At 43.3% G+C, this 213,469-nt stretch overlaps 2 protein-coding genes across 2 annotated transcripts in view; one reads left to right on the top strand and one right to left on the bottom strand.

The window, feature by feature from the left end:
* cfap91 (cilia and flagella associated protein 91) overlaps positions 1-8,071 on the top strand; it is an 81,354-nt gene extending 73,283 nt beyond the window's left edge. The window contains exon 18 of the mRNA XM_033033415.1: positions 6,628-8,071. The gene's annotated coding sequence lies outside the window, so the exon portion shown is untranslated. The remainder of the gene's footprint in view (positions 1-6,627) is intronic.
* Positions 8,072-24,319: 16,248 nt separating this feature from the next.
* Positions 24,320-178,062, bottom strand: gsk3b (glycogen synthase kinase 3 beta). The gene is made up of 11 exons (XM_033033414.1): positions 177,392-178,062; positions 116,432-116,625; positions 109,548-109,631; positions 76,384-76,494; positions 59,711-59,841; positions 56,303-56,409; positions 49,723-49,820; positions 48,964-49,059; positions 39,636-39,822; positions 28,741-28,839; positions 24,320-25,129 (listed from the first exon to the last, which is right to left on the bottom strand). Exons 1-11 carry the CDS (start codon positions 177,477-177,479, stop codon positions 25,059-25,061), a joined length of 1,266 nt encoding a protein of 421 aa, XP_032889305.1. The 5' UTR covers positions 177,480-178,062; the 3' UTR covers positions 24,320-25,058.
* Between the last annotated feature and the right edge of the window lie 35,407 nt (positions 178,063-213,469).

The raw sequence follows: 213,469 nt of genomic DNA, 5'->3' as shown, positions 1-213,469 counted from the left end.
ACATAGAAACATAGAAAATAGGTGCAGGAGTAGGCCATTCGGCCCTTCGAGCCTGCACCGCCATTCAATATGATCATGGCTGATCATCCAACTCAGTATCCTGTACCTGCCTTCTCTCCATACCCCCTGATCCCTTTAGCCACAAGGGCCACATCTAACTCCCTCTTAAATATAACCAATGAACTGGCCTCAACTACCTTCTGCGGGAGAGAATTCCAGAGATTCACCACTCTCTGTGTGAAAAAAGTTTTCCTCATCTCGGTCCTAAAAGATTTCCCCCTTATCCTTAAACTGTGACCCCTTGTTCTGGACTTCCCCAACATCGGGAACAATCTTCCTGCATCTAGCCTGTCCAACCCCTTAAGAATTTTGTAAGTTTCTATAAGATCCCCCCTCAATCTTCTAAATTCTAGCGAGTACAAACCGAGTCTATCCAGTCTTTCTTCATATGAAAGTCCTGACATCCCAGGAATCAGTCTGGTGAACCTTCTCTATACTCCCTCTATGGCAAGAATGTCTTTCCTCAGATTAGGAGACCAAAACTGTACGCAATACTCCAGGTGTGGTCTCACCAAGACCCTGTACAACTGCAGTAGAACCTCCCTGCTCCTATACTCAAATCCTTTTGCTATGAATGCTAACATACCATTCGCCTTCTTCACTGCCTGCTGCACCTGCATGCCTACTTTTAATGACTGGTGTACCATGACACCCAGGTCTCGTTGCATCTCCCCCTTTCCTAATCGGCCACCATTCAGATAATAATCTACTTTCCTGTTTTTGCCACCAAAGTGGATAACCTCACATTTATCCACATTATACTGCATCTGCCATGCATTTGCCCACTCACCCAGCCTATCCAAGTCACCTTGCAGCCTCCTAGCATCCTCCTCACAGCTAACACTGCCCCCCAGCTTCGGGTCATCCGCAAACTTGGAGATGTTGCATTCAATTCCCTCGTCCAAATCATTAATATATATCGTAAATAGCTGGGGTCCCAGAACTGAGCCTTGCGGTACCCCACTAGTCACTGCCTGCCATTGTGAAAAGGACCCGTTTACTCCTACTCTTTGCTTCCTGTCTGCCAGCCAATTCTCTATCCACATCAATACTGAACCCCCAATACCGTGTGCTTTAAGTTTGTATACTAATCTCTTATGTGGGACCTTGTCGAAAGCCTTCTGAAAGTCCAGATATAACACATCCACTGGTTCTCCCTTATCCACTCTACTAGTTACATCCTCGAAAAATTCTATAAGATTCGTCAGACATGATTTACCCTTCATAAATCCATGCTGACTTTGTCCAATGATTTCACCACTTTCCAAATGTGCTGCTATCCTATCTTTAATAACTGATTCTAGCAGTTTCCCCACTACCGACGTTAGACTAACTGGTCTGTAATTCCCTGTTTTCTCTCTCCCTCCCTTTTTAAAAAGTGGTGTTACATTAGCTACCCTCCAATCCTCAGGAACTACTCCAGAATCTAAAGAGTTTTGAAAGATTATCACTAATGCATCCACTATTTCTGGGGCTACTTCCTTAAGTACTCTGGGATGCAGCCTATCTGGCCCTGGGGATTTATCGGCCTTTAATCCATTCAATTTACCTAACACCACTTCCCGGCTAACCTGGATTTCACTCAGTTCCTCCATCTCATTTGACCCCCGGTCCCCTGCTATTTCCGGCAGATTATTTATGTCTTCCTTAGTGAAGACAGAACCAAAGTAGTTATTCAATTGGTCTGCCATGTCCTTGTTCCCCATGATCAATTCACCCGTTTCTGACTGCAAGGGACCTACATTTGATTTAACTAATCCATACTCAAGATGGCGGCGCTGGCTTAACAGCTGCGGCCCACCTGCAGTCCGTCTGTTTTTTTTATTTCGTTTTGTTCTTTGTCACGTCTTAGTTAATTTTGTTTTATTAAGTTGTGTATGTGTGTGGGTGGGGTGGGAGAAACATGCTTTGGTCTCTTCCCTCGGGGGGATGCGACTTTTTCTTCGGTCGTATTCCCCGTCTCCGGCTGCGCTGAGGCCTAATGGCGGAGCTGGCGGCACCGAAGCTGTAGCAGCAGCGGCAGCGGAGACCTGACTCGGCACCGAAGCTGTGGCGGCGGCAGCGGCGGCAGCGGGGACCCGGCTCGGCACCGAAGTTGTGGCGGCGGCGGCGGCAGCGGCAGCGGCAGCGGAGGAGACCTGACTCGGCACCGAAGCTGTGGAGGCGGCAGCGGCAGCGGCGGCGGCGACCCGACTCGGCCCTGGAGCTGTGGCAGCGGCAGCGGCGGCGGCGGAGACCTGACTCGGCACCGAAGTTGTGGCGGCGGCAGCGGCAGCAGCGGCGGAGGAGACCCGGCTCGGCCCAGGAGTTGTAGCGGGGGCGGCGGCAGCAGCGGAGACCCGGCTCGGCACCGAAGTTGTGGCGGCGGCAGCGGCAGCGGCGGCGGAGGAGGCGACCCGACTCGGCCCTGGAGTTGTGGCGGAGGCAGCAACAGCAGCGGAGTTTGAACCGTCGCCTCGGCGCAGAGGGAGAACAAAGAGGGAAGAGACAGAGACTTTAAGATTTTTGCCTTCCACCACAGTGAGGAGGTGTTTGGTGAACTCACTGTGGTGGATGTTAAATTTGTGTTGATTGTGTGTTTTTGCCATTTTTTAAATTATATGTATGACTGCAGGGAAACAAAATTTCGTTCAGACCGAAAGGTCTGAATGACAATAAACCGAATCTAATCTAATCTAATCTAATCTTTTTCTCTTCACATATCTATAAAAGCTTTTGCAGTCAGTTTTTATGTTCCCTGCCAGTTTTCTTTCATAATCTATTTTCCCTTTCCTAATTAAGCCCTTTGTCCTCCTCTGCTGGTCTCTGAATTTCTCCCAGTCCTCTGGTAGGCTGCTTTTTCTGGCTAATTTGTACGCTTCATCTTTTGTTTTGATACTATCCCTGATTTCCCTTGTTATCCACGGATGCACTACCTTCCCTGATTTATTTTTTTGCCAAACTGGGATGAACAATTGTTGTAGTTCATCCATGCAGTCTTTAAATGCCTTCCATTGCATATCCACCGTCAACCCATTAAGAATCAATCGCCAGTCTATCTTGGCCAATTCACGTCTCATACCCTCAAAGTTACCTTTCTTTAAGTTCAGGACCCTTGTTTCTGAATTAACAATGTCACTCTCCATCCTAATGAAGAAATCAACCATATTATGGTCACTCTTGCCCAAGGGGCCACGCACAACAAGACTGCTAACTAACCCTTCCTCATTACTCAATACCCAATCTAGAATAGCCTGCTCTCTCGTTGGTTCCTCTACATGTTGGTTTAGAAAACTATCCCGCATACATTCCAAGAAATCCTCTTCCTCAGCACCCTTGTCAATTTGATTCACCCAATCTATATGTAGATTGAAGTCACCCATTATAACAGTTTTACCTTTGTTGCACGCATTTCTAATTTCCTGTTTGATGCCATCCCCAACTCCACTACTACTGTTAGGTGGCCTGTACACAACACCCACCAGCGTTTTCTGCCCCTTAGTGTTTCGCAGCTCTACCCATATCGATTCCACATCCTCCAAGCTAATGTCCTTCCTTTCTATTGCGTTAATCTGCTCTTTAACCAGCAACTCTACCCCATCCACCTCCTTTCCCTTTCTGTCTATCCCTCCTGAATATTGAATATCCCTGGATGTTCAGCTCCCAGCCTTGGTCACCCTGGAGCCATGTCTCCGTGATCCCAACTATATCATAGTCATTAATAGCTATCTGCACATTCAACTCATCCACCTTATTACGAATGCTCCTTGCATTGAGACACAAAGCCTTCAGGCTTGTTTTTACAACACTCTTACCCCTTATACTATTATGCTGAAAAGTGGCCCTTTTTGATTTTTGCCTTGGATTTGTCTGCCTGCCACTTTTACTTTTCACCTTGCTACCTATTGCTTCTACCCTCATTTTACACCCCTCTGTCTCTACGCTCACACATTTAAGAAACCCTTTCCCTTTAATCCATCCTCCACTATCCCATTCGACACCCCACCCCCTTACGGGGGGTTTCCTCACGGTCGGGGAAACAGGAACCAGAGAGCATAGATTTAGTAGACCTGAAGGGCAACTTTGTAACACCAAGGTCGGCATTGACGAGTTGGGCCAAAGGGCCTGTTTCTGTACTGTCTGACTCGGTCAAACCAGGAAACATTGTGTTGGTGTTGATACTAACATCCATAATCACAAACATACCCTATATATGTTTTTTCTATTTAGCATTTACCTTCCCTATTCCTCCTTTCAGAAAATATTAAGTGCTAGACATTTTTATTGGTATTGACAGTGGAAATTAGTTTGGCAAATCACAAACAAATTAGTTTACAAATCACAATCATTGCAAATCATATACAACATGTCAAATTGAATGGCATGGTAAAGTATGGAGCCATTTAGTAACATCCAAGAAATATGAAATGGAAGCAGGCATAGACCATAGCCCTGGAGCCTGCATGATTAATATGAGTGATCAGATTGTATGTACAACTTCACATTTCCTGCTTATCCCCCATAACTTGGCACCCCATTGCTCTGGAACACTTCTTTTATTTTCTAATGCTAAATTGTCAATAGTGGAAGGGCATGTTGCGATGAGGACATTGTGGTCTCTATCTGTACCCTGGTGCAGAATTACAAAGTACTGGAGTTACTCAGCGGGTCAGGCAGCATGCCTGGGGAACATGGATAGGCGACGTTTCCGGTCTAGACCCTTCTTCAGATTGAAGTGTCCCGACCAGAAACGTCACCGAGTTACTCTTCTGTCTTTTTTTTATAAACCAGCATCCACAGAATCCATTCCAGTGAACCTGCCTCCATGGCAAGTGTAACCTTAATTAAATACAGTCAACATGTCACTGCAAGAGTGGTCCCATCAAAGCCCCTTAAAATCGAGGTGGAACTTTCCTCTCATTTATTCTGTTTCTCTCCCAGGTATTCTTCTGGTGTAGCCCTCTTCTCCCTCAGAGTTTAACTAGAGGGGTAACATTTTCACACAGAGGGTGTATGGAACAAACTGCCAGAGGAGGTAGTTGAGGCTGGGATTATCTCAATGTTTAAGAAACAGATGTATGGATAGGACAGGTTTGGGGGGATATGGACCAAGCGCAGGCAGGCGCGACTAGTCTCGCTGGGGCATAGTGGCCGGTGTGGGCAAGTTGGGCTGAAGGACCTATTTCACACTGTATCACTCGATGACTCGACTCCCAGATTTTGCAACAATGAGGCACCCTTTATTTCCACCTGAATCCAAGTCTTCCACAATAGGTTGCATGAAATTCTACAGCCTGGTTCTGCAGTGAACTCAACAAACCTGGAGTTATTGAGGAGCAGACAAAGTGTAGATACAATGAACGGTAGATACTGGCTTAAACCAAAGATAAACACAAAGCGCTGGAGTAACTCAGTGGATCAGGCAGCATCTCTGGGGAAAAAGGACGGGTGACATTTTGGGTCGGGACCTTCGGACTCTGAGTTACTCCAGCACTTTGTATCTATTAGTGAGAAGCTCTTTAAATCGTGCAAGGAAAGGGAGTAGAATGCTGCTGTGGAGAGCAGGTTGCCAGTGTCTAACTCACACATCGCAGCCTTGGTGCCTGTGGACCAGATATTCCTTGCCTGGTTCACACATTATGTTGGCTGCATTGATGAAGCCCAGTTGTCACACTTGTTTGACGCAAGGACCATCAACTTGCTACGCTGCAACTTAGCATATGTTTGGGATGTAAGCAATGAACCATGGAGTTCACTTTGACAATCGGTCTGAGGCTTACAATCAATACCTGTGGACCAGTGACATACCAATCCCAGTCTAGTAAATCTCAGTTAAAACAATACAGACTATCAATTGACTTTTAATGGAAAGCACCCTTTAAAAAAACTTCTCTCTCATGTTCAGCTGCTTAATAATCTCGGACTGTTACTGGTGTTGTATTTCCCTTCACTTCTGCTTTCACTCGTCCAGCCTCGTGCAAGGATAGACCCTCTTCATCCTCATCTTACCTCCACGCCCATTAGATGCCACAGCACAGGATTTTCCATTCTCCCCTCTGTTTCAACAAAAGAGGTGGCGGTGGTACAAAGCCTGGATACAGATGAGGGGGGTTGGCAGACAGATGGAGTAAGTGACAAAGGCTAGAGGTGGAAAAAGAGACGAGGATCTAAAACTTTACCTCTGCATTCTCCAGCTTCTGATGATGATGATCACATTGTCAGATCTGACTACTCAAACCTCATCACGGTGGCACAGCGGTAGAGTTGCTGCCTTACAGCAAAATACAGCGCCAGAGACACAGGTTCGATCCCGACTACGGGCGCTGTCTGTATGGAGTTTGTACGTTCTCCCCGTGACCTGTGTGGGTTTTCTCCGAGATCTTCGGTTTCCTCCCACACTCCAAAGACATACAGGTTTGTAGGTTAATTGGCTTGATAAATGTAAAATTGTTCAAGTTGGCGATATGCAGAGTACTACCCTGCTAACTACAAAATTCAGAAGGTTCAGAAGGTTCATCAGCTTTAGACAATAGAATCTTCATTGCTTTGATCATTTCAAAACAATAATATATATTGTTTTCCTTTCAGGTATTTACTGCGATGTTTCTGAAAAGAAGAAATCTGGCTAGGTTGAAGACTTTCATTTAATTTTTGTGTTCTTATTTTACATACAATTTATCCACAAGGTCCTCCAATAACCCAATCCATAACTAACGTGTAGAAATCAAACTATATATAGTACCAGCATTGCGGTGCACTCACAACGAGATTCAACGTGTAAAACACAACCAGCTCTGTCTGAACTAGATAAAAGAACCTGATTCAAGTAATCACATTTGCAAGATCACTCTGTCGGGAACCACCTCTTTTGCCCCCCCCCCCCCCCCCCGCCAAACATTGCTGACCACTCATTTTATTTAATTCAAGACATTGTCCTCCACCCAGCACTGTGATCTCATGCTGCTGTAAATGCTGCATTGCCCTCTCTCTGCACAAGAGGCGTTGCTTGAGATCTCAAAATGTTATAGAATTAGTGCTTTTATTTTTCTGTTTACATAAATATTTCAACTTAAATTGCTTGATATTTCAAAAGATTAACAGGTGGCAAAGACTAGGCTAACTCTGAAAGGTTTCCTGAGCAGTGTTTATGGTGCCCCCTCTCATATGATGAGATTCTGTAAGCAGGCAGGGTCTCACCACTGGTTACATCCTCCGAGTGAGTTGCCAATAGGACATCTGCAGATGTTTGCAAATAGCCACAGCACTGTGCAACTTGACCATATTCTGTTTTAGTAACGGCATTCAAGATTATTTTGGGTTTACAATTACTACACTGAATTGATGAGATTTGCCAAGTTTTGATTTTACTGTAATTCCCAAGTCGCTCACAACTGAACAGCTCCATCGTGGAGACGTATGTTGATTTCATGCAATGTTTTTCACTTGCAGCATTATCTAGTTTAAATGCGTAACTTGTACTCTGCTGGTCCTCTGTTGATATTGGTAATCAATGAGAATAACACCTATTTGCTCCACATGTTTCAAGCCCATTTGCAACTTGTGGCGTGGTTACGCCTTCTTCAGTAATCTTGCCATTGCAGCATTGAAAGAATGCACTGCAAATCACACGGGGGCAAAATGCAGGGCATTAGGTAGAATTACAGACTGCAGAATGCATTTTATCTTAAGCATAAATGACTGATCAACTAATTTCCTTAAAAATATGTGAGGTAGCACTCCAGTGCTTAGGGTGCTGTCATTTACGGATATTTTGGAGAGGTTGCGTTACCATTTGTTGCTTTTGGTGTTAGCTTTGATGATTAAAGTGTATTTACAATACTGTTGATCACTGTTGTATAAAATTGATCTGTAACAGTAATCAATGAAAGTGATGGAAGAATCCCACGTTGATACAAATGGATTTTGGAAATTTCAGTTTGAACACAAAGTCCACTTGATCAGGCAGTTAAAATCATTTCAACTTGATTCAAATGTATCTGCTTAACATGTAAATAAAAAGATTGACTGTCAACGCCTCTTCTGTTCATGATAAGTAGTCATGAGGTTAACACGTCTGATAATGAAGACACAGGTCAGGTGTCACAACTTCCTTCAACAACCTCATAACAATCTCTCTCGCTGAAACCTTGTTAAGGCCAAAGTTGGGCAGCTTCTTATCCCAAGATTCAAAGAGATGCACAGCACAGGAACCAGCCCTTCAGCCCATCTTGGCCATGTTGAGTTGGCATACCTGGTTGGTCCTATATGCCTGCATCTGATCCATATCCTTCCAACCCCTCCCTATCCATCGACCTGTCCAAATGTCTTTTAAAAGTCACATTTGTATCCATTCCAATAGCTTTCTCTCCCAAATAATTGTGGCAGTTTCAAAGTCTGCAGGATCAAATTTCCCCCCAACTATCTGGCTTGGTGAAGGAACAGGAGAAAGCACATACAGTGCCCTCCATAATATTTGGGACAAAGACCCATCATTTATTTATTTGCCTCTGTACTCCACAATTTGAGATTTGTAATTTAAAAGAAATCACATGTGGATAAAGTGCACATTGTCAGATTTTAATAAAGGCCATTGTTATACATTTTGGTTTCACCATGTAGAAATTACAGTTGTGTTTATACATAGTCCCCCATTTCAGGGCACCATAATGTTTGGGACACATGGCTTCACATGTGTTTGTAATTGCTCAGGTGTGTTTAATTGCCTCCTTAATGCAGGTATAAGAGAGCTCTCAGCACCTAGTCTTTCCTCCAGTCTTTCCATCATCTTTGGAAACTTTTATTGCTGTTTATCAACATGAGGACCAAAGTTGTGCCAATGAAAGTCAAAGAAGTCATTATGAGACTGAGAAACAAGATAAAACTGTTGGAGACATCAGCCAAACCTTAGGCTTACCAAAAACAACTGTTTGGAACATCATTAAGAAGAAAGAGAGCACTGGTGAGCTTACTAATCGCAAAGGGACTGGCAGGCTAAGGAAGACCTCCACAGCTGATTACAGATGAATTCTCTCTATAATAAAGAAACATCCCCAAACACCTGTCCGACAGATCTGAAACATTCAGGAGTCAGGTGTGGATTTGTCAGTGACCACTGTCCGCAGAAGACTTCATGAACAGAAATACAGAGGCTACACTGCAAGATGCAAACTACTGGTTAGCCGCAAAAATTGGATGGCCAGGTTACAGTTTGCCAAGAAGTACTTAAAAGAGCAACCACAGTTATGGAAAAAGGTCGTGGACAGATGAGACGAAGATTAACTTATATCAGAGTGATGGCAAGAGCAAAGTATAGAGGAGAGAAGGAACTGCCCAAGATCCAAAGCATACCACCTCATCTGTGAAACATGGTGGTGGGGGTGTTATGGCCTGGTCATGTATGGCTGCTGAAGGTACTGGCTCACTTATCTTCATTGATGATACAACTGCTGATGGTAGTAGCATAATGAATTCTGAAGTGTATAGACACATCCTATCTGCTCAAGTACAAACAAATGCCTCAAAACACATTGGCTGACAGTTCATTCTACAGCAAGACAATGATCCCAAACATACTGCTAAAGCAACAAAGGAGTTTTTCAAAGCTGAACAATGGTCAAATCTTGAGTGGCCAAGTCAATCACCCGATCTGAACCCAATTGAGCATGCCTTTTATATGCTGAAGAGAAAACTGAAGGGGACTAGCCCCCAAAACAAACATTAGCTAAAGATGGCTGCAATACAGGCCTGGCAGAGCATCACCAGAGAAGACACCCAGCAACTGGTGATGTCCATGAATCGCAGACTTCAAGCAGTCATTGCATGCAAAGGATATGCAACAAAATACTAAACATGGCTACTTTCATTTACATGACATTGCTGTGTCCCAAACATTATGGTGCCCTGAAATGGGGGGACTATGTATAAACACTGCTGTAATTTCTACATGGTCTTTGTCCCAAACATTATGGAGGCCACTGTGTATCTAAAAAAAAAGCATGACAAAGTCAGAGTGTTAAAGTTACAGTGATAGGAAGCAAAGTGGAGACATGCAGCTTGTTGAGATCGCCAACGGCGAAGGGAGAAAAATGTTCTGTCCTCAAGGCCATTCATCTCAATTCCCTATTGACAGATTAGAACTACATGAAGTAATATGTGTGTATATATCATTTCACACAGTCTGTCTACTAATTCCATTAAGTTACATACAGTATATCAAAACCCAAAGTGTTTGAATGTAATAACATAGAACTACAGGTGCTGGATTACCAAAGAAAGACATAAAGTGCTGGAGTAACTCAGTGGGACAGGCATCATCTCTGGAGAACATGGATTGGCGATGTTTCAGGTCGATAGAAGAAGGGTCCTGACCCGAAACATTAACTATCTATGTTCTGCAGTAATGCTGCCAAACCCGCTGAATTAGTCTAGCATTTTGGATTTTTCAAAGTATTTAAACTCTTCTATATAATTCTCCTTGATGTCTGATATCATAAATCGATGTGCAGCAAATATATTTCATCAAATGCATGACCTTCCGACACTTCAATCAGAATAGTTTCATTTGGACGTTACCTGGCTTGTAAACTGAATAGAAAGGTGCAGGAGGAGGCCATTCGACCCTTTGGGCCAGCAACCCCATTCAATAAGATCATGGCTTATCATCCTAAATCTGTACCCCATTCCTACTTTCTCCCCATATCCCTTGATTCCGTTAGCCCGAAGAGCTATACCTAACTCTTGAAAACATCCAGTGAATTGGCCTCCACTGCCTTCTGTGGCAGACAATTCCACAGATTCACAACTCTCTGGGTGAAAAAGATTTTCCTCATCTCAGTACTAAATGGCCTGCCCCTTATTCTTAATTTGTGACCCATGGTTCTGGACTATCCCAACATGGGGAACGTTTTTCCTGCATCTAGCCTGTCCAATCCCTTAAGAATTTTATATGTTTCTATAAGATTCCCTCTAATCCTTCTAATTTCCAGTGAATACAAGCCCAGTCGATCCATTCTTTTATCATATGTCAGTCCCGCCATCTCGGGAATTAACCTAGTGAACCTACGCTGCACTCCCTCAATAGCAGAAATTATCAATTCTGCCCCACACAGTCTGAATAAATGGATGGCCGGTCAAAATCTTTAAATATGCACAAATACAAAAGCAGACACATTTTGTTGCAGTTGAATCCCTTGAGCATAATCTAGGGTTTGTCATACAGCACAGAAACAGGCCCTTTGGCCCAACTCATTCATGCAGACCAAGATGCCCCATCTAAAATAGTTCTATTTGCCCATTAAACTTTTCCGATCCATGTAACTGCCCAAGTGTCTTTTACAAGCTGTTGTAGTATCTGACACAACTTGTGGCAGGGAAATTCCACAAAATGGACAAACTTAGATGAACAAAATTCAACTTACGACTCCAGTTTTGTCATTTAACAGGAATTAAATTGTCGGAAGGCATTTGCTATACGGTATGAAAACTATCTAGAAACCATGGAGAGCACGGAGTGAGAGAAAATCTCAAGACATTTTTCCTCTAATTAGCCACGGCCATATATCTTCCAGCAAGTACTTGGCTGCCAGTGTGGATGAGGTCTAATCACAATGCTTATGTCTTCAAAAGAACGAGACTTCTTAATTTAACTGTGATCTTGAACAATGGAGTTTATAAACCACAAGATGAAACCACTCCTGCAACTGTCATAGTTAGAAATGTTTCCAGTACTGGCTTGTGATTGATTTCAAATTGCTGGATAATACATTCAGAGAAAATTGAAGCATAGTTAAAATTATGAGCAAGAACCATATAAATAGAATTTCTGTAGTGAAATGAAATTCTGAAGTTCAATGGAGTATTTTGAAGCAGAATCAAATGAAAATATGATTTTGTGCTTGAAAGAAACAAACAACATAACTGTGAGAGAGTGAGACACTGAATCTTTGAGATCCCTCTTGTATTCCAATTTCAATGTTAAAATTTGATAAAAGTCAGAGGGAGAAAAATCCTGCATTTGATTAGAATGTTTCTCTACCTCAGAATATGCCAAGGCATTTTATAGACAGTGAACCTTCTGAAGTTTATGCAATGTAGGTTGTATGTAGAAAAATCTCAAGCAACAATGAATTAAAGAGATATTGAAATCATCCAGACACTCAGCAGGTCAGGCAGCATCTGCAGAGTTCACCTTATCAGGCAAATGAATTTCATGGGAACTGGAAGGGTGAGAATACCTATACAAGAGTTTTAAATTGAAGAGAGCGTAAGGCAAGACGAGAACGAAGGGAGAGGTGGAGAGCTCTCTGAGGTGACTTTACTGAATTCAGTGCAGGTTGAAAGACGGTCTATCTGGAAGGTAGTAAATGGAGCGAGTTGAATAAGGGCAACGAGAAATAAATCAACTGTCAGACGGAGGACAACAACTGCTAGAAACTTGACAAAAGTGCTGGGAATATTCAGGTCTCACAGAGTTGGGAGACTGACAATGTTATACAGATACCTGAAAATATGCATGCACATTATTTATTATAATATCAATCTTTATAATAAATGTTGTATAATAAAGCATAATTCACATTTCTGAGGCATGGCTTCCAATTCGTTCCACAAGATTAATAACTAAAATTTCAGGGGAATTATTAAAGTGTCAGTGAATATTTGAAAAGAACTGTGCACCAAACATATAATTACCAATCAAGTACGAGGGATAATTTTTTCTTTTAGGTATAGTTTTTTAACAGTTGGGGAACATTTGTTCTCATCATGGCTCCATTCAATTATAGTCAGTGTAATTCTGGAGACATTTTATTTTAATACATTTTATTTGACTCATGGTCGAGGAAATGTAGCAATTATGCTGAAGTTACTGCCCGATAATGTAGAGAGGGATTTTATCTGAAAATAAGTACTAAAAGGAAGACTGGTCAAATGATGGCCACTCTTAACACGTTAATTCCATATTTGCTTGAGTGATCAATAGACAATAGGTGCAGGAGTAGGCCATTCAGCCCTTCGAGCCAGCACCGCCATTCAATGTCATCATGGCTGATAATCCCCAATCAGTACCCCATTCCTGCCTTCTCCCCATATCCCCTGATTCCGCTATTTTTAAGAGCCCTATCTAGCTCTCTCTTGAAAGCATCCAGAGAACCTGCCTCCACCGCCCTCTGAGGCAGTGAATTCCACAGACTCGCCACTCTCTGTGAGAAAAAGTGTTTCCTCGCATCCGTTCTAAATGGCTTACTCCTTATTCTTAAACTGTGGCCCCTGGATCTGGACTCCCCCAACATCGGGAACATGTTTCCTGCCTCTAGTGTGTCCAAGCCCTTAACAATCTTATATGTTTCAATGAGATTGCCTCTCATCCTTCTAAACTCCAGTGTACAAGCCCAGCTGCTCCATTCTCTCAGCATATGACAGTCCCGCCATCCCGGGAATTAACCTTGTAAACCTACGCTGCACTCCCTCAATAGCAAGAATGTCCTTCCTCAAATTAGGGGACCAAAACTGGACACAATACTCCAGGTGTGGTCTCACTAGGGCTCTGTACAACTGCAGAAGGACCTCTTTGCTCCTATAACCATATAACAATTACAGCACGGAAACAGGCCATCTCGACCCTTCTAGTCCGTGCCGAACACGTATTCTCCCCTAGTCCCATATACCTGCGCTCAGACCATAACCCTCCATTCCTTTCCCGTTCATATTCGATTCCTCTTGTTATAAAGGCCAACATGCCATTTGCTTTCTTCACTGCCTGCTGTACCTGCATGCTTACTTCCATAGACTGATGTTCAAGGACCCCCAAATCCCGTTGTACTTCCCCTTTTCAGTTAGTGTTATTCAGGTTGTTATTTCTAAGGACGTTGTCTGTTGAATACCCTGACTGTTATATAAGGCGCTGCACTGCACTTTGGTAGCTGCACTTCACTAAACATGGTGAGGGGCAGTGTGTGTTTTTTAGCGTTGGGACCCGCCGTTACAGCGTAATGGCACCCCTGAACAGTCAAGATCTCACAGGATGATGGTCTGCCAAACAGCAACAGCAAGGAATGAAGTAGGAAGATTGCTTTTGATGACAACTTGGAATCTTCCATCATAGAAACCTGGTTTTGTAGTGTATATTATCTTAATAATGTTTAATTTTTAACATTTTGAATTTAGTTTTTAAGTTATTAATTTATTAAATTAAAAAAGTTAATTGGTTATAACATCAACATAGAAAAAGGGTATATTTATGGATAAAATATCTGATTAATGCAGCTTCATTTTTAATTGATGTGCGTACGGGCACCTTATTGTCCACAAAAAATAGCTGTGTGTGGAGTTATGTAAAACGTATTTATTCAAACAACATCAACTGCTGAGATTGCAGAGACAATAATCGGCTACAATTGCGATGACAACATAGAATTCAAAGAACAAACGTTTGTGTTCTTCAAGCAGTTTAGTTACATAAATGTGGTGCTAATGCTCATTGATAAAACAGCAAAGAGCAGCACTTAAAAAAAAGTCAGATCTGAATGATATGAATGATTTAGCACAACATTGTGCATCCCATGTCCATTAGTAGCCAAGAGGTTTATCACGTTTAAACAAGGAACTGCAGTTGCTGGTTTACAAAAAAAAGAAGAAAGTGCTGGAGTAACTCAGCCGGTCAGGCAACATCTCTGGAAGACATGGATAGATGACATTTCGGGTCGGGACCCTTCTTCAGACGGACTAATCTGAAGAAGGGTCTCGACCCGAAACGTCACCCATTCCTTCTCTCCACAAATGCTGTCTGTCCCACTGAGTTACTCCAGCATTTTGTGTCTATCTTGTTCTTCAGACTGATCCTAACTTACCTACATGTTGCCTGGATTAAAGGGTATTTCAACTACAGGGAGAGGTTGGACAGACAGATTATTTTCTCTCGAATGCCAGGTGTTGAGGGGAGATTTGAAGTTTAGAGGTAACATGAGGGGGAACTTCTTTACTCAGAGAGTGGTAGCTGTGTGGAATGAGCTTCCAGTGAAGGTGGTGGAGGCAGGTTCGTTTTTATCATTTAAAAATAAATTGGATAGTTATATGGATGGGAAAGGAATGGAGGGTTATGGTCTGAGCGCAGGTATATGGGACTAGGGGAGATTATGTGTTCGGCACGGACTAGAAGGGTCGAGATGGCCTGTTTCCGTGCTGTAATTGTTATATGGTTATTTGATAGAAGTATATAAAATGATGACAGTCACAACCTTGTTCCCCAGTGTGGAAATGTGAAAGGCTACGGGGCATGGCTTTAAGGTGATGGGGTAAAGGAGATGTGCAGGGCAAGTTGTTTTTTCCACACAGGGTGGTGGGTTCCAGGAATATGCTGCCAGGGTTGGTGGTGGATGCAGATATGATAGTGAAAGTTGAGGCTTTTAGCTTAGTTTATTGTCACACGTGCGGTGAAAAGCTTTTTTGTTGTGTGCTAACCAGTTAGCGAAAAGACTGACACGTGTCGGCAGACATGGTTAGTTTATCTTGTCATCGTGGACGGCACAGACATTGTGGGCCAAAGGGCCTGTTCCTGTGTTGTACTGTTCTATGTTCTAAAGCAGCTTTTCAGTGCTTCACCATTGATAAGCAAAAGGCTTAGACTCTGCGAGGGACAGCAAAAGATCTTTATTAACTAATCTGTGTCATTCACTGTGAACATATTGGGCCATTACACTATATAATATTCACTTTTCTCCGTAAATGACTTTATAATGAAGGATATTAGCAGAAAACTGTGCATGCACTTGCTGTTGAAGGCTCATTATTTGTTAGATGTAATGCATCATCAGCAAACTTGGAAACGTTTTGCTTGTTGATTCTTTATTTTAGTGTTACATAAAGCCATCTTTAATTCAAGAGGTTCGCCATCTATATCAAGAGTGATTCACTTACAGCCACTGACCAGAAAGCACAGGGCGAGAGCAAGCTTATCATATCCAGGTTGATAGGTTGTGACCAGTGGGGCATTGCAGCAATCCATGACTCAGGCCCAACTCTTCCCACCGTATGGGAATGATTGTCGAGGGAACCAAATTCACATTTCCAAGTTTGCCTTTTTGATGCTAAACCAGCCGTGATTGCAAGTATGGAGCAGTGTGCGGAGGTTTCACAGCAGTATAGACAAGCTGAGTGAGTGGGCAAGCAGATGGTAGCTGGTGGACTCAGTGGATCAAAGGGCCTGTTTTTATGCTGCATCTCCAAAAACTAAATCCAATGCTCTGACATTGAGGGATTTAAAATTGAAATTTTAAATTCTAAAATTGATTTGAATATTGAAATGAAATGTGCGTGCAGCGGCAGGCAGAAGACAGGACTGTTCAGTGAACTTTTGTAACGTTGTCAGTGGCAGAAACATGGCAACACTTGTGTACTGCCTAGGTGAGGTGTGTTGTATGATTTTACTGGGTTGTATGCAACACAAAGCATTCACTGAACCTGGGTACGTGTGAGAATAAAGTATCATTGAATCATTGAAAATGTATATTCAAATAAACAACTTAAACGTATTAATTTAAAATAGAAATATTAAAATCTTTCCTTTCCCATTGCAGAGGTTGAAAGGAAATGTAATTGAACGGGTTCTCCAATCCTAAGATCCAAGAGGTAGTTCCAGCGACAGTGCGTAACATATACAGTACTGTGTGATCTGTTCAGCCCCAGTACTAAGTTGGTCTGGTACTTCTGCCCATGTCAAACATTGAACACTTACAATCCTGGCTGAGTCATGTCCTCCCATCACATGCATTGTCCAGCAGTCACAGGAAAAAAGATGCTCTCGTTACCATGCAATGTCATGGTCATGCTTCTTCTCAACATAACACATTGCCACGGTATGTTTCTGCACTTTTCTACATGTTTGAGGAGCTCCCTTTGCAATGTGTGTCCACTGCTACCCAGGTTTAGGATTACTGTTGCCCATTCCTGCACAGGCCACAGATACTTTTATTTTCTTACCAACACAGTCATCATTCAAGATTGGTACTTGGCTCCGCATTGTGCAAGAACAGGGTTCTGACAATACCCCTCCCCCCCCCCCCCCAAATATCCACGAGCAGGAAGGGACTGCAGATGCTGGTTGACATCGAAGATAAAAACAAAATGCTGCAGCATCTTTGGAGAAAAGGAACAGGTGACGTTTCAGTTCGGAACCCCAGGTTTAGAGGGGGTATGGGCCAAACACGGGCAATGGGGCATAGTGGAGCATCTCACGTGGAAGGGAGAGGGGGCGAGGAGGTGGTGCAGTGTGGCTGACCAATGATTGGAACCACCTCATATCCATGGAGCCCTGCCCGTTCCCACAGCCCTGCACTGGTGCCATGCGTTTGATCTCTCCACCTAGTTTTTCCCATTAGTAAAACATTGACAAGTTGGGCCGAAGGATTTGTTTCCATGATGTTTGACTCAATGTCATTCAACTCCCTCTCTACTGTCACTTTGCCAGGAGTTGCAAAAACTGGCCCTTCAAGTTATTTATTAAGAAACAGATAAAAACAGCAGGTTGGCATTCGTTTGTCCTGTGGCTGCCCCATTGGGCTGGTTAGGAAGGGGGTGATATGAAGCACATGCTTCACCTGAAGAGTTTTTAATCCAGCTTACATTGTTACTTTTCTTCCCAGCTATCATCAGGCAACTGAACCACGGTCCTGAGCTACCATCTACCTCATTGGAGGCCCTCGGACTATCTTTAATCGGACATTACCTGATACTATACATTATTCCCTTTATCCTGTATCTGTGCACTGTGGACGGCTCGATTGGAATCATCTATTGTTTTTCCGTTGACTGGACAGCAGGTAACAAAAAGCTTTTCACTGTACCTCGGTGCATGTGACAATAAACAAATGCTATTCCAAACATGAATAAACATCCAATTTCATAATTTAGAAATGGTGAGTTTTGAATTTTTAGACAAAAACAAAGCCATCTTTTACACCTTCTGAGACAATGTTATTTTGTCACTAATTCAACATCTGGTTGTATATGCTGATTGAAATATGCTATTGACATTCCATTAACATCAGTCATAGAGCTGTACAGCATGGAAACAGTCCCTTCGGCCCACCTTGTCAATGCCAACCAAATTGGCATGCTGGACTTGTCCCATTTGCCTGCTTTTAGCCCACAGCCCTCTAAACCCTTCCCCCATTCATGCTTTATTCGCACACGCCATATCTCACACACAGGTAAATAAAGCAAAGACCAGGGACATGCATTATTGGTGTCGGAGGGAGCAAACTGATCTGCTTTGGTCAGGCAACACCTCTGGAGGGAGCAAACCGATCTGCTTTGGTCAGGCAACACCTCTGGGGAATTTACATTTTAGGTTGACAGCTATTCAACACATCTGGAAATGTTTGAAGATGTCCTTGGCCTTAAGTACATAGGTAGGAGAAATAGCACAGAGAGAACGACTAGAGATTGCAATATGTTGATAGTTATCAACTGACAGATGCTGATGCAAATCTAAATAAATAACAAGATAAATGCGTCACTACCCCAAAGGATTTACTCTTGGTATCACATACTCGACACATTGACTGCACCCCTGGTATGTGAATTGAATTGAATTGAATCCTTTATTTGTCATTCAGACCTTTCGGTCTGAACGAAATGCTGTTGTGTTACTCTATTCTACTATGTTTGAGGATGTCACATTGCAATGTCTGTCTTCTGCTGCCAACATTTTGGATTACTGTTGGCTATTTCCATTTCTGCACATCAAATCACAGACTGCAGTGATTGGTATCCCATCTTACCTGGCTATCACCCTCACCCTGACCAATAAAGTTTCACGCCAACATACTCTTAGCTAGCATTTCCAATCTTCCATAGGCCTACTTTTCAGTTGTAAAATCCTGGTCATGTGTACCTTGTACATTCTAACACACCTTTCCTGTTTTACTTCTCCTTTTCTGATGTCCCTTGTTTTTTTCATATGAAAGGTGCAATATAATTCAGGTTCTGCACTAACCAATTCTAGGGTTACTATCACGACACAACCGCTTTGGAAGCTCCTGTACAGCTTTGCTTATGTTTCCCGTTTGCAGCACAGCCAAAGAATTGTCTTCCCAAAAGGCAAGGTTATTATTCTCCAACAGATCGAGGAGACTCACCCTCATGCTTGAGTTCCACTCGCCTGTTTCTCAGGTCGAGTCATGCCGCAGAGAACTATTGGCGTACACTGCCTCCCACCATTCCATGAGGTGCCTGCACTAAATCCTTAATTCAAAATGTGATGTGAGATTATAGTCGACAAAAGATATCTGTAGTAAATAATCGCAAACTCTGCCCTCTATCACAATCCATGCACTTTCAATTGTAGTATTTAATAAAATCAAGAGGACATTTATTTTGTGCTGAAAGCATTCAAAAATTAGCCTCATTCAGCAAAAATGTTTAACTGATGCTATTAGACACATTTCTGTAAATATCTTATCTCCATTTTATAAAACTATTAATTTCATTGCTTTGATTACATTGGTTGCAAAAACTGCAGATTACATCTCATTAAGGATAGCTTCACTGTGGCCCAAGTAAGAAAAACCTGAAGAATTTTTAGTTTTAACACTGAACCTGTTGCTAAACACCATATTTTATTGAAATAATGTACAACATATGAAGGGTATAATTGAAAATTGGGTGAAGGATAGTCAAAAGGTGAAAAATCAATAGAAATAAAAATCATCCACATATTTTCACAGTGGCATTACTTAAACCACATGTGGAATAATACAATTCAAATAATTAAACAGATACCTTTTCTCATAAAATCTTAAGAACTTTTAAAATTGTTTAAAAAAAATAATAATTCATCCTGTTCTTTTGAGGTTTGCTGTTAAAATAATATTTTTACAGGATGTTCTTTTTTTAAAGCCCAACACCAAGATTTAACAGACCGTACTAAATATAACAGTATTTTGACCCCCATTCTCCCCCCTCCCCACCTCCCCCCAAGCTTTTGGTAATCATGCACAAAACAAAAAAACAAAAAATATGTTTACATGACACTGGAACTGATATTTTTCAGACCAATGTTTCAATTTAGGTATAATTTTTATTGTTTTAAGCCAAGTAACACTGAGGAAACAAGAACAGCAGCAATTTCTATTATTTTCTCTGGTAGCTCACTTGTATATGTATCGATATACAACCATGTATTTTGCAGTTCAGCTTCACATTGTTTAACCAGTCAGATGCAATAGTCACAGCTCCATCTGAATGCACAGTATAAATAAAATATTGAGTAGTGATTAAATTCACAATCATTGCATTATAAAGTGGTTCATCTTGAATACCTCTGAAAAAAATGCAACTGATACTGTGGTATTTGTCAGGGTTTAAAATATTATTACAGATAAAATTACTGATCAATTCTTTTGATGAATATTATTGTTTCTAAACCAAATTATACATTGAAATGAATCGTGTTTGAGATTAAGGAGACATTTTTAGGTTGCTTTCAACATCGGGACTACTTTAAGGCCGATTCATCATTGGTTCTAGGGGTGGAGATGCTCGGAAGGAGTATGTTACGTTGGAATATTGAACTGCTGGTAAGTACTGAGCAGTGAACTCATCAGGGTCAATAATGTGGATCATGGAATCAGTGATGCACAGCTAGTTTTCTTGCCTTCTAATATTCATATCTGTCTCTGCAAGCATTGCCCTGCTCACCAACTGATCTTGGAAACATGATTCTAATTTAACCTCTCTAAGCTTACATCTCTAAGACATTCAAGCAGTTGGGCTGAGTGCTTGATGACCATAATAACGGGCATGTCTATATTGAAGTATACCTTTAATAATTTTGCTATTGCAGTAGCTCTTTACTAGTGATAAAACTATGTTTCACATGTATTTATTTCATAAAATGCTACAGTTAAGACATTTTATTAAATACACAAAAAGGCAGACTACATTGCAATCCTACATTACTGGTTATTCCCTGTGAAAAGATTAACCATTTTTTACTTGATCAAAATCAACTTGCACATTAAAAAGGAAGACTTACAAAATTAGACAGGAAGGGACTATGAATTGTTTGTGGCCTATCCTACTTTTTATTTAAATGCAAATTACAGTACCAGTATCTATTCGGAACTGAGTCACACAGAACAAATTGTATTTACAGGGATAAACATCAAGCATACATCACAAAAATTTATATTAAAATGAAATAAAAATTCAGTCACAAACAGAAGCATTCAAGTAATAATGTTAAACAGATTTTTTTTTTTGCTTTTTGTTTTTTTTAAAACCAAGACAATTCACATGTGATGCAATGGTTGTATAGTATCCACAGTCCTTTGTGACAGAGGTGGTGATGCTTTTGTGTACAGGCTGTGTGAAGCATAGCAAAACATCTCTAAGGCGGATTATACAGGCAGGCAGGTAGTCACACAAGTAAATTACCACGTTTAACCCTTTGTGTACCAATTGAAACATAAAATCAAGGATATAGGCTCGGACTTCAACATATACTCTTGGACAATTTCAAAGATTTGGTTGGTCTTTACAACAAAAATCTAATCATTCATTTTGATTCTAGAAATCAAAATCGGGCAGGCAGCAACGGGAGATAATCACACCCCCTTCCCAAAAATAAAAACACCAAATCTAAATCTTTGGACCAGACATATTGCTGCTTTCAGGAAACCCAGCCTCCAGGAGTCACTCCCTATAGTCAGTTCTCCCTCACCCTGACATAATTACACCATGTAGATCATTTCAGGCCTAGGGTAATGGACAGCATTACCAATTTAAATAAAGTACTGAAACCATGGGTGATCATTGTAGCCAGTACTGTACACAGACGTGGGCTTGAATTTACTTGCAACTGGCTAGCAATATGCTTACGATTTGCTTTTTTCCCCATTAGTGGCTACATTTCAGAATAACTGTCTCAGGAAACTGACTTACGTATTGTATGTGTTCATTTCCCCCCACCCCTCTGGGAATATTAAGAGCACTAAATTCAGTATTTGAGATATTGATATTGGTGGTGGAATGAAGATGATCCTAATGAAAATATCTGCTCAGATCAATGATTAACTCACTCACTCCCTTCTGCATCCCACATCTCGAACCAGTCCCTGTACAATCTAGTCGGCTAAAACGGCAAGGATCCTCACTTCTATAATGTGTTTCTTTGTAACAATTTACCTACCGTACAGAGGAATATTAAGTGTATACTAAAAATAACATAAAGAATGCAATATATATGTTTGAATATTAATTTCCATATTGTAAAAATATTTGATGCTATTAAAAAATGGTTTATACCAAAAAACTTGTACAAACCAATCCCAAATGATTTTCTGATCATTTGTGATTCCTTTAAACCTGCCAGTGTAGGATGCAAAGTCAATAATCAGGTCTGCTCAGCACTGCAGTGCCCAGCAACATCTACTGGGGTGGGTGAACAGAGCACTACAAATTACTGCTCTATTTAGACCAGTCTAATGTAACAGTCTTCCGTAGCTTCAATTGGCAGAGCGGGTAACTGCAGGCCATGGTTTAAAAAATGCAATTCCTATTTGTGTTTGTTTTATTTTTTAAATAAAATAAAATAACTTTTCTTTCTGGGCTTGGAGACTTCAATAGTTTCCTTTGATCATACAAGCCCTGGTGTAAAAGGTGAACAGCACACAGGGTCTCCAAGCTCTGGATGGATCTGTGTTCTCACTGATGGCTGGGTCACAGCAGCCTCAGGACACTAGGACCTGGTGTAAGAAAAAACGTACTAAGATGTAAAACGTTTAAAGATTTTGAGATATAAAAACACAAGCAGTTTTTTCCCCCCCCGTCTAGGTGCATTATTAAACTGCCAGAAAATCCAGGGAACTGCAGGGCTGAATCTCCATTAGGATACAATATCCAAATCCACTAAGTGACAAGGTGGATAGAGAACATTCCATGACGGGAACAACTAACTAAGCCTGGAAATCCACTCACTCCTGGTACAATACCAGTCCATACCTTGTTGCTTGTAAGGGATATATATATATACACACACACACACATACATATATACACACACACATATATGTGTGTATATATGTAAGGGCTATGCATATATATGTATATATACTATGTATATATATGTATACATACTGCAGCCAGAGATGTATTAAGGATGAGCAAACCATTCTGATTAAACATGCCTTTTATTCCTTTGTAATTCAATGCCCACTTTTCCCACTGCTCTATTTAGTGGCATTTCCTCATTATATATTTTAATATATTTATTTACGTGGATATGAAAAATGTCAAAAATATCACCAGTGTGGTATTTTTAAATAGTGCGACACCTGTTGCAACAATTAGGAAGGAAAGTTCGATTGGCAATATGAATTTCCTCCTTTTAAGGCACTAATCAAATCCTAATAGTTCTCTCATCCTTAGCACAAATCCACTTGAAACTTCATAAGCTGCAACTGACCAAATAAAGGCCATAGTTCAAAAGAAACCTGATAATGGGACACTCCAGTGTTAATCTGGTGCACACAAGATAAAAGCATTTGGTAAAACAAAACTCATTAAAAAAAAAAAATCAAAATAAATAAAAATTATAAAATGTCAAATAATTTGTATATTAAAATGTTAAGTTTCATGCAGCACTAGTGGCAACTCTGGCAGGTTTCATTTCATTCCTTCTATTAGAGCCTAAGGATATTTTGGGAAAATAAAACAGAGTTGGCGTAGCACATTTAGAGTTCAAATAATTGATTACACATGTATATGATGAACTAAAATTTGTATGGTAGATTTTCAAATTAACTCTGCCAAATCAACGGAAAACTATTATTTTTTTTGTAGAATAAACCAGCTTCAAATCTTAAATCGTCATAACCTGTTGAGAGCCCAAACTTTTTAACTAATAATTAAAAAAATGCAACTTTTGAAGTATTCAACAATTCTGTACAACTCTTTTCCAACTGCAGTGTGAATCTGATACCCAAAATAAAACTCTCTAATCGACGTGAAAAGGTACATAAAGGGTTAAATATGAAACAAACAGCAAATATACTTCAGTGAGGGACAATTAAAAAAAATGCAAACATTGGAAGCAAAGGCACTAAAAACTAGATACTATACAGCACTAATTCCTTGTACACTGTCGCCGCATCTATAGTACAGAATTGTAACTATGGCTTTAAAAGCTCTCCGACAATTAACAAAATTTGCCCTGAATGTTTGTAACTCTCATCAGTTCCCAGGTCCACATACTTTATGTACAAAAAAAATAAAAAAGGGTGGGGGCAGGGAAGAAGAGGGAAGAAGTCTGAAATCAGTGGGATAATTTTTACACTCCTTCGAGAACTCAAGATTGTATTTCAGTTGGTGTAGTTCAGAAACCTACTATGGATTTGTTCTATACATTTAACTGGGGTGTACACAATACACTGATTTTGCAATGACTCGATTTAAATAAATGGGACTAGTACAGAATTGGATCACAATTAGTCCTGAACAGTTAAATAATCAAGTGACAAAAAAGGTCAAACCTCTCCTCACCAGGGGGGATATTATGGTGACTGCAGTCTTTGCTTTTTGTATAACAGTGATTGCCAGAGTGGATCTGTATTGTCCATTTGTGCTGGTACGGATAAAGCTTACCACCCATACCAAAATACGACCACTTCTCACTCAGATTCTTTGGAGGGAATCTGACGCCAATCGATTTTTTGCCAAATCCAAAGTCTACACCAGAGTGAAACACACCTCAGTGTTTCAAGTGTTTGCCCGAGCGCGGGAGATTTGAACGCAATGGCAGACTTCAATAAAAGATTGTCAAGGGAAGAGTTAACCTTGCCCCACATTCCTTTTTCAATCCCTCTTCAGTGAGTAAATGATTGGTTTGTATTTAATTTGTACGTGTTTTTTTGTTTAAAACAAGATTAAATAAAATGAACACTAATGACGTTGTTGTATTCTTGGTGGTTGACCAGCATGGTTGCAGCTGACTGGACATCTGAGGTGGGCGGGCTTGCCCTGTCTCAGGTTGAGTTGGATGCAGAGGCTGAAGCTGCATTGGTTGACTGCCCACGGTCCACAGCAGCATTTGTATCTGGAAAACAAGTGGAAAGAGAGCACATTTTAGACAACGTTTTGCAAAAGCTTGACTCGTGGAATGCATTTATCTGTGCTATTCCAACTCTGTTTTGATTCCAAAACTCAGCCATCGTTTCCCTCTCCCTGACTCTGTCTGAAGAAGGGTCTCGACCTGAAACATCACCTATTCCTTTTCTCCAGAGATGCTGCCTGTCCCGCTGAGTTACTCCAGCATTCAGTGTCCACTAGCATCTGTAGTTCCTTCCTACACACTCAGCAATTGTTTCCTCCACTGCAGGAACTAGTGTTACTTTTATTGCATGCATGCACATGTTTGATGAGCCCATTCTAAAAATTAAACCTGTCTTGTCCAAAGTTAGTAGGAAAGAACTGCAGATGCTGGTTTAAATCGAAGGTAGACACAAAATGCTGGAGTAACGTCTCTGGAGAGAAGGAATGGATGACATTTCGGGTCGAGACCCTTCTTTAGACTGATGTCGGGGGAGTGGGCGAGACAAAGATAGAATGTAGTCGGAGACAGTAAGACAGGTGGGAGAACTGGGAAGGGGGAGGGGATGAAGAGAGAGGATGAGGTTTTTCCAAACTGGATCATCGGAGATGTCCTCATTCTTAAGGAAACGGGGGTTCCCCTCTTCCATTATAGATGAGGCTCTCACCAGGGTCTCCTCGATATCCTGCAGCCTCGCTCTTACTCCCCTTCCCCCCAGTCGTAACAAGGACAGAGTCCCCCTTGTCCTCACCTTCCACCCCATCAGCTGTCGCACACAGCATATAATCCTCCAACACTTTCGCCACCTCCAACGGAATCCTATCACTGGCCACATCTTCGCATCTCCACCCCTTTCTGCTTTCCGCAGAGACCGTTCCCTCCGTAACTCCCTGGTCAACTCGTCCCTTCCCACCCAAACCACCCCCTCCCCAGGTACTTTCCCCTACAACCGCAGGAGATGCAACCTGTCTCTTTACCTCCCCCCTCGATTCCATCCAAGGACCCCGACAGTCTTTCCAGGCCAGGCAGAGGTTCACTTCCACCGCCTCCAACCTCATCTACTGCATCCGCTGTTCCAGGTGTCAACCTCTCTACATCGGCGAGACCAAGCGCTGGCTCAGCGATCGTTTCGCTGAACACCTCCGCTCAGTCTGCCTTACCCGCCTACCTGAACTCCCCCTCCCATTCCCAATCTGACCTTTCTGTCCTGGGCCTTCTCCATTGTCAGAGTGAGGCCCAGTGCAAATTGGAGGAACAGCACCTCATATTTCGCTTGGGTAGCTTACACCCCAGCGGTATGAAGATTGACTTCTCTAACTTCAAATAGCCCTTGCTTTCCCTCTCTCTCCATCCTCTCCCTAGTTCTCCCACCAGTCTTACTGTCTCCGACCGACTACATTCTATCTTTGTCCCGCCCACTCCCCAGACATCAGTCTGAAGAGGGTCTCAACCCGAAACGTCACCCATTCCTTCTCTCCAGAGATGCTGCCTGTCCCGCAGAGTTACTCCAGCATTTTGTGTCTATCTTTGTTGTCCCTAGTACCAGTTTACCCACACCAATGGAGACACAAGCAAAAATCACTGTTCACCTCTGCAACGATATAGCATTCATCAGAATAAGATGGGTCCTGACCCAAAACATCACCTATCCATGTTCTCCAGGGATACTGCCTGACCCACTGACTTACGCCAGCACTTTGTGTATTTTTGTATATCCCATTAACCTTGTCATCATCTGATTCATTCACTACAAAGGTTTAGCTTTGTGTGAATATGCAAAACAGCACATTTGCTGCAAATTCCTCATATAAACTTCACCACAAATTCTACCCCAACTTATTGTTCTGTGTGATCTTGGTATAAAATGAGTGCAACTTCACAACTTTCATATCTTGTAAAAAAACAAGGCATGAAAACATTTGTGTAAAAGGACAGTGAAGAATTAGAGCAGTAATTTCAAGCAGTTCAATTCTGCGATATAATAAAATTGTAATCTTATCTCCATGATACCTGTAATAAAACGAAGATTGAATGATGCAGGAGAAAATATTAAAGTCATCTTATAGATATCAATAGAAGATTTAGATTTCAAATTCATGACGAGAATATTTTTCAGGTAAAGCTTACTTTAAACTCTGGTCTTATCAACACAGAAGTTATTGAGGCAGCAACTGTGTCCACTGATATCTGTGGGTGATAAATGCAACCACAGGAAAACCTCATCATACCATACTTCCATGGTTTCACCGTTCTCATTGGGATATCTGTCAGCTTCACCCGATTTTCTCTTTCAGTATTATTCCATCTTTGTTTTATTACAGGTTTCATAGAGATAAGATTACAATTTCATTGTATCACAGAATTGGACTGCCTGAAATTATGTTCATCCATATACATTGCAGATGATGCTGGAGTATGGCGACTCTTTGCGTGCTGGTTGCAGAGAAGGATCCACTATCGTCCGATACATTCTCTCTACTCTTTGTAATCTCTTTCCTACCAGTAAATCCAGCACCATTTCCAAATGTTCTAATGATATTCTGGTTACTTTTGACTTTGGAGATACAGTGCTCAAACAGGCCCTTTGGCCCATCCAGTCCGTTCCGCCAGTGATCACCCCGTACACTAGTGTTTAAGAAGGAACTGCAGATGCTGGGAAATCGAAGGTAGACAAAAGTGCTGGAGAAACTCAGTGGGTGCAGCAGCATCTATGGAGTGAAGGAAATAGGCAACGTTTCGGGCCGAAACGTTGCCTATTTCCTTCGCTCCATAGATGCTGCTGCACCCGCTGAGTTTCTCCAACACGTTTGTCTACCCCGTACACTAGCACTATCCTACACACTAGGGACAATTTACAAATTTACAGAAGCCAATTAACCTACAAACATTTGCAGTGTGGGAAGAAACCAACGTGATCACAGAGAGAATGTACAAACGGCAGCAACTGTAGTCAGGATCAACCTCGGGTCTCTGGCGCTGTTAGGCCGCAACTCTACAGCTGTGCCACTGTGTGGCCCCGCTGACTCTTATTCATCTCTACCCCATTGTGGATGCTGGACTTTGCCAGGGAAACACATGGGCTACAATGCTGAGATCTATATTCTGTACTCTATCTTCCCCTTTGTTTTACCTATTGTACTGGAGTTTGAGTTTGTATCTGTAGTGATATCTGATCTGATCTGATCGCACGCCAAACAAACCGTCTCTCTGTACCTGGGTACAAGTGACAATAACCTGAACCCAAACCATTTCTTTGGAGAAAATACTTAGTGATAAAGAGGGCAGTACAGTGGCGCAACTGGTAGAGCTGCTGTTTCACGGTGTCAATCCTGACCTCGGGCACTGACTGTGGAGTGTGCACGTTCTCCCCGTGACCATGTGGGTTTCCTCCAACATCCCAAAGCCGTACAGATATGTAGGTTAATTGGCCTCTGTAAAATTGCCCCAAGTTCGTGGGGAGTGGATGAGATAGTGGGATTACAGAGTTAACGTGAACGGGTGCTGGATGGTCGGTGTGGACTCGGTGAGCCAAAGGGCCTCTTTTCATGCTGTATCTCTAACTTAAATCAAACAAATTCCCAGCGGCAAACTGAAATAATTCACTCAACGACACCCACCTGACACTGCGGAAGCATTCGTTGTAGTTGAAGCAGGAGGCTGGTTCCGAATGTGAGGGGGGATAAGGATTGTTGCCAGTGCGGGGTTGCTCGACAGTTCTGCAAACACAAGAAAAATGCTTAATGCATCTTATGCACCAGATTACCTCCAGTGGAAGCACTAGCTGGGCTTCATACTGAACAGTTCAATCATTTTGATGACTGGAACAATACAATGGAAATCTTTCGTGTTGGTGAGTACAACAGAAGGACCATTAGTAAAATGTCAACATGAGCATCATTTGCTGACTGTTCCAAGTATTTGTGTTTTGGTGTTAGAAGAAATCTTCCGGAATAAGACTTTCTCTTTGATTATCTTAAATTCTATTTTCATGTATTCTACTAATCCCTGAAATCATGATGGCCACAGCCATCCTGTGGAATCTACAAGATGCTGTGACAGTTTATTTTACCATGGAATCAAACACAGAAATGAGACCCGTTCAGTCCACCTTATTCATGTGATACCTACTCACACCGATCCCATTTGCCTGCACTAGCTCCACAACCATCTTCACTATTCCTATTCAAGTACCCGTCCCAATGTTTTCTAAACATTGTCATTATGTTTTCCTCTGCTATTTCTGCTGGCAGCTCGATCCAGATAACCACTGCCCGTCACATCACCTTGACATTTCTCAACTCTCCTCTTAAACCTGTACCCTCTATTTCTGAACTCTGCTGCCCTGGGGCAGAAACCACTATCCATCCTGTCTTCCACCTGCAGAGCTCTGAAGACATGGTTTACATGGACTTTACAAGGCTTTTGACAAGGGCTAGCATGTTGGATGGGCTCCACAATTTGAGATTTGTAATTAAAAAAAAAAAAAATCACATGTGGTATAATAAAGACCATTTTTACACATTTTGGTTTCACCATGTAGAAATTACAGCTGCGTTTATACATAGTTCCCCCATTTCAGGGCACTATTATGTTTGGGACACAGCAATGTCATGTAAATGAAAGTAATCATGTTTAGTATTTTGTTGCATATCCTTTGCATGCAATGACTGCTTGAAGTCTGCGATTCATGGACATCACCAGTTGCTGGGTGTCTTCTCTGGTGATGCTCTGCCAGGCCTGTATTACAGCCATCTTTAGCTTATGTTTGTTTTGGGGGCTAGTCCCCTTCAGTTTTCTCTTCAGCATATAAAAGGCATGCTCAATTGGGTTCAGATCGGGTGATTGACTTGGCCACTCAAGAATTGACAAATTTTCAGCTTTGAGAAACTCCTTAGTTGCTTTATCAGTATGTTTGGGATCATTGTCTTGCTGTAGAATGAACTGCCGGCCAATGAGTTTTGAGACATTTGTTTGAACTTGAGCAGATAGGATGTGTCTATACACTTCAGAATTCATTATGTTACTACCATCAGCAGTTGTATCATCAATGAAGATAAGTGAGCCAGTTCCTTCAGCAGCCATACATGCCCAGGCCATAACATCCCCACCACCATGTTTCACAGATGAGGTGGTATGCTTTGGATCTTGGGCAGTTCCTTCTCTCCTCTATACTTTGCTCTTGCCATCACTCTGATACAAGTTAATCTTCGTCTCATCTGTCCACAAGACCTTTTTCCAGAACTGTGGTTGCTCTTAAGTACTTCTTGGCAAACTGTAGCCTGGCCATCCTATTTTTGCGGTTTGCATCTTGCAGTGTAGCCTCTGTATTTCTGTTCATGAAGTCTTCTGCGGACAGTGGTCATTGACAAATCCACGCCTGACTCCTGAAGAATGTTTCAGATCTGTCGGACAGGTGTTTGGGGATTTTTCTTTATTATAGAGAGAATTCCTCTGTCATCAGCTGTGGATGTCTTCCTTAGCCTGCCAGTCCCTTTGCGATTAGTAAGCTCACCAGTGCTCTCTTTCTTTTTAATGATGTTCCAAACAGTTGATTTTGGTAAGCCTAAGGTTTGGCTGATGTCTCCAACAGTTTTATTCTTGTTTCTCAGTCTCATAATGGCTTCTTTGACTTTCATTGGCACAACTTTGGTCCTCATGTTGATAAACAGCAATAAAAATGTCTAAAGGTGATGGAAAGACTGGAGGAAAGACTAGGTGCTGAGAGCTCTCTTATACCTGTATTAAGGAAGCAATTAAACACACCTGAGCAATTACATACACCTGTGAGGCCATGTGTCTCAAACATTATCGTGCCCTGAAATGAGGGCCTATGTATGAACATTGCTGTAATTTCTACATTGTGAAACCAAAATGTATAAAAATGGCCTTTAATAAAATCTGACAATGTGCACTTTAACCACATGTGATTTTTTTCTATTACAAATCTCAAATTGTGGAGTACAGAGGTAAATATATAAATGATGGGTCTTTGTCCCAAACATTATGGAGGGCACTGTAAGTCTGGGAATCAGTGCTGGGACCATTGTTGTATTGTAGTATGTACATCGGTGGGGGCGCTGCAATGGCGGCAGCCCTGTCAGCAGCGCGTTAGTTTTTTCAACTTTTTTTATTTTTTTAGTATGTTTTAAAGTATGTTTTTAATGTTTCTTTGTGTGTTTTGTGTGGGGGGTGGTGTGGGGGGTGTGAGGGGGAAACCGTTTCGGCCGACTCCTCCATGGAGAGGCGACTTTTTCCAGGTCGCCTCCCCGTGGCCTAACAGCAAGGATCGGCGCGGCCTTTCCCGGAGACGCGCTCGGGACTTCAGCGGCGGGCGCAGAGTGGACTCCCGGCGTGGAGCGGGTGAGCCCTCGCTGGAGGGGAGCGCTCCGTTTCGCTGGCCCGGGGCAGCCGGCAGCCTGAAGCCGGCAGTCTGCACAGCTCCAGCTGGGGACCCGGGGGAAGAAGAAGCCATCACTGCCGGCCCGCGGCCAACTTCTACCGCGGGCCCGGCGTGAACTTACCATCACCCCTGGAGGGGAGCTTCGACCGCCGACCCTACGGTCTGCGGTGCTTCTGTCTGCGGTGCGGCGGGGACTTTAAATCTCGACCGCCGGCCTGCGGCCTACACCAACTTAAAGCCGCGGTCTCCGGTGGGGAAGAGCCGACTCTGGACTTACCTGGACTTGTACCTTGTCCTTTTACCATCTGGACGCCCGCAGCAACGGCTGCGGAGGGTTGAGGTCCCGACCACGGGGGAAAATGGAGGAGGACTGGCCAAATTGTGTGCCTTCCACCACAGTGATGAATGCTGTGGTGGATGTTTATGTTAAATTTTTAATGTGTTTTTGTGTGTGTTCTTTATAATTGTACCGCTGCTGACATATTCATTTCACTTGCACTTATGTGCAATGTGACAAATAAACCGTATTGTATATTGTATTATTGTAAATGACTTGGATGAATGAGAAGGGTCCCATTAGAAAGTTTCCAGATGGCTTGAAAATTGCTGGAGCCGTAGATAGCAATTGTCTTACAACATAGCAAGATATCCATCAGCTGAAAAGTGGTAGAAGATAGCATTTAATCCAGACAAGTGAGATATGGGCGGCACAGTGGCACCACAGGTAGAGCCGCTGCTTCACAGCATCAGACACACAGGTTCAATCTTGAACTCAGATGCTGTCTGCATGGAGTTTGCACGTTCGCCCTGTGATCGCATGGGTTTCCTCCGGGTGCTCTGGCTTCCTCCCACATCCCAAAGGCGTGCAGGTTTGTAGGTTTATTGGCCTCTGTAAATTGTCCCTAATGTGTAGGGAGTGGATGAGAAGGTGAGATAACAGAACTAGTGTGAATGGGTGATCAATGGTTTGCATGGACAGTGGTTTGGAGGGCCTGTTTCCATGCTGGATCTCTAAATCAAATGCACTTTTGCAGGGCAAATAGATCTTAGCAGGGAACTTAAGAGTTTCGATGTACAGGGAGACCTTGGGATGCATGTCCATTGCTCCCTGAAAATGTTGACACAGATAAGGTGGAGAAGGAGGCATTCGGTACGCTTTCTGCATGGGCTCCAGTACCGAGCGTAAGAGTTGGGATTTCATGTTGCAGCATTACAAAAAACATTGGTCAAATCGCACTTGGGAAGGGTGTAAATGACTAGTGGCCACAAGCAAGATGCAGTAGCAATAGAGGATGAAGAAGAGATGTTGCCTAGAATGGAGCACTGCAGACATAAGGAGAGATTGGACAAGATGGGCTCATTCTGTCAGAGGCCGAAGGGTGATCTTTCTTCCTGATGACTATTTGATCCATGCTCCCTAATGCCGCACCTGATCAGATTCTCCCTTAATGCCATGGCAGACACTTTCATCTGACCTCTGGAATTCAGCTACTGTTCGAGGACAGGTTTGTGCTTGAAGTCTCCGCCTTCTGCTAACCATTCAACTGATGGCCACCATTCGTGAATGGATGTAGCTGGACTTCAGACCTTTGATCCGATCCATTGGTCGAGGATTGCCTTAACTCTGTTAATCCCCTAGCCTCGTGTTACAGCCTCACTACTTATGTTTAAGTATGTCTGAAGCTGCACATGGCATGCCCCTTTTGTCTTCATTAAACCAACGTGGACCTCCTGGCTTGAATGCACAGATACGAGTGAGTGATAAGACCATGCCAAAGATTACAAATTGTGGTGTATATTACAATTCTGTGGATCATTCAGTGCCTCGTGCCTGGTAAATTATGAGCTGCCAAAGCAGTCTTGAGTGTCAAGTGAGTTTATTGTCATGTGTCCTGGATAGGACAATGAAATTCTTGCTTTGCTTCAGCACACAGAACATAGTAGCCATTTACTACAAAACAGATCAGTGTGTCCATTACCATAATATAAATATGTACACACATGAATAAATAAAATGATAAAGTGCAAATAACAGATAATGGGTTATTAATAATCAGTTTTGTCCGAGTCAGGTTTAATAGCCTGATGGCTGTGGGGAAGTAGCTATTCCTGAACTTGGTTAATAATAATAATAATATATCTTTTATTGTCATTGCACGTCAGTGCAACGAGATTTAGTGTGCAGCTCCACTGATGTACAAGAAATGTAAATAAATACAATACATAAATAAACAAGCTGAATTGATTGACGTGACCATCTGAGGGAGACTGTCCAAAGGGGGTGGGTGGGGGGGCACTCATTAGGGCCGGTTCAGAGCCGCTATAGCTCTTGGGATGAAACTGTTCCTGAGTCTGGAGGTTCGGGCGTAGAAGGCCTTGTAACGTCTGCCGGAGGGAAGTAGTTGAAACAGACCGTGGCAGGGGTGTGATGAGTCCTTATGGATGCTGAGGGCCTTCCTGAGGCACCGCGTGTGGTAGATGCCCTCCAAGGCTGGTAGCTCTGTCCCGATGATCCTCTGCGCTCTGTTGACGACGCGCTGAAGAGCTCTCCTCTCCGCCTCCGTGCAGCTGAGATACCACACAGAGATGCCATACGTTAGTATGCTCTCTGTGGTGCAGCGGTAGAACGTTGTCAGCAGCTGTTGGGGCAGACCAGTCTTTTTTAATGTCCTCAGGAAGAACAGTCGTTGCTGTGCCTTCTTGACCAGCGCGGCGGTGTTTGTGGACCATGTGAGGTCTTCTGAAATGTGAGTGCCCAGAAACTTAAAGCTGGACACTCTCTCCACACTTTCCCCATAAATGGAGATTGGGGCGTATTCTCCAGAATGGGACCTCCTGAAGTCAATAATCAGCCCCTTGGTCTTGGAGGTGTTTAGTGCCAAGTTGTTATTGGCGCACCAGTCTGCCAGGTTCTGCACCTCCGTCTGTATTTTGTTTCATCACCGTTGGTGATCAGCCCAATCACTGTTGTGTCGTCTGCAAACTTCACGATGGTGTTGGTGTCGAATGCAGGGACACAGTCGTGAGTGAAGAGGGAGTAGAGCATGGGGCTTAGTACACAACCCTGTGGTGTGCTGGTGCTCAGGGTGATGGTGGAGGACAGGTGCGGGCCCAGTCTCACTGCCTGCGGTCGCTCCGTGAGAAAGTTCAGGATCCAAGCGCATATCGGTGAGCTGAGGCCTAGCTGGTGGAGTTTGGTGGTGAGCTTGGTGGGGATGACCGTATTGAATGCAGAGCTATAGTCAATGAAGAGCATCCTCACATACGTGCCCTGTCTGTCCAGGTGAGTCAGGACAGTGTGAAGGGCCAGAGAGATGGCATCCTCTGTCGATCTATTTGCCCTGTATGCAAATTGATGGGAGTCCAGTGAGGCAGGGATGCTGGATTTAATATGGGAGAGGACCAGCCTTTCGAAGCACTTCATGGGGATTGGAGTCAGGGCAACCGGCCGGTAGTCGTTGAGGTTGGTGATTTTGGACTTTTTCGGCACCGGCACTATGGTGGCTGTTTTCAGGCACTTGGGGACCGTTGCCAGAGATAGAGAGAGATTGAAGATTCTCGTGAATACCTCCGCCAGCTGTCCAGCACAGTCCTTTAATACTCTTCCCTGGACTCCATCCGGGCCTGCAGCCTTGCGTGGATTGATCCTACGCAGAGCGCACTGTACCTCCTGAGTGCTCAGTGTTAAGGCCTGTCCCTCCGCTATGGCCGGGGTTATTCCACCCCTGGTGGTGTTGCCAGTATCGAACCGGGCAAAGAAGGTGTTTAGTTCGTTGGCCAGTGTGATATCACCGTGGGGGCAGGCGGGGCTGCTCTTGTAGTCCGTGATGTCCCTGACACCCTGCCACATGCTTCTGGTGTCCGCGGTATTGAAGTGGTCTTCTACCCTTTGCCTGTGGATGACTTTGGCCTTTTTTATGCCTCTGTTCAGGTTCGCCCTGGCCGCACTGTAAGCAGAAGTGTCCCTGGATTTAAAGGCGTTGTTGCGTGCCCTTAGTAGATCCTGAACCTCCTTGTTCATCCAGGGTTTCCGGTTTGGGAACATCTTTATTTGCTTGTCCACTGTGACAGTCTCCACACAGCAGTTGATGTAGGAGAGCACAGTGGATGTGTACTCCTCCAAGTCTACCCCTGTGCCACTGGTAGCCTGTTGTGCAAACAGGTCCCAGTCGGTGCGATCAAAGCAGTCCTGGAGTTGTAGGGTTGTGTCCTCGGGCCATATTTTGACCGTCCTTATTGCAGGTTTGGTCTTGCGGATGAGGGGTCTGTATGCAGGCAGTAGAAACAGTGAGAGGTGATCGGATTGTCCCAGGGATGGGCAGGGGAGAGCTCTGTATGCGTCCTTGATGTTGGTGTACACTTTATCCAACGTGTTTGAGCCCCTGGTAGGGCACTGCACATGCTGGTGGAATTTGCGGAGTGTGGCACATAGGTCGACCTGGTTAAAGTCCCCTGCAACAATGAAGGCACCGTCGGGGTGAGCATCCTGCTGCTTACTGATGGCCGAGTGCAGCTGTGCTAGTGCTAGGTTAGCATTAGCCTGTGGTGGGATGTATATGGCCATGATGATAACCATAGTAAACTCCCGAGGCAGGTAAAACGGTCTACATTTAAGCAGTAGGTATTCCAGGTCTGGGGAACAGTAGCTCTCTATTGCAGTGTGGTTGGTGCACCAGTCATTGTTGATGTAGATGCAGAGCCCACCACCCTTGCTCTTCCCGGAGTCCTTTGTTCTATCAGCACGATGCAGTTGGTCAGGTCCACAGCCCCATCGGGAACCAGCGCGCTGAGAAGGTCTCTGTGAAGATCAGCACACAGCAGTCTTCCAGGGATCGCTGGGTGTTGATCCAGAGCCTTACCTCATCCATCTTGTTGGTGAGTGACCGGACATTCGCCAGAAAGACGCTTGGGAGCGATGGTCTTTGTGGTGCCCTCCGTAGCCTGTCCTGCACCCCCGCTCGCCTTCCACGTTTCTGCTTCCTTTCCCGGCGCTTGCTCCGTCTCCTGCCCTCCGGAGTGGTGATCCAAGGGGCTTTCCTGCCCAGCTCCGACGGGACGGTAAGGGTACTGTAGTACTCACACGCCAGTTTCTCGCAGCCACGTCCGATGCTGAGTAGTTCCGAGCGGCTCCATGTGCGACCCGTCGGGATTGCGATGCGGGTCTTGGATTCCCTCGTCCTGTAGGTGAGTTTCTTCTTATGGTTCCTGGGGTTTCCGGGGTTACTATGGGTTCTAGGGGTTCTGGGGATTTTAATTACCTTGTTTTTCCAGCCGCGTTCGGTACCGGGCTGCTCCGAGTAAACTCGGGCTTGGGAGCACAAAGCCGCTGCGTCTGGACGCGCCGCCATCTTCGTTTTGGACCATTGTTGCAGTCTTCAGGCTCCTGTACCTTCTACCTGAAGGTAGCAGGGAGATGAGTGTGTGGCCAGGATGGTGTGGGTCTTTGATGATACTGCCAGCCTTTTTGAGGCAGCGACTGCAATAAATCCCCTTGATGGAAGGAAGGTCAGAGCCGATGATGGACTGGGCAGTGTTTACTACTTTTTGTAGTCTTTTCCTCTCCAGGGCGCTCAAGTTGCCGAACCAAGCCACGATGCAACTGGTCAGCATGCTCTCTACTGTGCACCTGTAGAAGTTAGAGAGAGTCCTCCTTGACAAACCGACTCTCCGTAATCTTCTCAGGAAGTAGAGGCGCTGATGAGCTTTCTTGATAATTGCATTAGTGTTCTCGGACCAGGAAAGATCTTCAGAGATGTGCACGCCCAGGAATTTGAAGCTCTTGACCCTTTCAACCATCGACCCGTTGATATAAACGGGGCTGTGGGTCCCCATCCTACTCCTTCCAAAGTCCACAATCAGTTCCTTGGTTTTGCTGGTGTTGAGGGCCAGGTTATTGTGCTGGCACCATATGGACAGTCGCTCGATCTCTCTTCTATACTCTGACTCATCCCCATCAGTGATACGTCCCACAACAGTGGTGTCGTCAGCGAACTTGATGATGGAGTTCGCACTGTGACCGGCTACGCAGTCGTGAGTATAGAGTGAGTACAGCAGGGGGCTGAGCACGCAGCCTAAGAGGTGCTCCCGTGCTGATTGTTATCGAGGCTGACACATTTCCACCAATACGAACAGAGTGTGGTCTGTGAATGAGGAAGTCGAGGATCCAATTGCCAAAGGGATGCGCAGAGACCCAGTTCTGCGAGTTTGGTAACCAGTTTGGAGGGGATGATTGGGTTAAATGCCGAGCTGTAATCAATGAATAACAGCCTGACATATGAGTTTTTGTTGTCCAAGTGGTCCAGTGCGGAGTGGAGGGCCAGTGAGATCACATCCACCGTTGATCTGTTGTGACGGTAAACGAACTGCAGTGGGTCCAGGTTTTTGTCGAGGTAGGAGTTAATTTGCTCCATGATCAACCTTTCAAAGCACTTCATCACCACCGGCGTTAGTGCCACTGGTCGATAGTCATTGAGGCACGTCACCTTACTCTTCTTGGGCACTGGTATAATTGATGCCCTTTTAAAGCAGGTGGGGACATCAGAGGAGAGGTTGAAAATGGTCCGTAGAAACTCCAGCCAGTTGGTCCGCACAGGTTTTTAGAACACGACCGGATATACCATCAGGTCCAGGCGCTTTTCGGGGGTTCACCCCTCTGAAGGATTTCCTGACGTCGTGAGTGTACAGCATTTAGCACAATGGCAGTGCCACAAAACAATGTCATGCCATTGATGGTGGCCAGCCATAGAGCTCATCACCATACAGCTGGGGAACAAAGTGTAAATAAACAGAGAGGGAGATGCCAGCAGAGTCACATTCAACATGTGGCAGAGAGGGAGAGCTCACGGTGCAGAGAACCTGTCCACACATGGGGAGCAGGAGCCGCTGCCGATCCTAGTGGTGGTCTGTAGCCCTCATGAAGGTGTATCTCCACAGATCAGCATTGACCACTCATCCTATCCGACCAAACACCTGTCTGAAGAAGGGGCCTGACCCGAAACTTTACCTATCCATGTTCTCCAGAGACAGACACAAAATGCTGGAGCAGCATCTCTGGAGAGAAGGAATGGACGACGTTTCTGGTCGAGACCCTTCTTCAGACTGATGTCAGGGAAGTGGGCGGTAAAATGTAGTCGGAGACAGTAAGACTGGTGGGAGAACTGGGAATGGGGAGGGATAGAGAGAGAGGGAAAACAAGGGCTATTTGAATTTTGAGAAGTCAATGTTCATGCCGCTGGGGTGTAAGCTGCCCAAGCAAAATATGAGGTGCTGTCCCTCACTCTGACAATGGAGGAAGCCCAGGACAGAAAGGTCAGTGTGGGAATGGGAGATGCTGTATGACCCGCGGAGTTACTCCAGCACTGTGTGCCATTATGAGGGATTTGAGGCAGCAGCACGTGGCAACTGGATCTTTCTTAAAAATATAGTAAGAGGGCCATGTATTTGTAGGCGTTTTAAATTAGAGGACCAAGAATGCTGTACTGTGCTACACTATAAGCAGACTACAGGTGCACCAAAGAAAGCATACTGCTAGGTTGCAGGACAGCTCTGCCCAAGATCGCAAATAATTGCAGAGTTGTGGATGTGGCCCAGTCCATCACACAGACCAGACTCTCCATCATTGACACCATCTGCGCTTCACTGTTTTACAAAAGCAGCCAACATGATCAAAGACTTGTCCCACCCTTGCCTCATTCCCTCTTCTCCCCGCTCCCGTCCGGCAGAAGGTACTGAAGCTTGAAAGTGCACACAGCACCAGATTCAGGAACAGCTTCTTCCCCTCTGTTATCAGGCTTCTGAACAGCCCTTCCATAAGCTAGAGTACTGTCCGATTCACCTCTACCCCATTGTGGACATTGGACTTTGTCTGTGGAACTGGTGCGTTACAGAGTCAAGGATGAATTCTAAATTCTCTGTCCTCTCCTTTGCTCTGCCTGTTGTACTTGAGTTCAGCTTGATTCTATTTATGTACAGTGCAAAGCTTTTCACTGTACCTCTGCACACGTGAGAACAATAAATCTTAACCTACAAAGCTGCAAGTATAGAAAAAGCAATTTTAAATTGGTTTGTTTTTTCAATGTAACCTTCAAAAATAGTTATTTTCTTAGTCCTCACCTTGAGTAGTGAAATTGAACAGTAATGGTTTCTCACGCCCATTTGGTAACTTGACATTTGGGTCCCGTAGTTCATCAAAGAATGTATGTGCACATGCCTCTAGAGGTGTCAAACGGGCGGTGGGCGTATATTCCAGCAGTCGGCTACAGAGCGCAATAGCTTCCGGTGGAGTGCGGGGTCGGAAGACCTGTCAAAATAAAAACGTGTTTAATCAATAAAAATATCACCAATTGAAAAATGCATATAGTTCCCAAGTGAAATGGGGCAACAATTGATATTTGAATAGACAGGCACCTCGCCATTTATACATTTTTTGAAATAACCAGCTTGTTCCTTAAATATGAAAGTTTGATTTTGGAATAGTGCATTCAAATTTACTGCCGGCACATTGGCTGCCTATGTTTAATTTACAAGGTTTTGAATTGCTCTCTGCTTTTCAAGCACATAACCTAGACGTAAAACGCCAGGTGCCTGCATGACTTAGCCCATACAAGGGCAGGAATGAAGTGATCAAGGGATGTTATGAATGCCCGTCTATCTTTCCAATGTATTATGTGGCACTATTCAAGGAAAAGGATAACGTGTATCATAGAGTCATTCAGCAAGGAAACGGGCCCTGTGATCCATGCCAACCAAGATGCCCCAATCCTGAACCATATGTACCATTACTAACTTCACCAAAAATAGATTATCCAGTAAATTATTGCAATGTTATATTGTGGAACTTTCCTGTTAGAATGCATCTGTATTAATACATATTTCACTCTATCGTTTGTGAAGTAATTCTGAACATCCAAGTCATAGAAGGCACCCTAAACATTAGCGTAAAAAAATAAAATCACTCAACCAAATGTCAAATGCATCAATCGGACGATTTTACAGCGTTTATAAAATGTAGTTTTTCCGAAAACAAGCAAACGTATTGACATAATTAAAATACATTTTGATGACTCAAAACTTGAACATGTGACACGACCTATCCTGTTAAATAGTTACGCGATTTCCTGATGCAAAGACAAAAGCGGGTTTGGTTGATCGAGTATTTAATAATCAAACAGCCTCTCTCAAAGTTTTACCTCATCCAGGTTTCTCTGTACCTTTGCTGACGGGCAGAAACTCGTGCACGGACAAAGTTCCACTGCTACCTATCACCCTGGTCAATGTTTACTTAAATACCAAGCCAACTTGCGACTTTGCTTGTCTGGAGGCAGCTGAGACTATTTACCCTTGATACATTGAGACAATATCTAAAAGCACTTTTATCACCCCAGACTTTTAATAGTTAACGGCAAACATGAGTGATCTCTGCCTAGATTAAATGAACCCTTTATCAATAATGTCATCAACTCTTTATTGAGTGGACTATCCACATTGTTATTAACCAATTGATCTACTCTAGTCTAGACTATATTTAAAAAGCAAAAGATTAAAATCAGTTGCTGGAGATCTGCCAATTTATACAACTAGTAATTAATGCTAAAATTAGTTTATAAAAAAATGAAGCTTCATCGCAAAGTAAAGAGCAAGACCAGGAAATAGGCATGATCAAAAGCTCAAATATTAGTTGTAATTAGCAAATTCACTGGGTGATTTGCATATATCACACTAAGCAACACATATAGACTGCTTTACCAGTTAATACTTGTAAAAGGAGAATAATTTTCAGTTTACTAATGCAAATTTTTGCTATCCTTTTAAAATTGTAATTGATTACATTTGGAAAGTATGTTATTGGAGTGAAGTACATTTGGGCTCAGATTGCTAAAGATATTCTACATCCTTTGTCAAAAATGTAATGTTTTTCTACTATTGCCACATTACTTGTAAACTGTTCTGTTCACCATTCTGCCATCTAAAATTCCATATAGCAAACATTTGTATGAGATTGTCATTCAAGATTCGCAGTACTATCAGCTTCAATTTGCACATGCTACAGGAAAATTAATAGTAAAAGTTCAGTTAAATAGTTATGCAAACCTATTTCTGTACTGATTGGGAAAACACCTCACAGAAGATAAAATATTAGTCTTCTCATAGCTTGCACATGGAAATGAATGAATAAATCAGCCCTACAGAATGGGAGCAGGCCCTTCAGTCCAACTTCTCCATGCCAACCAAGGTCTCTTCCTGAGGTAGTCCCAATTTCCTGCATATGACTCACATCCCTCTAGACCTTTCCTATCCATGTACCTGTCCAGATATCTTTTCAACAGAGGGGAAGCAAAAAACATTGGGGTTTGGCATTAACTGAAAAATGGTTAATATTGTATTTCAGAATATTTTTCTGCATTTGTTAAAATGTTTATTGCCTTTCTAACTCCATTTCCTCCACCATCCACAGGAGAAAATAATACTCTCTAGCCACTTGCAGCGACACGCTCAAATTTCCTAAAGACCAACTTCATTTACCATAACAGTTCTTCAGATTTGTTCCTATTAAACCCAATCTCTGGCATCCTGCTACATTTCTTTGTGGTGCAGAGTGGCGCCAGCAATGGCTGCCTCACCAGCAGTCTGTCTGTCCCTTCCTTCTTTCGTTTGTTTGTATGTATGTGTTAAATGGATGTTTATAGTGTTCTTTAGCATGTTTTATGTATGGGGGGGTTTTGGGGAAACTTTTTCTAACCTCTTACCTCGACAGAGATGAGATTTTTTCCCCTATCGTATCTCCGTCCGCACTGCGGCCTAACATTGAGGAGTTGGCGGCCTTTGCTGGAGACCGACTTCGAGAGCTCTACCACGTGAGCTTGCGGGACTTACCATCACGGAGCTCACGATCCCTGTCGGGGATCGACTTTGGGGCTCCAACCGCGGGAGCCTGTGGATTTTAACATCCTGGAGCTCGCGGTCTCTGGTTAGAGACAGACTTCAGGAGCTTCGATCGCTCAAACACGGAAGCTTCGATCGCCCTGACTGCAGATGGTTCGAATGCCCCGACCGCGGGAGAATAAAAGAGGAAGAAGTTCTGGCTATCGCCTTCCATCACAGTGAGGAGCGTGGGGAATCTGCTGTGGTGGATGTTTATGTTAACTTTTATGTAGTTGTGTGTCTTGTTGCTTTTTTTAGTATGGCTGCATGGTAATTCGAATTTCACTGTACCTTTAATTGGTACATGTGACAATAAACCGACCTTGAAACATTGAAGGAAATTTGAAGGTCAGCGTTCTGGGCTTCGAGTTTGGAAAACTATGTTATTCAGATGGCCGAGCTTTTCTTTCTGGGTCTACATGCTTCTAACTTCAAATCAAATGCGTAGCACCAATCATCTTGTCTCTTCTTTCCCAAAGTCATTATTCCAGGATTCCTTTGGAACAGAAAGTGTAAACTAACTTCCTTCTTCAGGCTCTCCAAGTCAAACCTCCTACATGTTTCTCTCTGGCAAGGATGGAGTTTTTAAACTTACTTTCACAGTGTTCATTTTAACCAACCAACTCACACATCCCACTGCCGACTTACCAACGTTTGGCTCAGCATCTGCAGTTCCTTGGATTTCCAATTTTCTTTCCTCCACTACCCTCTACCTGGTGCTAGGGTTTCCTGTCAGAACTGTCACCATCAAACCTCCTCAACCTTATGCCAATACTGATCTTATTATTCTCCTCTTACACAGAGTGAGCGGTCTACTTGTTCCTCACTTACTCCGACTGCACTGTAACCAGAGATTCCCTCATTTTATCTCAACAGCTGGCTCACAGCAACCTCTTCCAAAAGCACGCCAGACTTCACAAGCTACCTAAATACAAACTGCTGCCGTTGGATCTGAAGTAAGGACATTACGCTGCTGTTGAAAGCTCTGCTCAAGATAGAGGTCTGGAGATGCGGGAGACAAAGAATGAGATGCAGGCAGAGAGAGGAGGCCGTGGAGGTATGCATTGTCGCTTGAATGTTAATACAGTCCACCTTGGATGCAATGTTCCCATAGAACAGATGTTTTCCTTTGCCCTGTTTACGAATACCTTCTGTGTAAAATTCACCTTTTGCAAAATGAAATTTGGGCAATGCCCACAAGTTAACTGCACAGAGAAATAGGAAGCTGAATGATAGAACAGATCTTAAAAGAAAACCAAAAGGTGGTTGAACTATGTTCAAAGAATAAAATAAACCATACCCGAGGTACCCCAAATGTTTCCAAGATGAAAAAGCCCCTTTTACGTTTAGCACAAATAGTAATTTTGCTCTTCCAATGAACTAAATTGACAGCTGTACAAGAATATGAAAAATCTACATTCCGAAATAAATCCAAGCTCATTAACAAATAAAAAATATTTATATCCAATGCACACTGATCTGTTTTGTAGTCAATGCCTACTATGTTCTGTTGTGCTGAAGCAAAGCAAGAATCTCATTGTCCTATCAGGGACACATGACAATAAACTCACTTGAACTTGAACTTGGTTTGTGGTTTCATTGTCTAGATTCCTTGAGCTTGGAGGCAATGAGATTGTTCACCAACTGATCATCGGCAAAAGCAAGCATTAATTTGAGTACCTGCAAAGATCGGGGCATGATACTAAAGAGCCTCGTGGGCTCATTAATCTTTCTTATTCCAGGTTTCAAAAATTAGCAACAGCTGGATAGAATTTTATCTCCTCGAGTGCTCTATCTATGAATTTGATCACTCTCAAGATGAAGCAATCAGCGTCAAGCTGCCAAGGGCACATTGCCTTTCCCATTACTAATTCATTGCATTTAAAAAAAATCTATTTTTCTCATGATTGAAGTCTTTCGCGGAAGAATATTGCCAGAAAATAATGTACATTATAGCTGGTGGTTAATAACTGAGCAACTGTAGAATTGGACTTACTCAACTAATCCTCACTGTATAAAAAAAAATCAAAAAATCAGGTCCCTACATGATGCATCCACCAAATCTGGTGTCGAATCTACATGTCTATCACCAGGAAAAGGAATAGCTTTAATCATGCAATATGTTCAATGTTAGAAGAGTGAAAGAAATATCTATTAAAGAGATTTTGAAATAATATTTAAACATAGAAGGCACACACCATTTGATTTTTGTGGATACAAAGAACTGCAGATGCCGGTTTACAAAAAAAAAAAGACAAAGAGCTGGAGTAACTCAGCGGGTCAGACAGCATCTGTGGAGACGTGGAGAAATGACGTTTCAAGTAAGGACCCTTCTTCGGACTCATGGGTGGCGTTTCGGGTCGGGATCCTTCTCAAATTTCTTTAGTTGAGTTTAGTTTAGAGATAAAGCGCGGAAACAGACCCTTCGGCCCTACGCAGACCAGCGATCCCCGCACATTAACACTATCCGATACCCATTAGGGACAAGTTTTTTACATTTACACCAAGCCAATTAACCTACAAACCTGTATGTATTTGGGAGGAAACCAAAGATCTCGGAGAAACCCCTCGCAGGTCATGGGGAGAACGTACAAACTCCGTACAGACAGCACCCGTAGTCGGGATCGAACCCGGGTCTCTGGCGCTGCATTCGCTGTAAGGTAGCAACTCTACCGCTGCGCCACCGTTTCGCCCTGACTCTTCTCTCAGTCTAAACAAAGGTCTCAACCCAAAATGCCATTTATCCACGTTCTCCAGAGATGCTGCCTGATCCAGTGTCTTTATTTGATTTGTGGTACTTCTGCTGCAGCAAAACTTTGTATATGCCTTGCAGTTAAATAGCACTTGCAGCTTGCAGAAGCATGATTTCTATCTTCTCCTACTGATACTTTGACCATAAGTGTAATCTACAACGTGAATGTCAAAATGCGCCATTGGCCTCTGAAATTTAAGACTCCGATTATTCTCCAGCATTATTCTGTTCACTCAATCTCTGATTTGCTCACTCTATCCAATCAACTCCAGCACATATTTTTGCCCTTACTTTCATTCTCATTTGCTAATTTCTCCCAAAGTTTTATCTATTCTTGCACATATTGCCAACCACTCACTTACAATTGATGTATTTCATCAGCAAATTCTCATCAGCACTCATAATCAAGCTGATACATACTGTCACCCTAAAGTGCGGGTCAGACTGTAGAATGGTCGCCTGTCCACTCACTCCGCAGATGCTGCCTGACCCGCTGAGTTCCACCAGCACTAAGCCTTTAGCTCAAGATTCCAGCATCTGCAGTTCCTTATAATCATCCAATGACTCTCCTTTTACCCCAGGGGAGAGAACACTTTGGGGATCCAATCAGACCTTTACTAGTGCAGCCAACATACAATTGCTCATCTCCAGTGCCAACTTTTAATGGCAATTTTGTTTCATATTCTAGGAGAGTAAATAACAGCATTTGATTCATTGATGCTGTGCGGATGCAAAGAGCTTTAAGACAGAACTACAGTGAACCATATAACCATATAACAATTACAGCACGGAAACAGGCCATCTCGACCCTTCTAGTCCGGGCCGAACACGTATTCTCCCCTAGTCCCATGTACCTGCGTTCAGACCATAACCCTCCATTCCTTTCCCGTCCATATAACTACCCAATTTATTTTTAAATGATAAAAATGAACCTGCCTCCACCACCTTCACTGGAAGCTCATTCCACACAGCCACCACTCTCTGAGTAAAGAAGTTCCCCCTCATGTTACCCCTAAACTTCTGTCCCTTAATTCTCAAGTCATGTCGCCTTGTTTGAATTTTCCCTACTCAGTGGGAAAAGCTTATCCACGTCAACTCTGTCTATCCCTCTCATCATTTTAAAGACCTCTATCAAGTCCCCCCTTAACCTTCTGCGCTCCAAAGAATAAAGCCCTAACTTGTTCAACCTTTCTCTGTAACTTAGTTTCTGAAACCCAGGCAACATTCTAGTAAATCTCCTCTGTACTCTTTCTATTTTGTTGACATCCTTCCTATAATTAGGCGACCAAAATTGTACACCATACTCCAAAATTGGCCTCACCAATGCCTTGTACAATTTTAACATTACATCTCAGCTTCTATACTCAATGCTCTGATTTATAAAGGCCAGCACACCAAAAGCTTTCTTTACCACCCTATCTACATGAGATTCCACTTTCAGGGAACTGTCCACAGTTATTCCCAGATCCCTCTGTTCACCTGCATTCTTCAATTCCCTACCATTTACCATGTACGTCCTATTTTGATTTGTCCTGCCAAGATGTAGCACCTCACACTTATCAGCATTAAACTCCATCTGCCATCTTTCAGCCCACTCTTCCAACTGGCATAAATCTCTCTGTAGACTTTGAAAAACTACTTCATTTTCCACAACCCCACCTATCTTAGTATCATCTGCATACTTACTAATCCAATTTACCACACCATCATCCAGATCATTGATGTACATGACAAACAACAGTGGACCCAACACAGATCCCTGTGGCACCCCACTAGTCACTGGCCTCCAACCTGACAAACAACCATCCACCATTACTCTCTGGCATCTCCCATTCAGCCACTGCTGAATCCATCTTGCTACTCCACCATTAATACCCAACCATTGAACTTTCTTAACCAACCTTCCGTGAGGAACCTTGTCAAAGGCCTTAATGAAGTCCATATATACAACATCCACTGCTTTACCCTCATCAATTTCCCGAGTAACCTCTTCAAAAAATTCAAGAAGATTACTCAAACATGACCTTCCAGGCACAAATCCATGTTGACTGTTCCTAATCAGACCCTGTTTATCCAGATGCTTATTTATATTATCTCTAAGTATCCTTTCCATTAATTTGCCCACCACTGACGTCAAACTAACAGGTCTATAATTGCTAGGTTTACTCTTAGACCCCTTTTTAAACAATGGAACAACATGCGCAGTACCCCAATCCTCCGGCACTATTCCCGTTTCTAATGACATTTGAAATATTTCTGTCATAGCCCCTGCTATTTCTACACTAACTTCCCTCAATGTCCTAGGGAATATCCTGTCCGGACCTGGAGACTTATCCACTTTTATATTTCTCAAAATTGTCAGTACTTCCTCTTCTTTGATCCTCATAGTTTCCATAGCTACTCTACTTGTTTCCCTTACCTCACATAATTCAATATCCTTCCCCTTGGTGAATACCGAAGAAAAGAAATTGTTCAATATCTCCCCCATCTCTTTTGGCTCTGCAGATAGCTGTCCACTCTGACTCTCTAATGGACCAACTTTATCCCTCGTTATCCTTTTGCTATTACTATAGCTGTAGAAACCCTTTAGATTTACTTTCACCTTACTTGCCAAAGCAACCTCATATCTTCTTTTAGCTTTTCTAATTTCTTTCTTAAGATTTTTTAAACATTCTTTATACTCCTCAAGCACCTCATTTACTCCATGCTGCCTATAATTATTGTAGATCTCTCTCTTTTTCCGAACCATGTGTCCAATTTCCCTTGAAAACCATGGTTTCCAATGGAATATTGTTTCATTTAATGATTTTGCTTGAAGATAGACACAAAATGCTGCAGTAACTCTGCGGGACGGGCAGCATCTCTGAAGAGAAGGAATGAGTGACGTTTCGGGACGAGACCCTTCTTCAGTTCTTTCATACACATAACGATTTTGCTTGATAGTTGTGATATTCACAATAATGGATGAATGATGCAAGTTTTGGTTTAGTGTTGAGAGGAAGGAAGGTCTCTTCTCCATATCCAGGAAGTGAAAAAGCTCAAATAAAAATACATTTATGCACTTTCAACTCCGGCTCAGTCAGTATGGATCCACAAGTTATCAAGGTCCATATCAAATTGCGAACTGGAAATATGCAAATATAACAGAATTATATTAATGGGAAATATTATTTAGCGTGGGATTGAATAATTAGTAATATGTAATTAGTACTTCATAACCCATGTTTTAAAGGGAAATTTGCTGCTGAGAACCAATTTAAAATAAAATGTCTCACAAAGCAATGCGAAACATCAAAAAGTTAATTTCATAAACTTTGAGTAATGATTGCAAAAGATCCAAAATAAGCCCTGATACTGTTTCTAAAACATTGTTTTATTTTTGTTCCGATACATCATACAGAAATTTGCTCGACCGAAAAACATATTTATTCCAATTTATAGTATTAGTATTTAATAGCTACGACAGGCTAAAGTAAAAATTTTCACTGTGTAATAACTATAATATTTTATAGACATTTTATCTCCTTATAGAATATTAGGCTGAAAACACAGCTGCTTGAATGAGTATGTTGGTCTATAATGACCTGACAAGTTTAACATAAAACTCGACAGACAAAAGCCATAAATGCTTTCCTCTGTAATTTTAGCGTTCGATTCTAAAACTGCAATAATAGCATATCATTAACCTGCTTGACCGAGGGAGATGTTGGCAGTTCTTGGCTTGCTAAACTTTGCCCTGTACTACTGCATAAATGTTCCTTTGCTTACCTTAGTCCAAGGATGTGCCTTGATCTGTGGGAATTTGAATTCAGTGTAGTTGGGATTCATCTCTCTGATTTGCTCCCTTGTTGGTGTTCCCAGGACCTGGAAGCAAACATGAAATATGCATTGTATAATCTGATGAATTCATACACAGGAATACAATTCATTAGATGATACAATTACTTGCAAGTTGAACACTGGCGGCTAACACATCCTCAACGCTAGTGCATAAGAACAGGCCAAGGTGCAAGGATTGAGTTTCAAGTGCTCTAGATTATCAACCAAAAGTATGGTTACATTCTTTGAAATAAGTTCAACCACATACAAACAGAAACCTCAAAAGACTGCGATGAACTGGCAATTATCCAAGTTGCATCTGGTCAGTCCTCACTCATCCAATGTACTCAAAGACCAATTCTAAATGGAAACATTAGATTTCTTTCACGCGGTACACTTAGATAGATATGTTAATTGTTTGAACAGTCAAGTGTACACTCACACGCATTAAATAAATCATTCCATATCAAGGCAATTAAGAACTTGCGTCAGGCTCCAGATGTGGAAGAAAGCAGCAGAAAATGAAGCCTTTCAAAGCATTTTGTTCCATCATTATCAAACTGATCTGCCACAGTAAGGATTAGGGTTATTGTAGTAGTGGAATTAAGCATAGGTTAGAGGCTTAAAAAACAAACTTTCAAAAGGGTAAAACAACAAGACAATCTAGGTACACATTATGCTTGCATGTTTGAAGAAGTGATAGCATACCTTTATAATTTCTACCAGCTGATCAACACCACTGTCACCGGGGAAGATGGGCTGTCCTAGCAATAGCTCTGCTAATACGCAGCCAGCCGACCATACATCTACAAATGTAAAGGCAAGTCAAGCCGTTAATTTTCACAGCAGTGAATATGATTTTTTTAAAATTTGATCTTCTTCAGAATATTCTTCTCGGAAGAATGGCAGGACTTACACAGATTAATGGCACATTCATTTCATGAATATACTATCCACATTGTACATACCACATTTAAGCAAAGTACAGTAAATTTGTGATAATAGAAAATAGGTGCAAGAGTAGGCCATTCGGCCCTTTCATTCAATATGATCATGGCAGATCATCCAAAATCAATACCCCGTTCCGGCTTTTTCCCCATACCCCTTGATTCCCTTAGCCCTAAGAGCTAAATCTAACTCTCTCTTGAAAACATACAGTGAATTGGTCTCCACTGCCTTCTGTGGCAATTTAATTCAATTCCACAGATGCACAACTCTCTGGGAGAAAAGGTTTTTCCTCATCTCAGCCATAAATGGCCTACCCCTTATTCTTAAACTGTGACCCCTGTTTCTGGACTCCCCTCCTCACCAGGGTTATGTGCAACTGCAATAGGACCTCCTTACTCCTAAACTCAAATCTTCTCAGAATGAAGGCCAACATGCCATTAGCTTTCTTCACTGCCTGCTGTACCTGCATGCTTGCTTTCAGTAGGAAGACACAAAAAACTGGAGTAACTCAGCGGGTGAGGCAGCATCTCTGGAGAGAAGGAACAGGTGACGTTTCGGGTCGAGACCCTTCTTCAGACTGATGTCAGGGGAGGGGACGGCACAAAGATAGAATGTAGGCGGAGACAGTAAGACTGGTGGCAGAACTGGGAAGGGGGAGGGGATGGAGAGAGAAAGCAAAGGCGATCTGAAATATGAGGTGCCTCATAACAGCACCTCATATTTCGCTTGGGTAGCTTACACCCCAGCAGTATGAACATTGACTTCTCTAACTTCTAATAGCCCTTGCTTTCCCTCTCTCCATCCACTCCCCTTCCCAGTTCTCCCACCAGTTTTGCTGTCTCCGACTATATTCTGTCTGTCCCGCCCACATCCCCTGACATCAGCCTGAAACATCACCCATTCCTTCTCTCCAGAGGTGCTGCTTGTCCCGCTGAGTTACTCCCGTTCTCTATCCATGTCAATGCCCTACCCCCAATACCATGTGCTCTAATTTTGCACACTAATCTCTTGTGTGGGACCATGTCAAAGGCTTTCTGAAAGTCCAGATACACCACATCGCCTGTCTCTCCCTTATTCATTCTACTTGTTACATCCTCAAAAAATTCCAGAAGATTAGTCAAGCATGATTTCCCCTTCATAAATCCATGCTGACTTTGACCGATCCCGTCACTGTTTTCCAAATGCGCTGCTATAACATCTTTAATAATCGACTCCAGCATCTTCCCCACTACCGATGTAAGGCTAACTGGTCTATAATTCCCCTTTTTTCTCTCTCCCTCCTTTCTTAAAAAGTGGAGTTGCATTGGCTACCCTCCAGTCCACAGGAACTGATCCAGAGTCGAGAGAACATTGGAAAATGATCACCAATGCATCCACGATTTCTAGGGTCACCTCCTTGAGTACTCTGGGATGTAGACCATCAGGCCCTGGGGGTTTATCTGCCTTCAGTCCCAACAGTTTACCTAACACCAATAACCTGCTATCCCACTCTGATGGTTCGGCATTTGGCTCAGAACATCGTTCCATACTCACTTTAAACTCCGTTTGCAGTTTCACATGAAGCCAATCAAATCCCTTCACCTGTATCCACCTATCACTTGCCAGCTGTGTCATACCCACACCTCTCTTCCAGCTTTCCCCTCACTTCTACAATCAGTCTGAAGAAGGGTTCCAACTCAGAACATTTGCACCAGAGATGCTGCCTGACCCGTTGAGTTGCTCCAGCACATTGTGTCTTTTTTTGTAAACTGGCACCTGCAGTTCCTTGTGCCTGCGGCACACAGTTGTTCACTTGTTCAATTAAACATTTGATCCTACTGTGTAACATGAATAAAAGATGAATCAAAAGCATGTTGGCGCATCGATTGGAGCACTAGGAGCAAAGATATGCCAGTCCTTCATCAGCAGAAATCCAAGGGTGCCAGATTATTCTAGTCTTATTGTATCCCTAAACTACCAAGAAATTAATGCAGACCTAGAGAAAGGAAATAATCTTGATACTTTACACTTATTCGCAAAATCATTACAGCTGGGACCCAAATTCTCAAATTTTCATCTGAAAAAAAAGGTGCCAGGCTAATCAATTCTAAAATTCTGTTCATTTTGTTTCCACCAGAGATCCATAATTTGAGTCCTCATATCTACCAGGATAATCAGAATGCCCTCCTGCCTTGGCTCCATTCATTCCAAAAGGAACCAATATTTCAAACGCATGCAAAACTGCTGGGCAGGTTGAGTATGAGGATAGGGCAGGATCCAAAAATTAAACAATCAGCGGTCTAGATGACTCCAGAATGAGTAGGTTAATGATGAGTGTTTGTCAGCACTTGGCCTCTACTCACTGGAGTTTAGAAGAATGAGGGGGGACCTCATTGAAACATACAGAATAGTGAAAAGCTTGGATAGAGTGGATGTGGAGAGGATTTCACTAGTGGGAAAGACTAGGACTAGAGGTCATAGCCTCTGGATTAAAAGACGTTCTTTTAGGAAGGAGATGAGAAATATCTTTAGTCAGAAAGTGGTTAATCTGTGGAATTGCCACAGAAGGCTGTGGAGGCCAAGTCAGTGGATATTTTTAAGGCAGAGATAGATAGATTCTTGAGTCTCGATACTCGGGGCGAGTACTCAAGTCCTGTGCTACGCAGCTAGCTCCAGTGCTCACTACATTATTCAACCTCTCCCTGGACAAGTCCGTGGTCCCTGCCTGCTTCAAAAAATCCATCATTGTACCGGTACCAAAAAATGCCTCCCCAGCCTGTCCGAATGACTACCGTCCGGTGGCCCTTACCTCGGTAGTCATGAAATGCTTTGAGAGGCTGGTGAAGAAACACATCTGCGCCTTCCTCCCTCGGAACATGGACCCGTTGCAGTTCGCATACCGTCCGAACAGATCCACGGACGATGCGGTCTCCCAGGTCTTGCACACCACTCTCTCCCATCTGGACAGCCAGAAGGGGGGCTACGTGAGGATGCTGTTCATAGACTACAGTTCAGCCTTCAACACGATAGTCCCCACCAGACTGGCCGGGAAGCTAATGGAATTGGGGCTCAACATCTCCCTGTGTGCCTGGGTCCTGGACTTTCTCACCGCCAGGCCCCAGGTAGTCAAGATGGGAGGGAATACATCGAAGTCCATCACCCTGAGCACAGGATCGCCCCAGGGTTGCGTCCTCAGCCCCCTATTGTACTCCCTGTACACACATGACTGTGTGGCTAGGTTCAGCTCCAACTCAATAATTAAGTTTGCTGATGACACTGTGGTGGTGGGCCTGATCTCAGACAACGACGAGAAGGCCTACCGGGAGGAGGTGGCTGGTCTAGCACTCTGGTGCCAGGATAACAGCCTCCTCTTGAACATCAAAAAAACGAAGGAGCTGATCATGGACTATAGGAGGGCACATCATCCGAGGACGTACACTCCATTGAGGATAAATGGGGATCCTGTGGATAGGGCGAACTGTTTTAAATATCTGGGAGTCCACATCTCCGAGGATATGACATGGGCATCACACGCCTCAGCACTCGTGAGTAAGGCAAGGCAGCGCCTTTACCACCTCAGGCAATTGAGGAAATTCAGAGTGTCTCCGAGGATCCTCCAGTGCTTCTACGCAGCGGCGGTGGAAAGCATCTTGTCCGGGAACATTACCATCTGGTTTGGGAATTGCTCTGCCAAGGACAAGAAGGCTCTACAGAGAGTAGTGCGTTCGGCCGAACGCACTATGGGAACTTCACTTGCCCCCCTGCAGGAACTATACATCAGGAGGTGCAACTCCAGAGCCAACAATATCATGAGAGACCCCTTCCACCCCTGCAACGGACTGTTCCAGCTGCTACGGTCAGGCAAACGCCTCCGTTGCCATGCGGTGAGAACGGAGAGGTTGAGAAGGAGTTTCTTCCCAGAGGCCATTCGGACTGTAAACGCCTATCTCACCAGGGACTAACTCTACTGAACGTTTTTCCTTCCATTATTTATTATGTAAAAGAATATGTGTGTTATGATTGTGTTTATAGTTTGTTTGGTTGTTTGGTTGTTTGTCTTTGGCACAAAAGTCCGCGAGCATTGCCACTTTCATTTCACTGCACATCTCGTATGTGTATGTGACAAATAAACTTGACTTGACTTGACTTGATTAGTACAGGCGTCAGATGTTATGGGGAGAAGGCAGGAGCATGGGGTTGGGAGGGAGAGATAGATCAGCCATGATTGAATGGAGGAGTAGACTTGATGGGCCGAATGGCCTAATTCTGCTTCTATCCCTTATGACCTTATCATTCTCGAGCCACTCATGTGTTTGACACAGTCGGCACTTCCTCAGAACATTGAGCTAGCTAGACTTCAATGCATGGCTTCAAACTTTGCACAAGGCAATAAACATCAACAATGAATAAGGTTGCAATTGACTAGAAGAAATGGCACATATAGGATGTTATATTCAATGCTGTAGATAATACATATTTGATAGGGAGAGTGGGAATGATGAACTGCTAGTGCCAAATAATACAATTTAATATTTGTAAATTGATAACTTCACAAATTTATCAGAGGTGGAAGAACAGAACTCTGCAGATCTGCATAAATCTTTTGAAATTTTCACTTCATGCTAACCAAAAAAAGTTAATAAAATATATGGGATCCTGGACTTTATAAATAAAGGCACAGAAAAACAATAAACAGGGAACCTAGACTGAATGCATCAAAACTCTGCGTCTGGATCAGCTGTCAATTTTTCGCCAGCCATTTTACGTTTTATAGTTTGGTTCAGCTTAGAGATACAGTGTGGAAACAGGCCCTTCGGCCCACCAAGTCAATGCTGACCAGCAATCCCCGCACATTAACACTATCCGACACACTCAAGGGACAATTTACAATGTTACCAAGCCAATTAACCTACGTACAAACTCCAGACAGATAAGCACCCGTAGTCAGGATCGAACCCAGGTCTCTGGCGCTGTAAGGCAGCAACTCTACTGCTATGCCACCGTGCCGCCTAATGCATTGTTTAATGCAAGCCAAGTGATGGGATTTACAATCTAATTTCTGGCCAGCAGAAAGTATAGGGGACTGCAAATTCTGAAACTTTAAAATCAGAAGAGGTGAAGTCAGAACGTCCCATTGTGGAGCAAGTGCCTGGTGTTATCGCAAATCAACTTTCCTCTTGGATCAGATGGTCCATCAGCTCAAAGACAATTCTTTTTAGAGTAGAATCCATTTTTTCTAAATCTGCACTCACATTCCTAAGCCCCCTCCTCTTCCAAAAGCAAATCTATGGGCATCTTTTACAAATGAATACAGCAGCGTGGATGCCTCTGCAGCTAAAGTAGATTTTTTATTGCTTTTGAAATTGGTAACACTGCCACAATTGTTACAACAACATCCTTACGTCCTATACTATTATGTAAGAAGGCGGCCGTTCCTGGCACCCCAAGCCGCTGAGGGTTCTCCCGACGCCGGAGCACCATCACCCGGCGAGAACATCGGGCGCCGTGGCGGCGACTGTGGAGGCCTCAATAGGCCAGACTCTGGGTGGACAAGAGGATGGGGACTGGACATTTGTGCCTTCCCCCACAGTGGGAACCACTGTGGGGGGATGTTTTTGTGTTTTGGTGTTGAACTTCTTGAATGCTATGTTGTATTTTTATTAGTGTGCTGCAAGGACATCTGAATTTTTCCTGAATAAGGGGATTAATAAAGTAAATCTAATCTAATCTAATTTCAAAGATCATTCACCTTTTCAACATCGCCCACGCCATTTACCACTCATTCAGTTAGCAGAAAATGATGCTTTTTTCCTTGGGTTCCTTGAACTAACACTGAAGAATGAATTGGTTTCATTTAGTGGTAGCGGTAATACTATTTTATTGACATTGGCAGTCCAGTAAATACAGTAGGACAATTCAAAGTTAAAGAGAAAACAAAATGCTGGAAAATACTTTGGGTCAGGCTGCATCTGTGGAGAAAGAACGAGTCAACGTTTCAGGTTAGTACTTCTTCAGAACTAGCAAAGGGTCAATGATCTGAAATGTTAACTCTGCGTCTCTCCGCCGCAGAATATTTGCTTTTATTTCAGATTTCCAGTGAATAAAATAGCTTTTTGATCTTCAAATACTTCAATGTAGAGATCAGGGCTATCATAGTGCCTTCAAAGTGCAGGATACAGGTTAGAAAAACAATATTTGCCACATAATGGAGAATAGCATAACCTTAAACAATAGATCAAAAATAAATGTCTCACTTTCATCTTGCAGCAAATTCTATCATATACTACAGCAAGAACAAACGGTTGAAGTTGCACATCAAGTAGCTAAATACGTAGAGAATTATTAAAATAACACAACGTACCTATGCTGGAGGTATAATCGGTGGCACCAAAGATCAACTCCGGTGCTCTGTAGTACCGTGAGCAGATATAAGAAACATTTGGTTCACCACGCACCAATTGTTTTGCACTGAAATGAAAGTTTAAGGAAATAAAGTATACTGGAAATAATCAAAATAAACAATTCACAATCTAACTATTAGATATTAAAATCAAAATACTGTATGGTAGTTTTACGGGTCAATTTTTAAATACACATAACCTCTACAATCACACGGATGAGCACAAGTGAGTTTATCTTCAATGGTCTGCTATTTCACCTATAGTTCACAGATATAACGTTCTAAACATTATTTTACTGTATGGGCTACAAATATCTTCTTATATTTCACATCATGTGGCACATGCAAGTTGCCAAGTCCACAGTTTCAGAACGCAAGAAGTTTCACAAGCTCTTAGGACAAATTTGGTGCTAACACCTAGATTTTAACTTTTACAGGAGGGCACAGGTAGCATGAGCTGATGTCTTTCAAGTTCTCTTGTTGGTGCAAAATCCAGACAGCTGATTTACTTAAGTCAATGCAAATGTCAGAAAGCATTTGCAAAAAACAAAGTGCTGGAGGAGCTCGGCAGATCGGGCAGCATCTAAGGAGGAAAATGGACAATCGACATTTTGGGTCAGGGCCTTTACCCTTTCTTCCTTCACAGATGCTGCTTGACACTGAGTTCCTCCAGCATTTTCTTTTCTGCTTTAGATTCCTGTGTCAGCACAAAATGGAGAATAGCATAGATCCAAACAAGATATCAATAACAAATTATCTATCTATCTATCTATCTATCTATCTATCTATCTATCTATCTATCTATCTATCTATCTATCTATCTATCTATCTATCTATCTATCTATCTATCTATCTATCTAACTATCTATCTATCTATACAATACTGCAGCACATTCTGCTATTGAGATATGTACTAAATATGGATGTTTGAAGTCGCAAAACCATTTTTCGCCAAAAAACGTAGCTATTTATTTTTTATTAGAAAGTATAGCACGAACCACCGAACGAGGAAACAAGTTGCTTTTAAGTTTTTCTGCAATTAACGTGAATAATGATGCAAATGTTTTCATAAAGGGCCTTGTTAAATTAGAGTTGTATGGTATGGAAACCAGCCCTTTTGCTCAAGCCGACAAAGATGCCTCATCGACACGAGTCCCATTCGCCAACATTTGGCCCAAATCCCTCGAAACCTTTCCTATCCATGTACCTGTCCAAATGTTTTTTAAATGTTGTTATTGTACGTACCTCAACTACACCCTCCAACAAGTTCTAAATTAAATTGAGGCCATATGAGAAAAGAAAGTTACTTCTGCAGATCATATTCTTTGATCAAGAGTCCATGTAATGCAAGTCAGTAATCAAGCAACAGAGAGTGCTGGACAAGTGTCCAATGGACAATAGGTGCAGGAGTAGGCCATTTGGTCCTTCGAGCCAGCACCGCCATTCAATGTGATCATGGCTGATCATCCCCAATCAGTACCCCGTTAATGCCTTCTCCCCATATCCCCTGACTCCGCTATTTTTAGGAGCCCTATCTGCTAGCTCTCTCTTGAAAGCATCCAGTGAACCTGCCTCCACTGCCCTCCAGGAATGTGATTCAGTGTAACTAAGTAAATGCAACTAATAAGGGGTCCTTAAAATCATGGAAGGGTTTGACAGAGTAAGCACAGGACTGTTTTTACTTACAAAATTCAGGAATATTTACTTAATGTGCAAGTGCCTAGAATATGATCTTCTGTGAAAATGCATACTTGAGGCAACAAAGTAATGCAGCATGTGACAATTAAGCTAAACAGTTAAAGGGAAAACTTGGGCTGAATGCCTGGTGCATAGATTTGAAATAGTTCCATGCACTTCTGGACACAACTTGCCAATGGTCAAACCCTAGAAATGGAATATTAACAGGTAGCTTTATCTGGAATGTTTGGGGGAGATGAAGAAAGAGGATGAATATCAACCTATTGTTATACAGCACAGAAACATGTCCAAGCCGACCATCTAGCCCAGCTCCACTTGCCCATATTTCACCCATGTCCCTCTAAATCTTTCCTATTCATGATGTGGAGTTAGTCAGTAACACTAAGTTCCTGGGGGTGCAGATCACGTACAGTCTGACCTGGTCACAAAACATCGCATCACTAGTTAAGAGAGCGCAGCAGAGTTTGCACTTTCTGCGCCGGATGAGAAGAGCTCACCTCACCCATCCCGTCCTCACCACTTTCTACAGGGGCACCATAGAGAGCATTTTGACCAGCTGCATCTCTGTCTGGTTTGGGGACTGCAAAGCCTCCGACTGGAAATCCGTGCAGAGAGTGGTGGGGATGGCTGAAAAAAATCATCGGGACATCTCTTCCTTCAATCCGGGACATTGCGTGCAAACGTTGCTTGTCCAAGGCCAACAGCATTATAAAAGACTCCACACATCTCCATCACGGACTGTTCACTCTGCTGCCCTCGGGCAAAAGGTATCGCAGTATAAGGAGCAGAACGGCCAGGTTTTGCAACAGCTTCTTCCCCCGAGCCATCAGACTCTTGAATTCCACATAATGTGCCACCACTATTAGCTATTTTATCTTTTTATTTATTTTATCTATTTTATCCTTTTGTTATTTTATGTTGCATGGCGAGCCAGATGCAACAAAATTTCGTTCAGATTTGCATTTAGACAATAGACAATATGTGCAGGAGTTGGCCATTTGGCCCTTCGAGCCAGCACTGCCATTCAATGTGATCATGGCTGATCATCCCCAATCAGTACCCTGTTCCTGCCTTCTCCCCATATCCCCTGACTCCGCTATTTTAAGAGCCCTATCTAGCTCTCTATTGAAAACATCCAGAGAACCTACCTCCACCGCCCTCTGAGGCAGAGAATTCCACAGACTCACCACTCTCTGTGAGAAAAAGTGTTTCCTCGTCTCCGTTCTAAATGGCTTACTTCTTATTCTTAAACTGTGGCCCCTGGTTCTGGACTCCCCCAACATCGGGAACATGCTTCCTGCCTCTAGTGTGTCCAAGCCCTTAACAATCTTATATGTTTCAATGAGATCCCCTCTCATCTGCATTGGTACTTAGTACACAATGTATTGGCCTACTAATTGCCTATAGTAAGGTGGCACAAAGCAACCTCTGTGAATTTATGTATTTATAATGAAGGTCTTCCCAAGCTTAGGGAAGGGAGTTCCAGAGCTTACACCCAGTGGTAAAGGCAATACGACAATATGTTTCAGGTTTGTGTAGACCTTGGAGGGAATCCTTCAAGTGGCAGCATTCCCATACCACGTCTGGTTGGTAGGAGTCAGACTTTGCGAGATGTTACTGAACATTTGTGGAGTAATGCAGCAATCCAAAAACAGCATTTCAATTACTCACCTTCCAAAGTCACAAAGTTTTAGCACAGCTGTGTCAGGATCAAGCAGCAGATTCTGTGGTTTGATATCCCGGTGGCAAATTCCAAAGGAATGGATGTATGCTAAACTCCGGAACAGCTGATACATATATAACTATTTAAAAAAATTCAAAAATTAATATGTTAGTACAATTTGTTAATGAAGAATGGTTAAAAAATACATTTATATATTTGCAGGGCTGCTCAAGATAGCTGATAGTCAAATATATAAGCAAAATAAGCCAGTTTTTACAGAGCACCATCCCACTAATGACAAAAGAGCAGCCAGAAAATCCAATGCTTTATGTTGTTGGCAACCAATATCCACATGAAAGACATACATTCTTTACATCTACAACAGAATGGCAGGTTAAGCCACAGATTAACGCATGAAAATTGGCACCTTAGACAGAACGGCTTCAGTATCGCAATTAATAGATTGACGAGTTAAAACATGGTATGGCAGGTCTTTGTTGGTGTCTACTTTCTTTACTCAGAGGTTTGCAGGCTCATATCACCTCTGGACTGGAGCATAATAATTCCTGGGCTACTAAAACTAGTCGGCTAAGGGAATGATAATTTAAACTAGGTTCCACCATAGCATTCTGAAATACTTGAAGAGTAACGAGCTAACGTAAATGTAATTGTAAACATATTGCAACTTTTAAATATGAGAAAAGGCAAACACTTCATCGTTTCAGCCAGGAAACTGGCAGACTTTGTTTAATATCAACAAAGTGGATTATGAATAGCTAAAATACGTGCACGCTCGTCTTGTGCAATCATTTGCATGCCATTCTGATGTCAGATTAAGGTAACCAATTAATGTTTAGGGGCCTGACCCTGTATTACAAAACTCTTGTTACATGTTAAGGCAGAGAACTGAGTCACAAGTCAAGTTCCAGGTTTCATACTTGGTCTGCAGGGAGTTGTTAGATGATGTCAGCTAGAGCAATCTAGTTACCAGAGGCCAAGGCTAGCTACCCTTTACCTTCTGAGGAACTTAGAAGGGGGCATCCAAATCCGTGGCCAGCTTTTCAATAACATGTTTCCCTGCTGAAACACATGACTACCTCTACAGTAATGTAAAAATAAAACTCTTCCTGCTCCATCCTACTCCCAAGGCTTTTCTTGAGGAAGGACATTCTTGCTATTGAGGGAGTGCAGCGTAGGTTTACACGGTTAATTCCCGGGATGGTGGGACTGTCATATGCTGAGAGAATGGAGCGGCTGGGCTTGTATACTCTGGAGTTTAGGAGGATGAGAGGGCATCTTATTGAGACATATAAGATTGTTAAGGGCTTAGACACGCTAGAGGCAGGAAACATGTTCCCGATGTTGGGGGAGTCCAGAACCAGGGGCCACAGTTTAAGAATAAGGAGTAAGCCATTAGAACGGAAACGAGGAAACACTTTTTCTCACAGAGAGTGGTGAGTATGTGGAATTCTCTGCCTCAGGTGGAGGCAGGTTCTCTGTATGCTTTCAAGAGAGAGCTAGATAGGGCTCTTAAAAATAGCAGTCAGGGGATATGGGGAGAAGGCAGGAACGGGGAACTGATTGGGGATGATCAGCCATGATCACATTGAATGGCGGTGCTGGCTCGAAGGGCCGAATGGCCTACTCCTACACCTATTGTCTATTGTCTTCCTGTTAGGGTGGGACTGTCGCTAACTGGTTACCTCCTCAATCACTTGCTCTGTTCAATTGGGAGTCCTGGAGATTGAAGCTCAACCCCTTTATATTACATCACATCTTGGCCAATGTTGAGATCACCTGAACCAGTCACTAAGTCCACATTGATGACACCAGTTCCACTTCTTCAAAACCTCTTGACCTGTGCCAGTGTTTTTACTATCAAACAGTTTGCCCAGCATCCAGCCTTGGTTTAGAGGCAGCCTCTATTATATCTAAAGTCACCATTCTCGCTACAGCACTTTTGCTGTTAATTCTATCCCATTTCTATTTACATTTCAAACCAAACCAGAATACCCACGGCAGAGTTCCAACACCAAACTTGGTGCGTATCTAATTCTGCTCATCCATTTCAACTGAAAGTGGATCCCAGTCGAAATATGTGAAATAATGATTTCATACTTTTCCCTAGTTCTGCATAAGCCAGTTGTTAAACCATCATGACTTCTCTGCGTATATTTCAAAGGGGTAGGCCACCATTTTCATTATGAATAAAAAAGGTGACCATTAAAATGGTGGCGTTGTCAATAACATATAAAGTTAATTGAGAAAAAAAGTTACCCAACTACATATATTTGGCTTAGCCAGAAATGCTTGACAAAGAAAAATTACATCTCTGTTCTATATAGGCGATTCCAAACCTTGTTCATAAAGGCCAGGTTCTATATTTTTAATATTATGCTCCCTGGTAGTGCATCCTCCAATTCGTGGAAGTTGGTTCTCTCAGACAGCAAATAGTTCAAATTTACATTTATTGTCACTGTACCAATTGGTACAGTGAGATTTGGGTTGCCATACAGCCATACAAATAAAAAGAACACAACACACGATAGAATTTAACATGAATCAAAGTTTCCCACTGTGAGGGTAGGCAATAAAAGTTCAGTCCACTTCCTCTATGTTCACCCATGGTCGGGGCCAATTGAGACCTCCGCAAACGCCACAACAGGAGCCTGATGTTTCAGGCCCTCTCGCCGGATGATGGTACTCCAGCATCGGAAGAATACTCTCAGCGGCTTGGAGTTCCGAATCAGCCACTTCCTACCGGAGACCGCGGCTCCCGAAGTCCACAGGCCGAGCTGGGCGGAGCTCCACACGGTAATCCTCGGCGAAAGATCCCAGGGCCCCATGTTGTTAAAGTCAGTGCCGCCCTTGGCTGGAAGCTCCGCAGACCACAGCTCCACGGTGTTAAAGTCGGCAGTCCCAGCACTCCGGAGCTTCCAACACGACAACCCCGGTAAGGCATCGCCCATTCGCCAATGGCACTTTAGTGCTGCACCGCTGCTGAAGCTCTGGCCGGTCTCCAGCAGGAAAGGCTGCGCCAATCCAGATGTAGGCCGCGAGGAGGGGGCGAAGATGCAGCTCGGAAGAAAGACAAATCCTCGACCAGGTAGTCACTGAGAAAAGCAGTTTCCCCCTTCCCCCTTAGTTGAGGTGTAAATATATTTTCTTATGGGTGTCACTAATCACATTCTGCCAACTCTACCCATCGTCTCAATTCTCTTGTACCACTGTAAAAATTCCTAAACTGACCTTTTAATCCCATGATAAATTTTTGGTAGCATCATCTTATAAAAGACATAATCAAATTCCTTTCAATAAAACTGTACACGTCTCACAGGAAAGTCTGACTCATTGCTGTCTTAGAGAAATGACTTCCACAAATGGATGCACAACTGGAGAGCCCTAAACTCTTCACCATCCTCCCATGCTTCAGGACTTCCCTCTATGTTGCTGTTGCAATAAGTGTTACAGCAATACCCAATAGTCCCTTCTTCTAATCAAGATCCATCCAGAGAGAGCTGTCCAAAGCAGGAATGGAAAGGTCAGCAAGGCAGTAGTTGGATGGGGTGGATCCAGCACTAGGTGCCTCCTGTTGCAACGTAGTGCCAAAATACCCACTGGTGTGTGCAACTAACCCCACCCACCCCCCTACCCTCCCTTGTTGCCCACTTCAAAATCATTCTCAGTAAATTGACTCAGACACCTGGTTTTATGTAAATCACACTTCACTGAAATGAGCGCAATCACTCAACCAATTCAGGTCTAACCCAACAGATTTATCTGGGAGCTTCAGGAAGTTAGTTCTCTGTTAGACTCCATGTGGAGTACATAATTGGAGCAGACTTTGAATTATAGACTTGAGGAGGAGCAGACATTCAGATCTTTGGGCACCACATTAACCCCCCAAGAGAGCAATGCTATTCTCCTTCACCGTACGGTCTCTTCCTTAAATCTTTTGCAATTTAGTTAAACCAAGGAGTAATTTCCAGTAGCCAATTACCAACCAACCAAGTAATTTCCAGTAGCCAATTACCAACCAACACATAGACATAGAAAATAGGTGCAGGAGTAGGCCATTCGGCCCTTCGAGCCTGCACCGCCATTCAACATGATCATGGCTGAGGAGGAAGAAACAAACGCCCCCTCCTCGCGGCCTACATCTGGATTGGCGCGGCCAAGGGGAAACCTCCATCCTTTTAGAATCACAGCTTGGAGACACTGGATCATGCTGTGCCAAAGTTTGGGATTCTACATTCATGTGAATGGACACAAAATGCTGGAGTACCTCAGTGGGACAGGCAGCATCTCTGGAGAGAAGGAAGGGTGACGTTTCGGGTCGAGACCATTCTTCAGACTGTAGCCTGAAGTGACTCAGTTTGTCTCTCTGGCACTCCACACAACTGCTGCACATCATTGATTTACAATTCCATTACAATCTAGTATGTTTCCTGTTTTAAAAAGAAACCTTCTGTATAAATTGTGCCAGTTGAAGGTGAATTGTGCATCTTAGACCACTTCCTTTATACTACTTTCAATGCTGAAATCTGCATCTAAAAACAACTATGCTATCAAGGAATCTATTTGGCATTAAAGCAAGACAAATAATGAACTTTGGCACAGCAATGCATTGAACTGACATGGACGGTCACCATATATCGCGTGAGATTGCAAGAACAGAATGTGATGCATCTCAATAGTTTACTGAAGAATCATGTACTTTCATTTATTTTTCCCTTGAATTAAAATTAAAAGCAGATATCTGGATAATTGCAAATGTAGACCTGCCACTCTGACTGAAGAGGAAAATATAGTTGCAAAAAATATAAATTTAATATAAAATATATTAAAATATAATATAAAATAGAATCAAAATCTGCAAACAGCCTTTATGATTTGACAAATAATTTGCATTGGCTAAAAGAAAATTTAGAATCAGATGCGGAGGACACCCGAGTGAAAATATTCTTGTTCGTTTCCAAATAGAGTGCAGATATTACGACAAACTGCAAACATTACATCCATAAACACACCAAGCAAAGGCACCAACCAATTCATTTTAACTAGAAACTGATAGCTGAATAAATTCAACCTGGAAAGTATGGCTAGTTTCAAGGGAAGAATCTGCTTTCAACTCCATACTTTGAAAAATCAACACAAAGGATTGGAGGAAACATAGGAAAAATGCAGACTGCAGTTCTAATTCTGATCTCTTGCATCAATTGTACAACAGCACCTTCAGTGCAGCAAAAGTAACCCAGCGCAACCAAGTGGAATCTCTGGTTTCAAAGGGTTGTAAAAACCCCATCGCAGAAAACATGAATGGACAATATTCAGTTTGAACCAATCTCTGGAGATTGCCACGTACCACTATCGTCAGTAGTCGGTGAAGTTCTCCAAGAATGTTAAGAAAATACAAGCATGGACATTGATGACAATAATTGAAGGAGTAAATGTCCAACACTGATTGATGGCTCCAGTCCGGGCGTGAGAATAGAGACATTATCCCAATGTCACCTTCTCTCAGTTTCATTAAGCAGAAGTGATGAATTGGGATGTTAGCTCACATTTACTAAGACGTGACAAAGTGAAATGAGATAAGAATGTACAGGGGGCGCTGACCTGTGCGCGGCTGCCCAGCCAGCAGCTGTCTGTCTTTTCATCTTTTTTTAATTTTTAGCTAGTTAAAGTGTTTTTGTTTCTGGAGTTCTAGACTTTTTTGTGTGGGGGATGGGGGGGGGGGGGAAAGGGGGAAACTACCTTTCAGGGTCCCTACCTGGTCGGAGAGGCAGCTTTTCTCCGGGCTGCAGTTTCGACCCGTCCTCGCGGCCTACCAGCGGGCCTGGAGCGGCGTTTCCTGTCGCGGACCGCCAGAACCTCGGCTTCGGCAGCGGCACAGCGCTGGAGCGCTATCGTGGAGCGGGCGATGCCTTGCCTGGGTCGCCGCGCTGGAGCTCCGGTGAGCTGAGACCGCCGGGAACAACATCGCGGAGCTGCGAGTCTGAGGAGCGGCCAGCTGCGGGCGGCGGCGCCGAACTTTACACCGGGAGCCTGGGATCTCGCGACGAGATCGCCAGTAGTGGAGCTCCAACCGGCGCGGCCTTGTTGGCTTCGGAAGCCGCGGCCTCCAGTACGGAAGCGGCCGTTCCAGGTGTCCCAAGCCGCTGTGAGGATTCTCCCGACGCCGGAGCAACATCACCCGGCGAGAACGGCCAGGAACATCGGGCCTCCGTAGAGGCAACTGTGGAGGCCTCAATTGGCTCGACTATGGGTGAACTGGGGTTGGGGACTGGACTTTGGGCCTTCCCTCATGGTGGGAGCCATTGTGGGGGGATGTTCTTTATGTTTAAATCTCTTATTAATGTTATGTCTGTATTCTTTCTTTATGTGCTGCATTGGCAAGAAGCATTTCACTACACCTAGGTGTATGTGACCAATAAATAACCTTTGAACCTTTTAAGAAACAATGGATCCACACCCAGACATCAGGGTTTATGGGTTGACAAAAGTGCTGGAGAAACTCAGCGGGTGAGGCAGAATATGAGGTGCTGCTCCTCCAATTTCCGGTGGTACTCACTCTGGCCATGGAGGAGGCCCAGGACAGAGAGGTCGGATTCGGAAAGGGAGGGGGAGTTGAAGTGCTGAGCAACCGGGAGATCAGGTTGGTTAATGCGGACCGAGCGGAGGTGTTCGGCAAAACGATCGCCAAGCCTACGCTTGGTCACACCGATGTAGATCAGCTGACATCTAGAGCAGCGGATGCAATAGATGAGGTTGGAGGAGGTGCAGGTGAACCTCTGTCGCACCTGGAACGACTGCTTGGGACCTTGAATGGAGTCGAGGGGGGAGGTAAAGCGACAAGTGTAGTATCTCTTGCGGTTGCAAGGGAAAGTGGCCGGGGAGGGGGTGATGCGGGAGGGAAGGGAAGAATTGACCAGGGAGTTACGGAGGGAGCGGTCTTTGCGGAAAGCAGACGGGGGGGGGGGGGGACAGATGGGAAGATGTGGCGAGTGGTGGGGTCACATCGGAGGTGGCGAAACTGACGGAGGACTATTTGTTGTAAGTGACGGTTAGTGGGGTGAAAGGTGAAGACTAGGGGGACTCTGCCCTTGTTATGAGTGGGGGGGGGGGATGGGGAGAGAGAGCAGTGTTATGGGGTATTGAAGAGATCCTGGTGAGAGCCTCATCTATAGTAGGGGAGGGGAGCCCCCGTTCCCTGAAGAATGAGGACATTTTCGATGACCTGGTGTGGAACACTTCATCCTGGGAGCAGATGCAGCGTATACGGAGGAATTGGGAGTAGGGGATGGAGCCCTTACAGGAAGCAGGGTGGGAAGAAGAGTAGTCTAGATAGCCATGGAAGTCAGTGGGTTTATAGTGGTTTATGGGTTAATTGGCTTTTGTAAATTGCCCTAGTGTTTAGGGAGTGGTTGCGAGAGTGGGATAACAAAAAAACTAAGGTGAATGGGTGATCAATGGTCAGTGGGGACTCAGTGGGCCAAAGGGCTTGTTTCCATACTGTTTCTTTCAATTCAATCAATCCCCATGGCATCCAAGGTCTCAGCAGTGACAGAACAACTGGCCACTACAATGGTTAGAAGAGGTTTGCTTAAGACAATGAAACTCCCTCACTTGAGGCTTAATTTTGAGATCCAAGTGGGAGATCTTACTACAATTTGTCAGAAACGATAAATCCTCTGTTCATCTGTACCAAACTGGCTTGGTACAAATAATTAGGATGTTATACACGGGAAATGCAGAATGGAGATGGAACTGCAGCAACCAATACTTCAGCTGCATTGAGTCAAAGATTGGCAAAATGGGTCAGACCTGGAATGGACTTAGAATAAAGGGGAGGTCATTTCAGACTGAGGTGAGAGAAAACCTTTTCACCCAGAGAGTTGTGAATTTATGGAATTCCTTGCCACAGAGGGCAGTGGAGGCCAAGTCACTGGATGGATTTAAGAGTTAGATAGAGCTCTAGGGGTTAGTGGAGTCAAGGGATATGGGGAGAAGGCAGGCACGGGTTATTGATTGGGGACGATCAGCCATGATCACAATGAATGGCGGTGCTGGCTCGTAAGGCCGAATGGCCTGCTCCTACACCTATTTTCTATGTTTCTAAGACTCTATGTGGTATTGACTTTAGAAGAGAATGAAAGGAATAGAGGGAGATGGGTCTTTGAAATAGGATTTAACACTTTACAGAACCACGGAACAGCACAAAAACATGACATACAGCCAACACTTGTAAGGAGGGACAATGGGTCTGCAACTCAAGAAAAGAGGGAAGCCACAGGTTTGACTGACGTTAATCACACCATATCTTGCCAGGTAGTGCACTGTGCAATGAGTAAGTGCTTCCATATTGTTTTTGTGAAGCTAAGTATATACAGTGCCTCCCATAATGTTTGCGACAAAGACCCATCATTTATTTATTTGCCTCTGTACTCCACAATTTGAGATTTGTAATAGAATGAAATCACAAGCGGTTTAAGTGCACATTGTCAAATTTTAATAAAGGCCATTTTTATAGATTTTGGTTTTACCATGTAGAAATTACAGCAGCGTTTATACATAGTCCCCCCATTTCAGGGCACCATAATGTTTGGGACACAGCAATGTCATGCAAATGAAAGTAGTCATGTTTAGTATTTTGTTGCATATCCTTTGCATGCAATGACTGCTTGAAGTCTGTGATTCATGGACATCACCAGTTGCTGGGGGTCTTCTCTGGTGATGCTCTGCCAGGCCTGTATTGCAGCCATCTTTAGCTTATGCTTGTTTTGGGGGCTAATCCCCTTCAGTTTTCTCTTCAGCATATAAAAGGCATGCTCAATTGGGTTCAGATCGGGTGATTGACTTGGCCACTCAAGAATTTATAATTTTTTAGCTTTGAAAAACTCCTTTGTTGCTTTAGCAGTATGTTTGGGGTCATTGTCTTGCTGTAGAATGAACCGCCGGCCAATGAGTTTTGAGGCATTTGTTTGAACTTGAGCAGGTAGGATGTGTCTATACACTTCAGAATTCATGCTAGTACCATCAGCAGTTGTATCATCAATGAAGATAAGTGAGCCAGTACCTTCAACAGCCATACATGCCCAGGTGATAACACCCCCACCACCGTGTTTCACAGATGAGGTGGTATGCTTTGGATCTTGGGCAGTTCCTTCTCTCCTCTATACTTTGCTCTTACCATCACTCTGACATAAGTTAATCTTTGTCTCATCTGTCCGCAAGAACTTTATTCCAGGACTGTGGTTGCTCTTTTAATTACTTCTTCGCAAGCTGTAACCCGACCATCCTATTTTTGTGGCTAACCAGTGGTTTGCATCTTGCAGTGTAGCCTCTGTATTTCTGTTCATGAAGTCTTCTGCGGACAGTGGTCACTGACAAATCCACACATGGTTCCTGAAGAGTGTTTCTGATCTGTCGGACAGGTGTTTGGGGATTTTTCTTTATTATAGAGAATTCTTCTGTCATCAGCCTGCCAGTCCCTTTGCGATTAGTAAGCTCACCAGTGCTCTCTTTCTTCTTAATGATGTTCCAAACAGTTGATTTTGGTAACGTAAGGTTTGGCTGATGTCTCCAACAGTTTTATTCTCATTTCTCACTCATAATGGCTTCTTTGACTTTCATTGGCACAACTTTAGTCCTCATGTTGATAAACAGCAATAAAAGTTTCCAACGGTGATGGAAAGACTGGAGGATAGACCTGGTGCTGAGGGCTTTCTTATACCTGTATTAAGGAGCAGGGCCCTCACTTAGCCGGGCAACCTAGGCAGCTTTTTCGGTTGCCAAATGACAGTTTAGGTGGTCATTTTAAGGGCCTGTCCCACTTTAACGACCTAATTCGCGACCTCTGCCGAGTTTGCCCTTGACTCATACTCGCAGCATGGTCGTCACGAGGTCGTAGCAGGTCATGACGCTAGTCGTAGGTACTCGTGGCATCAAGTAGGTCGCGGCGTTTTTTCTAGCCTGATGAAAAATGTCCACGAGTTTAAAAAAAAGGTCAGCATGTAAAAAATCGATACTTTTTACTCGTAGGTAGGTCGTAGGTAGGTTGTAGGTAGGTCGTGATGCTAGTCGTAGGTGGTCAGAAATATTCGAAGGTAATAGCTCCGGGGTGAAAAAAAGGTCAGTAGAAAAAAAAGGTTATTTAAACAGCAGAACGTCACCTCTGTCACCCCAAGACATGTTCATTCATAGCTGGAATGTTTTTTGGAGAGGAGACTTGCGTTTTAGAGATGGCACCAAAAATGCAGCAGCGCAGGGGGAGGGCACAACCCTAAAAAAAAAACACAGCCATGCAGGTGTTGCCCACCCAGGAGGAGGAGTGGCAGGAGTAAAGTATCCTTTATTGTCATTCAGACTTTACAGTCTGAATAAAATGTCGTGCCTTGCAGTCATAACATAGAATAAAATAACAAAACACACAATAAACACAGATTTAACATCCACCACAGTGAGTCTACCAGGCACCTCCTCACTGTGATGGAAGGCAAAAGTCTTAAAGTCCTTGTCTCTTCCCTCCTTGTTCTCCCTCTGCGTTGAGGTGATCCAGGCTTCCGATGCGGTGACCCCGCCGGGTGATGGTAAGTAAGTCCCGCGGCCAAATCCGAGCTCCGCGAACGTGCCGGTTCAAACTCCGCGGCCCGGGGCGGTTGAAACCACCCTCCAGTACAGCGGACGAAGCTGTTGTTGCGGGAGCTCCGGAGAACCCGTCACCAACCTGGGACCTGCGAGCTCCCGACACTGTCGTCCACTGGGCCCGTGGCCGAGCCTCCGATGTCAGGTCGCCACCGCCACAACAGACCCGAAGTCGGCCAGCTCGTGTTGGTAAGTCCTGGCTCTGCCTCCGGAGCCTCGAGGTCGGTCCCAGTTGGAGGCCGCCAGCTCCGCCATTAGGCCTCAGCACAGACGGAGACGAGGGATACAAGAAAAGGTCGCATCCCCCCCGAAGGAAGAGACTAAAAACAAGTTGCTCCCCCCCCCCCCCCCCCCCCCCCCCCCATACATACACAACTAAAATAAACTGAAATAAACTAAAACAACAGGGCAAAGAAAACAAAAAAAAGAAAAGACAAACGGACTGCAGGCGAGCCGCAGCTGCAGGGCAGCGCCGCCACGTCCGGAGGTGATAGTGCAGGAGGAGGTAGCCCTGCATGAGAGACCCCTGGAGGAGGAGACCAGGGTGGGAGTATATGTCCCCACCACCACCCCATCCTTCACTGCCTCATTTGAAGGCAGCAAAGCAGCCCTTTCTCCTGTGTCTGACACAGCATCAGAGGCAGATGCCCCATTGGTGGTGGTGAGGGCTGGGGGAACGTTATGCCCTATACCTTCATCAGGCAGCAGGAGGGGGACCTTGAGGAATGGTTCCAGCAGAATGCCATCCTGTACGATAAGAAAAATGAGGGGTACAGGGACAGGGACAAGAATGGCATACTTGCCATCCACTGCCCCACATGTGTGCTTAATGTTCCATCTTTTGTCAAAGCCCAGCTCCACTCTCTTCCAGTCATCTGGTGTACTGGGACAGTCCATCACATCATTTCCATTCACCCATTGAGACCTCTTCTTGTTCTTCCCCTTGTGCCTTTCTTAATAGGCTGCTGAAGCAAAAGGGCTACTGCAAACAGCAGTAAAACGTACATGGTCGAAGGAGGTCTTCTTCATAGTCGTGGGAGGTCTTCAACATAGTCGTGGGAGGTCTTCAACATAGTCGTAGGAGGTCTTCAACATAGTCGTAGGAGGTCGTAGACATAGTCGTGGAAGGTCGTACACATAGTCGTATAAGGTCGTAGGCTACTGCGCCCTTGATTTTTTTATGTCGTTTAAGGTCGTGAATTAAGTCGTGAAAGTGGGACAGGCCCTTAAGACGGTTTGCATGACGCGTGCGATAATGTGCTCGGTATTTACCAGTCGGAATTATGCTCAATGAAGCATTCACAAATTATTTCTGCTTCAAATAAAGTCACAAACTAAACATATTCACCAATCAAAACATGATATATACCACAATGACATGCAGCAAAATTATAATACAGTATCTCAACTCTTTTTACATGTTGCGATTAATGCAGTTTCTATTATTTCTTTCCACTTCCAAACAAAAATGTGGTTGGATTATTCAGCGTATCATCAACCTCGGTGAGACCAAGAGCAGGCTTGGCGATCGCTTCGCCCAACACCTCCTCTCAGTTCGCAATAACCAACCCGATATCCTGGTGGCCAGCACTTCAACTCCCCCTCCCATTCCGAATCCGACCTTTCAGTCCTGGGCCTACTCCATGGCCAGAGTGAGGCCCACCGCAAATTGGAGGAACAGCACCTCATATTTCGCTTGGGTAGTTTACACCCCAGCGGTATGAACATTGGCTTCTCCAATTTCAGGTACTCCTTGCTTTCTCCCTCCTTCCCCTCCCCATTCCCAGCATATACAGCATATACACATACCCTCCCCATTCCTCCCCATATACACATACATATATACATATACACATACGTACGCACGCACTTACGTACGCACGCACGTACCTACCTACCCACGTACCTACCTACCCACCCACCTACGTACGTACGTACCTACGTACATACCTACCTACGTACGTACCTACCTACCTACCTACGTACCTACCTACCTACGTACGTACCTACCTACCTACCTACCTACGTACGTACCTACGTACGTACCTACGTACGTACATATACATATATATACACATACATATACACATACATACACATATATATACACATATACATATATATACACATATACATATATATACACATATACATATATATACACATATACATATATATACACATATACATATATATATACACATATACACACATATACATATATATATACACATATACATATATATACACACACATATATACACACATATACACATATATATATATATAATGTTTACATATTGTGTTGTGCTGCTGCAAGTAAGGATTTCATTGTTCTAACTGGGACGTGAGAGAATAAAACACTCTTGACTTACGTCGCTAATGTGTGGGATAGAACTAGTATACGGGTGATCAGCTGGTCAGCGTGGACTCGGTGGGCCGAAGGGCCTGTTTCCGCGCTGTATCTTAAAATTAATCTAAAAACACTAAAGCCAGAGGTAGTCTAAAGAAAGGTCTCTACCTGAAACATCACCCAACTTCTTCTATCCAGAGATGCTGGCTGCTCCATGGAGATCCCCCCCACAATTAAAGCATGGAATAGTCTTCTCACTACCATAGTTACCCAACCAGACGCTACTATATTTAATGTAACTCTTTTTTCCCCAAGAGCCCTTTTTTTGCTTAAGTCCACCCTCCACCACCTCCAGTTTAAATTCCATTTGGAATATTTTTGAAGGACCAGGAAACCAGGAAGCAAGAACACCAGGGAGTTACTCCAGCTCCAGGGAGTGATTCTGCGTTGGGTTTCAGTGGCCGCGGCTAGGCGGCGACCAGACAGCAATGGCTGCCAAACCGCCAACAATGCAAAGGGAGGGAGAAAGTGCCCGGCGCCGACCACTGGCCGTGGCAGTGCGCATTGGCAGGGCGGCCGATGATGTGATGGCCATGGCAGTGCGCATGTGCAAGGCAGCCGGCCGTGGCAGCAGATGAGGAGCGGCCAGAGAGCGGAGACTCGGCGGCCTGGACACGGATGGCGGGTGGAGACGGAGAGTGACAGAGAGATAGGGAAGGGGGCCAAGCCGGGCAAAATGACATAGCTTTTAGGTTGCCTGGCGGGACTTTAGGTGGCCATTGGCAACCGGCAACCGTTAATTTCGAACCCTGAGGCAATTAAACACACCTGAGCAATTACAAACACATGTGAAGCCATCTGTCCCAAACATTATGGTGCCCTGAAATGGGGGGACTATGTATAAACACAGCTGTAATTTCTACATGGTGAAACCAAAATGTATAAAAATGTGCACTTTAACCACATATGATTTTTTTGTATTACAAATCTCAAATTGTGGAGTACAGAGGCAAATAAATAAATGATGGGTCTTTGTCCCAAACATTACGGAGGGCACTGTATATCACCAGTTGTTAGTTCTGTGACTAATACAAGTATGAATTTGGCACACCGCTTCCAGGCCATCATTATTAGCTTTAGATCTTATAACATTGTCTGCTCTTGAAATAAGCGTGAACAAGCATCTTAAGGAACTAAAAGTTAATCCATATTTTGTTTTGTAAAGGATTTAATTTGAAGACTTATAGTTCAGAGAGTTCCGGGGACAATTATATGTTTTTGCAGATTAAGACAAATTCCTAAGGCAATTTAACACCAACAGTTTACAGCAAAGCAGCACCAAATCCCTTACATAGAAACATAGAAAATAGGTGCAGGAGTAGGCCATTCGGCCCTTCGAGCCTGCACCGCCATTCTATATGATCATGGCTGATCATCCAACTCAGTATCCTGTACCTGCCTTCTCTCCATACCCCCTGGTCCCTTTAGCCACAAGGGCCACATCTAACTCCCTCTTAAATATAGCCAATGAACTGGCCTCAACTACCTTCTGTGGCAGAGAGTTCCAGAGATTTACCACTCTCTGTGTGAAAAATGTTTTTCTCATCTCGGTCCTAAAGGATTTCCCCCTTATCCCCTTAAAATAATATGACAATAATAACTATCTAAACTGTGTATAAATCAAATTCTGAATTGAAACTAGTTAGAATTTGACCAAGTAAAAATAATAACCAGAAAAATATGATTTAAATATAACTGAAGTAAACTTGTGGAGAAACTTTCAGCCATTGAGTTTGCAGCCTAATCAGACAAATTACAAGGAGCACGGCATTTTGGAATGCTTTTTGATTCACCATGTGCAGCAAAATGAACAAGGCCAAACTCATGACTTGTCACAGAGGTTAACCACATTCCCCAACAACTCTTCTTAAAAAAACTAGCCGGGCAAGAAGTCATCTTTTTTTATTATTGAACTTGAGAGCATTCACAGATTACAAATGGCTTCAGGGTTCTTTTTATATCTTTCCGTGCCAGGAAAAGTAGTTAATTACTCAATAAAATGCACAGTCCCAAACACACTGTATGCACGGAGTACTTTGATATTATTTTTGCACTGGATTTTCCAGGTTGCTTAATCAGATCCCAGAATAGAAATACTGAAAATAGCAGCCACTTTTAAATTGATATTTCTTACTTAAAATGCTAGGTGAAAGCCAACTCAGTGATGCGTCAATACTTAGAACTTGTTGGCTAAAATATTCACTCCCTGGAAAGAGCTGTTGTTGACTGCTCTGGCCACATTTACAATAACCAATATTCGCAATTCATTATAAAGATGAATGACCACTGACCAACCCTTAGACACCGACTGCTGCTCACAAAGGATAGTATAGAGAGGGATAAATAGGACTGAGAATCCCAGAAATTAAACAGAAATCTTATTTCCTGCAAATTTAGTAATCTATTATGGGCTATTCATTTATTGAATTTTAGTTTATTATCTATTATTTTTGTGTACTGCCTGTGTTTATAGGCCTGTTATGCTGCTGTAAGTAAGAATTTAATTGTTGTTTTGTTGGTACATATGACAATTAAACACTCTCGACTCTTATGCAATGGTTTTCCAATGTACGATGAGGATATTAAGTATGCAAGTGACCTTCTGCGATTATTGCCATGGTCAAAAAGGTATGCTGAAATATTCACTGAGTGTTTAAAAACAAGCAAGGTCATAAGTGATAGGAGCAGCATTAGGCCATTCGGTGCATCAAGTCTACTCCGCCATTCAATCATGGCTCATCTATCTCTCCCTCACAGCCCTATTCTCCTGCCTTCTCCCCATAACCCTTGACATCCGTACTAAGCAAGAATCGATCTATCTTGGTCTTAAAATAACCATTGAATTGGCCTCCACAGCCTTCTGTGGCAAAGTAACAAGTTTAACAAAAAACATTAAAAGTGTAAGAACTGCAACTACTGGCAAAAGTTAAAAAAGTATAATTTATCATTAATATAAGCAATAAAATAATCATTCTCAACCTTCAGAAGTCTCCATTCTAGCTTAGGTCGACAATAACATTTGTATTCTTTGAAAGAGACTTTGGTTCCTCGTGGACCGTCAGACATATAGAGTCATAGAGCGTGGAAACTGGCCCTTCGGCCCAACTTGCCCACACCGCCCAACATGTCTCAGCTACACTAGTCCCACCTGTCTACATTTGGTCCATATCCATCCAAACCTGTCCTATCCATACACCTGTCTAACAGTTTCTTAAATGTTGGCTTGTTCCATACATCCACCACGCTTTGCGTGATAAAGTTACCCCTCAGATTCCTATTAAACCTTTTCTCCTTCACCTTAAACCTATGGTTCTCGATAGACCTACTCTGGGCAAGAGACTCTGTGCATCTACCCGATCTATTCCTCTCATGATCTTATACACCTCTATAAGATCACCCCTTATCTTCCTGCACTCCAAGGAATAGAGACCCAGCCTACTCAACCGGTCCCTATAGCTCAGAACCTCTAGTCCTGACAGCATCCTCGTAAATCTTCTCTGCACACTTTCCAGTTAGTGAATGTGTAAATGAACCCCTCATTATCTTGCAAGGAGAATTGACTGAGTTATTCACCCCTACAAAAAGCAATTTGACACAAATGAAAAACTTTAAATTTCTTACTTTTACATAAATCATCGGGAGTGTCTGCTTGGCTCGGCTGTAATGTCTGGCAACTCTGTACACAGTTTCCGGAACATAGTCTAGCACCAAGTTGAGGTACACTTCATCTTTCTGGAAAGGGAGATAAAAGAGTTGCAATTATCATCTGTAAATAACACGTCTAAGATTGCCTCAATCTGTGTTTGTACCCATTTCACTGCATCAATTATCCAGTGTTGAATATAGGTGATTACATATTCTAAGCGATTACAGTAGCTGTTTGATCATCTCCAATGGCTGATTTTAACATCTTGCGTTTATTTTTTAGAAATAGTCACGATCATAAAATGTTATTAAAAATATAGCTCAGGAAAAATGGCAACAACTAATCATTAGTCAAAAAACATGTCAATGCCTGCACATCAATTTAAAGTCTTAAGGGCCTGTCCCACTTTCACAGGTTATTCACGAATTCTCCCCAGTTTTCCCCTTGATTCAAACTCGCAGAATGTTCGATACGAGGCTGTAGGAGTTCGTAGATATATCGTAGCGGCTCGTTATGCTAGCTGTAGGTACTCGTGGCATCAGGTAAGTCGGGACGTTTTTTCCAGCCCGATAAAAAAATGTCCACTAGTAAAAATATTTCGGGATGAAAGAAATTGCAACTTTTTACTCGTAAGGATGTCATCGAAATAGTCGTGGGAATTCGTAGACATACTCGTAGGAGTTCGTGAACATAGTCGTGGAAGGTGTATGGAGTTCGTAGATTATCACGATCTTGATTTTTTTTTTTGGTCCTTTAAACTCGGCAGAGGTTTTGAATTAAGTCGTGAAAGTGGGACAGGCCCTTTAGAGAGCCACACATTCAAAAGAAAATTACTGCAACAAAATTATTTTTTGGATGGAGTCTCATTTTTGAAGATCCAATCCTAATTTCCTTTAAGAACATTATTCAAGTAAAACAGGACCATTATTATAGAAAATGTGCTGTGTACCATAACACAAATGTCCAATAAGTTGGAAATCTAATAAAGTTGGGATAAGGTCAGTTTGAAAATGTAGGCAGTAGGTTAACTTGCTCACAACCATATTCTTAAAAATTAAAGCATCTTGGAATAATAGCATGATCGAGCAGAGAAATTTAGAACTATCTCAAACTACATAATACTAGAAACTATTAAATTAACAGATTAAAATAATTCAAAACTGATCAATTAAAATAGCCCCCATAAAGGTTAACTGTGTAATGGTCAGCAGTAGTTCTGGACATAGTTACACTCTAGCCACAGAGAGATGAAGAAATCACAGGACTCCCATTGTTGCAAACTGAATGGCTTTCACCTCATCAAAAAAAAATCCAGCAAATAGTTGAAATATGCATCTGATGTGTTCTTGCTCTTACCCCTAAACAAATAATACTGTATTGTACAAAATGGCCCATGGACTCATCTAATCCTCATAGCCAAAAAGAATCAGCAATTTGCCAATAAGGCAATGGCCAAATTCTCACTTAGAGAATTTGTTGGTGGGTGTGGGCAAGTTGGGCCGAAGAGCTTGTTTCCACAATGTACGACTCTAGAGCAGGGGTGGGGAACCTGCGGCCTTTTAGGCCATTAAGTGTGACCTTGTGAATGAATCCAAATTTTGTAGAACAAATACTAGGTATGTTGCAAAGCCTACCTGAAGCGTCGCTGAAAATCTGTCGCTGCGGGTGTGCGCGATTTTGGCGCCGTTTAGAGGGGGCGGGTTTAAAACGCGATTTTCTCTAAGCTGTTCCAATCGAAAATGTTCAGCCTAGTTAATTATTAACGAAAAATCGCTGAAAGACCCCGTCGCAAAAGCTATTATTAGGTTTAAAGGCCTTGAATAATAGTTATAGTAGTTTAAAAATCAATCTCTAAACCCGCGACCGCCAGCAACCGCAGGGTCTCATTCAACAAACCACAGAAGGTAGGCTGTATATTTTTACATTAAAAAGGGCTTCTAAAGATCCCTTTATACAAAGTTTAATATTGCGAGTAGCTCATTTTGGGCCCATTATATCCCGCAGTATTTTTCTCGGCATTTGGGGCACAAATCTACCGCAATGTGAACGTTCTAAACCAGCGCGTTCCACGGGGACCCACTGGAAAGCTGATTTAAATGGACATTTATTTACAGCAATTAAACACTAAATTCCTTCCATTTGGCCTATAAATTAATGTAAATGAGATTTAAAAATCATGTTTTATTGTGAATTATTTGTGAATATTATTTGGACATTTAGGCTATTTAAAAATGTTAATCATTTATTAAGAAATGGATAGATGTTTAGATCTAGTAATTGAAGTCTGAAATTAGCTACAATTAGGTAACTAACTAATTATATGCTTTAATTTCAGGTCATCCAAGTAAGATTATTTTATATTTGTTTCAGAATGCTTCAATCTATGATAACTGAAAATTTCATTCAGTTCTCTTAATTTTTAAGAAAGTTATGGGCTTTTGACTGTTCACGATCACAGCTTTTTTGTTATGTCCATAGAAAATCAATAGGGAACAAGATGCTCATTTCCCAGTATGAAAATGGCCATAACATTTTAAATACTTGAGATATGAAAGTGAATTAGGTGTCAAATTAAACTTATTTTTATGCTGTATCTGATGGGATAAATTGCAGACTTGATTTTTAAAATCTCAAAATTTTGTAACATTGCTACAAATACTTTTATTTTTATTAATATGTTTTTGTTCGTCTTTTATTATTTTAATTTTAATCTTAAAATGAAACTGTAAAATACAAAAGAGTAAAAGAAGATTCAACAAAATAATCCTCCCGGACTGACGGCCACAATTAAAACACAAGAAAGTTATGAGGGCTATTTTAACAAAATAATGTACATTTTGAAGTATATGTAATTGAAGTTTCTTGGATGCGGCCTTATTAGATTACAGCTAACGTAATGCGGCATTCCAACATGAAAAGGTTCCCCACCCCTGCTCTAGAGTATTTCCAACTCCTCGCACCTTACCTCACCACACACTGGCATTAAGCCCCAGAAGCAACTTTAAGATGGAACATACGGGCCTGAATCTTTCCTGCATTTGGCATTTTATTGGTCAAGTGTGGCACCAGCATGCCACAATTGAATGAGAAATAACATGACAAAATCCAACCACCAAAGTGAACCACGTAAACCCACAAAACTGAGCACCTGTTGGTGGGTGCTTCTAACTTTGCTAGCTGTCAAAGCTATCAACCTTTTAGAATGCTTCTGTCCCCAATAACAAGAACAAAATACTGAAAGCAAAATAATTTGCAAAATGTAACTTGCATTTCATCCTGACAGGCAAGTTACATAATGTAACTAATGTAACTTGCCTTTCATAAAATCTCCAAGATGGGTGGATCTAAAGATTCTGCATCAGAATTTGGATAGGAAAAGCTTAGAGGGGTAGGGGCCAAACACAGGCAGGTGGGACTAACATAGAAGGGGCATCTTGGTCTGCATGGGCAAATTGGGCAGAAGGGACGTTTCCATACTATACAACTCATAAGCAAGTTGGGCAGAAGGGCCTGTTTCCATGCTGATTGATTAACTCAGAATACAACCCATAGGCAGATTTCTTACAATATATGATGGGATCTACCAGTGAGTCTGTGCTCTACGGTGGCAATTGGTGGTGGACTATATAGACAGATTTGCCAGTAAGTTTGGATGAGTTTGGATTCCCACATCAAAACCCAGCAAGTAAATGACAACAATTTGGTGCAGAACTGTGAAGCATCTTTGGCAGAATACAATCCAATAAATAAATCCAGAAAGTCAATTTGGAATAAATTGATGCAAAAGGAATTTTGGTCACATTTATATCTACAGCACCAATTCGTATTAAAAAAACAAGTATAATAGTATTAACCAAATGACAAAGGAAGGTCTGATTAACAATCTCTCTCTTCTTTAAACAAGGAGGACAGGAGCCAGCTTAGATAATTATTAAATCAGGTAGAGTTTGCTAAAGGCTTATTTAAAAATGTCATCAAATGACTAATAAAGCCAAAAGATGGGTCCAATTAATAAATTGTATTTCCACGGTTTGTCATATTGGCTCATACAATCTGCAATTTATAGAGTATTAAAAATCGATCATGGAAAAATGTCATATTTCTGCATTTCTTTAACTTGATCATTTGCTAATCTAGGTCAGCAAATTCTTGGATGATTAGAGAATTGAACTAGTTGAGATATAGGCAAACATTTGATAATTGCTAGTTGAGATATAGGCAAACATTTCGGATGCTTAGGTTTATATCGAGTGGAAGATTTTGAGACCAGGAATGCAAGGAGAAAGTGAAGAAGGTTTCAGTAGGAGATGAGCACTGGCTGCGACAAAAATGGGAATTAGCAGTCTTTGTGAAAATGAGGTAAGGAGGGATGTGGTTAGAAGCTTAATTCAATATCAATGGGCTGGATTGTCTATGAATAGCCTGACTCAGACTGGGAAATAAATCAAATTTGATGAATACCTGGATGATTCATATCCTGCCAAGTACCAATGCAAAATAAAGTCAAGTTACTGTTGGTGGTACACTCGAGAACAACATTGTGTCCAAACCTAACTGAAAGAAATCTAGGTTCCAGCTGGAATATTAATTTTAGGGTGATGTACAAGACAGAGTGCAATTGTATAACCTGAGAATATGAGGAAAAAAAAGAAATTAAGTAGCTTGAACTGGAACCTTTTCATAGCTTCATAAGTTTTGTATGTTATAGGAGCAGAATTAAGCCATTCGGCCCATCAAGTCTACTCCACCACGCAATCACGGCTGATCTATCTTTCTCTCTCAACCCCTTTCTTCTGGCTTCTCCCCATAACCCCCGACACCTTTACTAATCAAAGGTATTTTGGGTATTAAGTTTATGCTAGATTTTGGAATAGTCCAAAACAATGTGAAAATGTTGACGATATACATCCTTTTTCGTTTCATGTATTAGGTTTGATAGTATTTTTATTGTTGCATATTTATCTTATTATAAATTGAAATTATCTGAAATATGCAAGGAAAAGTTTGGTTCTGAAAATAGAATGCGTATCTCCAATTAACGAGATGTGTTGGTCTCAACTTTCCCATGGCCTGTCACAGGGCGTTATGCTTGGCACAGACTTTATGGGCCAAAGGGCCTGTTCTTGGCTCTTCTATGTTCTATATCTTCAATGTTAACCACCTGATGTCCTTTGCCAACATTGTTAAGCTTGTGGATGGCTGGGGCAATTAGGCAGTTTTAGATGATAAAGAAAGCAGAATGTCTTTTAATGCGAGGGCCAGTATGAGTTTGAGCAGAAGAGTAACAATGCTCCTTTACAAAAACAACGAGATGCCTCACAGGCTGCACCAATGATACTCTGGCTCTTCCAAAGATGGACTGTAACCAGAGCTTAAGGCAAGGTTTTGTTTTTGAATGGTGTAGGCGATTGTAGATTAGATATGTCTAAGGGAGTCACTCGTCTGATGATACCTACATGACTCCCAATGGGCTATTTTTAAACTAAGATAAAGGTGTTATATAATCCAATTTCCTGTTTAAGCCAAGTCAGAAATTCTTAAATAGAATTCTGAAAATGTGAAGCTTTACAACATAATAACAGTATTTTGCTGGGAAAAATCTGGGCCTCTCAGAAGGCAACAAGGAATTTGCACCTGAACTTCCTTCCAGCCTACAATCAGAGGCCTCAAAATTATCTTCCCAGATGAAGCAGTAATATATTGCCTTTCCTTTGATTGACAACCCTACACCCAATGCTCACGATATAGTCTGTACCACACCACAGATACAAAATACAGAGGCTGACTGCTTCATCAAATTAATCTGCTTATCTAAATTTCATCAGATCCATTGGCCACAGGTTTCCCATGGCCTGTCACTTGAAATCTCCATCTCACTCCCATGCCGATTTCTCCCCCTCTTTCTTCCAAAAGACAGTTCCAAAAAGAATTAATACAAGCTCAATGATCTACTGACGAGGCAGTTTAATTACTTTCTGGACTCAACATTGAATTCAACTCTTACAGATAATCCGCCATTCCAGTATCACAGCAAATTTTGTTTAACCATTCTTTGGCAATTTCCAAATTCATTCATGTCTTGACCATATTCATACATCTATTTTACCATTCACTCTCCCACCCTTCGGCTTGTTATGGTCATTCTCTTTTCTTCTCTCTGACCATGCAACCGGTCTATACAACTTTAATTATCCTCAACTTCTCCCAGTCTGATATAAGATCATCAATGAAATATTAACTCCGATTCTCTCTATGTAGATAGATAGATACTGACTAGCGGAGTACTGCCAGTTTCTTGTTTTTATCTCTGGGTCACTGAATCCTTCGCCAGAATCATTCTGTTATTGCTTGAGATCACTGTGACATTGTCCTTAAACTGTACAAAATGTTACCAAAATTATTCAATGCAAGTACATATCTGTTTTGATTGAATTTTTAAAAAAGTTTATTCATTTTAACCAGGCTTGAAGGACTGGGTGATCCACAGCTTCTCCCAACTTGTATGTTTTTATGTACCAACTTGTTCTTAAAGGTGACATGTTTCAGTTTGGGAGATGCCCTCAGCAATGGAAGGAATATTTAGTGCGGAGGGGCCTGATCAAGTTCCTCATAAGGAACTGCAGGTTTATCAAAAAAGACACAAAGTGCTGGTTTAACTCAGTGGGCTGGGCAGCATCTCTGCAGAACATGGAAAAGTGGCATCTTAGGTTTTGGGTCAGGACCCTTCTTTAGGCTGATTGTAGTGAGAGGGGTAAAAAGCTGGAGGAGAGACAGGAGTGGGACAGAACATGGCAGATGCGTGGACACAGACCAGAGATAAGACAAAAAGTGTGAGATAAAGAACAAGGATCGACGAGGTGTGAAATGTGATGCTAAAGGAAGGAATATAAGTGGAAGGGGAAGGAGGGAAGGGGAAAGGGAGAAATGGATTTGCCTCCAGGTGGGGCACAGGGAAGGGAGTGGGAATAAAAAGAGAGGGGGGGAGTTTACCTAAAATTAGAGAATTTATTGTCCATCGATGCTGCTGGAGCTGCATTCTACTGGTTAAACAGAGAGTGCCTCATCACACTCCTGAGGTGTCAGAAGGCAACGCACACACAGTACGATAAGATTGATCTGAAGAAGGGTTCTGACCCATAACGTCACCTATCCAGGGCTGCTGCCTGATCTGCTGAGTTACTCCAGCATTTTGTGTCTACCTTTGGTGTAAACCATCATTTGCAGTTCATTGTTATCGCATTTTACAGCCCCTCAGTCTCCTCTACCCACAATAATCCAGTTAAGTTTCTGGTTAATGGAGATTCCCTCCGGATTATTTGAGAGCTACTGAATGAAATAATTAGATTGTGTCTTGTTGGTAATATTACGATCTGCCACTTATCAGCTGATGCCTGAACATTGTCTGGGACTTGCTGTATGCAGACAGGAGAGTTTGATTCATTTTCCGAGATTTCTAATTTAACATTGTGTATTCACCAGCAAACATCCCAACTTAGCTATGATAGACAGAAGGTCAGTGATAAAGCAAATGCAGATAGATAAAGCTGAGTTAAATGCCTAATAAATTCCTTCAGCGATGTCGGCACTAAGATGATTGAACACATATAAAACAAACATAATTTCCTGCAAGTCATTCCTCCCTGCTGCAAACTGACCTTTGTTTTACAGAAGGTAGACAAAAAAAAATGCTGGAGAAACTTAGCTGGTGAGGCAGCGTCTATGGAGAGAAAGAATAGACGATGTTTCGGGTCGAGAACCTTCTTCAGACTGAAGCTGTTTTACTGAAGCCTTTTGATGCCACATTGAATCAAATGCTACCTTCACTACCTTACTTGTCTGTTTGGACCAAGGCAGTGGTAAAATCTGCAGCAGAGTGGCCCTACTGGTACCCAAACTAGGCACTAGTGAGCAGGTGATTAGTAAGTAAGTGCTGCCTGATAGCGCTGTAAACACTTACTTCACTTTGCTGATGATTGCGAACACACTGATTGGGCACTAATTAGCAGATTGAATTGTCCTGAATAAAACACAGCTGGGCCGTTTTCAACGTGAAAAATCCAATTTCCTCTGGAATGCAGTTCTTTGGCCCACGTCTGCACTACTACTGCTGTGAACCCTGGAAACGAGTTGCCCTGGTGGAACACTAATTGGACATCAGTGCATAGGCATGTAATTAGCTTGATTGCATTTTTCCTTTTTGTGAACAATCTTACACCTTACTGCAAAGATGCCAATGCAGTAACTGTCCTGGAAAAGTCTGTAGAAGGGTTCCCGCCCAAAACGTCACCTATTCCTTTTCTCCAGAGATGCTGCCTTCCCTGCTGAGTTACTCCAGCTTTTTATGTCTATCTACTGCACTGGAACAACTTAGCTGGAGGCACAGTTCGCACTGGAGCACAATTTTACAGTAAAATGTTGTCTGAGCCCACAACAATTGCTGTGACTTGAAACATCGTCTGGCCATTCCCTCTACAGATGCTGCCCGGCCCACTGAATTTCTCCAGCACTTAGTATCCAGTTCTGAATCTATTTTATGATATTCTAAAATGAATTGAATTGGCTTCTGTGCTGGTGGGCATCCTGCCATCACTGAGGAGTATGATCTTGGAGCCAGTCCTCGTGAGCTGATCAGTTGGCCACCACCACAGTTCATGATTATATGTGGCTGGAGGACTGCAGAGCTTTGCTCTAATCCTTCAGCCACGGAAACATTTAGCTTCATTACATGCTATTTTACATAACATTTGCTCATCCTTTCTCAGAATTGCAAATCTACACCATTTTTTCATTAATGCTATATAAAGTGCATGGAGCATATAAAATAACCCAGTTCAAATTATGGTATAAATCCTTAGTTTACACATGCAGAGGACTTAACATGGCCTTTAACAATAAAAATGGTGGTAATATATTTGCAAATCTAGATTAGGCAATTGTTTAAGGAAATCAAGTGTTGTGGAGGGATACGGGACTTCTCAGCCTAACACACCCTATCATTTTTTTCCAATAGTGTCTTTTGCTTTCCCTGCACTGTGACCCCCAAATTACAGTAAGGTTAGTCATTGCGATTTTCCACATCGCAAAGCCATATGATTCGCACGTGCATCAAGAAACAAAAGGAGTAAAACAAAAATAGTTATTTACTTTTTCTCCTTCCACATAAATTTAATAAGAATTAATTTTATTCCATATATCAAATCTTTAGGTTATTTGTGAATCCTGTAAGGCAAAAAGTAGGGGCACTTGTATGGTGTAATAAGAATCTTCCATCAAGGGTGAACAAAGGGTGAAGAATTATTTTTAATCATATTGTAATAACTGGTACTGGAAAGTTGTCCTGGTTAGCGATGTGACACTTGCATCTGGACTTTGCAATCAACGAAGAAGACTCTTGTTACAAAACTTAAAGAAAGCTGTCCTCAAAAGTTGAGTGACCTCCATGGTATGACTTTGCTTTCTAAGCACAAAGGAATCCTTTGCATCCAATCACTTTGGTGTCTTTAACACAACTAGGCCAACAATTCTCAGAACATAGTAGGCACAGGAACTCAGCGAGTGCAGCAGCATCTATGTAGCGAAGGAAATAGGCAACGTTTCGGGCTCGAAACGTTGCCCATTTCCTTCGCTCCATAGATGCTGCTGCACCCACTGAGTTTCTCCAGCACTTTTGTCTACCTTCGATTTTCCAGCATCTGCAGTTCCTTCTTGAACATAGTAGGCACAGGAACAGACCCTTCAGCCCACAATATCGTGCCAAATTAAATTAATCCCCTCTGCCTGCATGTGATCCATATTCATGTGCTTATCTAAAAACCTCCTGAACGCAGCTATCGTATCTGCTTCCACTTCATCCAGGAACCCGTCTCTTTGTGTAAAAACTTGTTACTATACTGTGTTTTACTGTCCTTTACACATTCCCCCTCTGACCTCAAAGCTATGCCGTCTGGTCTTTCACATTTCCAGCATGGGGAAACAAAGGTTCTGACTGTCAATCCTATGTTTAAGAAAGAACTGCAGATGCTGGAAAAATCAAAGGTAGACAAAAATGCTGTAGAAACTCAGCATGAGTCTGAAGAAGGGTCTCGGCCCAAAACGTCACCTATTCCTTCGCTCCATGGATGCTGCCTCACCCACTGAGTTTATCCATCATTTTTGTCAATCCTATCTATGTCTCTTGTAATTTTATAAACTTCTAGCAGGTCTCCCCTCAGTCTCCACACTCCAGAGAAAATAATCCAAGTTTGCTCAATCTCTCTTTACAGGTCATGTGTTCTAATTCAGGCAGCATTCTGGTAAACAACTTCTGCACCCACAATTAGAAAACATGTCCATGGCAGTGCAAGGGCTGGTCCTAGCATCCATTGCTAAGGTAGGATTAAAATGGTTCAAGAAGCTGATGTACAGCTGTTCCTGGCGGTGTGGGACTTCAGGCTTCTGTATCTCTGCCCGCTGGTAGCAGTGAGAAGGTGGTCTGGTCTGGTTGAAAGATGCCACCTTCTTGAGGAAACGCCTCAGGTAGATGCTTTCAACGGTGGAGAGGGCAGTGCCCATGACGGACTGGGCTGATTCCACCACTCTCCTGCATTCCTTGTGCATTGGCCTTGCTGTGCTAAGCCATGAGGCGCTAGTCAAAGGCTTAATAGAATGGTCTACAAAGAACTTAAGTGGAGAAAAGCGCAATGTGGAAAATTAGAACGGAACAATTGGGTAGGGAGAACTGGTGAAGATTCTATACTTCCCTGCTGGAAAATGTATCCAATTGTTTCCCCATATCCAACAAGAGTTCTATATCTTTGTTTAGTTCAGTAAATAAACCTGGAAAAAGTTCAATCTACTTTTAAAAGTAAATCTGATCTGGGCACAAATGTTTGAGCAAACAAATGCCAGGGGCGCTCATCAAGAATGGGACCCAACAGCACCATCCAGAACACAAGCACTAAGCATGAAGGGAAGTGTGTTGGGCGATGGGTGTACTGGATATTGCCAGTTCACAGATGCCTGATCTAGGTACATACGAACCAGCATTTGTGACTTCGGGACTATGGACTTTGCACATGTTGCAGGTGAGTGTTCTTGACACTAGCTGGAATTTTGCCAATTCAAACTGGCGTAAGCGGCACAGAGCCACAGCGGTAGAGCTGCTGTCTCACGGGGTCAGAGGCCTGATCCTGACCTCGGGTGCTGTCTGTTCGGAGTTTGCACGTTCTCCCTGCGACCGTGTGGGTTTTCGGGTGCTACAATTTCCTCCCACATTCCAAAGACTCAGGTTTTTAGGTTAATTGGCTTCTGTAAATTGTCATAGTCGAATTAGTGCACGGGTGATGACTGGTCAGCGGGGACTCCGTGGGCTGAAGGGCCTGTTTTCATGCTGTCTCTCTGAACTACACTCAAGAGCACATTCCAGTTAACATATTGATGTCCATTTATCGAATCCCATCTAGCAGTCGAGGTCAGAGTGTCTTTTATAAAACCTTCAATAGCATTTAATACCTCATCTACAGTAAAATATCTCAAAAGAAAGATTTGCCCAAGCCAAGCTTGAACTAAAGGTGTTAATATCAACAAAGGCATAAGGAGATTTAAAATGTTCCACAGACTATCTGCTCCTATGGGACTATCCACCTCTGCTGGCATCTTATGCTGTGCAGGAACTTGGATCGTGCCTGCATTTCTGACGTGCAGCTGTTCCATAACCCAAGGAGGACCTGCAGCAACGGCTGCGAAATATAGGGGACTTGTTTTGTGAAAGAACGGTGAAGAAGTAAAAACAAATGGATCAAGGGGAGTTTTCAATTGACTTGGCATCCAGGGCCTCATTGGAAGAGTGCATGTGAAACTACATCTTCAAAATTTAGGAAGAATGGCCTAGGTCTAACTTTGAGATCATCTTTCCTTGCTTCGAATTGCTCTACCAGAAGAATTACTACTCTTTCCTGTATCAACCAGGATTATATCATTATACATACACGTCGCAGCGGCCTCTGCAGTCTGTCTGTCTGTCTTTTTTTTGTCCCGTTGAGGGTATAGTTTGTAGTGGGCTTTTAAATGTGTATGTGTGGGGGGCAGGGGGTGGGTGGGGGAAACGTTTAAATCTCTTCCCTGTCGGGTCTCCGTTGTCGTTGGGGCCTAGCACCGTGGAGCGGCCTCCAGCCGGAACGACCTGGGGGCTCAAGTCACGGAGCCTGCGGAGCTGCGGACCTACAATCATGGAGCTGGCCGGCTTCGGAGTGTGGAGAGCTGCGGTGGCGCACGGCTGCGACCAGACTCCAGTGGATGGTGACACCGGGAGCTCGCGCGTCCCCAGTGGGAGACTGCTTCACGGAGCACCAGCAACTTCTCCCGCCCGAATTGCGGGGTTGAAAGTGACCTGGAACGGGGCCTTACATCGCCCGGCGTGGCTTTAAATGGCCACGGACTTGCTAGCGCCCGCCGGGGGCTTTGACTTTGGGAGAGGAATGGAGAGCAGGGGAGAGTCAAGACTTTGCCTTCCATCACAGTGAGGAGGAGATTCACTGTGGTGGATGTTTGTGTAAATTGTGTTGGTGTGTGTCTTGGTTCTTTTCTTGTATGACTGCAGAAACCAAATTTCGTTTGAACCTCATGTGATGTCAAATGACAAATAAATGGTATTGTATTGTATTACTTTAGCACTCTGATTAATTATACGTTAGTAATGAATGAAATTCATCCTAAATTTGTACAGTGCCCTCCATAATATTTGGGACAAAGACCCATCATTTATTTATTTGCCTCTGTACTCCACAATTTGAGATTTGTAATAGAAAAAAAAAAAAATCACATGTGGTTAAAGTGCACATTGTCAGATTTTATTAAAGGCCATTGTTATACATTTTGGTTTCACCATGTAGAAATTACAACACTGTTTATACATAGTCCCCCCATTTCAGGGCACCATAATGTTTGGGACACGTGTTTGTAATTGCTCAGGTGTGTTTAAATTCCTCCTTAATGCAGGTATAGGAGAGCTCTCAGCACCTAGTATTTTATCCAGTCTTTCCATCATCTTTGGACATTTTTATTGCTGTTTATCAACATGAGGACCAAAGTTGTGCCAATGAAAGTCAAAGAAGTCAATATGAGACTGAGAAACAAGAATAAAACTGTTGGAGACATCAGCCAAACCTTAGGCTTACCAAAATCAACTGTTTGGAACATCATTAAGAAGAAAGAGAGCACTGGTGAGCTTACTAATCGCAAAGGGACTGGCAGGCCAAGGAAGACCTCCACAGCTGATGACAGAAGAATTCTCTCTATAATAAAGAAAAATCCCCAAACACCTGTCCGACAGATCAGAAACATTCAGGAGTCAGGTGTGGATTTGTCAGTGACCACTGTCCGCAGAAGACTTCTTGAACAGAAATACAAGAGGCTACACTGCAAGATGCAAACCACTGGTTAGCCACAAAAATTGGATGGCCAGGTTACAGTTTGCCAAGAAGTACTTAAAAGCGCAACCACAGTTCTGGAAAAAGGTCTTGTGGACAGATGAGACGAAGATTAACTTATATCAGAGTGAAGGCAAGAGCAAAGTATGGAGGAGAGAAGGAACTGCTCAAGATCCAAAGCATACCACCTCATCTGTGAAACACGGTGGTGGGGGTGTTATTGGCATGTATGGCTGCTGAAGGAACTGGCTCACTTATCTTTATTGATGATACAACTGCTGATGGTAGTAGCATAATGAATTCTGAAGTGTATAGACACATCCTATCTGCTCAAGTTCAAAAAATGCCTCAAAATTCATTGACCGGTGGTTCATTCTACAGCAAGACAATGATCCCAAACATACTGCTAAAGCAACAAAGGAGTTTTTCAAAGCTAAGAAATGGTTAATTCTTGAGTGGCCAAGTCAATCACCCGATCTGAACTCAATTGAGCATGCCTTTTATATGCTGAAGCGAAAACTGAAGGGGACTAGCACCCAAAACAAGCATAAGCTAAAGATGGCTGCAATACAGGCCTGGCAGAGCATCACCAGAGAAGACACCCAGCAACTGGTGATGTCCATGAATCGCAGACTTCAAGCAGTCATTGCATGCAAAGGATATGCAACAAAATACTAAACATGACTACTTTCATTTACATGACATTGCTGTGTCCACATTATGGTGCCCTGAAATGGGGGGGGGGGGGACTATGTATATTTCACTGCTGTAATTTCTACATGGTGAAACCAAAATGGATAAAAATGACCTTTAATAAAATCTGACAATGTGCACTTTAACCACATGTGATTTTTTTCTATTACAAATCTCAAATTGTGGAGTACAGAGGCAAATAAATAAATGATGGGTCTTTGTCCCACATTATGGAGGGCACTGTACGTTTTCTCTTAATTTAACCCATGAGGTCTAGCTATTATTTATTTAGTAATCTGTTTTAGTGATGTTGATTATCTAATCATTATTACACAGCCGTTTGCTGGATTATGCCATGCATTTCCTACAACTCAAAAACTCCTTCATATTCAGTAAAATTACTTGGATTACCCTGGATGGCATGTGAGAGCATTATAAAATCGTAAGCATGTACTTAAATGTAAAGTAAAATACATGTGCAGTCTTTCTAGCTGTACTGTGGCTGAGAGGAGGGCGTTGCAGGGAATTATAAAAACTGCGCAGAACATTACAAACGCCCAACTGCCCTCCTTGGATGACATATATAGGGCCCGATGCTTGCGCCGGGCCACAAATATCAAGCAGGACACATCCCACCCTGCCAACCACCTTTTTACTCTGCTACCCTCTGGGAGGCGATTCAGGACTCTGAAGCTCGCACCCGTAGACAAAATAGTTTCTACCCATGTGCGATAAAAGAGCTAAATTCCAACAGAGAATGCTGGGGAAGCAAAATGTAATTCCAAGAAATGCCGCCAAATTCTTTTAAATTCTTTTAAAATACCTATTTATTTTTTACTAATAAGTGTACATATGTGTTAATGGTTGTCGTGTTTGTATTTTTTTAACCTGAGGAGATGTAATGGAATTTCGTTGCACAGTATTGTGCAATGACAATAAACGTATTCATTCATATTCATTCATTTCTATTGCCCAAATAAAGATTAACTGAATGTTAGTCTTTTTGAGTCACCTTAAAGGTTGTGCGTTCTTTACCTGCAATTATGAGATTGCCACCCAGTTCTGAGTCATGGTAAAGGACGTGTGTCGATGACTCGTCTGCACATGTAGAGCACTTATTCGTTTCAGCTGCTTATTACATAACTGCCTACCTCCATCCTCATAATGGCATCATTCAATGGATCAGAGAAGAGCGCATGTAGAGATATGACCAAAACGGAGTAGGCTAATTTAACCCCTTGAACTCATTTCACCATCCAAGAATATTATGATCAATTTAACTGCAATCTCAGCTTCACTTTTTCATCTACCTTCTGCAACCTTTCACCTTTCAAAAATTTATTATATCTGCCGTAAAATTATTCAAAGATTCTGCATCCAGTACACCCTTCGAGGAAGAGAGTTATAAAGACTAGGACTGGAAAAATATATTATAAAGCGATCTCATCATGTTGCACCTCAATAAAACTTTGGTTATATTTGGAGTATTGTGTGCAGTGGGGCAACCAGAAGAGCTCCGACCGCCAGCCTGTGACCTATAACATCCTGAAGCCGCGGTCTCTGGTAGGAAAGTGCCGGTTTGGGAACTCCAAGTTTGTTCGACCGTCCCTACGTCGGAGTTTCGATCATCCCGACAAGAGGGCCTGTACATCGGGCCTTCCATTGCAGCGACTACGGAGGCTTTATGGCCCCGACCACAGATGAACAAAGGAGGAAATTGACTGAACGTTATTGCCTTCCACCACCGTGAAGAATGTTGATTCCACTGTGGTGGATGTTCATGTTCAATTCTATCGTGTATTGTGCTCTTTTTGATTGTGTGGCTGCATGGTAAATCAAATTCCACTGTACCTTAATTGGTGCATGTGGCAATAAACTTGAACTTGAACTTATGGGAAAGATGTGGAGGCTTTGCAGAGGATATCTCGCAGCATGTTGTCTGGAGGGTATTACCTATAAGGAGATGTTGAACAGACTTGGATTGATTTCTTTGGAGTGTCAGAGGGGGGGACCTGATAAAACGATATCAAGTAGGCAGTCAAAATCTTTTCTCCCCAGAGTGTCGCTTTAAGGTCAGAAGAGGAAAAACTCTAGATGTACAGGGCAACTTTTGGTTTTGGTTTCATATCGAGTGTTTTAGGTGCCAGGAAAGCACTGCCAGGGGTGCTGGTGGAGCAAATATGACAGTGGTGTTGAAGAGACTTTTAGATAGGCACATGGCAGTGCAGGGAATGGAAGGAAGAATCACGTGCGGGCAGAGGATATTAGTTTAATTTGACATTATGTTCGACACAGACATCGTGGGACGAAGGGCCTGTGCCTATGATGTACTGTTCTGTCCCATGTAAATGATCGGAGCCTTTATTTGTAAACAATACTCTCTCACAAGTTGAAACAAACTCTTCATGTTTGACCACCTCAAGACCAAACAAGAAACTGCAGATGGTGGTTTACAAAAAGAGACAATGTGCTGGACTAACTCAGCACGTCAAGTGGCATCTCCGGAGGACATAGATATGTGACGTATCGGGTTGGAACCATTCTTCAGACTGATTTTAATTTGACATCACGGGTTCTTACATTTTCCTCAAGCATCACTCAGTCTGCTAAACTTCACTGGATAAAGACTTGGCCTGTTCAACCTTCCCCAATGACAAGAATCTGTCCAGTCTAGGTATTAGTTCAGGCAGCCTTACTAAAACTACTTACTCTTTGTTAAATTAGGAGACCAATATCAAACACAGTACTCATAATTTCCTAAACACTGACATATAATCTTCCACTCTTTGCATTCAATTTACATCAGAATAAATAACATTATTTTTGCTTTCCTGTTAGTTACCGCATTTTCATATTAGTCTTATGTGAACTAGACCCTTCTGCATATCAGGAAACCGAAATCTCTCTTTGGGTAAACAGGTTTATTTATTGTTCCAAAATTGGAACTCTGACATTTTCCAAAGTTCTGTATTTGCCAGATCCTTACATGCTGAATAAAAGGTATATACATGCCTTAGTAGATGGTTCATTCTTGCACAGGGCCTCCTTGTATTCCCGATGCATGGCCTCAAAGCTCTCAATAACATCCCAAAGCCCCCCACACGGAGTCATCATGGGGCTTGGGTTTCCCAGGAGTTAAAGGGGATGAGGTATTTCTTCAAGGCATCTTTGAACACATGACTGATTTTTTTCCTCTACCGTTCTGATAATCTCTTCTGATGACAAAGTTTGGAATAGAGAGTTTGCTGTTAGGCACATGAATGATCAGGTCAGCCCAGTGCAGCTGATAAGTACATCTAGGGCCTTATTACTGATGGTACGGACCTGTCTTACCAGTGAATTTGGAGGTTTTGACAATGCCAGCCAGTGGTTTGAGATGCCAGCTATAGGCAGTCACAGAATCACAGCTTAGGGAGCTTTAAACCAGGTGCAAGGTTTTGACCTTCAAATATATTTTCCTCAAGCAAACTAAGTTGGCATTTTGTAGGTGGTAGTGAATTCCATTTTCAACGTCTGCCTTCATTCAGAGGTGGCTCCAGTGCAAAGTGTTCCAGAATGCTCAGCGTCTTGCTATTAACTTTAATTGCTTTGTAAAGCGAAGGAACAGGCTGGTAAAGGAGTTCTGTGAATGTCAAGTAAAAGGCCTGCCTCCCAAATGCTGCAGTGAAAGCCTCAACAATGGCATGTTGCTCAAGTTCTGAGCACGCACAAGTGAAAGTGTACAACAACTTGAAAAGAGGTTTGGATTCGGAATGTAGCTGACATGTTAAGTAGCTTCTCGCTAACTCTGAAAATGTGCGTCACTCCTGCAGTAAGTTTGTTGGAGGCAAGATGCAATATTACAGCAAGAAAGATTGATGACGGTTGTGGAGTAATGACTCACCCTTTTATGACACGCCTTTGAAGAGAATAGTTCCTATGGTTTATGTCATGGCTTGCATTACGTTATGGAGCAAGTGTAAAAATGAAGACTCATTTCTGTGGGCAGCTGAACCTGAGCAGGCTTGTTCAGCAGTTCCATGTAACTGATGGAACAAAAAAATTAATGCAGGGTTCAAAATAGTCATGTATAGTGGCTACTCTTTGCATTTTTCTTGAAGGTAATGCTCATTGGATGAACAGAATGCAGGCTATGATTCAGGGAGGAGACCTCTGGCTACCGATAATACCAACTACTCCCGAGGCCTTTTTGTCATTACCAGACATCATTGTGAAGGGTTAGTTCATTCCACAACAATGGTCAAACTCTTCCATCTCCACACACACCCACTCCTCTTTTCACAGCACGTCCACTCCCCCCTTTATTACAGCACATGGGGTACTTTCCCCTTCCATCCCTACCACACAGGGAATCAAACATTCTCTGAAGGAGGAGCAGTAATTAGGTTGTACCTTTTACAATACTCCTCCACAATAGATTGTGGAAATCAAAGTATATTGGGCGACTGCTTTGCTGACAGTCTGGTCAGACTCCGGGTTTCCAATTGTCGACCACTACCATTCTCCATTCCACTCCTGGACATCTGAGAGTTCAAGCACTGACTCCTCATTTTCTGACTTGGCACAATCGAATGAAACAGATACTCATACTTTCCATTCTGTATCAAAACTGAGTAGTACTTCCATAATGTTCCACTGTTATTTCAAGCATCATCAGGTTTAATTTTCTTCAGTCTGAACCAACATTGTACCAAAATAATCCTAGAGAGTCCGAGGAAAACACATAGTATCTTCTTTTTCAACAATTCCCCAAAATCTCAACCACCAACAAGTCTTTTGGGCACCTGGACTTATCATCTAGTTCCCTTTTCTTGCTGGCATTTTGGAAACATTCTGCCCAAATACCATCCTTATTGGTTTCCTTCAGCAAAACCTTGACTCTCCATTCAATAGCTCACCTACTCATCTCCCCATATAACCAGCACAGTATGCAGCACAATGTTTGGAACACCGGGCCTTTACTCCAGAGCCACAAATTAGAAGCCTGCCTTGCCTTGCAGCGTGGAAATTTAAATAAGTCAAAATTACCTGGAGTAAAAAAAAAAGTACAGTAAATCTCTGATGATACCGCACCTCAGGATGTTGTTGGCTGTTATATTATATTACTCGTAATTAATATCCCACAATGTTTAACAACCAAAACAAATGAGTGTATAAACTTTTCTGGCAGGCCCTGCATGCTTAAAGAGAGCACGTGAAATAAAATTTGGCAGATCAAAAGGAAGCTTGGGAACTGGGACCCACTGAGTTGATGAGTGTAAGAAACATCAGCTGATGTGCCAGGAGCAGAGGCTTCCCACTAGCAGATTGCTAGAAAAAAAACCTGGTTTTACCGATGTCTTTGCTTCAAGGAAGACAATGTGTCAACTTTATCCAGCCTCCACTATAACAAGGCTCCATACCATTGTAATCCTTTCTTAACAAGCCCTTCCCCCTTGAAGAATTAAATACTAAACTAGTTTTAAAATACAGGTGAGAAAGCAATAACATTTCTGATGCAGTTTATTTTAGAAATAAAGACACTGTTTTGAGGTGCACCTTTGGTAATAAGAAGGCGTATGCAATGTTAGCATTCATTTTGAGGTGACTAGAATGTCAAAGCAAGGTTGTAATCGTTTTTAAGAAGGAACTGCAAATGCTGGAAAATCGAAGGTACACAAAAATGCTGGAGAAACGCAGCGGGTGCAGCAGTATTTATGGAGCGAAGGAAATAGGCAACGTTTCGGGCCGAAACCCTGGTTGTATTAGTGATGCTTTATAAGGTCTGAAGAAGGGTTTCGGCCCGAAACGTCGCCTATTTCCTTCGCTCCATAGATGCTGCTGCACCCGCTGAGTTTCCCCAGCAATTGTGTGTACCCATGCTTTATAAGGCACTGGTCAGGCACATTTGGAATATTATGAACAGTTTTGGGCCCCACGTCTGAGGAAGGATGCGCTGGCATTGGAGAGGGTCCAAAGAAGGTGTACGAGAATTATCCCAGGAATGATCGGGTTAACGTATGATGAGCGTTTGAAGACTCTGGGCCTGTATTCACTGGACGTTTAGAAGGATGAGGTGGTAATCTCATTGTAACATACCGAATAATGCAAGGCCTAGATAGAGTGGAGAGGTTGTTTCCAATAGTGGGAGAATCTAGGACTAGAGGGCACAGCCTCAGAATAAAAGGACACACCTTTAGAATGAAGATGAGGAGGAATTTCTTTAGCCAGACGATGGCGTAATCGGTGGAAATCATTGCCACAGATGACAGTGGAGGCCATCATTGAGTATTTTTTAAGTGGAGATTGATAGATTCTCGATTAGGGTGCCAAATGTTATGGGGAGGCGGCAGAAGAATGGGGATGAGAGGGAAAAATAGATCTGCCATCATCGAATGGCGGAGCAGACTAGATGGGCCGCACGGCCTAATTCTTCTCTCATGTCTTCTGGTCTGATTAAAGAATCATTCCATAACATCTTAATAGAGCATGCTGAAATGCATCCATCTCTTAGTTATTAAATACAATGGAATAGAGTGAGCAGTGAAGTTGGACAAATTAGATCACACACACACACACCCACCCACAAACAAAATCACCTTAGATGTAGAATTCTGGAACAAACACATGAAGCTATTAAATCTGAAAAACAGATTCCGGAAATCCAAAATAAAGATCAGCAAAGTGCTGGAGAACCCCAGCAGATCAGGCCACATCCTCTCCAAGTGAGCATTGGCTGAATTGCTAGCTATCTCCAGCATTGTAAGGGCTTGTTAAGGGATTGTTAAGGGTTTGGACACGCTTGAGGCAGGAAACATGTTCCCGAGGTTGGGGGAGTCCAGAACCAGGGGCCATAGTTTAAGAATAAGGAGTAAGCCATTTAGAATGGAGACGACGAAGCACCTTTTCTCACAGAGAGTGGTGAGTCTGTGGAATTCTCTGCCTCAGAGGGCGGTGGAGGCAGGTTCTCTGGATGCTTTCAAGAAAGAGCTAGTTAGGGCTCTTAAAAATAGCGGAGTCAGGGGATATGGGGAGAAGGCAGGAACGGGGTACTGATTGGGGATGATCAGACATGATCACATTGAATGGCGGTGCTGGCTCGAAGGGCCGAATGGCCTACTCCTGCACCTATTGTCTATTTTCTGTTTTGATATCAATAGGAAACTCTTTGTAGCCTCGGCAGCATCTGCACAGAGGACAAAAAGCTTCAGCTACAAACTCTTCCTGGAAATGAGTTAGAACCTTCTGCAGAAAGCATATTGAATCATCCACTACAACAATTACGACCATTATGTACAGCTTAGGGGCAATGGGTGATAGGAACACATGGGCATTACCTTCATAATTAAAATATTGATGTTCTAATCACATTCTAAAGGGAATAGTGTAGAAACTCTGAAACAAGCTTTGAGCTGTGTGCATGTTAACGCCACCCATGGTTTCCTTTATTGGTATGACACCATATCTGTCTAATTCATTTCTAAAAAGCCTCAAATAACCTTCTTTTCCAAATTACAACTTTAAAAAAACATGCTTCTGGTTCACTATTGGCTTTGAGATAAAATTCCATATTCTAACCAGCCTCAGGAGTTTTATTTTCTGCAAACTTTCATTCGGTGTGATCTTAATAGTGTTCCTTTCATTGGTTCCTTAACATTCTCACTCTATGATCTTCACGTTATAGGAGTAGAATTAGACCATTCGGCCCATCGAGTCTACTCCGCTATTCAATCATGGCTGATCTCTGCCTCCTAATCCCATTTTCCTGCCTTCTTCCCATAACTCTTGACACCCGTTCTAATCAATAATATGTCTATCTCTGCCTTAAAAATATCCACAGGCTTGGCCTCCACAGCCCTCTGTGGCAATGAGTTCCACAGATTAACTACCCTCTGACTAAAGAAGTTCCTCCTCACCTCCTTTCTAAAAGAGCGCCCGTTAATTTTGAGTCTGTGACCTCTGGTCCTGGACTCTCCCGCCAGTGGAAACATCCTTTCCACATACACCCTATCTATGCCATTCATTATTCGGTAATTTTCAATAAGGTCCCCCTCAACCTTCTAAACTCCAACGAGTATAGGCCCAGTGCTGTCAAACGCTTATCATATAACCCACTCATTCTTGGAATCATTCTTGAAAACCTCTTCTGGACCTTCTCCAAAGCCAGCACATGCTTCCTCAAATATGGGGCCCAAATTTGCTCACAGTACTCAAAATGCGGCCTTGTCGACCTACTTAAAGCACCTATCCCTTACTTCCATTCTGGATAGCACGTCCAGCACGAATCTGACTATAGAAATACTGTGCGCAAGTGTATGTCTGCTTGCTTGTTAGTGATACAGTGTGCAAATAGACCCTTCGGCACAACTTGCCCACACCTGCCAACATGTCCCAGCTACACTAGTCCCACCCGCCCACGCTTGGTCCATATCCCTTCAAACCTGTCCTGTGCATGGACCTGTCTAACTGTTTCTTAAATGTTGGGATAGTCCCAGCCTCAACTACCTCCTGTAGCAACTTGCTCCAGACATCCACCACTGTTTATGTGAAAAAGTTACCCCTCAGATTTCTGTTAAATCTTTTCTCCTTCACTGTAAACCTATGTCCTCTGGTCCTCGATTCACCTACGCTGGTCATGAGACTGTGCATCTACCAGATCTATTCCTCTCATGATTTTGTATATCTCTATAAGATCACCCCTTATCCTCCTGCACTCCAGGGAATAGAGTCCCAGCCTACTCAACCTCTCCCTATAGGGTGATTTCACTAAAGGTCACTGGAGCGTAGATCCGCACCCACGTGACCGAAAATTTTAACTGGAGTACATGCGTCACTTCCGGTACATGTTAGTGAATGGGAAAACACGCACTTTCACACCCGTTAAAAACATCGAAAACGGCCCGTTTTTGAGCTGCAATTAACTGTACCAGTCAGGGTGACCGTGAGGCACAGCTACCTAAATTTACAGTCCAAAAAAAAGATAGAAACTAAGGTAAATTCAAGAGGGAGCTGAAGGTGTAAAAACAGCGGATGTTGTTAGCGGACATTTGCCGTGGAGATTTAAAGATCGAAAATATCGGGAATTATCGCGTTTGCTCGCTGCATTTCATCAAAAGTAAGGCATTATTGACTTTTGATCTTTATTCATTTGTTATATGAAAAGTATTAAAAGTTAAAAATCCGTCAGTAAAATTGCAAAATCGCCCATGGTTCTCAGGTGGGTTTTAACATGCAAAATGAAAATGCTTCTGAAGCTCCATTTACCATTTAAATAATCGTAAACTATCAATGCGTTTTGAAATAAATTTTACTGAGATGCAAGCTAAGGAATGGGATAATTGTCAGCTGTTAGTTGGACAAAAGCAGGACATTTTATTATTTGCCAAAATATATTTCTCAATGTTTCTTGTTTAAAGCCTGCACAATCACCCAAACTACTTATTTATTTATTTATCATCTAATAACAGACAAGCCTGCAGCATGGAATGATGTCGACAATCCTGATTGGGCACCCACTGTGAGCAGGATAGACAATGTGCACAAGAACGCCATCAACTTGCAGAGCTATAGATGCTTGAGCTGCAACCAAATCTGCTTTAATACTCTCTTCTTGTTGCAAGTTGATGGTATTTTACTGACGGATTTTTAACTTTTAATACTTTTCATATAACAAATGAATAAAGATAAAAAGTCAATAATGCCTTACTTTTGATGAAATGCAGCGGGCAAACGCGATAATTCCCGATATTTTCGATCTTTAAATCTCCACGGCAAATGTCCGCTAACAACATCCGCTGTTTTTACACCTTCAGCTCCCTCTTGAATTTACCTTAGTTTCTATCTTTTTTTTGGACTGTAAATTTAGGTAGCTGTGCCTCACGGTCACCCCGACTGGTACAGTTAATTGCAGCTCAAAAACGGGCCGTTTTCGATGTTTTTAACGGGTGTGAAAGTGCGTGTTTTCCCATTCACTAACATGTACCGGAAGTGACGCATGTACGCCAGTTAAAATTTTCGGTCACGTGGGTGCGGATCTACGCTCCAGTGACCTTTAGTGAAATCACCCTATAGCTCAGACCCTCTAGTCCTGGCAACATCCTCGTAAATCTTCTCTGTACCCTTTCCAGCTTGACAACATTGTTTCAATAGCATGGTGCCCAGAACTAAACACAATACTCGAAATGCAGCCTCACCAATGTCTCATGCAACTGCAACATGATCTCCCAACACAAATACTCAATACACTGACTGATGAAGGCCAAAGTACAAGCGACTCCTCCTTCAAGGAACCATGCACCTGTACTCCTAGCTCCCTCTGCTCTACAACACTCCCCAGCACCCTACCATTCACTGTGTAGGCCCTGTCCATGTTAGACTTCCCAAAATGCAACACCACTTGCATTTCTCTGTATTCCATCGCCCTTTCCTCAGCTCAACTGGCCAATCGATGAAGATCCTGCTGTAATTTTTCACAACCATCTTCATTATCTGCAAAACCGCCCACTTTTGTATCATCATCAAACTTGCTAATCTTGCCCTGTATGTTCTCATCTAAATCATTGATGTAGATGACAAACAGTAATGGGCCCCAGCACCGAACCCTGAGGCACACCACTAATCACAGGCCTCCAGTTCGAGAAGCAACCTTCCACCATCACCCTCTGCTTCCTTCCATGAAGCCAATGTTTTATTCATTGAGCTATCTCTCATTGGATCCTCACGACTTCATTTACTTCAATGTATTTATTAATTACGGCAGCTTTGACAGATTTGAAAATACTCTCTTATTTTTGGCCAAAACAACCAACTTTGTTTTCTTTGCCTTTTACCTCAACTACTCATAGGCAGGGCTGCCAACTCTCACGCTTTGAGCGTGAGACTCACGCCCTCAAGCAAACTCTCACGCCCTCACGCTGATCAGCCATTTCTCACGCTCAGTGGTGAGAAATTTTGTGATCAATGAAAATGTCAAAACTCGGATAAACTGCATGGTCCGCGGGTGTTGGAGAGCCGGGGCTGCGGGAGGGATGGAAGCAGAACCAGCGGCGGGAACAGATGCGGGGAGCCGGGACTGGTGAGTTTGGGGCGCTGTCGAGTATTTGCGGCGCAGCGAGTCGCTCGCTGCAGCTCTGGCCATGGAGCACTCCGGACAGTGCGAGTGTCCCGGGCCGCGGAGGCGTCGGATGCTCCGCTGCCGCGAGAGTCTCTGTGCCGAAGGGACAGACTCTCAAAGGGAGGTGGAGAGAGAGAGAGGGGAAGGAGACAGGGAAACAGTGGGGAGAGAGAGAGGGGGGTGAGAGGAGAGAGAGGGGAGAGACAGAGGGGGCGTGAATGGAGAGAGAGAAGAGGGAGAGGGGGGAGAGAGAGGTGGGAGAGGGGGGAAGAGAGAGAGGGAATAGAGAGAGGGGTGAGAGGGAAGAGAGAGGGGGTGGAGAGGGAGGAGAGGGGAGAGAGGGGAAAAGATAGAGAGATGGGGGGGCAAAGAGAAAGAGGAGATAGAGACAGAGGAGAAAGAGAGAGGGGAGAGAGAGCCAGGGGGAGAGTGAGGTGGGAGGGATGAAATGGGGGAGGGAGGGAGAGAGAGAGAGGAGAGAGAGGGGGGGGAGAGAGAAGGGGAGAGGGAGAGAAAGAGAGGGGAGAGTGTGTAGAGAGGGAGAGAGAGAGAGGGAGGGAGAAAGAGGAAGAGGGGGAAGAGGGGGAGGAGAGAGGGAGGGTGGGAGAGAGAGTGAGGGGAGGAGAGGGAGAGAGGGAGAGAGGAGGGGAGAGAGGATGAGGGAGAGAGGGAGGAGGGGAGAGAGGAGAGAGGGTGGGGAGAGAGATAGGGAAAGAGAGAGGGAGAGAGTAGGGGAGGAGAGAGGGAAAGGAGAAGAGGAGAGGAGAGGGGAGGAGAGGGAAGAGAGAGAGGGGGAGAGATGAGAGGGGGAGGGGAGGGGAGGAGAGGGGAAGGAGAGAGAGAGAGGGGGAAGGGGGGAAAGAGGGGAAGAGAGGGGAGAGAGGAGGAGAGAGGGGGGGGGAGGAGGGGGGAGAGAGAGAGAGGGGGAGAGAGAGAGGGGGAGCGAGAGGGGGGAGAGAGAGGGGGAGAGAGGGTGGGAGAGAGAGGGGGTGAGAGAGGGGAGAGAGGGGGGAGAGAGAGGAGGTGAGAGAGAGGGGGGGAGAGAGAGAGGGGGGAGAGAGAGGGGGGGAGAGAGGGGGGGGGGGGGGGTGAGAGAGAGGGGGGGGGGGGGTGGGGGAGGGGGGGGGGAGAGAGGGGGGGAGAGAGAGGGGGGGGAGAGAGAGGGGGGGGAGAGAGAGGGGGGGGAGAGAGAGGGGGGGGAGAGAGAGGGGGGGAGAGAGAGGGGGGGGAGAGAGAGGGGGGGGGAGAGAGAGGGGGGGAGAGAGAGGGGGGGAGAGGGAGATGGGGATAGAGGCAGGGCTGCCAACTCCCATGCATTGAGCGTGAGAATCACGCATTTCACCAAATTCTCACGCTGATCACAAATTTCTCTCGCTCTGTTGTGAGAAATTCTGTGATCAACGAAAATTTCAAAACTCATATCAACTGCATGGGCCGCGGGTGTTGGAAGCAGAAGCAGCGGCTGGGACAGATGCGGATGGGGAGCGGGGCTGGAGAGTGTTTGCCGGGCTGGCGAGTCGCTCACTGCAGCTCCAGCCATGGAGCAGCCTCAGTGCAAGAGTCCTGGGCCGTCAGAGGCGTCGAAGCGTTGCGCCGCTGCCGTGAGAGTCTCTGTGCCGAATTCGCCCAGGTGACCAGCATGGATCAGGCTGCGGCTCGGTGCATCCTGGAGGACAACTAGTGGCTGCTGGAAGTAAGTACCAAGCACTGGGTAGATACGGTGGAAGATAGTGGACTTCAAATGGGAGTGGTTGGTGATAGCATCCTGCTTGCCTGCTAGATTTTCACTTACTGTAACGGCAAGAAAAATGTTCCCGATGTTGGGGGCGTTCAGAACCATGGCTCACAGTTTAAGAATAAAGGGGGGGCCAGTTAGGACTGAGATGAGAACAAACTTTCTTCACGCAGAGAGTTGTGAATCTGTGGAATTCTCTGCCACAGAAGGCAGTGCAGGCCAATTCACTGAATGTTTTCAAGAGAGAGTTACATTCAGTTCTTGGGGCTAACGGCATCAAGGGATATTGGAAAAAAACAGGAAAGAGGTACTGATTTTAGATGAATAGCCATGATAATATTGAATGGCAGTGCTGGCTCGAAGGGCCGATGGCCTATTCCTGCACCTATTTTCTATGTTTCTATGCTTGAGTATATGGCAATAAAACTCGATCACTTGATTTTGAAGCATTCATGCATGGTGGAGGTATAATGTAGTCATAGAGTGATACAGTGTGAAAACAGGCCCTTCGGCGCAACTTGCCCACACCAGCCAACATGTCCCAGCTACGCTACCTGCTTTTGGTCCATACCTCCAAACCTGTCCTATCCATGTATCAGTCTAACTTTTTCTTAAATGTTGGGATGGTCCCTGCCTCAACTATTTGTGTGGATAAAGTTACCCCTTAAAAAGTTACCTCTTAAAAATACTTCATACAAAAAACATTGAAATCATACTTCTACAGTGCACTAAAACATGATTTTAATACATCAAATTTCAAAAGGTTCCTACCCTGGGAGGGGAGACACCCTTCTTCCACACCCTCTCCCCACTCGGTTGCTCCACTCCCTCACTGGGTACCCCCAAGGCCAGTGATCAGTGATCGCACAGCCTCCCCCCTTTCAAAAACGCTCCAATCCAATTTAAAGCATATATATTGCATTCAAGTGTAAGTTAAAAGACTCACTACAGTATGCACCATATTGCACAATTTCAAGCTGAAAAATGCAAATGTTCCGTACCAATGGGAGAGGGACACCCTCCTTCTTCCCCCCCCCCCCGGTAGCTATGCTCCCTCGGGCTTGGTCTTTCGCAATTTCTCACTCCCAACTCTCACCCAATGTTGGCAGCCCTGCATAGGCCATATTTCCTATGGCTATTCCTTCTCTCCAGAGATGCTGCCTGACCTGCTGAGTTACTCCAGCATATTGTCTACCTTTCCGATGGCTATGATAGGAGAGTGCACAAAATAAGATTATGATCCAGAACCCCAAAACCTTAACCTGAAAACAAAAAAGTACATGCCACCAGGGCAGCAAGGGAATTTAAACAGCAAATGTAATAAAATAAAATCCGGAATGAAAACCTAATCAGTGATAGTCGCTTCAGTTCTTGTCGGACTTGTTATCTCCCTTCACTCTTGACCATGGTTACCTACCCTTCTCTCATCCGTTTCCCTAATGTCTTTAAGCAAAGGAAACCTGCCATTGTGATCTGGTCTAGCCAGGCAACCTTACCTAATAAATCACCAAGTACAGGGAACAGTTGCAAAGGCCTGTAAAATCAAAGATCCTATAGCGAGCAAGATAGTCCACTCGACAAAAAAGACGTAGTACGGTCATGGGCAGATTCATGGGTAATTTTCGGCCCCATTTCCTTAACCGGATACCGTCTCCGCACCAAAGATCCCTTAGCGGAGCAACGATACTAGTGCGGAGACGGAAGCCGGTTACGGAAACATCCTCGTAAAAATAAAAGTTCTTTGGTAAAAATCTTCCTCATTTTCAGAATTTTAATTTATTAACACAAACTGTTCCCCCGCAACGTTGATTACACTGCGAGTCGGGTCGGGTTACTGAAATGGATGAAAAAAAGGCCCACGTTCCACTCCGTTGCGTACTACACGTCAGCCCATTGCATTTAGAAGGAGTGATCTACCTTGCTCCGTCTGCTATAGGATCTTTGTGTAAAACGAGCCTTGCTAGTACTTTTCGTTGTACATGGTTCATGTTACAATGACAATAAAGAAACTATTCTATTCTATTCTATTCTACATCCACATATTCTCAATGTCTAAAAATATACTTGATTTCTTTTGTCTAGTACCTGTGTAAATTTAAAATTTGTCTGCTCTAGATTTAGATTTAAATCTAAATTCGTATTTTCTTTATCTTAACCCGTATTTCGTGAGAAAAGACATAAATAGTTGCTTGAGAGCGAGCTCGTTTTAAAAAGCCACGTTGTTGAAATTCTTAACAACTTAACTCCGATGTGATAGCTCCCATGGTTTCTTCACTTAAACCAGCTACTTTTAAAACTGAGTCCAACATTTGCCACCTTCCTGCCTAATGGTACAATTTCCCTGCAATCACTTGGGCCGTTATGTTGCTTATAGTTACAGCAGTTTAAGACTTAGAACCAGTGGGTTCCACAATTAGAAATCCTAATATCAACCAATAGTTCATCTTTTTACGAGGGAAGTAAAGCTGCTAACATAAAAATATTTTTGCCCGATTGTTTCATTTATGTGGATTGCTTTGTGTTAAGGTTTGCTCAAAACAAAAATGATTAGCTTTCCTTGAGATGAAAAGGTAGTAGGTACATGATTAGCAATCGTCAAGGCTGCCGGGGCCAAGGAAAGAGCGTTCACGTCGCGGCCCTGTTTCAACCAATCTTTCCACCACCACGCACAAGAAGCACAAGAAGCACAAGACAGACACCATTGTGCAGATGCCGAGAAGTGTGTTCAGCTCTGGCTGAACAACTTCTAATCTTGTGTGTGGACTCGACAAGAAGAAGAAGAAGTCAAGGCTGCCTGCCACACTGGGTGTTTCATTTTCTCTCTAATCTCTGAATATACAAGAGGTTGAAAGCTGGGATGTCTAGACTTAAAAATTGCTTCTTCCCCACTGCTATCCGACTCCTGAACCACTTATTTCACACCCCCTTCCCGGGGACACTGCCATGTACTCTTACCTTTACCTCATTCCATTATTGCACTCTAGCTTGTTGTTTGCACTACTTCAGATCTTGCACCATATTGCAAGATTGCAGTACAATCATTATATTTATCATTAGTGTTTACTCTGTGGGCTTCATGTGACCAAGGAATTTCATTGCACCCTGCTGTATATCTCAATAAACTAATTTGATCTGAATTTGTTGGCAGAGATAAATAATTCTCACAAACCCAAATATTGTTAGAATTGCTTGGATATTCAGCGGGATCTCAAGCTTAATTATCAGAAACTTATGATCTCTGGGGCCTGCGAAAGGCCGCCATCACAAGAGAACCTTTGAGTAGCCAAGGACCGAATGAACTGAACATACAAGAGGGAACAAATAAATTGTATTTTTACAGTAAGAGATTATGCAAGGCTCATGTTTCAATGGCTGTTACTTTAAAGCAATATTCTGGACAGAAATTGTCACTATTTTATGTGACATTAATTATATTGTATTAAATTATTTTGCTACACTGTAAATGCAACTGCAAACAAAAAGTACTCAAGGAGGAAACCCAAGCATAGACACAAACATCCTTCCAGTCATTCGGCTGCTTCACAGATTTAATTACTGCTGACTTAACTGAAGTTATGTGCTCGGACCACCATTCATTCCACTGTCGAAATAACTACATTTTTAAAAAGCACAGCAGTCAAAAGTTCACCATACCCGTTGTAAAACTAGGAACATACAGTGGCTTGCAAAAGTATTCATACCCCTTGAACTTTTCCACATTTTGTCACGTTACAACCACAAACGTAAATGTATTTTATTGGGATTTTATGTGATAGACCAACACAAAGTGGGGCATAATTGTGAAGTGGAAGGAAAATGATACATGGTTTTCAAATTTTTTTACAAATAAAAAACTGAAAAGTGTGGCGTGCAAAAGTATTCAGCCCCCCCGAGTCAATACTTTGTAGAACCACCTTTCGCTGCAATTACAGCTGCAAGTCTTTTGGGGTATGTCTCTACCAGCTTTGCACATCTAGAGACTGAAATTTTTGCCCATTCTTCATTGCAAAATAGCTCAAGCTCAGATTGGATGGAGAGCGTCTGTGAACAGCAATTTTCAAGTCTTGCCAGAGATTCTCAATTGGATTTAGGTCTGGACTTTGACTGGGCCATTCTAACACATGAATATGCTTTGATCTAAACCATTCCATTGTAGCTCTGGCTGTATGTTTAGGGTCGTTGTCCTGCTGGAAGGTGAACCTCCGCCCCAGTCTCAAGTCTTTTGCAGACTCTAACAGGTTTTCTTCCAAGATTGCCCTGTATTTGGCTCCATCCATCTTCCCATCAACTCTGACCAGCTTCCCTGTCCCTGCTGAAGAAAAGCATCCCCACAGCATGATGCTGCCACCACCATGTTTCACAGTGGGGATGGTGTGTTCAGGGTGATGTGCAGGGTTAGTTTTCCACCACACATAGCGTTTTGCATTTAGGCCAAAAACTTCAATTTTGGTCTCATCTGACCAGAGCACCTTCCTCCACATGTTTGCTGTGTCCCCCACATGCCTTGTGGCAAACTACAAACGGGACTTCTTATGGCTTTTTTTCAACAATGGCTTTCTTCTTGCCACTCTTCCATAAAGGCCCGATTTGTGGAGTGCACGACTAATAGTTGTCCTGTGGACAGATTCTCCCACCTGAGCTGTGGATCTCTGCAGCTCCTCCAGAGTTACCATGGGCCTCTTGGCTGCTTCTCTGATCAATGCTCTCCTTGCCCGGACTGTCAGTTTAGGTGGATGACTATGTCTTGGTAGGTTTGCAGTTGTGCCATACTCTTTCCATTTTCGGATGATGGATTGAACAGTGCTCCGTGAGATGTTCAAAGCTTGGGATATTTTTTTATAACCTAACCCTGCTTTAAACTTTTCCACAACTTTATCCCTGACCTGTCTGGTGTGTTCCTTGGGCTTCATGATACTGTTTGTTCACTAATGTTCTCTAACAAACCTCTGAGGCCTTCACAGAACAGCTGTATTTATACTGAGATTAGATTACACACAAGTGGACTCTATTTACTAATTAGGTGATTTCTGAAGGTTGCACTGGATTTTATTTAGGGGTATCAGAGTAAAGGGGGCTGAATACTTTTGCACGCCACACTTTTCAGTTTTTTATTTGTAAAAAAATTTGAAAACCATGTATCATTTTCCTTCCACTTCACAATTATGCGCCACTTTGTGTTGGTCTATCACATAAAATCCCAATAAAATACATTTACGTTTGTGGTTGTAACGTGACAAAATGTGGAAAAGTTCAAGGGGTATGAATACTTTTGCAAGCCACTGTAATAGGGACAAAAATAATTTATTAACTACAGCTACAACCACCGAACAAGGTGGAACTTGGATTTTGATAGGTAGCCAACTGGGAACTCAAATGGCTAACCGCTCTCTTGCTTATTAAATTAAATAATAGACACCATAAACACTTAATTGTTCTTAATAATATTGGCACAGTATTTGCAAGTATACATATAAATTAATTTCTACATTTGTTGGTGCAAGTGCTGCAAGTGCAAGGCATAAAATGAGTTTCTCGATTGTTGTGACTAGTTAGTTGTGCAGTGCAAGTGGATGTGACCCATTTTCTAATATAAGCAAATGTTTAAACCGCAAATTTCTACTGAGAAACGCATGTGGACTAACAATTTAGATATGTAACATAGACAATTTCAATTTAATAAAAGTTGCTAAGTTCTACCATTTGATTCCACTAAAACAAAGTCACTTATGTGAGTCAATAAGGTTGCATGAATGAACTGCAAATAGGGCTGTGGAATTAAGATTAATCAATACAAAATGGGTAAGGCATCACTTTCCAATGCTCTTCAAAACTAAACCTAATATCTGGCAGTAGAACCATACTTCCGTATGGTTATGGACAACAAATGAAACAAGCCAAGAATGATCCCAAGTCGTGCCATACATTAAAATGCATCAAATGTATAGTAAAATCCTGCATCAAAAAATGTTGTTGATCCTCTTTGGATCTAAATTGCCCGTACATTCATTATCAACCGATTTATACAAATGTAACATTAATACATGGTTAATAGCAAGACAAGCAAAACATTTAGGTTAGGAATTTGTGTAATAGAACTTTTGTTGCACTTATGAAACGGAAAAGCTGATCTTATTCAAGTATTTAATTTGTAATCCCACTAATAAGTGTAAAAATATCATCTGACATTTGGGAATGGCAAATATAAAAGTGTACCTTTTCTCCACTCGAGTAAAAGAAGTATCGTAATCGGACGATATTACAATGATCCAGTTTTCGCATTATTTGCAGTTCACGATTCTGTAAAATAAACAGCAGTTGTTCATCTGTACATTAGCCAGCACTCGCTTGTAATTATGTATATGCACTGTGGCACTGACACACTAACTATTTGAAATTAAACCGTGTTCCTTTCTTGCTGAACCTCAATCTTTGGTCACTGATAGTCTGCATTTTAACCCAAACAGATATCGTACAGAGACTGTGCCCCACTCAATGTCAACATCTGAACTTGGTGGTTTTGGTTAGGTGGAGCAGTGCTTTAGTGAAGGAGATCAGCGTTGGTCTTGTCTCCGACTACATTTTATCTCTGTTTGCTTTGTTGTTATCTTTTCCCGGCTAACAATGATCTGTTCTACATTTTCCTCGATCTCCAATCCCTTTATCGTATTTTCACACCTAACACTTCCTTATCCCTGTATCTCTCTCTCTCCCCTGACATCAGTCCGAAGAAGGTTCATGACCGGAAAAGTCACCCATTCCTTCTCTCCAGAGATGTTGCCTGTCCCGCTGAGTTACTCCAGCATTTTGTGTCTATCTTCGGTTTAATCCAGCATCTGCAGTTCCTTCATACGCATGACAACTCTTAAACTCTGTGCAGCTAGTTTAAGACCTTCCCTTCTCAACCTTGAAGGCGGCTGTACAGTCATCTTGACGCCCATGTTAACCCCACTGTCTACAGCTCTTTCCCCACAGTTCCTTATCTACCATGGTCAAAAGTATTATGTTGATGTTCTATATTCTGCCAGAGGTTTCCGTATTACTTCAGAAGTTTAACTGCCGCCATGGTGTAATCATGAAGAGGAAGCAAAGTGTCAGTGCATCTTCGGTTGTCTGGTAACACCAATCCACCAATGACAACCAACTATTGATGTTGCTCGAAGGTACACAAAATTGCTGGGGAAACTCAGCGGGTGCAGCAGCATCTATGGAGCGGGTGCAGCAGCATCTATTGATGTTGCTCAACTCGTTGAAGGGTCTCGTCCCGAAACGTGACCCATTCCTTCTCTTCAGAGATGCTGCTGCCTGACCCTCTGAGTTACTCCAGCATTTTAGAAACATAGAAAATAGGTGCAGGAGTAGGCCATTCGGCCCTTCGAGCCTGCACCGCCATTCAATATGATCATGGCTGATCATCCAACTCAGTATCCTGTACCTGCCTTCTCTCCATACCCCCTGATCCCTTTAGCCACAAGGGCCACATCCAACTCCCTCTTAAATATAGCCAATCAACTGGCCTCAACTACCTTCTGTGGCAGAGAGTTCCAGAGATTCACCACTCTCTGCGTGAAAAATGTTTTTCTCATCTCGGTCCTAAAAGATTTCCCCTCTATCCTTAACCTGTGACCCCTTGTCCTGGACTTCCCCAACATCGGGAACAATCTTCCTGCATCTAGCCTGCCCAGTCCATTTTGTATCTACCAACCATTGATGTTGCCTGGTTCAACATGGCCTGGGTTGATTTGACTGCTGCTGTTCAGCATGAGGTCTACTTTTTAAATGCAGTTAAGCATCCCATGCCAAGCAAACAAACGCACCACTGGACCAACTTAGGGCAAATGCAAAAGATGTGTTCAAGGTAGAGTTTGCTACCAACGTTGAACTCTCACAGTTGTGTTGAATATATTGGTTGCTTAGTTATGACTCAGTTATATTATTCAAAAATGTTTTGCATGAATATGGAGCCAAGAGACTGCAGAAGCCGGCATCTGGAGCAAAAAAAAAAATCAATGCGATGGAAGAACTCAGCAGGTCAGGCAGCATCTGTGGCTATTCCCTTGCCTCCACAGATGCTACTTGAACTGCTACGTTCCTCTAGCAGTTTGTTATTTGTTCTGTATAATTATCTCTGGTTGATGTTCAATCATCACCAGTTCTGATGAAATATCATTGACCTGAAATGTTATCTCTTTTCACAGGTGCTACTTTCATGCAGAATATCCCCACCATTTTCTGTTTTGTTATAACCAATGATCTGTTGCAAGGAAATGGGACTCATCCATGCCTTGGTTTGATTTGAAAAGACAAAATTGGTTTACTTTGAAACATGATGCCGAAATCCTGGAGACTGTGAGCATTAATATGAAGAGCGATGTGTAGATAAGTTCAGAGAATGCCAGAAAGCTCATTACCAATGTAAAAGCTTGCAACTGCAGGAGGTGCAATGCCCATCTCTGCACCTCCTCCCTCATCACCATCCAGTGACGTAAACAGCTTTTCCAGGCGAGGTAGTGGTTCACATGTACCTCTTCCAATCGCTTCTACTGCATTTGGTCCTCTTAATGTGGCCTCCTCCAGATTGGCAGGGGCATGCACAGACCACTGTCGAACACCTGGGCAGTCTGCAATACCCATCTTCAGCACCTGGTTGCAAGCCATTTTAACACTCACAACCCCACCCCCACCTCCACCGTCAATCCTGCAGCAACCAGTTTATCCTGCGATAGCTCTGCCGGCAGGGTGCGGCTAAATGCACACAGCTCCTGGCATTCCACCTGGGTGGTGTACAACACAATGGCCTGAACATACAATTTTCCAATTTGCTCTCTTTTCCTTTCTCCCTCCTTCTGATCCACCCACATATCTTCACTCATCTGTTTAAACACTCCCCCACTCTCCAGTCACATTACGCAGTTTCTCTTCCCTCCCCCACCTGGTCCCATCTGTTAACCACCCACCCTCCACCCCCTACTGTTCCCATCTACCCACCATTCCTCCCTTATCGGGTTCCTCTCATCACTTTCCTTTCTCATCAGATGCCATATTTTGCAGCTTTGTCGTTTCCACTTATCACCCCATAATCTGTGGCTAGGTCTGCTCCCTTTTCACCAGGCTCCATCGACCCTCACCTGGATCTACCCAAGGCTTGTTAGCTCTCGTCTCACCCTTCCCTCTCACCTCTTTATACTGATTATCTCCCCTTTCACCTTTAGATTTTCATACAAAATGTCGACTATGTCTTTGCTTCAGACGGATGCTGCCTGACCCGCTGAGTTCCTCCACAGCAGCTTGTATTTTTGTTTGAGATTCCAGTATCTGTTTGACTTTATTGTTCTGATTTACTCCGGCATCAAGTAAAAACTCTGTCCCTCAGAAAACTTGAACCTCTCGATGCCTTGCAACTTGAAAATGTCAATACTTAACAGGGGCAGAGATAATCCAGGCAGATGTGTCGGAACTCCAATTGTAATAGAATGGCTAGAATCTGTTATGATGGACTGGAAACTCAGAAAATTCTACCCTCGTACTGAAAACGGGACAAATGTAAGATGATTGGTCATAGAATATACAAAGGGCAAGACACGTTTGACAGAATTTATTTAAGTTTCTGACAGAGCTTACTAGGAACAAATAGGGAATTACCTATGGAGGAAGTCTACAGGGATATCAAGAAGGTAAGAAAGAGGCAAGAGTGGATGTTGGATCACTGGAAAATGATGCTGATGAAGTGATAATGGGGAATAAAGATAAGGCAGAGGAATTGAATATGTTTTTAGCTTCAGTCTTCACAGTAGAAGACACTAGTAACGTGCTGGAAATTCAGGAGAGTCAAGGGATGGAAGTTAGTGGAGTGACTATCACTAAAGAGAAGGTGCTTGAGAAGCTGAAAGTTCTGAAGGTGAATAAGTTACCTGGACCAGATGGACTGCACCCTAGGGTACTGAAAGAGATGGCTTTAGAGATGGTGGAGGCATTAGTTGTGATCTTTCAAGAATTATTGGAGTCAGGAGTTTTTTCAGATTGGAAAATTGCAAATATTACACTGCTGTACAAGAAGGGAGCGAGGCAGATTAGTGGGGACTGTAGGCCGATTAGCCTGACTTCAATGGTTGGTAAGATTTTAGAATCTATTATAAAAGACTAGGTTTCTGAGCACTTAGAAGCACACGATACAATAGGCTGAATTTAGCAGGATAGACAAAGGAGAGTCAGTGGATGTGGTTTCCCTGGATTTTCAGAACGCCTTTGATAAGGTGCCGCACGTGAGGCTGCTAAACAAGATGAGAGCCCATGGTATCAGAGGGAAGATACTAGCATGGATAGCAGGTTGGCTGGATGGCGGAAGGCAGTGTGTGGCAATAAGTGGGGGCTTTTTCTGGTTGGCTGCCAGTGACTAGCGGTGTTCCGCAGGGGTCGGTGCTGGGGCCGCTACTCTTCACGGTGTAAATAAATTATTTGGATGAAGGAATTGAAGGATTTGTGGACAAGTTTGACAATGATAAAGATAGGTGGAGTGGCAGTTAGTGTAGAGAAAGCAGGGACTCTGCAGAAGGACTTGGACAGATTGGGAGAGTGGGCTAAGAAGTAGCAAATGGAATACAGTGTGGCAAAGTGTGGAGTCATGCATTTTGGTAGTAGAAATAAAGGCATAGACTATTTTCTAAATGGGGCGAGAATTCAGAAATCAGAGGTGCAAAGGGACTTGGGAGTGCTGGTGCAGGATTCACAAAAAGCTAATTTGCAAGTTGAATCGGTTGGAAAGAAGACAAATGCAATGCTAGCATTTATTTTGAGGGCTACAATACAAAAAGAGGGATGTAATGCTCAGGCACTGGTCCAACCACATTTGGAGTATTGTGAGCAGTTTTGGGACCCTTATTGGAGGAAGAATGTGCTGGCATTGGAGAGGGTCCAGAGGTGGTTTACGAGAATGATCCCAGGAATGATTGGGTTAATATATGATGACAGCGTTTGTAGGCACTGGGCCTGTACTCGCTGGAGTTTAGAAGGACGAGGGAGACCTCATTGACACTTACCGAATAGTGGAAGGCTTGGACACATAGATACATAGAGAAGTGAATAGATAGAGTGAATGTGGAGAGGATATTTCCACGAGTGAGAGAGTCTAGGACCAGAGGCCACAGCCTCAGAAATAAAAGGATGTACCCTTAGAAAGAAGAAGAAGGAATATATTTAGTCAGAGGTTGGTGAATCTGTGGAAATCATTGCCACAGAAGTCTGTGGAGGCCACGTCAATGGATATTTTAAAGGCGAAGATTGACATATTCTTGATTAGTAAGGGCGTCAGGGGTTATGGAGCAAAGGTAGGAGAATGGGGTTGAGAGGAAAAGATAGACCTGCCATGATTAAATGGCGGAGGAGACAATATGCTGAATGGCCTTCTTCTTCTAGAATTTATGAAGGTATTTGATAAGTTTCTGACCAAGACATTTGGAGATATCTTGCATCATGGATTAAACATTTGGGCTAGGTAGGAGACAGAGGTTAAAAAGTACATCGCCTGATTGACAGTGCTATCAATAGTATTCCTCAGAAGAACAGTATTGTGGTATCAGCATTTTACCAGATAATGGATGGAGAAAGCTGGAACTTTATATCTAATTTTGCTAGTAACTGCAAAGGGAAGGAGCAAGGCACAAAGGAACATTGGTTAAATGTGACATGTGTCCAAAATGGGGAATGTGTGACGTACTTCATTTTGAAATGAAGAAACAAATATCAATGTACAATCTCTAAAGGTGCGTAGCTATAAGCTGTACGGGAATGAAGTTGTGTACAAAAGTCACCCAAAGCTAACAAAATACAATAATTGTAAACGACATTGCGCTCCAATCCTTGCGAAAATAGTAAAACGGCAAGAATTTACCGATTCTGCTCGAGAAGCATCTCAAAATTAATATATCAGGCATGGGGCTTACACCACAGATTCACCAAAGTGGTCATTCCACAATAGTATTTGCTGCATAGGCTTTGAGACACAGGAGCCAACTGGTCAGTTGTTGCAACATAACCAGTTTTTTTCTCTCTGTTTAAGGTCATGGTGTTTGTGTTCTTAACTAGTCAATGTTGTCTTTTGTCAAAGTACTCAAATGCACAAAGCACAAGGACACAACATAGTGGTGCAGAATTAAGTGTTGCTGCTCCATTGCTCCAGGTTAAAAGTTGACTTCTGGTGCTGTCCGAGTCGACATGTTCGCAGTGTGGCCATATGGTTTCCTCCAGGTGCTCAAAAGACACGCTGGGAAGTTAACCGATTACTTTAAAACTATCCCTCAGCGCAGGATAGCGACAAACAGAATTTTTAAAAGTCGATGGGAGTGTATGTGTACGAGAGAAACAGATAAACAGCGACGTATGGAGGGGGGGGGGGGAGATAGCAATATTTGGCTGAATGGTTAATAATAAATATGACAAGATATTATTTAGCTCTTTATTGCACAACCAAAGATATACCACATTAGAGTTGGAGTAGCTTAGTTTATTCTTAACCGTATCTCCAATTTCACTATCATATCAACACTTGTCACCACATTTAATGTGGAAATGAAAATAGCATTTATTACCTGTGATGCAAGTAAATTGTACGTATCTGCAATTAGCTTACATCTAGACTCCTGGCCTCTTACTGAGCCAATATTTAAAGACAGTTCATCAAACACATCACTAAAACCTTCATGTATGCAAACCTAAACCAGCTCGGACACATACAGTCAAGTATTTATACTTGGAAAAATGTATATGAAACTTTTTTTTTTAATTTCACCAGAAACGCATGAACTTTTACATATTTGAAGATGCCTCTAGGGTGCAAATATTTCAAGTTTAAAAAGTATTGAGAAAGGCTTAGGAAAGACAATCCAAGGTTCAGCTCTTACAGGGGAAAGTTGGCAGTTCTGGGCTGTGTAACTACTGACACATTCCAGGATTCCTCTGTACGAGGAAATGCAAACAGTGTAGCAAGTTACACAAGTAGAATATTTTAAAAGCATGCACACACACTGACAATTCCACTTGCATTTCACTGTTCAATGCTGTAAATTACTTTGAGATTTCCAGTTAAGATGAGTCGGATTCCTTACCTTAAATCTCTTGTCTTGCAAAACCTTTTTGATGGCCACCAACTCTCCTGTGTCACATAGTTTCGCCTGATAAACCACGCCAAAGGAACCATTACCAATCACCTTGGTGTCAGTGTAGCTGACTTCCTGCGGCCTGTCCGGGCCTTGTCCCGGTGTTGCCACCACTGTTGTCACCTTACTGCCATCTTTGTCCCCTAAATCAAAGAGGGAAATCAGGCCATCAGAAACATAGTGCAAATACAAAATCACATTAACTAAGATATGCATCAGCAACCAATTGTTTATTAATAATAAACCTGATAATACCAGGACAGAACGTTTCAAGTTGCTATTTTCCACAGGGTTACATCTGCCACAAAACAAGCAGATTTCTCTAAACCAATATTCCCAGAAGTATATTCTGTTAACACACATGCAACATCAGGCATCTATACTCAGTGTTAATATTTTAGCTTCTCTCCAAAGTTGACGTCACAATGCATATTGTTAAACCAAAGACAAAAATAGAATTGAAATAACATCCTGTGTTTTATCACAAAGTCCTTGTACGAGTGATAAGCTGCAAAACACATGATGGAGTAAATCTTTCTTTGCCATTTCATTCCCAGCGTCCCCACTCTGCTCCTTTGTGCCCAACATTATCTAACCACTTTGCCTTTCTCAACTCAGAAGCCAAACTCGAATCAATAACCTTGGTCAGCCACTCTTGTTTAAGAGACTTTCCATCTACAGTGCAGGAGAATCCACATTGCCGTTACAAGGTGGCAAATGGAGCACTGAGTGACAAATTCTAATACACTTCAAACTATTTTCCATGTTTAAGAAGGAACTGCAGATGCTGGAAAATCGAAGGTAGACAAAAATGCTGGAGAAATTCAGCGGGTGAGGCAGCATCTATGGAGCGAATACATTGAGATCATGCATCTCGCTTTCCATTGTCATGACTCAGCAATTAACCGTAAATTGTATCTGCCATTTGTCGCAACACATCCAGTTAAAACATTTATACGAGTGCCGTGTGAATGTGTGTGGTGAGAATCTCAAACTGTTTCCAGCTGACATATTAGTTATTGGGAAAGACTATTCGATACTGAAATTTAGGTGTTACCGATCCAAGTGAAGTAACTAAACCAAAAATCCGTTTTCCTTTTGTGCACAAGATTTTCCAAGACTTTAAAGCCATGCTCAAATAAAACAATGTTAATCAGCCTCTACTGTTTAAGACACTTTCCATCTCCAATGCAGTAATAAATAAATCACAATTAAATCTCAGATCTATTTACATTCTCATGGAAGACCAGTTTCGGTCACCCAAGTCAGAGTCGTATAGCAAGGAACCACAGCTTGCCGAGATTTAATCTCTCCTGGCATGGCCGCAGTCATAATTCCTACAGAAACATCTCTTCATATCTGATGCAAGGTGTGACTTGATCACCCTCCACATCTCAAAAGTGACCTTTCAAAACCTTGAACCTGGTTTGTCAATGTTCCCTTCTTAAAAGCTGTCCTAAACATTCAGAATATGCATGCTTGCACTTGGAAAGTCACAAAATTTCCCAAACAAAATGCAGGAGCACCATGCAGAAACAAAGAATTGCAGATGCTGGTTTACACAAAAGGACACAAAGTGCTGGAGTAACTCAGCAGGTCAGACTGAAGAAGGGTCCCAACCCAAAATGTCACCTATCCATGTTCTCCAGAGATGTTGCCTGGCCCGTTGAGTGAACCCAGCACTTTGTGTGTTTTTGCATGAACACCATGTATTCTTTAATCAAGACAATAGACAATAGGTGCAGGAGTAGGCCATTCGGCCCTTCGAGTCGGCACTGCCATTCAATGTGATCATGGCTGATCATCCACAATCAGTACCCCGTTCCTGCCTTCTCCCCATATCCCGTTACTCCGCGATCCCTAAGAGCTCTATCTTACTCTCTCTTGAAATCATCCAGAGAACCGCCCTCCACCGCCCTCTGAGGCACAGAATTCCACACACTCACAACTCTGTGTGAAAAAGTTTTTCCTCGTCTCCATTCTAAATGGCTTACCTCTTATTCTTAAACTATGGCCCCTGGTTCTGGACTCCCCCAACATTGGGAACATGTTTCCTGCCTCTAGCGTGTCCAAACCCTTAATAATCTTCTATGTTTCAATAAGATCCCCTCAGATAAGGAGAGGTGAAATATAGAGCCTGGTGGAAAGAGACATGGAGGAGGAAATGGATTGGAGGACTTGGAGATGGGAGGAGTGCGAGTTAAGCATATGGAGCAGGACTAAGGGAGCAGCATGACTGGGATAATGGGACAAATGTGTGCACGCCGGGATAGGGAAGAGGTAGGCATTACTTAAATTGGAGAATTTAATGTTCCTACCGTGTAGGGTACCAAAGTGGAATACAAGGTGCTGTTCCTCCTGTTTGGTGTAGTCTCTGCGGCAGTGGAGGAGGCAAAGAACAAAAAGGTTGGTATGGGAATGGGAGCTAAAATAGTTAGCAACCTGGAGCTTTAGCAGGAAGTTGTTCAGCGAAGAGGCTGCCAAGTCTACACTTGGCCTCACCAATAAAGAGCAGGCCATATCGAGTGCACCGAACGCAGCAGATGAGGTTAGGGAAGGTGCGATTGAACCCCCATCTCACCTGGAGGGTTGCCAGGATCCATAGATGTAGGAAAGAGGTGTCACATCTGCTGCAGTTGCAGGTGCAGGGGAAAGTGCCTGGGAGGGATGAGTAAACTAAGGTGCTGTCTCTACAGAAAACAGAAAGTGTGGGGACGGGAAGATGTGTCAAGTGGTGGGATCACGTTGAAGGTTGGAGAATGCAGAGGGAGAAAGATGAGGATCTGGGAAACTCGATTCTTGATCCGTCTGGCAGAAGGGGGAGCTGGGGCAGAACTGCAGAAAACAGAGGAGAGACGAGAGAGGGCTCCATCCGCAAAAGCGGGGGGATACCATGTTTACCATTCCACCCCGAGACATTACAGATGACATCATAAATAAAGATGTCATCTCTCATGTCTTAGGGTGGAACACCTTCATCTTGGAAGCTGATGCCGAGGAGACGGGAGAAATTGAGAATAAGAAGTGGCGTCTTATCTTTCAGGTATTATCTTCATCCACCCAGTTATACACATGGATCGCAAACAGAAATTACTTGCCATATTTCCCTATATCACAATGGCGAGATTTTGCTGAATTGAGCCCAGAGTGTTCAGTTCATTTAAAAATGGAAGCAGTCCATGCTTCATTCAGCACCGTCTAGAAATAATTCCAACACGGACTGATAGGGTGCATGCGTAGGAAACGACGGCAGACACAAAAAGCTGGAGTAACTCAGCGGGACAGGCAGCAACTCTGGAGAGAAGCAATGGGTGATGTTTCGGGTCGAGAAGGGTCTTGGCCCGAAACGTCATCCATTCCATCTCTCCAGAGATGCTGCCTGATAGATAGGAAGGATGAGCAACCCGACCAAGGCACCGGTTCAGGGGGCCATTCGAGAGGGAACAGGGAAGAAAAACGTAGTTGTCACTGGGGATAGCAGTTAGAGGCATTGACACTGTTCTCTGTCGCGAGGATTGACAGTCCCGGAGGCTGTGTTGCCTGCCTGGAGCCCAGGTTCAGGACATCTCATCTGAGCAGCAGAGGAATTGGGAGTGAGAGGGGGAAGATCCATTTGACGTGGTGTATGTGGATACCAATGACGTAGGTAGAATGAGGAAAGGTTCTGCTAAAGGAATTTGAACAGCTAGGTACCAAATTGAAAAGCAGAACCAAGAAGATAATAGGTGGTAGACAGAAATGCTGGAGAAAATCAGCGGGTGAGGCGGCATCTATGGAGCGAAGGAAATAGGCAACGTTTCGGGTCGAAACCCTTCTTCCAAGAAGATAATAATCTCTGAATTGCTACCTGAGCCGCATGCAAATTGACATAGGGTTGAGAGGATGAGAGAGTTGAACACGTGGCTCAAAGACTGGCGTGGAAGAAGTGGGCTTGAGTTTGTAGGACATTGGCACCAGTAATCTCCAGTATTAATGGGACGGAAAGTTTAAGAAGGAATAAGAGCATAAGGTCAGATAAAATCGGGACGGGTGTGAGAAGAAAGGAGAATCCCAAATTAAAGGTGTTGTATTTGAATTGTAAATATAATTAATTCATTAGCCAAGTATGTAAACATACAATTAATTTGATTTACAAAAGAGCACCAAGAGACAAAACTACATAAAGTTTAAACATAAACAGCCACCACAGTGGTGTGTGAGAATCTCCAGGGCACACAGCATAAGCAGAGACCCACAGCCATCAGTTTAATGTCCGGGCCACACACATGCTCCTTCACCGTGATGTGACCAGAGTCATAACGACCGCTGTCACTCTCTCTGCAGTCCCTGTCCGCCCGAACAGTCAGAAAGCCGTCCACACTCGCACTAGGATGTCCTCATGGAGCGATGTGCCCACAAAACACCGAGATCACTGCACTCACGGCACTCCCTCCGAGTCCTCACTACTGCAGGAAGCATGTCCATTTTTTTTTTACAGCGGCCTCACATTCCCCACTGTGATGCAAGACAAATAACTTATACCTTCTTTCCTCCTTTTCCACCGCAGTCGGGGCGATCGAAGCTCCCGCATTTGGGGCGATCGAAGCTCCCGCATTTGGGGCGATCGAAGCTCCCGCAATCGGGGCGATCGAAGCTCCCGCGTTCGGGGCGGTCTAAGCTGCCGCGATCGGGGTGGTCTAAGCTCCTGCGGTGGGAGCTCCCGCAGTCGATCCCTAACTAGCTCCACGATGTTAAAGCCGCAGTGCATACAGAGATACGGTCGAAAGGTTGCATCTCCGTCCTCCCCCCCCCACCACACATAATACTAAAAGTACACTAAAAACATACAAGTAAAGACAGACCAACAGCAAAAGAAGAAAAAGACAGACAGCCTGTTGGCGTGGCTGCCATGTACAGCGCCACCCACTAGAATGCGCGCAGTATAAGTGATAAAATGGATGAGCTTGTGGCACAGTTAGGAATTGGTAGGTATGCTGTTGTGGGAATTACAGAGATGTGGCTGCAAGAGAATCGGTACTGAGAGCTGAATCTTCAGGATATGTCCTATCGGAAAGGCAGACAGACGGGCAGAGGGGGCGGGGTAGCCCTGTTGGTAAGGAATTAAATGCAGTCCTTAGCGAGGGGTGACATAGGATCAGAGGATGTAGTCATTGAGGATTAAACTGAAAAAATTGTACGGATAGGAAGACCCTACTGGGAGTTTTTTTTACAGGCCCCCAAACAATAGCCAGGATTTAGGATACATCAGGAGATACAATTGGCATGTTAGAAAGGCAACGCAATGGTGGTCATGGGAGATTTCAATATGCAGACAGACTGAAAATCAGGTTGTTACTGGACCATAAGAAAGGGAATTTGTAGGGTGCCTCCGAGATGGATTCTTGGAGCATCTTGCAGTGCCGACAAGGGAAAAAGCAATTCTGCTTTTTCCTTTCTTCTCCCCGCCACCCCCCATCAGTCTGAAGAAGGGTTTCGGCCCAAAACGTTGCCCATTTCCTTCGCTCCATAGATGCTGCTGCACCCGCTGAGTTTCTCCAGCATTTTTGTGTACATTCTGGATTTAGTGTTGTGTAATGAACTGGATTTGAGGTAAAGGAACCACTAGGATGTAGCGACCACAACATGATATGTTTTAAACTGCAATTTGAGAGGGAGAAGATGCAATCGGATGTGTCGGTATTGCAGCTGAGCAAAGGGGACTACAGAGGCTTGATGGAGGAGCTGGCCAAAGTTGACTGGTAAGGGACCCCAGCAGAGATGACAGTGGAATAGCAATGGTAGAAATTTCTGGGAATAGTTCAGAAGATGCAGGGTCTTTTCATTCCAAAGGGGAGGAAAGATTCTAGCGGGAGAAAGAGGTGACCGTAGCTGACAAGCAAAGTGAAGGACAGTATAAAAATAAAAGATAAAGCATATAACATTGCAAAGATTTGCAGGGATTGGGAAGCTTTTAATGAACAGAAGGTAACTAAAAAGGCAATACGGGGAGAAAAGATGAAATACAAAGGTAAGCTATAATATAAAAGAGTTTCTTCAGTTATATAAAGAGTAAGAAAGAGGCAAGAGTGAACGTTGGGCCGCTGGAGAATGATGCAGGAGGAGTGATAATGGGGAATAAAGAAATGGCAGAGGAGTTGAATAACTTTTTTGCCTCAGTCTTCACAGTGGAAGACACCAGCAATGTGACTGCTATTCAAGAGAGTCAGGAGGAAGAAGTTAGAGGAGTGGCTATTACTAAGGACAAGGTGCTTGGGAAGCTGAAAGGACTGAAGGTGGATAAGTCACCTGGACCAGATGGACTGCACCCTAGGGTTCTGAAAGAGGTGGATCTAGAGATTGTGGAGGCATTAGTTGTGATATTTTAAGAATCACTAGAGTCAGGAGTGGTTCCAGACGATTGGAAAATTGCCAATATTGCACAAGAAGAGAGCAAAGCAGAATAGTGGGAACTATAGGCCGGTTAGTCTGACTTCAGTGGTTGGTAAGATTTTAGAGTCCATTATAAAGGATGAGGTTATGGAGTACTTAGAGGTTCACGATAAAATAGGCCAAAGTCAGCATTGTTTTGTGAAAGAGGTCTTGCCTGACAAATCTGCTGGAATTCTTTGAAGTATAAATAGCAGGACAGGCAAAGGAGAGTCACTAGATGTTGTTTACCTAGATTTTCAGAAATCCTTTGATAAGGTGTCACAAGGGAGGCTGCTAAGGAAGATGAGAGCCCATGGTATCAAAGGGCAGATACTAGCATGGATATCAAGTGGCTGGATGGCAGAAGGCAAAGAGTGGCAATAAAGGGGGCTTTTTTCTGGATGACTGCCAGTGACTAGCGGAGTTCCACGGGTTCGCTGCTCTTCACGATGTATATTAATGATCGGGACGAGGGGATTGAAGGCTTTGTGGCCCAAGTTTGCGGATGATACGAAAATAGGTGGAGGGGCAGGTAGCGTAGAGAAAGCAGGGACTTCACCGAAGGACTTGGATAGGTTGGGAGAGTGGGCAGAGAAGTGGCAGATGGAATATAGTGTAGCAAAATATGGAGTCATGCATTTTAATAGTCGGAATAAAGCTGTAGATTATTTTCTAAATGGGGAGAGAATCCAGAAATCGGATGTGTAAAGGGACTTGGGAGTGCTGGTACTGGATTCCTAAAAAGTTAATCTGCAAGTCGAATCGGTAGTAAAGAAAGCAAACGCAATGCTAGCATTTATTTCGAGAAAGCTTGTAAACAGGGATGTGAAGCTGAGGCTCTATAAGGCGCTGAGTCAGGCCACATTTGGAATATTGTGAGCAATTTTGGACACCATATCCAAGGAAAGATGTAATGGCTCTGGAGAGGGTCCAGAGGAGGTTTACAAGAATGATCCCGGGATTGAGTAGGTTAACATATGAGCGTTTGATGGCACTGAGCCTATACTCACTGGAGTCTAGAAGAATTAGGGGGTCCTAATCTTACAAAACGTACAGACTAGTGAAAGGCTTGGATAGAGTGGATGTGGAGAGGATGTTTCACTAGTGGGAGTCTAGGACTAGAGGTCATAGCCTCAGAATTAAAGGATGTTCTTTTAGAAAGGAGATGAGGAAGAATTCCTTTAGTCAGAGGGTGGTGAATCTGTGGAATTCTTTGCCACGAAGGCTGTGGAGACCAAGTCAGTAGATATATTTAAGGCAGAGATAGATAGATTCTTGATTAGTACAGGTGTCAGAGGTTATGGGGAGAAGGCAGGAGAATGGGGTTAGGTGGGAGAGATGGATCAGCTATGATTGAATGGTGGAGTAGACTCGATGGGCCAAATGGCCTAATTCTGCTCATGATGTTAACATTCAGGCCTCACAAGTGTGCTGCACTGACTATTTCCAACATCGGGGAAACTAACCATTCACCCTGGACATTCAATGTATCACCAAATGCCCCACCATCAACAACTGTCAGTGTTAATTGTCGCAAATAACTGGATCTACCTGGATTTCAGCTCCGACAATAAGCCAGTTAATACTATCCAGGACAAACCCCTTAACCGTTCATTTCCTCCACATTGTGGATGTATCATCCGCAGGATTGCAGTTACTTGTTAACACCAACAGCCTTCTCCTAAAACCCTAACATCCACCACTGAGGAGGATATGGGCAGCAGAAGCTGTGCTTAGTTTATTGTCATATGTGCCAAGGTTCAGTGAAACCCCTTGTTCATTTGAAGGTCACAGAGTAAACAATATACATATTGTAATAATACAACAATAAAACAAGTGCAAAACTACAAAATGCTACAAGATTGCACTGCAAAACATAAATTAAATACAATAATGGAATAATCAAATATGATAGAGTTAAGGCAGCAGCATACGGGGGGGGGGGGGGGGGGGGGGGGGGGTGAAAGAGGTGATTGGTTCAAGAGTCTAAGAGAATGGGAAAGAAGCTGTTCTAAAGTCCAAGCTTTCAGATTTCTGTATTTCTTTGTCCTGGAAGGTAGGAGGGGGGATGGGGGAATGGGATATGGCCAGATGACCAGCATCCTAAACAACACTTCAAGCCTTTCTAATGCAACGCACTGGATGGAAGAAAGCGACGAGCTTGTGATTGGCTTGGAAACATAACACCGTTCTTCAAAGTTGGGACAAAGTCCCAAGATTCTCAAAGTATTAGCATTGTGGGAATATCTTCACGAGAAAGACTTGTTAGTAAGGCATTTAAAAAAAAACATACGAGGATATTTAGAGATGGACAATAAATGCAGGCTTTTTCAGTTTGTCAAATGATCAGTCTGATTTTTGTGATCCTCATTGGCTTACTTGGCGAGACTCAGGAGGCTGATCTTGCCATCAGAGAGAGCCCTGGGGCCAGCAGGCAGGTTTTGGAGATCTAATTCAGACACATGGGTTGCCCAGAATACTTCCTGCCTACGTAACTACTCTGAAAACCAAAGATCCTATAGCAAGCAAGATAGACCACTCCTTCTAAATGCAATGGGCTGACGTGTAGTACGCAACGGAGCGGAACATGGGCCTTTTTTTCATCCATTTCCGTAACCTGACCCGACTCGCAGTGTATTCAGCGTTGCGGGGGAACAGTTTGTGTTAATAAATTATAATTCTGAAAATGAGGAGAAGATTTTTCCCAAATAACTCTTATTTTTACGAGGATGTTTCCGTAACCGGCTTCCGTCTCCGCACTAGTATCCTATAGGATATTTGGTGCAGAGACGGAAGCCGGTTACGGAAATGGGGCCGAAAATTACCCATGAATCTGCCCATGACCGTACTACGCATTTTTCGTCGAGTGATCTATCTTGCTCGCTATAGGATCTTTGCTGAAAACAGCCGACAGATGGCAATGATCTGCCCCAGCCTTGCTGCCCGATAGTTTTTCAGTCTTCTTGGATGTCAATGATATTCAGCAACATTCCAAAAGTAATGAAAGTGAGATTTAAAATATACCGGTTTAAGAAGGAACTGCAGATGCTGAAAAAATCGAAGGTAGATAAAAATGCTGGAGAAACTCAGCAGGTGAGGCAGCATCTATGGAGCAAAGGAATAGGTGTCATCACCTATTCCTTCGCTCCATAGATGCTGTCTCACCCGCTGAGTTTCTCAGCATTTTTATCTAACTTCAAAATATACCTAATACATTTAAAAAACATTATTGAAAAATTACTTCAAAAGCAAACGATTAAATAAGTAAATTGTCATACATTTTACTTGCTCTTTGTTGTAACATACAAAATGAAATTAACAGGCCTACTATTATCAGTCAATAAGTTCTGGATTTCTATATTTGGCTACTCATGCAGACTCTAACTTGCTTCCATTCTTGGGAGTAGATTGCACGAGGTCACTGCAGAACTGTTGGCATTTACTGGAGTGATTTAACAAAATACAATGATAGCTAATTGAATTTCAATGTCATAAATAGGTATCATACTTATTTATGCATAGTTAGATTGAGAAACTTGCCTTTAATTCTCTCCCTTCACATATCAACACAGCTGTCTTTTGTTCAGCAATTAACACCTACCTGCTTTTGCTTTTATACTATGTAGCCTTGTGTGACAAAAAAATGTTTATTTTTGTTCCACTGGAGTTTTTGCATGTGTTTCTCCCCACCACAAACTGGGAAACATGCGTTTTAATTTTTTTTTAAATGGTGAATGTAATTTGGTGGCGCTAGTATTATTGGAAGGGGGCGGCGGGCTTTACAGACTTGCATCTGCCATGGTTCCTTTCACTGATTTACTGCACGAGTTGTAAACAATTTAAGTGCCTGGTATTATACTTCGGAGAAACTCCCAAACCCGTTTGTGCAATGCGGAGGTGCGGAAATAGCATCAGCATGTGATCTGAACTGCGTAATGTTCTTTTGCAACTGAAGTCTTTCTCTGAAAGCAAACCAAGTGAGATTTGACAATACTTTTTTTCATCACTTGGCCGGGGTAATCCGTAACAGATATGGTACATGATGATGTTATATGTTTAGGCTTGATAGCCAGCTATAGAATCAGAATCACACAGCATGGAAACAGGCACTTTGACCCAACTTGTCCACACCAACCAAGATGCCCCATCTACGCTAATCCCACATACCTCTAAATATCCCTCAAAAACATTTATATTATATCTGTCAAAGCGTTTCCTATCCATGTACCTGCCCAATTGCTTTTTAAATGTCGTTATTGTACCTGCCTCAACTACCTCCTCTGGCAGCTCATTCCACATACCCATCATATTCTGCGTGAAAAAGTTGCCCCTTGGGCTCCTATTAAATCTTTTCCCTTTCACCTTAAAACTATGTCTGCTGGTTCTTGAATCTCCTACTCTGAGTCAAAGACACTGCATTCATTATCTATTCGCCTCATGATTTTATACACCACTACAATCACCCTTCGGCCTCCTGAGCGCCAAGGAATAAAGTTCTAGCTTGCTCAACCTCCCCCTATAGCTCAGTCCCTCATGTCCTGGCAACATCCGCATATCAATATATCATCAGTTGGGCAGTTGAAGGTGAATAAAATTCTTGACTACAAAAGAAAAGTAAGACAGGGGACTTGCAATGTTGGTCACTGATTGCCAACTCACCAAGCAAACAGTTCAACAAACCTGCATATTTGCCAAGTTTCACCATTGCTCACTAAACAAGTACACCTATGTCCCATACAAACTCAATGATTGCAATCAATTGCTCTGTAGGCAGAAACCTGAATAGTCAGTGTCAGATCTATAACCAATTGTTTTTTTCCCAACACCAAGGTTGCGGTCCATATTTCATGCACAGACTAACATCAAAATTTGCAAAAATCTGACATGAGACCGTAACGTTTAAGAGTGGCTGATGGCTTTATTCATTAAATGCAACGCATCAGCTAAAATGGTCAAGTATGGTCAAATCCATTCTCACCCCGCACGCTATTTGACGATGGAAATAACATGGATTTTAGAGCACCACTTCGTACACCTTTGGAGTTTTTATCTGCATGACAAAATATCACGTGCAAAGACTTATGCATCAGGCAGACGTACAATACAATACAGTATATATTACAGTAAAATAAAATGCAGACGTACAATCCAACACAGACTAGAAAGCAGCATGGCCTGTGTTGACCAATGGAAGTGAGTTTGCATTCACAAATACACCCTCCCAAAACATGGGCGGCACGGTGGCGTAGCGATAGAGCAACTGCCTTATTGTTTCAAGGCAACAGCTTCAAGGATCTGACCAGTACAACAGAAAAAAGCTCACTTGTCTGTTTAGTTGCTAATCAATTTAATTGGCAAAAGAGAGGACAAAAACAATACTTGTCACACTATGCGCGGGGTCCACTTTTACAGCAACACACCTCTCTCTCTCTCCCCCCCCCTCTCTGCCTCCATCCGCAGCGCTGATCGCCACTCAGCCCGTCGGTGAACCCCTCTCGTACATGAACTTGAACTAACTTCTGGCTTATTGGCGCCTGCCCTTACACAGGTAAGACATCAGGTGTTGAAATAACCGCCGGCAAGTCCTGGACAATAGCACTGCTCACAAATTCAAACTATACCCAATAGCTGGGGGCGACATCCCAGCAAGCCCTCCCACCCCCTTTGGGAACAAAGTGCTATCAGCCGCAGGCTGGCGCGTAAAGCAATACACACAGCGCTGCAGACGTGGTCCGTAAAGGTAATACACACAGCGCTGCCGGTTTGGCGGGCAAAGGTTTAAACAGCGCTGTCAGCTTAACGCGTAGGAATTTTCAAAACAGAGCTGTCGACTGCAGTGATACCGGTTGCAGTGCTATAGGGTATAAATATAGAGCTACCGGCCACAGTGCTCTGGGCCTTAAACATGGCGCACTGGGCCTTAAACATGGCGCACTGGGCCTTAAACATGGCGCACTGGGCCTTAAACATGGCGCACTGGGCCTTAAACATAGCACTATGTGTCAGACTGTTCAGGAAAATTCTCTTATAACATTCCACCCTTCGAACAGTCTGGTTGGCGTCACATCGGGCACGCAGGCGTTACCTCGTTCCATCCGGCCCAATGGCTGGAGTAATGTCCACACAGTCGTGAAGCCAATCCGCACATACAACGTCGTAATATTATGGCCAACAAGATTGTCCCAATGGTCAGCGAGGTTGGTGATGTTTTCTTTTACCCCACTGAGGGTCAAACCAGTCACTGAGTGTGTATGACTACGCATGGTAGCGATTAACTTGTTTTGTCGGAGGTCCCAAACCTTAGGGCTGTCACCAGAGATAATCTGATCGCTTGTGTCATTAAATGTTGCTGCCAGTACTTGGTATGTGATTTGAAATGTATGGATTGCAGCCTCCTTCCGAATGTCCCATAGCTTCACAATGTTGTCGTTGCTTCCTGTACAGATGAACTGTGGTCCCCTTCGGGCTGGATAACAAGAATTCACAAAGGATGTGTGCCCTTTAAGTCTCTTGATTCTTTCAGTCCCACACTGCTGAAGTTTTGTCTGTTGATGCAAAGGTGACAAGCGGCTGCAGCTTGTTGCGGGGGTGCTTGGCTGCACCAGCGCAATCTCGTTCGCTATTTATTTTTACCAAACATTTTCTATTCTATTCGTCAGATCCTGTCGACTATGCTAATTGTTTCAAGGGAACAGAAAATAGGCTCACTCGTCTGTTTGGTTGCTAATCAGTTTTATTGGCAAGAGAGGACAAAAGCAATACTTGTCTCGGTATGTATTGGTATATTTTTTACACCAACACACCTCTCTCTCTCCCTCCCTCTCTCTCTGCCTCTGTCCGCAGCGCTGATCGCGACTCAGCCCGTCGGTGAACCCCTCTCGTACATGAACAAATCAGATTTATTGGCAAGAGAAGAGAACAACAAAAAAAAAAAAACATGTCTTGGTATGCTCGGGGTCCGTTTTACAGCAATAGACCTCTCTCTTGTTCTCTTGTTCTCTTGTTCTCTCTCTCTCTCTCTGCCCCCACCCGCTGCGCTGCCTTTGTACAGGTAAGAAATCAGGTGTTGAAATAACTGCGGGCAAGTCCTGGCCAATAGCGCTGCTCCCTAATTCAAACTATAACCAATGGCAGGGAACTGGGTGCGCAAAGGTTTAAACAGAACACTGTCAGCTTAACGCATGGGAATTTAAACAAAAAGCTGTTGGCTGCAGCGCTATAGGTTCTAAATATAACGGTTGCAGCGACATGGCTTTAAACATAGCGCTATGAAACATAGAAAATAGGTGCAGGAGTAGGCCATTCGGCCCTTCGAGCCTGCACCGCCATTCAATATAATCATGGCTGATCATCCAACTCAGTATCCTGTACCTGCCTTCTCTCCATACCCCCTGATCCCTTTAGCCACAAGGGCCACATCTAACTCCCTCTTAAATATAGCCAATGAACTGGCCTCAACTACCATCTATGGCAGAGAATTCCAGAGATTCACCACTCTGTGTGAAAAATGTTTTCCTCATCTCGGTCCTAAAAGATTTCCCCCTTATCCTTAAACTGTGACCGCTTGTTCTGGACTTCCCCAACATCGGGAACAATCTTCCTGCATCTAGCCTGTCCAACCCCTTAATGGCCACAGGGCTATGGGTCACAGACTGTTCGGGGAAATTCTCGTATAATACATAGTGCCAGGAACTCTGGTTCGATCCTGACTATGGGTTCTGTCCGTATGGAGTTTGTACGTGATCCTCGTGACCTACGTAGGTTTTCTCCGAGATCTATGGTTTCCTCCCACACTCCAAAGATGTACAGCTTTGCAGGCTAACTGGCTTGGTATAAATGTAAAATTGTCCTTTGTGTGTGTGTAGGGCAGTGTTAATGTGCGTGGATCACTGGTCAGTGTGGACTCGATGGGCCAAAGTGCTTGTTTCCGCGCTGTATATCTAAACTAAACATCTCCTAATTTCCAACTCCAAAACTATTTGATTCTACACATGCTGAAAGCTTTATTCATGCTTCAATATCTCTATATTAATTTATTCTAGTTTGGGTAAGGCTAATCTCCAGCCTTCTATCCTGCACAAATTGTGTTCATCCAAACTCTGAGCATCTAGAAATGTTGCTGTACGGAAGGATGGTGGATTGCTTGTACACAACACAGAAAGGTTATGTATAATAGCAAGGATTGACGGAGGTAATGTTTTGTTGGCCTTACTAGTTAGATTGGAGTACCAGAGCCAGGAGGTTACACTGCAATTACACCAATGCGAGGGTGGATGTGATGCGACACAGCTGTGAAAGAACTCGAGAACAACCAATATTTAAAAACTGACAAACTGTGGGAACCAGAACCAGAGTAAGTGAGCGGAACAGTTACGATGAGTGACCAATGTTTAAGTTATATTGGCAACAGTTTGGACGAAAGCTGACGAGGACCAGATTTGTACCAAAATAATTAGTGGGCCGAGACAAGAAAATGAGCACGAAAAAAAAATGGATGATGAACTTTGAAGGAGCTCGGCAATAGACATGGGAGAGGGGTTGTTTTAACCAAGGATAAATTGGGAGAGGATCCTGACAAAGAGAAAGAGGTTAATGATGTTGACCACTCAAACAAAAACATGGATAGAATGATGGAGCTCATGCTTCTGTGAACAGAAGTGGAGTAACATGTCCAAGATAAAAATGTACAGAGAGCATTCAAATTGGAAGGCCAATTGCCTGTCATGGTGACTAACTCAGTCCAAGAGAAAGAAAGCTCAGTGTGGAAGTAGTAAAGGATAGGGGTGCTCTAGAGTTAATCAGAGTCATTTACAGCAAAGAAACAAGCCCTTTGGTTCCCCTTGTCCACATCGACCAAGTTGGCATGCTGGGCTAGTCTCCATTGTCAGTATTTGTCCCAGAGCCCTCTATAACCCTCCTATTCATATATCTGTCCAGTTGTCTTTTAAACATCGGAATTGTATCTTCTTGGAGCCTAGCAGGGAGAAGGCAATTCTGGATTTGAGTTTTGCGGATGTAACTAGGAGAATGGACAAGGGAGAGCCAGTGGATGTAGTGTACCTGGACTTTCAGAAAGCATTCAATAAGGTCCCATTTAGGAAATTAGTGGGCAAAATTAGGGCATATGGTATTGGGGGTAGAGTGCTGACATGGATAGAGAAGTGGTTGGCAGACAGGAAACAAACAGCTTAAGGATCACAGAGAGGGGTCACAGTTTAAGGATAAAGGGGAAATCTTTTAGGACCGAGATGAGGAAAACATTTTTCACACAGAGAGTGGTGAATCTCTGGAATTCTCTCCAGCAGAAGGTAGTTGAGGCCAGTTCATTGGCTATATTTAAGAGGGAGTTGGATGTGGCCCTTGTGGCTAAATGGATCAGGGGGTATGGAGAGAAGGCAGGAACAGGATACTGAGTTGGATGATCAGCCATGATCATATTGAATAGCGGTGCAGGCTCGAAGGGCCGAATGGCCTACTCCTGCACCTATTTTCTATTTTTCTATGTTTCTATGTCTAACCAGTAAGGATTAACTGGTCCCATTCAGAACGGCAGGCAGTGACTAGTGGGGTACCGCAAGGCTCAGTGTTGGGACCGCAGCTATTTACTATATATATTAATGATTTAGATGAAGGGATTACAAGTAACATTAGCAAATTTGCAGATGACAAAGCTGGGTGGCAGTGTGAACTGTGAGGAGGATGCTATGAGAATGCAGGGTGACTTGGAGAGGTTGGGTGAGTGGGCAGATGCAGTTTAATGTGGATAAATGTGAGGTTATCCACTTTGGTAGCCAAACCAGGAAGGCAGATTATTATCTAAATGGTGTCAAGTTGGGGAAAGGGGAAGTACAATGGGATCTGGGGGTCCTTGTACATCAGTCAATGAAAGTAAGCATGCAGGTACAGCAGGCAGTGAAGAAAGCGAATGGCATGTTCAGAATCAGAATCACACTATATTCGCCAAGTATGTTTGGCAACATACGAGGAATTTCATTGGCCAGGTCAGTCATACAATTAAAAGTAACAGATCACTCAAAAACACATTTTAACATGAACATCCACCACAGTGACTCCTACACATTCCTCACTGTGATGGATGATTAACACTCCCATCTCCCCAGCACCCCATGGCGTTCATAATAAGAGGAGTTGCGTATAGCAGCAAAGACGTCCTTCTGCAGTTGTATAGGGCCCTGGTGAGACCACATCTGGAGTATTGTGCGCAGTTTTGATCCCCTAATTTGAGGAAGGACATTCTTGCTATCGAGGGAGTGCAGCAGAGGTGTACAAGGTTAATTCCTGGGATAGCGGGACTGTCATATGCTGAGAGAATGGAGCGGCTGGGCTTGTATACTCTGGAGTCTAGAAGGATGAGAGGGTATTTTATTGAAACATAAGATTATTAAGGCTTTGGACACGCTAGGGGCAGGAAATATGTTCCCGATGTTGGGGGAGTCCAGAAACAGGGGCCACAGTTTAAGAACAAAGGGTAAGCCATTTGGAATGGAGATGAGGGAACACTTTTACACAGAGTTGCGAGTCTGTGAAATTCCCTGCCTCAGAGGGCGGTGGAGGCCAGTTCTCTGGATACTTTCAAGAGAGAGCTTGATAGGGCACTTGAAGATAGCGGAGTCAGGGGATATGGTGAGAAGGCAGGAACGGGGTACTGATTGTGGATGATCAGCCATGATCACATTGAATGGCAGTGCTGGCTTGAAGGGACGAATGGCCTACTCCTGCACCTATTGTCTATTGTATAGTTTCCTCTTGTGGCTCATTTCAGATACGGACAATCCTCCGAATGAAAACGTTGTCCACGTCTAATTTTATAAACATCCACCCTAAGAAAAAGAACCTGGGACCATTCACATTATCCATGCCCCTGATGACTCTGTACACCATAATAAGATCACTCCTCAGCTGCCTATACTCTAATGAATGAAGTCCCAGACTATCCAATCTCTCCCTACAATTAAAGCACGCAAGCCCAAGGAACATTCTTCTGCACCCTTTCAACTGAATGACATCCTGCCTATTAAGGGGAGGAATTCTTCTATGAGAGGGAAGAGACTGGTAACGCAGGGCAAAAAAGTGAAACGGGCGAGAATGAGGTACAGGAGCGGTTTTTCATTTGGAATCTGTAGTCATGCTAACAAGATTATGGTGAACGTTACATGAAAATAAGAAGCAAGGATGACATTGCAGAATTGAAGGATGACAGAAGCAAGGAAGAAGGTGGCATTGAATTATCAGTTTAAAAACATGGAAATGAGCCATTTGAAATATAACTTGCAGCCTTCTGCCAGGCAAAATACCAATTTTTTAAGCAAGATTATACAGAATGATTTACCGAGAATCAGGCCTGTTTTCTCACCACTGGTCTTGGAATTTTACCAACAAATTTTGAGCGATGATTGAGTTATTAAGCCTCTCACCAGAGAAAATAATCAATTGTTATCCATGTTGAAACTTGAAAATATCTAAAATGTCAACACTTAATTTTCTATGTATTAGAGAATAGTCTTTATATTTTCAACCTCTTCTCATACATGAACCCACTCATCCAGAGGAGTATCCAGGAACTTCTACATCTGAAGATATCCACACAAATCCTAAAGTGATTTATGATATTTTTACTCTCATGTTCCTCTATTTATACCTAATATGCGAGTAAGCATTTTAACCATATTTTCGATGTCTTGTTTAACGATTAGTGTGCACACACTTGCCATTCCAGCCTTTCCATCAAGCCATTTAGAAATGATCCAGCCCTCAAAAAGATTACATCTAGCTAAATAGTTTGGAAAATGGTGATAATAAATAGGATCTGCAGATGCTGGTTTATACCAAAGATAGGCACAAAATGCTGGAGTAACTCAGCGGGTCAGGTATCATCCCTGGAGAAAATGGTCCCAACCCGAAACATCACCTATCCATGTTCTCCAGAGATGCTGCCTGAACTGCTGAGATACTCCAGCATTGTGTCTATTTTGATAATTTATTGATATAATTATGTACTTTTCAAATGATTGAACTATCCCATATTCCTCTGCTCCATTTAACCCATTCTGAAAAGTTGTAATGTGGTACAGATTTACCAAAATCGGATTTAAAGATAGAATGTGATAGAATATAATTCTAATGTTATAATACTTTCAATGGTTGAGGCTCACTACCTATACAATTTTGAAGATTACAGAAAAATATAATTTCAGGGGAAATGAACGTTAAAAATGGGGGAAATTACATTTTAATTGCAAACAGGATTATTTTTTTACTCGCATTAGTCAAGCCTGCAGAATTCAAACATGGCTCCTGATAGGTCTACTAAAATAGACATATGGACACTAATTATGGAAGTGTTTATGGTATTAATGATAGGATTAACTTTAATTCCAAAAGATCTCTAAATGCTTCTTACTAATCAGATAACAACACCACATCCACTAACAAAGTAATTGTTCACCTTAATACCACAGTAGGCACAACAACTCCACTCCAACATGATACCACATCTGGAGCAAAAAAAAAACAACCATGAAAGGAGACTCCGATGACTCAGCAACCACAATATGAAACTGCGCCTCAAGTTATGAGCACTCAGTCAGTAAAATGCCGATGAAATAATTTTGAAACTTTGATCAACAATGAGCCTAGGCTAGGACACCACTAGTGCTTTATACCGCCTTTCTGCAACTTTTATTTGCAATTGTGTTTTCAAAGAGCTTTTTTAATTACTTATCCAATGTTCTCGTTGCACACACAGGACAAAGACATACGACAATATGAAATAAACACATTGGTTACGTTTCCAGAGCACCATGAAATGCCATCCATGTTCTTCAGGGATGTTGCCTGACGTGCTGAGTTATTCCAGCACCAACTTTTTTTAAATAAAAAACACTTTTGTTTTGTAGATCAAAATAGTACTTCAATTGAAATGACAAATAAAATAATTGTTCACGTTTTGCTGTTAGCAGCTCGGCTTTTTAAAAAAGGAAACATGCCAATGGCTTGGTGAAAAAAAAGTAGAAAACAATGCATCTTTTTAAAGTAAGACCCAAGTCATAATTGGCCTCTCAATCTCCAGCTCTTAGAACATATAACCATATAACAATTACAGCACGGAAACAGGCCATCTCGACCCTTCTAGTCCGTGCCGAACACGTATTCTCCCCTAGTCCCATATACCTGCGCTCAGACCATAACCCTCCATCCTTTCCCGTCCATATAACTATCCAATTTATTTTTAAATGATAAAAACGAACCTGCCTCCACCACCTTCACTGGAAGCTCATTCCACACAGCCACCACTCTCTGAGTAAAGAAGTTCCCCCTCATGTTACCCCTAAACTTCTGTCCCTTAATTCTCAAGTCATGTCCCCTTGTTTGAATCTTCCCTACTCTCAGTGGGAAAAGCTTATCCAATTCAACTCTGTCTATCCCTCTCATCATTTTAAAGACCTCTATCAAGTCCCCCCTTAACCTTCTGTGCTCCAAAGAATAAAGCCCTAACTTGTTCAACCTTTCTCTGTAACTTAGTTGCTGAAACCCAGGCAACATTCTAGTAAATCTCCTCTGTACTCTCTCTATTTTGTTGGCATCCTTCCTATAATTAGGCGACCAAAATTGTACACCATACTCCAGAATTGGCCTCACCAATGCCTTGTACAATTTTAACATTACATCCCAACTTCTATACTCAATGCTCTGATTTATAAAGGCCAGCACACCAAAAGCTTTCTTTACCACCCTATCTACATGAGATTCCACTTTCAGGGAACTGTGCACAGTTATTCCCAGATCCCTCTGTTCACCTGCATTCTTCAATTCCCTACCATTTACCATGTACGTCCTATTTTGATTTGTCCTGCCAAGATGTAGCACCTCACACTTATCAGCATTAAACTCCATCTGCCATCTTTCAGCCCACTCTTCCAACTGGCATAAATCTCTCTGTACTTTGAAAATCTACTTCATTATCCACAACCCCACCTATCTTAGTATCATCTGCATACTTACTAATCCAATTTACCACACCATCATCCAGATCATTGATGTACATGACAAACAACAGTGGACCCAACACAGATCCCTGTGGCACCCCACTAGTCATTGGCCTCCAACCTGACAAACAACCATCCACCATTACTCTCTGGCATCTCCCATTCAGCCACTGTTGAATCCATCTTGCTACTCCACCATTAATACCCAACAATTGAACCTTCTTAACCAACCTTCCGTGAGGAACCTTGTCAAAGGCCTTACTGAAGTCCATATATACAACATCCACTGCTTTACCCTCTTCAAAAAATTCAAGATTAGTCAAACATGACCTTCCAGGCACAAATCCATGTTGACTGTTCCTACTCAGACCCTGTTTATCCAGATGCTTATATATATTATCTCTAAGTATCCTTTCCATTAATTTGCCCACCACTGACGTCAAACTAACAGGTCTATAATTGCTAGGTTTACTCTTAGACCCCTTTTTAAACAATGGAACAACATGCGCAGTACGCCAATCCTCCGGCACTATTCCCGTTTCTAATGACTTTTGAAATATTTCTGTCATAGCCCCTGCTATTTCTACACTAACTTCCCTCAATGTCCTAGGGAATATCCTGTCCGGACCTGGAGACTTATCCACTTTTATATTTCTCAAAAGTGTCAGTACTTCCTCTTCTTTGAATCTCATAGTTTCCATAGCTACTTGTTTCCCTTACCTCACATAATTCAATATCCTTCTCTTTGGTGAATACCGAAGAAAAGAAATTGTTCAATATCTCCCCCATCTCTTTTGGCTCTGCAGATAGCTGTCCACTCTGACTCTCTAATGGACCAACTTTATCCCTCGTTATCCTTTTGCTATTAATATATCTGTAGAAACCCTTTGGATTTACTTTTACCTTACTTGCCAAAGCAACCTCATATCTTCTTTTAGCTTTTCTAATTTCTTTCTTAAGATTCTTTTTACATTCTTTATACTCCTCAAGCACCTCATTTACTCCATGCTGTCTATAATTATTGTAGATCTCTCTCTTTTTCCGAACCGTGTCCAATTTCCCTTGAAAACCATGACTCTTTCCAATTTTTACTATTTCCTTTCAACCGAACAGGGACATAAAGATTCTGTACTCTTAAAATTTCACCTTTAAATGTCCTCCATTTCTCTTCCACGTCTTTCCCATAAAACAAACTGTCCCAATTTACTCCTTTTAAATCCTTTCGCATCTCCTCAAAGTTAGCCTTTCTCCAATCAAAAATCTCAACCCTAGGTCCAGTTCTAACCCTCTCCATAATTATATTGAAACTAATGGTATTGTGATCACTGGTCCCGAACTGTTCCACAACGCATACCTCTGCCACCTGACCCGTCTCATTTCCTAACAGGAGGTCCAGCACCGCCCCTTCTCTAGTAGGTACTTCTATGTATTGCTGCAAAAAACTATCCTGCACACATTTTACAAACTCCAACCCATCCAGCCCATTTACAGAATGTGTTTCCCAGTCTATGTGTGGAAAATTGAAATCTCCCACAATCACTACCTTGTGCTTACTACTAATATCTGCAATCTCCTTACATATTTGCTCTTCCAATTCTCGCTCCCCATTTGGCGGTCTATAATACACCCCTATAAGTGTTGCTACCCCATCCCATTTCTCAGTTCCACCCAAATAGCCTCCCTAGACGAGCCCTCTAATCTATCCTGCCAAAGCACTGCTGTAATATCTTCCCTGATAAGCAATGCAACACCTTCACCTCTTGCCCCTCCAATTCTATCACACCTGAAGCAACGAAATCCTGGAATATTTAGTTTCCAATCACAGCCCTCTTGCAACCATGTTTCACTGATCGCCACAACATCATACTTCCAGGTGTCAATACAGGCTCTAAGTTCATGCACCTTTCTTACAATGCTCCTAGCATTAAAATATACACATTTAAGAAACCCACCCTCTCTTATTCTCTGTTTATTGTCTTTTTTTTTCTCTCTCCCCTACATTTTGAGTCAGAGTGCTACCATTCTCTGCCTCCTGCCTCACACACTGACTGCTAGCTTTCCCAATTTGAGTCCCTCCCCCCAACCATACTAGTTTAAAGTCTCCCCAGTAGCCTTTGCAAATCTCCCCGCCAGGTTATTGGTCCCCCTCGAGTTCAAGTGCAACCCGTCCTTTCTGTACAGGTCGCACCTTCCCCAAAAGAGGTCCCAATGATCCAGAAACCTGAATCCATACCCACTGCACCAGTCCCTCATCCACTCATTTATCCTCCACCTCGCTCCATTCCTACTCTCACTGTCGCGTGGCACAGGCAGTAATCCTGAGATTGTTACCTTTGCAGTCCTTCTCCTTAACTCTCTACCTAACTCCCTAAATTCTTCTTTCAGGACCTCTTCTCTTTTTTTACCTATGTCGTTGGTACCTATATGTACCACGACCTCAGGCTCCTCTCCCTCCCATTTCAGGATTTCTTGGACGCGTTCAGACGCATCCCTGACCCTGGCACCAGGGAGGCAAACTGTCTGTCTCCTGTCTGCGTCCACAGAATCGCCTATCCGACCCCCTGACTATAGAGTCCCCTATTACAATTGCCCTCCTCTTCTTTTCCTTACCCTTCTGAGCAACAGGGCCGGTCTTTGTGCCAGAGGCCCGGCCGCTGTCGCTGCCCCCAGGTAGGCTTTCTCTCCCACCCTTACTCAAACATGAGTACTTATTTTCAAGGTGCACAGCCACCGGGGTACTCACCAGTCCCTGCCTCTGCCCATTGCCCTTCCTAACTGTGACCCAGTTTTCTGTCTCCCGTGGTCTTGGAGTGACCACCTCCCTGTAACTCCTTTCTATGACCTCCTCGCTCTCCCTGAGCAGACAGAGGTCATCGAGTTGCTGCTCCAGGTTCCTAACACGGTCCCTTAGGAGCCCCATCTCGACGTACCTGGCGCAGATGTGGACGTCTGGAGGGCACTCAGACTCCATGACCTCCCACAGAGAAATGGCCAGCTCCCAGGTCTCTACCATGTCAGAGTAAACTGTGAGACAGTATGCAAGCCAACACTCCTATTTTGTTTGAGGTTGATCTGGAAAGAATATTAAATTTAATCAATTCAATAGGGATATTTTATTGTATTGGTCAGGTAAATGTATTTCATCATAATAAATTTATGTTACCCTTGGTACATACAGCATCACAAAGCATTTGTAATAGAAGTTTTTACAGACATGTTTACTTGGTATCTTTGAAAAATTCAGAGTTACCAACCAAGGGTATATTTTCACTGTCCTGAGAAAACGGATGGAAATGGGAAATATGTTTATCACGTCAAAACGTGGCTAAAATGAGAGGAAGAACATCAATAGCCTGCTTAATCAAGGAAATGTGACAAAGTTATGAGTACTGGCTTTCCTTAAGTCATATCATGGGCTTTCAGAATATGCACATGGAAGGGGAAGGACTTCTGAAATGTTGTATACAAGTTCACCAGATATCCCAGATGGCAGAGAGAACCAAATCATTAAGTCTTAATCTAATAAAGCTATCGTCCTCTACGAGTTATAATCAAGTGGAAACTGACAAACTTTGGACTGTATGGGGGAAATATTTTTATTCAGTGAAGCAAAATACACTTGATAAAGAAAAAAAATCCTAACAGAATAATGTGGATAGATGGACAGTCAGATTCAAATATGGTTTTGTAAAAACTTCAGGATGCAGTCACCTCAGAGAGAGCTTGTTTGTTCGACCACAAGTAGATTCAAATCCAGAATGGAAAAAATGCCAAGTACTGTCAGATATTCATGGTGTACATCTCCATACTTAAATATTGCCTTTCACCCAGTGTTTGTAAATTAAGAAATGTTAGAAATCGTTACTGGAAGGACCATCACTGCTCATCTTCATCCTAAATTACAACCCAAAACCACTTCACAGCATATTTGGAGGAATTACACACAGATGTTTGTTTCAAATTGATAGTCTACAGCTTTCTATATTATAGACCATTATCAGATTACCATTACTGCAGACATTTATCTTACTAAATGATCTTGATGTCTAGTTAAACTCTCGGCCTCGAGTTCTTCAATGAAAAAGAAAGCTCGATTCCATTTCAACTCATTTCCATTGCTCTTTAAATACACAAATGTTATGCTATTTATACCAGCCAATAAGCTATGTTTCTGACTGTTTAGAAACCACCAAAAACACACACAGGGATCCAAACAAAGCTATATTCCAGAGGGATAGGGGGCAGGGCATATTCCTAGAATATGGTCTGTATCACAATTTTTCACAAAGCTACAGACGCATCAAAGCTACGCATGGTCAAAAAGGCGTTAAGCACATTGGTCTTCATCAGTCAGAGTATTGAGTATAGCAGTTGGGAGGTCATGTTGTATAAGACGTTGGTGAGGCCGCATTTAGAGTATTGTGTTCAGTTCTGGGCACCATGTTATAGAAAATATGTTGTCAAGCTGAAAAGGGTACAGAGAAGATTTACAAGGATGTTGCCAGGGCTAGAGGGTCTGAGCCATAGAGAGAGGTTGTGTCGGCTGGGACCCTATTCCTTGGAGCGCAGGAGGATGAGGGGCGATTTATTGAAGTGTATAAAATTATGAGAGGAATGGATCGGGTAGATGCACAGAATCTATTGCCCAGAGTAGGTGAATCGAGGATCAGAGGACAGAGGTTTAAATAGAAGAAGAAAATATTTAATAGGAACCTGAGGGGTAACTTTTTCCACACAAAGGGTGGTGGGCATATGGAACAAGCTGCCACATGAGGTAGTTGAGGCAGGGACTATCCCAACATTTAAGAAACAGTTAGACAGGTGCATGGATAGGACAAGGGATATGGGCCAATCGCAGGAAGGTGGGACTAATGTAGCTGGGACATGTTGGCCGGTGTGGGCAAGTTGGGCTTGTTTCCACACTATGACTATCTGTGCGTACCAAGAAACCCAAACAGGTTTAAAACAAACAAAATTGTTCTGATTTACTATTTTTCCAACATAAATTCCATGAGTGTGAATTTTAATTTGTATCTTAAAATTTGCGAGTTGTGATTTGTGAATCCTGCAAGGGAAAATTTCCGTTGCCCAATCAGTGACACGGGGGTCGTCTTTCAGCTTTTCACCTCGAAAAGCAAACACGTAATGCAAACTTAATGAACGATTAAACATGGAACCAGATCTGGTTAAGTTTTAACTTTGTTTCACTTTCTGACAAACTTGATTAGACCTTAAGATTTGTATCATGTCCAAGGTCATGCGTTTCAAATTCCACCCTCGAAAGCTTGTGTTTAAAAGTTTGTCAATCACCATCCTGGTCTAAATGTCAACATGTCATTCATTCCTAGAGTTCAGTCCCTGCAGCTATTTGCAACAGTTTTATGCCATGCAAGCACAAAGAAGTAAATTCAAGATAGAGGATAACTTTGGGGTAAATGAAGTTAAAGTAAATATTGGTTATAACAAAAGAGCTACATTGACCAGTTTATGCACATTAATTTTCTGCAAAATGGGAAGAAATCTATCTTCTGATCACTTCAAAATTAAAAAAAAAAAAAATGTTTTGTTGCATTAATCAGTCTCCGAACAATTAATGGGACCAATGATGCATAACAACCGAAAATACAGAAAATACAACACATTTGCAAATCTGAAATAAAACAGAAAATGCTTGAACTATTCAGCAGGTCAAGCAGTACTCTGGTACTTTTGATTAATAAAAAAGTTAAAATAAGTAACCAACCTTAGTCATTATAACATTACTTGCAGAATAACGTCAATCCTGAAAGGAATAAAACAAACTTATTTTGAATCCATTAGATCCAGATTCTTCAATCAGCATCATCACTATATAACACTGAACAGCACAGCAACAGGCCTTTTGGGCCACACTGTACAGACTACAATGTCAATTTAAACCGGCCTGTATTCCTCTATTTCCTAGCTCTTCATGTGTTTGTCTAATTCCCCCTCAAACTTTGCTATTGTATCTGCTTCCACCATTTCCCCTGACAGTGTGTTCTAACCACTCGGTGTAAAGAAAACTTACTTTGTAAATCTTCTTCTAACATTTCCCCCCTCAACTTAAATCTATGCCATCTTGTATTTCAAGTTCAAGTGAGTTTATTGTCATGTGTCCCTGTATAGGACAATGAAATTCTTGCTTTGCTTAAGCACACAGAAAATAGTAGCCATTTACTACAAAACAGATAAATGTGTCCATATACCATGATATAAATATATACACACATGAATAAATAAACTGGTAAAATGCAAATAACAGAAAGTGGTTATTAATAATCAGAGTTTTGTCCGAGCCAGGTTTAATAGCCTGATGGCTGTGGGGAAGTAGCTATTCCTGAACCTGGTTGTTGCAGTCTTCAGGCTCCTTGTACCTTCTACCTGAAGGTAGCAGGGAGATGAGTGTGTGGCCAGGATGGTGTGGGTCTTTGATGATACTGCCAGCCTTTTTGAGGCAGCGACTACGATAAATCCCCTCGATGGAAGGAAGGTCAGAGCCGATGATGGACTGGGCAGTGTTTACTACCCTTTGTAGTCTTTTCCTCTCCAGGGCGCTCAAATTGCCGAACCAAGCCACGATGCAACCGGTCAGTATGCTCTCGACTGTGCACCTGTAGAAGTTAGAGAGAGTCTTCCTTGACAATCCGACTCTCCGTAATCTTCTCAGGAAGTAGAGGCGCTGATGAGCTTTTTTGATAATTGCGTTAGTGTTCTCGGACCAGGAAAGATCTTCAGAGATGTGCACGCCCAGGAATTTGAAGTTCTTGACCCTTTCAACCATCGACCCGCTGATATAAATGGGGCTGTGGGTCCCCCTCCTACTCCTTCCAAAGTCCACAATCAGTTCCTTGGTTTTGCTGGTGTTGAGGGCCAGGTTATTGCGCTGGCACCATATGGACAGTTGCTCGATCTCTCTTCTGTATTCCGACTCATCCCCATCAGTGATACGCCCCACAATAGTGGTGTCGTCAGCGAACTTGATGATGGAGTTCGCACTGTGGTTCGCTACGCAGTCATGGGTATAGTGAGTACAGCAGGGGGCTGAGCACGCAGCCTTGAGGTGCTCCCGTGCTGATTGTTATCGAGGCTGACACATTTCCACCAATACGAACAGACTGTGGTCTGTGGATGAGGAAGTCGAGGATCCAGTTGCAGAGGGATGCGCAGAGACCCAGTTCTGCGAGTTTGGTAACCAGTTTGGAGAGGATGATTGAGTTAAATGCCGAGCTGTAATCAATGAATAACAGCCTGACATATGAGTTTTTGTTGTCCAAGTGGTCCAGTGCGGAGTGGAGGGCCAGCGAGATTGCATCCACCGTTGGTCTGTTGTGGCGGTACGCGAACTGCAGTGGGTCCAGGTTTTTGTCGAGGTAGGAGTTGATTTGCTCCATGATCAACCTCTCAAAGCACTTCATCACCACCGGCGTTAGTGCCACTGGTCGATAGTCATTGAGGCACGTCATCTTACTCTTCTTGGGCACCGGTATGATTGATGCCCTTTTAAAGCAGGTGGGGACCTCAGAACTCAGAAGTGAGAGGTTGAAAATGTCCGTAAAAACTCCCGCCAGTTGGTCCGCACAGGTTTTTAGAACACGACCGGGTATACCATCAGGACCAGGTGCTTTTCAGGGGTTCACCCCTCTGAAGGATTTCCTGACATGTGACTGAGACTGAAATGCCATCACAGCGAATGGGGTATCGGGAAGGCACATCAGTATTCTCCCTGTCAAAGCGTGCGTAAAACGCATTGAGCTCGTCAGGGAGTGATGTTACACCGACATTTGAGCTGCCTCCTGTAGCGGCCGACACCACTATTTGATATTTGTATCCTGGGAGAAAGACTGACAATCTACCCTACCTCATATTTTTATACATATATACTTGAATGATGTCGTCCCGCAGCCTCCAGAGAAAACAATCCAACTTTGTCCAACTGCTACTTATAGCCAAGACTCTAATTTCGGCAACATCCTGGTGAATCTCCACATCCTTCACTGCACCTTCTCCAAAGCCCCCACATCCTTCCTGTATGTGCACAATTCTCCAAACATAACCTAAACAACATTTTATACGGCTGCAACACAACTTCCGTAATTTTATACTCCACACTCATATTGGAAAATTTACACCTGATGAAATATCTAAAAAAGTATTTAAAATTATAAATCTGTTATAGGTTTAAATATCTAATCGGAATTATTAGACGTGTTCATCAGTTTTAGTAAAAACTTAAAGCCTCTTTAAAAAGTCAGGCAACAAAATGTTACATTTTGAGTTCATTTTTACTCCAAAATTAGCTTAGTAAATATTTCAATTGAATGAGTCTCCTCAATTATGATGGAGACAGTAATCAGTGGAGGGAAGGTGTGGGGGATAAATCACTTTGGAACTTTTAGATTGGTGCAAGAATACCACTTGCATCAATATTTTAAGAGCTGCTATGGTGTGGACATGGTGACGCGTGTTATCTAGAACCACAGATTGTGTAATCAAGGTATTCTCATTGCATGTTAGGAAATGCCTGGATTTTGCAATGCTGAACAGAGCAACTATGTCCGAATTAGAATGTTGCATGACTAACAGCAACTTGAAGGCAATGACGTTTTATGTACTCACAGATCATGTCTAATGCCCCTGTCCCACTTAGGAAACCTGAACGGGAACCTCTGGAGACTTTGCGCCCCACCCAAGGTTTCCGTGCGGTTCCCGGAGGTTGCAGGTGGTTGCAGGTAGGAAGACTGACAAAAAACCTCCGGGAACCACACGGAAACCTTGGGTGGGGCTCCAGAGGTTTCAATTCAGGTTTCCTAAGTGGGACAGGGGCATTAGGCGATGGGGTTTGCCGAGTAGAGAGATATTGCCAATTAAGCCATGGTAGGTTCCTCATTCTTCATGCAGATAATATATTGAAGCTATGATATGTGAACGGCAACTCTTTAGACATGTGCCAAGCTATCAATAACTGGGCACCAGAACAACGTGCCTCTCTGATTACAAAGTGTAAAAGAAAAATTCACCACAGAATAAATTATTTTGTGAGGAGGGGGAAGGGTGGAGGGAGATTTTCATAAGACTTAGGAGCAGAATGGGGCCAAGGAAAGAGCGTTCACGTCGCGGCCCTGTTTCAACCAATCTTTCCACCACCACGCACAAGAAGCACAAGAAGCGCAAGACAGACACCATTGGGCAGATGCCGAAAAGTGTGTTCAGCTCTGGCTGAACAACTTCTAATCTTGTGTGTGGACTTGATAAGAAGAAGAAGGAGCAGAATTAGACCATTCAGTCCACCGAGTCTGCTCTGCCATCTAAATATGGCTGATTTATCTTTCCCTCTCAATCCCATTCTCCTGCCTTCTCCCTGTAACCTTTGACACCTTTACCAGATTTGCAAGAACTCCTCTTCACAAAAACATTCTGACATCGGCCAATTTTTATCCTTTGCTTCAAAGTACACAGAAACCTCATCCTTAATAATGGATTCTAAAACCGTACCAATCAATGAAGTCAGGCTAACTGGCCTAAATGATTCCTCTTTTGTCCTGCTCGCTTCTTGAACAGTGGAGTAACATTTGCAAACTTCCCAGTCCTCAGGAACCACTGACTAGTGATTATTGAATGATCATTACTAATATCTTTACAATCTCGAAGGGAAAAATGTTGAAGAAATGTAGATGGAGATTTACAATGCAGCGGGGGGTTTTTTAAACAACACAACAATTCTGCAGATAAAAAAATCTATAAATTATGCTTTTTAATAATGCTCAACTTCAGAAAAATCTTTGTGCATTTGTAAACAGCAAGACATTCCTATTGTATTTTCTTCTTCTCTCTCAAATGAAGTTAAAAAAGGGTCCGGAAAGCCCATTAATATTTTGCATACATAAGAGTCTGATAATGTCATCAATTCATTTTTGCTCAAATGGCAGAGCTTGTCACTTGAATTATTGACGAGAATTCATTACTTAAAATAGATACGTTGAAAATTAATATCTCCTGAATTACATTTAGTCATGCATATTTTAGCTTAGATGACATCATATTTTCATAAATTTATTTCCCACATCCCACAATTTAAAGACCACAGAGGCACTGCAGTAGAGTTGCTGTTTTACAGCACCAGAGACCCGGGTTCGATCCTGACCACAGGTGTTATCTCTATGGATTTTGTACATTCTCTATGTGACCGCGTGGGTTTTCTCCGGGTGCTCCAATTTCCTCCTTCATTCCAAAGATGTGCAGGTTTGTAGATTATATAAACCTATATATAAATTTATAGAAGCCAATTTATATATGGCTTATATAAACTAGTGTATGGAGGACCATTGGTCGGCGTGGACTAAGTAGGCTGCAGTTTCCATGCTGTATCTCTAAACTAAACTTCATTCCATGAAATAAACCCGAGAATCCAAATTTACATAAATACAGATTTCACCATTTTCCAAGTTATATCTCTGATAGGATAAAAAAAATATTTGCAGCCATCTAGTTATTATGACTGTTAGTTTTCCAATATTATATGTTTTACCCTAATGCTACTTATAACCACTAGACCAGAGGTTCCCAATCTTTTTCGTCCCGTTTACCCCTGGCGACTTTAATAGCACATAACAATGTTATTTCACTTATTTATGAACAACTAATGATGAACAGATGCATGCGGTGCAGACGATCTCCGCAGAGGCACAAAGGTAGAAAAAAATGCTGGAGAAACTCAGCGGGTGAGGCAGCATCTATGGAGCGAAGGAAATAGGCAACGTTTCGGGAGAGACGTTTCGGCAGAGGCACAGATGTGGCACTGGCTGTGGCAAAGCGATGACATAACGTTGTCTGACACAAGAGCGAACCGGTATACCAGAACTAAACACAGTCAGACAATGAGAAAAAATATGTACAAATCCAGAATCAACAAATTTACCCCCTGGGTAAATTTACCCCAGCTTGGGAACCCTTGCACTAGATAGTCCATCATAGAATTGTGTCTCTGTCCCTTGCGTGTGTGTGTGCGTGCGTGTGTGTTTATTATATTACGAGCCAATCACACTTTTCAAGGTGACTTGGATAGGCTGGGTGAGTGGGCAAATGTTTGGCAGATGCAGTATAATGTGGATAAATGTGAGGTTATCCATTTTGGTGGCAAAAACAGGAAAGCAGACTATTATCTAAATGGTGGCCGACTAGGAAAAGGGGAGATGCAGCGAGACCTGGGTGTCATGGTACACCATTCATTGAAAGTGGGCATGCAGGTGCAGCAGGCAGTGAAGAAAGCGAATGGTATGTTAGCTTTCATAGCAAAAGGATTTGAGTATAGGAGCAGGGAGGTTCTACTGCAGTTGTACAGGGTCTTGGTGAGACCACACCTGGAGTATTGCGTACAGTTTTGGTCTCCAAATCTGAGGAAGGACATTATTGCCATAGAGGGAGTGCAGAGAAGGTTCACCAGACTGATTCCTGGGATGTCAGGACTGTCTTATGAAGAAAGACTGGATAGACTTGGTTTATACTCTCTAGAATTTAGGAGATTGAGAGGGGATCTTATAGAAACTTACAAAATTCTTAAGGGGTTGGACAGGCTAGATGCAGGAAGATTGCTCCCAATGTTGGGGAAGTCCAGGACAAGGGGTCACAGCTTAAGGATAAGGGGGAAATCCTTTAAAACCGAGATGAGAAGAACTTTTTTCACACAGAGAGTGGTGAATCTCTGGAACTCCCTGCCACAGAGGGTAGTCGAGGCCAGTTCATTGGCTATATTTAAGAGGGAGTTAGATGTGGCCCTTGTGGCTAAGGGGATCAGAGGGTATGGAGAGAAGGCAGGTACGGGATACTGAGTTGGATGATCAGCCATGATCATATTGAATGGTGGTGCAGGCTCGAAGGGCCGAATGGCCTACTCCTGCACCTAATTTCTATGTTTCTATGTTTCTATGTTTTCATTCCCCGACAATTCCCAGAACCAAATCATAAAAATTCACCAATTAAGAATACCTTCCAAAAGGTTCTTACCACAAATCAAGCAATGTCAGGATTTCAAAGGCTAGCAACCATTCTCTTATTCAAAAGAAATTAAAAATTATATTTTATGCATTTTTCTAATAAAAGCATAGTATACCAATGAAAAAAAAGTACACCTCCTGGAACAACTTAAATGCTGCAAAATACAAAGTGCTGGAGTAACTCAGCAGCTCAGGAACGGATCCAAAAAGTCACCTATCCATTATCTCCAAAGAATGCCAAGTTACTCCAGCACTTGTGTTTTGCTCAAGGTTCCAGCACCCATGAATTCTTGTATTACAACATAAATAGAGGTTGTTTCCAGTTTATGTATGTATAGTCTATACATACGAACAATCCTTTGGGAAATGAATAAGAGTCATAGGTTACGGCGAGATGGCAGGAGCATGGAGTCAAATAGGGAAAATAGATTACCAATGATCGAATGGCGGAGCAGACTCAATGGTCGAACGTCCTAATTCTGCTACTATATCTCATATGGAATGCATTTGCCAAACGGGCTGCTGGCAATTGTTCGTGACGCAAGCTGAAATATTGTCACATCAAATCCAAACTCAAGTTAACACACGTTGATGTCCATTTTGTGAATTGTATCTAGAGATATGCCATCTGGCCTAGGACGTGTTCTTTAAAAAAATTTAAATAACTTGAAAATAATATTATTAGCCTAAGGTAGACATAGAAACATAGAAAATAGATGCAGGAGTAGGCCATTCGGCCCTTCGAGCCTGCACCGCCATTCAATTTGATCATGGCTGATCATCCAACTCAGTATCCTGTACCTGCCTTCTCTCCATACCCCCTGATCCCTTTAGCCAAAAGGGCCACATCTAACTCCCTCTTAAATATAGCCAATGAACTGGCCTCAACTACCTTCTGTGGCAGAGAATTCCACAGATTCACCACTCTCTGTGTGAAAAACGTTTTTCTCATCTCGGTCCTAAGACTTCCCCCTTATCCATAAACTGTGACCCCTTGTTCCGGACTTCCCCAACATCGGGAATAATCTTCCTGCATCTAGCCTGTCCAACCCCTTAAGAATTTTGTACGTTTCTATAAGATCCCCCCTCAATCTTCTAAATTCTAGCGAGTACGAGCAGAGTCTCTCCAGTCTTTATCCAGACGCTCGATACCTATGGGACAACCCATCCCTGCAGGAATCTTATGCACTGTGGGACCTTCTTTTCGTGGCTGTATTTTTGACTTGCAAACTGTTCTGGCTACAAACAATTTTCAGGAACTGAACCCTGCCCTAAGCTGGAAGGACTAAGCTGGAAGTCAAAAGTCCTTTGCCATTTCAAAATGCAAATTCCAGGTTCGTGAGAATCTAAATATTAAAATGGTCAGTTAATATATAAAGAAAAGGAAATCGGTTATCAAGCGGATCATGAATTAACGAATGCAATCAAGGGTTTAATCACAGAATTTGAGCACTCTAATCTTCACGCTAACGGAGAGCAAGTTATTAAACGATGGATTAATTGAATCATAGCTAAAATATATTTGAATGGAGGAATGGTAATCACATTGATTTTAAAGATCACCCTTCTTTACCCAATTCCAGTACAAACTCCACTGGGACAACAAGATATTCCACTTCCAATTTTGTTTTCCAACCCATATTGTAAAAGGTGCATCACATGTATTTTACAGGAGACTGCTCAGACATCAAGCTCTGTAACTCAATGAAAGTTATCTATTTCATTATAATACACTACTCTTCACTTAATCTAAACTTTATTAACAATAATTTTCAAGTTTTAATCACCATCCCCTATGTACCATGTGGAAATGCCCTATTTTCATCTTGGAAAGCCATTCAATCTCTTCTAGGGAAAAAAGAAAAATTTCCAAATCATTCTCAGTAATCATCTTACTTTCATGCATTCATTATTTCAATGACTTGCCAATAATTTTGAATAAAACATTGGAATCGTAGGTCTACTTAGAAGGGCTCCAGTTACTTCAGATCCATCTTGTCCTTTTAATTTTGACTAAACATTTGATGACCTTTACGTACTCTCAAAAGTAAGATGCCCAGATCTGGATAGACTATGTCACTCAACCAAAGATAGGCATAAATTTAACATAGCCTCAGCTTCAATATTTACAACTTAAGATCCAACAGCTTCAAATGTTAACAATCTTTACATTTGAACTATATCTCTACATTTTGATCGCTATATTCTGCCATTTCGTGCCTTTCATTCATCATCCCATTGATAATATTGCTGAACACCTTTCAAACAGCCCATGCTTCCAGTAATTTACTATTTTGGTTCCATGTTCCAATGTTGTTTCAATGAAACTGAGGAAATAGTTGGGTTGAAATAACCACAATGCTACCAGATTGTTTTTAAACCTATCAAGTTCAATAATATCCATCTGGAGAGTAAGTCGACCATCCTCACCTAGTCTGGCAAATGTGACCGCTGCATGTCCCAACTCCAGGATCCAAGTTCAATGCCCACATTGGAGACTGCATGTGGAGTTTACATACTCTCTCTGACCAGGCAAATTTCCTCCCACATGGTAGGTTAACGGACAACTGCAAATTATTCTGCATTGTAGATGTGACAAAGAATCACAGGGGAATTGTTGGGTGTGCAAGAGACAATAGGTTGCACAACTACAAGGAAAGTGAAGTCAGACTGGTGTGATTGCTCCATTGGAAACTGGCAAAGATGCTACGAGCCAATTGGCTTTTCCTGGTGGTGTGTTTAGTTCTGGCCCATCAGGGTGACCTGCTGTGAAATTATCGAGCCTGCCATGCAGTGCAAGGGCAGTAAGAAATGCACTATAAAATTGCTGGTCTTGTCAACAGTTCTTGAAAAGTGAATTTAAAATGTACACCTTTACATTGTGCACACACTTTCCAAACTCTCAACACCCTTCTACTTCCCCAATGCAGTGACTAACCTGCTGACCCAACCACTCTCATATCAGATTGCCAACAATTCTTTCCTCCTCAAAAACTATTGACAATGCCATATTCTCCAACTAGTAGTTAGATTTACTCCTGGCTCCCGTTTCCTTTACCTACCATTACTGCAATTGAAACCTAAGAATAGTCACGATCCAAACGGCATTTGTCTATTTTCTTCCACAGATGCTGCCCGACCTGCAGAGTTCCTCCAGCAGTTGCTCAAGATTACAGCATCTGCAGTCTCTTGTGTCTCCATATTACCCAAAGTGAAGTGAACCCTCAACAATGGACCCTTACCGTGGCCCCTCTCATTCAGTCCCAATCATTCTTCCAATTCCTGACTATGCCACTCCCCCTCCCACAACACTCCTCCCACTCACTTACCTGCCCAATTATCTTTATAGCAGGCATAGGGTTTGATCTGTAAAGCCAGTTTTGCCACAAGCCCAAATTACAAGCACATCAAATTATAGACAAGAATCTTATCTTTAAGTATTTTGAACAAAATTCTCCATTCACTTGTAAAAAGTTCAATTCACATGAAGCAACAGATAATATCTCTAGTACTATTGGCTCCTGCTTTTTTTTATTACATCATTCTTCTTTTTGTCTTACACAAGTATCTATTTTATCATCTAATCAAGTGTGTTCAATTTAGTTTATTTCTTCTCCACCAGCTATTCCAGTTAACTTCTTCCCATCTCTATCCGTGCCTTCAAACCAGCTTCATTTTTACATATCTTTCATTCATTTGTTTAGTATCTCTCTACATCAGTCTTTATCTCTTGTTCCCCTTTCCCCCGACTCTGTCTGAAGGGTCTTGACCCAAAATGTCAACTATTCCTTTTTTCCAGAGATGCAGTCTGACTGGCTGAGTTATTCCAGCTTTATGTGTCTATCATAATTTTTCTCCAATTCTGATGGAAGATCAATTTGATATAATCCTATTAAACACTAAACTTGCATTTTCAGTTTTTATTTCAGCCACAATACTTCAATTTTGTCTGATGTCATGATGATTAATTATCCAGCATTACAAGGAACTGAACAAGCACAATTCTCCGCATCTGTAATTAGTTGTCTGCTGATGTAACTTAGCCAACACAAAACGCTTACATTAAAACCGAGTCATGGTGGCGTTATCCTGTGGAGGCCAAATTTCAGTATCATAGGGTAGCAGTGACCATATTATAGTGCAGTCCAATTTATTTAATTGCTAAATGTACTATTTTTGACAGATTCGTTTTCAATATATTTCTGCAATATTAATTGCAGAATTTACAACAAAGTAGACAAACTATTGCAAGGAATCGGTATCATTTAAGACAGGCAACTGCTGAATACTGTCATTTAAACATGCTTCCATCCATCACCACTTGAACATTCCAAACCAAGTTCTTCGTTGGATAGGTGAATTAGAATTGACATCAATAGCAGACATGTAATTATCTGTACAGCATTAGTAATAAATAGTATTTCCAGTCACATAAGCACTAAATTTATTTACACACGTCAGAGCTTCTGAACTTATTATATGCCACAATATAACAGAAACATCCCGTCCTAATAAACCCAATTGTACCAGCAGTAGTAAATACACGGTTAATGTTCTCATACAACATATCAATCTCTACCGTTTGCTTAGCTTTTTCAATTTATTAAATTTCAGTTAATTAAAATGTTTCCCAGGAACACATTCCTTTCAGAAGTCAAGGAACAGTTGCAGTTGCATCACATCAAGAGGTTGACAACTGAAATAATTGCACCAACCTAACCTTTGAGCGTGAACCGCAAACATCAATAATGTGATGCACATTTCTGCTGAGCATAATATGAAGATCTTTGTGGAGATAGAGTAAGGAAACATGAAACAAATCAAGGCAATTGCCTTCTATTTCCAAAAGGAATATTGTTGCTCATTTGCAATGGTGGCACTTGCCCAACCTGCTACATTAAATCATGAAGGAAACAGAGAGAATTATAATTTGTAGAAAATATTGAAATTAAAAGCGGCAGCATGTTATACTGAGAAAAGAGAAGTTATAATCAACAAAATAAAAGAAAACACACCAAATTCCACGGGTCAATTTATGAAGTAGCTGGTCTTTTTAAAGCATTAGGTAGGCTTGCTTTTCAATTAAAAATATTTTTGCCTGCTAAATTGCTGAAAATACATAATGGCACAGCAAGAAAATGCAGACAGGTCGAGCCAGAATAAAAAAAGCCAACCAACACCGCACTTCCTTCAGAAATTAGATTCGGTGAATGGGAAAGAGACATGGGTCTGAGTAAAGAGTACAGCAAGAAGGAAGAGGAGGAGGAATTCAAATCAGGAACTGAAAGATAAAGAAAGCCAAAGGAAATGTAGGATTTTTAACATGATTTTTTTGGAATCTTCTAAAAATAATTCACAGCCTTAAGAAATGAAATGTCATGATGACTACAATTGACTGGTAATTTTTATGGCAAGTCAGTAACAGATCCATGTGCTTGTAATTATGAACCCAGCTTATCTGGTGAGTGTAATTCTGAGAAATATAGTGAAGCAGGCATCAAAATACTATTTTGTTGAAGATAACAGAGGTTTGGCAAAATTTGGCCAGCAACTTTCAGCTATTTACTTTCAACTGCACGTCTGCCTCTTACCACAGTAAACAGTATCATGTATACATAATTAACATCATTCACGGTATGTTAAATCGTGCAAAATCAAACCTGGAAGTATCTATGGATGTATAAAGTTCCTTATACCAAGGTTTTCAGTGCTTACAAGAGAATTTAGTCATAATTATATGCAATACTAATGTGTCCACTATTAGAATTTCCTTCAAAATAACATTCTTATTTCTCCAATTCCATTTTTTTTCCCTCTAGGTCAATAAGAAATATGGATTAAAAACTTAAAGGGAAAGGACCACAACAAGGAAACACTCAAAAGTCAATTGCCAAAAGCTCTTTCCCTGACTAGCACTGGAATGACAAAATTATCTATCTGCCTTGCTGGCCTCCATGACATTTAACACCCTTGCCTAGGAAAGAAATCAATTTAGAATTGTACATGCATTAAGAACTCATAGCTGTTAACTTCTCAGCTGAATGGGCTGACTCGGAACTTAACATTATGTTGCCAAGATAACCCCCATTACATCTACCCTATAAATTCTTTCAGAAGTCTTAAACCCCTTAATCAAATCTCCATTTAACCTTTGATACTCCATGAAACACAGGATTAGTTCATATAATCTCCCCGAATCAAACTCCTGGAGCTCTGAGAACAGTTTAAGTCTATGGTGTTTTTCTCAGACCTTTCTATCTCAAGGTTTTCTTTGGGATATATTTTAAGAAATGCTGCACACTTTTATTGTAAATATTGATCGATTTCCTAAATGAGACAACTGGGAAGAGACTGCATGGATCCAGAAGAAACAAACCAACGTCTGAAGAAGGGTCTCGACCCGAAACATTGCCTATTTCCTTCGCTCCATAGATGTTGCCTCACCCGCTGAGTTTCTCCAGCATTTTTGTCTACCTTTGATTTTCCAGCATCTGCAGTTCCTTCTTAAACCAACTTCCAAAGTAGGTGTGAAGGTCTTAATTTTGATTTTGCACATTTTTTTTACCATTTCTATAAAATCTTTGGAATGAATTAAAAATCTATAAGAATGTCCAGTAATAACCCACATACTAGTTAACTAAAATGATTCATCTTCACGGGATGGAAAAACATGGAATCATGACATATCACCCCATTCTACAATAAGATGTGGACCTGCACACAGAATACATACAACTTATTCTACTTGTACTAAGAAAAGATCAATGGAACAAAATGAAATTGGTATTAGTAGGGAAATGGTGTCCCCCCCCCCCTTACAGGGATCAGTGCAGACTCCCCAGCTATGAGAGAAAACTAAATGCTATAACTCAGATGAAACTTAGTTGGAAGGTGAGCCTTGACAAGGTTGCAGAAATGCTCCAGGTTGCTTTGACACATTGAGGGACTGAGCAGATACATGGTCGATGCAGAGTAATGTGGATAAATGTGAGGTTATCATCGTTGGTTGCAATAAAAGGAAGTCAAATTATCTAAATGGCGATAGATGTATACGGAGGAAGTGCAACAAGACAAGAGTTCTTGGGCTGCTGGGAGCAAGCAGGGGCAGCACACAATTGCAGTAGCAAATGCACGCCGGCCTTCATAGCAACAGGATTTGAACATAGTTTTAGAGATTTTATGGGTTGGTTATACAGGGTCCTGTGAGGCCACACCTCACATATTGTGCACAGCTCCAGTCCCCTTATCTTACTATGAAGTGAGGGTGACTAAACTGATTCATCGGTGACACGTTGGCAAAGAGAGGATTGGGCCAATTTGGCAAATAATTATTAGAGAGTAAGAGGCAAATAATTATTAGAGATTGAAAAGGGATCTCATCAGAAACCTCCAGAATTCTACCAGGACGAGACTAATTAGATGCAGCAAGGATGTTCCCAGTAGCCAGAGAGTTCTGGGTTAGGGGCCATAGTCCAAGGAAAAGGTCAAATCATTTAAGATAAATTATGAGAAATTTCTGCTCCCAAGAGAAGGGTGAACTTGTGCAGTTCTCTATGCCAGAATGCTTCAGTTTCAACTGCTTTAGATATAATCAAGGAAGTGGTGGATATTTTTCTACGGCCTAGAGGGATCAAGGACTATGGGTGAAAATTAAAATTGGTGTTGAATGGAGATGGTCAATTATATTGAATAGCTGAGCAGGTGCTGAATGTCCTACTTTTCTCAGCCTGTCTAAAATATACATATTTTTTGAACAGTTCAAACTCACCTGGCCAACTGATTCAAAAGTATCTTGATTTGAGACTAATCTCCAATTCTTATCAGGAAACCCAATCCTACCCGTTTTGAATGTGTTCTATGATATAAAATGTGATTAATTTCTTCATATGTTGGCCGAGTAACTGGTGAAAATACTGTTTCCAAATGAGAAACAATTTTGTTCTTTTATCATCTATCCCAATTATGTACCCCTCCACAATCTTCCCAGATCCTGATCTCACATTTTTTAAATCATTATCTATCATACTATCTAAAGCACCAATTTTCTAAAACTACGTCAGTGAGGCAGCATTTGGACTATTGTGTTCTGCTGTAGGAAGATGCCATTATGCTGGAAAGGGTGCAGAGAAAATTTACGAGGATGTTGTCAGGACTCAAGGGCCTGAGCTATAGGAAGAAGGTGGGCAGGCTAAGACTTTATTCCTCGGAATGCAGGAGGCTGAGGAGTGATCTTATAGAGGTGTATAAAATCATGAGATAAATAAATAGGGCAAATGCACAAAGTCTTTTTCCCAGGGTAAGGGAATCAAGCACCAGAGGGCATAGTTTTAAGGTGAGAGTGGAAAGATTTAATAGGAACCCTAGGGGCAACTTTTTCCAGACGAGGACGTTTGGAACAAGCTATCAGAGGAAGTAGTTGAGACGGGTACAAATTATAACATTTTAAATACATTAGGACAGGTACATGGAAAGGAAAGGTTTAGAGGGATATGGCCAGGGGAAATAGGACAACTTAGATGCACCATCTTAGTCGGCATTGATGAGATGTGCCATAGGGCCTCAGTCTGTTCTGTAGGAATCGGTGACTGCACATTATTGGCCAGACCACACTTGGAGTATTGTGTGCATTTCTGGTCACCCAGGTCTCAGAAGAATGTCATTACTCTGGAAAAAATTTCATAGAAACATAGAAAATAGGTGCAGTGGGAGGCCATTCGGCCCTTCAAGCCAGCACCGCCATTCATTGTGATCATGACTGATCATCCCCAATCAATAACCCGTGCCTGCCTTCTCCCCATACCTCTAGAGCTCTATCTAACTCTCTCTTAAATCCATCCAGTGATTTGGCCCCCACTGCCCTCTGTGGCAAGGAATTCCACAAGTTCGCAACTTTCTACGTGAAAAAGTTTTTTCTCACCTCAGTCCTAAATGACCTCCCCTTTATTCTAAGACTGTGGCCCCTGGTTCTGGACTCGCCCAACATTGGGGAAAAATTTCCTGCATCTAGCTTGTCCAGTCCTTTTATAATTTTACATATTTCTATAAGATTCCCCCTCATCCTTCTAAACTCCAATGAATACAAGCCTAGTCTTTTCAATCTTTCCTCATATGACAGTCCCGCCATCCCAGGGATCAATCTCGTGAACCTACTCTGCACTGCCTCAATCATAAGGATGTCCTTCCTCAAATTAGGATACAAAAACTGTACACACTACTCCAGATGTGGTCTTACCAGAGCCCTATACAACCGCAGAAGAACCTCCCTACTCCTATACTTAAATCCTCTTGTTATGAAGGCCAACATTCCATTAACTTTCTTCACTGCCTGCTGTACCTGCACGCCAACTTTCAGTGACACCCAGGTCTCGCTGTACCTCCCCCTTACCTAACCCAACCCCATTGAGATAATAATCTTCCCTCTTGTTTTTGCCACCAAAGTGTATAACCTCACATTTATCTATAATATGCTGTATCTGCCCACTCACTCAACCTGTCACAAGGACATCACTAGTGCTGGTTAGCTCGAGTTATATGACTGGGCAGACTTGGATTATTTTCCCCCCCCCATAGCAGAGGTGATTTTGGGATGACCTTGCAGAGCTAGATAAAATCATGTGAGACATAGGCAAGGGGAATGGTCTGCCTTTTTTCCATGGTAGAGTCTAAAAGTAGAGGGCAACATTTTAAGGTGAGAGGGGAAACATTTAAAAGGAACCAGTGGGCAACCTTTTCCACACAGAGGGTGATGGGTATATGGAATTAACTATCAGAAGAAGCTGTAGAGGCATAATTGCAATGTAATAAGACATTTGGACAAGTACATGCATAGTAAACATAAAGAGGGATAGGGGTCAAATGCAGCAAATAGGACTGGCTCAGGGAGACATGTTGGTCGGCTTGGACAAGTTGGACAGCAGAACTTTTCCCAATGCTGTATATTTATTACTCTATGCAAGCCATACTATCGCCTGCCTATTTTCTCAATGAATAAGGCATCAGCAGGCTGATGTTTGGCTCCCACTGTTTGAAATTTCCTACCCAATTACCTCTGGCCCTTCATCACATTGTATCTTCCAATATCATTCTTTATGTTGATACTTGATCAAATCTTCAATTCCGCATCCCCCCCCCACCTTCCCCCTCATTAATCTAATCGTTTTGGAACTGCAATGAGAACTGGTACTTTAAATGCAAGACATTAGCTAAAGATTTGATGCGTCTACAAAGCTTGACACAACTGTGATGAAATCTGTTATTTAGAACCAAGACTGCTATCCTTGGATTGAAAATTTGACATGGGCAACATATCTTTTACTCTCAGTCTGAAGAGGGTCCCAACCTAAAACATCGCCAACCATTCCCTCCATAGATGCTGCCTGCCCATCAAATTACTCCAGCACTGCCTTTTACTCAAGATTCCAGCTTCTACAGGCCCATCGAGTGTCGATCTTTTTCATTAGTATCCCGGATTCTAATGCTTCTTACTGCATCTTTTTAATGTTATGGTAGCAGCATGGGAAATAAAAATAAGGTTGGCTTTCATCGTTCATTGATGTTCGTTACCTCGGCTCACGTGTCACGGAGCATAATGTGCAAGTATACGTAAAACTGGATAAAGGTGCAGTGTAATTGTACTGCTTTGTCATCAATGTTTTATCTTAAACACTTGCAAAGAGAAGTTCATTTGAGAAAAACCCATGGTGTAGATAGATCCTTCATTGGAGGTCCAGAACTAGAGGGGAGGATGGTTTCAGAATAAGGATCACCACTTAAGAGAGAAATAAGAAAGATTTTCTCTGCAGATGATAAATCTTCACAATTCTCTCGCCTAAATGCAGTGGAGCCAGTGTTATTAACTATATTTCAAGGCTGGAATAAATTGATAGGGAATCAAGGAATTTGTGGAGCAGCAGGAATGCATCAAGGCTAAAATCAGATTAGCTGTGATTTTACTCAATAGAAAAGGCAAAATGCTAAATAAGAATCTAATCTAAAACCAATTTCTCGATCAAAATGTTGACACATTCCCAAATGCTTCTCAACCTCCTGGGTTCCTCCAGTAGAGTCAGTCATAGAGTGATACAGTGTGGAAACAGGCCCTTCGGCCTAACATGTCCCAGCTATAACTAGTCCCACCTGCCTGCGCTTGGTCCATATCCCTCCAAACCTGTCTTATCCATGTACCTGTCTGTTTCTTAAACAATGGAATAGTCCCAGCCTCAACAACCTCCTCTGGCAGCTTGTTCCATACACCCACCACCCATTGTGTGAAAAAGATTACCCCTCAGATTCCTATTAAATCTTTTCCCCTTCACCTTGAACCTATGTCCTCTGGTCCTTGATTCCCCTACTCTGGGCAAGAGACTCTGTGCATCTACCCGATCTATTCCTCTCCTGATTTTGTACACCTCTACAAGATCACCCCTCATCCTCCTGCGCTCCATGGAATAGAGACCCAGCTTACTCAACCTCTCCTTATAATCTCACACCCTCTAGTCCTGGCAACATCCTCGCAAATCTTCTCTGAACCCTTTCAAGCTTGACAATATCTTTCCTATAACATGGTGCCCAGAACTGAACACAATATTCTAAATGCGGTCTCACCGACGTCTTATACAACTGCAACATGACCTCCCAACTTCTACACTCTGACTGATGAAGGCCAATGTGCCAAAAGCCTTTTGGGCACCTTATCTACCTGCAACTCGACCTTCAAGGAACCATGCACCTGCACTCCTAGATCCCTTTGAACTACAACCCTCCCCAGAGGCCTACTATTCACTGCAAATGCAACACCTCACACTTCTCTGTATTAAATTCCATCAACCATTCCTCAGCCCACCTGGCCAATCGATCCACAACCAATGCAATCTTTCACAACCATCTTCATTATCTGCAAAACCACCCACTTAGGTAACTTGCTAATCTTGCCCTGTATGTTCTCATCCAAATCATTGATGTAGATGACAAACAGTAATGGGCCCAGCACCGAACCTTGAGGCACACCACTAGTCACAGGCCTCCAGTTCGAGAAGCAACCTTCCACCATCACCCTCTGCTTCCTTCCATGGAGCTAATTTGCTATCCATTCAGTTATCTTTCCTTGGATCCTACTGAACTAATGAAAAGTAATTTGTTTCTTGCTCCAAATTCCAGCATCTTCAGGTTCCTGCCGCTCAGACATTGATTTATGTTACATTCAAAAAGATAACAAAATACAGCATGCAGCAGCAGCAATTATAAGAAGCAACAATTATAAATATAGTCATAGAACAATACGTCATGGAAATAGGCTCTTTGGCCCAACCTGCTCATGCTACCCCCATCTACACTAAACACCTGCCTGCGATTTGCCCATATCCCTCTAAACCTTTCCATATACCTATCCAAATGTTTTTTTTTAATGTTTTTGTAGAACCTGCCTCAACTGCATCCTTTACCAGCTCATTCCATATACCCAGCACCCTATGTAGGGGAAAAAAGATGATCCTCAGGTTCCTATTAAATATTTCCCCTCTCATTGTAAATCTATGTCCTCTAGTTCATGATTCCCCTATTCTATGTAAAAGACTCTGTGCATTCACCTTATCTATTCCTCTCATGATATTATACACCTTTATAAGTTCACCACTCAGCCTCCTTTGCTCCAAGGAATAGATCCCTGGCTTGCTCAGCCTCTCCCTGTAGCCACTCAACTCCTGGCAACATACTCATAAATATTCTCTGCATTCCTTCAAGCTTAATAACATCCTCATTTTCTGCAAATATAGCAACAGTAAGCCTCAGGTTCTCAACCTGCTCCACAATTCAATATAATCGTAGCTCATGGAGATCAAAGTTCCACCCACCTACTCCATTTACATTTAAATAAAATGATAGTTTTAATATAGCAGCATTTTGGCAAAGGCTTCCAGATATTCCTCACTTTGAGTGAAATGCTTCACTCAATTGTAAAGGCCAGTTAATATTTTTAAGGTGTCCCTTTACTCTTAAATTTTTCCATTTCCTTTCAGGCTGATCTAGGCAACCTGTTCTTGAACTCAAACCTTGTAATGTTTTTTTTCAACCTGAAGCACAAATTGTCCAAGGCTGCACGGATACAACGCAACAACTGAATGCAGTACAGTAGATACAGTTTAACCAGAAATGTACCACTATTATTTATTCAAGCCAGTCTAACCAAAACATTACCACACTTAACAAAAATTACAGGACCAGAACACAGACCATTTGCCACAATAACATTGAAACCACCTTTTCATAAAATTAATGTAGTAATAGACTATTCAACCTTATCAATCCACATTAATACTTCATTAACTTCACTACCAATTTCCATCATGCAGTCAAATTTCACTTGGACCATCTCCAACATCTCCCTTCCCTGTCTCCATCACAGGAGAAAGATTATCGACTGATGTCTATTATAAACCTACTGACTCCTACAGCTATCTAGAGTAAATTTCTTTCCACCCTGCCTCCTGCAGACTCCATCCCATACTCCAAATACACCACACCTGTGCCCAAGATGAGGTGTTCCATACCAGGACATCCGAGATGTCCACATTCTTTCATCGTAGATGAGGCCCTCACAGGGGTCTCCTTGCTATACCACAGCTCCGCTCCTGCCCCCTCCTCCCAGTCAAAAACAGGGACAGGAGCAGAATTAGGCCATTCGGCCACCAAATCTAGTCCGCTATTCAATCACGGCTGATCTATCTTTCCTTCTTGACTGCATTCTTCTTCCTTCTCTCCATAACTCCTAACACCCATACTAATCAATAATCTATCTGACTCTGCCTTAAAAATATCCATTGACTTGGCCTTCACAGCCTCTGTGGCAATGAATTCCACAGATTCACCATTCTGTGACTAAAGAAATTCCTCCTCTCCGTCTCCATTTTGAGACTATGGCCTCTGATCTTAGGACTCTCCCACTAGTGAAAACATCCTCTCAACATTACTCTATCCAGGCCTTCCACTATTCAGCAAATTTCAATGTCCTCCCTTACCCTCCAAAACCCCAGCGAGTAGAGGCCCAATGCCATCAAACACTCATCACATGTTCACTCACTCATTCCTGGGATCAGTTCTCGTAAACCTCCTCTGGAACCTTTCCAGCGCCAGCACATCCTTCCTCAGATATGGGGCCCAAAATTTCTCACAATACTCCAAAGGTGGTCTGACCAGCACCTCTCAGCATTACAACTGTTTTTGTATTCTAGTCCTCTCTAAATAAATGCATTGAGTTTGCCTTCCTTACTATCAATAAGACCTGCAAATTCACTTTTGGGGAGTCCTGCACCAGCACTCCCAAGTCCCTGTACACCTCCGATTCCTAAATTTTCTCCCCATTTAGAAAATAGTCTACGCCTTTATTCCCACTACCAAAATGCATGACTCCACACTTTGCTACGGTACATACCATCCGCCACTTTTCCGTCCACTCTCCCAACCTGACCAAGATTCACCTGCAGAGTCCCTGCTTTCTCTTAAATTGGAAAATAAGAAAAAATAATTAACTCACCCAAAATAGCTACTATCATAAGAAATAAATTCTGGAGAAACTCAGCTGGTGAGGCAGCATCTATGGAACAAAGGAAATAGGCGATGTTTCAGGTAGAGACCCTTCCTGAGACTGAAGAAGGGTCGACCTGAAACGTCGCCTATTTCCTTCACTCCATAGATGCTGCCTCACCAGCTGAGTTTCTCCAGCATTTTTGTCTACTTTTGATTTTCCAGCATCTGCAGTTCCTACTTAAACTACCATAAGATACCTCGTTAGGTTTTTGTAAAGCATTAAAGGTTTGGAGCCTCTGTGATATAACGGTCGTGGTGACAATAGACACCAAGCACAAAGACCGTTACAGTATCTTTACTGTACTGTATTACCTTTTAATTTACTGTATTTTTCTCCTGATATTGATGAAGATATTAAGCCTAGATCTTTATCAAAACATATATGTATGAGGGGCCACATGAAGTTTATTTATGAATAAAATATTAATAACTAAATGTGGCACTGTTTTTAATGTCACATTTTTGGTGTCCAAATTGGTGGTAAAACGATGAAAATTTGTATATCATGAAAAAAAATATTTTGACTTTCAGTCTTGAAGTTATCTAATTTATATCAGCTATTTATAAGGTTTCACATGATGGGCAGATTTTTTTTAAAGGAACAGTGTACTGGTGTAAAAAAGTGAATACTAATTTTGTTTGTCAAAAGCTCTCCAGTATTGTAAAAAGACACATATGATTTCTCTATCTTCAAGCAAGCCTTGTTTTCCCAGCCTGCGTCCCTCCCCCACCCTAGTTCTCCTACGAGTTCCACTGTCCTCCTGGTTAATTTCATTTGTATGCCTCATTGTCACCTTCCTCTCATCCAACAATGAACCATTGTACATTTCCTTGATCAGCTGCTTTGATCTGTCCTTTTCGCACCTTACAAGCTCTTTGTACCCTTCCATATCTCTCGTTTCCCTCTCCCACGACTGTCTGAAGAAGGGTCTCGACCCAAAACGTCACGCATTCCTTCTCTCCAGAGATGCTGCCTGTCCCGCTGAGTTACTCCAGCATTTTGTGCCTATCTTGGGTACACTATTAAATGCTAATTATATAATCATCTGTCAACATTTAGAGATAAATAAGCTTGAACCTGGAAGTTAGAAATTTTGCCTACCTTATTGTCAGAAATCTATTGTTCAATTTAAATTCTTAACTAGTGCCTATATTTCCAGATTTTCCATACTAATGAATGGTTTCATAAGCATCCTAATCCAAATTATTTTGTCAATGGCAGTTCCATTCAGAATTGAATAAAATTCTTGGCCAGATCAAAGTGGCCATGCCAGTAACCTGCTGCTCAGCAATTGTAACTGCTGTTTTGCAATCGTAGCACCTGTGAAATCCACATACATTCCAAGTATACCACGTTAGTTAAGCAAATGGCAATTTGAGGAAAGTCAAGGAAACTGTGGTGTGATATTTAAGCTGCTGCTCCCAAGAATCAGACCCTCAAGAAAGAGAAGGGTCCAGTCATCATTGACCATCATCAGTGCCCACTTTGTCATGGGCATCTGCTTGTGACAATGACCTAGTGTTTGTTGAGAGAACATTTCAAATAGCAGCAGAATTATGCAGCATATTGATCCAGAGTTGATGCCCAACCCGCTGAGTTACTCCAGTACTGTGCATCTTTATAATGATCAACTCATTAGTCTGTTCAGCAAAGCTCATCGCTTTGAGTACAGGGAAAAGCTCCACTGCTGTGTAGACCCTAAACACTCAGGGGGCACTGATTTCTTTGGCATAGCAATTCTGGTTGGAACAAAAGTTTCACAATAATTAATTATTCAAATTATTACTTTTGGAATCTTTGTTTAAAATCAATTAGCCTCTGCAAATTCAACAATTCTTTAGATGTGCCCTTACAAAAACTTGGTATAGCTGATGTAGAACTGCTATGTAAAGCAGCCTAAATACTAACACTGACACTTCAATAGCTTTTGCAATTAAATGGCCGCGGACTTGCTAGCGCCCGCCGGGGGCTTTGACTTTGACATCGGGAGAAGAATGGAGAGCAGGGGAGAGACAAGACTTTGCCTTCCATCACAGTGAGGAGGAGATTCACTGTGATGGATGTTTGTGTAAATTGTGTTGGTGTGTGTCTTGGTTCTTTTCTTGTATGACTGCAGAAACCAAATTTCGTTTGAACTTCATGTGAGGCTCAAATGACAAATAAATGGTATTGTATTGTATATAATTTTCTGTAACTATTATGTTTTGGTTCTCCAATGCTTTGTGATTTTCATCATTTAGGAAGCACTATGATCTCTCGTGTCCAAAGTGACTAGGTAACAAACTATTCTTTTTACTGAAATATTTATTGAAATATTCATTTGTAATAGTTATTTAAATATTTGCAATTGGCAAACTTAGATTTATTTAAACCCCACCTTCCAGAATGGTTAAAAAAATGCAGTAAAGGTTGTGTAAAGGCGGTAGGCGGCGCGACTCTCGTCTGCAGCGGCCTCTGCAGTCCGTCTGCGTTTTTATTATTTTATGTCTATGTTTTAATGTAGTTTTTGTTATTTTTGTTGGGGTATGTGTGTGGGGGGGGTGGGGGTGGGGTGGGGGGGGGGGAGGGGGTAACTTTTAAATCTCTCCCTGCACGGGAGACCCGATCTTTTCTTTGTCGGGTCTCCGTTGTCGTTGGGGCTGCAACGAGGAGCGGCCTCCAACAGGAAGACCGGGGGCTCTGGTTCCGACTACTCACCTCACCGCCGCGGAGCTGGCCGAGTCCAGAGCGGGTGGAGCTGTGGTGGACGCTGCTGCGGCCCGACCTCCGGAGATTCGGTGGCTGCAACTGCGGGTTTGGCGGGCGGCACCGGGAGCCCGCGGGTCCCTGGGGGGAGACCGCTTTTCTGGGCTTCCGCAACGGCGACTTCTCCCGCCCGAGTTGCGGGGTTGAAGAGCTCCTGGAGCGGGGCCTACATCACCGCCCCGCGCGGCTTGGAATGGCCGCGGGAGTTTGCGAGCGCACGCCGGGGGCTCTAACAGCGGGGCCTTGCATCACCCGGCGTGGCTTAAATGGCCACGGGACAATCGCCATCGCCCGCCGGGGGCTTTGACTTTGACTCTGACATCGGGGGGGGGGGGGAGAGTGCAGTGGAGAGAAAAAAAAATTTGGCCTTCCATCACAGCAATGTGATGGATGTTTATGTAAAATATGTTGTGTCTTGGGTCTATTTGTTTGTAATGTATGGCTGCAGAAACGGCATTTCGTTTGGACCTCAAGGGGTCCAAATGACAATAAATTGAATTGTATTGTATTGTATTGTATTGTATTGTTCCCACCACTGACAAGACACTAATCACTTCCGTAACAACTGGGAAGAAACTATTCCTGAATCTAATGGTACATGCTTCCAAGCCTTTGTATATTCCACTGATGGAAGAAAGTAGAAGAGGGAATGACCGGAATGAAAAAGGTCTTTCATAATGTAGGTCGCTTTCACAAAGCAGTGTAAAGCGCGAGGTGAAGACAATAATGTGTTGGACCAAAATAGAAAAAAGTGACAAACGCGTTTCTCCTATTGTAATGCAGACCTCGAAACAGCTCATGGGCGATAGAAGAGGAAATTTGGAGGGAGGGAAATCTGAAAGTTCTAAAACACTCAGACAGTTGTGGTTGATTTCAATTGGCCTACCAATAACTAGGCTATCATCAGTATAGATGGTTAGAATTTCTAAGTTGCATTCAAGGGGACTTTTAAGCCATTATGTCAGAAGCCAAGGTAGACATTGGACTTTGTCTAGGAAGGAACTGCAGATGCTGGTTTAAACCAAAGATAGACACAAAAAGCTGGAGTAACTCAGCGGGACAAGCAGCATCTCTGGAGAGAAGGAACGGTGTTGTTTCGGGTCAAGACCCTTCTTCAGACTTTGTCTATGCTCCTGATGCACAACACTGCTGAGAAATATATTCTGCCCTCTGTATCTTTCCCCTTTGCTCTTTCCATTGTACAGAGTTGTATTTGATTGTTTTTATGTATGGTATATCTGATCCGATTGGATAGCATGCAAAACCATACCTCAGTGCAGGTGACAATAATAAACCCAAACCTAAATAATAGATTTATTTTACCACAAGGCCAACTTTACTGGACTCAAGGAAATTGGCAAACATGGGCTAGAAATAGTCCTGGAAGGCATATTAGTACAAAAACAATGGGAGCCATTCAAGGAAGAGATTTGGGGCGTTAGGATAAAGAGCAAGCCAGGGACTGCCAAATATAGAACATTGCCTTGATGAGAAGGTTCTTAAAGAGCATGATAAAAATGGAAGCTGATCTCAGACAGCAAGACCAATGCCAAGAAGACTACACTAAGGGCAGGAGTGAAATTAAAAAGTGAAGCTACAAAAGCAAAGAATGGATATGAAAAAAGGCTGGCGAGTAAAAATAAAATAAAATCCAGATGTCCAAACACAAAGAAAGGGATAGTAACATTTTGCAGGGTTTAGTACTCAGTCCCTTGCTTTCTGCACTACATATTATATTGATGATTTATATATGGAGACAAGGAACTGCAGAACTTTGATCAAAATACAAAGTACTGGAGAAACTCAGCAGGTCAGCCACTCATATTTGGGGTTATGAACAGACATTACGAGTCAGGACCCTTATTCAGATCGGTATATTTTCAGATTTAAATGCAGGTGGGAACGATAAAACTTGCATTATTTGGCCAAATAATTCACAGTGAGGCGGTGGGTAGAGGTCTTGGCCCATATTGGTTCCAATGATGCAGGCAGGGAGACATGGTCATGCAAATTAAATACAGGGAGCTAGGCAGAATGTTAAAGAGCAAGGTAGACACCAAATGCTGGAGTAACTCAGCGAGTCAGGCAGCATCTCTGGAGAGAAGGAATGGGTGATGTTTCGGGTCGAGACCCTTTTCAGACTGATCCTCCTCCTCTCTCCGACGACTACTTTGAAGAAGTTCTCCTCCTCTCTTCAACAATTGTGTCTACCTTCGATTTAAACCAGCATCTGCAGTTCTCTATGTGTAAGAAAGAACTGCAGATGCTGGTAAAATCAAAGGTAGACACAAAATGCTGGAGTAACTCAGTGGGTGAGGCAGTCACTCTACTTCTCCACCCCCCCCCCCCCCCCCCCCCCCCCACCAGAAGGGTTTTAAAGCCCTCCGTTTCTTCCTCGACCGCAGAACCAGCCAATTTCCATCCACCAATACTTTCCTCTGCCTAGCAGAGCTGGTCCTTACCCTCAACAACTTCTCATTCGACTCCTCCCACTTCCTCCAGATCCAAGGCGTAGCTATGGGCCCTAGCTATGCCTACCTCTTTGTAGGTACATCGAACAATCCCTGCTCCAGGCGTACACTGGCCCTATCCCCGAACTCTACCTCCGCTACATTGACTGCTACCTCCTGTACCCATGCAGAACTCACTTATTTCATTAATTTCCCCACTAATTTCCATCCTGCAATCAAATTCACTTGGACCATCTCTGACATCTCCCTACCGTTTCTAGGTCTCACCATCTCCATCACAGGAAACAGACTATTGACTGACATCCACTACAAACCCACTGACTCCCATAGCTATCTTGACTACACTTCTTCCCACCCTGCTTCTTGCAAAGACTACCCCCCTACTCCCAATTCCTCCGTCTACACCGGATCTGCTCCCAGGATGAGGTTTTCCATACCAGGGCATCGGAGATGTCCTCATTCTTTAGGGAATGGGGGGGTTCCCCTCTTCCATTATAGATGAGGCTCTCACTAGAGTCTCCTTGATATCCCGCAGCCTCGCTCTTCCTCCCCCTCCCCCCCACTCATAACAAGGGCAGAGTCCCCCTTGTCCTCACCTTCCACCCCATCAGCCGTCGCAGACAGAATATAATCCAACATTTTCGCCACCTCCAACGGGATCCTATCACTGGCCACATCTTCGCATCTCCACCCCTTTCTGCTTTCCGCAGAGACCGTTCCCTCCGTAACTCCCCGGACAACTCGTCCCTTCCCACCCAAACCACCCCCACCCCAGGTACTTTCCCCTGCAACCACAGGAGATGCAACATCTGTCCCTTTACCTCCCCCCTCAACTCCATCCAAGGACCCAAACAGTCTTTCCAGGTGAGACAGGGGTTCACTTGCACCTCCTCCAACCTCATCTACTGCATCCGCTGTTCCAGATGTCAACTTCTCTACATCGGCGAGACCCAGCACAGGCTCGGCAATCGTTTCGCTGAACACCTCCGCGCAGTCCGTCATAACCAAGCTGATCTCCCGGTGGCCTAGCACTTCAACTCCCCCTCACATTCCCAATCTGACCTTTCTGTCCTGGGCCTCCTTCATTGTCAGAGTGAGGCCCAGCGCAAATTGGAGGAACAGCACCTCATATTTCACTTGATTAGTTAACACCCCAGCAGTATGAACGTTGACTTCTCTAACTTCAAATAGCCCTTGCTTTCTCTCTCCTTCCCCTCATCTTCCCAGTTTTCCCACTAGCCTTACTGTCCCTCCCTACATTCTTTCTTTGTCTCACCCCCTCCCCTGACATCAGTCTGAAGAAAAATCTCAACCCGAAACGTCACCAATTCCTTCTCTCTATAAATGCTGCCTCATCCGCTGAGTTACTCCAGCATTTTGTAGTTCTACACGTTAAAGAGCAAGGCCTCTAGGGCAGTCACCTCAGGATTATTCCATGTGCCGCCCACTAATAAGAGTAGGCATGAATACATGACTGAAGAGCTGGGGCAGACAAGTGGGCTTCAGCTACTGGAACCATTTGGGATCCCTTCAGGAGCAGAAACAACCTGCACAAGAGGGATACATCACATCTGCACTGGAGAGGGAGCAGGGTCCTTTGGAGATTTGTTGGTGCTGTTCAGGAGGGTATAAACTAGTCTAACGTGTGGGTGGGACTCAAAGCAGTATCAGATGAGAAAGATGAAGCATGCATATAGATTACAGAAAATCCAGCAGGTGACCATGCAGGGGTAGGGCACGGAGTGTGGAAGATCTAACAGACTAAACTACGTTTACTCTACATTTCGTTGTCTAACTGCATTTCGTTGTCTCTGTACTGTACACTGCACAATGACAATAAAGTTGAATCTGAATCTGAATCTGAATTACTCTAATGCATGTAGCAGGTAAAGCAGATGACCTCCAAGCATGTTTCAGCACATGGGAATATAATTATTAAGGAAACATGGTTCAGTTTGGTTTATTGTCACGTGTACCGAGGTGCAGTGAAAAGCTTTTGTCACAGAAAGCCAGTCAACAGAAAGACAATACATACAATAAAGGATGGGCAGGATTGGCAGTTCAATGTTCCTGGGTATCTGGATATTGATGATTTAAGATAAGAGGGCAAAGATTTCATAGCAACCCGAGAGGAAATTTTCTCTACACAGGTATATGGGTATATGGAACATGCTGCCAGGGAACATGGGAAGCCAGGTACTATAACATTTAAAGGACATTTGGACAGGTACATGGATCGGAAAGGTTTAGGGGATATATCGCAGGCAGGTTGGACTAGTGTAGAGAGGGCATCTTGGTCAGCACAGGCAAGTTGGGCCATAGGGACTCTATGTAGGGAAATCCCAGATAGGTGTAGGAATAGACTTAATTTTGATTTTAACTTCCCTGATATTGACTGGGAATATATAGTGCTGAGGCGATTCATTCATTAGGTCTTAATAAAAAGTGTTCTCAGGTAATTTACAAATGATTGTGCTGGAGAAGAAGCTATACTCAACGTCCTTTAGAGAAATGTGGCTCAGCAAATAGTTAACGTGTCAATGGAGCACTTCAGGATCTTTGACTACATTTCTCTTAGATTCGCCATAGAGGGAGTACAGAGAATGTTCACCAGACTAATTCCTGGGATGGCAGGACTTTAATATGAAGAAAGACTGGATAGACTCGGCTTGTACTCGCTAGAATTTAGAAGATTGAGGGGGGATCTTATAGAAACGTACAAAATTCTTAAGGGGTTGGACAGGCTAGATGCAGGAAGATTGTTCCCGATGTTGGGGAAGTCCAGAACAAGGGGTAACAGTTTAAGGATAAGGGGGAAGTCTTTTAGGACCGAGATGAGAAAAACATTTTTCACACAGAGAGTGGTGAATCTGCGGAATTCTCTGCCACAGAAGGTAGTTGAGGTCAGTTCATTAGCTATATTTAAGAGGGAGTTAGATGTGACCTTTGTGGCTAAAGGGATCAGGGGGTATGGAGAGAAGGCAGGTACAGATACTGAGTTGGATGATCAGCCATGAACATATTGAATGGCGGTGCAGGCTTGAAGGGCCGGATGACTTACTCCTGCACCTATTTTCTATGTTTCTATTTGAGAAAATAGTGGATAAAGATTAGGCTGGTCCTAAAGTTAAAGTCCTAAATTGGAGGAAGGCGAATTTCATTGGCAATAGGTAGGAACTCAAATGTTAATTGCAGGAGGCTGTTTGGAGGTAAACGGACATCTGAAAAAATAAGGCTCTTAAAAGTGAGACCATAAGAATTCAGGCTCACATGTTCCCGGAATAAAGAGCAAGGCTGGCGAGGGAACCTTGCTTGACTAAGGATATAGAGGGTCTAGACAGGAAAAAGGCATATGTCAGGTAAAGGCATCTGGGATCTAGCTAGCTCGAGCTCAAGGGTTGTTGGAGTACACTTAAGAAGGAAATTAGGATGACAAAAAACGGGCTGTGAGATATTCTTAACAGACAAGCTAAAGGAGAATTCTAAAATAATCCCTGGGGCCAGTCCATGTGTATCCTAGAATGTTGTAGGAAACATGGCATGATATTGTTGGGTCCCTTGCAAAAGATCTGATTGTAGTTTCTGCACCTATAAGTGTAACTTTAATACGAGTAAAAGATGATGAATGAAATGTTGATGCGGCAAATGAACAGCAGAAAAATAACACGAAAGTAAAGGATAGACCAGTAATTGAACATTTCTGAAGACAAGGTCAACCCACCTATATGGCCAAGATTGAATAAATATAACTGTAGCCAATTAACTGCTGGTAGATAAAAATGCTGGAGAAACTCAGCGGGTGAGGCAGCATCTATGGAGCAAAGGAATAGGTGACGTTTTGGGTCGAGACCCTTCTTCAGACTGATGTGAGGGTGGTGGGGGCAGGAAGAAGAAAGGAAGAGGCAATGACAGTGGGCTATGGGGGAGCTGGGAAGGGGAGGGGGAGAGAGTGAGAAAGAAAGGACTACCTGAAATTGGAGAAGCCAATGTTCTTACCGCTGGGGTGTAAACTGCCCAAGCAAACATGAGGTGCTGCTCCTCCAATTTACGTGGGACTCACTCTGGCCATGGAGGAAGCTCAGGACAGAAAGGTCGGATTCGGAATGGGAGGGGGAGTTGATGTGCTGAGCCACCGGGGGATCAGGTTGGTTATTGTGAACTGAGCGAAGGTGATGGGCGAAGCGATCACCAAGCCTACGCTTGATCTCACCGATGTAGAGCAGCTGACACCTAGAGCAGCGGATGCAATAGAGGAGGTTGGAGGAGGTGCAGGTGAACCTCTGCCGCACCTGGAAAGACTGCTTAGGTCCTTGGATGGAGTCAAGGGGGGAGGTAAAGCGATAAGTGTAGCATTTCCTGCGGTTGCAAGGGAAACTACCAGGGTTTGGGTGGAAAGGGACGAATTGACCAGGGAGTTACGGAGGGAGCGGTCTCTGCGGAAAGTCGAAAAGGGAGAAGATGGGAAGATGTGGTCAGTGGTGGGATCCCGTTGGAGGTGGCGAAAATGTCTGTTGTATGTGACGGCTGGTAGGGTGGAAGTTGAGGACAAGGGGGACTCTTCCCTTGTTACGAGTGGGGGGGGGGGGGGGGGGGGGGGTGTGTGGGGAGTGAGAGCAGAGTTCCGGGGTATAGAAGAGACCCTGATGAGAGCCTCATCTATAGTCGAAGAGGGAAACCCCCGTTCCCTAAAGAATGAGGACATCTCCGATGCCCAGGTTTGGAACACCTCATCCTGGGTGCAGATGCGGTGTAGACAGAGGAGTTGGGAGTAGGGGGATAGAGTCCTTACAGGAAGCAGGGTGGGAAGAAGTGTAGTCCAAGATAGCCACGGGAGTCAGTGGGTTTATAGTAGATGTGGCCAATTAACTGATTATTTGCCAAATGAAATAATTTATCTAGAATTATTTTTAATATCCATGATTTCCACATTTTCTCTATATCACACACATCCGTGGCCATTTTTTCCCCCTCCCCGTTTGCAGAGCTTCAGGAGCCATTTAAGAAATGATAGATAAGAGTGCAATTTAGTCCTTGCATTTGCACCTCCAGGGAGTGATTGGGATTTTTGGAAAATGATCAAGGCCTGGAAGCCTGGTTGATCTTTCCCTCCCTAAACTGTCAACAGCAATGGCAACTGCAGTGCCAAGCAACATTAGAAGATTCAGCACAAATCTGCAATCAAATTAAGATCTGAGTGTTCCTATTGTTTAATCCTGCTGGACACAATGAATTAAATTTATAAAATTCAAAATTTGTTCCTTACATATTCCAACATGCCTTAACTGAATTGTATTTAACCTAATGATAATATTTTGCTGTATCTCTTGTTCCTTAGTTAAATGAACAACCACAGAAAATGAAAACTCAACCAAAATCTTTTAGCTTCACTGGTTCTGTGACAAAAAGACATGCACAAAATCTATTAAATGTATTAATGCAGACCTGTAATTGAAAAGGTTTAGGAAGGAGCAGCAATCCTCTTCTTACAGTCAGAAGCTAGGACTATGATACATATTTTATTCCAGTTTATTATTTTGATAGATGTCTGCTAAGTTGATTACTATTGCAATTACTTCAATATGAAGTTAAGCAGGCCTCATCTGAAAGAATACTGCGAAATAAGTATGTACCAAAATCCCTTGAACCACATGTTAACAGTGAATCATTTTATATTGCCTTGGCAATAGTGAATTAGCTGCTGGGAATAATCTTTTTTCTAAGAATTGGGTGGTGACTTAGTTTTTCAAATAAATACTCATCATAAACAAATAACCATTTGTACATCAAGCTCACAGATTACAAGTGCCTCAGTAGTGCATCATTTCTGTTATTACAATGCACGAGGATAGGTTGGAATGTCCCAATTCCTACTAGAGTTGTCAGCAAAGCAACTTTGGAGCAAAGCAATCTCAAAGGGGAAAAGGAGGGGCATAAGAGCAATTGAGGGAAAGAGGTACAATCAGTGATGTGCTTTTCACATTAAATTCGAACATCTCAAAAGTAGAAAAAAAAACTGTGCAAAAGGATTGCAAGAGACAAATTAGTGGCCTAGAGTGTAGATTTTTTCCACCTCTTCTTGGTACTACTGAAGCCAACAGTAGCACAGCAGCAACTTTGTGGTCAAGATTATAAACCAACAATGATCAATCTCAAGTCTCTTATAGTATAGCCCTGCTATATAGTATATAGCAATTTTACCTGATCTTCTATAAGATGCCCCGCTTAAGCTTTGAGACAGAGGATGAATACTTTTAGCAGAACTTTTGTGTCTGAAAACATCTGACATAGTTATCTTTCCACCTTCAGAAGATTTAGAACTTACTGCTTTAAAATCTACACGGAAACCCAATTAAGCCTGAATCTGGAACAAAACATAAAAGTGCCAAAGGAGCTGAGCAGGTCAGGTATCATCTGTGGGGGGGAATGCTCAGACGTTGTTTCAGGCTGAAGGTGGTACCCAAATTGCTCTGGCAGCAGCCATGTCAGCAGCGCGTTAGTTTTTTTCAACTTTTTAAATTTTTTTTAGTATGTTTTAAAGTGTGTTTTTGATGTTTCTCGGTGTGTTTTGTGTGGGGGGTAGTGTGGGGGGGTAATGGGGAAACCGCTTCGGTCGCCTCCTCCATGGAGAGGCGACTTTTTCCAGGTCGCCTCCCCCGTGGCCCAACATCAAGGATCGGCGCTGCCTTTCCCGGAGACGCGCACGGGGCTTCAGCGGCGGGCGCAGCGTGGACTCTCGGCGTGGAGCGGGTGAGCCCTCGCTGGGGCTCGCTGGAGGGGAGCGCTCCGTTTCGCTGGCCCGGGGCAGCCGGCAGCCTGAAGCCGCGGTCTGCAGAGTTCCAGCTGGTGCGGCGTCTACAGCCCGGGATCCCTCGTGGGGGACCCGGGGGGGGGGAAGAAGAAGCCATCACTGCCGGCCTGCGGCCAAACGTGAACTTAACATCACCCCTGGAGGGGAGCTTCGACCGCCGGCCCTGCAGTCTACCGTGCTTCTGGCTGCGGCGGAGACTTTAAATCTCGACCGCCGGCCTGCGGCCTACACCAACTTAAAGCCGCGGTCTCCGGTGAGGAAGAGCCGATCCTGGACTGACTCTGGACTCTGGTCCTGTCCACGGGGGGGAAATGGAGGAGGACTGGCCAAATTTTGTGCCTTCCACCAGTGATGAATGCTGTGGTGGATGTCTGTGTTACATTTTTATTGTGGTTGTGTGTTCTTTATTATTGCATCGCTGCTGACAACCCAAATTCCACCGACCCTGGTTGTGTGGCAAATAAATCCCATCAATCAATTCTATCAAATTGAAATGGCATCTGTCCATTTCCCTCCACCGATGCTGCCTGACCTGCTGAGTTTCTCCAGCCCATTGTTTTTCCCATGATGCCAACACCTGCAGGTACTTCTGTCCCCATAAAAAGTCCGGCATAAAAATTATTATTTTCAAATACACACTCTCACAAAAATCAAGTTGCAATCTGCCACTTCATGTGCTTTTGGAACTGATGATCATATCAGTAGTTTATAAATTAAATGTATAACAATTTTAATTTAAAATGTGCTAAACTAATATAAATTTCTGGATTTATGAAATTAGAATAAAGGCATTAATTATAACAAAGAATATTGTGAACAACATGAAACGTAGAAAATTTTCAAACTAAAGTCAGTCATGACAAAGAACCGGGGATATACTGCAGGGAAATAGTCCCTTGGTGCAACTTATCCATGCTGACCAAGATGCCCCATATAAACTAGCCCCATTTGCCAGGGCATCCTTACATGCTTCAGGCCAGCCTCAAATATTCCCTTTCCAGTAATGTTGGTGGGTAGTTTGTAGGTTGCATATTTGCAGCATGGAAGTTACACTAGCAATGATGTCTCATAAATGAAGTCAGTCAACTTTGGTTTAAACTCTACTTTACTCTTCGTTAACAAAAAGAGTGGAATTATGATAAATTACAGAAAATCAATGAGTTATTTTAGTGATATTTCATTACAGTTCGTTGCATTTTCTCAACTGAAAAATCGAGAATACTCTCCTAAATCCATTACTGTTCTTTGATATAAAACCTATTTGATATATTAAATCACTGGGAAAAAATTGCCATTTAAAATAATTAAATCAATCAACTTAAATAATAGACAAGTTAGAACAACTAAATGGCACATAATTATGAAATTCCTAATCATTTAAATCTCCAACCACTCTAGTAGATATCTAGTAGATATGCAGATGCAGTAAAGGCTGAAAATCAGACATAAAATATGTCAAAACCCATCCGTTGTTCCATAAAGTTATGCTAATACTTGCTCCCGTCAGCTATGTGAGAAACTCAGTTCAATTATTGTGGACTGGACATTAATGTTAATCTTAACACTAACTATTCACCAAGTTAAAAAAGCAAGTCCAGTGCTAGTTTCAATTCATTATTACACAGATTATTAAACTAGATTTTAAACAGACGAAAAGGAAATGTTCATGAATAATGGTTGTGATCGTCTTTATGATCGTAAGGAGAAGATCAGGCCAGGCCAGGGTAGGCCAAGCCAGGCTTTATTTTCCTTCATAGGATGTTACCCAGCTAACCAACCGAGTATTGATCAGCAAATCGATTCCTCGCTCGATCGGTGATATTTCCAAGATGATGAAACCTCAAAATACAGAAAAATGATTTATTTTAAATGTACTTACTGCTGACTTTCATGCTTCCAAAAGCAGACGGCTGCTGCACAGGTTTGCAGCTCTCAGCAAAAGACGTTGTCCTGGGTCGACCACTCATGATTACTTTAAAGCGACATCTAATTTTTCAAACATATATATTTTTTAAAAAGACACTTCTACGTTCCTTTATTTTCTTCCCCCTCTTTCTTAATTTTAATCCTGTCCACCGGGTTTCATCGCGTAAATTCCTCCCGGACAAATTAGTTCTGTAAAAAAACAATTTTTAATTCCTTTTCCTTTTAGGAAACGAATCGCCAGAAATAAATCTGAATGATCTGAGAGCTCTACATGTATCTTGACTGAGCTCAATGCAGGATGGTGATGATGATGATGGTGGTGGTGGTGGTTCCTGCCATGGCGGATCCTTCAGTTCAATTCAATCCTGAGGTAATTTTTTTCCTTTTTTAATTCTCGGCTTATTTTTTCCAGACTTCAAATGCCCATTCGCACCTCAGACGGTAAAAAAAATTAAAGCGATTTCTGAGGGGGGCAAACCCGTGTTCTTACCCAAATTAAAACGGTTAAAACCCCTCCCTAATTCACTCGGCTGTCTTTGTACTATTTTTTCTGCCTGGCTCTTTCTCCCTCTGACTGCAGCTGTAACCTAGCGTTCCATCTAACTTGCTGCCGGCGACGTGATGACTGACGCGAGGGAGGGCCATTCGCAGAGGCCGCCGGCGACGCCTGCGTCACGCCGGCCGCCCACGCAGCCAATGGGCGCGGGTGGGCGGTGCTTCCAGGGCGCTGATCAAGTTTGGTGGACCGGCAGCGAAGGCGCCGGGGAGGGGGGGGGAGGGGGGAGAAGCCGTCCGTCAGCCCCGGGTAAGCCCCGCCCTCCCCCTCGTCTGTCTCCGCCGGCCACTCGGAGACCGCGGCCGCTCGCACGGAGGCGGTGACGGAAACGCACGAGCTCCGCGAAGTGCCGCTGACTCCGGCCAATCGCCAAGCTCCTGAGGAGCGGGTGCGCCCTGACGACGGGCGGCGCCTGACGACTGGTTGCGTCACGGAGTGCGGCCTCCAGGCTCGGAGAGACGAGTGGCGCCACCAAAGATCCTAGAGCACACGGTCCACTGACAGGTGTAGCCTGCGGGACAATTAATTCACAGTCACAATTAGCACAGGGAGAAGACACGAGTGAGTAAGATGGAAGAGTTCACCATTCAAATGGCTGCACAAGGAACCGTGTTCACACGCTGACCTTTCTGTCCTGGGGATCCCTGGAGGAGCAGCATAGAAACATAGAAAATAGGTGCAGGAGTAGGCCATTCGGCCCTTCGAGCCAGCACCGCCATTCAATATGATCATAGCTGATCATCCACTCAGTATCCTCTACCTGCCTTCTCTCCATACCCCCTGATCCTTTAGCCACAAGAGCCACATCTAACTCCCTCTTAAATAATGTCAATGAACTGTGGCCTCAACTACATTCTGTGGCAGAGAATTCCACAGATTCACCACTCTGTGTGAAAAATGTTTTTCTCATCTCGGTCCTAAAAGATTTCCCCCTTATCCTTAAACTGTGACCCCTTGTCCTGGACTTCCCCAACATCGGGAACAATCTTCCTGCATCTAGCCTGTCCAACCCCTTAAGAATTTTGTAAGTTTCTATAAGATCCCCACTCAATCTCCTAAATTCTAGCGAGTACAAGCCGAGTCTATCCAGTCTTTCTTCATATGAAAGTCCTGCCATCCCAGGAATCAGTCTGGTGAACCTTCTCTGTACTCCCTCTATGGCAAGAATGTCTCCTTAGATTAGGCGATTAGGAGCACCTCATGTTCCGCCTGAGCACCTTACACCCCAACGGTATGAACATGGGAGACACACACACAATGCTGGAGTAACTCAGCGTTTGAACAGGAACATGGAATTAGTATTGGAGCCATAGAGCACGGAAACCCTATTCGTGTATCTGCCCAAATGTCTTTTAAATGTGTTATAGTAACCACCTCATCTGGCAGCACATTCCATATACCTACCACCCTTTGTACGAAATAGTTGCTCCTCAAGTTCCTATTAAATCTTTCCTCTCACCTTTTTATGTCCCCTGTTCTTGCTTTCCCCACTTTGAGTGAAAGACTCCTTAAATTCTCAAATTTCAAGCAACATCACCACCTCCTCTGCCCCAATGTTCTCTTCCACCCATATCCTTCCTTCCAGCTTTGTCTCCTTTGCACCTCCAGCCAGTGTCACTTACACTACCCAACCATGCCCCGCCGTATCAACCGATTACTTGCCAGAAAAAAAATGACACCAAGTGCTGGAGTAACTCTGAATCAGACAGCACCTCTGGAGAACATTGGTCGGTGTTGTTTCGGGTCAAGACTCTTCTCCAGACAGGGAGAGAGGAAGGGCAGTAAAAGGATACAGGTGAAGGGCATTTTCGATAGGCAGATATTTGGACAAAACCCAGAGATAAAAAGACAGAAGGTTTGACACAAAAGCATTGAGGAGTTGTGAATTTAAGCTGGAGGAAGTAATGTGGGTGGGGAGAAAGAGGTGTGAGTAAGTGGTGCACACAAAGGGGAGGGGGAGGGGTGAAAGGTGTGAGTAGGTGATGCACAGAAGGGGGAGGGGGGGATACCATTCGGTTGTAAGCTACCCAAGTGGAATATGCGGTGCTATACCCCTTCCTCCTACATTGGTGCTTATATGTGGAATTTGTGGAGGTTCACATGTCAAGAGTGTTTAATTGTCATATGTACTGGCAACAATTAAGTTCTTACTTGTTGCAGCTTGCCAGACCATAAACGGAATAACACAAATAAATATATAATAATAATACAAAAAATTAACAGTAATACTATGTAACTATAGTGTAAAATCGATGTCCATAGTGCAATCAAAAATACAAAGTAACAGGGTGATTGACTTTTGGATATAAGGAAATCAGGGGATATGAGTTTAGTGCAGGAAGGGGGCTCGGAGCTAAAGAAAAAAATGATTGTGAATGGTAGTGGAATGTATTCCTGTGGCAGACAAAAGTGCTGGAGAAACTCAGCGGGTGCGGCAGCATCTATGGAGCGAAGGAAATAGTCAATGTTTCGGGCCAAAACCCTTCTTCAGTGTCTATTTCTTACATCCACTGTTTCTCACTGGCTACCAGTTAAAGTGCTTCAGTTCTCAAATCCTCAACCTCCTTTTGAAATATCCAAGCTTCCCCCCACCTCTCCATTGCCATCTCTGATCCTAGAACATTACGGGAGGAAGGTAGGAGAAGATGGTTGAAAGGGAAAAATAGATCTGCCATGAACGAATGGCTCAATAGACTCGATGGGTCAACTTGCGTAATTTTACTCTATAATGTCTTATGAACACACCAAAATATCTTCATCTCTCTAGGTCCAGCCTTTAAATGTTATTGCCCCACCACCGGCAGGCATTCCTATGGATGCCGAGGACGAAAGCTGTGCTTATCTGTCTCCTTACGTACGGTGATCTTTCAAACGAGCCTCCTTAATCACCTTCTTAGACATGATCCCTAATCTTTCCTTGCGTTCTGGTGTCAAAGTGTGAAGCATCTTGGGATGTTACATAAATTCCAATTTTCAAGATGAAATGCCATTGCTTCCTTTTCTTTTGTTTGAACATTGAGTTCAATAAAATCACGTCAGACCTATGACATGCTCAAAAATGTCTCATGGATGTCAGTCAATGTGCGGGGTGGACCTTGTCTGCTGTTTGAATAACAAGGAATGTGGGATGATCGCTAACCTGTTTCTCGAGCCATAAAATTAAATGTTAACAAGATACTGTTCACAGACTCGGCCCTCCAGAAGCAACTATTGATTTCCAAGTAACTTATTAACTGATCAAATGATTAAGATATAACAGCAGAATCAGTCTTGTTGCCAACCATAGGGGATATATTCAAATATACATTTGTATTATCTATTATGCCCTTAATCTGAAAATAAAAATGAGGCTGTACAGACACTCCTGCCAAATATCATTCATTTCATTATCCTTATCATTATTCAACCTAATTTACCAGCTCGGAAAAAGGTGGAAACCAAATGAATGTTTGAAAAAAGTGTTTTGAGGAAATTGCCACAAATGGATCCAGCGAGTGAGGTGCAGCATAGATATAGTTGATGTAACAAGAGTAGCTGTTTTGCCATTAGATGTTATATTAGCAGACAGAGGAAGTAGTTAAGGCAGGTACAATAACAACATTTAAAAGGTAATTAGGTGGAGGGGTATGGTCTGAGCGCAGGTATATGGGACTAGGGGAGAATACGTGTTCGGCACGGACTAGAAGGGTCGAGATGGCCTGTTTCCGTGCTGTAATTGTTATATGGTTATATGGTTATTCATGGACGAGAAATGTTCAGAGGGATATGGGCAAATAGGACCGGCTGAGATGGGATATCTTTGTCAGCATGGACGAGTTGGGCCAAAAAGCCTGGCACCATACTCTATGACTCTATAGGGTTTGAAACTCTAGATAGTCAAATCACATGTCCCCATGATCAACCTAAATAACTGATTCAGGCAATGTGCCCATTCTTGTAGGGAGCAAAATAGCAATGACACTGGAGGTGTGATATTTCTAGGAAGAGCAAAATAGAATTGCAAAAAGCTGTAGATTGCCACCTGCATTTATCGGTAAAAGTATTCAAAATGCAATATGGGCTCCTGAGCAAAGCCAATTATCGGTTTGTAGAGGTTTTATAACAGGAATGCCAATCCTGAAATGGTTGAGAGCAAGATGAATTATATTGTGTGGGAGACAGTTCCAGAGTTTATGATCCAGGCAGTGGACGGGTTATGGACAGACAACAGGCCTCGTTTGGAGGAGCACAGAGATCCTGGAGGATTCGTGAAAGGTAAAAACATAGAACAGCACGGCACAAAAACAGGCTCTTCGGCCCACAATGTTTGTGCCAAACGTAGTGCCAAAACCAACTCTTATCTACCTGCACATAATCCATATCCCTCCATTCCCTGCATATCCATGTGCCTATCTAAAAGTCTCTTAAACGCCACTGTCATATCTGCCTCCACCACCACACCTGACAGCGCGTTTCAGGCCCCCACCACTCTCTGTATAACAAAAACCCGTCCCGAACATCTATTCTTAACTAAAACTCTCACTTGTCCTTTTCCGGTTTGCGTCGTCTTTACATTTGCGCGAAAACGGTACCCGATAGCTCTACGATTTTTCGCCACCTTACTCGCCATTCTCATGTGCTGCAAGTGCACCAAGTTTTGTTCTGATCGGTGAAATATTACAAACGTTATTGGTTATTCTCCGGGACGGCGTGCCCCTTCCGGCACCCGCTGTCAATAACCGGCGGCGAGGAAAATAAAGTGTGGGCAGTGTGTCCGCAAGCAGGGCTGTGTCCGCTAAGTGCGGCTGGGGCCGGGAGCCGCTGAGTGAGGTCGGGGCCGGGTGCTGTTGAGTGGGGTCTGGGCCGGGAGCCGCTGAGTGAGTCCGGAGCCGGAGCCGGGGCCGGGAGCAGCTTAGTGTGGTCGGAGCCGGGGCTGGGAGCCATTGAGTGAGGTCGGGGCCAGGAGCCGCTGAGTGCGGCCGGGGTTGGGAGCCGCTGAGCCCACACAACCCCATCCCACACCCCTCCTCCCCCCCACCACACACCCCCCACCCACATCACCCCTCCCCACACGTCCCCTCCCCCCAACCACAAACCTCCCCTCCCCCCCCACATGCCTCCCGCACACAAGCCCATCCCCTCGCCCCCACACCACCCCTCGACCCCACACCACCCCTCCCCCCACATCCCCTCTCTCCACACCACCCCCAGCCACACACCCCCACCCGCCCCCCCACATCCCTCCCACCCACACCCCCACACAACACTCCCACCCCACACCCCCCCACCATACACCCACCCTGCCACACAGGGGTGGACCATGCCAATGGCAGCGGTCGGCTGCGGTAGGCCATGCCAACAGTAGGCCACGGCAGGGGTAGGCAGCGGCAGGGGTAAGAGACGGCAGCGCTCCGTCCCTACCGGTCCCTGACAGGCCCTGCCTGAAGCCGTCCCCCTCCCCTGGCTGCAGGACGCTCCCCGCCAGCCCCTGCCTGAAGTTATCCCCGTCCCCAGCTGCAGGATGCTTCCCCCCCCCCACCGGCCCCCACCTGAAGCTGCCCCGTCCCACGCTGCAGGACGCTTCCCCCCACCTGCCCCTGCCTGAAGCCGGTGGGAAGAGGCAGCGGTAGGCCACAATAGCGGCAGGGGTAGGCAGTGGCAGGGGTAGACAGCAGCAGGGGTAGGCCATGGCAACAGTAGGTCACGGCAGCGCTTCCCCCCCCCACCGGCCCCTGAGAGCCCCCGTCTGAACCTATCCCCCTCCCCAGGCTGCAGGACGCTCCCCCACCAGCCCCCGCCTGAAGCCGTCCCCTTCCCCCGGCTGCAGAACGCAACAAGAGATGCAACAAGAAAGAATGGATTGAATAAATCTCATCCTTAACATTTAAATTGTTATATTTTAAGAGTTATTCACATTTTAAGTTTTATCAAATCCCTTTCCCACTCGCTGTGCCCGTCAGCTGCGCCTGCGCGGTAATACCTGCGTGTTCTACGTCACAATGGGAACCCAATGGGCGGGAATGGCTGCGCCGCCAGAGAGCCGCTAAGAGTGGATGGGGGGAATGTTGAGGGGAGATGGAGTGAGTGCGTGGGGGGGAGGGGGTTGAGGGGAGATGGAGTGAGTGCGTGGGGGGGGGGGAAGGGCATGGGGCGGAGGGGGGGTGGTGAGGGGAGGAGGGAGGATCAGGGGGGATCAGGGACATCACAACGGGAACCCGTCAGTCGCGCCTGTGCAATTAGGGGCTATGCGTGAGTGGTGGAATATTGCGTTGGGGGACCAGGCCTCCCATGTGAGAATGGGACCCAACGGGTCCCACTTAGCCTAGTCTCCTTTAAACTTTGCTCCTCTTACTTTAAAACTAAGCCTCTGGTTTGATTTTTCCATTCCAGGTGTGAACTACATATCGGCGACAGCTGCTCACCGACCTGATCTCCTGCTTGCTAAACACTTTAACTCCCCCTGCCATTCCCAAACTGACCTTTCTGTCCAGAGCCTCCTCCATTGTCAGTGAGGCCCAGCGGAAATTAGAGGAGCAGCACCTCATATTGCGCTTGGGCAGCTTCAACCCCAGTGGTGTGAATATTGACTTCATAAACTTCAATCAACCCTTGCTTTCCCTCTGTCTCCATCCTTCCCCCTTCCCAGCTCACTGACTCTCTGACTGTCCCCGGTTACATATTATCTCTGTTTGCTTTTTTGTTACCTTCTCCTCGCTAACAATCTATTCTACATTTCCCTTGATCTCCACACCCTTTGATCTTGTTTTCTCACCGTGCACTTCCGATTCGCTGTATCACCCTTTCCCCTGTCTGAAGAAGGGTCTCAACCTGAAACGGCACCCATTCCTTCTATCCAGAAATGCTGCCTGTCCCGCTTAGTTCCTCCAGCATTTTGTGTCTTTCAGTTTAAACCAGCATCTGCAGTTCCTTCTTACACATAATGTTCTGACTGTCTACCCTATCTATGTCTCTTATAATTTTATATACTTCTACCGCAGGTCTTTTTTAAAAAAAACGACACTAAGTGCTGGAGCAACTTCATGTGCTCCATGAGCTCAGCATCGCTGGAGAACGTGGCTAGGTGACATGTCGGGTCAGTACCCTTCTTCAGACAGAACGTGATTGAAATGATTTTGATGTCACATTCCAGCAAATGTGGGCCATTGTCTTTCTATTGTATTATAAAAATGTTATGACAGACTCAATGGAGGGGAGCGAGGAACCGGTGATGCGTTGGGCAATTTTCACCACCCTCTGCAATGCCTTCCGGTCGGAGACAGAGCAGTTGCCATACCATACTGTGATGCAGTTGGTAAGGATGCTCTCGATGGTGCAGCGGTAGAAGTTCACCAGGATCTGAGGAGACAGATGGACCTTCTTCAGTCTCCTCAGGAAGAAGAGACGCTGGTGAGCCTTCTTGATCAGAGTTGAGGTATTGTGGGTCCAAGAGAGGTCATCGGAGATGTTGACTCCCAGGAACCTGAAGCTAGAAACACGTTCCACCTCCGTCCCGTTAATGTGGATGGGGGTGTGCGTGCCGCCCCTGGACTTCCTGAAGTCTACAATGAGCTCCTTGGTCTTCTTGGAGTTAAGGGCCAGGTTGTTGTCAGCGCACCATGCTGCTAAGTGCTGGACCTCCTCCCTGTAGGCCGACTCATCGTTGTTGCTGATGAGGCCAATCACCGTTGTATCATCAGATGAAGTCAACAACCTCTTTCTTCACTTCCCATCTACTGCATAAGATTCAATATGAAATCGAGAAATTGAATAGAATAAGGTGGCACAGCGGCCCAGCGGGTGGAGCTGCTGCTTCACAGTGGCAGAGACCCGGGTTCGATCCTGATCTCGGATGTTGTCTGTGCGGAGTTTGCATATTCTCACTGTGACTGCGTGGATTTCCTCCGGGTGCTCCGGTTTTCTCCCACATCACAAAGACATGTGGGTTTGAAGATTACTGATCTCTGTAAAATTGCCCTGAATGTGCAGGGAGTGGGTGAGAAAGTGGGGTAACATAGAATAAGTATGACTGGGTGATTGATAGTCAGCATGGACTCGGTGTGCCGAAGAGCCTCTTTCCAAGCTGTTTCTTTCAATTAATTCATCAAAGAAAAGTATTATTGCCCACAAAGTTGATCTCCCATATCTGTCAACTTTATGTTCTTTTTCTTTTTGAATTATGTCGATGAAAATGGACCATATTTTCAGTACCTGTAATGGGAAATGTACATGGAAAGATGGGATTCAATGTTAACCCAATGACGTTGATAACATTGGCCTTTAACTATAAACGTAATCAATTGGTAATGTTCAACTGTAACATTTCCTTTCAGACTCCAATGTGTATGTTTGCAGCTTCTGTGCAAATCAATAATTATATTCTATTTTATTTCAATTTGTTTTAATTAACAATAATAAAAAAATATGCAAATTAATCCACTGCAGTCTATTTCACAGAGGAATTATTTTTTAATGCATTTAGCTCTTGCATCCCCTGATAAACATGTTGTTCTGAAAATGTCTCAGTTGTACTCTCCAAAATATATCGTGAAATTAAGCAGGACTCAATTTGTATTTACCTGTGCTAAATATTGCTTAAGAGCTTTCTAAAATACTTATTTTCCTCTATCATTCCTTCCTTTGAAGACTTTGAATCTTCCCTGGGGAACAATTTAATGGACACCTGGAACTTTCTGCTACTTGACCAATCTTGAAGCGTGAGCCAACATTGTGAGCATTGCCAGATTTTTCCAACTTGCGTGTTTATAACAAAGCCCCACCTTGTACACGTCAACCATTCCATTAAGAGCAGACGTTATTATTCGGCACTCAAGTCCAGTTGTAGTTGACTCGGATCAGACAGTGCAGTTCAACTGACCCAACAGGCACCAGGATAGTAGGTCGAGCAAAAATAAAATGGTTGGAGGAACTCTCCGGGTCAGGCAGCACCTGTGAAGGGAAAGGACAGGCGATTATACGGGTCAGGACTGATGGAGTAGGGTGGATAAAACTGGAAAAGATAGATGTGGGCAAGAAAAAGCCTGGCTTTACATAACACTTATCAGAAATAGATTTTAAAATCATTTGTTTCATGCCATGAATAGATGGGATCTGGAAGAGTAAGAAAAGTGTTGGAAATATCTTTAATTCTAACTTTCATGGAGGAACTACATGGCCGTCCGAAGGGGGGGGTGCGTTGGGTGCGACCGCACCCCCCTTTTCCCCCCCAGAGTAAGAAAAAATCCCGAGGGAAATTTTTTTTTGTTGGAAAAATCCGAAAAATCGGGAAAATAATCTGGCCCGCGGGATAAGGGAGTGCCTATTTCTCCGGGCCTGGTGGGAGGGGGGGTGCGATGTCTGCATCCGCGGCGTCGGAGCCTCAACAACGACCGTTCTCCCGTCGCCGGGAGTGGCTGAATCTGAACCCAGCGGCTGTAACCCCAACACCAGACGCCGCTGCGGCGGGGCCCGCTCCCCTCGCCTCCCCCCGCCGCCGGGGCCCAAGCCATCTTCCCCCACGCCACCCCAGCTGGGCCCACGCCACCCCCGCTGACCCCTGCTGGGCCCATGCCACCTCCGCTGACCCCTGCTGGGCCCACACCACCCCCGCTGACCCGCGCTAGGCCCACACCAACCCCGCTGGGCCCACGCCACCCCCGCTGGGCCCACGCCACCCCCGCTGGGCCCACGCCACCCCCGCTGGGCCCACGCCTCCCCCACTGGGCCCAAGCCACCCCCGCTGGGCCCAAGCCACTCCCGCTGGGCCCACACGACCCCCGCTGACCCCCACTGGTCCCACGAGAGAGAGAGGGGAAGGGAGGGGAGAGAGAGATGGGGGAGGGAAGAGGGAAAGGGGGATTATCTTTAGTGAGATTGCAAAATTAAGGTAGGTTTTAGAGCTATTATATTTTCTCCTCCATATGAATAATTTTAAATAATATCAAATAATATCAAATAATTGGAACTGCTTTCTTTTCCTTGATAATAATACTGAAAAATATGAATTCCATAGTTTGTGACATAAATATACATTTTAATGGGATCATTATATACAGATGTAACATTTCCATTTCGAGATCGGGGGTGGGGGCAAATATGCATCAAGCCGATAGCCTAATCGTTAAAGAGTTAAAAGATAGCCTAATCGATAAAGATCTGAGAAGAGGAATCGGAGCTGCCAAGGAAAGGTACTCTGAGAAGTTGAGGAGCAAGTTCTCAGCTAGTGACTCTTCTTCAGTTTGGAAGGGCATGCAAGAAATCACCAGCTATGAGGAAAGCCCCCCGCTCTTTGGACAATCGTCAGCTGACGAACAACCTGAATTAGTTTTACTGCAGGTTTGAAAATCAGAAACGTAACCCTGGTACCACCTCCCCAACAAACACAGCCAGACCCCAGTCTGCAAAGAATGGACCCTGCACCCTCTCCTTCCCATTCACCACCTCACACCTACTTAAGGCAAGAACCCACCCCCACCAACACTTCACACCCAATTACTAATTTTTACCCAGTCCCTGCAAAGATGCACTGTCCCTGCCTGCTTCAAAGTCTCCACTATTGTCCCTGTATCCAAAAAGGTAAGGATCACTGGTCTTAATGACTACAGGCTTGTCGCACTGACTTCTGTAGTCATGGAGACCGTTGAAAGGCTTGTGCTGGCCATGCTGAAAAATATCACAATCCCTCTGCTGGACCCTCTGCATTTTGCATATTGGGCCAATAGATCTGTGGTTGATGCAGTCAATCTGGGCCTACACTTCATCCTCCAGCACCTAGACCGCCAGGGGATCTATGCGAGGATTTTGTTTGTTGATTTTAGCTCTGCATTCAACACCATTGTACCAGAGCTACTATGCTCCAAACTTTCTGAGTTGACTGTGCCTGAACCCCTCTGTCGGTGGATCACCAGCTTCCTGACACACAGGAAGCAGCATGTGAGACGGGAAAGCTTTTCTTGGACCCGCAAACGCTAAGCATAGGAGCACCGCAAGATGCGCACTCTCACCTCTCCTCTACTCTCGCCACACCAATGACTGCACCTCCACAAACACCTCTGTCAAGCTTCTCAAGTTTGCGGACGACACAACCCTGATTGGACTGATCCAGGATAGGGATCTCTGTACTCTTTTCAATTTGACATCTTTCCTATAACATGGTGCCTAGAACTGAACACAATATTCTAAATGCGGTCTCACCAACGTCTTATACAACTGCAACATGACCTCACAACTTCTATACTCAATACTCTGACTGATGAAGGCCAAAGTGCCAAAATACGTTTTGACCACCTGATATACCTGCAACATGATCTTCAAGGAACCATGCAACCATCAACCATTCCTCTGCCCACCTAACTAATTGATCCAGATCCTGCTGCAATCTTTCACAACCATCTTCACTATCTGCAAAACCACTCACATCTGTATCATCAGCAAACTTGCTAATCTTGCCCTGTTCTGTGACGTTTCACAGAGTGCTGGAGTAACTCAGCGGGTCAGGCTGAGTATGGAGGTTGGGAGGTCTGTGAAACGTCGCCTATTCATATTCTCCGCAGATACTGCCTGACCCACTGAGTTACTCCAGCACTTTGTGTCTATTTTCCCTTCACCCATCTGCCCAAGCCCACTCTCCCCCCTCCTTTCCTATGTTCCTTTCCACCCATAAACCTCTCTCTGCCTTTACATTTCACTCCTCTTTCAAATCTGCTCTACTTATCTACATTCATTTTTCTTCTTAACTTTTTAGTCAGAGAATGATGCAATGTGGAAACAGGCCCTTCAGCCCAACTTGCCCACACCAAACAACATGTCCCATTTAAACTAGTCCCACTCACACGCGTTTGGCCCATATATCCATCTAAATCTGTCCTATCCATGTATGTGTCCAAATGTCTCTTAAACATTAGGATAGTCCCAGCCGTAACTACCTCCATGGCAGCTCGTTCCATACACCCAGCACCCTTTGTGTGAAAAAGCTACCTCAGATTCCTGTTAATTTCTGAAATATTGGTCATAAATTTGGTGCAAAAATGCTCCAAAAATAAGGCTCAGAATGCATCAGAGAGCATCTAAAACCCCAGAGCTTCCAGGGCCCTTAAGCGGGCCCTGGACCTCGGCATCGAGGGACTTCATGCTTAGCGCTCATGGTGTGCGCAGTCGCACACTATTTCACATTAAATTTTTTGTAATCCTGTCATGCCACCCCCCCCCCCTTTTTGGAAAGCTTCGTACTGGCCTGAACTAGCGGAAAGGAAAATAACTCCAGAATTGTGGGGTTAGCATTGGGAAATGAAATGCTCCCATAACGACTCAACGCAGTCTCTGAGGACTGAATAGCCTTCAGTCTTGGAATGATTTCATATTTCTATTCTGTGAACTTTTTCCCGCATTTAGAGTGTGTACAGTTCTGGGCACCATGTTGCAGGAAAGATGTTGTCAAGCTGGAAAGGGTACAAGGAAGATTTACGAGGGTGTGAGCTATGGGGCGAGGTTAAGCAGGCTGGGACTCTATTCCTTGGACTGCAGGAGGAAGAGGGGTGATCTTGGAGAGGTGTATAAATTAATGAGAGGAATAGATCGGGTAGATGCACAGTCTCTTGCCCTGAGCAGGTGAATCGAGGACCAGAGTACATAGGTTTATGGTGAAGGGGGAAAGATTTAATAGGAATCTGAGGGCTAACTTTTTCACACAAAGAGTGGTGGGTGCATGGAATGAGCTGCTAGAGGAGGTGGTTGAGGCAGGGATTATTGCAATGTTTAAGACACAATTAGACAGGTTCATGTATAGGATAGGTTTGGAGGGATATGGGCCCAAAGCAGGCAGGTGGGACTAGTGTAGATGGGACATGTTGGTCAGTGTGGGCATGTTGGGCCGAAGGACCTATTTCCATGCTATATGATTCTATGACTATTCAAATATTTTTTTTACCAGTAAGCAAGATTCTCACGTTTTAGTTCTGTGTACATCTTTCTGTGTTATATGGAAACAAACTCGTCAGACTCTCCAGTTACATAGAAACATAGAAAGTAGGTGCAGGAGGAGGCCATTCGGCCCTTTGAGCCAGCACCGCCATTCACTGTGATCGTCCCCAATCAATAACCCGAGCCTGCCTTTTCCCCATGTCCCTTGATTCCACTAGCCCCTAGAGCTCTATCTAACTCTCTCTTAAATCCATCCAGTGATTCGGCCTCTACTGTCCTCTGTGGCAGGGAATTTCACAAATTCACGACTTTCTGGGTGAAAAAGTTTTTTCTCACCTCAGTCTTAAATGGCCTCCCTTTTATTCTAAGACTGTGGCCCCTTGTTCTGCACTCGCCCAACATTGGGAACATTTTTCCTGCATCTAGCTTGTCCAGTCCTTTTATAATTTTACATGTTTCTATAAGATTCCCCCTCATCCTTCTAAACTCCAGTGAATACAAGCCTAGTCTTTTCAATCTTTCCTCATATGACAGTCCCGCCATACCAGGGATCAATCTCGTGAACCTACACTGCACTGCCTCAATCACAAGGATGTCCTTCCTCAAATTAGGAGACCGAAACTGTACACAATAATCCAGATGTGGTCTTACCAGAGCCCTATACAACTGCAGAAGAACCTCTCTACTCCTATACTGAGATCCTCTTGTTATGAAGGCCAACATTCCATTAGCTTTCTTCACTGCCTGCTGCACCTGCACGGCAACTTTCAGTGACCGGTGTACAAGGACACCCAGGTCTCGCTGTACCTCCCCCTTACCTAACCTAACCCCATTGAGATAATAATCTCCCCCCTTGTTTTTGCCCCGAAAGTGGATAACCTTACATTTATCTATATTATACTGCATCTGCCACGCATCTGCTCACTCACTCAACCTGTCCAGGTCACCCTGCAACCTCCTAACATCCTCTTCACAGTTCACAGTGCCACCCAGCTTTGTGTCATCCACAAACTTGCTAGTGTTGCTCCTAATTCCCTCTTCAAAATCATTAATATATATGGTAAACAATTGCGGCCCCAACACCGAGCCATGCGGCACTCCACTCGCCACTGCCTGCCATTCTGAAAAGGACCCGTTCACTCCTACTCTTTGCTTCCTGTCTGCCAACCAATTTTCTATCCATGTCAACACCCTATCCCCAATACCATGTGCTCTAATTCTAGTCACCAGTCTCCCGTGCGGGACCTTATCAAAGGCTTTCTGAAAGTCTAGATACACTACATCCACTGGCTCCCCTTCATCCATTTTACTTGTCACATCCTCAAAAAAGTCCAGAAGATTAGTCATGCATGATTTCCCTTTCATAAGTCCATGTTGACTTGGACTGATCCTTTTACTGCTATCCAAATGCCCAATTATTACCTCTTAAATAATTGACTCCAGCACCTTTCCCCACCACCGAAGTCAGGCGAACTGGTCTGTAATTCCCCGTTTTCTCTCTCTCGTTCCTTTCTTGAAAAGTGGGATAACATTAGCTATCCTCCAATCGACGGGAACTGATCCTGAAACTATTGAACATTGGAAAATGATCACCAATGCGTCTACTATTTTTAGAGCCACCTCCCTGAGGACCCTGGGATGCAGACCATCAGGCCCAGGGGATTTATCATCCTTCAGTCCCATTAGCTGGGATTCAGTTCGGCGACAATTTACACTTGCTTCTTGCTTTTTGCAGCCTGTGCGATGAGCAGCAGTTGGATTTCTCGGTGGAATTTCCATTTAATTCACCGTTTGCCAATTTTCTTCCTTCGTCTTTTTGTTTTTCGTTTTTTCATCGTTCTTATCCCCCCCCCCCCCCCCCCCCCGACTATTTGTGGAACACAATTAATCCATCTTTGCATTACATCTACACACTGCCCTGCCTTCGATCCATCTAATTAAAAGCAAGAGCTCACGGGACTGGGTTGAATCGCCCTGTCATTAAAGAAGCATTAAATAAATAAACAGTAGTGACAGCTCAGATATATATATATATATATATATATATATAGCACCTTTGATTTGAGGAAACAGGAGAGGTGCTGCAGGAAGATAGAATGAGCAACTATATCATACAACATAGAAATATCGACAAAAGATATTTCACCACCATCATAATCTCAGATATTTGCAACAGTGGGTAATTCTATTTCTGTTCAAAACTAGAAACCAAACTGAAGAGATTCCAGCAAATTTTGTGAGAGCTTTGCACAGATTTACAGTTCAATAATATTCAAGACATGCTGCTATCGATGTTTGCTGTTTTACTCTAGAAGGGATTATTGATAAGATTTTTAAGGTGCAAAAAAATCTTTATGAAGAAGGAAAACTATTGTCTAAGTCAACCAGCATGGGGTTAGAAACAGAGGAGGACACAAGTTGCTGGAGTAACTCAGAAGGTCAGGCAGCATCTTTGGAGAACATGGATGGGTGACATTTCGGGTCAGGACCCTTCATAGAAACAGAAACATAGAAAATAGGTGCAGGAGGAGGCCATTCGGCCCTTCGAGCCAGCACCGCCATTCATTGTGATCATGGCTGATCGTCCCCAATCAATAACCCGTGCCTGCCTTCTCCCCATATCCCTTAATTCCACTAGCCCCTAGAGCTCTATCTAACTCTCTCTTAAATCCATCCAGTGACTTGGTCTCCACTGCCCTCTGTGGCAGGGAATTCCATAAATTCACAACTCTCTGGGTGAAAAAGTTTTTTCTCACCTCAGTCTTAAATGGCCTCCCCTTTATTCTAAGACTGTGGCCCCTGGTTCTGGACTCGCCCAACATTGGGAACATTTTTCCTGCATCTAGCTTGTCCAGTCCTTTTATAATTTTATATGTTTCTGATATGTTTATATGTTTCATGACTGATGTCTGACCATGATGTTCATGACCGATGTCTGAAGAAGGGTCCCGACCCAAAATGTCACCTAACCATGTACTGCAGAGATGCTACTGGACCCGCTGAGTTACTCCAGCATTTCGTGTTCTTTTTTGTAAAAATTGCATCTGTAGTTCCTTATTTCTAGACTTAGAAAAGGGGACGTAGTTCCGTGGGACAATACAAGACTGTTTAATTGTCATTTGTCCTGGCAATGGTGCAATTAAATTCTTACTTGTTGCTGCTTTACAGAGCCATTAACACAAAACACACAAATAAATATTACAATCAATAGTACATTAAATTAATAACTAACACTAGGTAACCATAATAGTGCAAACATTGAAGTCCTTCATGCAACTAAAAATACAGTCCATTGAAGATCATACTTGTTGACGTTGTGCAGTGTTCAAGAGCCTGATGAGATGAAGATGTTCTTGAACCTGGAGGTCACAGTCTTCAGGATCCAGTACTTTTTTCCCAATGGTGGTAACAAGATGAGATCATGGCCAGGGAAGTGTGGGCCTTTGATGACCGACTGCCTTTATCAAGAAAGGGGCTCCTATAATCCCTTTGATGGAGGGAAAGTCGGTACCTGTGATGGACTGGGCAGTGACTCCCATTCTCTGTAATCTCCTTTGTACCTGGACCCTCGAGTTGCTGTACTAGGTCACGATGCAAATATTCAGTCTGCTCTCTACCATATATCTGTAGACTTCAGTAGGTGCCAAGGCAAGGATCAGGAGTTGCATGAGTCAGGGGTCAAGAAATTAGAGATGGTAAATGTGAGGACTGAAAAGGCAGGTTGGAAATAAATGCTGTCATTTCCAGACTCAAGTGAGTTAATATGATTAGGAAAGTCAGGAATTAGGTGTTTGGACCGGTCTGAAGAAGGGTCTCGACCCAAAACATCACCCATTTCGTCTCTCCAGAGATGCTGCCTGTCCTGCTGAGCTACTCCAGCTTTTTGTGCCTATCTTAGGTGTTTGGAAGTTAGTTTGAGAGGAAGGTATGGTTACATGGAATTTTTGTCTTTCTGGTATCGACCATCTCTCACTGTTTTGTAGTAAAACTGCTTGAAATGTGCAATAGGAGGTGACCACAGATGGAGGGAAAAGTCGTACAGGATTGCCATAGCTTTCTGATGTTCTTGGATATCAGAATGTTTGTGGAGAGCAAAACACTGTTATTTTATTAACAAGATTTGATAATTGATGGAAAAATATTTGCCAATATGTGTGAAGTAATTTTGATACAGATAGACACAAAAAGCTGGAGTTAGTTAATCAGAAGAAGCGGCTCGACCGGAAACGTCACCCATTCCTTCTCTCCAGAGGTGCTGCCTGACTCCAGCTTTTTGTGTCATTCTTCGGTTTAAACCAGCAGCTGCAGTTCCTTCCTACATAATTTTGATACATTTCTATATCTCTATATTAAAAAAAGGGATGTCCACTGGAAGCTCTGTGTAAATGCGTTAATACTCTTTTAACATTGAAGTTATGAGGATTGTGCAAAATAGTGAATAAGAATTCAAAATATTTACAGTTATTTATTATCCCGATTTTCAATTTTCACCATTTTCCATGTGGAAATTTTGTGATATGATGGCGGAAAAAATATCAAGATTTTTAAGGGGAGCGAAAGCAAGAGTTGCAATGGGAAAACATGTTTCCATATCTGGAATTCTCCAAGGAATATGTTGCATGAGCCAGTCAATTATCAGGTGCTGTCTTGTGTGAGGAGAGGAATGATAAAATGGCAAAACAACACATGGCTGCTTTCAGCCACTTTGTAAGCCAGTTAACCAGAAAAGAATTACTGCAAAGGGGGAGTGATAAATCCTAAAAAGTGTAAATTAGCTCTTTAGGTGAGTGGAAACAAAAGCTTGCAAACAGAGTCGAAGCAATATTTACGAATAGTTCTTAACAGCTTCAGCTGTGAATATAACATGATGCCAACTTAAATTAATCTCCTCCACATGGATGTGAACCAAATCCATCCATTCCCTGCATATCCATGTTCCTATTGAAAGTCTATTAAATACCACTGTCATAGTGGTATTTAAATGCCTCCACAACCACCTTGGCAGCTCATTCCAGGCACCTACCATTCTCTGAGTTAAAAGAAAACTGGCCCTGCACATCTGTAAACTTTTCCCCTATTGCCTTAAAGATATACCCTTCAGCCTTTGACATTTCCACCTTAGGAAAAAGGTTCTAACTACCCTATCTATGCCGCTCATAACAGATGTTACTGAAGTTTTAATGTATTGAACATGTATCTGCCTCCCTGACAATACGGAGGATCCCCAGGTTACCGAAGACCTGACTTTACGCAAATATTCAGATACGCTGCTCTCCAGTGGACCACTTGAATCCCTTTACCAGCAACCAAGCAGAGATGGCCCATAGAAACAGCCAATAGCTTCTTCAAACTGCAGAATGAAATGTTGTGAATGCCAAGCCCCTTCTTGTTAATGCATACTGTGGTCATTAAACTGCTGATGGTTTTCAATCTGATCAGCAGATCAGGTCCCCTCGGCACTCCCCCCACACACTGCATTCAGACCTATCACTTGCCAGCCTTTGTCCTGCCCCCCCCTCTCTTTTCCCACTTTCTCCACCCCCACTCCATCAGTCTGAAAAAGGGTCCCGACCCGAAATGTCGTCTGTCCATTCCCTCCCCAGATACTACCTGACCTGCTGAGTTCCGACAACACGTTGTTTTTGCTCAAGTATCCAGCATCTGCAGTCTCTTATGTCTTATAACAACTCCTATCATTTACTCAGACACCCAGTTTACTTGTTGCAAATCAGACCCCAAGGCCTGTCAAGGCTAAAGATAACGCCATTATGATTTTGATGGAAATTGTTCATTTCTGACACAGTTTATGGACAATTCATAGGAACAAAAAACTTGTATAACCTGGGGACCCCCTCCCCTAATATTCTTTATTATGTTCTTTTGATTTGTTTAATAAGCTATATTTTTGAACTCATTCAAAAATTATATTTTCTTTGAATTTTATGAACCATATGGCAGAACTCTGGTCCCTCTCGCAGCTACATTTTGCTGTCACTCACATCTGAAAAAACACCATACTCAGATTGCTTCAGCATATAAGCAGTTTGGTGAGCAATCAATACAAAGTTAATAATGCATATAATGGATATATTCACCGCAAATGTGGTCGCTTGTGCAATTCATTCCACCCCTGTAGATAAAAATGGATTTCCAAATAGGAAAGTATCAATTAGAGCTCAGTCCTTTTTTGTTGCAGCCACCCCTTTTGGCATCATCCACTTCAAAAGGAAACAAACAATTTGGAGAGAGATTCAGCATGAAACAGGCCCTTCAGCCCACAGAGTCCACATTAACATTGTTAATACAATTTTAACAATTCTCCCACATCAACTTTCTCCAGATACTACCACTTATCTACACACATAACCAATTAGCCAATCAACCCACATGCGTTTGGGATGTGGAAGGAGCCCAGAGCACCCAAAGGAAGCCCACACAGTCACAGGGAGAAGGTGCAAACTGGACACAGCACCTGAAATCAGGATTGAACCTGGATCTCTGATGTTGACCCATTTTATTTTGGCACATATATTTGTCCTTCACTAATCGGTAAAACCGTAATTCCTTGCTACAATGAAAAAACAGAAGCATTGCAAAGGATTGGATGATTTGCCAAAGTCATTCTGAGGAAAAATTAAATTGAACAAGGAACAAGAAAGTGTCTTTTCCACGACTATAACAAAATGGTACTGATATGATACAAGGAATTGCATATGCTGGAATATTGAGCAAAAGGCGCAACTGCTGGAGGAACGCTCTGGAAGACACGGATAGCTGTCTTTTTGGGTCGGGACCCGTCTTCAGACTTATTGTAATGGGGGAGGGGGGGAAGAAAGCTGGAACAGAGAGGTGGGAAAAACCCTGGCATGTGATAGGTGGATATGGGTTAGGGGGGTTGATTGGCAGATGGGTGGACAAAGGCTTCTGATGAAAAGGATTCTTAAAGGAGAAAAGGAGACCAAGAAGGTTGTGAGATAAGGAGAGATGAGGAGTGAAATGTGAGGCCAGGGGAAGGGAAGGGAAGAGGAATGGACATCATACTGATTCAGCTTGGAAATGCATTATTTCATTGGCGCTTGTTTGATTATAAAGGAGGACATTTATTTCATTGGCTTCCATTGTAAGTATAATTTCAACCCATTACAGTGAACCACCTCTTAAACACTTGCCACTAAAGAATATACACTGATGAGCCCAACAATAGACAATAGGTGCAGGAGTAGGCCATTCAGCCCCTCGAGCCAGCACCGCCATACAATGTGATCATGGCTGATCATCCCCAATCAGTATCCCGTTCCTTCCTTCTCCCCATATCCCCTGACTCCGCTATCTTTAAGAGCCCTATCTAGCTCTCTCTTGAAAGTATCCAGAGAACCGGCCTCCACTGCCCTCTGAGGCAAAGAATTCCACAGACTCACAACTCTCTGTGAGAAAAAGTGTTTCCTTGTCTCTGTTCTAAATGGCTTACTCCTTATTCTTAAACTGTGGCCCCGGGCTCTGGACTCCCCCAACATCGGGAACATGTTTCCTGGATCTAGCGTGTCCAAAGCCTTAATAATCTTATGTTTCAATAAGATATCCTCTCATCCTTCTAAACTCCAGAGTGTACAAGCCCAGCCGCTCCATTCTCTCAGCATATGACAGTCCCGCCATCCCGGGAATTAACCTTGTAAACCTACGCTGCACTCCCTCAATAGCAACGCACAGGGGTCAATTTTCAGAGACCACTTAACCACCAAACCTGCGCATCTTTGGGATGTGGGTGGAAACCAGAGCACCCAGGAGGAAACCCACGCGATCACGAGGAGAGCGTACAAACTCCACACAGACAGCGCCTGAGGGCAGGATCGAACCCGGGTCTTTGACAATGCGAGGCAGCAGCTTTACCAGCTGCATCAATGTACCGCCCATTTTGTTTACCTGTTAGAAACATAGAAAATAGGTGCAGGAGTAGGCCATTCGGCCCTTCGAGCCTGCACCGCCATTCAATATGATCATGGCTGATCATCCAACTCAGTATCCTGTACCTGCCTTCTCTCCATACCCCTGATCCCTTTAGCCACAAGGGCCACATCTAACTCCCTCTTAAATATAGCCAATGAACTGGCCTCAACTACCTTCTGCGGGAGAGAATTCCAGAGATTCACCACTCTCTGTGTGAAAAAAGTTTTCCTTATCTCGGTCCTAAAAGATTTCCCCCTTATCCTTAAACTGTGACCCCTTGTTCTGGACTTCCCCAACATCGGGAACAATCTTCCTGCATCTAGCCTGTCCAACCCCTTAAGAATGTTGTAAGTTTCTATAAGATCCCCCCTCAATCTTCCAAATTCTAGCGAGTACAAACCGAGTCTAACCAGTCTTTCTTCATATGAAAGTCCAGACATCCCAGGAATCAGTCTGGTGAACCTTCTCTGTACTCCCTCTATGGCAAGAATGTCCTTCCTCAGATTAGGAGACCAAAACTGTACGCAATACTCCAGGTGTGGTCTCACCAAGACCCTGTACAACTGCAGTAGAACCTCCCTGCTCCTATACTCAAATCCTTTTGCTATGAATGCTAACATACCATTTGCCTTCTTCACTGCCTGCTGCACCTGCATGCCTACTTTTAATGACTGGTGTACCATGACACCCAGGTCTCGTTGCATCTCCCCCTTTCCTAATCGGCCACCATTCAGATAACAGTCTACTTTCCTGTTTTTGCCACCAAAGTGGATAACCTCACATTTATCCACATTATACTGCATCTGCCATGCATTTGCCCACTCACCCAGCCTATCCAAGTCACCTTGCAGCCTCTTAGCATCCTCCTCACAGCTAACACTGCCCCCCAGGTTTGTGTCATCCGCAAATTTGGAAATGTTGCATTCAATTCACCTCGTCCAAATCATTAATATATATCGTAAATAGCTGGGGTCCCAGCACTGAGCTTTGCGGTTCCCCACTAGTCACTGCCTGCCATTGTGAAAAGGACCCGTTTACTCCTACTCTTTGCTTCCTGTCTGCCAGCCAGTTCTCTATCCACATCAATACTGAACCCCCAATACCATGTGCTTTAAGTTTGTATACTAATCTCTTATGTGGGACCTTGTCGAAAGCCTTCTGAAAGTCCAGATATAACACATCCACTGGTTCTCCCTTATCCACTCTAGTTACATCCTCGAAAAATTCTATAACATTCATCAGACATGATTTACCCTTCATAAATCCATGCTGACTTTGTCCAATGATTTCACCACTTTCCAAATGTGCTGCTATCCCATCTTTAATAACTGATTCTAGCAGTTTCCCCACTACCGACGTTAGACTAACTGGTCTGTATTTCCCCGTTTTCTCTCTCCCTCCCTTTTTAAAAAGTGGGGTTACATTAGCTACCCTCCAATCCTCAGGAACTACTCCAGAATCTAAAGAGGTTTGAAAAATTATCACTAATGCATCCACTATTTCTGCGGCTACTTCCTTAAGCACTCTGGGATGCAGCCTAACTGGCCCTGCGGATTTATCGGCCTTTAATCCATTCAATTTACCTAACACCACTTCCCGGCTAACCTAGATTTCACTCAGTTCCTCCATCTAATTTGACCCCCGGTCCCCTGCTATTTCCGGCAGATTATTGATGTCTTCCTTAGTGAAGACAGAACCAAAGTAGTTATTCAATTGGTCTGCCATGTCCTTGTTCCCCATGATCAATTCACCTGTTTCTGACTGCAAGGGACCTACATTTGTTTTAACTAATCTTTTTCTCTTCACATATCTATAAAAGCTTTTGCAGTCAGTTTTTATGTTCCCTGCCAGTTTTCTTTCATAATCTATTTTCCCTTTCCTAATTAAGCCTTTTGTCCTCCTCTGCTGGACTCTGAATTTCTCCCAGTCCTCTGGTAGGCTGCTTTATCTGGCTAATTTGTACGCTTCATCTTTTGTTTTGATACTATCCCTGATTTCCCTTGTTATCCACGGATGCACTACCTTCCCTGATTTATTCTTTTGCCAAACTGGGATGAACAATTGTTGTAGTTCATCCATGCAGTCTTTAAATGCCTTCCATATCCACCGTCAACCCACTAAGAATCAATCGCCAGTCTATCTTGGCCAATTCACGTCTCATACCCTCAAAGTTACCTTTCTTTAAGTTCAGGACCCTCGTTTCTGAATTAACGATGTCACTCTCCATCCTAATGAAGAACTCAACCATATTATGGCCACTCTTGCCCAAGGGGCCACGCACAAGACTGCTAACTAACCCTTCCTAATTACTCAATACCCAGTCTAGAATAGCCTGCTCTCTCGTTGGTTCCTCTACATGTTGGTTTAGAAAACTATCCCGCATACATTCCAAGAAATCCTCTTCCTCAGCACTCTTGCCAATTTGATTCACCCAATCTATATGTAGATTGAAGTCACCCATTATAACTGTTTTACCTTTGTTGCACGCATTTCTAATTTCCTGTTTGATGCCATCCCCAACTCCACTACTACTGTTAGGTGGCCTGTACAGAACTCCCACTAGCGTTTTCTGCCCCTTAGTGTTTTGCAGCTCTACCCATATCGATTCCACATACTCAAAGCTAATGTCCTTCCTTTCTATTGCGTTAATCTGCTCTTTAACCAGCAACGCTACCCCACCTCCTTCCCTTTCTGTCTATCCCTCCTGAATATTGAATATCCCTGGATGTTCAGCTCCCAGCCTTGGTCACCCTGGAGCCATGTCTCCGTGATCCCAACTATATCATAGTCATTAATAGCTATCTGCACATTCAACTCATCCACCTTATTACGAATGCTCCTTGCATTGAGACACAAAGCCTTCAGGCTTGTTTTTACAACACTCTTACCCCTTATACTATTATGCTGAAAAGTGGCCCTTTTTGATTTTTGCCCTGGATTTGCCGGCCTGCCACTTTTACTTTTCACCTTGCTACCTATTGCTTCTACCCTCATTTTACACCCCTCTGTCTCTACGCTCACACATTTAAGAAACCCTTTCCCTTTAACTCCATCCTCCACTATCCCATTCGACACCCCACCCCCCTTATTCAGTTTAAAACCACCCGTGTAGCAGTGGCAAACCTGCCTGCCAGAATGCTAGTCCCACACCTGTTAAGATGCAATCCGTCCCTTTTGTACAGTTCCCCCTTACCCCAAAACAGATCCCAGTGATCTAAGAATCTAAATCCCTGCCCCGTGCACCAGTTCCTCAGCCGCACGTTCAGGTCCCGTATTGTTCAGGTCTAGGGACACGTTCAGGTCCCCTGTTGTTGGACTGCCACCTGGGATTGAGGATAACTCTTCCATTCCAGTGTTGTGGGATCTGAGAGCTGTGGAGGCCAATATGCAAAATGCGGATCCTTCAATAAAAGGTCCTGAGGTGTCTGACTGGGTTGCTTGGGTGGGTGATTTATGAGGTGAGTTGCTCCATCCAATGCTATTGCTGCACTCTTGATTCAAGAGCATCGTAAATGATTCTTCTTGAATTGTAAGCCATGCAGCAGATACGGAGTCAGTGAGTCTATTGCATTTCTTAATAGAAGCTTTAAGGACTCCCATTTAGCTAACTAACATTTTATTCCATTCAATACCTGCATCTAATTGTTTGACCAACGGAAAGCAGAATAATCAAAAAGTTAATGTTGGATATCTAAAATAAACATTAAAATGTTTGATACTCTTTCTGCAAGTCAGTCAGTATCCTTGGAGTTGCTCTTCTGGGTTTCCATCTGTCTCCAGTGCTGGAAGTGAATCTCAGCGCTGCTTCAGGGCCTCTGGCCATGAAGATACTGCAAATTCTTCCTTTTTCATTAAACTCACGAGCGGCCCAAAATGCTTTTAAGTAAACACAAGGAACTGCAGATGCTGGTTTACAAAAACAACCCAACCCAGCAGTATGAGCATTGAGTTCTCCAATTTTAAGTAGCTGACCAACAACAATCCTTTCCCCTTCCCCCATTCTCTTCCACCTATATCCCTTCCTCTGGCCCTTCCTTTATCCACCTATCACTTGGCAGGCTTCGTCATGCTGCTACCTCCCTTTTCCAGCTTTCTCCCCCCTACCCCATCAGTCTGAAGAAGGGTCCTGACCCAAAATGTTGTCTGTCTATTCCCTCCACTGATACAGCCTGACCTGTTGAGTTTTCTCCAGTACTTTTTGTTTTGATGTATGAAGAAGGGTCTCGAACCGAAACGTCACCTATTCCTTTTCTCCAGAGATGCTGTCTGACCGACTGTGTTACTCCAGCCTTTAGTGTCTATCTTCAGTTTAAACAAGCATCTGCAGTTCCTTCCTACACATTAAGTTGTGAGAACCTGGTCCCACTTTCTTCTAATCCCACATTAATCCATATACAGCTCTAATGGAGAAAATTAGAGTTTTTCAATCTTCAAACCACTAAAGCTGTGATGGTGTTTCTGTTTTCAGTGTGTCGCGACAAAGTCCAATGGTGTGGTTAGTGCATGACAGTGGTGAGAGAGCAGGGGAAAGAGAAATTAAAGCATATGAATGACACATATCTGTGTATGAAACTGAAGATGACAGGGCAAATTTGAACTGATACAAGATAAGATATTACTGAAGCAATAGGTTTGAAGATTCCAAAGAAGTGGCATGGAAAAAAATTGAGCAAGACTGCAGAACAGGTCACTAATGCAATAACCACAGGAAAGTAAATAGGAGATTGTGAAAGAGAAAGCAGATAAGGAAGGACTATCACAAAACATATTCTGTGCAATTTACCACAAGCAATTACAGGACATCGTTCTTACTATTTCAATTTGTCACAAGGCAAGTCACATGTGGATCTGGCCTTCCAGTAAATATATTAGATTAGATTAGAATAGATCCTTTATTTGTCATTCAGACCTTTCGGTCTGAACGAAATGTCGTTGCCTGCAGCCATACATATAATAATAAACAACAAAACACACAATAAACACAAATTAACATCCACCACAGTGAGTTCACCAGGCACCTCCTCACTGTGATGGAGACAAAAGTCTTAAAGTTACTGTCTCTTCCCTCCTCATTCTCCCTCTGCCCTGAGGCGATATGTTGTTACCCCACCGGGAGATGGTAGTCAGTCCCGCGGCTCAACCGAGCTCCGCGAACGGGCCGGTTCAAGCTCCGTGGCCCGGGGTGGTCGAAGCCTGCCGAAGATGCCACCCTCCAGTCCAGCGGACGCAGCTGTTGCCGCGGGAGCTCCGGAAAACAGGCACCAGCCTGTGACCTGCGAGCTCCCGACGATGTCGTCCACTGGCCCGCGGCCGAGCCCCGGATTCAGGTCGCCGCCGCCGGAACGCCGCCTCAGCCACCGGAGCGCCGTCTCAGCCCCGCACCGGGCCACCCTCACCGGAGCGCCGTCTCAGCCCCGTGCCTGGGCCGCCCTCACCAGAGCGCCGTCTCACCGGAGCGCCGTCTCAGCCCCAGCGCCGGGCCGCCCTCACTGGAGCGCCGTCTCAGCCCCGAGTCGTGCCGCTGCCACCGGAACGCTGCCACTGCTCCGAATTCGACTCACGTTGGTGAGTCCTGGCTGGCTCTGCCTCCGGAGCCTCGAGGTCGGTCGCAGTTGGAGGCCGCCAGCTCCGCCATTAGGCCTCAGCGCAGACGGAGGCAGAAAAGGGGGATACGACAGAAAGAGTCGCATTCCCCCGAAGGGAGAGACAGAAAACCATGTTTCAGCCCCCCCCCACACATAACACAACCTAATAACCAAAATTTAACTAAAACAAGACAAGAAAACAACAACAAAAAAGTAAAGACAGACGGACTGCAGCCGTTCAACAGCGCCGCCACTTCCGTTCAACAGCGCCGTTCAACAGCGCCGCCATCTTGCATTCATATATTTATGTTTTCTTTTGATGCAAGTAGATAGAGCTGCCATGGATAAGGCCATCTACATAAACAGGAGTGGTTTCCATTCAATCCATTTTGATATGTATTTTGCTGCCAGGATATAATCATGTTATGCACACTATTTAAAAGGTTTACATTACAAATAACATCCATGGAACCTTTATCCATTTGTCGCCTACTGTGCTATCACCTCTCAAGAAGGTTGAGTTGATGTAAATGTATGTTCTCAATGGAAGAGGTGCAAGACTAAGAGTACAAATACGTACTGTATCATGAATCTCAGGAGATGGCTGACAGAAATTCACCAATAGCCACCCTCTGATTGTACTCAATTGTAGTGCAAGGTCAACACAATTTTCACTATCGTATGGAATTATTTGCCACAGAAGGCTGTGGAGGCCAATCCAATGGATACTTTTAAAACAGAGATAGAGCTTCGAATTCCTGGGCGTGCACATCTCTGAAGATCTCTCCTGGTCCGAGAACACTGATGCAATTATAGAGAAAGCACAGGTGCACAGTAAAGAGCATGCTGACCGGTTGCATCGTGGCTTGGTTCGGCAACTTGAGCGCCCAGGAGCAGAAAAGACTACAAAAAGTAGTAACACTGCCCAGTCCATCATCGGCTCTGACCTTCCTACCATCGAGGGGATCTATCGCAGTCGCTGTCACAAAAAGGCTGGCAGCATCATCAAGGACCCACACCATCCTGGCCACACACTCATCTCCCCGCTACCTTCAGGTAGAAGGTACATGAGCCTGAAGACTGCAACGTCCAGGTTCAGGAATAGCTACTTCCTCTCAGCCATCAGGTTATTAAACTCAACTCAAACAAAACTCTGAACATTAATAGCCTATTATCTGTTTATTTGCACTTTATCTGTTTATTTATTCATGTGTGCATATATTTATATAATGGTACTAGACTAAGTGGGACCCGTTGGGTCCCAGCATCACACAGGAGGGCTGGTCATCCAACACAATATTCCACCTCTCCACCAATTCTAATATTGGTGGCCAGTTGGGGGGGGGCTTTCTGGAGCGCTAGTATGGGTGTTGTGGGCTGAAAGGACTGGTTTCCAGAGGGCTAGTATGCAAATTGTGCGCCAAATGGATTCTTGGGCTGGCGTCTCAGTCAATCAAGCCTGTTGTGCTGGCAACTCACTCACTCACGGCTGGTGGGCTGGTAGTTGACTCATGGCTAATCCTTGAAATTCTATTTCAAGCAGGGTATAAGGCCACCAAATTCAAGTGCAGTTTCTTACCACTTCTAGCAGGGTGCAAGGCCACCAAATTCAAGTGCAGTTTCATACCATTTGAAGTAGGGTGCAAAGCCATTAAAGACAGCGAGTCGTGACCTCTCCCTCCTCCATCTTGCAGAGACTGAGCCACAACCACATTTCCGGGTTTTATAACCCTTCCCCCCCCACCGGAAAAGGTGTGGCTTTCATGGAGTGATTGACAGGAGAGAGATTCTCAACATTTTTTTAAAAACTAATAACACTTTTATTTTTCATTGATGGGAAGAATTCTCTGCACCTGCTCAGCGGAGGGGGACTGAGTAAGATGGCCAAAAATCACAGCCGTAAGTGATAGCGTTTTATCTAAAATCAATATACATTGCAAACAGGAAGTAAGTGCATTTGAAGTAGTGCCTTTTAACTTCAAGCCAAAGCACCCAAGCCACCATTTGCAGTAAGTAGTGCCTTTTAACTTCAAGCCAAAGCACCCAAGCCACCATTTGCAGTAAGTAGTGCATTTCAACTTCATGCCAATATTTGCAGTAAGAGGTGCCTTTCAACTTCAAGTCAAAGCTCCCAAGCCACCATTTGCAGTAAGTAGCGCCTTTCAACTTCAAGCCAAAGCAACCAAGCCACCATTTGCAGTACGTAGTGTCTTTCAACTTCAAGCCAAAGCAACCAAGCCACCATTTGCAGTAATAGTACCTTTCAACTTCAAACCAAAGCTCCCAAGCCACCACTTGCAGTAAGTAGTGCCTTTCAACTTCATGCCACCATTTGCAGTGCCTTTCAACTTAATGCCAAAGCACCCAAGCTACAATTTGCAGTAAGTAGGGCCTTTCAATTTAAAGCCAAAGCACCCAAGCCATCATTTGCAGTAAGTAGTGCCTTTCAACTTCAAGCCAATACACCCACGCCCCCATTTGCAGTAATAGTGCATTTCAACTTCAAGCCAAAGCTCCCAAGTCACCATTTGCAGTAAGTAGTGCCTTTCAACTTCAAGCCAAAGCAACCAAGCCACCATTTGCAGTAAGTAGTGCCTTTCAACTTCAAGCCAAAGCAACCAAGCCACCATTTGCAGTAAGTAGTGCCTTTCAACTTCAAGCCAAAGCAACCAAGCCACCATTTGCAGTAATAGTGCCTTTCAACTTCAAGCCAAAGCTCCCAAGTCACCATTTGCAGTAAGTAGTGCCTTTCAACTTCAAGCCAAAGCAACCAATCCACCATTTGCAGTAAGTAGTGCCTTTCAACTTCATGCCACCATTTGCAGTAAGTGGTGTCTTTCAACTTCAAGCCACACCCAAGCCAAGCCAACCAGGGGAGGGGGGGGGGGGGGCGGGCAGCGCTTTCTGGAGCACTAGTATGAACCATTTTAGAACCAATAGACATTTTTATTGCAAGCTTTAGAACCAATAGACACTTTTTGCAAGCTTTAGAACCAAGACATTTTTTTGCAAGCTTTAGAACCAAGACATTTTTTTGCAAGCTTTAGAACCAATAGACATTTTTTTGCAAGCTTTATAACCAATAGACATTTTTTTGCAAGCTTTAGAACCAATAGACACTCTTTCTGCAAACTTTAGAACCAATAGACTTTTTTTGCAAGCTTTAGAACCAATAGAGACACTTTTTGCAAGCTTTAGAAACACTTTTTGCTAGCTTTAGAACCAATAGACATTTTTTGCAAGCTTTAGAACCAATAGAGACACTTTTTGCAAGCAAGCTTTAGAACCAATAGACACTTTTTTTGCAAGCTTTAGAACCAATAGACATTTTTTGCAAGCTTTAGAACCAATAGAGACACTTTTTGTAAGCTTTAGAACCAATAGACACTTTTTGCAAGCTTTAGAATCAATAGAGACACCTTTTGCTAGTTTTAGAACCAATAGACATTTTTTGCAAACTTTAGAACCAATAGACATTTTTTTGCAAGCTTTAGAACCAATAGACATTTTTTTGCAAGCTTTAGAACCAATAGACATTTATTTGCAAGCTTTAGAACCAATAGACATTTTTTGCAAGCTTTAGAACCAATAGACATTTTTTTGCAAGCTTTAGAACCAATAGACATTTTTTTGCAAGCTTTAGAACCAATAGACATTTTTTGCAAGCTTTAGAACCAATAGAGACACTTTTTGCAAGCTTTAGAACCAATAGACATTTTTTGCAAACTTTAGAACCAATAGACATTTTTTTGCAAGCTTTAGAACCAATAGACATTTTTGCAAGCTTTAGAACCAATAGAGACACTTTTCGCAAGCTTTAGAACCAATAGACACATTCTGCAAGCATTTTAGAACCACTAAGGGCACTTACATTTGAGTTAACATGTGTTCAGTGTTATTCACAGCTCAGAGAAACGTGACCCTCTGCCTTCCTCCATCTTGAAGAGAATGTGTGGCACACCACTTCCTGGTTTTATAGTCCCTCCCCCCTGCCGCCAGCGGGGGCAGCAGAGAGAATGGGGAATTTTGTAAAAACATTAATATCTCTGTCATTTTTAATCGACGGGAAAAATCCTCGGCACACATGCGGCGGAGGGGGGCTCTGAGCGAGGTGGCCAAAAATGACGGCCGTAGGTGGCGGCATTCTCTCGGAAATCACAGCACAGATGGCCAAAACCGGTCAAGAACAGACTTTTAGTAATATAGATATGGACACACTGATCTGTTCTGTATTTATGCCTACTAAATTCAGTTGTGCTGAAGCAAAGCAAGAATTTCATTGTCTGGGACACATGACAATAAACTCTCTTGAATCTTGAATCTTGATAGATTCGTGATTAGTATGGGTGTCAGGGGTTATGGGGAGAAGGCAGGTGAATGAGGTTAGGTAGATCAGCCATGATTGAATGGCAGAGTAGACCTAAGGGGCCGAATGGCCTAATTCTGCTCCTATTATTTATGACATGACTTATTAGTGAAATGCTCGCTTTCCTGCTTTGATGTACGCTTTTCTTTAATGAAGCCCATTCCTAGAGAATAGAGATACTGAATAGATAGAGACCAATATCACAAGCATTGAATTTCATGACACTTTGTTTCCAGTAATGAGCTATATATTAAAGCAGGCACTTGATCACAGCCAAAACTACAGGCTGATCTACAAGTGGCAAGTTGTGTCAGTCATTGTTTGCAATTTCTCTAGTCTTCTCATTGCCTGGTTCAATGTGGATGTGAAAGATCACATCTTAGTCTGTTTTTATTCTCTTCCATAGTTTCCAGGTGGAATTGCATGCTATCCAGGCAAATCATACCACACGTGAATACATCAAGATAGTGTATAAAGAGAAAGGAAACAGGGTGCAGAATACAGTGTTTCAGCTACAGAGAAAGCGCAAATACAAAAAAGTGCAAGGTCTTCAACGAGGTAGATTGGGAGATTGGGAATATATCCTCACCATATGTGAAGCCTGTTCCAGAGTCTGGTTACAGTGGGGGAAAAACTATTCTTGAATCTGGTGGTATGTGCTTTCAAGCTTTTGTACCTTCTTCCCAATGGCGCGGTTCTTGGGGTGGAGAGGGGTGATAGCGGTATAAAGGGGAGGGTAGTGTCTTGTGTTCTGTGTCTTGTGTCTACTGTTTGTGGGTAAGTGTGTCTGTTTAGTGTTCAGCCATGAGTGAATGGCGGTGCGGGCTCGACGGACCTGGTGGTCTACTCTCGCACCCACTTTCTATGATTCTATGATTCTATGACAAGGAAAGAAAAGAGAATGACTGGTGCAAGTGATTCATTATTATGATATAGACCTCCCTGTTTTGATATTTTTTCACCTTTCTCTCTATATCTCCTCTGATAACTCGCTTGTCTTCGGCACTGCTCCCTCTCCCCCTTGTTACACACGCATACAATAGAATACAATTAAAGCGTTAAGTCATTGAATTTTGAGACCAGAGTTGAGTGGTTTTAATTATTGGGAATGGTTAGCTGTAACTCTTTTGTAAAGAAAGCCTTTTGTACTGCTATGAGAACGTAGCCACAAACAGATCCACAAGTGCTCACAAGATCATGTAAAGTCATGCAACTTAAAACCTTCGAACGAGTGTTTTGCCATTATTTCTCAGGAAACCAAAAGGCCGAGTCTTTGTGTGTCCGAGACTCTTCCAGATAGGATGGTTAAGAAAGCTGCAGTGTATCCTTTAATTAGAACTTCTTCATCTGTGTATGGGCTGTGGAATAGATGTTGAAGATGCGCTGTTAAAACATACTATTCAGGCGAGGAGTTCCTTCAAGAACACAAGAAACTGCAGATACTGGAATCTTGAGCAAAACACAAAGTGCTGGAGCAATTCAGATGGTCAGGTAGCAACTTTGGAGAGAATGATTAGGTGATGTTTTAGGTTGGTCCCCTTCTTCTGATGAATGCTGCTGACTGGCAGATTTCCAAAGGCTACAACATGCCCGGACAGAAAGTTAAACTCTGTTCCACAAACTTTTATTTGGCATCTCTACAACAATGTGGGAAACCAGATGCATGTTGAAACCCTTGGGATTGGTACTGAATTGAACAGTTTCGAGGAACCATACTATCTGATTTACTGACTGTTTCCAACATTCCACTTGGTTTCATATTTCCAGTAGTATTGGCGTTCTTTATCTCACAATCCAATCTGTCCCTTGGTTTATTTCAATATCTACCTGTCAGCACTAAAAGCCATCACATTACCTCAACAAACTTGATCTCCACCTATGATAGATATTCTTTCTCCAACCCTCCCCCTTCCCTGATATTTAAAAAACCCCTTTTTTAAATTTTCACTTTTCCATTCTTCTGCAGGGCACTAACACAGCAATGATGGGCTGAATGTCCTTCTTCTGTGTTGTGAGCTCCGCTACCTCAATGCTGGAACTCTGATCACATTTTCACGACAGAAGATAGCTTCACGGCTCATTATTTGGAGTTCCTTTTTTGATGAAAATTGTGCATAGCTGCCAGTACTTAGTGTAAAAAAAATCACGGCCTGCTACGACCTACCTACGATCTTGTGACGACCATGCTACGAGTATGAGTCAAAGGACAAACTCGGCAGAGGTCGTGAAAGTGGGACTGGCCCTTTAGACTTTTATATATTTTTCCAGCCAATCAAATTAAGTCAAATATTTGCAGGAGCATTTTTTTAAATTATTTTTTTAATTTTGTGATCGTAATGTAATTGAGATAAGCAATTTTGAGCCATTTGATATATTGTAGAAAAGTACAGCACAGGAACAGGCCCACAATGCTGTGCTGAACATGATGGCAAGCTAAACTAATCCCCTCTGCCCTGCACTATATCTCTCCATTCCCTGCACATCCACATGCCCATCTAAAAGCCTCTTTAATTGCCATTATCGTATCTGCCTCCACCATGACCCCAGGCAGCATGCTCCGGGCACTCGTCACCTTCTGTGTAAAAAACATCTCCTTTAAACTTTGTCCCACTCGCCTTAAAGCTATGCCATATAACCATATAACATAACTATGCCCTCTGGTCTTTGACAATTTCCACCCTGGGATGGACTTCTCACAATGATATATACTTCTATCAGGTCTCACCTCAACCTCTGATATTCCAGAGAAACCAATCCACATTTGTCCACCTCTCCTTATAGTTAATGCCTTCTAACCCAGGCAACCTCTGGATATATTCTCCAACCGTCCTTGTAATATATTGGAATGTCTGTTTAAAATTGTGCTATATTTGCTAATTATTACTTTTCTACCATCTCTTCTTTGAATGTTAATCATGGCATCAATAATAGAGATAAAGAGCTGATCTATATCAGGCAGGTCTGTCTGAAAAGGCATGAAGTTAATGTTCAAAAATCAGCATTCTCAAATGTCTAATTGTCATGACCCATCTTTCAGCCATTATAGGGATTATGAACAGGCATCTGTTATCAGCTTTCATCTTCCATATGCCATCTGGTGCTGCTTGTTGAAACATCACCACTGACTATCATTGTAAGAATTTTCCAAAATACTGCTCCCTGGAGCACAAGCATTTTTAGGTGTGTGTGTGTGTGTGTGTGTTCATCGGTGCTTTTAGGTTTGGTAGACAACTTGTAGGGATGAGAGAGGAGAGCAGGCACTTTTACATCACACACATGCTGTTTTTGGTGAGTTGGCCGAGATTAAATGTGAATTATTTAAAATGTTTCTGCCCTTCTCTCCGCAACAGGGTGCAGCTCAGTTTGAGGACACTGGAGTACGGCAGAATGTTACACAAAGTCATCAGACGCTTCCTGCCACAGTATGTTGCTCTTTTATCATTTAGGTTATTAATAAACCAATGTCTTACTCAGTAAAGATAAATGTGCATCCTAAGTTTTGATTAAAAAAATATGACAGTTCTGTTTGTATTTACAGGTAGGATTGCGTTGAGTTTACTTCAGTTTAGATATACGGGATGGTCAGGCCCGTCAGCTCACTATGTCCACACTGACCATCGATCACCCATTCCATGTTATTGTTCTTTCACATCCACTCGCTGCACACTATGGGCAATTTATGGTGGCCAATTCATCTGCTTCTTCTTCTTGCGTATGGCGTGCACAGCCTAAAGTTGTAGGACAACTTGTTCTATTTGATATTATTTGAATGTGAATGTTGATTGCATTCATCGAAACATGTGAAGGTTGCAGTCTCCCACTTCAACCAATTCATCTGCAAACCTGCACGACTTTGAGAAGTGGGAGGAAAAGTGGGAGGTCACAGGGAGAATGTGTAAACTGCACACACAGACAGCACCCGTAGTCGGGATCGAACCCGGGTCTCTGACACTGTGAAGCAGCAGCTCCACCCGCTATGCCACTGTGCCACCCACTAGTGGTTGGGGTTAATTTCATGCAATTTGTTTCTTGTACTTACATATTGAATATCTTTTGACATAATGAATTGGTTAGATGAGACCACGCAAGATGGGGCATTTTGGTCGGCATGGCCAAGTTGGGCCAGAGGGCATGTTTCCATTCTGTATGACTCAGCTGGGATCATTAAAGTCACGTTGGAATTTCTTCATGTGTAGGAAGGAACTGCAGATGCTGGTTTAAACCAAAGATAGACACAAACAGATGGAGTAACTAAGTAGTATACCTCATTTTCTAAAAGTTCAACAGGCACACAACTTTGGAGGGAAGTCACGTGTATTTGTTATTAATGTTTACTGTGTTCATTTCTATCCTCCTTTATGTATGTAGTAAGAGTAATGCTTGCTAAACCAATGCCTGAAATGCAATAAAACTCAGTGGTTAGCTTGCCAAGTTAAATGAGCTTTCCTTTTCCGATGGAAAACTATTTAGATTTCAACATATTTGAGTGTGGAATTGGCAGCGGGAAGTGTGTGAGCTGAGAGCTAGAATAAATGTTTAGGATTACTGCCATGTATTACTTATGTATATATAAAAATCCATGTGCACAAAAATGACCCACTTAATTATTCTTTTTTTCTTTATTATATAACAATCAGTATACTGCTAACCGAGAAATCTCAATGCATGACCTTAATTTAATTATAG

The sequence above is a fragment of the Amblyraja radiata genome, chromosome 14 (assembly GCF_010909765.2).
Source record: "Amblyraja radiata isolate CabotCenter1 chromosome 14, sAmbRad1.1.pri, whole genome shotgun sequence".
Lineage (NCBI taxonomy): Eukaryota > Metazoa > Chordata > Chondrichthyes > Rajiformes > Rajidae > Amblyraja > Amblyraja radiata.
The sequence above is the reverse complement of the archived record's forward strand: the minus strand, read 5'-3'. Positions and strand labels throughout refer to the sequence as shown.

What these genes read in the sequence shown, in the direction of transcription:
- gsk3b (XM_033033414.1), bottom strand. Translation starts at nt 177,479, where the DNA reads ATGAGTGGTCGACCCAGGACAACGTCTTTTGCTGAGAGCTGCAAACCT. An exon ending in TCCCGATGATTTATGTAAAA is followed by an intron (nt 59,842 to 76,383) that starts GTAAGAAATTTA and finishes TTTTTTAAATAG; the next exon opens with TTATATATGTATCAGCTGTT. An exon ending in AGCTGGTAGAAATTATAAAG is followed by an intron (nt 49,060 to 49,722) that starts GTATGCTATCAC and finishes GTTTGCTTCCAG; the next exon opens with GTCCTGGGAACACCAACAAG.